Source organism: Dreissena polymorpha, chromosome 4 (genome assembly GCF_020536995.1).
Source record: "Dreissena polymorpha isolate Duluth1 chromosome 4, UMN_Dpol_1.0, whole genome shotgun sequence".
NCBI classification, from domain to species: Eukaryota; Metazoa; Mollusca; class Bivalvia; order Myida; family Dreissenidae; genus Dreissena; species Dreissena polymorpha.
The window spans coordinates 15,252,770-15,541,127 of record NC_068358.1 but is presented as its reverse complement, the minus strand read 5'-3'; the positions used below and the strand labels follow the sequence as shown (position 1 = coordinate 15,541,127).

Sequence of the window (288,358 nt, the reverse complement as noted above, 5' to 3'; positions counted from 1 at the left end):
ACCAAACCAACAGATAGGCACCTCTACATGCACAAGGACTCGTCTCATACCGAGTCTACGAAAAAGGCCATTCCGTACGGCTTAGGTGTGAGGCTGAAACGAATATGTTCGGAAGAGACGGACTACAAAAAACACAGAGATGAGATCAAAGAACAACTACTGCAGCGAGGATACAATGGCCGATTCGTCGAGACAGAACTGAAGAAAGTTGATAGCAAGAAGCGAGAAGATCTGCTGCGTACAAAGGTGTCTTCAAAAAGTACTTCCATGGTACCGCTCGTTATCACTTTCTCCAGAGCGCTACCAAATGTCGGCCATAACCTCCGGAAACACCTGCCCACACTCCACACTTCAGATCGTATGAAAAATGTATTTCCTGAACCCTCGTTAGCAGCATTCAGAAGAGACTGCAACCTGGAAGACATATTGGTTCATAAAAAACACAACCGAATGTTTTTCCGGGTTCCAAACAGGAGCGGACCTTGTGGGGCGCAGAGGTGCGCAATCTGTCCGTACATGATGGAGGCCGAAAAGTTCAGCGATACCACCGGCAAAAGCTACAATGTGCGGAACGAGGTCACCTGCAAATCCACCAATGTAGTCTACGCTGTACACTGCGAACGATGTAAGACCTTTGTATACGTAGGGGAAACGGGAGATACCCTGTACCAGCAACATCTCCTTAACCTGTCCCGGATACGGACTCGACACAATGACCCGGTTGCCGAGCACTTTTACACGAACGGCCACAGCGTCGCGGACTTCCGGGTCATGGGACTCAAAAAATTAAATGGATCAGACGAGTACCGGAAGACCATCGAACAACTTTGGAAGCGTAAATTGAGGACGTTCAAACCATATGGACAAAACACAAAAGACTAATAAAAATGGCGTGCAATGTAACGTTCAATAATATAACGTCACTTCCGCTAAACATGATATGCTTCACAAATAAATGCCGCTGAAGAAGACCGAGAGGTCGAAAGCTACGGCAAATTTAATAAAAGCGTTTTATTTATATATATATATATATATATATATATATATATATATATATATATATATATATATATATATATATATATATATATATATATATATATATATATTCCACAATTTTTGACGTAGGAACAAAATGAATTGACGTGCATAATCTCCATATTGCCATCTGTCCATGTTTCAAGTTTCATGACAAAATATGAAGAACTTTTAAAGTTATCGCAGGATCCAGAAAAGTGTGACGGACTGACAGACTGACAAACAGAGCGCAAACCATAAGTTCCCTCCGGTTTCACCGGTAGGGGACAATAAAATGTACACGTTATATTTAAATATGATGATTCTGTTTGACGAAATACGTTGATAACAAATTCACATATTGTAACAAAATGAAACTATTGTGTGAGATTATGCATGCAATTGAGCGTATATATTTTTACGCCACGCTGGGTACTCACTTATTGAGCAGCATCATTACACTGATCACTCCCGTCTTGCCATGAATCGGCAGGCATAGAACGCTTTGGGTGCGATATCCGGTCTTATTGTCGACTTCAGGATTGAACCGCTCGTCGCTGTTTGCGTCCCGGATGTTCACGCTCTGAAACGAAACACGGGCTCTAAAGAGATAGAATACACGGCTTCTAAAGGCAACTGCACATATTACAGTTCTGTTAAAGAAACCGACACGCTTATCTTAAGGCGGAAACGAGGTCAAGACGGTAAAAATTGGAGGTAACTGGTGAGCGTTTAAGGCTAGACGTTGTTACGCACCGTACGTCATAGAATCATGCCATAATCGTCGTTATGACGACGAATAAGATTACTATGATGATGATAATGATGATGATGATGATGATGATGATGATGATGATGATGATGATGATGATGATGATGATGATGATGATGACGATGATGATGATGAAGCTGCTGCTGCTGCTGCTGCTGCTGCTGCTGTTGATGATGATGATGATGATGATGATGATGATGATGATGATGATGATGATGATGATGATGATGATGATGATGATGATGATTATGATGATTATGATGATGATAATGATGATGATGATTATGCTGCTGCTGCTGATGATGATAATGATAATCTCACCAGCCCCGTCCTCGCGACGTATCCACTGATTCCCTTCTCAACTGAGAACCGGATCTGCGAGGTCTTCGTGTAGAGTGGTGTGCCGTCCTCAGACGACTTTCCCTCGTCAAAAAACTCCGCCACCAGCTCCTTCCTGTTTGGGCGACATGTAAATCAACACTTTTACATCGCTTACGTAATTTTATGTCGTAAGTACTTGTTCTAAACGTATTTATACTAAATAATTAAATGATGTTTATATTTATTCATAAACTAATTCAGAGGATGAGACCAACAACATTTAGATAGTTGTTAAATAAGGTGCACACAGTGCTTCAACCCTTCCATTTTGTAAACGGTTGTAAGCCACATTAAGCTTACCTACAGTTTGCGAGTTTGTTTCTGGGAGTAAACGGTTGAATCACCAATCAAAACATTACCTGCATTTTGATCCGTCAAAAAAACATCACTGTTTCATAGATTTCCAAAACGCTTATCATTACTATAAATTCAAAACCAAAATTAGCATGTACTATGCTATAATGGCCGCAAATGACATATAAATATATTAATATAAGTACAAACGCTCTGACGCTGATAATCTTCTAAATGTAAAGGGGTACACACAAACTGTTTTGATGTCGAGAGTTGAGTGTGAAACTGTTCTATCTGTTAAGCCTTTTCTATAGAGATAAAATTGTATCATGCTGAACATACAATTTACATCGTTGCCAAACGCACTGCACTATCCCTTTTTATACCGAATACTTCATAAAAATACAAAGTCAATTATAATATAGGGATAATACACGTTTTCGAGGGCATGATCATCTGCGGGCGCTCGAAAAATCAGTTCCTCGTGCTGCACACTCGAGCAGGAACGGATTTTGAGAGCGCCCGTAGATGATTATGTCCGAGAAAATGTGTATTTTCGCTATTATTGCATAAACAAATCACACATACCAAAATAAATTGAAATAACATTGAAAACAATATCTCTTGTTCATTCGACATCGACAAAATAATTCGATTAATTCAATACAGTTCAAGGTTGTGTTTTACATATGCCTCACTCGGTCATCATCCGAAATGACGAGGCTTTACCTTCGGATAGGCAGTTTTCGATTTAAAATGTGTTCAAACAGTGGATTAATGCTAAGTTGAAATGCAGCCGCGCAAAGTAAGAAATGAGGAATTATTTTGGAATTTACAACAGAAACGTTAAAGGTACATAAACAGTTTCATTTACAGCATAGTCTTTGAAAGTGTTGAGTAAATAACCGACGTTGCCAATAAAATTAAGCTGCTGTCAAGAGAGTGCAGATGGTATACACATGTAATTTGAAAAGTGGATTGAAACAGTCATTGCCATTATCCCTGCATGCATGAGGAAAGCTGGTGCCTATTCAGTTCCCCATTTATGCCACAGGTGGAAGTAACGTACCCAGGATAGTATTTTTATTTATTTATTTATATATTTTTAGGTTCAAATAAATATATAAAATCATGTTTAATGAGAAAAAAATTGACAAAGAGCCATGAAAAAACACCTCTGATATTGAAATCATAATTCTTTGTCAATTTTTTTTCTCATTAAACATGATTTTATGTATTGATTGGAATATATTGGGTTCCTTAAAAAATACTATCCAGGGTACGTTACTTCCATCTGTGATTTATGCATGGAAAGTCGTTGAAGGCTGGAGAAGGGAAGTAACTGCGCGTGGACCAGATTATGGATATGAAAAACACATAACAGGGATTGAACGGTGCGTGAATCGCCTTGTTAATACACGATTTCTCCCGTTCAAGCCCTGCTTTTGCCAATTTTCTGCACCCCGCCAGAGGTCATTATAGATGGAGTTTATGCAATAATACATATTAATGTAAATGTGGTAACTGTTTGTTGATTGCATCTTTTCTTTTTCTAAAAGTATTTGTCCTACCGGTGGGACATTTTATATTAAAATTCATTGGACGCATTTCAAAAGTCAGCTAAGGTCACCGGAAGTTCATTATGTACCTTACTTTGTGACAAATTCGCGATAACGGGACGTAAATTAAACAGGAGGTCATCTAGTTTTGGTAAAAGTCTTTTGGCTAGAAAACTGCTCCGAACGCCAACGGAGTTACCCACGTGAAACTGTACGCACCTGACCTGATCGACGAGAAACAGGCTACACCTGTCTGCACTGACAAGCTCCTTGGTGAAGGTCATGATCTTGGTGATGAGGAGGTCGATGTTCTGCATGTCGTCGAACAAGGAGCGCGCGCTCTGCAGAAGGTATTGGTTTAAGCGCGCCTGGATCTTCAGAAGCTGTGAGGGAGGCAGATGACATGTTATCTTCATGTATATCATACAACAACCATACAACAACCAAATAACGATACCAAATAAAGTATTGACATGCAAATGAGTGAAACATGTGGACAAACAAAGACAACGTTTGAATATTTATTTAAAAAAAGAAAAGCCAGTAAATTACAACCTTTTCGCTTGCGCCAGTGGCAGTCTTTACTAAAATATAAGTGGGTGCTTAAAGCTATATACGATATTGAAGTGTTCCTGTATCTCAAATTATAATTAATGATTTCATAGTTATTTGGTAATTTTGTACTTTTCGTTTTCATGAAGTTCCTTCTTAGCATAAATCCATTTTAAACGGAATGGTTTTTCCTTGATTAGCCTGTGCGGACTGCACGGGATAATCAGGGACGATTCTATACGCAAATGCATCAAACCCGGTTCTCACAGAAAGCAGGTTTTCTTTGAATGCTTTTCAGTTGCCATATCACGTACCTTGTTCATCTTGAGTTTCTGAACACAGGAAGCGACCCAGCAGAGCACGGCGTGTGCCATCTCGTACTCGCGCTTCGAGAACGGGTCTCGCTCCCAGGACCTCGTAAACTCGAGTACCGCCAGGCAGCGGCCGGTCTCCAATAGTACCGGAAGTGCGATCACATGATGAGCTTCGTCGTCCCCGAGGCCGACACCTGTGGTAGAAAGCCACGTACATGTATATGCACAAGGTATACTTTTGTAAACAGTTGTTCACACTGAAAAGAAACTCATTTGCTCATGTAAAACAAGTAAAGAGATTAACTAAGAACACATGTAGCCATCTCGTCATGCGATTACGTTTATGTTACCACAGTAGAATCTATTAATTTGTGTTGATAACGAAAACAAAAACTGGAAGCGTTTTAAAAATCGTATAAGACCGTACTTCTCTTCTAAAATCAGTTTTAGGGGGATGCACAGGCAAATCTAGAACGAGACGTTTTCCAAGCGAAAGGAAATGATGTCAAAGACAATAAAAGCGTTTTATGTACTAGTTATCGTTAATTATACATACTTGTGTTGTTTACCTTGATGAGAATTTAAAATTAAATATTGCCGAATTTATGAAATATACATCAATCATTGTTTATTTTCACAAATATGTCTTTGAATTAGTGTCCGAGGTAAGTAATTGATGACAGATTTGGAAATGACATTTTTTACAATATATAAACATGAGACCAATTCTCAAAAGATATACACTTAGTGTTTAAGTTACACTTGTTTGTTAAGCATCATGCGTTAACCATTTACACCGTTTTGTTTCACGGTGTTCCAATAACATGTTTGCAGCAGCTATGTTCAAAACAATACATATCTACATATATTTTACATATATTACCACAAAGGCGATCAAATATTTGAATATTAAATGACCGAATATTCGAATATCACATTTGCAATTCGTTGCCATCCCTTAAATGTTAAAAGAAAGGTATAACGAAAGGTATAATGTTTTTGTTGTGGATTTTTTTCTGCGCTTAAAAAGAGCATATACTTCAGTATATCGAAATAAGTTGGAATTCGTTGGAATTGCGATGAGCCAATGGAAACAGAAGTAGGATGACAATCATGTTTTGAAAATTAAATTACACATGCAGACCATCGCGATGTTGATTATATTAATAAGATGTCATTTTATTATATTGATAAACATTGTTAAAATTGAATCCTACTATCTTACTTTTTCGCGACAATCGTAATAATAGTAAACTATTTAGCGCAATACAATTCAGTCTAATGTTATCAATGACAATAGTTTTTAAAATGTGGCACACATATACTTATGTTTTCAACAAAGAAAATAGCATTTTAATCAATACATGGTCATACAAAGGTCTTCATAACCTGGAAGTTCGAAATTTGCGGTATGCATTTCCAGCTGCTATTTCACTATCCTACCTTTCGGGAACCTCGAATCTTGCGGAAGATCCGCAACGTTCACGCTCTGCTTAGTGAACGCCACGTGCGCCGACACCGTTAACTTGAGTCCCATGGGACCGACGTGCTTCCGGTGACTCTTTTGCTCCGGGACGTACCGGTACATGTCGATGTTATTGACGTCCGTCATGTACATGCTCCGTTTTTCGGCTTCCACAATTGCTCCAAGTATCCCGGCGGCCTCATAAATCTTTTCCAAAATTTCTTCGTCTGAAGAACACTCACAGATATTCCTCGCCAGCTTATCGATGCCAATCTCTGTGTACATCCTTTCTAGTTTCAGCTGCGATCGCTCTCTGTCGGAAGTTGCTCCTACATCGGTCGGCTTACGCGACTCTGCTCGCTTCCGGATCAAGATACCCTCTAGAAACTCTGTCGATACGTTTTCAATCAAGTATTCTTCAAGGATCCCTGGATATCGCGCTAAAAACTCTTTTACTTGGTACCCCGTGGTAATAGTGCACGGAACGCGCGATACCCAGCGTTCTGACGCCCGGAAGTGCTGCAGACCGGCGGAACGGGAACCGCTTACCAGGTTTCTTATCGGAGAGCTCATAATTGTTTTATTTAACTGTAGTAAAAGTAAGTGTATATTGTTTTTGTTAAAATAAATAGGATTTGATAAAGAGCGAAACACAACAAAAACCGTTGTTAAGACGTTGACGTCAATAATATATGAATGTCACGTTCCATTTGTGACGTCATTTTTATGACGCCATTGGCTGCGAAGCATTAACTGGATTTTGACTGATATATTTTTCCTCAAACGTGTCGTTATTTGTTAATCGTCTTAGCGAAATAAGATAAGTCCCCTCAAATAAGAAATATAAGCTTGAACAATTTCGTATGTTTCTTGAATTTATACATATAGTTTGATATTCACTAGATCGTAGTTAAGATTGCAGCTTAAAGAATACCGAACCTGATTTTATTGTTTGCTTCATTGTTGTAATTAACACATTTTAATTCATCGAAAATTGTTGCTAGTCACGAATATATATAGATCTTTATTATGTTGATGATGTTGATGACGAGGATGATGGATCGCGGGTTTGATTCTTTCTTGCTCAAATTATAATGATTAAGTGGTCGTTACAAATGCATATGAAAATATGCGTATTGTCGAATTATTCCATAGGAAAACGGATTAACATTCAATGTGTGATCAATGTGGGTGACCGGTCAGTCATTTAGCTAATTGTCGTAAAAGGATAAACAGGAAAATTTTTCATAGAAATGTAACCACATGCACAGAATTAGCATTGATAAATTAGCATTGTTATTTCCTAATCAAAGATATTTCATGTGTGTCTGTCTAAAAGGCAAAATGTGTGTTATGTATAATGTGTGTAAGACAATATTGTTTGAATGTTTTACTTGTTATATACCTATATGTGTATGCTGTTTTAAGAAGGCCACATTGTAAAAAAGTATTGATTCATCTGCATAATATGTATAATGTGTCATTGTCTTTATGTGTAACCCTCTGTAAATAAAGCTTTTATTCTTGTCCCCTACCGGTTTCATCGAAGGGGACTTAATGTTTGCGCTCTGTGTGTCTGTCTGTCTTGTCTGACTGTCAGTCCGTCACACTTTTCTGGATCCTGCGATAACTTTAAAAAGTTCTTCATATTTTTCATGAAACTTGAAACATGGATAGATGGCAATATGGACATTATGCACGTCATTTTAATTTTGATCCTACATCAAAACTTTTGGTTGCTATGGCAACAAATATATAAAAAAATCTGAAAATGGTGGAGCCGGTAAAGGACATATATTGCTTTGCAATATTCTTGTTATTATTATTTTATTATGCAGACTGCAAGTGCCCATGGTGGGCTACTGTGTTGTGTTCGCCCAATATCCGGCATCTGTCGTCGTGCATCTTGTTCCGTCTTTCGTTACTATAGAACCACATTTATCACGTAATCTTAACTTTTTTCAGACCGTGTTTGAATCAGGGTCATGTGGGGATAAAAACTAAAAAAGTCATCAATTCAAGACTTGGATAACTGGAGTGTCCATTCGAGACAGTTTAGCGACTGTATACTATCAAAAGAAACTTAAAGTGATATTATGGGCATCTAACAGTTCATAGGTGTCTATCGCAACCGTTGTTAATTTTTGGTGTTTTCACTTCATATACACTTATATCTATTAATGCAGCATCAACATAGTAAAACAATATACCGGAAAGAGAAAAAATAATGCATTTGAATATCAACCTTACTTTCGTTTGACAACTGATCATGCATGCACGATTTGAACCTAAATTTAGTTTTAGTGCAGATTCGTTCATACGACACAAAGACACAATTTTGTTTTACGGATCATTTCGGCTTACAGGACTGGGTGGGTCACGTAAGAATATCGAATATAAAATATATTTTTATAAACAACTGGTAGCAAGATGATTTGAAGATAATTGATCATTAACCACATATTAACTAACTCTTTTGACCTGTTAATTCTTTTCAGCTCAATTCAACAGTGCAAAATGCCCATAATATCACTTTAAATCTATGGAAAACAGCAATAAGTAGTTTGACTTGTTTTGTGCAAAATGACATACATACAAAGTTTCGTCATAAAAAGTTCATTTTCTAGTAAATTATTTCTGTATTAAAATTTCCGTTTGTGTTGTTTTCGTTATGTATTGCAAACTTTCTCTCAGAATATCAGCAAATTTTAGTTTTCTTGAAACACCATTCTGCTTATGACTATTTTTCTGACGCTGGAAAACATGTGACCTGTACGATTTTATTGACTGCGGAGTACGACATGATTGGGTGTCGTTTTTTAAGCTGTTAACGTTCAAATAAACTTCAAGGAAACATGTTTTATGGTATTTCAAATATTCTTACTTCATTTTCTCCAATATTCATTTCTATAAATGTGCCTTGTTTTTCTAGAAATCAACGGTCAACGAATGTCAGTTGGTCACGCAATATATTAATGAATTGTGACGGGATTGTATAACGACATATCGTGATTTTTTATGAGACATGAATGCAAAATTTCGATGTGTTGGAGAATAAAAGACTAGATAAGAATGGTTTATACATCAGCGATCTCCAAAGAAGATTCAGAGTTGCGTAGTTCAGACGGGCACGCTTTGCGGTGCTGGTGTACTTATACGAAAACTTTAATGCCTTCCATCAGGGGATTCATTTTAGCATAATATAGAGCTTAATTAATATATTGAGGATATTCCTATATTTTTACTCTTTTTTGTTTTAATTGGTGTTTTCCATATTCTGCTTGACAAGTCTTCTACATGAATTGACGTGAATTACAGTTATTCCGTAATTCGCGAGTGATTGACTGATAGTGTAACATGAGATAAATAATGAAAATTATCCACGTGTTTATGAACATAATTATCTTGTTTTCCCCTGATTCGAAAAAGGAATAAACATTAATTGGAAGTTCTCGGTTTCTTACAAAAGAACAGTGCACGTGCTTTGATATATCGTATTGTCTTAAAACAGGGATATATGACCATAGCGACAGATTAATTTACTTATTAGCTTAATATTCGTGGTTGTATACACATGAATATGATAGATATAATAGACGTATACGTACATATAATAATTAAAAAAAACTGAACAACCGGAAGCTTCTGCATAACGAAATGAAGTGAGTTAATGGTGGTTTGCATTCGTGGTATCAAAATGGATTATTATTTGTAAGAAAACAACAACAACAACATTATTTTTGTATTTAAGAAAATGGATTAATTTGTTCCTTTTGTGCGAAGTATTTACAATAGACGACTGTTGGTATTGACAATAAAATCTGGTATGTATTTTATTTGTGGAAACTTTGGCGTGTTAATAAGCGCGGGACTCGCTTCTTTGATTAGTGATCTCTTAGTTTTATTTATTCAACGATGACCCAAAATTGAAATTAACCATTTACAGCAGCCGACAACCAACACATTTAACTTTGCACCATTTTAGGCCGGAAAATTTATGACAAAATGCATTTTAGAACTTATTTCACTCAAGCTCAACTGCCATAAAACACCTTGTATTTGTTGATTAACTTTCTTTTAATAATTAAATATATATTGATAGAATCTTCACCATACAGCATCCATAATACATTTACAGAATATAATCAAGTTCGAAAATTTCATTTCCATTCTAAGCATGAAGTCCGTGGACAGGATGCCGCCATATGTGTCTGGTACGCATTGTTGGATGCTATTTATAGCATTGACACCCGTCATGTCAGAGAACCTAACTATCAAAGTTGGTGTAATACTCGTGGACAAAATGTCAGAACCCTTCGATCTTCCCCGGATCGGACCAGCGTTGTCTATCGCCTTTGAAAGAATCCAACGCGATTTCGGAATCCGGTTTGAGCCTTTTTACAGGAACCACACCGGTGTATGCCCTTGGGAGCCGCCCCTTGGGATCCTTGCGGAACTGTACTATATTAACAAAATTCAGGCGGTGATCGGACCGGCGTGTTCCCAGGGAGTTGAGTCCGCCGGACGCCTGGCGCACTACCTCGGGTTGCCCATGGTGACCGGCTTGGGTGATCTAACTCTCCGCTCGTATCCGAATGACATGTTTAAAACTCTGACGAAACTTTCCTACAACATCAGGAAAATGTCATGTACGTATTAGTAGTCTTGATCAACACAATTCGTTTATACATTTTATATGAACTGAAAAATGTATCGTTTTCGTATTAACAAGAAGTCTTTATGAATGTGGTTAAGTGCTTCCTTCGTGTATCAGTTTAATACTTAAATTTAATTTTTAGCTGATATTACATGGGCAGAGTGCCTAAACCCTCAATATTTGAAGGGTATATTTACTATATTTAAAAAAAGTATTTAACCGATCTTCTAACATCAAACTAACGATAACATAAGTGACATAATGTAAAATACGCGTTTCAAATTTTTAACGTATGGAAAAGTTATATTTAGGGCCTTATTAAAGTAAACAATGAGAGTGAAAGGCCCGACATCCGCTACCACGCTTCAAAAGTTCTAATTGCGGCTATATGCACCGCGCAAGTATTTTTTAATCATTTACTGCGTTGAAATGAACTCATGTTTGTACCTGTGTAGTTCATGATTCGTTGATTCGTTAACGCAGACTCCATGTCGGCCGTGATGTCCGAGTACAGTTGGCGCCATTCCGCCATCATCTACGACGAAGCGTACATCTTATGGCGCGTGATCGGCGAGAATCTCGTTCTGGACTTTCGCGAAGTTCCGATTCTTGAACGACCATACGACATCCCATTTACGCTCTCCCCGGGGTTCGACTTTAAGAAAATACTGATGGAGGCGCAGAGAAACGCACGTGGTTTGTTTTATTTACTCTATAGTACAATACTGGTATAATTCACCCATTCATAGAAACGGTTCACTACTCGGACTTTTAATCCATTCATGCCTAGTGGACTCTCCCATCCTTCTAAATTGGATCAAGTTATTTCCAAAATTAGGGATGTCTGGTATATTTATGTCTAATTTTAGAATATTTCTTACAGAATTTCGTTTCAGCAAACAGTGTAGACCCTGATGTGACGTCGCAATATGCGGCGTCTCATCTGGGTTTACGCTGTTTGCCAAGGCCTTTTTACTAGACGCTAGGCATAAATGGGTTAAAAACAAAATCTCCAACAGAAATGGCGAGTAGACTCTAAGTTTTAAGGGAGATTATATATTTCCTCTGTTCATGAAGTATTGACAGAAAGAGTGGGGGAGAAAACTTGGCCCAGTAATACTTTCTATCCGTGTAGGGTATTTTAGTCTACGTACCATCTTTTCTTGAGTGTAAAACAACATATTTACATAATCCTTCAACACTGTCAGGGCGCGTAAAGAATGTGAAATGCGCATCTTGAGACATGCATAAAAAGGAAACATTGAACCAATGGTCACGTTTTTAATAATATAATTGCTAGAAACATAGTATCTCGCAAGAATCTGTGAAACTGCAACTTAAAAGACGCTGCCTAGCGAGGTGTATGCTTATAACTACATAATTTTGCTTGACAAATAACGACGGCGAACAAAACATAAAAAAACACATTTATCAAATACAGTAAACTTGCAAAGCATTTTATTTCTCGCCAGTTTTTATTCTCATCTGCTATGCCGAGACTTTCCGCGAGATGATGTACGCGGCTTATGAGCTGGGAATGACGTCAGGTGATTACGTATTCATTACGCTCGAACTTTTCCCAAGCGAGTGGATGGGGTTCTATCAGCAATTTTTGAGAGGTAAGTTCGAATTTCAGCAATATTTTTTTCCTTATAAATTGGACAGACTCTGAAAAAAAAAGAATTTAAAGGAAAAGTAGAAGCAAGAACATGATTCACGTCATGAATTTGAATTTAATGAAACTAGTTTTTAAAACGTATTGTTCTGGTGCGTAGACAAAGTATGTAGTGTTAAAGAACCTATTTGAATTAAAACTTCATTTATCAGAGACCATTCTCAAAACAAAGTGTTTTTGCTCACATTGCTCAAAAACATTATATTAAAAAAGTTCACAAACTTAAAAAAGTCGGAATTGTTTATGGCATTTCGGAATAAAAAAATGAAACACGAGATTTACGATACAACTGCACAAACGTTTTTGTTCGCCATTTTCTCCGAAAGCTTGTATACTGAGGTAATTTATAATTATACTTTTTGGGATATTACAGTTTAAGTTTTCGATTACTAAGATATTGTAAGTTCACGAAAACATTTCCCATATCTTTTTCGCGTAACAAACGCATTCAGGTGACAGCAAAGATGACGCTGTCACGATGGCGTATCGGTCCGTTCTGATCGTGACCTTGACCCAGCCTGACCTTAATGACTCGGATCTCGTGACCTTCTCGGAAGAGGTCAAACGAAGGGCGAAAATACAGTACGGATATGTATTTGGGCCGGACGAGCACGTGAGTGCTATTCTAAATATTTGTTTGGAATCCATTATGAAAATATAGCAGACTCATCAAATTGTTCCCTTGATGTGATGCCTATGTTCTATGACAGTAATGCTAAAACATTATATTGTAATGCTAAATCCAGCTGTATCGATCTACGTTGAAACATGTATTTTTCATTTTAAGTATAATCTTTTTCTCATTATCTTTTAGTCCTTTTCAAATTTGACAATAGCGTGTTATATTATTGCACAAATTGACATATTGTGATGTAATTTAAGTTTTAAAACGGTAATATTTGTCAGGAAATTGACACACAAAGATACGTTAGCCGGTTATCCCTAAAGCGACTCGCTCACAGATATTCGAAATAACTATATTACAACATTTTGTCACAGATTCAAAACAAAAAGAACGCGTTACGCAGGGAGCGAAATATCACTGAAAATACGTTCACTCATACCGAAAAAACATCATCGTGTGTGGATAAGCATCTTTTGAAATCATAAAATGGGTTAAAACGCGAAACGATTGAAACCTTTATAAAAAACGTTTAATTTTGCTACGGAATGTTGATTTCTTATATCAAGTATAAAATAGCCGCATGTTTATGGCAGTCTGGATGTCCGGGTAACGTTTTGAAACTTTTTATCCAGAGAATACTGGTTCGAAAACCACTGGTTATACACTTTTATTTTACTTTCTTAAATTCTATTCTTCTCATTATAATGGAGCTCTACAAATCCTTTGTTAAAATCTATCAATTAAAGGCATTTGCCATGTTTCCAAAATATGTCCCAATCTGTGAATACGTCCCTTTAAGTAAAGTCGAGAAATCGGAGAAGCTTAGATTGACAAATGTCAATACATGCACTGCTATTATTTAAGAGAATTTTCTTTTTTTTAAATGGAGAAAAAAATCAACATAATATGTATGTTATATTTTATATATTCAGGTAAATTACTTTATCACGGCGTTCTACGACAGCGCCCTCTATCTAGCAAACGTCTACAACATTACGTTGAGCGAGGGTGGTGACGTCACTAACGGACATGTCGTCTCCCAGAGACTGTGGAACAGTTCGTTCCAGGGTAAGATTCGACTGGCTCCTTAGCTCTAATCCTATCCCTACAAGATTCGACTGGCTCCTTAGCTCTAATCCTATCCCTACAAGATTCGACTGGCTCCTTAGCTCTAATCCAATCCCTACCAGATTCGACTGGCTCCTTAGCTCTAATCATATCCCTACCAGATTCGACTGGCTCCTTAGCTCTAATCCTATCCCTACCAGATTCGACTGGCTCCTTAGCTCTTATCCTATCCCTACTGGCTCCTTAGATCTAATCCTATCCCTACTGGCTCCTTAGCTCTAATCCTATCCCTACTGGCTCCTTAGCTCTAATCCTATCCCTACTGTCAAAACAAACCACGTTAAGATGATCATTGCAAATATTTTTTCTATTATTTATAGTTTTGTTTTATGTTTTATTTATTCATGGCAGGTATTTTCTTTTAACTTGTTCCATAAATTCAAAGTTTAATTGCTTTCCTTAATAAGAAAAAATATATAACTGAAAACCGATTGTATGATGCAACATGCTAATCAATAAGCACAGAGATATTTACGTCCATGGCAAATTTTCAACAGAAAATACAACACAGAATAAAAACGTCAACTCGTATCATCACAATTCAAATCCATTTACAATCCAAGACCCATCGAGGGTTGACCATAACACGACCGTATCTGACTTTAATTTTAATCCTCGCTCTGGAATAACAACGGGGCTTAATGCACGCGCGTAAAGTGTCGTCCCAGATCAGCCTGTGCAGTCCGCTTTTATGTTTTATTTTCGTTTAGATGAAGTCTCTTAATAGCGAAAATCGAGTTGAGGCGGAAAGTGTCGTCCCTGATTAACCTGTGCGGACTGCCCAGGAAAATCTTTGTTGACACGTCACGCACATGCATTAAGCACCGTTTTAGCAGAGCGAGGCTCATTTCTCAACGACGTACCTTAGTTCCACGTTTTATTGCCGCCATTTTACCGTGCAGGTCTCACGGGATCAGTGGCTGTTGACGAGATCGGCGAGCGCGTGGCAGACTTCGATGTGCTACATATGGTGGCGGAAGAGTCACTGACATTTAAGGTATCGAACTTTGGTTATTAAATAAGCATTGTTCTGGGAAAATTGTGCATTTTCGTAAAGTGTCGTCCGAGATATGAATCTAGGCAGAAAATGTTGTCCATGATTAGGCTGTGCGGACTGCACAGGCTAATCTGGGATAGCACTGACTGTACCCACGTGCATTAAGTCCAGTTTTCTTAGAACGCGGCTCAAATTGAACTGATGCTATATTTTCTGGTGGATAACGATTATAAGATGAGCCAGATTATCCAATGCCCCACCCCCACCCCCACACCCATCCCCACCCGTTTTACACAATTTGGACTGTCTGTATTATATCTATCTATACTATTCAATTTTCTATGCTATATGCAATTCTAGTCACAACTCTTTTTAATGAAACGTTACATCCAATTAGCAATATTTATTACACCATTACTGTCTTTAATTTGCCCATGCTTTAGTTGATCTGACTAAAAAGTGGGATCAACAACATTTTTGTTTCTCCGTTAATGCTTCACTTTATATTCACTCTAATGATGCTGTACCTAGATCAATATATTCATAATAGTAATTCATACTTTAAAAAAAGCTAATATATATCATGCAATACATCCTTATTTGTATATTTGTTAGCTCGTTAAGTGTTATCAATATTCTGTTATGTTCTGTTCTGATATTGAGCAAAGCGTCAGATCAGTGAGGCTCGATTGGTCAGCCCTGGTACTACTTTAATGTACCCCGGGTACTCTTAAGTATACTTAAATGTAACCCGGATATGAAAAATTTAATAACACGTACCCGGCCAATTAAGACTGTACCCATGTTTTATTCCGCAAAAGAATCCGATGTCGTTAAACGCGCTACGGAATAGGAAACACAATTCTTTATAAACAAAACCTGCCTCAACATGCTTTTTGAGTAGGATTTTCGATAATATAGATGCTTTTTTACAAAATATTGATAAAACAATGAACATACATGTAATTAATTTGAAAAAAAAAGCCGACAACGACCAATTTGCCGTTAGAATTCCCGGGTACGTTTCAGTAAATTTTCCGTACCCGGGTACATTTAAGTAGTACCTAGGCTGACAATGACCAATCGAGTCTCAGTGATTCGAGCCAGTATCGATCTTTATGTTCAGCGTGTTTCCGAAGATCTTTGAAATTAAAGCGATACGTGTCTTATTATAAAAAATCGATCTATAACAGATGTTTTTAGTGGTTAATCATTCTAAAGATGGTGACGTCACTACGGCATTGTCACCTCTATACTAAGACGCATCACATTCCCTTGGTTTGGGGAATTATGCTTCCGCCAAAGTAGTTCTGCGTAGGAATGAAAATGCTAATGATGAAAGAAAAATCGTTTTTATTGTGTGTTTAAAACGGAATGTTGTTTAAAGAAATGCTATTTAATTATGTTTAAATGTGATTTTGAATCTCTTTAAAGACTGATAGCGATTATCATAAGCACGATTACCTGACCTACTTTCGCTTTTCACTCGTAAAAGAAGGGCTACCCACAATGCCTTTCGCGTTAGTACACAGGTCAGTAAGACCGGTGTGTACACAATGTCAGTAAGACCGGTGTGTACACAATGGTGGTTTATACTACCACAGAGCGGCCATTATTCATAGATCTTTGATTTAAGGTCACATTATACTAAATAATTTCGTTATATAATTCAATGTAAAAGCGTCAACCTTATATGAAAATAAATGCAACATTTTGCATACAGACCCCATAACCACACCTTTTCTAAAAGAGCATTTCTAACTTAATAGATTTAATTAATACAAAGTTACGTCATGTTCTTTCCAAGGACGAACTCGACGCAAAACAAAATCGACTGTTTTTTAACCTTCATGTTTGCCGTTTACTGGCATTGTGTACACACCGGTCTTACTGACACACCGATCTTACTGACGTAGTGACAATAACGTAGTGACGTCACCATCTATGTATAGAATGGTTTACTGGTAAAATGTAACCCGTTTAAGTGCAGCGTTTTACTATAGTCTCTTTCTTTATCCTATTTCCGTGATTAAGAAGTGAACACCAATTTATGTCCTATCAATATATCCCAAATAATAATAAAAAATGGACAACTTTCTGAATTGAAAAAACCCCACATGCATTCGAGTAAAATATGTTTATTTATTTAGGGAGTAAAATATACCATTCTACGTATTTTTGGAGTGTCTGGCTATTAACCGTTTACTCAATTAACACCTCTTACCGCACTTAGTCATTTTTTTTCGTTAACTGTCTGTAATTTTCATCCCCATCAATCGATTCTTTTGATGCGTATGTTTAAGTCCATTATTAAAAGTTAGAAAATGGTATTTACTTGAAAGCATGTCCAATTAGTAAATTTCAGTTTATCTAAAATAAAACCTTTCTTATAAATAGATGAACAATTTGATTGACTGACAAATTTATTTCACTGTACTCTTATATTTCTTTTGGTCCGCGTATAGTTATGCATGCCATAAATATAGTTTATTTCTTCCTCTTTTGTCGTATAAATCATTACTGTCGCTTAGAGCATTGATGAATAAAACTCTGCCTCTTTTGTCGTATAAATCATTACTGTCGCTTAGAGCATTGATGAATAAAACTCTGCCTCTTTTGTCGTATAAATCATTACTGTCGCTTAGAGCATTGATGAATAAAACTGAAACAGGTTATTTAAAGTGACATTATGCGCATGTTTCATTGTTGAATTGAGCTGAAAAGAATTAAAGGGGCCTTTTCACATATTTTGGCATTTTTCAACTTATTCATTAAATGCTTTATATCGATAAATGTAAACATTGGATCGTAAAAGCTCCATTAAAAAATCAAGAATAACATTTAAAAAAGGAAAAGAACATTGCCCGGACCAGGTTTCGAACCAGTGACCCCTGGAGTCCTGCCAGAGTCCTGACGTAAAATCGCTTTAGCCTACTGAGCTATTCCGCCGAGTACACATACTGGACGTATTTTATACCATATATAAGTAATCTTCGTAGTTTCACAAAATTTAACGACAAAAACAGAACTCTCCAAATTATTCAATCGTTTCGCGTTGCAACGCTTTATAATTTTTAGGTTTTAAAATCGTCAAAAGATGCATATAATGGCTATATTAGACCATGGTAAATGTTCAGTATTACTGTTTCCTCACAAATATCATAACTAAAACGAAAATTTGCGAATCTGAAACAACAGTTGTTTATAAAAATATACATGTATATTATATTCGATATTTTACATTACTGTACAGTCCTCTAAGCCGAGCGGAACTGTCTTTTTATTAGGATCGGAGTTAGTGTTCGTGTGTCGTATGGACGAATCTGCACTAAAACTAAATTTAGATTCACATCGTACATGCATGATCAGTTGTCAAACGAAAGTACGGTTGATATTCAAATGCATTATTTTTCTCTTTCCGGGATATTGTGTTAGTATGTTGATGCTACATTAACAAATATAAGTGTATGTGAACACCAAAATGTACACAAAATGCACACCAAAAATAAACAACGGTTGCGATAGACACCTATAAACATAGCATATACTGTTAGATGCGAAAAATATCACTTTACAGTAAACTCATAATATACCCATCTAAATAACGTTCATTTTAATTATTGAACACCAACAAGTTAGTAATACTTGTCTTGTTTTTTGTGTGAAAAGGATTATTCTGATTCGCAAGAGTGGCCGGAAATCAGAAGACAGGCTTTATGTCACTTTATGTCACGGTCATATTTTTATTCGGGTAATGTTGCCCAGTTGGAGAGTCGAGCTGAAGATTATTTTTACATATGAGAAAACTACTGAAACATTGCAAAATATTATGTTTTCTAAATATTGTTTGAAGTTATTAAATGTCTGAATCTATATTAGCCTGTGTGGAATGTTTTCATTTAAATAAATTAATCCAAGTATATATAAATGGGACTTTTATGACACTATCACATAGGGATAGGACAGGACAAATTTTAAATATTAAATAAAGGCTCAACATGAAATCTCGATTTAATTTATAAATCTTTTTAGCTCCGTTATTTGAATTTACCACACACATTAAGAAATCAAAAATAAATTCTTTTTTTAATTGTGATGCATTTGTTTTTGCTTTAAAATGGTAAATAAACAGTTGAATATATTTAAGCCTATATACATCAATAACTGAATAAGTGAATAAAAGCATGCCATAAAGAACAACAAAAATATTTTAAAGGTCGGTTCTTCAATCAATATAACCTAATATCTGCATAGAAATGTCAATATTATTTTTCCAAAATTTACATAAGTTTTCGTGAATGGGTGAAAATGACTGATAGAATACATATTAATTGATACTTAAGTTAAAAATCGACGGTCTCCATGCCAATTATCATGAACAAATTTATATTTAATCAAAAGAAATTTGATTTTCGTGACGAATTCGACAATGTTTAATGCATATATAAAAATGTTGTGTTAATAACAATTACTTTACCCGGTCTCCGTACATTTTACTTAATGCCCATTTACTTACATATAAGGAAACACAAAAAAATGACCTATATACATTTTAAATTTAAAAAAACGACGGTCCTATTGTTAATTTATCAAAACGAATAAAAAAAACAGTTAAAAAGAAATGTTACTGATATATTTTCCAATATTTCACTGGAGGAATTATGATATTTAAAGTATACAGACAAATATGAATGTTTGCTAAATCTTATCATCAATTTGATCGATTGCGGCTGAGTGGCTTCATCGTAAGTAAAGCATGATTTACACCCTTACTGGGCGTCCGCGAACGTTCATAGCCCTGCACAGTTCAAGTGTCCCTCTATTCATATCGCACACTATTTGAATTTCTCGCGCAGATGGTGGGGCGATTCCTGGGTGCCACACTCCGATACACGATAGTTCGCAAGATTAACTGGGTCAATGGCCAACCACGCGACGTCCCGGTCTGCGGCTTCGTGGGAGACCTCTGCGTTGTCAGTAAGAAATCTAGCCACGTCCATGTCAGAATGGCCGAAAACACGCTGGTCAAAAGCTATAACTATCTTAAAGGGGCCTTTTCACAGATTTTGGCATTTTTTTTAACTTATTCATTAAATGCTTTATATCGATAAATGTAAACATTGGTTCATAAAAGCTCCAGTAAAAAATCAAGAAAAAAAATAAAAAAAGGAAAAGAACATTGCCCGGAGCAGGTTTCGAACCAGTGACCCCTGGAGTCCTGAAGTAAAAACGCTTTAGCCTACTGAGCTATTCCGCCGAGTACACATTCTTGACGTATTTTATACCTTATAGAAGCAATCTTCGTAGTTTCACAAAATTTAACGACAAAAACAGAACTCTCCAAATTATTCAATCGTTTCGCGTTGCAACGCTTTATAATTTTTAGGTTTTAAAATCGTCAAAAGATGCATATAATGGCTATATTAGAGCATGGTTAATGTTCAGTATTACTGTTTCCTCACAAATATCATAACTAAAACGAAAACTTACGAATCTGAAACAACTTTTTTCAATTTTGTCAATTTACCAAAGCGTGAAAAGATCCCTTTAATGGAAATACAAATTTCGACGTTTTCTTCATTTTTGTTTAGCTTGAATTTCAGCTAGGAATGTCAGATAGTTCTACATTAATGTGTTCATATTAAAGTTGATAAAACATACAAATAAACAAAAGAATGTACAATGCCGCAGCAAAGTTATTTTTCAAATTGTTTTTCCTTGAGACTGCGTTATACTTTCATTATTGGAGTGTATAATAACTCACATATTCAGACATTACACCGTTCATACATGTTCATACAATTACCATGTCCTTTGGAGTCTGTCATATTGCACAATATTGATCAGTGCTGATTTAGTTAAGCGACCATTTCACAGTATACTGTAGATTCACTTACGAGTATTTGCGTTGACATTTAATTTCTTGGAATCATAAATCTGGCATTTTCGTTTGATTTTAAATTCATTGATTTTTTTGATTTCTTGTATAAGACTTTGGACTTGAACGTTCGTTGGACATTGATTTCGCAGTTAAGAGGACCTAATAAAATCTCCGAGCATAAGTGTCGTATAAGATTTGTTTCACAGTTCATGCTTTGGAAAAAATATAAACATGGTCATGCGTTGGTGAGAGTTTGAAGATAAATAAGTTTAAGCTTTTAAAAAACGTTCTCAGTATTGTTTCTCATGTACATTTATATTGTTGTTGTTTTTTTAGACGAATCATAAACTTTAAATATGGGCAGTAACAAAGAGTATGTTTGACATGTCAGTGACTTCCGGTGTCGGCTTACCATGTGAGAGCATTTCACCCCAAACAGTTCTTAATTAACCATTGTAATGAGACAGCGGCTAGCATTACATCTCTTGGTTGTCGTTGTTTCAAATAATATCCAGAGGATGACGAAGACCTTTTGGGAGTCATGGTGACGACACCAATAGCAGTGGTAACCATGGTGATAATGGCCGTCGTTCTACTATTGTACAGGTAATACACTGTGTCTCACTACGCAATTTATTTTCTTAATAAAACCTTATTTACTATAATTGACTAAGCATTATTAGTTGGCGTTCAATGGCCACTTGTGAATTATCAGCATCCGCAAAGTAATTTCATAAGTAAGAGTATATTAATGTAGATTTATATGAGCCTTGTTCTGAGAAAACTGGGCATAATGCATGTGCGTAAAGTGTCGTCCCAGATTAGCCTGTGCGGACTGCAAACACTTGGGGGACACTTTAAGCACATGCGTAAGCACCGTTTTCCTAGTGCGAGACTCATATGGTTGTAATTTCAAGTGCACAACAATATCTTATCATGTAGCACTTGAAATAATGTTATAATTTTCTTCGTCAATCGGGCATTTTTTTGGCTTTCTGATCGCTACACATTACTAATGTATTCCCAAAGAATCAGAACTCAACAAAGTTGCTTACTCGTCGATAAGCAACAAAAACCCAGCAAAAAGTCGATACCTATTTCTTCAAATAACTAAGAGAAGTTATACCAGTTTAAGTTATACCAGTAATACCAGTTTAAATTATACCAGTTATACCAGTTAAAGTTACACCAGTTTAAGTTTTACCAGTTATACCAGTTTAAGTTATACCAGTTACTAGTATGCAAGTTTAAGTTTTACCAGTTATACCAGTTTAAGATATACCAGTTATATCAGTTTAAGTTATACAAGTTCGCGGCTTGGCTGTTGTAGGCGTATGAAGCGGCGGCACGCAATTGAGCGCCGGATGTGGCAAGTATCGATCAGCGAGATCGTCGTGCAGCGTCACATGACCGGAAGTTACTTTGGCTCCAAGATGTCGGCCTTCACGATTCCGTCGGTAAGTTGAAACACACCAACGTGATCAACACCAACGTGAATTTATACAGCTTATCCATAATCCAAATGCTGATCACAATAAACGACTGATGGCGTGATTACAAAACGCGAACTAATATATTATAATTTTATTTATTTCTTCGGAATTAAGTCGGATTTTTTTCTTTAAATCTTATTATAGAAGCATAATAAACGCATCAAAATTATACATTAATTTACTGAATATTAGTCTGTCGAGTAAAAACTGTCCCAGTTTAATTATTCTGAACCGTCTAAACGATTTTGGCTTGCGCTACCATTTTAAATTTAAATTTACCCCCTTCCCTGACCGCAATCATATTTAAAGAGAAACAATACAAGTATCCCCTTCCTTGCCAGATGAACAAGAGCGATGAAGGGCATCGGATGTACATCGAGATTGGCTACTGCCGCGGTCAGAAGGTCGCTATCCGCACCCTGCACGCCAAGTCGCTCGTCGTCACGGAGAAACTGCAGCGGGAACTCTATGACGTAACACACATATGTCTCACAAAAATGAGCTTTATTCTGGGAAAAACTGGGCGTATTTTTAGCATTTGCGTAAACTGTTGTCCCATATTATCCCTCGCAGTCCGCACAGACTAATCTGGGAAGACACTTTCCGCTTTTATGGTATTTTTCGTTTAAAAAAAGTATATTCTTGGCGAAAATCTAGTTAAGGCGGAAAGTGTCGTCCCTGAATAGCCTGTGTGGGCTGCACAGGTTAATCTTGGACGACACTTTACGCACATGCATTAAGCCCAGTTTTGCTAAAACGAGGTTCAAAGAATTTCTACATCCCGTGACCAATACGATCTGGTTTTCACATTTTCAAATTTTAACAAGGGCGTGAACTATCGATGCAAACATAAGTTGCCAGCGTGTTTGTTAAACAGTCTTAAACTGTATCTAAATCACATTTCGGAAAAACTTTCCCCCTAACCCTTTCCCACTTATAAGCAAAGTGAAAATGTGCAAAAAACAGCATAAAACCAGAACAGCCCGCGAGTAACACGCAGTCTGTTCAGGTTTATGCTGTTTTCTGCTCTTCAGTATGTAAGGTTTAGAGATCACGCCTTAAAAAATTGAATTTAGTAAGAAAGGTCTTCAATTAAATATAACTTACTAAGGGACTACACTTGCGTATAAATACATATCTAAGTGGTAAAGGGTTAATACATTTTAAGCACGCTTGGTCATCTATGTCTATCGCGACGGAAGAATTTGGTAATTGTTCGGAAATCGGTTTGTTTCCTTTAATGTCTTTTTTGTTCTTTAAGGTCGACACACGGCACTTAAAGTGAAAGATTTTAAGATTTCAATGTCACATAATTAGTAGGTTTATGCAGGAATTATTTCATTAAACTTTGAAAATCGTAAGACAATGTCGAGCCCGGCTGTTCTGTGGATTATCGTGGATTATCGTAAATTCGTGTGTCGCGTTGAATGTTGTGTGTTGTCATCATGAAATTTGGTTCGACAGAAAGAATAAAAATCCAAATTATTAATCATTAGATAATCGAAATCGAATCGGGATAAATCGTCGGATGTCAATTTCAGATGTATAGAACGTCACACCAAAATGTCGCCAAATTCGTCGGCGCATGCATGATAGCCGATGGTTGTCGTGTGCTCATGGAATATTGTGCGCGTGGCAGTCTACAGGTAAACAGTTCTTATATAATTTATTACTGGATATCCACATTTTTTTTTTCGAAAACCCCATCTGATCCATGTGTCTAAACGACGCCCAGCCAATTGTATCTACAAATTGTAGTTTCAATGAAATAATATAAATGGATAAGTTATGGGATTTTGAAAGGATTAAAATGGTTTTCTTTGGTATATTATGCTTATTTTCGCCACACAAAATCTAGCACATTCCAGTGTAAATCTTGTGTGTGTATTTATTTTTTATTTTTTCAAAATGGAATATACTTTGTTGTGCTTTGTATTTCTTGTTAGTCTAGTGTACATATAAGAAACATTTAATATTTGTATCGTGTGCTGCAACGGTAATGATCTTAATAAAATAACATCTAATTAACAATACGTACTGTGTTAAAACTCTATTAATCTGTTACAGAAACGAACCCCTAAGAAGCTTAAATATATAGTTACTTGAAATCAAAACTACATATTGTTATTCTGGTTCCTTATTTAAATACGTAATATGAATTTTATTGCAAGGGCTTGTAGATTTTGCCTTTAAGTGCTTTGATTGAACATTAATGGCACCTGTTGACCCATTTATGCCTAGCGTCTAGAAAAAAGGAATTGGCAAACAGCGTAGTCCCAAATGAGACGCCGCATGACGCGGCGTCTCAGCAGGGTCTGCGCTGTTTGCTTAAAGGAATTCTTGTAAGAATATTCTAAATATAGAAATAAATATACTAGACATCCATAATTTTAAATAAAAATTAATGAAATAAATTGATTCAATTTAGAAGGATGGGAGAGTCCACTAGGCATAACTGGATTAATATCTCGTTTGCAGGACATCTTGCAGAACGACAGCATCGACCTTGACTGGCACTTCCGGTACTCCCTCATAAACGACATCATTAAGGTTCGTCTACTCGCAGATTATAGTCGCATGTAAAACACAGCAAAGAGCCATAGAAGTGATTTACGATATGTGAAATAAATACAATATCGTCATTAGGCGTCAGAAGTGTGTCATGCAACATGGTAATTATATCATGTTCTTAAAATATGTTGTGTCTTTATTGTTAAAGGAAATAATTTTGAAATTAACTTCTCTTCCTTTGTAGCATCAAAATGTTAAGTGTAGCTCGTGTCACATTTTAGTATTCTATTTCAGAAATGCATTTGATATGTTAAACCATTACAATTTGTAAACATGTCAGACGCGTCAGAGAGAAGCCGTGTTCTTGCAAAACAAGGCTAAATTCATGTGCGTAAAGTGTCGTCCAAGATTATCCTGTCTGGGTGGACACTTTCAGCCTTAAATGGATTTTCGTTTAGAAGAGGACCTCCATTAAATGAAACATACCATAAAAGCGTACTTCACAGGCTAATCTGAGACGACACTTAAAGCCCGTGCATTAAGCCCAAAATGAGGCTCATACCTTGGCCATGCGATTATCTAAATGGGAACTGGTTTCGTTAAATATGTATGAGAAATGCATTTCGGCCTGTTCGAGTATAGGTAAATAAAGATATCGGTTTGATATGTGTTTGAGACAAACACCAATATATTTAAGACATACCTGAGATGTTTTTGAAACACAGCTCTATTCGAGACATGTTCAAGATATGTTCGATATTATATCTGATATACACCTTAAAATGTTTGATAGATTTTCGAGATAAACTTGATTCATATTTAAGACATACATTCGATACATATTCGAAAGAAAATAATAACAAATATTCGATAACATACTAAAACATATGTTACATTCTTTGGAGACACACATTCGAGACATATTAGAAACACATTTAATACACATAATCTATACATATGTTAAACACGCTCGAGAAATTGAAACACATTCGAGACACTTAGTCGAAATATAATTAAAACACATACTCGAAATACATTCTAGACACATATTCGTGATATTTCAAACACATTCTGAACACATATGCGAGACATACGCGATACACATTTGATACATACACTCGAGAGACCTAAACCACATTCGAGACACTTATTTGAAACATATTTTACTAACAAATTCAATACGTATTTAATACATATTATATTCGAGACATATTAAAAACATGATTGCACTTGGTGGTGTCAGGTCTTAACCATCATCTTAAGGCATCGGTAATTTAATACAAAATACTGTTCAACAGATAAAACAGGGTGCCGAATCAATGGGGTTTTCAGGGTTTTATATGCCGATATCTTAAGGCATAAGAATACATCCTTAAATACGTCTGAAATGAGTGACAAAATTTCACGTTGCGTGAAGCATAACCGTGCAGTACACAGGGAAGTTTCGAACAAGAACTATTTTAAATTTTTAAGTTATTTGAAAAACAAGCTCCACTTACCGGTTTGTTTACATCCATTAACGTGTAATTGGGAACCCCACAAAGTCACGTGATGCTGCCCCCTGAAAAGATAACCATTGGTATTATAAACAAATGGCTATATAATTACTTGTATATGCACATATAAACATCTTTACTACTTTTTTATAATGAAAATATCCGAGCAAACATTAATAGAGCTTTATGTGCGACCCATTTATGCCTAGCGTCTAGAAAAAAGGCTTCAATGCGGCGTCTCATGTGGGTCTGCGCTGTTTGCTTAAAGGAATTTCTGTAAGAAATATTCTAAATATAGAAATAAATATACTAGACTTCCCCTATTTTGGAAATAAATTGATCCAATTTAGAAGGATGGGAGAGTCCACTAGGCATAAATGGGTTAATAGAGCTTTATGTGCGACCCATACGTGCTATCGCCCCCAGGGTATGGTGTACCTGCACGCCAGTCCTCTACACGTGCACGGGAGGCTCACGAGCACGAACTGCGTCATCGACAGCCGTTTCCTACTCAAGATAACCGATTACGGACTGCCGGCGGTGTTCGCCGGCGAACGGGAGAAGGAAGGCGAACTCAATGCCGACGTCGTGTTTAACAGTAGGGCATACTTGTTTTTCGTCGTTTGCAAGAATATTTGTCGCGTTCTGAGAACACTGGGAATAATGCATGTGTGTAAAGTGTCGTCCCAGATTAACCTGTGCAATCTGCACAGACTAATCAGGGACGACACTTAACGCTTTTATGACATTTTTCGTTTTAATTTTAAGTCTCTTAGCAATAATCCGATTTAGGCGGAAAGTGTCGTCCCTGATAAGCCTGTGCGGTTTGCAGTTGCTAATCTGTGACGACACTGTACGCACATGCATGAGGCCCAGTTTTCCCAGAACGCGTCTCATTTTTGAGTCTCGTCGTTCGAAAAATGGTCTTATGACATATATAGCCAGAGTGGCTCCAGACAAGGCTGCGCATTTGCAAAATTATATCCACACCTATGAACTCCCCTCAGAGCAAAGGGATGCACAGGCATATCTGGAGCTACACTGCTCGCCTTGTTATGAGAAAACTGGGCTAAATGCATGCGCGTAAAGTGTCATCCCAGATTAGCCTGTGCAGCACACACCGGCTAATCAGGGACGACATTTTCCGCCATATCCTGATTTTCGGTAAGGAGGGAATTTCTTGAAACTAAAAATACCATAAAAGCGGAAAGTGTCGTCGCTGATTAGCCTGTGCGGACTGCACAGGCTAATCTGGGACGACATTTTACGCGCATGCTTTATGCCCCGTTTTCTCAGAAACTCATTTTTGCACGATGCGGCTCATTTTTTCATGTGATAAACATTCCAAACACAGCATTGTCCTTATTTTTTGCGAATGTTGTTTTACAGCATTTTGGTTGTAGATAATGTATGCAATTACATTAATTGGGAGTCTTTAGCATTGAAAAAAAACCATATAACTTGGGGGTCTCTAGTATTGAAAAAGGCACGTCTTAAATATTTCGTTGGCTACCATATGGCGTTAAATAATTGGTTGTTTTCACTAACACTGGCGACCCTTTTTATGGAAAATACTCTTTATTTATTCTCTATTCGAAGGTGGGTGTAAAAATTCTGTATTCAATCGTTGTCGCTAAATTAATTATTTCATTTTTCTTATAGAAAAAAATATTGCATATAGGTTTTGACATTTTTTGTCATCAAAGTGCCTTATTATAGTGGAAAATAACTCGTGTCCGAAACCAACAGAGTATTTGGCGACCGACCTAGTTTCTACATAATATTATGTCATAAATGTCGAAACAATCACCAATTTATTTGGTTTGATGTTTTATTCAGTGTTGTTACAGAGCAGTCTATTTAATAATCAGTATCCAATATTTTGTGAATATATAGAAAGTTAAAAATATGATGTGACTTTTGAATTACATCCATTTTCAGAGTTAATGTGGACAGCCCCTGAACTATTACGTGACATGACGTCATCATTTGCCGTGCGACAGTCCCAGACTGGTGACTTGTATTCATTCGGCATTATTCTGCACGAGATTGTCACGCGTGAAGCGCCTTGGGACGACACCGGATATACCAAAATGGGTATTTCCCCTACTGACAAGTGGTTGTTACCTGTGACTCCGCACAGGCTAAACAGAGACGACACTATCCGCCTAAACTTGATCTTTGCTGAGAAGAGACCTCCTTTCAACGAAAATACCATAAAAGCGGAAAGTGTGGTACCTGATTAACCTGTTCGGACCTTATTTGCGTCGGTCATTTTGCTTGTCGACAGGGACAGTAATTCCGGTACTTGTAGTTCCATATTTAATTAAAGTTATACATAGTTCAATCGTCATACAAAACCAACTGTTTAAAACAAATATTTAAAATAAAATTGGTAATGATTCAGGAAAAGTCGCTATGATTGTAGCTTAAACCTATTTATTTTTAGCTCGATTGCATCGAAAGACTTAGGATTATATAAACGCTCTTGAGTCCGTATCCTGGGCCTAACCAGAACTTGGTGTCTTTGGGGGAGATCTAAATAACGCTCGCTCGGTGGGATCGAACCCATGACCTCCCGGTCGCTAGGCGGACACCATATCCATTACACCACGGCGAGCTTAAATCGTTGTACTACCCAGTCATACCAATTGCTTACGTACCCTTATCAGACATCTAAAACTTGAACATTCAATGGGATACAGTTTAGCACAGAAGCGCGTACACGAATATGAGCAGACACACATATGGTGAACAAACTATCAAGTCGTTCTATAGCTAAGTGTCTGTTCGTCCGTGTTCTCATTTTTTTTCTCCACATATCCGTTCACCTATTATTTGAGTCGTGCTCTGAGAAAACTGGGCATAATGCATGTGCGTAAAGTGTCGTTCCAGATTAGCCTGTGCAGTCCGCACAGGCTAATCAGGGACGACACCTTACGCCTAAACTTGATTTTCGGTAAGGAGGGACTTCATTGAAACTTAAAAAAAACATAAAAGCGGAAAGTGTCGTCCCTGATTAGCCTGTGCGGACTGCACAGGCTAATCTGTGAGATACTTTACGCACATGCATTATGTCCAGTTTTCTCAGAACACGACTCATTTTTTTCCAGAAATAGTTAAACAGCTGATAGAGAGGCGTGACGGAGTGTTCCGACCGACGTCATCACCGGAAACTGAGTGCCCGTTTGAACTGCGCATGCTCATGGAGCAGTGCTGGTGTGAGGATCCAGATTTGCGACCTAACTTCTCCATCATCGATCACAAGTTCCGCAAAATCAGAGCGTATGTTAAATAAATCCGACAACTTTTCATCATTTCTGTGCAGTGTTCACCAATTTTTTATTACTTTTAATACGCTTTCTTTTTTAGTATTATAAAAATCTGTCTTGCTTGTTATCAGTTATAATTTGACTACACACGCACTTAGTGTAATTATTTTAGAAACGAGTACATGCATGAATGTCATGCAATACGTGCATGTTCAAGAATTTATTGCTGGTAGCATGCACTGTGTTTCCTGATTGATGAGTTTCAATTTATTTCCGGGTTTTGTTCGATATTATACATGACACAAAGACATTTAAAAGTTGATAACACAATTATTAAGTATTAGATTTTTATTACCCGAAGTGGTATGTTGTATGACACAAATGCTCGGTACTTATTCAAACAGATATCTTTCACTGTGTTCAGTAATGTCCAATCGATATAGGAATCACTTAAAGATATTAAAACCCATATTACTGGATGACTTGTACTGCGCGTCACTAGCGTGTGTGACGTCATAACGCGGCATTCAAATTCGCGACGTCATGACGTTGATGACGCATACTCGTTCGGTGTTTATTCATGTGCAGAACACACCGGTAACTACAGAAAAGAACAGGCACACATTCGACCAATAGCATGTTATAATTGAGCAACATAAAGACACGCGTCTGTGTTTATACTCTACATTAAAAATAAATATGTTTTCACTGTCATTAAATGACGCTTAATGCTTAATTTCTATTTATGGAGGTTCCCTTTGATGTAATTAAGAACATACACATTCACTTACACTGACCACTACGCCTGTTTTCATAGAGGCAAGTCTGGCAACCTCCTGGACAACCTGCTTGAGCGGATGTCGCAGTACGCGGACAATCTCGAGGCGCTCGCAGCCGAACGCACCAAGCAGTACGTCGAGGAGAAGAATCGCGCAGAGGAACTGCTGCTTCGTCTGCTACCGAGGTAAAGCTGCTGCCTAGTCTGGTACTTATGTAAGGACTTTTGCAACCAATGAAATAACAGCTTCTACAGAGGTGACATATTTTTTCGGGCTTCTACCGAGAAAACAAACAGCTACCCCTTCATGAAAAGACCAACTTAAGAACTTCTTCTCTGAAAGAATTGCGGTTCCGTCAGCTACTGAGATAACTATTGTTCCGTCTGCTACCGAGCTAAAGACTGCTGATCCCTATGGTACCGAGGTAAAAACTGTTGCTACGTCTACTACCGCGATAAAAAAATGTTTCTACGTTTGCTACCATGGTACAAACTGTTGATCCGTCTGCTACCTAGGTGAAAACTGTGGCTCGGTCTTCTAAAAAGGTAAAATAAAAACTGTTGCTCGGTCTGCTACCAAGGTAAAAACTGTTGCTCCGTCTGCTACCAAGGTAAAAACTGTTGCTCCGTCTGCTATTTATGTAAGGACTGTTCATCCGTCTGCTACCAAGGAACAAACTGTTGCTCCGTCTGCTACCAGGGTAAATACTGTTGCTCCGTCTGCTACCTAGGTAATAGCTGTTACTTCGTCTGCTACCAAGGTAACACTTGTTGCTCTGTCTGCTACCAGGGTAATTTTTTTTGTCTCCTTCTGCTTTCATGGTAAAAACTTTTACTCTGTCTGTTACCAATCTAAAAATAATCATCACTCTGCTACTTATGTAAGAACTGTTGCTCCTTCTGCTACCAAGGTTAAAACTGTTGCTCCGTCTGCTACATGGGTAAAAACTGTTGACCGTTCTGCTTTCATGGTAAACACTTTTGCTCTGTCTGCTACCAAGGTTGTTGATCCGTCTGTTTCAAAAGTAAAAAACTGTTGCAACTATTACTTTGTCTGCTACCAGGGTTAAACCTGTTGCTTTGTTTGCTACCAAAGTAAAAACTGTTGCTCCGCCTGTTGCAAAGGTAGAAATAGTTACTCCGTCCGCTGCCAAGTTAAAAAACTGTTGCTTCCTCTGCTTCCTTGGTAAAACCTGTAGTTCCGTTTGCTTCCAAGGTAAAAAACTGTTGCTCCGTGTGCTACAAATATAACAACTGTTGCCCCGTCTGCTACCACTGTAAAAACTGTTGCCCCGTCTGCTTTCATGGTAAAAACTTTTACTCTGTCTGCTACCAAGGTAAAAACTGTAGCTCCGTCTGCTAACAATGAAAACAATAATCTTAACTCTGCTACTTATGTAAGAAATGCTGCTCTGTCTGCTACCAAGGTAAAAAAAACTGTTGCTTCGCCTATTACCAAAATAAAAAGTGTTCCTGCATTTGCTACTACAATAAGAACTTTTTCTCCGTCTTCTACCAAGGTAGCAACTGTTCCTTCGTCTGCTACCAAGGTCAAACTGTTGCTTCGTCTGCTACCAAGTTAAAAACTAGGAGATTTAAGAGGTTACAGCAAATATTAACCTGTTAATTTTTGTCGTAACCGGTTAATAACCGGTTTAGCGAAAAACCTTAATGCGCGAACTATCAACCTATGTGAGCAATTTATTTATAAATCCAATATCCCTAAAAAAGTGCAACATTTCTCTTGAGTCATTTAACCCATCATTTATTTTGCTCAAACGATAAAGGTGATTATTCTGAGCGGTGTCGGTTTGAAACAGTCTAACCACCCCAACAATTGTCAGACATATTCACAACACACATTTTAAACAATAGCATGATAACTAAAACTTAATATAATCAAAACAGAATACTAGTACACAATTCAATTGGCTTGAGTATTAAAAGCAGTAGTTTAATATTACTATTTATACATACTGTTGAAAGTTGGTATTCACTTTTGAAACGGTTTCTGTCAGCTCCTTTATAATGTCTGTATCAATTAAGTACATATCATGGAAGCTTATCTGTTACATAATTGTGGTTTCTGTTTTGTTTTTAAGGTAAATGTTGTCAACAAGGTTTAATGATCGAGGCATAAATATAGAAACATGTTTGAGATTATGCTATAAATCATGCCAGATCATTTATAAATATAGACATGGAAAAGCTGAATGCATTATTTTGTACGAACTTTTTTCGGCATGCTCAAAAACAGAAACCGAAAATAAATCGAACTTTCGGACATTACGGTTTTGGAAGAATAAGTATTCAGCCCGCCGTTTATTCATCGTTTCAAATGTGTTTGAGCGACACACATATAAAAAAGGTTTTAAACATCGATACTCTACCCGAACAATTTAATAATAAATATTGTGGGAGATGGTGAGAGCTCTTACAGTGTAACCGCTTCAACAAATTATTTTTTATTCAGTCAACGGTATCGGAATAATGAAGACGCTGTACGTTGTCATAACAACCGGTGTCCGATGTTGGCACATACTAATCAGTCAATTATAGCATTAAAATAGGCGTGAAAGGACTTAATTACGTTCGTATATAAAGTCATATTTCAAAGAAATTGGTTATTCACATGATGACACTTTTTATTATACCTCACTTTTGTTTCAACGGTATACATCAATTACCTCGGGAAGGAATATACGGCACCCCTCATCTGCCTATGATATGCATTTATTATAGGATTAGTTATCTTTATAAGTACTCTCGTTGTCGGAAATTAGCAGTATAACACCGGAGTACATAAACAGAATCATTAACCAGTTAATACATAGCTTACGGAAATTTACTCCAAAATAATGAATAGTTTCTCTTCAAAAATATCCTATTAATTACATCAACATCTGCATGAAAGGAAATATGTCGTTTTATCACCCAGCATCGAATCAGTATATCAAAATATCAACTTATTATTGATAAATGAACACCATGTTGAGAGTACGTTATTATTGGTGTACAAATTAATGGGGATAAGGAGCAAACGGATACTTTCTCTAAGAAATCTAACTACCTGTAGTGGTAACTAGATATATATATATATATTAATAACATGTATGTTATATGCCTATATAAATAACATCGTAGGAAAAATATAACTTAACGGTAAACCTTACATTTAAGACATGTTTTAGTTTTCCAACCCAACAAACCAGACATAATGAAACTTAAAAACATTGATGACAGTACCTTAAATGTAACTTGCTCCTTGTTTTGTGATAATAGGTATGCAATCAAATAAATGTAACTTCATCAAATGAAATCATTAAGTCGCCAAACTAGTTTTCGTGAAATAAATTGTTAAACAAAATACTTTTTTTTCAAATGTATCTAATTTAAAGTAACGTATTGACATTTTTTCGTTACTTAAAAAAAATACTGACACAAATATACTAACAAATATACTGTGTGAACTATTTGTGAATAATTTCACTTGAAAGGAAATACTTTTTATTTGTTTTGCCTTCACCGGTAAAAGAAGGTTTATTCAATATATACAATAGACAAAAATTCCATGGGTGTACATGATCAAGTCATAATAACTTATATAAAGGCATGTCATGTGATCAGTATTGGAATTCATAAGTTGATAAATAAAGTACCATTACATGAACAGGTCTAAGACATTTTTTTGGGAGTACAGCATTAAGAATCTATTTAAAAATTAATGCGATAACTATCACAACAAAACAACTAAGACTAATCTACTAGAGTAGAGAGCGAGAAGTCAAGTTTGGGTAATGCATTATATACAATTAATCATAATAATATTTATATAAGTTTCTTTGACTAAATACTTTATGTACATACACAGCTAAGTTTCTGTTGGTACTTGTATTATCCGATTGCATTAATTCAATAAATTTTATCATGTTTGGTATTGTCCAGAAATATTTGTTTAAATACAATTTCCTAATATCATCATATAATGAACATTCTAATAAATAATGATATTCATCCTCAAAAACATTGCAATTTTGACATGTTCTATCTTGAAAAGGTATAGCTTCAGGTTTATGCCATCTGCCTGATTCGATTTCTAATCTATGTGATGAAACCCTTAATCTACACAGATCAGATATAAACTTATCTATAATAACATTTTTTAAGTAAGGTTGCAATTCAAATTTACAAAACTGCCTGCAACTTATAAGAAGACGAACCAAAACTGATGTCACTGCGATAATAAGGCTTAAGAAATGAAACGGTTTTTAGCTCCACTGGCCAAAGGCCAGCGGGGCTTATGTCATGGTCCTGTGTCCGTCGTGCGTGCGTCCGTGCGTGCGTGCGTTAACTTTTCCTTTAAACATCTTCTTCTCCTAAACTACTGGTCCAATTCTGATGAAATTTCTCAGGAATGTTCCTGGGGTGAACCTCTTTCAAATGTGTTCAAATTATGCCCCTGGGGTCATATTTGACCATGCCCCGGGGGTCACAAAATTGAAAATTGCTTATATAAGGCCTATTTTGTGAAAACGTTCAAAATCTTCTTGTCCATAACCATTGGGCATAGGGCAACCAAATTTGGTATGTAGTGGCATCTTATAGTCCTCTTCTTAGTTTGTTCAAATTATGCCCCTGGGGTCAAGATTGACCCTGCCCCGAGGGTCACAAAATTGAACATATGCTTATGTAAGGCCTTTTTTGTGAAAACTTTAAAAATCTTCTTGTCCGTAACCGTATGGCATAGGGCTACCACATTTTATTATGTAGTGACATGTAATAGTTCTCTTCTTAGTTTGTTCAAATTATGCCCCTGTGGCAAAATTTGAATCTGCCACGGGGGTCACAAAATTGAATATATGCTTATAAAGGGCTTATTTTGTGAAAACTTTAAAAATCCTCTTGTCCATAACCATTGGGCCTAGCTAGGGCTACCAAATTTGGTATGTAGTGACATCTTATAGTCATCTACCAAGTTTGTTCAAATTATGCCCCTGGGGTCAAATTTGACTCTGCCCTGGGGGTTACAAAATTGAACATACGCTTATATAAGGCCTATTTTGTGAAAACGTTCAAAATCTTCTTGTCCATAACCATTGGGCCTAGGGCAACCAAATTTGGTATGTAGTGGCATCTTATAGTCCTCTACTTAGTTTGTTCAAATTATGCCCCTGGGGTCAAGATTGACCCTGCCCCGAGGGTCACAAAATTGAACATATGCTTATGTAAGGCCTTTTTTGTGAAAAATTTAAAAATCTTCTTGTCCGTAACCGTATGGCATAGGGCTACCACATTTTGGTATGTAGTGACATGTAATAGTTCTCTTCTTAGTTTGTTCAAATTATGCCCCTGTGGCTAAATTTGAATCTGCCACGGGGGTCACAAAATTGAATATATGCTTATAAAGGGCTTATTTTGTGAAAACTTTTAAAATCCTCTTGTCCATAACCATTGGGCCTAGCTAGGGCTACCAAATTTGGTATGTAGTGACATCTTATAGTCATCTACCAAGTTTGTTCAAATTATGCCCCTGGGGTCAAATTTGACTCTGCCCTGGGGGTCACAAAATTGAACATACGCTTATATGGAGCCTATTTTGTGAAAACGTTCAAAATCTTCTTGTCCATAACCATTGGGCCTAGGGCAACCAAATTTGGTATGTAGTGGCATCTTATAGTCCTCTACTTAGTTTGTTCAAATTATGCCCCTGGGGTCAAGATTGACCCTGCCCCGAGGGTCACAAAATTGAACATATGCTTATGTAAGGCCTTTTTTGTGAAAACTTTAAAAATCTTCTTGTCCGTAACCGTATGGCATAGGGCTACCACATTTTGGTATGTAGTGACATGTAATAGTTCTCTTCTTAGTTTGTTCAAATTATGCCCCTGTGGCTAAATTTGAATCTGCCACGGGGGTCACAAAATTGAATATATGCTTATAAAGGGCTTATTTTGTGAAAACTTTAAAAATCCTCTTGTCCATAACCATTGGGCCTAGCTAGGGCTACCAAATTTGGTATGTAGTGACATCTTATAGTCATCTACCAAGTTTGTTCAAATTATGCCCCTGGGGTCAAATTTGACTCTGCCCTGGGGGCACAAAATTGAACATACGCTTATATGGAGCCTATTTTGTGAAAACTTTAAAAATCTTCTTGTCCATAAACATTGTGCCTAGGGCTACCAAATTTTGGTATTTAGTGACATCTTATAGTCCTCTACCAAATTTGTTCAAATTTTATCCCTTGGGTTAAATTTGACCCTGCCCCGGGGGTCACAAAATTGAACATATGCTTATATAATGCATATTCTGTGAAAACTTCAAAAATCCTCTTGTCCATAACCATCCGGCCTAGGGCTATCAAATTCGGTATTTAGTGACATCTAATAGTCCTCTACCAAATTTGTTCAAATTTTATCCCTGGGGTCAAATTTGACCCTGCCCCGGGGATCTCAAAATAGAACATATGCTTATATAATGCCTATTTTGTGAAAACTTTTAAAAATTTCTTGTCCATAACCATTAGGCCTAGGGCTACACAATTTGGTATGTAGTGACAGTGTATAGTCCTCTACTTAGTTTGTTCAAATTATGCCCAAGGGGTCAAATTTGACCCTGCCATGGGGGCCACAAAATCGGACTGTGTTGGATATTGGTTAACAGTACATCAAAATAAGCCGTCCGTGGTCTCAACCGATTTGTATCGCGTCTTAGATAAATGTATAAATTACGTCTACGTTCATAGCCCCCAGCCCCCGCAGTTCGATACTTAAATGTGCGCAAGTACCGGTAAAATAAAACAATAGCGCCAATTATCAAAACGTGCCCCATGCTTATTATCACTAAGGTACTGATTTATTGCTTTATTAATTTGTTTGTCGCCAGGGCAAGTTGGCACTACAAACGTAAAATCGTACGAATTATTCCATTAACAAAGCATAAAACATGTTTTGAGGTAAACCTTTTCTCGAAAATGTAACCGGTTAACTGGTCGTATCTGTAGGTTTACCGGTTAACCTCTTGCATCCCTTGTAAAAACAATTTCTCCGTCTGCTACCAAGGTAAAAACTGTTGTTCCTTCTGCTTCCAAGGTAAGCACTGCTGTTCATTCTGCTACCAAGGTAAAAACTGTTGCTCTGTCTCCTACAAAAATAAGAAACTATTCATTCGTCTGCTTCCAAGATAAAAACTGGTGTTCCTTCTGCTACCAAAGTAATAACAGTTCCCTCGTCTCCTACAAAAGTAAAGACTGTTCCTCCGTCTCCTACAGAGGTAAAATGTGTAACTGTTGCTCCGTTTGCTACCATGGCAAAAACCGTTTGCTCCGTCTGCTACTGATGTTACCTAGGTAAAAATTGTTCATCCTTCTGCTGCAAAAAGTGTTCCTCCGTCTTATGCAAAGATAAAAACTGTTGTTCCGTCCGAAACCAATGTAACTAATGTTTCTCCGTCTGCTTCAAATGTAAAAACAGTTTTCTACTTATGTAAGAACAGCTGTCCCGTGCGCTACGAAGGAAAGAACTGTTGTTTTGTCTGCTACCAAGTTGAACACTTTTTCTCCGTCTGCTATCAAGGTAAAAAGTTCCTTCGTATTCTACCAAGGTAAGAACTACTCCTCCGTGTGCAACCATTGTAAAAACGATTGTTCCATCTGCTACCAAAGTAACAACTGTTGCTCTGGTACAGAAGTGAGAACTGTTCCTTCGTCTACTTCCGAGTAAATAACTGCCACTTATAAGGTTAGATCTGCTTCTTTTTTATGCAACCAAGGTTTGAACATTCAATTCATTTACTGACTGCGGTTACTCTATATTGCCTCGTGATCGATTGTGAACATTTTCAGATCCGTTGCTCGTCAGCTGCAGAGCGGAAACGTCGTTATACCGGAGATGTACCAGTGCGCAACCGTGTACTTCAGCGACATCGTCGGCTTCACTACCCTCGCCGCTATGAGTACGCCTATTCAGGTGCGCCGTCTATAAACATTACATGTGTATATTTGTTTACTTTCAGTGTTTACAATAATTTATCATGAAAGGACAAAGGGAATATATTATGTGTATATCCTAGATAATACACAGATGATAGTCACGTAAAAATAGTGTGTACAATTATATGGAGAACACTCGATAAGAGTTTTAGCTCGATATTTTTTTAGCGAAGCTCATAAAACCAAAATCACGACCGTTCGGGAATGGTTCAGGTTTTCGCGACAAGCAAATACACTTTTCCGGGTACGACTCTTACCTGTCATTCTAGTTATCCCATCATTTCAACCTATTTCTGTCATGAAACGACAGTAAACAAAAGAAAACGACAGGAAACAACTAGCACCATGAAAGTCACCAAAATAACTGCACTATACTTCGCGTGTTTGCTGTATTTAACAATTTTTAAATGCAACAACATTTATCAGATGGGGTGTTATTTCGTCCATGCGGGTATGATTATGAGATGTAACCTGTAAAAAGCATGATATGTACAGCATTCTTTACATACCGCTATAAATGTCGTGAATCGGGCGTTTGCAAAGGTGATGCTTTTAGTCCTTTGATTGTTTTTTTTTTTGCAGGTTGTGAACTTACTGAACGATTTGTTTACACTCTTCGACCAGACAATAGACTCGTATGATGTCTACAAGGTAGACTACCGAACTTTAGTTCTTTCCATTAAATGCATTTTTAAATTGGTTCAACAAGACCCGTGTTCATCGGAAAATCTTGTAATTAGATTGTATTTATTGTGCGTAACCAGTTCTGATAAATATCTTTTCAATAAGAAATATATGATTTAGTTTTGATGTCAAAAAGAAAATTCTTAAAACGTTTCTGGCTTTCAAGTGATTTTGTACGCTTTTTGAAATCGACAACAGACATATACCGGTACTCCAATTTGTGTTTGCTTCATTCGATATAGTTTTATACTATTTTTTATACTATTAAGTTTCATGCGATGGAGTTTTTTAAACGCGTTTTATGTGAGCACTTGCGGCGGTCGGGTGGGCAGCGACAAGAACTTTACTCTTTCTATAAAAAAAAGTTCAACCGGATCATCAGTAAGTGGATAATACTATTCGTGAACATTCTATCTCGATCAAGGTCGATAATAGAGCCAGATCGCCTGAAACACTTTTGAAATATGGCCCTTGAGAAATGAAAAAAATGTCCGCACGAGCCTTTTCTGCGCTAAAACTCATATAGTTTGAATCTTATCATCATCAAAATAAAAAAATAATTCTGATATATATTATATCAGATTATTTTTTTGGTCAAAATGACTTGGCCACGCGCCCAATACCTGTGAGCTGGATAAAATCCCTGCCTTCATAACCAACCACGTGATGATAGTCTAGCCACGCGGTACAATAATTTTACCGTTTTTTTTTTAAATTTTTATTTAATTTAGGTAATTTATTTTTATCATGAACCTAAACTTATCCACTATTTTCAAAATAAAAAAGAGACTTCTTTTCATAATATAATACTTAAACCAAAATATTAAAGCCTAACAAATCTGTTAGGAATTTCTTGTGGTGGCAGAGATTGTATGTGAGGGCAAGGAACGACAACTCTGCGTGGAAATTGCAAGCTAGGTGATAATGTTTGTTGAACTACTTGCCCAAGTTCGAATACCAGTCAGATCACCCGAATCATTTCGGAATTATGGCTCTTGAATTTAAAATTAACCAAATAAAAAATGTCCGCTTTTCAATGCAAATAGTCCTTGTCGTATCACAATTGACAATCTGTGTCACAATTTTTGCGGATATAATATCCCGGCCAAGCACGACAACCAGCGAGATTGCATCGCTTTATTAAAAAAAGACAAATAAATGCTCATTTAAAGTCGAACCTTAATGTCTATGTTAACTATCATCGCTTAACATGCCCTGTGGTGATACAGGTGTACATATGTTTTACACGTGCATGCTCTTTAGGTGGAAACCATAGGAGACGCATACATGGTGGTCTCGGGACTTCCGGAACGTAACGGGGATGCGCACGTGACTGAGATTTCCGGCATGGCGCTGGACATGATGAAGATAATCAAGAACTTCACCGTCCGACATCGCCCCGACCATCAGATGAAAATCCGAGCGGGCATTCATTCGGGTAGTTGGGAGTAAAAATATTAATATCCGTTAAAAGCTTTATTTTCAAACGTTACTATCCGCAACGTTACTATCTTTTTAGCAAAAATCCAGTTTAGTCGGAAAGTGTCGTCCCTGATTAGCCTGTGCGGACTGCACAGGCTAATCTAGGACAACCCTTTACGTACTTGCATTAAACCCCCTTTTTACAGAGCACGGCTCATGTATACATTTGACCTGTTTAAATGCACACTGTTTACAACGTTCACGTGCAATTTCTAAACCAACAAGATATGTTAAGTTGATACTAGTATGCCATTACCAGGTCCCGTGGTGGCAGGGGTGGTGGGTAACAAGATGCCGCGATACTGTCTATTCGGGGACACCGTCAACACAGCGTCACGTATGGAGTCCACGTCAGAACGTACGTTAACATCCTTTTTAGTTTGTAAACTTATCTATTACCACATGTTTTTTAATGCATATTATTATGTAAAGTTCAATAAATTATAATGTATGTCAATTAACTTTTTTTTTTAATTTAGATGTGTATGTACTTAACACAATTCGGTGGAACCGTATGAATTAAACCATGAATGTGTAAATCAGAAAAAAACATTTTTGTTTATTTACCGATATTTTTTTTTATAAATCTGCATGATAATTGATGTCAAATTTTAAATACACGCCTTTGAAAAGTTTTTAAGTAGAAAGTGAATTAAACATCCACAACGAGGTACTTTGCAGTCGCTTTAATTACGTGTCTCTCCGATTGACAGCGCTGCGCGTGCAACTGACAGAGGCGACGAAGATACTTCTGGACGGTCATCCGGACTTCATCACCAGCGTACGAGGCGTTCTCGAGATCAAGGTAGGTCCCAATGTGCAACATAACATTGTCTTAACACTATCCCACTCAGAAGCAAAGTGAGAATGACTATATGCAAACAGCATAAAACCAGAACAGTCCGCGAAAAACTCGCAGTCTGCTCAGGTTGTATGCTGTTTGCTGCTCATCAGTATCTAAGGTTTGGAAATGGAACCTCTAAAACTTCTATCTATTACGAAAGAACTTGAACTAATTGTAAATTTTTAAGGGACTAAAATGGCGAAAAAATACGAATCTAAGTAGTAAAGGCATACTAAAGAGTTATGTTTAACGTTGCATTTGAGATATTTTCGCCGTAACAAACATTATATGAAACGTTTCATAACTAAACCTGTATTATGGTGTTAACCCTTGTGAGAGCGCACCATTTACCAACATGGATGTTGCATTGTGGTATAACCGTCACTGATGTCACTATTTCTGTTTTTTTCTTCCCATTGACTGCAGGTCTCCATGGAGCAAACAACGCACTTTGACAATACAAGGAGTCTTGGGCCTGGGTAGAACCAGTACTTTGTGTCTGTAGGGGAGTTATAAGGAACACTCCATATCCACCACGCAACGGCAATCTAACTATTTGTTGCAGGAACGGCTCATATATAATTATCTCCGTTGTCATAGAAATATGATCTATTGTCATATTTGTGTGTGACATTACTTTTAAAAAAAGCAATATGTATTTATTTACATGAAACAACAATTCCCTCTGCGTGTAGACAAACATAAGCAGAATTTGCTGTACTATATATATATACGTGGTGGTCTGCATTTGATTCTAAATATTTCAGGGTAAAGGTCAAATGGTGACGTATTGGCTTGAAGGTATGACGGGATCACGGATGAAACCATTAGTCGCGCTTCCTTAAAGAATTGGGCGGGACACTGAGGCTTTTATCAATGTTTTATTATTTGTTATGCATAGTCACGGTGTTATTGTGCGTCAGTCTGTTGTCGACAATCAATTTGTGACAAATTGTCATTAATTCCGGGCACGTTGGACCTCGGTTACGTACCTTGTTGATTCATGAACACTGGACTCTCAATCTGCCTTCAAGTGTGCAAGCTTCAAAACAAGGCGATTAAAGTGGCTCTATTGAACATAATGATTAGCAAATATATTTCAATAACCTTTAAGTTAATAGGTCTCTGGTATAAAATAGAGCTTCGTGACTAAATATACCCCGAACGCAGCAGACACGCCCATGGCATACACCATAGTCCAAGGGCACATAACTAAGACTTACATGTATCACTGCATGTTAAGTATAAGTATGCGTCTTGCAAATCTGCCCTGCATGTTGATGAAATGATATATTTTAAGTTTCAATTTAATTGCTAGAGAAAATTGGGAATAGCTCGCTTACTAACTTAAAACATTTTATGCTTCTGTCATAAAAATGCTTAACCCTTTCCCACTCAGAAACAACGTGAAAATGGCTATGTGCATACAGAATAAAACAGAACAGCCTGCGTGTAACACGCAGTATGTTCAGGTTTTATGCTGTTTGCTGCTCATCAGTATCTAAGGGTTGGCAACGATGCCTTTAAAACTTGAATATAGTAAGAAAAGTCTTACATTTTATTTAAAATTCTAAAGGACTACAAATGCGTCTAAATACGTTTCTTTGTGGTAAAGGGTTAAATTCAAGGCATGTAACTCAGGAAAGTACTAAGTGCTGAGTATGAAAATAATGTCTTGCATATCTTCATGGTAATGACATACGTCAAAGTTCAATTAAATCATTTGTGAAATGTGAAAGAAGTTCACTCCACAAACTTTTATCAGTTTATACTTGCCATGAACATTGTCAGTTTAAGGGCACATTACCGGTACTCAGGAACATGGAGATTTAACTTTGTTTGCTTGGGCATAATAACCTTTTAAGATCTGTAATGTAAAATAGTTGGTGTTTAAATCGACGTGTGTGCATTATTATGGTCGCATATCATCATCTATGGCAACCAGCCCTCATTATCCAAACAAATGTAGGCATGTTTAGGTTGCATAGTATTCTTTCACACAAAACATATAATACCCATGTATCATGTTTTCTTCTAAGATTTGACCCGGTGAACTTTGTTTGGATGCCCTTGACATAGATTGGCAGAGATATTTGTTTAATAACCATTTTGACAAAGTTTCATCAAGATTGAGCTATAAATGTGGCTTCTGAAGTTACATGTACAACAATGTACTTCTAAGATTTGATCTAGTGACTTTGTTTCTGAACGTATTTGACCCAGATTTGATCTTAGTGTAATAATCATCATGATAATTATTCTGACCACTTTAAATCAAGATTGAGCCATATACGAGGCTCCCGGTGTGGTAACGTACTGTTAAGAAATATATAATCCAGATTAAAACCCGGCCTATCCATTGTAAAGAGAAACTTTCTGACCAAGTTTTATTGAGATTTAGTCATGAAAGTGACATGTAGATTGGTAACAAAGTTTTTTCTACGTTTGACATATTGACATAGTTTTTGAATACAAGTGATCCAGATAATAACTTGGTCTTGATATTGTAAAGATAAACAATCTGGACAAGTTGTATCATAACTGAGTCATTATTGAAACCTCTAGAGAGAAATCAAGTTTTCTTTTATAGATTTATCCAGGTCACCTAGTTTTTGGGAACACATGACCAAGGTTTAAACTTGACATAGATATGCGACGTGTTCTGAGAAATTGGGGCTTAATGAATGTGCTTAGAGTGTCATCCCAGATTAGCCTGTGCAGTCCACACAGGCTAATCAGGGACGACACTTTCCGCCTAAACTAGATTATTGCTAAGAAGAGACTTTCTTTAAACAGAAAATATCATAAAAGCGGAAAGTGTCGTCACTGATTAGCCTGTGCGGACTGAACAGGCTAATCTGGGATGACACTTTACGCACATGCATTAAATCCTCTTTTCACAGAGCAGGGCCTATATTATCATTATACAAATTCTTACGTATTTTCATCAAGATTGGGTCATACATGTGGTATCTAGAGTGGTAAAAAGGTTTGACCTGGTGGCCTAGGTTTTGGATGCAAACGTATCTTACTCAACATAGATATTGTCTAGATAAACTTACTGACAAAGTTTTATCAAGATTGGACGAACAAATTTTACCATGCACAACAAACAATCTGGACATAGGATGACTCGTGAGTATGTTAAACTTTCTTTAAAAGCGATAAAAGGGGAAGCATAACTTTATTTCCAAAATTTCTTAAACATTTTAAGAAGCAACAGGCTTCGGTCAAAGACTGATTGGTAGTGCTTAACAAAACATGTTGTATAAATATTTTAATAAGTTCTAATTTGATGATAAAGTTATAAATGAAGCTCATTTCAGTTCAATATAATGCATTACTGTCAGTAGTTTCATATTGTAACTGTTGCTTTGTTGTGGATATATTGCATTATTGTTCCTTAATGTTTCTTATCTTAACAGCATATATATAACTGTTGTTGATATTGTTATATTGAAGGTGTAATTGTTCGCATGTTTAAAATAAAAAAAATGGAAAAACATGAGGTTTCTTCTTATCTGTACATCATATTGGTTTCACATATCTGTACCTCAAATGAACAATCTGAAACAAATTGATGTAATATCTCTACACACAAGCACACAATTATGTATGATGCAGATACCAAGATTTATTTGTAAAGTTTAAAATTTCACAATACAATATGACAATTCATCAACACAAAATAATGTTTACAGTGCTCACTGAGAAATAAAACATCGAATGCAGCTGGTATAACTGTAATATAAATAAATGAAATGCAACAGAAATACAAGTTTTATAATATTGCACACAAAAGAAAAACACAAATAGATACATGTACCTCTTCCACATCATAACAAAGCTCATCTCGTCGTTTTCCTTTCTACTATAAAGTAGCTTATATTAAAAAAACTATTTCAAATTAGGGATGACAACAAATGGCAAAGTTCATATTCAAATACTAGCACTTGGTTATAAAAGTATTCAAATGTTTGATCATCCGATATTACAAATTCATTAATACATCAATAAGAATAAACTTATTAAGCTGTAACAATATTCACATATTTAACAACCATAAGCATCAATTCTCAAAGGATTTTCCCCTTAGATGAATTAACAAAGCTAAATAATGCATTAATTGAAAAGCATGCATATCTGAATATAATTGGAGCCAAACACATTTTATTTTTTATTCTAAGTTACTTGCAGTCTGTTAAGGTTTTATGCTGTTTGATGCTAAACATTATCTTAAGGTTTGAAATGAAGCCTTTTTTTAAATTTCTTTCTCTTAATTTTAAGGTCTTAAATTTAATTTGATTTTCTAAGGGACCACAAACGCATCAAAGTGCGTATGTGAGTGGAAAAGAGCTAACCAAGGTATTTTGGCAAGGATACGAACTTGTGAAAACAACGCTAGGTTACATACAACTATGAAAATAAATACCCGGAGCCGAAATTTCCAGGGGTGGATCCGTACCCGCGAATCTGAAGTTGGATCCGATATCATCGGATATTTCGGGTACCCGTTGCAGCCCTACCCATATTACTCAAACATTTCGTACAGTATTTCGTAAATTAAAGTTTAACAATTAAAAGCCAGTGTTCCTTATGGCAATTGCCGAAATTTCAACGGCATATATGGTCTGGTAAAATGGATGTTTGTAGATACAAAATGCTCGTTTTTATTATTGTTTTGCATAGTTAATTCCATTTTAATTTCCCGCAACGATATCTATTCATACGACACATGAACATTAAGATGGTACCATTTTAGTGTTCGTGTGTCGTATGAATAGATATATTTGCGGGAAATTAAAATGGAATTCATTGTGTCACAAATAAATAAAAACGAGCATTTTGTACCTACAAAAATATATGTAATCATACCACATCTAGCGTTGAATTTGTGGCTTTTGCTATAAGGAATACTGATTGTTTAGAAGTTAACTTATTTTACGAAATACTGTACGAAATTTTCGTTGATTTGGAGCTATATAGAGGCTTTCAAAAGGCAAACATACATGTACAAAAGAGCTTTTTAAATGCATCTATACCACTTTGTGATTGCATACTTATAAATATTGTCTATAGGTAACTAATCAATTTGTAATCTAAAAATATTTTCCTTTCATTGAGTTGCATAAACTACATATCCATTAAATGCATGGGGAAAAACAATTTAAATAAGTCATTTACATGCTATGTACATTTATAGACCATCTACATTTTAAGTGCATGGTTATTTTCAATGAACAATAACGTTAAAACTATTATTGTACACACCTTCATATTTACAAATTATTTTGGGAATCCGGTATACATACTTTCGTAAGAAACTATGTAAAATCGCAAAACAATGTCAACATATTGCCTGTACAACTATGCTTCAATAGCAACGTCTTAGTAAATCTTTACATTCTATTGGTCAAATGTCATGAATCGTAACTATATCAATCAAGATTAAAAAACAACGCTATAAAACGTAGCACCTCCCGTCATCAATGGCGGCACAATCATACACAAATGGCACACACACTATGTGCAATTTACGCAACATCCTGCGAAAGTATTGTAACTGAATCCATTTATCAAAAAGAGTAAACCATGTAGGCATGAATAACCAGTTATTGAAACGTTGCAAATCGTGGATAGTAGAGCTGCTTTTCTTCTTCATCGATGAGGAATACCGTGTAACCATAGATGCTTGGGCAATGGACAGTGCAGTTAAGTATGCGGTGGACGTTTTTCTTGTTGCAGAACTTCATCCACAATCGCGGTCACTGGAAACTTCTTATGAATTGCTCCCACGAGACCACGGGGGTACAACTCCCTGTTCAAATTAAACAAACCAAAAAGCAAACTCTTTATTTATTGTGTATCTGTTTGAATTAACCAATGAACAAATATGATTTTGATATTGATTAAATATTCTAAACAATCGTGAGATATAAAACAATCTAAAGTATAATACGTTTATGATTAACATTTGACTCATTTGTCTTAACGCCGTTTACATTTTACATTTACGATTACCGACGTATCTGAAAAACGGTAAACGTACATGAAGCAAATGTATGTTAATTTGATAATATGACACATTAGAAAATATTTTAGAACATTATCAAGGATGTCCCCACATTCAATTTTGTCTATTTAGAATACAGCCTTGTTTAGCCAAATTTGACTTTTGACCTTGACCTTTTAGGTAATGAGGCATCTGATACACCATACAATCAAGCTCCTGGTAGTCATTTGTAGTAAGTTGTTTCAAAATTGAATGACAAATGAAAACGTTACAGTCCACACGAGCTGGTTTGTAGCAAGATTTAGTTTAAACCTATTTATTTTCCCTCGATTGCATAGAAAGCCTTAGGCTTATTGAAACGCTCTCGAGCCCTTTTTCTGATGGGAGAGATAAAAAGCGCTAACACAGTCGGGGTCGAACCCGTTACTTCGAGGTTGCTAAGCGGACACAAAATCCACTACTCCATGGCGATCTTTGACCTATAGGTGTGACCCTGACCTCTAAGGAAGGGAAACAGTTTTCCACACGAACTGCCATGTCCTCATTGTTTTCAGTATTGGTAAGTTGTTTTAAGCATTATGAATTACAAAGATGTAGTCCGAATAAGCTGTTTTAGAAAAAGAAATAGATCTTTGAAGTAAGACTTTTACCTTTGAGGTAGTCGACTTATGGTGAAAAGAATTATATAATAAGGTAATATTTAAACATAACAATGACGACGCATCAATAGAGAGCAAAGTGATGACTGAGATAGAAATTGTCAAGATGTTTTATGGACGCACGTTAAACGGCTTAAAATTCGGCCTAGATATTGTCAACATAAATGTTGTGACCAAGTTTGATCATGATTGGATAAAAAGTGTGCCTAGAGTGGTAGAGAGATAAATATTGACTACGTACACCGCAAGACAACGAAGGACGCCGGTAATAAAGTGAGGAAAATAGCTCCCCTTGAGCTCCTCAATAATTTCATGCAGTACAAACAATATAAAAGTAAATATGTATACCTTCAAGTAGCGTTCGCTGCTTTATGCTGCTGACTTGGTTAATCGGCGATGAAGACCATAGTTTGCGCTGCTGAATTGGTAATTCGCAGATGAGGACTATGGTTTACTCCGCTGAATTGGTTTCGCGGCGACGGTGACCATGGTTTACCCCGCTGAATTGGTTTCGCGGCGACGATGACCATGGTTTAACCCGCTGAATTGCAACTTAAAAACGAATTTGAAAAAAAGTGAATCCACGGTTTCCAATCAACGTATTATCCTTCTCTTCGTAGTAAATATTTATCATACTCGTCATCAGCATCATCAGCGGTAGCAGAAAGTGTGCGAGAAGCCCAACCACCACCAACAGCATGTCGTTTGTCTACAGCTTCAAACAGTTGCACATCCAATAACTCTTGGTTACAATATTCTTCTTTGATTTTCGTATATTCGTATTCATTCCCTTCAACACGGAAAACAGTTTAAAATGTAATCATGTTTGGTAGTAAGCATGATCTGCACGAAATGTTGTAGCGAGGATGGAGACAATGTTTTAAAAATCATAAACGCATACTAAATAGATCCCGGCATCCTCATATTCATATGATAGTTATGCAAACAAATCCTCAGCTGCTCCAAGTAGGCAGTGTCTGTGACAGCATGTCAACGTGATCTATCTGAGTCATGTTCAGACTGATGATGTGCATTGTGGGTAAGGATTCATACAATCCAGAGCAGCCCTTCATAACCTCTAATTTATCACTCGACAGATCTGCACATCGCAGTACGGGCGGTTCTGAATCTATATCACTGTGCGATTAATTCTGTAACACTGCATATTTATTTAAGAACAAGCGCACGAAATGACAAAACTGTGAATGGTGTATTAACAAACTGTGTAGCCAGTCTGATGAACACGATCCTTCGTATACAAAATAACAAATTGAAGAGAAGCTGGTAATATGTATTTAAACTCTGTCTTATAAATCCATTTGAAACTAAGTTCCTTTCACAATTCCAACACTTGATCCGCTCAATATTTCCAACAGTCCCATACTGCAATTGTTCACTAATATCTGGATATTGGACAGGTCACGTGACAATATTTCAGATCGCCAGTCTGATACATGTATATGGTAATCATCTCCACGAGCTTCTTCACATGGCTGCAATACAACATCCGCCAGCTCACACTTTACAGGATGATCTAATGAAGATAGCGTGATCAACAAGCTGCACAGCCACTCAGATGAACATTCGACTTCCTCCAGACTTATACACTGCAATGAAGCAGGAAGCCTAAGATCACATCGACCCGTATATGTCCCCGACAAAAAGAGCGTTGCGAGCTTGTATAGCGTGTGAAGAATCTCTGACGCTAATGAGACACAATCAGCCGTTCTTAGATCTAGGATCCCTATACTTGAATCACGTAATATTTCCAACAGTTCCATACTGCAATTTTCCATTAATATCTCAATATTTGACAGGTCACGTGACAATATTTCAGAGTGCAAGTCTGATGCATGTATTTGAGAATCATCTCCACTTGCTTCTTCACATGGCTGCAATACAACATCCCACAGCTCACACTTTACAGGATGATCTAATGAAGATAGCGTGATCAACAAGCTGCACAGCCACTCAGATGAACATTCGACTTCTAGCAGGCCAATACACTGCAATGAAGCAGGAAGCCTAAGATCACATCGACCCGTATATGTCCCCGACAAAAAGAGCGTTGCGAGCTTGTATAGCGTGTGAAGAATCTCTGACGCTAATGAGACACAATCAGCCGTTCTTAGATCTAGGATCCCTATACTTGAATCACGTAATATTTCCAACAGTTCCATACTGCAATTTTCCATTAATATCTCAATATTTGACAGGTCACGTGACAATATTTCAGAGTGCAAGTCTGATGCATGTATTTGAGAATCATCTCCACTTGCTTCTTCACATGGCTGCAATACAACATCCCACAGCTCACACTTTACAGGATGATCTAATGAAGATAGCGTGATCAACACGCTGCACAGCCACTCAGATGAACATTCGACTTCCTCCAGACCAATACACTGCAATGAAGCAGGAAGCCTAAGATCACATCGACCCGTATATGTCCCCGACATAAAGAGCGTTGCGAGCTTGTATAGCGTGTGAAGAATCTCTGACGCTAATGAGACACAATCAGCCGTTCTTAGATCTAGGATCCCTATACTTGAATCACGTAATATTTCCAACAGTTCCATACTGCAATTTTCCATTAATATCTCAATATTTGACAGGTCACGTGACAATATTTCAGAGTGCAAGTCTGATGCATGTATTTGAGAATCATCTCCACTTGCTTCTTCACATGGCTGCAATACAACATCACACAGCTCACACTTTACAGGATGATCTAATGAAGATAGCGTGATCAACAAGCTGCACAGCCACTCAGATGAACATTCGACTTCTAGCAGGCCAATACACTGCAATGAAGCAGGAAGCCTAAGATCACATCGACCCGTATATGTCCCCGACAAAAAGAGCGTTGCGAGCTTGTATAGCGTGTGAAGAATCTCTGACGCTAATGAGACACAATCAGCCGTTCTTAGATCTAGGATCCCTATACTTGAATCACGTAATATTTCCAACAGTTCCATACTGCAATTTTCCATTAATATCTCAATATTTGACAGGTCACGTGACAATATTTCAGAGTGCAAGTCTGATGCATGTATTTGAGAATCATCTCCACTTGCTTCTTCACATGGCTGCAATACAACATCCCACAGCTCACACTTTACAGGATGATCTAATGAAGATAGCGTGATCAACAAGCTGCACAGCCACTCGGATGAACATTCGACTTCTAGCAGGCCAATACACTGCAATGAAGCAGGAAGCCTAAGATCACATCGACCCGTATATGTCCCCGACAAAAAGAGCGTTGCGAGCTTGTATAGCGTGTGAAGAATCTCTGACGCTAATGAGACACAGTCAGCCGTTCTCAGACCTAGGATCCCTATACTTGAATCACGTAATATTTCCAACAGTTCCATACTGCATTTTTTCACTAATATCTGGATATTGGACAGGTCACGTGACAATATTTCAGATCGCCAGTCTGATACAGCTATATCTGAATAATCTCCACGAGTTGCTTCACTTGGCTGCAATAAAACATCCCACAGCTCACACTCTACAGGATGATCTAATGAAGATAGCGTGATCAACAAGCTGCACAGCCACTCAGATGAACATTCGACTTCCTCCAGACTAATACACTGTAATGAAGCAGGAAGCCTGAGATCACATCGACCCGTATATGTCCCCCACAATAAGAGCTTTGCGAGCTTGTATAGCGTGTGAAGAATCTCTGACGCTAATGAGACACAATCAGCCGTTCTTAGATCTAGGATCCCTATACTTGAATCACGTAATATTTCCAACAGTTCCATACTGCATTTTACCACTAATATCTGGATATTGGACAAGTCACGTGACAATATTTCAGATCGCCAGTCTGATACAGGTATATCTGAATAATCTCCACGAGTTGCTTCACTTGGCTGCAATAAAACATCCAACAGCTCACACTCTACAGGATGATCTAATGAAGATAGCGTGATCAACAAGCTGCACAGCCACTCAGATGAACATTCGACTTCCTCCAGACTAATACACTGCAATGAAGCAGGAAGCCTGAGATCACATCGACCCGTATATGTCCCACGCAAATAGAGCTGTGCGAGCTTGTATAGCGTGTGAAGAATCTCTGACGCTAATGAGACACAATCAGCTGTTCTTAGATCTAGGATCCCTATACTTGAATCACGTAATATTTCAAACAGTTCCATACTGCATTTTTTCACTAATATCTGGATATTGGACAGGTCACGTGACAATATTTCAGATCGCCAGTCTGATACAGGTATATCTGAATAATCTCCACGAGTTGCTTCACTTGGCTGCAATAAAACATCCAACAGCTCACACTCTACAGGATGATCTAATGAAGATAGCGTGATCAACAAGCTGCACAGCCACTCAGATGAACATTCGACTTCTTGCAGACTTATACACTGTAATGAAGCAGGAAGCCTGAGATCACATCGACCCGTATATGTCCCCCACAAAAAGAGCGTTGCGAGCTTGTATAGCGTGTGAAGAATCTCTGACGCTAATGAGACACAATCAGCCGTTCTTAGATCTAGGATCCCTATACTTGAATCACGTAATATTTCCAACAGTTCCATACTGCAATTTTCCATTAATATCTCAATATTTGACAGGTCACGTGACAATATTTCAGAGTGCAAGTCTGATGCATGTATTTGAGAATCATCTCCACTTGCTTCTTCACATGGCTGCAATACAACATCCCACAGCTCACACTTTACAGGATGATCTAATGAAGATAGCGTGATCAACAAGCTGCACAGCCACTCAGATGAACATTCGACTTCTTGCAGACTAATACACTGCAATGAAGCAGGAAGCCTGAGATCACATCTGACAGTATAGATTCCCCACAAATAAAGCGTTTTGAGCTTGTTGAGCGTGTGAAGAATCTTTGATGCTAATATGAGTTCACAAGCGGTTCTCGGTGAAAGTTTCCCGATAGATGTGCCATGAAGTAATCCATATAAATCAGTATTGCCCAGTTTCAAATCAAGGCAAATATTTGTCATGTCACTTAACAATAATTCTGACTGATATAGGTTTGTTTTGCAATCAGTTACAATCTCAAACAAAGCACATTGAATATCGTGTTTTAATGACGCTAAGTGCACCAGTAACCTACGTAGAAACACGTCAGTACATGTACATTTAAACAAACTAATGGCTTGTATTGTGTCAGGAAGCCTGATGTCTTCCGAAAAACTTGAGTCTTCGATTTTCAAAAACGTTAATTGAGACAGGGACGGCAGTACGCAAGAAAATGATGGTACGTCAATTTTCCCAGTACAGTGAAGCTCTTGTATGATCATCTGATGTAATTCTTTATTAATTTCTGGAGTCACTTTCGTCGAAACGCGTTTCAGACTACGCTTGGAATGTTGAAGGGCTGTCAGTATTTCGCCTGTTTGTAGAACATTAGTTTCTAAAATAAGTGACCGCACATTTGACTTGTTGAACATTAACAGTCCTTTTAATGCATTTGAATCGGCATTACTCAAATATTTACTAAATACAAAGTCCCTACAATTCAAGCCGATTTCCTTCTGACCGCTGGTTTTAGCCTCAATGCAGCATGAAATAATTATGCGCTGGAACAAGACTGAAAGTGCAATATTAAAAGGTGCATCTTTAGCCATCTGAGTGTGTTTTGATTTAACATTCTTGATATTTGTATAATCGTCAGTCTGATATGCCAATATGTGTTCAATGTCAGAGTGTCGCTGTACGTACATGCTTAGTCCTTCGTTTATGTTTTCGAGGAACTCGACGTCAGTCAGACGGTTTAACAGTTCATTAGCTTTCTTACAGTCTAGCCCACACAGACAAATAACTGTCTGACTCATTTCTAAAACATTATATTTCGTTTCGGTTTGGAAAAACTCATCAAGTTCTTGCTTTGAATTTGCGATATGATATGCAGCCAGGAATTCCTGAACTGTCTCGTGTATAAAAGAAAACTGTGATTCCTGTGCTGCTATACCGACACTGTGTCTTTGTGTTAAAACACCAGCATGGAGGCAAAATTGCAACTGTTCTTCAGTTAAATAATTCATTAATTCCCGTTCGCTGAACGCTAAAGATTTTTTTGATGAAAACGTAAATTGAAACGCAGCATTCGCAAGCGCATCAAATATATCGACACTTTCCTTAATGAAGCTCGTATTTGATAAACACTGCATCGAATGCCCAATTTTAAAATAACCCTTTTTTGCATTTGCCTTCTTAAAAAGAAGGTCAAGTAGAATGCAGTTAATTTCGCACAAAGAACCTTTAAAAGCGTTATTGTTTATCCACACATTAATTAACAACATCTGCAACCAGGGCGACGTAAGAAAACGCATCAATTGATGTCCCTTAACGTACATCTTGAATTCAGTGTGTGTCCTGTCAGTACCCGTGTGAAGACTGAGTATGTTCTTCGTGAGCGCTTCTGAATCAGTTATCCCTTCAATTTCTATAAGTCTGTCAATTTCAGAATCCTTGATCCGCTCACCAATCATTTTCCATGGTCGCGTTGTTACTAAGGATACGCACTTTGTATGATTATTTGCAATTAAAGGTACAGTGTATTTGTTAAAATCATCTGCCCATTCGTTCAGTCCATCCATAGTAACGATGCAAGTTTCTTGTTTCAGGATTTGTTGTAAAAGCTTAAATGCCTTTATACGTTCATCACCCGTGTAAATCAAGTCTATTAATTGTGTTTTAATCATCTTTATCACCTCAAGCTGACCGATGGCATCTCTTAGTGAAATGTGAAACAGAAACGAGAAGTCCCTTAACGTATCAACATCTCTGAATGTGGATACGCAATTTGGATAGTGCAATGACACTGCCTCGCACCAGTCAAGCGCAAGTTTAATTAGGAATGTAGATTTCCCCATTCCGGCATCTCCTTGAATAAATACACGATTTAGTTTTTTATAATTGTAAAATATGTCCTTGTATTGTTCTATCGTGTGGTTTGTTTTCGTTCGAGAACCATCTTTTTCGATAATAATAGGAATCAATTTAGGTGTCACAAAGATATCCCACACGGGTTTGTCACAACCCTCCCTTAATGGAAAAACAGATACAGTATTCATCTTCGTCGTATAGAACTGCATAAGGTTGCTGCGAAAATCTGAAATAATACATGTAACTGGGCTTGACATCAATATCAATAATGAAAGCAACGCCTACACTAACATTAATACTACTTCTTCTACAACTTCTATTAAAACTACTTTCAATCGGCTGCTGAGGCTGCTACTTTTACTAATTATAATACTACTATTACCTCTCTACTACTACTTATTTAACGAATAGACTACTATAACTGATACCGCTGCTACTTCTAGTGATTTTACTTCAAATAATATAAAGACTACTACTACTTCTATTACTGCTACTATTAGTAATAAAACTACTGCTAATTCTACTAGTATTGCTACTACTTCTCCTACTTTTAATACTACTTTTACTACTACTACTACTACTACTACTACTACTACTACTACTACTACTACTACTACTACTACTACTACTACTACTACTATTACTACTTCTACTACTACTACTACTACTACTACTACTACTACTACTACTACTACTACTACTACTACTACTACTTCTACTTCTACTACTACTACTACTACTGCTACTACTACTACTACTACTACTACTACTACTACTACTACAACAACAACAACAACAACTACTACTACTACTACTACTACTACTACTACTACTTCTACTACTACCACTACTACTACTACTACTACTACTACTACTACTGCTACTACTACTACTACTACTACTACTTCTACTTCTACTACTACTACTACTACTACTACTACTACTACTACTACTACTACTACTACTTCTACTACTACTACTACTACTACTACTACTACTACTACTACTACTACTACTACTACTACTACTACTACTATAACTACTTCTACTGTTAACCTGCCTTTTCTTAATATGAAAATCAAGCACAATTCTGCTTAATTGGCAGGGACCTATCATAATGACTAAGTGGGCGAAGTCTTAATTTGATACATGTAGTATTTGCAGAGATTTAAAGTGAATAAACACAAACGTTAACCCTAACATTTCGCAAACGCCTAAGACCCAGTGAGCAGTACAGATTGAAGGTATCAAAACATAGTCCAGATAAATTTTCTGGACAAAGACGTGTAGACGTGATCTTTAATAACGCGCTCGATTATTTTTCTGCAGACTTACGTATAATACTATGTACATTTCTTTTACTCGAAAGTATATATTGACCCCAAAATCAAACAGGAGAAATTTAACTTAATTTTACATGTAATAGTTATATTTAAAATTTCATATAACTAATATTAATTATTATTCAATATACATTGCTAGTACCATGTACAATTTAAATTTTTTACAATTATGTTTGATTGCAGGTCAGAGTAATGAGCCTTTTTAGTGACCTAACATAAGACGTTTGTGAGGTTCCAAGTGAAAACAATTGGTAGTAACATGCATTTTAATTTCTTACAAACAACAAGCCTTAACCAGAACATAAGATTGATAAAAGTTGAGCAGGTGATAAGTGTAGCTAAAGAAAACTCATTGGGGATTAATTGTAACGAGACACGTCTGTGTATATATGAAATATATGGATCATTTTCCCATATATGAGTCCAACTAGGGTTCGCTTTCTTTTTGCGATGCTTATGAGTACATGTATAAAAGGAAAAAACCTGTTTAACTAACCTGCTTTTTCTCGTTCGTATTCTAATTGTGTACTTTTGTTCGCTGCCTGTTGCATGCGTGTAATGCTATCCTGCATAGTGTATTCAATTCGTTGTGTCCCATCCTTAATCTTGCTTTCAAGGCATTGTTCCGCAACTTGTCTCTTGCGTTCAATGTGTTTTAGCCCAGCTTTTGTCTTGCTTTTAATGCGTCGTTGACCAGCATGTGTCTGGTTTGTAAGGCGTTGTTCTCCATCCTGAGTCTTCTTTTTTAGGCTTTGCTTCAAACACATAAAATATGCATTAGCCTCTGCACAGGTCCTTTTTGCTTCCCCGGAAAAACGTTCACCCGCCTCTATCGCATGTTTGAGCGTTTGATGGGCCTCCTTTAACAGCTCTCCCAATTCTTTGATGGACATGCGATCATTCTGCATCTGCAACCAAATCCGATGATTATTTAGTTGATTTTTACAAAAAAAAATATATGTTAGTATGCCCAATAATATTGTACAAAATACTGCTATATAAATATTTCTTGCTTTTCTCGTTTAATTCCGTGTCATTTAAGCATTTCATGAGCGGTCATATATATTTTTCACGAGTTGCAGATCCAGGTGTAAAAATAAATCATTAAGATGACGCAAAATGAAATGAAAGTACGATCTTAAACAGAAATAAAACACCATTTATTTCAGTGTAACTGTTAATGTCTCGCTCAAGTATGATGGTTTTATTAAATGCCCAAGATTGTCTTGAGCGGAATACATTTTGTGAGTTGTGAAGTCATATATACGACACAATATCATATAACAGAAAGAATGCTCTGTGTTTTAATGTACACTAGCGAATCCTCTTATAATACACCTACGTTAATATTTCAGCATCAAAACGTTTATGAAACTAACGGAAACAATCATTTGACAATATTTCGGAATTGCGCATTTATGAAAATTACGGAATTCATCATTTTCTACGGGTTTAAACTGTTTAGACCCATATCAAAGATGAAGTCAATGTTTTTAAACGTTAAATGACGTTGAATGAGATGGCGTCATAAACGACGCTTTATAATATGGCGCTAAAATTGTAAAAAAAGTACGCAATGAATTCCGTTAGGTCTTAAATATTATATGTCATTAAGTTATGTTAAGATTAGTCCTCGTACATGAAAAACAATTGATATTGTACAATATAAATCATTAACTATTATTATTAACCTGAACTGCTTACCGTTCATTAAATAAACACATTCAATTATATAAAGCTATATCTGCATAAACAATTATAAGTCAATATTGATATATACCTGATATTCATATATACAGATCAGACACATTAGATTAAGTACTGTTACTTTTCTATTCATGTATATTTAAGATAAATATAAAATGTTTTTCACATAGAGTTTTATCTAAATCATTTCCCGCAGCAGGACATCTCATTGGTAATTGGTTTTAATGCCATTTGGAGGCCGAGTTTGAAACTGTTTAATCCATTCTAAGTCTATTATAGAAGGAACTGTGACGCATTTGCGCTAACATTCTATTATAAAAATGTATGAATCCATGTCCGCAATACAAGTTTAAATGTATATGTGTGTATCAATAGTACTAACTTATATTAATATAAATATGTGTTCATCTGAATAATTATCAGATTAATTGGCTCGTCACTTCTGTTTCCTTATCACAAAGTTTTCTCCACATTGTTTTGACATTATGCGCACATTTTGTTATTGAAAAAGTTGAGCGTGTGCGTCATAATATTTGCGTCCACATATATATCACTTTAATCAGTACAAAGCATCTTATGCCGTACTTTACGATTATTGACACATTAAGGTCATTCAGCTGTACAAGTTTGAGCAATACTGTTCAGTAATTAAAGAGAACCAGAGTAGACACATTTTAGGTTTATATAATTTTAAGTATAAAGATAGACAAAAAGCCATTATGATACCATACAATGCCGAAGCCGGAATTCCTTCGTTTACAATCATCTCTACATTAAGCTCATTCAGTTGTATTTTTTTGCGAAATCATAATTTTAAGGAAAATCTTCGGGATGGTCTTGCATGTAACAAAACGTACGTACGTACGGACGAGTGCAGACTTAATGCCTTACACTTTGTGGGGAAACAACCTTATTTCACAAAACATTTATACTGCCTTAATGATATTTTGCTCATTTGTTTTAAGTGATTTATTAATGTGCACTATTTGTTTGCATTTTGAAAGATGTCGAAAACTGTTTTGAATTTGTAAATGTAAACGTGTCCTAAAGACTTACATCTCTTAGTCTCGTACATGCAAGCGTTGCTGATGGATCATGTTGTAAGCAGTTTGGGTCAGCCAGTAGCGTGGACAGTGTCTGGAAATAGTCCTGCAGGTCAGCATCGGTAACCTTGCAGTTGGATGTGTGACGTACATCTCGGCCGATCTGACGGACCTAAGAACAACTCATCATATTAAATGAGCTGCAAGTTGAATGTTATCCAAGCGAGTATTGGGATTTTAATGACCGCATTTTATACTTGCAATCTTATAAAAACATATTGATATGACCGAGGAATATTAAATAAATGCTTATAATTAATTAACATTGTTATATGGTAACGTAAATGAAACATCATTTACTTCATAGAAATGTGTAACGAGCAAATTAACGCCGATACCGAAACGTGTATTATTATTATTATTATTTACCATATTTATATAGCTCTTTTTTCATGAATTCACACGTTCAAAATAACTGGACAATATGAATGCATGGTTCAACCAATAAAATAAACAAAGACATTTAAAACTATGATAAACAATAATATATTTACACATATAAAACTAAGATGGATGGAAACCTATATAATAAGAGGACATAAATGACAAGCATTTTTAAGAACAATTGTAAAAAACAGTATTTAAGAATTGAAGCAAAGTATAAAAAATATCTATAAACGCTTAAGAAATTATTACCAATCTAAACATAGAATAAACGTTTAATATAACACACTCAAGTGCTATAAGATAGATCAGTGCTTTATTTTAAAAACAAAAAATATCTTTAAAAAAGATATACGGCGTTGATTGTGGTTTGAGTTTGTGAAAGGTAAAGAGTTCAAAAAAATGAGACCAAGGATAGCGAATGTCTTTTTCTGTGCAGTTCTTAGCTGGATCACACGCAATAAGGGATGTTACGCGGAGTTTTCGCGGCTTATTTTACATAATTACATATTGCTGGTCATAAACCTATAGATACAAAACAGAAAACCAAATGAAGAATGGAAGTAATATTTAAACATATGAGTCAACCGAGCACACGCGAAGTATCCGTACATATTTGAAATATTTATACGCGCGTTCTTCGAACAAACCTGTTTTAGTGGTTTGTCGGGCATTGCTTTTTGATTCGATTATTAACAGTATCGAGAATCATCGCGCTCATGCTTAATACATTAGGCAATATGGTGGAATAATTCTTGTTAAATTAATTAAAAATAATAACAAGGGCTGTTTGTAAAACATGCATGCCCCCCATATGGGCTCTCCGTTGTAGTGACAGCCATTGTGTGAATATGTTTTTGTCACTGTATGTCAATGACCTGTGAAATGTATCCAACTAATAGTGCAAAAACCAATCAGGACCTATACTAATCAATTATATCCATTATATGATTGAGTCTTTGATTTTTTGGATTCCTTTCGCACATTTTGAATTATTTGACAATATGTGAAACGTGCACACAATTTGTAATGTTTTATTTATTAATGGTAATGAAACATGTTATTTATAGCAGTTAACTCCCCTAGTCAATGACCACCATAGATTGCAATGCAATCTGATTAAAAATAGCCAAGGCTAGTGTTGTGTATTGGGCAAATGTATACAAGTGCAACTTGACCACATGACCAGTATCATGTGTTTACCACACACAGAAGTCAGTTATGTAATAGACCATTAATTCCACTCCCAACTTTGGCCACTTGCCAAGATACTGACCAGTATCAGATGGGGTTGTGAAACTGTGTAAACAGTGAACACCAGTCCATGTAATACTGGCCTACCACTTGTACTAGGTGATTTGGAGTTAATACAGTAATGCATGTACAAATGAGACACTAAGCTCAAAAGTTAATTATATGTGCCTCTGAAAACTAACCAGAGGAGTGGGTTGAAATTTACAATCTTTGCTTGGCATTTGAGGAAATCTGAACTCTCAGGGTTTGGATAGAACATCCCCAAATTAACTTTTCTTTACACTGTTGTTATTTTTGTTCAATACACAAATATTAACCTAACTTTACAAATCCTGTACAGTAAAGGAAACTAAATCTAAGTTGATATTTTAATATGCTTGATCCTATTTATGTATTAACATTGTTTTATACATACAAACTGTGTTGCTGTTTTTCAATTAACAAGCAGATTAAAAATTAATTATATTTTTATGTATAATTTGAATTGACAAAATTAAATGCAAGTTGCGTAGCAAGAATTACATGTTTGATTTATTGTCAGTGAATCGTGACATTTTCTCAATGTTTCAGACCACCAGTTTGTCAAAGCTATCAACCGCTTGGATGGTCAAGCTAAATAGAATTGACCCAGCAAATCACAACTGTCCTGTTGCCATATAATATTACATATCATATTACATTGTTTTTTTAAATGTTGAATTCTCACGTCATTTCCATAAACATAGTATTTACTGGCACAGAAACAAAGGCTTATACATCATTATGAATGAACATGTGTCAAAAATTCAATTTGTAAGTCTCTTTACTGGACAGTGTGAAAACAGAATAAACTAGTGACCTGAAAATCAATAGGGGTCATCTGCGAGTCACGATCAATGTACCTATGAAGTGTCATGATCCTAGGCAAAAGCGTTCTTGAGTTATCATCCGAAAATCATTTTACTATTTCCGGTCACCGTAACCTTGACCTTTGACCTTGTGACCTCAAAATCAATAGGGGTCATCTGCGAGTCATGATCAATCTACCCATGAAGTTTCATGATCCTAGGCATATGCGTTCTTGAGTTATCATCCGAAAACCATTTTACTATTTCGGGTCACCGTGACCTTGACCTTTGACCTAGTGACCTCAAAATCAATAGGGGTCATCTGCGAGTCTTGATCAATCTACACATGAAGTTTCATGATCCTAAGCGTATGCATTCTTGAGTTATCATCCGGAAACCATTTTACTATTTCGGGTCACCGTGACCTTGACCTTTGACCTAGTGACCTCAAAATCAAAAGGGGTCATCTGCGAGTCATGATTAATCTACCCACGAAGTTTCATGATCCTAGGCGTATGCATTCTTGAGTTATCATCCGGAAACCTTTTTACTATTTCGGGTCACCGTGACCTTGACCTTTGACCTAGTGACCTCAAAATCAATAGGGGTCATCTGCAAGTCATGATCAATCTACCCATGAAGTTTCATGATCCTAGGCGTATGCATTCTTGAGTTATCATCCGGAAACCATTTTACTATTTCGGGTCACCGTGACCTTGACCTTTGACCTAGTGACCTCAAAATCAATAGGGGTCATCTGCAAGTCATGATCAATCTACCCATGAAGTTTCATGATCCTAGGCGTATGCGTTCTTGAGTTATCATCCGACAACCACCTGGTGGACGGACCGACATACCGACCGACCGACCGACCGACCGACATGAGCAAAGCAATATACCCCCTCTTCTTCGAAGGGGGGCATAATTATCATGGTATTGTTGAAAACACATAAAGACTCTATTATTGACATACCATTATTATATCGCTGAATATCTTCATTTAACATCTTTTGTGGTCTAAAGAAAATCTCAGTTCACCTAGTTCACGGATAGGGTCTATATTATATAACAAACTGGCCACGAACACAGGGCAGCACATAAGCGTCTTCGGACGCAGCGATGACCTGTAAATACACCCTGATAACTCGCGGGTTGAAATGCAATGTATTCAAGTGAAGCCACGCTTTCACTGCTTTTTATACTTTTACATGTTAACATGTTGATAGGAATATGAAAGTCAGTACTTAAATGAGAACATAGCCTTTAAGTAAAAAAGCTGTTGCCTCTGAAAATAAAAGGTGGACGCACAAACTGTATTGATGTCGAGATTGAGTGTAAAATTGTTCTATCTATTAAGCCTTTTCATTAGAGATAAAATTGTTTCATGCTGAACACGCAGTAAAACAGAATTACAAAGACGCGGACATGTTTCTGTTCTGATGGTATGCATATATCAGTCTATGGGATAACTGAAGTGTATTCATTCTGAACTAGCCGCGGGAAATTTTATTTGAATTTTATTAGACAGTTACAAAGGTCAGGTAAGGTGAAAAGCTGGCGTATACAGCTAACGCCGAATAAAACTAAATTAAAACATTAAGTTAAAAACAGTCTTGTCAAAGAACATAATTTTGAAATAATCATCATTGCAAGTAAACGTTTGCGAAATAATGTGTTTTCAGTGCTTTCTTGAAGGCGGGTAATGTTTTAATGTCTCTGAGCGATGCTGGTAGCGCGTTCCAAAGTAATGGAGCGGCAGACCTGAACGAACGGCCTTCGTACGAGTGATTCTCAAATCTGAGTTCTCTACGTGGAGTGTAAATCTCAAGCATACTCCTAATGTAGATCGGTGACTGTCCATGAATTTCGTTAATCACATGCATCAGTACTTTGCACTCCACTCTTGCATGTACAGGAAGCCAGTGGAGTTCCCTCAGCACCGGTGTAATGTGACTTGTCGTGGTGTCCTGGTGATAACACGAGCAGCGGTATTTTGAACATCCTGAAGTCTGCTCAGAACATAATTCGCTGATCCACACACAGGGAATTACAATAATTAAGTTTTGATGTTAACAAAGAGAGTAGTATAGAAAATGCGCGGCTGGCCCACTGTCGTTTCCCGGTCGTTTCCCTTTCGTTTCCATTCCGTAAAGAAATATACTAAAGCAGTTTTCCTTTCATGTCAACATGAAGTAACCACAATTTTATAAATTTATGACCTTTTTTTAACCATAAATATAAAACAAGTATTAAAACTTTCGAATAACACCTTAACCATGAAAATTCAATTTTCTTATTATCGTGACGGGGCGGCTGGAGGACATTCGACCGTTAAGGCCTCTGCAAAATATTCTCCTTTTATATGTTTAATTTCAAAGTCTTGGTAAACAATGTCGTTTGTTTGATCATTCCGAGTAAGAATGCCGTGGTTATCTTGAAAAGATATTATTTATTCCAGTTCCACAGAAAGGTCATGCCTTCCCTTAGATATTCGCCTTTCGACCTTGAAGAAACGTGTTTAAACCCTCCCACTCTCCATTAGCTTCAACCCACGGAGTAACATTCTGTTTAGCCATATCTCCGGTAACTCTGAAAACTCTGGGTCGTAGTTGGATTTTTTAACCATCTGCTGTTGAAAGGTATACATAGTTAAGATTCTCCCCCAGTTAAGATCTGGTAGCATCTCATTCGCAATTAGTACAAATACTGCTTTGCATACCGGAACGGTATTAACCACATCAAAGATAGCCTTGCTGTACTTGTTATTCTGTAACTCTAAAATACCTTTTTGTAAATAAGTATTCATGGTTTGTTTTGTATATCCTATTTTATAATATTCAACCTTTTCCAAATTACATTTTGTTTTTGACGCTTAGAACAGAACACACCCATAAGAATCAAGATGTTGGTGTAAAACTCCAACCCAGGATTATAAATAAATGTGAGCAAATCTTGTCGCAAAACTTTTTCTTCTCAATGGTTTTCAAAACCACGAAATCCTCCAATTTACACATATGGTTTCGGTTGCGGAGCAGTTGAAATAGGATACACTGAACATTTATAAAGTTCTTACGTTTAAGTTCCATTGGTTTATCCTTCCCATAAATGGAGTCGTATAAGGACGAAAGCTCCTTAAAATCTTCGATTATTTTGTCCTCTAAATACTCAATATCGACTATACGTTTTCCAACCAAAGCGTAATAAATATAGTTTGCATTTTCGTAGTGTTTGGCACAGTTAAGCTGTTTTAAAAACATTATAATGGTATTCTTGGTTATTCTTGAGTAAATAATGTGTGCGTTATCGGAGTCGTTAAGCAGACGAAACGTTTGAAACTTTTGATGTAGCTTATCAAACACCTCCTGTGGAATCTTGCAGTTTTCTTTCCCCTGGTACTGCTTTATGCACTCGTGAAAGTGTACTATACGCGAGTACGCAACCTTCGTAACAATTTTAACTCGATCGTAGTCTTTGTGCATCGCCTGGCTTGTTTCAAGAACGTCGTGTTGCGTTGAGCATATTATACAAAACTTTTTACTGCTCTCGCCCGTTTCAAATTGTCTCGGGTCGTTATTATGACAGACGTCGCACACCGTCTTTTTCAACGAGAGAGGTTTTAATATCTTAATGTTCCATTTCTTATCCTCCACCAACTCGGACGAAATGGCCACGTATACAGCGACTAACGACTTGTTTCCGCGTTTTCAAATAACTTTCAATTCAATATAGTTCTTGATTGTCTTTTGTAGTTCTTGTTCATAAAACGTACCTTGTATTTCTTCACCATTATAATCCATAATTTTATACGTTGGCGGATCCGTATATTTAACTTGTGACACTGTAAACACTTCCTCAGTACATCTAGGCGTATATCCTTTTTCAAATATTCCCTTTTTCTTAGTGATTCTCACCTTATCGCCGACTTCAAATATTGGCTTACCGTACTTTTGAGGGTGTTTGGAGTACAAATTGAGCCAAACTACACTTTCGTTCTTTTTATGACTAGCATCAACAAGTGTCAGTGTGATTGATGAGCGCTTTGTGTTGTTAAAATCATTTCATCTAAGACATCGATATATATTCTGGTAGAGTTGGCTGAAAAATATTTGAATATCTTTCCATTGTTCTGTTCCACCGCTCTACCACGGAACTTTTCTCTTCGTTTTCTGTGGAATACAACTCGACTCCCAACGCCATTACATCTTTATTGTAAAACTCTTTTCCTTTATCGACCCACAATTTTTGGGGGCTGCCTTTCCTTTAATATTTTTTTGAAATGCTTCTGCAACCTAAAATCCGGTTTTACTCTTTAATGGAACAATCCAACCATATTTTGAAAATACATCTATAACTGTTAGCAAGTATTTTACACCATTATTAAACTTAGCAAAAGCGTGCATGTCTATTTAATCAGCAGCCAATATTTTATCAATGCCATGGGCAACGACTATTCTTTTTCTTAAACGTTCTACAACGGGTCTATGCAGTTCGTCTACGACCTGATCAGTCCATTTTAGTTCTTTAGCCACATTTTTTTCCCTTTTAACCTAACCCAAACATTGCCTTGGTAGATATTATTGGTTTTATTTTACTACGCTCAATTCTTTCACGGATCGTTGGGTCTTTAATAGCATCTATTTTTTCAAGCATAATTTTATCAGCTGCGTTTCTACTTGCTGTATCTGGAAATTGTTTACTCCAGTCTTTATAAGCACCAGTTGAAGTTAATCGTTCGTTTAAATTAGTTCCAGGTCCTGCAAAGTTTATTCCCTGGAATATGCATTTCACCGGGAAATTTAGCCCACGGAAGCTTTACTTTACTAGTTACCATATTTAACGACGAAACCAAGTCTCCTCCAGTTTTAGCATGCATTTTTACAAACTGTGTTTTAACACAACCGCAAACGACGCACTTTCCGCGAAGTAATGGTGTATTGTTTTTACTTACAACATTTTGCACATCATCTGTTTCAGTTTTGCTTTTGCACTTTACACAATACATTTATACCTGAAAAAGTAATTTATATTAAAAATGGCAGTTACAGATCTTTCGTGGAATGATGATATTTCAAAAAGATGCAACAGTAGACTTTTACCGAGATCAATACGAGGTCTTATTATTGGTAAAAGCGGATTCGGAAAAACTATACTATTGTTAAACCTTTAACTACGACCAGGATGGTTAGATTACAACAGCTTTTAAGTTTTGGGCAAGTCGCTATTTCAGCCGGAGTACAGCATTATTAAGAAAGCGTTTGAAGAAAAGCTGTCTAAAGAAGAGATTCTGAAATTGTTTGCCGAACAAGACTATATAATAGAGAATGACGTTTCACCAGCTCTTTTAGTTGAAGAAATGGCTAAATGTTTAGATAGGCCAGCTGATACTGAATGTAATTTTTTTGAAACGTCTGATGATGTACCTGCTCCTAGAGACTTGAGTAGCTCTAAAAAGAATTTAATGCTTTTTGACGACCTTCAGTTTGAAAAACAAAACATATGTGAAACTTATTACATAAGAGGACGCCACAGCAATGTAGACTGCTTTTATCTCGCACAAAACTACTTCAAACTTCCAAGACAAACAGTACGTGAAAATGCAAACTTTATTTGTTTGTTCCCACAGGACATGAAAAATATTAATCACATCCACAACGATCACGTTTCAACTGATATGCTAAACGAAGAATTTAGACATTTTTGTAAAGTAGCCTGGGATCGTCCTCATGGATTTGCTGTTATAGATCGTACTAGTAAAACAAATAATGGTAAGTAAAGATCGGGATTTGACTATTTTTACATACCTCACTAATATTATTTTCTATAGAAAAATGGAAACAAGAGTGCTCGAGGACATGTTATCAGAATTAAAACAAATTAGGATTAATACAAGTCCGAAGAATTCTTTTCACATTATATTGAAAGGAAATAGCTCTCGAATTTGTACTTCATTAAGTGCAACAATTCAACTAGATGTAGACAAAAAATACGAATTGGCCTTAGTTAATTTGGAGACCTACTATTCATTCCAAAAAAAGACTCTTTAAACAATAATTTTCGCTATAGTTCTGTCAACGAAGATGGTTTGATATAAATATTCCCGAAGGTTCATACGAAGTTGATGATATTAACGATTACGTCCAACGAATAATGATGGAAAAATCATTACAACTCTGTCTCGGACGAGTATGCTGTACCGCTAGAATCAAACGACAGCACACTTAAACAGTACTAAAAATAGCACCAAATTATAAAATAGACCTGACACCTGCAAACTCTATCAGAACGGTTTTGGGGTTTAATGCAGAAGTATACGAATCAGGATATCACGAGTCAGAAAATATTGTAAATATATTAGTAGCTTGAGAGTAATTTGTGATATAATTAACTCATCATATGTTAACAACTCGACTGACAATTCCATTTTTCCATTAGTCGGACCCGGGTATAAAATTATGGAAACACCAGTTAATTTGGTTTTTTTACCTGTTAATTTATCGACAATTTCGTCAATTGAGACAAAACTCACTGATTAAAACGGGAAACTTGTACATTTGCGTGGTGAAGATCTTTCGATAAGATTTCATATAAGAGAAAAGTAAAAATAAATTAAATCCTATATAAAATGAGTCGTTACGAGCATGTAAAAGTAAAGCGAAGGTCAGAGGACAAAAAAATTAAAAAACTATTCCAGCAGGAGAGGCAGTGTCTATCCGTTTATCACATAAGGATATATCCGGAGAAGATGAGTTGGCCCTCACTCAAGCACAGGTCAACAAAATAACAAAAGCGTACCAAAGTGGAAAAGGAGTGACGATTAAAATATAAAAAACACAAATAGAACACAATGCAAAAGTTGAAGGGGGATTTATTGGAGCTATTTTGCCGATGTTGGCAACCGCGGGTAAATTTCTTATGTCAAGCGTTTTACCAGGACTTGCAACCGGCTGACTAACCGGCGTAGGAGCCGCATCCGGTAGTAAAGTTGTTAACAAAATTAGTGGATCAGGTGTTATGTATTTAAAGAAAAACGGAAGAGGTTGTAAAGTAACACAAGCAGGTAAAGGATTGTATTTAGCTCCGTGGAAGAAAAGGTAGTTCGTTAGGAGAGGGGCTGTATCTTAAATCTGGAAAAGAAATGTACATGAGAACAGGAACAGGATTGCTACTTGGGCCAAATTCTCCATTTAGCAGTTTTCCAATATTAGGGATGCTTCTATAAAAATACATACATATATAAAAATGCAAAGATATAGTATGCCAATTCACAAGTTTATCCACAAGTCTAAACGATCACCACAGCGTCAGTTAAATGGTTGCCTCACGAGAATTTTGCACATCCTGCAGAACCACTGTTTGGTTAGTGGAACATTTTTGCGCAACAATCGCTCACTATTCAACCGAAAGCAGTACGGACTTTTGCATTAGGAATAGGTGAACAATTAAGAGACGGCGTTTGTTCTGTATCGCTCAGAAAAGTTTGAAGAAAAACAGATGTAGTTTACAAGATGGAACTATTGCTGAATCTGTTGACGACATAATTGTTCCAATTCAAAACAACTCAGACGCTGCAGTAGATATTGATGAAGGTGAATCTTTATGTTTTGTTACACATCAGTCGTTTTAAAAAATATTTTTTTAATAAAAAATGGAGTACAAAGATTCTAAATGCAACGCATACGATACGTATGCTAATGACACTAAACTATATCCATCTCTACCACCAATTGTCGTTCCGTCGGCTCCCGAACTGATTGGAGTTAAAGGAAGTGCTCAGTCATACAGACTTCAAAAGATTAACGAAATTCAGAAAGAAATTGCCGCAGAGAGAGAAAAGCGTGCAAACTTGTCTAAAACGTATCACAGAGCAATGAGAATTGTAGCAGGAGAAGACAACGCTCTTGTTGTTTCTTCAATGGTGTTAGGTGCTACGGGGATAGGAGTATTGAGTACAATCATTGCAGCGCCAGTTACAATAGCAATAGAAGGTGCTGCCTTAGGTTCAGGACTAGACGAGGAAACAAAACAGTCTCTTATTGCAAAAGGACGTGAAGATGCAATTTTATCGTTTCAAAACATGTTTAGTAAATAAAAGACGAACACCTCTCAATCAACGTATAACGTCAAAAATCACGTCAAAAATCACGTTGAAATTACGTTTAAAATGACGTAAAAAATTACGTCTCAAATCTCGTCAAAAAACATTATTATTTCTATTTAAAAATGTCGATTTTAAAGATAACAGATCCGGGAAATAGGGACTCCATGGTGCAGGAGTATCCTATGTTAAGTAATAAAATTCGCCAAGACTCTTTTAAAAAAGAGTTAAAAGAAGCAACGTCAAGTGCGATACAAGCACTGCCAGCAGGATAAGCAGCTACAACACCTAATGCCATTACTTTCCCTCAATACCCAAGCATACAAGCAGAAGAGGATAAAAGACCGAAAGAAACATTTATAGAACTAGGTTCAATAGCAACTGAATACTTAAGATCGATGACAGGCAAACAATTAACCGATAAAACATTTTGACTGTATGATAAAGGTGGCGCTTTTATATTTTAGATTCAGAGGTTAAACTATCTGGAGATGATATTATTGTTGGAGAAACAAATGAAATTTTATGCACACATAAAAGGTTTTTTAATCGAACTTGGTTCTAAGTTATTTAAAGACGCGGGGCGGATTGGAATTGTGCCAATAGGTTGCCTAATGTTGAATAACGCTCAGCCAATCGGGCGCCGGGGTCCGAGTCACTTGACCTAGCGCTTAGCGTCCTTTCGCAGACAAAGCAAAGCGCCCTTCTCTCAGTCTTAGAGAACGCTGTTAGCAGAAAGTTGCTAGAAAAATTATCGTACCACCATCCCGCCTCCGCTAAATACATGTATATATATATATATATATATATATATATATATATATATATATATATATATATATATATATATATATATAAACTTTTTTAAATTAAAAACATTTTAAAAATGAAAAAAAAAATTGTGAGTGTGTGTGTGTGGCAATACTCGAGTGTTTCGTGCGAATTCCTTTGTTCGGAATCTCAAGATGGCGGCGCCCATCAAGGCGCAATTGTTTGGACATTTGTTTGTTTCACGTTTGAAAGATTTCATTCGGTCTAAAGAACTTAATTACCGTCTGGGCCTACAACTCGGGTCAATGGTGCAGTTCAACGGTTTTCCTGGAGCTCGAGCTAGGTCATTAATCGGGAAAATGGAATTCGTTGCGGATTATTCTCCAGAGATTTTGGTCCTGCTCGTGGGTACTAACGATTTGTACGAGGACGTTTCGGTGTAATCCATCAAAGAACAAATTTGTGACATTGTGTATGAAGCAATATCAAATATTAAAGTACCAAAGGTCATTGTTTGCCAAGTACTTCATCGTTGCGAACCTACAATCAGGACTAGGTTTCCAGTGGATTTGCATTGGTTCAATGCCAGAATGGACAAGTTAAATTCATCATTGAACACAACACTTAAGACCCGCTTTCCCAACAAGGCTTTTCTATGGAGGATGAAGGGATTCTGGTCTCCGGAAACGAAGAGCAAGAATTTTGCGTCAGATGGCTGCCACCTTTCTGATGACGGGCAATTCAAGCTACTGTCGACTATCCGGGCAGCTATTATAGCTGCTCACCGTCATTCTCTCAAATAGAAGCTAAGTATTTTTTGCCTGTCGTTTTAAGGTGACGGATTGACCCTTGTTTATCATCGTTGTTTGCCACTGCTTATTAAATTGGGCGTCCTTGTCAATTATATTGATTTAAGGGCATAGGGGCAGATATTCCATTTTGTTTGCAAGTGGCTTTTATTTCTGGGAACTATGGTTTAGTAATTCCAATTGGTTGCTTATGGCTATCATTGTCGGGTCCTGCGGTGCAGATATTCCCATTTGTTTGCCAATGGCTATTATTTATGGGACCTGCGGTGCAGTTACCCCAATTTGTTTGCTTATGGCTATCATTTACGGAACCTGCGGTGCAGATATTCCGATTTGTTTGGCAGTGGCTATTATTTATGGTAAACTGCGGTGCAGATACCCCAATTTGTTTGCCTATGGCTATCATTTAGGGGACCTGCGGTGCAGTTATCCCCATTTGTTTGCCGGTGGCTATTATTAATGGGACCTGCGATGCAGTTACCCCTATTGTTTGCTTGCGGCTATCAGTATGGGGACCTGCGGTGCAGTTATCCCCATTTGTTTGCCGGTGGCTATTATTTATGGGACCTGCGGTGCAGTAACCCAAATGTGTTTGCTTGCGGTTATCATTTAGGGGACCTGCGGTGCAGATATCCCCATTTGTTTGCCAGTGGCTATTATTTATGGATCCTGCGGTGCAGAATCCCAATTTGTTTGCCAATGGCTATTATTTTTGGGGCCTGCGGTGCAGATATCCCAATTTGTTTGCAATGGTATTTAGGGGAGCTATGGTGCAGATTTCCCCTTTGTGTATGTCAGTATCTTAGTTAGGGGAGCTGCCATGCAGTAACACCCTATCATAAATAGTAAGGCCTTCAGTGTCTAGCCGTGCACACCACAGGCATGCCTTACTTGGTATCACGTCAGTTTATTAATGCAATTTCAATTAACTTCCAGATGCCTCGGAACAAACGAAAGCCGGCAACAGCTTTAAGCTGCTCTTGCTGCGAGGTATCCCCTTCTCCAGCTAAACAAGCGAAACCATCACCAATGCCGCGTACGCTGGATTCTCCCGCCTTACAGTTGGCGCACCAAGACATCCAGTCTACAGAGACAGCTGTCCCGGCGTCGTCCGCAGTTAATCCTGTAGTGAGAGCTAGTTCCCATGGAATAAACAGACTGCATGGACACACAGTGTCAACAGGTAATGTTGTGTCCTTTGTTCACGAGAGTTCGGGTGACGAATCTGACGATGCCACAACCGTTTCAGAAAGACGCTCATTGTAAGTGCGTTCCAAGGTGACAGCGGTCAACATTCCCTCTACTCAGTCACAGAGGCCACTTTTGGTCGACGATTCCGATTTTGACACAGAGCCCGAGTCGATGGATCCAGACATTACCCGTACTAACTTGATTACAGGTATTGGCACACCATATGTCGAACCGATAAGCAGTTCCATTTTAGATCAAATTAAGGCCCCTTTAAAAATTCAATATGGGCAAATAAGTTTGTTGACATGTCCTTACTACTTCTATCCCCATTTGCTTCTGATTCGGACTCATTCTCTCTGCAAGTATCAAAGGACTCACACATCTCTATCCAACCTTCGGTTAAAACTAAGAAAATCCTTTCAATTGAAATGTGGTCATCGGCCTTCATTCAGTACACAGCGGTGTACACTCATAAATCCCCTCTGCAAGCCCCTCAGCTGATGAAATATATGGAAATTGTACGGGACATCGCTCATCGCAAGTCAGGCCTCTCTTTTGCTTTTTACGATAATCAATTTCGTTAGGCTCGTGAAACACCCCCTTGCCCTGGGATAGACTACATACTGAGTTCTGGTTGATGGCAGTTACATTTCCATCAAACCATGTATCTACCCAGCCCTTTCGTTCCTCACGCACAGGAAATGATAGAAAAGAAACCGGAACAAAGAGGTTCCTTGAGAACACATCTTGGCATTTCAACAAGCTTTCGGGATGTAGATCTCACAAATGCTCCCTGCCACATGTCTGTGGGTACTGTCGTGGACCACACACAGCCATTAACTGTGGCCCGTCAGTCAAAGACTCCTCCTTCAAGAACCCCCCTAACCACACCCCTAAACCTAACAGTCAAACAAAATCTGGTAACACCAGATAAAATTGATAAGTTAGCCCCGTATCTTCAAGGTTACCCACTGGCACAATACCTAATACAAGGGTTTACAACTGGTTTCAAATTGGGTTGCACAGGTCCTCAAATGAACTCAATATGTCCGAACCTAAAATCATGCAAAGACCACCCATAACTAGTTTCTTCAAAATTGCAAAAGGAAATAGATAGCAATAGAATTAAAGGTCCTTTCATAGATCGACCCTTACAAAATCTTCGTTTGAGTCCAATCGGTTTGGTCCCTAAAAAAGAACCTGGTCAGTACAGACTAATTCGGAACCTCAGTTATCTTGAAGGAAATTCAGTCAACACATTTATTGACAGAAATTCGGCACATGTTAAATATGCATCTTTCGATGATGCCGTACAAACGGTTTTACAATTAGGTCGTGGGTCATTAATGGCGAAGACTGACATTGACTCAGCCTTTCGAATAATACCAGTGAATCCTGACGATTTTAATTTGTAAGGATTTTAATTTCAAGGTAAATACTATTACGACACTTGTTTAACTATGGGTAGTTCATCTGCGCCAGCCATCTTTGAGCGTTTTAGTTCAGCCATTCACTTTGTGTGTAACACATATTTGGGCATTGACCAAATGGTACACATATTAGATGATTTCCTAATTCTAGGCCCCCCAGTTTCACATATTTGCCAATAAAACTTATCTAAATTCTTGTCTTTTTGTGCTGAAGTAGGCATTCCTATTAAATTAGAGAAAACCTAGTCTGCTCGAACTGTGACTACATTCATGGGTTTGGAATTGGATAGTAACTTAATGGAAGCTAGACTTCCCCAAGAAAAAATAGATAAACTTAGAATCCTCCTTCATTCGGCCAAACGTACTATAACTTTGAAAAAACTATATAGTCCTTTACTCTGCTATGATATAGTTTCATTTTTTGGTTTGTTTCGCGCAGGAGAAGTTTCGCTGTCTAACACTGGTTTGAACATCATCTTACATAAAGAGGGTTTACAGTTAAACCATGATGGGGGTAAAGTATCTTCTGTTACAATCAAAACAAGGGCCTTTAAACATTCCGCATGACGTGCGGCAACAATTCCCCTGTGCAGGCAACAACCTCAAGTTATTTGTCCTGTTAGAGCTTTAGTAAAGTATCTAAGCAAGTCAACAGGTCATCAAGGTCCTCTATTCCACCACCCTGACGGTACTGCAATCACAACAGTAGACTTCCGTTCCATTCTATGGAAATCAGTTAAGGCAGCACACTTGGATTGAAAACAAGTACACCTGTCACTCACTCAAGATAGGAGGCGCCACGCACGCTCATCTTTCAAATATGCCGCACTCTCAAATTCGTCAACTAGGTCGTTGGCGCTCCAACGCGTACAAAAAATAAATAAGAGTTACACCTTTGGCCGTCTAAGGCATTGCTCCTTGCTCCCATGCATTCTGTCCAAGACATATGGTGTGCCGATCCTTATACATGTAAATAGTTTTTTCATTTATGCCTTACTGTGATGAAGTAGATGGCAAATTCATATGTTTATGTTCATGTTCTTGTTGGACAAAAGCCCCACTGTGATTAAGCAGGGGTCTACTTTTGTCCCAACAGGAGTTTCCTATGCTGTTTATGTTCATGTCCCTGTTGGACAAAAGCCCCACTGTGATTAAGCAGGGTTCTACTTTTGTTCCAACAGAAGTTTCATATGCTGTTTATGTTCATGTCTTTGTTGGACAAAATCCCCACTGTGATTAAGCAGGGGTCTACTTTTGTTCCTGCAAGAATTTCATATATGCTGTTCATGTTCAAGCCCTTGTTTGACAAAAGTCCCACTGTGATTAAGCAGGGGTCTACTTTTGTTCCAACAGGAGTTTCATATGCTGTTTATGTTCATGTCCTTGTTGGTCAAAAGCCCCACTGTGATTAAGCAGGGGTCTTCTTTTGTTCCAACAAGGAATTAATTTTCTTTCCCTGAACACCGGGTTTTGCACATTGTTGTTAAAGTTGTATAACAGCATTTTAATTATGTTCTGTTCACTAAAATCGGCGGTTACTTGCAGCGATTTCAATTTTATATTGTTATCTGCCGGCTATGTCGACTCTGTAGCATCACTGTGTTTGAGCAGAAGTCTGCGACGATTTAGTTGTAATAGCCATGTAAATATCATTGAAATGTTAATTCCACTGTTGTTTTAGTTTTTCATTGTAAGTCATTTCTTATCCGGTAAAAAAGGAACATGAACAATTACGTTATTCTGATAGCCTGTTAGCCATGTATATTTTGTATATAATTATTCATTCTCTTTAATCACTGTAGTCAATTTAGTAAATTTGTTCTATCAGAGTTTCGATCTGTTCTATCATGCTCTTAAGCTGAATACTTAATGCCACCGGGGGTTCCAGCTGGGCGGGCGTGAAACGTCGTTTCACGTTTGGCGGGTTTCTTGCTTGCCCAGCAGGGTAGAAGGGAACTTGTCATAAATCTATTGGATTAATTTAGATGTTTTGTTTAAGTTTATGACATTTTGCAATAAATGTCCTTTTCACTCAGACTGGTTTTCTGTACTTTCTTCGTTACTCCGTCCTAATCCCTTGGTGGTGATAAGTCGCTAGTTAAGTGGAAAGGCGATTCATAAATGAAATTTTATGCACACATAAAAGGTTTTATGAATCGAACTTGGTTCTAAGTTATGTAAAGACGCGGGGCGGATTGGAATTGTGCCAATAGGTTGCCTAATGTTGCATAACGCTCAGCCAATCGGGCGCCGGGGTCCGAGTCACGTGACCACGCGCTTAGCGTCCTTTCGCAGACAAAGCAAAGCGCCCTTCTCTCAGTCTTAGAGAACGCTGTTAGCAGAAAGTTGCTAGAAAAATTATCGTACCTCCATTTCGCCTCCGCTAAATACATTTATATATAAATAATTTTTTTTTTGCTCATTCATAATACCTTCTATGTGTGTTTTTGACTAATGCCTTTTACATTGTCATGCATATTGATGCAGTTGTAAATATGCCTTTTATTATGTACATTCAGGTATGCTTTGCCTTTATATGTAATAAGGCGGGTTTCTTGCTTGCCCAGCAGGGTAGAAAGGAACTTGTCATCAATCTATTGGATTAATTTAGATGTTGTGTTTAAGTTTATGACATTTTGCAATAAATGTCCTTTTCACTCAAAAAAAAAATTAAAATAAAAAAATAAATCTAATGGAACCCTAGGACTTTGGGAGCTAATAACATCGAAATATCCTGATTCCGATAAATATACTTCACATGACATTGAATCCTACAATACCATTTTATTAAACACCAATGCTATTGTGAATCCTGACACGGGTAAGGTTAAATCAAGTTCTGGAGAGAAGTACAGAAAAAATATTAAACCAATCTATGAAGCATATTTAAAACATAAAAAGGCTTAAAAAACAACTTCATTATTCAAGAAGAAAGGAGAAGGACTAGCGTTAATGCCTTCTGATCCAAACATACTCGTTGAAATGCTTATATTACGAGTTAATAGTTATAATGCAGGTAATACTGGAGTAAATACTGAAATCATAGACATAGCAGATGAACTGGTGAGACAAGCGGTAATAGACCAAGAATATTATAAACATTAATGTTACGTATTTAAAAAATGATTGTTAAACGAAGGTATATAAAAAACACGTTATCGGCGGTTCTGGAATGTTTGATACCGTCTAAAATTACTTTAAGCGAATGGTAGGATCAACGGCTGCGAAAACTGCTGCAAATGTCGCAAAAACGGTGGCATCAAAAGTGAGTAGCGCATCGAAACAGAAATAGGCAAAACGGCTATCGAAGCCGGAAAATCGGTTGTAAAATAAGTTGGTTTAAAAGCTATTGATGTTGGAAAAGATGTAGCTATAGCCAAAGCTAAAGCTTTGATTGATGGATATAATACACCAAAAAATCGAAATAACGCAAGAATCGTGGGACGCGTTAGCGTCTCTAATAAATATGGGTTCTAATAAAGCAACAAACATTAACAACTTGATTGCGGGTTCCGGCGTTGGGGTGAAGAAAGTTACTGCAAGGGCAAACGCAATATCAATTCAAGATCTTGTAAAAAGGTTGAACACAGGATCCGGTCTTCGTCTGGCTTTAGAATTGTTTTTCTTTTATATTTAAAATAGCAACAATGTCGAGCGAAATATTAAATTTTACGGAAGCTGCACCTATTGACGAATCCATTGAAAAATATGAGTTTAAGGCGTATGAGCCTGTAAATGGTACGAATTTAAATTCATCGGGCACCATAACTATCGATATCGGGTTGTATGATGTATTTGTTCATCCTGCGGAATCGTACCTACTGATTGAAGGTAGACTAATCAAAGTTAATGGGGATGCATACGCAGACGATGATGTAGTAACGTTAACAAACAATGGGCTTATGCATTTGTTATCTAATATTACGTATAAGCTATCCGATCAACAAGTAGAATCGTTGAATCATCCTGGACAGGCTACGACCATTATTGCTCAAGTATCCGGATGGGTTTTCAAAGGCGCAAGGACTCAATCAGCTTTGAACTCATTTGGTAAATAATACAGGCTTTGCTATCAGGCAGGCATACCTTATTCAGAAGCCTTACCCCAAGGGAACATTCTCGTTCGTTGTTCCGCTGAAACACATTTTCGGCTTTTGCGATGACTTTGACAAGAGTGTGTATGGATTTAAACATACGCTCGCACTTGTTAGAAAAACTGACAACGATGCCATCTTTAGACACAATGACGAAGAAGAGGGTAAAGTAAACCTTGATAAAATGCCATGGTTAATGCCTCATATTTTACCTGCAGATATGGAAAAAATCAGCTGTACACATCCACTCAGGCAAAGGTAACAGTACCCGTCGTTTTTAGTTCTAGACATTGTGAAAGTATTACAGTTCCACAGTCTACGTCGTTCAACTGGAAACTAATTGTTAGAACACCAACCGAAAAACCGCGATACATTTTGGTAGGATTCCAAACGGATCGCAAACATAATCAATCAAGAAATACATTATATAATTTTTTTAATTTTTTTTTTTAATCTGACAAGATCATTGTGAATATGCAACAAAACACACAAGTCCAGTATGCTTTCTTCCGACTTTATACAACTCATCATTTTTTATAACTATTCCTATGTTGTTCTTTTCTTTTCTCTCTAAAAAAATAATATATATTAGCATATCTTGTATAACATGTCTGAACTGTATTGCTTTGTACAATCACTATGTTGTATGATCATATACATGTTTAGATTGTAGGTATGATATTGAATTAAAAAAAAAAGAAATACATTGATATTCGATCATTGCAATTTAAATAACATATATGTGACTGTTAACAATCAGCGATACCCTGAGGCTGATTACAACTTATCTTTTCCAAACCAAAAGTTCTCACGAGCTTACTATGAAGCGGCCAGATTTAGCGAAAAGTTTATGGAATGGATCCGCTGATAACACTAAGTAACATTACACCGGCGGATTTCAAAGACCTGTTTCCTATTATGGTGTTTGATGTCAGCAAACAAAGTGAGCGGTTAAAATATGCATCGGTACAGATGCAAATCCAAACGACATTCCACCAGAATGTGCCAGCGGGAACAGAAGCGTACGCAGTTGTTATTTCCGACCAAATGATAAAATTTACCTCTGACGGATCTTAAATGTATATAGTAATGAAATAAAAAAAGTGAATTGACTTTAGTAATTTATTTACCATTTTAAAATAATGAATCGAAATGTAATAAGTTTGCGTGGTGTAGCGTCAACGGTCTGGCGCACGGCAAGGTATATGTGGTCCTCCATATGGTTTGATGATGATTGGAAATGTAGGGAATGGGAAATGGAAGGACAAATAATACTAGAAAAGAAACAAAATGAATATTTGGAATGGCTAGACGCGGGCAGGCCAATGGTAGAGAAAGATGAATATTTGGATTGGCTAGAAAAGAAAAAATGACTATTTGGAATGGCTAGAAAAGGAAAAAGAACACGCATACATATAGAAATGGTAAAGATGAATATTTTGTTTGGCTAGACAAGAAAAAAGATTAATATTTGGATTGGCTAGGAAAGAAAAAAGATTTCTATTTTGATAAGCAAGATTGGGCATTGGGCGATCGAATAGACCAAAATAAAGAAAAAAGAAAGTGGAAGAATGAGTCAGAAAATATTGTAAACATCCCTTATGAATGCAATGTGGCTGAATCAGCTTAAAAAATGAAAACAACTTAAAGTATTTTATTGTTAATATAAAAATGAGATACAAGAAGAAAGTGCTAATTAACATGTTAAAGGATATCAACATTACTACTACGACTAATCAGAGTATAATGGAGTTAATGTTGATTGCAAAGGAGAACGGATTAGATTGAAATCGAAAGGATATTGTTATTCCAGAACCTAATGCCGATGAACAAAGACCGCGAGGTAGGCTTGACAGTTTTCGCCAAAAGTAATTGTTAAATTAACGAATGTTGAAGCTGGAGAGGATACAACCTATAATTCAAAATACCACGCAATAAAAGCGCTTGGTTGTAATATAAGAAGAAAAACAGCGGACAAGTGGCAAATGGAATGAGGAATAAGGTAACGTTTTCATAAGCAAAACTATATTCTTATAAAAAAATTAAAAGACTTAAGTAATTTTTAATATAAATAAAATGAATACCAAAACTGTGAAAGAGATGAAAAAGGCCGCAAAGGATCAAAGTCTGCGCGGATATTTGAAGCTCACAAAAGCTGAGCTGATAGCGAGGCTGAGCGCTCGTAATGATGAAGATGATGATGTATGAGATGATGCAAGAGCTGATGATGTATGGGAAGATGCGAGGGGTGATGCAAGAGCTGAACCAACTCAAAAACCTACTATGATAAATAGGTTATTTAATTGGGCTGTTAGACCTGTAAAGACAGCTGTAAAAAAATAGCTATGATTGGATTAATATGCATACACCAGAGCCTGTAAAGAGAGCAATAAGCAAGAAGGCTGAGGCGTTTAAAGCAGAAGTCAGATTTATAATAAATATTACCATAAGAAGCCGCGAAGTAGTGAACGTGATATTGAAATAAGTGAAAGTGCTATAGTAATTAGAGAAAGTAAAATTGCACTTAGACGTTTTGCAAGACAATATGTTATTGATGGGGTTGAAAGAACTGATGCTCCAACATTTTAAGATATTGTTTGGCCTGAAGTTGTAAAGTTTATGAGCAAACATCGTCAAATAAAAATGAATCTAGTGCTCGTGTGTGAAATGGAGCAAGTAGATATAAAAAGTGGAGAAGTAATTAAAGACGATGTGCCGTTTATATCAAAAACTGAATTAGTATTGAAGGTACTGATGTAGACGAATTGTACAATAAAGAATCAGACAAGATTTATTTTGGAATCCATGTCCATGTTTCAAATGAAAGGAAGCAGTTGGAGACTAATGTCCGTCATTAGACTGGAAATTAACACCGTAACGTATAAGCCTTAAAAAAGTAAATCATACATTCCATTGCCGGGTAAGTTGGCTGCTAAAAAGGCAATTATTAACATGAAGAATGAAGATGACGAATGTTTCAAGTGGTGCGTCACGAGAGCATTAAATACAGTTTTTAAACATTCCGAAAGAATAACCGAACAATTAAAAGAACATGCAAAGTTGCTTCATTGGGATGGTATTGAGAAGCCAGTTGCAGTGAATGAAAATGTTATAAGTAAATTTGAAAGAAACAACAACTTGAGCATCAATATATTCGGTTATGATTTTAAAGAAAATGATATTTACCCACTAATTATCAGTAAAAACTAAAGTGAAAAGGTGATTGATTTGTTGTTGATTTCAGATGGAAAAACAAAGCATTATTGTTGGATAAGAAACTTTAACAGATTGTTAGCAGATCGAACCTAAACAGGTCACCACACTAGGCATTATTGTAAAAGGTGCTTAACAGGACATCGAACAGTTGAGGGTCTTCAAAGACACAAAGGATATTGTTCATTACACAGCACACAAAAATAGTAATGCCAGCAGAGGAAACCGCAGAGTATTTTAAGCATTACTGTAGATCAATGAGGGTTCCTTTTGTGATATATGCACACTTCGAATCGTTTATCAAGCCTATTAATTATTGTAAACCAAATCCAGCGACGTCGTTTACACACAAGTTCCAGAAGCATACGCCGAGCGCGTTTTCTTATCAAGTAGTATGTATGATGGATCAGTGTATACTCAAAGGCCTGTAGTGTATTCAGCTAAGAATCAAACAGATGATGTCGCGCAATTATTTGTTAACTCTGTTGAACAAACCACTAAGGATATTTACAATAAGTTCAATTTTCCGAGGAAATGATGTTCATGAAAGATGATAAAACTGAATACGATGCTGCAACCACATGTCATATATGCGAAGGTGCTGAAGGCAAGTTCCGATTAGAAGGCAACAATGATAGCTATACAAAGGTTCGCGATCATTGTCACTTGACTTGAAGGTTTAGAGGAGCAGCACATTCAAAGTGTAATTTAGGGTATGAAATTAAATTTATTCCTGTATTACTACACAATCTTTCTGGATATGACAGTCATCTATTTATTAAAAAGTTAAGTAATGGAGGACAAATTAGCTGCATTCCAAATAACTAGGAGAAGTATATTTCGTTCTGTAAGAAGATTGTTGTTGACACGTATACAAACAAAAAAGGAAAGGAAACACCTAGTTATCATGAAATAAGGTTTATCGATAGTTTTAGGTTTATGCAATCGAGTTTGGATGCTTTATCAGGAAATCTTACCGATGATCAGTTTCGTGAATTGGCTAAGGTCTATAGCGGTGATGAGTTTACACTCTTGAAACAAAAGTGAATCTTTCCATATGATTATGTGAGTTCTGTTGAAAAACTCGAAGAAACATCACTACCCCCAAAGAAAGCTTTCTACTCAATGCTCACGGGAAAAGCTATTAGTAATGATGATTATGAATTTGCAAACAAAGCATGGACGGCTTTTGGCTATAAAACAATAAAAGACTTAAACTCTACATAAAGAGTGATGTCTTGCTGCCAGCCGACGTTTTCGAAAACTTCAGAGATGCTAGAAATAAATATTATAAACTAGATCCAACATGGTATTATACAGCGCCAGGACTATTTATGGATGCGTGTCTTAAGTTGACAAAGGTAAAACTTGAGCTTATAAACGATTATGACGTGTTGCTAATGTTAAGGCAAGGTATTCGAGGTGGGGTTAGTACAATTTCAATGCGTCTTGGTATTGGAAACAATAAGTATATGGGTGATGATTATGATGAAAGCAAAGACTCATCGTTTATAATTTATCTGGATGCTAACAATCTCTACGGGTGCGCGATGAGTAAGCCACTTCCAACAGGGGGTTTAAGTGGATGAATGAAAATGAGCTTAACAGAAGGACAGGAGTGTATTTTAGAAGTTGACTTGGAATATCCTGAAGAATTACATGATCTTCATAATGATTATCCACTAGCCCCTAAAAACATTATACCTGAGAGATAAAAAGTTAAAAAGCTTATTCCAAACTTGAACAACAAAACCAAGTAGGTAGTACATTATGAAAACTTGCAGCAGTACGAAAAGCTAGGGCTCAGAGTTACCAACATGCATAGAGGAATTAAGTTTGATTATAGTCCTTGGTTGAAAACATATATCGACTTGAACCCTGAATTGCGAACAGCTGCAACTAACAACTTTGAAAAAGACTTCTTAAAGTTGATGAACAACAGTGTGTTTGGAAAAACAATGGAGAACACCGAGAATCGTGTTGATATCCGATTGGTTAATAATCATACACAAGCGGAAAAGCTCGCTGCAAAAGTTAATTATAACGCTGTACTATATTTGATGAAAATTTAACAGCTATACATATGAGAAGAACCAAATTATGTTATAACAAACCCATTTATCTTGGAATGTCTATTCTAGACTTAAGCAAGACAATAGTTTACGAGTTCCACAATAACTACATCAAAGCTAAATATGGAAAAAGGGCGAAGCTATTGTCTACGGACACAGACAGTCTTGTCTACGAAATTAAAACTAAAGATTTTTATGCAGACATTTCAAACGATGTTGAAAGACTGTTTGATACGAATGGGTATCCAAAAGATCATCCCTCCGGAATTAAAACTGGTGTAAACAAGATGTGTTTGTGAAACACAATTTCCCCCTATATGACGTTTGACCTTGAAGGATGGCCTTGACCTTGACCCTTCACCACTCAAAGTGTGCAGCTCCTTGAGATACACACGCATTTCAAATATAAAATTGCTAGCTTCAATATTGCAGAAGTGACATTACATAAGCAATTTTGACCCATATATTTGACCTTGAAGGATTACCTTGACCTTGACCTTTCACCACTCAAAATGTGCAGCTCCATGAGAAACACATGCATGCCAAATATCAAGTTGCTATCTTCAATATTGCAAAAGTATTCATAAAATAAGCGATTTGGGACACATATATTTGACCTCTGACCTTGAAGGATGACCTTGACCTTTCACCACTCAAAATGTGCAGCGCCATGAGATACACATGCATGCCGAATATCACGTTGCTTTCTTCAATATTGCAAAAGTATTCATAAAATAAGCGATTTGGGCCACATATATTTGACCTCTGACCTTGAAGGATGACCTTGACCTTGACTTTTCACCACTCAAAATGTGCAGCTCCATGAGATACACATGCATGCCGAATATGAAGTTGCTATCTTCAATATTGCAAAAGTATTCATAAAATGAGCTATTTTGGCCACATATATTTGACCTCTGACCTTGAAGGATGACCTTGACCTTGACCTTTCACCACTCAAAATGTGCAGCTTCATGAGATACACATGCATGCCAAATATGAAGTTGCTATCTTCAATATAGCAAACGTTATTGCAAAATGTTAAAGTTGGCGCAAACCAACAGACCAAACAACCAACTAACCAACAGACCAACCAACCAACAGACAGGGCAAAAACAATATGTCCCCCACTACTATAGTGGGGGACATAACAAAAAGGTTCTAGGAATGTTCAAAATGAGGCAGCTGGAAAACAAATAGAGGAATTTGTAGGACTCCGAGCTAAACTGTATTCGTGTAAAATGTATGAAGGGAAGGAAAACAAAAAGTGTAAGGGGGTAAAAAAGAGCGTTGTTGAAAACACCATTACACACAACGATTATAAGAATGCGCTGTTTTCTCGCCAAGAATTGCTAAGGTCAATGAACGTTATCAGATCATACGCGCATGAAATGTATACTGTAACGGTTAAGAAAGTAGCTCTAAGCGCAAATGATGATAAACGTATTATACAAAAAGACGGTATTCACACATTGGCTTATGGAAATAAACTCCTAAGAAAAAAACACAAAACGATAGCACTATATAAAATGAGTTTTTATACCGAAAAGTATATAAATGTTGAAGGAGTTGTATTACCAAACGAACCTCTATCCAATTTTCAGTTGATAGATGCTACTAAAAAGTTAAAAATTAAAAACTTTAGGGGTGTCTATGTTCGCGATGAACTTCCGAAAAGCCCTAACAATGTAGAATGTGGAATTCTAAATGTATGCGACTCGCGATGAAATGGTACACACTTAACTGCTTGGATCAAAAACGGTCATGAAAAACTGTACTTTGACAGTTATGGGTTAGCACCGCCAGTTGAACTCGTTTGCTATACAAGGAATCATGTGTATTATAATAGCGAAAGAGTACAGACGGATGGTGAGGTTTTTGCGGACACCTTTGTCTTTACATTCTTAAACAATGTGCGAGCGAAAGCTTTCAACATGTAATAAACTCATTATATTTAAAAAATGTGTATATAAAAATGTCTGTAAACATATTTGGTAAAACAAACGTCGGATCGTCGCATAGAGTGATTTCAGGAGGTGTCACATTATCACAAGCCATTAATACGTTCTTAAGACGAGATGATAAAAATGCCGCTGCTGAAAATATTAACATGGATTCTCACAATCTAATCAATGTATTGAATCCTGCTAATGCTTAAGACGCTGCAACAAAAATTACGTTGATAATCGAACAGTTTCAAAGTCTGGAGATACTATGACTGGTGATTTAAACATGGGTGGTAGGATGGCTAAAGGATTACCAGTTAATTATCCTACATTGTACAGTTGAAATGAAGCTACCAGTTGGTCTCAAGTCACTAGTTTAGTGAATGAAGCAACTTCTAATAATAAACAGTATATAGATGACCAAGATGCTGTTACTAAATATCATGCTAATAATTTAACTAAAAATGTTATTCGGGTTATGTTCCAATTTTGGAGGAGAATATTAGTAGAACTGGATTTGTAACAACTGCAAGTTCAGTTACTGATGATAAATTTAGAGCTTACGGTGCATTTAAACGATGATGGGTCTAATGGAAGCTGGGCTACACCTTCAAAAACTGGTTGGCTTCAGATTAAATGTCCTGAACCCGTGACAATTTGGAGAGTGGCGTTAAAAGCTAGAGCTATAGATGGTAAAAATATAACTGGATGGACTATTACTGGAAGCCATCAGGAAAAAGAATTTGAACCACTGTTGACATCTACAACATAATTGTTTGGATCTGCTAATGCTCCTTCGTTTTTCGATATTTCAACTTCTAAAGCATACCAGTATTATAAACTCAATATAACAGCAAGTTCTTGAGCCGGAGATCTTGGAGTTCAAGTTACGCAGTTGTATGTTTTATCAACCTGAGTTAAGAGTATCAAACTCTAATATAAAAAATGAGATTGAATCCGTTTTTTCTAGAACGTAGAAAGCGCGAAAATGATAAGGAAAATAAGAGGTATTTGGAACTTCTTGGTTTTGGAAAATGTGGTATGATTATTGACAAAGACGATGGAACGTCTACCTTATTAAAATTTAATAAAACGTTTAAAATACCACAAGCGTACAGCGTCCAACTGAACTTAATCAAATGCTCTGGACTCAAAATGATGAGTTTGAAAAGATGGAAGCAACCATTAAAGAGTCAATAAAATAGTGGAACAACGTAAAACAAGGGACAAAATTTCACAAAACCAGGTTTTCGTTGTGAAAAAAAAATCTGAAAATTAACCCCCTTTGTAAGTTTGTTTTTAAAAAAAATCTATTTTTAGTCGTGGCGACCTTGACATTGGAGATATTGACGTGATTCTTTCGTGCGACACACCGTCCCATGATGGTGAACAAATGTGCCAAATGATTTTAAAATCTCACAATGAATGACATAGTTATGGCCAGGACAAGCTCATTTGTGGCCATTTTTGACCTTTGAACTCAAAGTGTGACCTTGACCTTGGAGATATCGACATAATTATTTCGCGCGACACACCGTCCAATGATGGTGAACAAATGTGCCAAATGATTTTAAAATCTGACAATGAACGACATAGTTATGGCCCGGACAAGCTTGTTCCGCCAGCCCGCCAGCCCGCCAGCCAGCCCGCCAGCCAGCCAGCCAGCCAGCCCGCCCGCATTCGCCAATCTAATAACCAGTTTTTTCCTTCGGAAAACCTGGTTAAAAACGGGATCAACTTAGGTTGATTGACAAATACGTATTAAAATTAAAGTGTGATATGGAGGAAAAAAATATCGCAATGGTGCTATTACCACGGCATTCTTACTCGGAATGATCAAACCAAACGACATTGTTTACCAAGACTTTGAAATTAAACATATAAAAGGAGAATATTTTGCAAAGGCCTAAACGTTCAAAAGTCCTCCAGCCGCCCCATCACGATAATAAGAAAATTGAATTTTCATGGTTAAGGTTTTATTCGAAAGTTTTAATACTTGTTTTAAATTTATGGTTAAGGAAATACCATAAATTTATAAAATTGTGGTTACTTTATGTTGACATGAAAGGAAAACTGCTTTAGTTTATTTCTTTACAAGAGGGAAACGAAAGGGAAACGACCGGGAAACGACAGTGGGCAAGCCGCGCATTTTTTATACTACTAAAGAGGTTCCTAACAGCTGTTGTTGGTTGGATAACAGCTGTACCGACTTTAACGGTGAAATGTTCAGTTCTTATGCGTTTTGGTACAAATTTAATATAATATAATATAATATAAATATAATATAAATATAACACTTCTGCTTTTTCGGCATTAAAGGGGCCTTTTCACAGATTTGGCATGTTTTGTTTGTCATTAAATGCTTTATATTGATAAATGTAAACATTAAATTTTAAAAGCTCCAGTAAAAAATCAAAAATAAAATTTAAAAAAGGGAAAAAAAGTAGCCCGCAGCAGGGCTCGAAACAGTGACCCACGGAATCCTGAAGCAAAAACGCTTTAGCCAACTGAGCTATCCTGCCAAGCACACATAAGCTGCGTGTTTTATACGTTATATAAGCAATCTTCGTAGTTTCACAAATTTAAACGACAACAACAGAACTCTCCAAATTATTCAATCGTTTCGCGTTGCAACGCTTTATAATGTTTAGGTTTTTAAATCGTCAAAAGATGCATATGATGGCTATATTAGACCATGGCAAATGTTCAGTAATACTGTTTCCTCAAAAATATCACAACTTAACCGAAAATTTGCGAATCTGAAACAACCTTTTTCAATTTTGTCAATTTACCAAACCGTGAAAAGATCCCTTTAATGTTTAGTAAGTTGTTATTCATTCACAGCACAATATCATTTAGACACTATTCAATTCGTTGCCGCGCGTCGTCGCTGGTAACGTTTACTCGTATTTTTTTTGTTGAATCAAAAGTGCGTCTACGTGTCGTAAGAACATATAAAAGTAAGCTAATATCGAACAAGGTGTGTGTACATGAAGAAGTTTTCTATTGCACAGCAGATAATGATGTGCGATTGAAAAAACAACAACTTTTATTTAATTTATTTCCTGGTTATTCTAATGTTTGCTCTCTGTAATTTACAAATAATTAAAATGCGCGTTTATGCACTGTTTATATAATCGTATAATATAAATTTATGGCATAAAATATTTCAAAGATTCTGTAATTGAATCTTTGATTTTCGTTAATTCATTTAGTTATGAGTGAACGAAAAACACACAATACTATATATGCATTGAAATCTTCCTTTAAAAATGTATTACCTTTTCTAGTGGACATTGTTTATCAGGCGGTGGAGGTGATAGGCACGAGGAGGATAGACATGTCTGGAAATGTAGGCAATTCAAAAAGATGCTTATCACACCATTAAAGTCTGATTCATGGACCGAGCAAACGCTGCTATATCCGTCTGGAGGGAGGAAGCATTTTCCTATTTCCCAATAGTCGTGTGCCCAGTTTTCCGCACGAGTGTTTCTCCAGGACGGCCCACTGTATCTGTGCTGTGATATAATATTCTGTTTTACGTTATCACATGTTGAGCACGGCTGTGGTTTCTGTGATTTGTGAAAAGAACAATAATTCCGTTTCGCCTTTTTACAATATGGCTTTGTGGGACATGATATGAGTTTTTCAATCGGACAGTTTCCACAACCCCTACCTACAACGGCGTGTACATTCTGTAATTGTTTGTCAAGAAAGTTAGTAAGTCCTTGCTTCGCCACATTGAGTGCAAGGGCCGCCTTGAACCAATTAGTTGTCTCCTTGTCAGTGAAGAGGTTGGTGTTGGAGGCCATCATGCTATAATAACATGCACCGTTCAGTTGTGCGGTCGTTGATGGACATCTATAAACACGACATCATTTCCCTTATACGTAAGATTCCAGTGTTCAAAATTGAGTATATGATATGCTCGTTTCAGTGGTTTTCATTCGTCATCTACAAGAAAATAAGTTCATGTACAAAACTCACGAAGTGGGTTTAGTTAAAACCCGTCTAACATTAAGTGTTTATACATATGTTATAGATTTATAAGCATACATTTTATCTATTTATTAAGATATAAGGCTGACTGTATAAATATAAGCTTATCTCCAACGAAATCCTGTATTAATGACATTAGGATTATGTCGCCGAGATGTGCATCTTTTGATATCACATATAATAAAATATCTTCATTTGCAATTCTTAGAAACCCATGCTGGTTTGAGACTAATCGATCAATTAGAAACCTTTTGTTGTGGTATTTCAAAACAAGAAAAACACAAAAATTATCTGAAGGATGCACCAAATGCAACGGAACTTGAATTTGAAAGTTAATTTACAGTTCGCGGCTATTTGTTTTCCGGCAGACTTTGTGTTAGAACGATGATTTTCACTATTTAAACATTCGCTAGTTCCATAAGTCTGAGTTTGCTTTTGTAAAATTATATAATCGCTCATATTAAATTTTAATAAAAAATATGTATTGGTCCAGTAATTTCGTTAAAAATTAGTCGGAAAATGTTAACGTTTTTTACGTCAACGTGTATATTTCAAAATGTTTGTGAGTGCTCGTATGAGTTGTTTTGTAAAACTTATTTTAATTGCTAGTATGTAAACACCAGTACTAAAATGTATTTTAACAGTTCAAAATTGCGAAAGGCTGACAATGATGTGAAATAGTAATTTGATGAAATATGGGAGTTCAAATGATGCATCACATTTTGAATATTGAGGAATGCTCTTGTTGTTTACCACGTGTTCGACATATACTGTGATCTGTCTTAAAAACATTTTTGAGACTTTGAATATGTCTGAATCTATATTGAATAATTATTTTATCTTAATTGGCGTATGCAACTATGGTTTGAGAAACAGAGCTTTAGATTGTTATCAAACGTATATCGCTTTTAAATAACTCGAACATTTTCAATAGAACATGAAAAGAAATGTCAGCGATCATAAGGCAATCATGAGTGAATAAGCACATAGGCTCGCATAGCTGTTTCACACAAAGGAACGTGAAATTTGATCATGCCAGTGGGAACCCAAGCAGATAAGTTGGGAGAGACATTACGCCTTCTATTCATTGTGACTCGTCTCTCCATTGAATTATTTTCAGCCAAATTGTGACACAGGCTTAAAAGAACATATATTACATCTATTGAAGTGTTCAAAATATCAATGAAGGAATTTTTCGTGTGTGTTTTATGTGAAAATAAGCCACTGAAGTATTTAACACGATATGAAATTATGAACGAGCATAAAACAACTATAAGTCTTCAGTCGTAATAATGATAATGTTAATAATAATAATAATGATAATACTTACAATAATAAAAATGATTATAATTATAAAAATAATAATGATAATAATAATAATAATATTATAATAATAATGATGATGATGATGATAATAATAATAATAATGATAATAATAATCATGATAATGATGATAATAATACTACTAATAATGATACTAATAATGATTATGATAATGATAATTATAATAACAATGATAATAATAACGATAATAAAAAAATAAAATAATAATAATAAAATAAAAATAAAATAATAATAATAATTAAAAATAATAATAAAAATAATAATATTATTATTATTATTGTCACTATTTTTAAAAATAATAATCATCATAAGAATCATCAGAATAAGAATCATATAGATTAAAATATGAATAAGAAAAAGAATAATAAACAAAGAAGAAGAAGAAGAAGATGATGATGATGATGAGGAGGAGAAGGACGACGACGACGATGATGATGATGATGATGTTTTGCGACTTTTGGACTTTGACTTACACATAGTTTCAGGGGCAAGAATCCCAGACTTGACAGTAACACTATCTTCAGGCTATCAACTTTAACAAGGTTGCAAAAATTTAATTGATTTATTCTTATTACCAATTAAAATTACCTTATAATGAATGAGTTATTATGAAGCGATTGACATTATCCAAAAAGAGTTTACGCAATATGAATATTTAAAAACATCCGGAAAATACTCGCTAACCGGTAGCCTTTTACACGATATATCCATTTATTCTACCTATTAGAAACATCAAATAATAACAATGTACTCACGCAGTTCGTTGCATTTGAGTATCCATTCACTACAACATTGTATTCATGTAACTATGATGAACTATACCTCTACAACCATGGCAATCGTGATACATCGGCTATCTCGGATTCCTCCGTAAGATAGGCCTCGTGGCTAACGGTCGCCATATTGCCTTGTATAACTACTTTACTACCCAAAAGGTTGTCAGTCTATTGTTATGAGGCTGTATACGATGCGCGTTGAACTAGCGCCAAACTTTTTACCGAAACTTTGATATTAAGAGCACTATTAACGTTCATTTGTGTTGCGTTTTGACCTATTATCCAAGTGATTTACTTTTCCATTATTATTTAATCACCCTATCATCCAATTTTTAAGATGAAATTACGGTGTTTACAAAATCAACCAAACCGAAAGTGAAACTGGATGCATCACGTTTCGCGATGTAAACATTAAATATTTGTTCAGTTTGAGGAAGTGAATCGATAATAGACGTTGGAATATGTATGCAATACAGACTATCATTGCCGATTGTAGTACTGGCTAAAAAATACCTTTTATGACAGGTCATGTATAGAACGTTAATCAAATAGTGACCATAAATCACTACAAATGTCTGCGTTGTTCATTAATATAATTAATGCACGTTTCTGATCTAATTGCCTGTATCTAGTTGTAATTACCATGATATTGATAAAAAATAAACGTTTTTTTCATAAATTAACATTACATGTTTTATTTTTATCATTTAGGGAATAAATAATTGTATCATTATCATCATTAAATATTCTGAAAATAATCTAAATTATCATGATTACTTCAAAGTAGAATTTTTAAATTTTAATCATTATTTTTAATGAATTTCCACATTTGCTTGATTCAAAATAAAATGTATTAATAAGGGTTTCAGTTGTTAGTTTTAACCCATTTTTAGTTCGATTAAATTTAAATTACTAACTACGTACATGTATGTGAAATGCTCTTGAGTTCGTTTCCTGGGCCTAGAACCAGTACTTGGGTGTCTCTTTGAGATTTCTTAAGAATGCTCCCACACTGGGGATCAAACCAGTGACCTCCAGATCATTAGGTGGTCACCACATCCATTACACATCAGCGACCTTTAATAACTTTAGTATTGCAGCATTATATAATATAATGTTGCTACATATTTTTGGAAAATGATTAATGTGCAGTACTAAATAAATCTAAATGCATACAATTTTAATTGTGTATAGTGTGTGATTATTAGTTACAAATTCCCTTTTTACAGGTATACTGGATTATGAAAGACTGATAAACATAAAATTGACAACTCATCTCCCCAACGATACTACATGTAAGTGTGGCTCATTCTCAGAACAAACCCATAGTCAGTGAGAAAACTACAGTGTAAAAAGACCACTTGATTGTGACAATTATGGCTGACCAAGCAAATGTTATCATTTAAAATAAAGAAAACTTCCAGTTCAATGTACATTTTATACCAATTATGACATTGACCAACACAGAAAATAATTATAAGGTTGATTTTCCCAAAATTGACTGTTACAATTGGATACTGTTTTAAGCTTCACTCTACTTTGTCTGAAAATAAAAGTCCTAAATGATGTAATAGAAACATACATATTTAATTTTTAGTTTTACAAGGATATATATATATATATATAAATAAATAGATAGATAGATAATATCACAGCAGTATTCCTAGTTTGTCTGCAAGTACTGCAGAAATCATGGATTATTATTTTACTGAGGCAGCCTTAATCTTTATATTATAATTGTTAAAACAGATTAAGATGTGCATAATACAATTGAGGATGCATCAAGATTAAAAAATGGTACATGTATTAATTAATAAAGAATCAATAACAATCAGAAACTGTGCATTTTTTTCAGTATTTAGTGAAAGGATTTGAAGTAATTATGTGTTTTTGAAATATGATTTATGTGAATTTGAATAAATATATAAAATTTAGTGATTTTCTCAGACAAAACTGTTAATTACATACTAAAGTATTCAGAATGTATTATTGTAATATTCATTCGAATTTTTTAGAACAAAAAGCACTTTTCCCTGGCATTTGTATTCATAGTAATTGCATATTTTATAATTCTGACAGCATTTATAAACTGTGTTCATGCAAGCATGAACACGGTTTCATTTTTTGAGTATTTAAACAAGAGGGCCATGATGGCCCTGTATCGCTCCACTGCTGAAAAATAAAGGCTGAAACAAATTTCTCTGCATGTGCAAATACTTAAATATAGGCCCTATTTAAGCACATGTACACTTTTGTGACCTTCTGGGCTGGGTCAAATTTAACCCCAGGGGCATAATTTGAGCAAACTTTGAAGAGGACTACTATATCTCACTATATACAAAATGTGGTAGCCCTAGGTCCTAGAGTTAAGGACAAGAATATTTTTAAAGTTTTCACAAAATAAGCAAGATATAAGCGTATATAATGTTCAATTTTGTGACCTGCGGGTCAGGATCAAATTTGACCCAAAGGGCATAATTTGAACAAACCTGGTAGAGGACTATAAGATGTTACTGCATACCAAATTTGGTAGCCATAGTCCAAATGGTTTTCGACAAGAAGATTTTTAAAGATTTCACAAAATATGCACTTTATAAGCGTTTATTCAATTTTGTGACCCCCCGGGGCAGGGTCAAAGTTGACCCCAGAGGCATTATTTGAACAAATTTGGTAGAGGTTTATTAGATGTCACTACATACCAAATTTGGTAGCCCTAGGCCCAATGGTTATGGACAACAAGATTTTTAAAGTTTTCACAAAATAGGCCCCATATAAGCGTATGTTCAGTTTTGTAACCCCAGGCAGGGTCAAATTTGACCCAAGGGGCATAATTTGAACAAACTTGGTAGAGAACTATAACATGCCACTACATACCAAATTTGGTAGCCCTAGGCCCAATGGTTATGGACGAGAAGATTTGTAAAGTTTTTCACAAAATATACCCTATATAAGCATATGTTCAATTTTGTGACCCCGGGGCAGGGTCAAATTTGACCCCAGGGGCATAATTTGAACAAATTTGGTAGAGGACTATTAGATGTCTCTACATACCAAATTTGATAGCCCTAGGCCCAATGGTTATGGAAGGGAGATTTTGAAAGTTTTCACAAAATACGCCTTATATAAGCAAATTTTCAATTTTGTGACCCCCAGAGCAGAGTCAAATTTGACCCCAGGGGCATATTTTGAACAAATTTGAAAGAGGTTCACCCCAGGAACATTCCTAAGAAATTTCATCAGAATTGGACCAGTAGTTTAGGAGAAGAAGATGTTTAAAGGAAAAGTTAATGCACGGACGCACGATGGACACAGGACCTATGGCCCGTGGAGCTAAAAATCAAATTAAACATTTAGTTTTGATGTAAAATCAGTTTTTATATGCAAGTGTCTATTTCACTTATAAATTAAAACAGCATATTATTCATTATTGAAAAGATTATTCCAAGCTTGATGTCATAGTTCAACTTTGCATAGTGTAGTTAATTGAACCTTGTATTGAACTGTATGGGCAGCTATATTTTTTAATTTATGTATGTTGTATTATACAAAATGCATTATTTCTACCACAAGTAGACCATATAAGGCCTACTGCTACTAAATAGGCACTAGTATGAATTTGACACTGTTTTTGATGCTCATACAAAACTTTAATTATTACTACACTTTAGTATATTAAATATTTTCAAGTTTTTGTTCAACATTTTTTGCAAAAAAAAAGAGTGTCTTAATGCATTTGAAAATATACTTAAAACAAACTAAAAATGTATTTTAACATACCTTTTTCCTGGTTAAGTGTATTTGGGATGATAAAAAATACACTTGAAGAGTATTAATGCTGGAAAAATGCAGAAAAAAATACATTTGTTTCTGTTAGAAGTGTGTCTTGTCTGCATTTTTAAGTGTATTAAATGCACATCAAATGCAGATAAATACAATGCCAATACTGTTACATGTATTGTAATGGACATAAAATGCATTTGTTCTTGTAATTAAATGCTTTAGTGAATTGAAATAACCTTTTATAACGTTTTAACAATTAATAATACCTTTTTATATAAATTTTCTTTTGAAATGTGACATTTAAATGATTTTTGCACAACTAGTAAGAGATATAATTTGTGCTCATAATGCTTTATCATTACACTATATAATATCATTTGTTGTATGAAAATTACCCGTAAAATTCATGTGAAAGCTCAAGAGATCAACAGCAGCGTGCTATACCCTGCTCCTTTTTACATGACTTGATGGTATTTAGTCCCCAATTCTACATGGCTAAGGGAAAATTAATGTGAAGATTTGACAAATAAGTCTTAACTGGGATCCAATAGGCAGACTTTCATATTACTTGTATTTAATTTAAATCATGATCTGAATTGCTCTTTGGCAAATCTTCGTTGGTCACAGTATTCAACTGAATTTTGTTCACTTTGTAGTGATTATATTTTCTATATTTATCAGACAACATCTTTCTTCAAAAGTTTAACATGATTGCTTGGTTAATTTAGAAACAAGATCAATGCATCATAACATAAAATGAAAAAATGTGTAATAGTAAAAATGGCAGCAAAAAAGCACCAGATGATCTGGCTTAAATCTGAGAGGATATGTTGATGTATTGGAATTTCTCATAAATAATGTGTCCCATAGTTGTATAATTGTATAGTCGCATGCATGAGTGGTGTCAATGTCACAATACCAATTAAAGCCTATAATTTACTAAAACAATTTGAAGTTTGATGTGTGTTTTTTTCAAGATCTGTTATATATATTTATATATATATATATATATATATATATTGTTGAAAAGTTAACATGCAATAAGTTTACTGTAATTAAGTGACAAATAGTTTTACTGATTTGGTTGGATGCATATTATGCAGATATATCATGGTTTGTGCAGAGGACAGTAGCAAAAACAAGAGCTGTCTCTGTAGGATGACATACGCCCCTGATAAACGCTTTAATAGAAGTTATTAGCATTTTTCAAAACCTAAACGCTGACCCTAAGTTCAAAGTCAAAGGGGTCAAAATTTGTGTGTGTATGGGAAGGCCTTGTCCATATACACATGCATATCAAATATGAATGTTACATCTGAAGCGACATAGAAGTTATGAGCATTTTTTCGAAACCTAAATGCAAAGTGTGACGGATAGACAGACGGACAGTGCGATCACTATATGCCCTCCTTTGGGGGCATAAAAATGTGTTTCACATTGTTTTGGTAAATTAGTAATGTACAAACATGTAGTTAAAAGAACAGAATCATCAGTTATAAAGTTATTGACTAAAAAGTGTTGCTGGCATATTTGATGCATTTATCTAGCTATAAGGTCCCTGTTTTATCCCCACTGGCACCGAGTGAGGGTTCTCAAAATCTTTAAATAATATGAATAACTACATATAGGGTCGAGAGCCTTGTTGATATGGAGGCTAAACACCTGAAATCAAAGCGACCCAGGTTAAAGGTCGAGGCAAAATAAATAAACCAGAGGCCGCATGAGCCTGCTATACTCTGAACAAGTATTGTTTCTTCTCAGAAAACTGGCTTAAGTGTCTTACTAAGCTTTAGACTTCGAGTTTCAGTGCAATCTATCTAAAATAAATTGGTCAAATTAAATAATAATTTGTAAAAAATAAACATTCTGCACAAATTTAATTATTTACTTTACCTGTGTGCATGAATCATTTCAGTCTTGATGGTAAGTGAACTATGTCAAAAGCACCATAGCTATGAAACACTTGTATTTTGAATATTGCAATGTTCCACAGAAATGATGCTGATGATAATTCTACACGATGATGAATTACTAGATACAGTATATTTCTAAATTCCATTTCCACCAACAATTCGGTTATTCCACTACCAGTTCAAATGCTTCGTACACAGTTGAAAATAACACTATTCCACTCAACAACCGTGACACATGTACTCATTTTTTCAACTTTTCGCAATTAAAACTGTCTCTTACTTTTATTGTTGTTGTTGTACTTTTGAAAGTAGTTCGAAAGATGGCGACCATTAACCCAGAGATTGATTTATGAAATAAATCGTCTGCTGATCCAGAGTGAAATAAATCGTCTGCTGATCCAGAGTGCAACCATGGATTTCGAAACGAATGCGCAGTTTATGTTTATTGGTTACACACAATCATGTGACAAAACCAATTAATATCTAAGCTCGTCATTGATTTGTAAAACACGCTCTACGCAAGTTATTTAATATCATTATGGTTAATAGGCCGTTGGCAGAAGTACACGCTTAAGACTGGAAATCAGAAACGTGTATCGGTGAGAACGTGTTTATCTTTCTCCTAGCACAGTTGTCGTTCGTGCCTCAACATACGTGAATGTAATGAACCGCAGCGAAGAGAGTGCGTGTTTATGTTCAGCTCCGGAAAAAAACCACTCTTCAAATATTCTCGTGTGTTTTATTGTTTTAAGGGGCACCTCATATTTAGATCATGGGGTGAATAATTTTAATGTCACAAGATAAAGAGGCCATGCTATATTATAAAATACAGTGTTCTTAATGTGTGTTTCACAGATTACGAGGTCCTTCTATGCCTCATGCTGCATTATATACAGACCTAGAGTGTGTTCACGCACTTATATCTACTTAACTAGACTCAAGCAAGTTAAGATGAATTTTAAATTAGTACTTCTACTTTATTTTCCCAGTACGTGTGTGTGGTTGTTCTGTATTTCTGAAGTATTTAGCAATTCAGATGTCAAAAGATAAAGGATCAATCTTTTATATGATGTAGTGATCTTAAAGCTTGACCTTAACCTTCAAGGTCAAGCCTCTTTGTTGTTACTCGCGAAACAACGTCTTAAATAGATTATCATCATTAATAGATTACCATGTGTGTCAAATTAATTCAAAGTCCTGATATCTATAAGTATATGATAAATTCTATCCTATGTATTCCCCTATCATCTTCCTTCATATGGATTTCAGGTTTCCACGTCAACCGAAGATTATAGATTAACCCATTTATGCCTAGTGGACTCTCCCATCCTTCTAAATTGGATCAATTTAATTCCAAAATTAGGGATGTCTAGTATATGCATTTCTATATTAAAAATATTTCTTTAAGAAATTCCTTTAAGCAAACAGCGCAGACCCTGATGAGACACCGCATCATGCGGCGTCTCATCTGGGTCTACGCTGTTTGCCAAGGCCTTTTTTCTAGACGCTAGGCATGAATGGGTTAAAGCTCCGTCAAGCCTGTCAAAGAGGGTAATTGCCTAGAATGGCTTAGTAATGTTTTAATTACGTTTTCAATATAGTCACGGGGAGAATAATAATAAAAAAGCCATCATAACGACCCCGCATCGTGTCTGCGTCTTAGTCATATACTTGCAGCTTGTGTTTATCAAGGCATGTTAATAACTCTAGAGTTAAATGTTTTTAACCCGCTTGATTTTTCTAAGATTTTAAAGACTTTTCTAATGTTTAATTAAAAGATCACGGACTTTTTCAGAAGTAAGAAAGTCATAAGCCTGTATAAAAACTATTGTTATCTGTTGTTGCTGCCTTCAGATTTCATATGAATGACCTTGAACACGTGATTCCCTTCGTTCTGATCGGGAGGCGGAAACCTACAACGGGCGAGGCATGGTCAGGGGTGATAACCCCCAAAAAGGGTTAGGGTAAGTGTTAGGGTTAGGGGTCGGGTTAGGGTCAGGGTTGGGTTTAAGCTTACCCAAACCCTAACCCGACCCCTAACACTAACCCAAACCCTAACCCTAACCCTCCAACCCCCTCTTACCATACCATGCCTCGCCCGTTGTAGTTTTCCGCCTCCCGTGATCGGGCTGCTCTTCGTACTTCCCGGATGTTGCAACTGCTGTCCTGCTGTTTCGTGTATTTGCTTTCGGCCTCTGCAAACGGACATCTTTTAACCACATTTTCCTAGAGCGAGGCTCATATCTTACATATGATTTTCGTATCTGTCATTTTCTCGCTGATGATATTTGCATTATGTATAAAGAAGATAATGTGTTAGTAGATTATTTTAATCAGTTATATTTAAGATGTATTTACAATTTGTGGGAAGGTGTCACGAATACATCGGCGTTACATCGTGGTCATAAACATGTTTAATAACATCGTTTAAAAGGCACAGCTGTAGTTTGTACAGTTGAGCGAGTATTCAAATATGGTGCATACATAACTTCCTAACAACCTATTTTCCGTTACAAATTGTTAAAAAGTGCAAAAACAGTAGTTCTGAACATATTCATAATATAGTATATTATATCTATTTTACTTTGCAAACACACAAATCATATAATCTAGAACCAACATTGTTTGTTCTGTATCGGTCATTCCTTAAATCGTCCACGTGTGTTAATTTTAAACAAATGTAACGTGCATACATGGCTTACAGTCTATGTTCATGTTTTAAGCGAATAAATGCAGTGTTCGACACTAACTATACTGAGTAAGGAGTTTTTTGGACTCTCGACACTTACTATACTGAGTAAGGAGTTCTTTGGACTCCCTTCTTCTGAAATTTAGGAGTCCGATCATACTTCATGTGGTCCAAACATTATATCACTTTTTAAATACCGTATATTTTGGGAGTAATAACACATGTTAACCATAAATTAATAAATCGTCTTTCATGTTTGGTTTCAGATCGAAGTTCTAAGTGGCTGCTGTTCAATATTTGTTATCATTTGTTATTTTAGATTGCTTATTTAACTTATTTAACAAATGCCATTAATATTTAAGCTTATTATTGTAAGTTTAAAAATATTACTTTTTTATAATGAAATTTATATATATGCTTGCTTGTTGATCCTCGGGATTGGTCGATACAGCCGATTACTTTATATATTTTCCCCATAATTTGTAACACAATAAAACAAAGCCAACAAACTGCAACAAAGCCCCTGACATTATCTATTGCTAGTGGCATGGGGTTATTTACGCACAACTGATTCACATTCGTTGCCATCCTCAGTGCATTGGGACCGTATAACGTGCAATGTGTAAACAATTACGGGTATTGTGATGAATGTTTATAGTGAATAGACACTGTTAAGCGAAAGTTATCGATATTAACTACACAGGTCTTCATCAATAATTTCAGTCCCGGGCTGTGGCAAGTTTTAACCTAAAGGGACATGATCTGAACAACTGTAGCAGAGAACTACCATAAAACTAAAGATGCGAAATAACAAGCCTCTGGGCACTGCTGTTTCAGAAAAGAAGACTTTCAAAGTTTTCACTAAATATATATAATTAAACAAGTAACGCAAGGTCAATTATAACCCAAGATGGATGATTTAAACATAGTTGTTAGAGGACCAGAATACGATGTTAAACAAAAACTAATTCCCTGCCCTAACCTTTTGAGAGAAAACTTTTTTTAAATATGTAATTCTTCATACATTTCTTCTACATTGAGCGTGGCCAGTTTTTACCCATGGGACGATATTTAAAAAAAATTGGTAGAGGACCAGAATAAAATGATACATGCCAAAAACCAAACCTCTTGGCCTTGCGGTTTTAGAGAAGACATTTTAAAGTGTTTGCTCCAAACATATAAAGCAAGAAACCCTCAGAGAGGGGCCACTTTTCAACCCATGGGATTATTTCAAAAAACTTTTTTTAAACTTCGGAAGATCAACAAGAATGACTTCTATATAATCCCTTCCAAAACTACTTTCAACTTAAGTCTGTTGGAAGGGACTGAAGCAATTTCAAATTCAGTTGAAATATCATGAGTACAATTGTTGTGATAGCTTCATTATGATTTGGCAAAACATTTGACTTCTAGATTGTTCACAAAGTTTCATAACACTCACATAAGAAAAATATCTTAGCCCACTGGCACTCATATTTTTCAGTAGACCTGAACCATTTTCAAACTCAGCAGATATACCATTAGAAAAAGCGTTCTGATCAAGTTTCGTGAGGATTAAGGTAAACATGTAACTTCTGAAAAGTTCCGAAACATTTTATTTAATTTGACAAAGCAACCTAGTTTTTGAACGCAGTTAAGTAATTTACCCAATGGTCATTTAGACCGATTTCTTGCAGTGTTTCGTGAATATTGGAAATAAATGTTTTCTCTATAGTGTTAACAACGGACAATGCAGGAACGATGATTAACAATCGGTAAATGTAATCATATAAGCTCACCGTAAGCAAGTTGTGCTCAATTGATCTAATATAGACTCTTGCTTAGTACATGTGTGTAAGCTATGACAGAGCACTGTGAACAGGGTTTTTATTGAACTATTTTGTTAATAGACTCGGGTCCTTTGCTTTCCAAGCTGTTTGATTAAAACTCCTAAATGCAATTTCTTTTTTAGTTGCTTACATACACTGCAAAATTGACAAAGTATTTTCATCATAATAAAACAATAATAAGTATAAAAAATGCATCTTCTGACAACAAACTTGTTGACCAGACAGGGGTTTTCATAGGAAAGCAGAAAAATACTTATTCAAGTGCATAGTACAAATGATATTGTTCTTGTTTTCTATATGCTTTCGACATGACTTAGTTTTGATTGAACACTTCTCACTACCAACAGACCAGCTGTCTATAATCTTCCTTGTTAAGAAGAACTCTTACAGCTCTCAAACAGTAGTTGAAGTGTGAGGTCATGACGTGGTATTAACAACTTCATTCTGCGGTATGTAGAGGGTGAGTATTACATTATTACAATTTAAATGTGCCAATAAACAAATGAAACTGAAAGTTTTTATAGACAGTGATCGCCAATGACTATTCTGAGTAAAATTTTCTTTGTGCAGACATTTTGATTTTGCGAAACAAATAAATAAACGAATGGATTTTTTGTATAATTCACAGATAATTTTGAAGGAGTCTGACGGACTTCCTTGACATAAAAACACGGAGTCTGAGTCTCATTTCCACGAAACTGACAGTTAGTGTCGAACACTGTAAATGTATAGGAGGTCTAAAGCATATTCAAACATAAAAGCAAACTAGTATATTTCGTGTTGATGTTTTAAATTAAAAAGTAATCAATCTTTACAGTCCTCTCAACATTTAAACGCAACGTAAGACTTTTAACTGTGCATTTTTGTAATAAGTAAGTTTGCCCTTTGTGTGTATATAATAGTATATATTATAACATGTAAAGAACAAAAATCTGAAATAAAAATAATGTTTTTAAGTTTTTTTTTATTGCACATGCATACAATTATTTCACACAGTGGATAAAAATCACCAGTGACCGATAATTATAAAGCACAGAGTCGTCATTTACAAATTACAAATGTTACTATCTATTGACCTATGATGGTATGAGACACGTTCTGGATAAACTGGGCTTAATGCATGTGCGCATATGTCTATTCGGGACAAGACAGATATTAGACCGATGGAAATACGGATGAACGGAAGGACGGACAGACAGTTTAAATTATAGGCGATTAGACGTCCATTATGATTCTAGTATAACCTCCTTTACTTTTTACCGGTGGTATTCAACATAATGAAATTGTTGTTGATCAAACTGTTGATCCAGCTATTTAAAATAAGTATTTGTATGTATAAAATAAAAATGCAATACAATATAAATACCTGATTGACAGCGCAGCGTGTGCAACTGACAGAGGCGACCAAGATACTTCTGGACTGCCATCCGGCCTTCATCACCAGCGTACGGGGCGTTCTAGAGATCAAGGTAGATCCCGATGTGCATTGTCTTATACCATGCTAAAGAGTTATGTTTAACGTTGCAATTGGTATTTTTGCGCCGTAACAAACATAATATGAAACATTTCATAACTAAACCTGTATTATGGTGTTAACTGCTGCGTGAGCGCACCATTTACGAACATGGATGTTGAATTGCGGTATAACAATCACTGACGTCACTATTTCTGGCTTCTTCGTATGTTGTTGTTAAATGGTATGTACGCGCACCATCAACCAAGCAATGACATAAATGTTGCATAGTGTTATCAATAACGTGACTTTTTCTGGTTTCTTCTTCCCATTAACTCCATGGAGCAAACATCGCACTTTGACTATACAAGGAGTGTTGGGCCTAGGTAAAACCAGTACTTTTTGTCTTTATGTGAGATCTAAAGAACACTTCATGAATATATCTAGTTCTGGCTACTATAACTTTAAATGTCGCTGTTTATGATTTTTGACTGGCGCGACTTTATAGTTATGGACCAACCCCATTAGGAAAGTCAACCAGAAATTCCCGAAAAGTTGACAGTTAACAAAGACCGGTCCAAAACAGCAATCGCACATTCTCGGCCCTTTCCGTCAAACAACGGATAAGTACCTCGAAGGAGATAGTATGAATACACATTTCGGAAGCGGTATTGCGGTCTACCTACGTGGGCCTACGCGAATCAAAATTACATAGTAAAAACAAACATGGCCGGTTTTGCGAGTTGTTCGCATTTTGCAAAGATGAAAATGGGGATTTTCTATGCTCTGAAGCCAGAGCAAGTACAAACTCTACAGGAATTATGGACGCCATCGTTGTTATTGTTTTTGTTGTTGTAACATTCTTAGAATGGTATCACGTGGGCGGACTACTTTCAACCCGTATTTCTCCCGAGTCCGATTATGATAATCTGCGAGGGGTACCGAATGCCAAAACAGCTTTTAGGTTACAGTATACTAAATAACCGTTTCGTGTAGGGCTGTACTCTCTAAAAAAATGTCATAGTTGATTCGAAGGCATGTTGTACACTTTAAACTATTGTTCTGGTTTAATCTTTTGGAGAATGTAGTAGGGCATAAAAAGATGATCACTACTAAATCCCTGAAATATGATAAACTTAGACACTTTAGTAAAACATTGCACTGAAAAAGGTTACATTCCACTAGAAAACGACCGGGATTTTTTTTGCAAAAACAGTCGATTTTGACTTTTGACAAGTTCTTTTTTGGTTCGTACATGACATATCTTTTTTATTGCACAAATCGACTCCGCTTAGAATGGCCTTTAATAAAAGGTATGGTTATGGGGGTCTCTATGTGCAAAATGTTGCATTTATTTTCGCTTAAAGATGTCGCTTTTACATTGAATTATACAGGGAAACTATTTAGTATATTATGACCTTTTTAAATGCAGTTATTGGCCCATTGTGTACACACCGGTCTTACTGACCTGTGTACTAACGCGCAAGGAATTGTGGGTAGCACTTCTTTTACAAGTGGAAAGTAAAAGCGAAAGTAAGTCAAGTAATCGTGCTTCTGAAAATCGCTATCAGTCTTAATAGAGATTCAAAATTTAAACAACATTCCATTTTAAACACATATTTTACACCGTTTTTCTCATTATAAAAAATATTCATTCCTACGCGCAACTATTTTGGCGGAAGCACAAATCCCCAAATCAGGGGAATGTGATGCGTCCTAGCATAGAGGTGAGAATAACGTAGTGACGTCACCATCTATGTATAGAATGGTTATTGGCCCAAATCAACCACTTGATCGGAAATACTAACATTTTTCACATTTAACTGATATATTCTTTCGCAAAATACTATCTTAAACATTTAAAATTTATCTATTCTGCTCTTACATATCGAGAGAAACAGCGATGTGACAGACGTCCTCATTCTATACATAGATGGTGACGTCACTACGTTATTGTCACCTCTATACTAAGACGCATCACATTCCCCAGGTTTCGGGAATTATAATTCCGCCAGAGTAGTTCTGCGTATGAATGAAAATGTTAATAATGAAAGAAAAATCGTTTTTTAGTGTGTGTGTAAAACGGAATGTTGTTTAAAGAAATGTTATTTAATTGTATTTAAATGTGATTTTGAATCTCTATTAAAAGTTTAAAACTGATAGCGATTATCAGAAGCACGATTACCTCACCTACTTTCGCTTTCACTTATAAAAGAAGTGCTACCCACAATTCCTTTCGCGTTAGTACACAGGTCAGTAACACCGGTGTGTACACAGTGCAGACTTCCTTGAAATGCGAATCTCCTGAGATTTCACGGTCATATGACGTTATTTCTATTTTTAGTAACATACCATGTGCTAAAGTGTTTTCAAATTCAGAATTACATTTCCCGGTATTTTAGATTATTCTGGCTTGTTTTGTAAACAAATTGTAGTGTAAATACAAACTCAAAGTAAATATTATTTAAAGCTACCTGATTCACAATGAAATCAGTCTAACTCTTATAATCCACCAGACGTAAGTTGTTAATCACAAATAATAGATTTAAGAAAACGAAAGTAATGTTTACAATTTCAGCAAAACATGTCAAGGTCGATCCGAAAGTATCCAAATGAAAACTCGTCACGTGACAAAGCGACAATGGCGTCAAAATTGTGAATTTCAGACTGATGAGAGTTATTTTCATCTATTGTAAGATGCGTTTGAACCATTTGAACCTTAAAATAATACCCGATGCAGTAATTTATATTAATTCACCAATATATGCAGAAATGTATCCAAGAAAATGAAGTGTACGCTGAAGTTCCTTTAGCTAGAATATATCCATCACGCAACGGCAATCTCACTATTTCTTCGTGGAATGGCTCATATATAATTATCTCCGTTGTCTCAGAAACGTATGACCTATTGCTTTATTTGTATATGACATTAATTTTAAAAAGCATTTTTCGTCGATTTACATGAAGCAACAATTCCTTCTGCGTGTAGACAAAACTTCGCAGAAATTTCTCCACTATATGTGGTAATCTGCAATTGTTTCTAAATATTTCAGGGTAAAGGTCAAATGGTGACGTATTGGCTTGAAGGTATGACGTCATCACGGATGGAACCATTAGCATCACGTCCTTGAAGCAGTGGGCAGGACAAGGAGGCTTTAATCAACGATTTATTATTTGTTATGCCTAGTCATAGTGTTATTGTGCGTCAGTAGTCGACATTCAATTTGTGACAAGTTGCCATTAATTCCGGGCACGTTGAACCTCGATTATGTACCTTGCTGATTTATGCACGTTGGACTCCTATTCTACATTCAAGTGTGCAAGCTTCAAAACAAGGCGATATAAAGTGGCTCTATTACTTAGTTATTATTGAACATAATGATGAGCACATATCTGTCAATAACCTTTAAGTTAATATTCTCATATATAAAATAGAGCTTCATGACTAAATATACCCGGACCGCATTGTCAGGACAACAGCTTTGTCACTTGCAGCAGACAGGTCCATGGCATAGACCATAGTCCAAGGGCACATAACTAAGACGAACATGGATCACTGCATGTTAAGTATGAGTCTTGCAAATCTGCCTTTCATATTGATGAAATGATATATTTTAAGTTTCACTTCAATTGCAAGAGAAATTTGGGAGTAATTCGCTTAACCTTCAACTTAAAACATTGTATGCTTCGGTCATAAAAATGCTTAAGTTCAAGGCATGTAGCTGTAGAAAGAACTTAAGTGCCTTCAGCACTTTGATTTTATATTACGAAATGTATGACTACATCGTGTGACGTCATTACTCTGACAAAACACACCAGTTTGAGTTAAATTCTCTGGATTGTTTCGGACGTGATGTTTTTAAACAGTAAGGCACTGAGTATGAAAAAAATCACCTGCACATCCACTTCATGCATAGGCGGATCCAATTAGGGGGGGGGGGGGGGGGGCGGGCGGACGCGGCGTACGCCCACGGTAAAATCGCCAAAGTAAAGTCAGTTCATTAGATGTTTCACACTTAACTAGATCTGAAACACCTATTTAAACTTACTATGCACTTTTTTGGCATTATAAGAAAGTACTTTGATGAAAGTACATAAGGCGTGACATGCTCGAGAAGTGGTTGTCAACGCCTTCAAAATCACTAAAATCGTGGAGCTTCCAAAGGGCTTCGCCCCCCTGGACCGCATAGCAGGGCTTTGCCCTGCACCCACCAGGGGCCGTAGCGGTCCCCTGGACCTCCAGCAAATCTTTCAATATCCCGCCCCCCCCCCCTAACCAGAAATCCTGGACCCGCCCCTGTCATGGAAATTACGTTAAAGTTCAATTAAATTGTTTGTGAAATGTGTTAGGAAATTCACTCCACAAACTTTTATCATTTTATACTTGCCATGAACATTGCGAGTTCAATGGCACAAAACTCAGCAACATATGAATTATTCGGCATGAAAATGTTGTCTTGAATATTAACAATCCATGGTGATTATATGTTTAAAGCTTCAGTTTAATTGCTTGAGAAATGTAGAAGAAGTTTGCTCCACAATCGTATGAGATTTTTTTTGGAGACAGACATACACGGGAGACGGGTGATGCTCCCCAAAGTTTTTTTTTGTCACAATATTGCACTATATATTCAGATAAAAGGAAACGTCTTGAGGGCACAGTAGTTGGGGGGACAATAATTTTGTTATAGAAAATTTCAAAGGGGCATAACTCTGTGAAAAATCATTCGACCTGAACCCGATGATAATATGCACATCTCCTCTTGGTAGTGAAGCTTTCCATAAAGTTTCATTGAATTCCTGTCATTAGTTGCTGAGAAATAGCCCGGAAAAAAATTGTGCACGGACGGACCGACGAAGCGGCGACTATATGCTCATCTCCTCTTGGTAGAGAAGCTACCCATAAAGTTTCATTGAATTCCGGTCATTAATTGCTGAGAAATAGCCCGGACAAAAATTGTGCACGGACGGAAGGACACACGCACGGACAGACGAAGCGGTGACTCAATGCTCCCTCCAACAAAATTTTGGGGGAGCATAAAAATCAATTAACCAACTAACAGACAGTGTGCCTGAAATATGCCCCTTTTTTAACTTTGTGTGCTGGGGCATAATAACCTTTTAACCCTATCCCCCATAAGATGCAAAGTGAAAATGGCTTTTGCAGACAGCATAAAACCAGAACAGCCTGCGAGTAACTCGCAGTCTGTTCAGGTTTAATGCTGTTTGCTGCTCATCAGTATCTAAGGGTTGGAAATGAAGCCTGAACAACCTAAATCTAGTAAGAAAGGTTTTTAATTACATGTTACTTTCTTAGGGACTACAAATGCGTGAAAAAACGCATCAAAGGGGTAAAGGATTAAGGTCTGTAATGTAAAACAAATCAAAGTGTGTGCATTATTATGGTCACACAACATCCTCTATGGCGCCCAGTCCACATTATCCTAACAAATGTTGGCATGTTAGGGTTGCATAGTATTCTTTTACACAATTCCAAAACCTGTGTATCATGTTTCCTTCTAAGGTTTGACCTGGTGAACTATTTTTTGGATGCTCTTGACCTAGATTCAAACTAGGCCAAGATATTTTGTAATATCCATTTTGACAAAGTTGCATCAAGATTGAGTTATAAATGTGGCTTCTGGAGTTACAACCATGTACTCCTAAGATTTGACCAAGTGACCTTGTTTCTGAACTTATGTGACCCAGATTTGATCTAAATATAATTATCATCATGATAATCATTCTGCCCACGTTTAATTGAGATTGAGCCATATATGAGGCCCCTGGTGTGGTAACCTACTGTTAAGAAATATATAAACCAGACTAAAACCTGGCCTATCTATTGTAAAGAGAAACTTTCTGAACAAGTTTTATTGAGATTTAGTCATGAAAGTGGCTTGTAGATTGGTAATAAAGTTCTAAGTTTGACATCTTTACCTAGTTTTTTAACACAAGTGATCCAGATTATAACTTGGTCTAGATCTTGTAAAGATAAACATTTTGGCCAAGTTGCATCATAACAGAGTCATTATTGAAAACTCTAGAGTGGTATTAATTTTTTTTTATAGATTTATCCAGGTTACCTAGTTTCTGGAACACATGACCCAGATTTAACTCGACATAGATATTATCATTATACAAATTCTGACTTATTTTCATCAAGATTGAGTCATACATGTGGCAACTAGACTGGTATAAAGGTTTGAACTGGTGGCTTAGGTTTTGAACGCAAAAGCCCCAGACTCTAACTCAGCTTAGATATTGTCTAAATAGACATTCTGACAAATTTTCATCAAAATAGGAAGAACAAATTTGACAATGCACAACAAACAAGGCCGGACATAGGATGGCCCGTGAGTATGTTAAACTTTCTTTAAAAGCAATATAAGCAGTAACCTTACTATATTCCCAAAATTCCTTAAAAGTTTTAAGAATGAACAGGTTTTGATCAAAGACTGATTGGTAGTGCTAACAAAACATGTTGTATAAATATTTATAAAGAAAGTTATAAACGGGGGCTCATTTAAAGTGTGGATAAAGCTAATAAAATGGTTCAATAAAATGTATTACTGAGTGTATTTTCATATTGTAACTGTTCTTTAGTTATGGATAAATTGCATTATTGCTCCTAAATACTCCTTATCTTAACAGCATGACGTATAACTTGGATCAATTTATTTCCAAAATTAGGGATGTCTAGTATATTTATTTCTATATTTAGAATATTTCTTACAGAAATTCCTTTAAGCAAACAGCGTACCCCCTGATGAGACTCCGCATCATGCGGCGTCTCATCTGGGTCTACGCTGTTTGCCAAGGCCTTTTTTCTAGACACTAGGCATAAATGGGTTAACAAACTCAAACAAATCGATGTACAATCTCTGCACAAAAGCACAAAATTATGTCAGATGCAGATACAAATATTTATTTTTAAAGTTTAAAATTATATGACAATACAATATGACAACACATACATGTACACACAAAATAATGTTTAGTTAGCCCACTAAGAAATTCTACCTGGAATAACCGTAATATAAATAAATGAAATGCAACAGAAATACAAGTTTCATATTATTGCACAAAACAGACAAGCACAAATCACAAATAGATAACTCTTCCACCATATAAAAAAGCTTATCTCGGAGTTTTTCTTTCTACTATAAAATAGCTTACATTAAAAGAAACTATATTTCAAATAAGGGATGGCGAAGTTCATATTCAAATACTAGTACTTGGATATGAAAGTGTTCAAATATTTGATCATCCGAAATTACAAAATCATTATTACATACAAAAGAATATACTTATTAAGCTGTAACAATATTCACTATAAGCATCAATTCTCAAAGGATTTTCCCCTAAAATGAAAAAACCAAGCATAATGCATTACACTTCAACACCGTTATTTCGAAGTAGTCGGGACTGTTAAAAAAACTTCGGATTAACGATTATTCGAAATAAACATTTGACAGAAGACTTCTTTGATTCTGTAAAAAATAAATCGTGGAATTCACATGGTTCGGTTACACGCTTACTGAAAAGCGTAAACTAGTCAGATAGCAATAGATTTCCAATTGTAACAAACGGAGGAATAAAACGCTTATTTTTCTTGTTTTTATTTTTGTCTTATTACAGAACATATAAAATATAATAATTAGCTCAAATTATCAGACGTACATACATATTAATACATTTTCGGAAATTAATTAACATTTTTTTAAACTAATATGCGATGTCTCTCTGAACACCGGCGTTCGCGCAGACGACAAAGGTGTAATTATCGGCTTTTGACGTGCCACGACAAAGGTGTGAAATTATGCTCAGTATTTTGCAGTTTTGACTTCGGATTAAAAATTATTAATAAGGTGCGAATTATAGTGTTGGGACCGACTGAATCACTTCGAATTAACGATTTCTTCGGTTTAACGAAGTACGGATTAACAATGAAATTTTACATTAAACAAAGAAGAACCAATATCGGGACCCGAAAAATACTTCGAAATAACAGTGACTTCGGATTATCGGTGTTCGAAATAACGGTGTTGAAGTGTAATTGAAAAGCATGCATATCAGTTGAATATATTGGAGTCAAACATATTTTATTTTCAGTTGTTCTAATTCTAATCCAGTGGTTTCTTTGTAAATTTGGCTTGTTCCAACCTGGTGAGAGTTTCATCCCATTGCACAAACTGCTTTGACAGAAGGTTGACCTGGTAATTTGTTAAGAATGACAATGAATAGATGTGGAAATGATAGTGTTTAATTACATAGCACATGGTCTGTACTTTGTGCATACATTAAGAAATGGCCATGGCCTGGTGGTAACGTTATGAAACACTGCACTACCAATCCAGAGGTCCAATGGAAATATCTGAAAAGCTTATAGGGTTTCAATTATTTCTGTTCCCGTTGCCACTACAATTTTGGTCTGACGTAAAAACTGAAATAACGAGCATATTGCATATAGGTCTCCAACCACATACATTTTTGTAATAATGATTTTGATAAATTTAGCTAAATAACATGCATATTGACAATATGGGCTTCACCCACATACCAGGTTTCATTAGTCTATCTTTTGTACTTTTTTATTTTATGATGGATGCAGATTTTAATTATTTAAGCAACTATAATATCTTAGAAACCACAATTTTTCTCAGACAAAAAAAACACAAAAAACATGCATATTTCCCATATGGCCCTCAATCCACATACCAAGTTTCATCAACCTTGCAAGAGTACTTTTGAGTTCTCTATAACAGGATCCAGATGTTATTTATTTATTTTTTCTGTTACCATAGTGATAACAATATTTGTCAAACAGAAAAACTGAAATAACCTGTGTATTCCCCATATGGCCCTTTATTTTCATACCAAGTTTCATCATTCTAGCTTAAGGTTACAGATTACTAATTAATTGAAACTCTACCCTCAAATCAATATAATATATATCATCTTGATTTTCAAGACAATATGTTTTCAGTCAAAGACACTCAATATGATTTGATTTTCTTGACCTGTGTGCAGGGAACGCACATGTTCACTAAGAAATCACTGTTTTATGTTTTCAAATTGGAGACTAAAGTGGGAATATTGCACAAAGTCGGTTTGCTTAACTAAAAAGAAGCTAGAAACAAGAGATGTGTTTGTCAAAAACACAATGCCCCCTATTGCGCCGCTTTGATATAAAATTTCGATATATCAATTGGCAGGTTTAGAAATTATCTCCCTTTTAAAGCTTATTACTCCCTTGGATTGTATTTTTTTTAACTTTTTACCTTAAAGGATGACCTTGACCTTTCACCACTCAAAATGTGCAGCTCCATGAGATACACATGCATGCCAAATATCAAGTTGCTATCTTCAATATTCAAAAAGTTATGACCAAACTTTAACAAAGGGTAAAGTTTTAGGAAAGAAAAATACAATGATATTTGACCTTTGACCTTGAAGGATTACCTTGACCTTGACTTTTCACCACTCAAAATGTTCAGCTCCATGAGATACACATGCATGCCAAATATGAAGTTGCTATCTTCAATATTGCAAAAGTTATAAAACTTCAACCAAGGTTAAAGTTTTGGGACAGAATGACAGAGAGACCAAAAACAATCTACCCCCTCTTCTTCAAGAAGAGGGCATACAAATTTCCAAAAGGCATGTCATTCCAAAAGCGCATTGTCTGTAAGTGAATTATTAAAATGAACACTGAAACTAAACATTTCAAACAAAAATACATTTAAAAGAACAATTAAATGGCTTTTTGAATAAAGTACCAAACAACAATAATGACCATTATTTCCAATCTGAAGATTTCACTGTGTGCTTTTCCCAATTTCAGGGTTTTTCACTATTTTTTTTCAAATTAACATGCTACGGGTACTTTCACCAAATTTGCTGAATGTGTGTTCAACTGCAGCTAATGTTTAAGAACTTTTAAATGAATAAAGATGTGAGTTACAACTCTCTCCTACTAGTAAAAAAAAGTATCGTTGAAAACAAAAAAAGAATCGTTGAAAACAAAAAACTTGTTTGACCTTGAGAAAATCTATTATTAGCCTCAGTGACCTTGACCATGACCCCAGTGACCTCAAACCTCATCAAAAGGTAGAGGTCCATGCAAGGTACCTACATGCCAAATAAGTAACAGACCGGTAAAATATTGAAGGCGTTATGAGAAACTGTATCAAAAGTGTGACGGAAAATCTATTATTAGCCTCGGTGACCTTTACCCCAGTGACCTCAAACCACATCAAATGGTAGAGGTCCATGCAAGGTTCCTACACGCCAAATATGTAAGAGATCGGTAAAATATTGAAGGCGCTATGAAAAACTGTAACAAAAGTGTGACGGAAGGAAGTAATTTTCGGGGAGCATAAAAACACTTTCAGTTTAAGACATTTGCTATCCGTTTTCCCAGTAAGTTACTCGCAGTCTGTTCAGGCTTCATGCTGTTTGCTGCTCAACAGTACCTTCAAGCTTGAAATGAAGATTTTTAAACTTGAATCTAGTGAGAAAGGTTTTTAATTATATGGATCTTCTTAGGGACTACAAACGCATCAAAGTGGTAAAGGGCTGACCAAGGGAATTTTTTTAAGGATACGATGCTGTTGTATCGAGTGAGGAGCTCGTACGCCTGTTCAGACATGTGACCTGCCTCGTCCTGCTGCCGTAGCTGTACCTGGCTCAGCTCCTGTAGGCGCCCACCCAGGCCAGGCACCGCTGAAATATACACACTTCCATGATGCTTCACAATAACAGGGGGACTGGGGATATAAACTTTCAATTTGAGGAGCCGTTTCTTATTCTTTAACAATTTTTTATAATTACTATTTTGCAGCCATTTTCTTATTTGGCGAATGGCAGAGAAAGCTCTGACGATTTATTTGTGTTTACAAAGCTAATAAGTTCATCAGTAAAGAAAATTCACTTTCGATGCATTGCCTTAGAAAATTTGTTAATGCACACTTTCCTTATTATGAAAATGGTTTTAATACAAAATGGTTTTAATACAATCTTTGGATATTTTGACACAATGTATATTCCACAAGTGGTTTCAAATCATCATACAAGTTTCACAATCTTAATGAACTCGCTTGCTTATATTCACAAATTGACCAGGCTAGGGGTCTTCTTGATGAACTTGCTTGCTAATATTCACAAATTGACCAGGCTAGGGGTCTTCTTGATGAACTCGCTTGCTAATATTCACAAATTGACCAGGCTAGGGGTCTTCTTGATGAACTTGCTTGCTAATATTCACAATTTGACCAGGCTAGGGGTCTTCTTGATGAACTCGCTTGCTAATATTCACAAATTGACCAGGCTAGGGCTCTTCTTGATGAACTCGCTTGCTTATATTCACAAATTGACCAGGATAGGGGTCTTCTTGGTGAACTCGCTTGCTAATATTCACAAATTGACCAGGCTAGGGGTCTTCTTGATGAACTCGCTTGCTAATATTCACAAATTGACCAGGCTAGGGGTCTTCTTGATTCTTGATGAACTCGCTGGCTAATATTCACAAATTGACCAGGCTAGGGGTCTTCTTGGTGAACTCGCTGGCTTATATTCACAAATTGACCAGGCTAGGGGTCTTCTTGATGAACTCGCTTGCTAATATTCACAAATTGACCAGGCTAGGGGTCTTCTTGATGAACTCGCTTGCTAATATTCACAAATTGACCAGGCTAGGGGTCTTCTTGATGAACTCGCTTGCTAATATTCACAAATTGACCAGGCTAGGGGTCTTCTTGGTGAACTCGCTGGCTTATATTCACAAATTGACCAGGCTAGGGGTCTTCTTGATGAACTCGCTTGCTAATATTCACAAATTGACCAGGCTAGGGGTCTTCTTGATGAACTCGCTTGCTAATATTCACAAATTGACCAGGCTAGGGGTCTTCTTGATGAACTCGCTTGCTAATTTTCACAAATTGACCAGGCTAGGGGTCTTCTTGATGAACTCGCTTGCTAATATTCACAAATTGACCAGGCTAGGGGTCTTCTTGATGAACACGCTTGCTAATATTCACAAATTGACCAGGCTAGGGGTCTTCTTGATGAACTCGCTTGCTAATATTCACAAATTGACCAGGCTAGGGGTCTTCTTGATGAACTCGCTTGCTATTATTCACAAATTGACCAGGCTAGGGGTCTTCTTGATGAACTCGCTTGCTAATATTCACAAATTGACCAGGCTAGGGGTCTTCTTGATGAACTCGCTTGCTAATATTCACAAATTGACCAGGCTAGGGGTCTTCTTGATGAACTCGCTTGCTAATATTCACAAATTGACCAGGCTAGGGCTCTTCTTGATGAACTCGCTTGCTAATATTCACAAATTGACCAGGCTAGGGGTCTTCTTGATGAACTCGCTTGCTAATATTCACAAATTGACCAGGCTAGGGGTTTTCTTGATGAACTCGCTGGCTAATATTCACAAATTGACCAGGCTAGGGGTCTTCTTGATGAACTCGCTTGCTAATATTCACAAATTGATCAGGCTAGGGGTCTTCTTGATGAACTCGCTTGCTAATATTCACAAATTGACCAGGCTAGGGGTCTTCTTGATGAACTCGCTTGCTAATATTCACAAAGTGACCAGGCTAGGGGTCTTCTTGATGAACTCCATTGCTTATATTCACAAATTGACCAGGCTAGGGGTCTTCACAAATTCTGTTAAAAACCTCTGATATTAAGCAATTTTTAGCATGTGCATGTTTAAAAATAAATTACGCAAATTTTAGCATGTTCATGTTTGAAAAAAAATCTCAGACATATATCAAGCGTTTTTACTTTACAAATTTATTTTATTTATTGGGGGAGAGGATTGGCTTTGATTGTTTATGGCCGAACGTCGTTAATCTACATTCATAAACAATATGATTCAGAACTTGTAATAAGTTTCTATCCAAGGTAAATTATAGTCAATAAGATTGTTTGCCGAGTGACTGAGCGTCATATCACCAACAATTTCCTCTGTGTTAATACTGCCCTACAACTGCTTTTAAAATAAAAACAGAAGTGACATAAGCGTCAAAAACAACACCATTTTCCTAGGTGTCATTGAAGTAATGGTATTAAAGGAGAAACAACAGTTGGCATGTCGGACCGAAAGTGGTCAATTTTATTTGATAAAAATTTTATTTCATAAATATACAATCCGCTACAATGCAACATAATTTAATGAAGAGGACAGAATAACTTGAACCCCCAACGAAAAATGCTTTGCAAAATTAATATTTTGGGCTATTGAAATCGCATTAATGAAAAAACTTCTAAAGGGGGTCCAAATAGCAGAAAAAAATATTCTAAAGGGGGTTCTTTTTTTGTAAAATTAACTTCTGAAGGGGGTTGGTTACTTTTGAAAGTGCCTTCCTGGTGGTGGGACATAATTATGTTTTACTGGAATAGCCCTTAAGAAACCCCATAGTGACAACGTTGCAAGAATTTGTGTTGAACAATTTGTTAAAGATATTAAAATACACTAGAGCACAGCATGGTATTGACTATTTTATTAGACCAAGAACAATTGGGCACTACACTATTATATCAGCCTACGAAATTGCTTTTTGAGAATTGACCTAAATAACAGACCTAGGATGCTAATATATGCAAAGATGCATATAGAGAATACTATGTTAGTGTGATTGTGTACTTAAGTTTATCCCACAAGTGAAGAAAGGTTTACATGGCGAGGCTTGACGAGCCTTGTAAGCCTTTCTGAGATGAGTGGGATAAATTTAAGTACACAATCGCACTAACATAGTATTCTATTTATCCTACAATATATTTTTTATTTAATTTACTCCTGATGCAATTAAAATAGTCATCTTTAATTGATAAAATAGAAGCAAAAAAACACATTAAATTTACTGAATCTAACATTGCGTAGTAATATTAATTGTGATCTTTCCCATTTACGGAACTCGAAATAGTCCTTAAGAATTCCACACAAAAGAAGAGAAACGAGACAAAATATCGCTATACTCCTCGATTCAATTTTAATCAGCGTTCCAAATGTAACACACTAAAGTAGAACACAGACGGTTGTGTTCAAACTACAATTCTTGTTTAACCACTGTAAAATACCAAAAACAAACATGGCTGCCATTTTGAAATTTACAAAATGTGTAGACACCTGCGTGAAGCATGATTCAGCATTTATCCCCGCCGATATTGTTAATTTTAGTCTATAAACAACTCTTCTTTTTACACTCTTTTAACGTACTGACATACAAAGTAAAACATCTACTGGTTATTGTTCTACTCACCGAAGTTGTGTAAAAACCATGATTATTTTCGTAAAGTTTAATTTGCTTCCATGACGAGTTAAAATTTTGAACACATTTCTTCATCGCAATCCATCTTTTCCATTTTAAAGCACTGGATGTCAGCAGGCAATTCTTTGTGGATAGACATTCTTTGATCGACTGACAAAGGAACGACTTATTCATCAAAGAAATTACCCTTTTAATTTAATATCGATTTCCTTCAAAAAGTTAAAGAACAATTCACTGACACTTTCTTAAATTTAATCCATCAATTGTTCAACAAAGCATCGTGTTATTCGAGTACATTCGACATTTTAACGAAATCGAAAATGGAGTCTCACCAGTTTTATTCCAGTTTTATATCCCAACACTGTTATTCACATTCATAATATGATAATAATCCATCGTAAACACACACAATAATCGTTTGATGCTTAAAAAATATTTAGTTGTTAAATAAAAACCCTCCAGGTCCGAATTTATGTTGTCCTTAAATCCAAAGCGTCTAGCTAATTTCGTCATTTAAATTACGTCACACGAGATATGTCATAAATTGCGTAATCAATTGAATGAAAATAAAAGTACGGAAAGCTGGTTCTTCATAAATTTTAGTGAAGAACCAAAGTAGTATTATAGTATGACTCAAAACCTGTGCCCATCTATAATTTAGTATAAAAGTAAGATATATATTATAGATGTTAATACACGGCTGAGCCGGGCCGGGCAGTGATAATCTGCCCCAGGTCGCAAACCATGGTTATGCCCCCTGGGGGCAGATTATCACTGCTCGGCCCATCTCAGCCGTGTATTATCCTCTAAATAATCCATCGTAAACACACACGCTCGTTAACTCGTTAAACGACTGCGTACCCAATGACCTGAATGACGCAATCAGGGATGAAAGGCAAAAAAAAAGTAGTCCCTATGTACATGTTCTAAAAATAACCGTGGAGAAAACCTTATCTTAAAATAACCGTGGAGAAAACCTTATCTTTTCTTTATGAGTCGTATTTGTTCTATAAAATCATTTAGCTGTAGGATAAAATGATTTTTGTTATACTATATAAGAATAAATACAACTTTGATAGTAAATAAAGCCTCGCCCTGGGAAGACAGAGATTTATAATGTACAGGTTAATCAGGGACGACACTTTCGCCTATACTTGATTTGCTCTAAGAAGCGAATTCCTTTGTGAAAAACCATAAGAGCCGAAAGTGTCGTCTCTGCCGACTGCACAGGCTGCGACAACACTTTACGCACATGCATTAAGTACAGTTTTCCCAGAACACAACTCATTTGCTATGTTAAGTAGTACCTTTGATGTGTTCACTGTCCAGGGACCCCTTCAGTTGCTCCAGGGTCTCCAACCTGGCAGACTGCTGCAGCAACAGATCCTCCTCTGTAACATTCATACATGTATAAGTCACATTTTGCGAATATGGGCCTTATTCACTATGCATCCAGCGTAGCTCCAGACCAGCCTGCAAAAACACACAGTCTGTTCTTAAGCTACCATGTCGGCTAATGAGAACACTAAACTTTGCAAGACTTTATAGCAGACAGCGTAGCTCCTTACCAGAATGCACAGAACACTGGCCAGATAAAGCATATCGCATAAAACCAGTTTTTGCATGACACTGTTGATATAAACTGAACAACTGGGGCACCTGAAAAAACTTACCCGCAAGAATGACCTCCACTTTGGCATCGTCTGACAAAGTCATTTCATCTGCCTTTGCAGGGTCCAAGCAATCCTGTAGCTCATTCACTGGAAACACAAATATTGCAAGTGTTGAAGAGACAAACAAACATTAATGAAGAACAAAACCTACTAACAGAAATTAAAAAAAATTATATATTGATTATTGTATTCAGTGACTAAGATATATTTTATTTTATGCTTTCCAGTGGTTTATAGAGAAATATCAGTGAAATAAAACTGATTTTTAACTGTTTCACGCAGTGAAAAATAACAGTGAAAATTATCGATAATTTTCACTGTTTTACTATGACGTCATTATTCCAGCGAAATTCTCCAGTTAAAATCTTTTACAGTATAAATAAGCAGTGAAAAAAAAGGATTAAATAAAAAGAAAATTTGTTGGATTCGATGGAATATTGATTTTAATTAACTCATTATCATAAAACATATTTTTTCATTGGTGGCTGCGCCACTCCGGAAAATATTATTTTTTATGATCACACGTAAATTAAAATCGATATTCCATCGAATCCAACAAATATCTTCTATATATAATATGCTTTCTGGTGGTTAATAGAGAAATGTCAGTGAATTGTAACTGATTATTCACTGTTTCAAATAGTGAAAATTAACAGTGAAAATTATCGATAATTTTCACTGTTTTACTGTGAAATGACGTCATTCAATGTATTTATGAACAACACTATAATATTTGGAATAGTCGAACATACTTATAATCACAAATAACTTTGATTAAAATATTTTGCATGTAGTAGGAATTCAATTCGGGATTCAATGTTTACCTCTACACTATAGCAGGGCTTAACACTAACTTTTTTTCAACTAGCCCATTCGGGCTAGTAAATGCAGAACCTACTAGCCCTGACCAATCTTTTATGTGCCCCGACCAAAGTATTATCAAAACCTTTATATTTATCATTTAACTTGTATTTTCTTGTGCGTGGAGATGCGCAATTATGATTCAATCATTCTTATTAGCTTGCCTTACTAATGCTAATGAGTAATGAATTCAATATTCATCTACTTAAGACATCTATTTGTAATCTTCACGCCATTTCGGGAGAAATTTCCATGTTGTTTTTTCCCTCATACTTTCTCTTACTTTCCTCCTTCCCTTTTTTTTTCTTATCCGAGGAACCCCCATCCCCACCCGTAAAGTCAAACTTAAACAACGACATGAACGTTAAAACCTTTTTACATAGATTGCTACGGTTGCCCTCTGACAACAAACGGTAAGTGAATCTTAGGTGTCGCAAAATAACAAAAATAACGTGTTACGGAAGTCGTAACAATTGTAGCAAGGTTAACTCTGTACTAAAAGCCTGGATCGACCATTAATATTAGTTTTGCTAATTGAATTGCATAAAAAAGATTGTCAAAACACTTCTAATCGATCAAACGAATTAAAATTATTTAAAATTGATTAATAAATAATAATTTTATATAAACTTTTTGTTAATGTCGAGTTTTATACCTTCATCGAACCCGGACAATCCTGGGCAATCCCGGCTTTTAGTTTAAAGCGTATTTTTATCGAGAAAACACGTCACTTCGAGGAAACCAATCAAAACCGTATCTAGCGGAATTCTGTTTAAAAATAGGTACTGACGTGTTTTACTAGGAAAACCGCCGGGGATTTTCTGAATTGTCAGCCTCTTTTTGATTGCAATCAGGGGGTTCCAAAATTATTTCGAGTTACGATCTGTTTGTAGTCTCCGACTTCACTCTGGGATTTAATTGTCATCTGTATTAAGATTTTTGCATCTTTCAAAAGCTTATTTAAAACGCAGTTTATTGATATAGAACACATAATCCCGCCCAAAATACACACGACCGGTCGGGCATGTTACTGGGACATTGGCTAGCCCGGACCTAGGTACAGGCAGTGAATGTCGTTCGGACGTGCCTTAGTGTTAAGCCCTGACTATAGTGTAATATACACTTCTGAGTTGCATATTACAACCACTGTCTTGTTTTGGTTGTAATCAAATTATCATCATTTTATGCACATATTTGGAAACAGTTGGAGCTGACGGAAATCTTCGAAATATTACACAAAGTTAATAACATTTAAAATTCTTGAGATGTCATAGGTTCATTTACAAACTAAACTTACGTCTTTCAAAGATCCTGTTGATTTTCTTCTTGCCTGCAACAGACTTGCCTAGTCTGGTCTGTACATTGGCTAGCGTGTCGGTACACTGTGACAGCAAACAGCAGTACAATTATTCACTGACATTGTTTAAAACTCCCTGTACAACGCAATTTTTGCTAGGGAGCACTACTGCAGCATTGATTGAAATTAAGAACGTTTGAAGGCTTGAGAAAATATGTCTGCGTCAAGATTTTGATCATGTAATTATTAAAGATATAATTTTGTTCATTCAATAGCTGTTTCTTTATCATTTTTTGTCTGTAGAAAGCTCTAGCCTAGGCCGAAGGGATCATGATAATAAAGATCTTAGACGAAAAAATAACAAAGCAAATATTCTAGTTATGCACACAACACATCAATTAAACAAATTACCTGCACTCTGGGGAAACCATGCATGCATGAGTGTAAAGTGGCGTCCCAGATTAGCCTGTGCAGTTCTAACAGGATAATCAGGGGCCACAATTTCTGTTTTAACACTTTTCTGCTCAGAATTGAAGTGAAAATGGCTATGTGCAAACAACATAAAACCAGATCAGCCTGTGAGTAACTCGTGGTCAGTTCAGGTTTTATGCTGTTTGCTGCTCATCAGTATCTAAGGGTTGGAAATGAAGCCTTTAAAACTTGAATTTAGTAAGAAAAGTCTTTATTTGTATTTAACTTTCTAAGGGACCACAAATGCGTCAAAATTGTATCTAAGTGATAAAGGGCTAATTGTAGTTTTATTAAGAGAAAGTCTCCTCTTAGCAGAAATCCAGTGCAGGGGAGAGTGTTGTCCCCGATAATCTGGAAGACACGTTATGCACATGCATTAAGCCCCATTTTCCCAGAGCGAGGCTCATTTTTATAGTATATTGAAATGCACGCTTACACTGGTTTATGATACAGGATTTAAACTTTGATATAAACAAACTTAATTATGTTTAAAAATTAATTTAATCAAATAAAACCGATAACTCTATATGACCCAAAAAGACACTTATGCTGTTAAACACCAAAAGTCACTGCGTAATAACAGATGTATACACATAAAAACAAGTGATTAACCATTGAGTTAGAGATTACATCAATACAAGTGGTTAACAAAAAAAATCTATTGATTTTCTATAATGTACCAGTTCATTGCAATATAAATATTCATTAGATAAACATATTCAACAAAAATACAACTTCAATAACATATATTAAAATGTATTTATATTTAAAGCGGGTATATACGATCTTGTCAATTATTTATTAATTAATATAAAATGTGTAAAAAAACTTATTATACATATATTTCAATTTATTTAATGCTTTCCGGTGGTTTATAGAGAAATATCAGTGAATTAAAACTGATAATTTCACTGTTTCAAACAGTGAAAATTATCAGTGAGAATTATCGATAATTTTCATTGTTTACTGTGAAATGACGTCATTTTTTTTACGAAATGACGTCATTATCCCAGCAAAATTCGTTAGTTAAACTCTTGAACAATGTATATAAACTGTGAAAAATGCATTAAATAAAAAGAAAATTTGTTGGATTCGGTGGATTATCGACTTTAATTCACTCGTGATCATAGAAAACATATATTTTCACTCGTGGCTGCGCCACTCGTGAAAATATTATTTTCTATGATCACTCGTGAATTAAAATCGATAATCCACCGGATCCAACAAATATCCTCTATATAAACTAAAATAAAAGTTAAGAAGAACATGTGTCGAAAAATTCTAAATAAGCCAGATATTTAATTCTGAAATCGAAAAAGGCTGTACAGCCGAATTCGCCAGCATGTATATCATGCATGTACGATGTGAATCTAAATTTAGTTTAACGGTTCATTTGAAATTCCTGCAGCGATATCGATTCATACGACACACGAACCCTTACTAAAAAGACGAATGCATCGGTTATTGTAGGAAAATATGTACGAATTATCTTCGTCACAATCGGCTCGGGGCGCTAATTTGTATTTGCTGCATTCTATGAAATTCGTCTTAAATGTATCATTTTTCTTGCATATTGCGTGTTATTATAACATATTTGTATCAATATATTACAATTCAACACATATAAAAATCGTATAATCTCGCTTTAAAGATGAATATTCTTTATAAATATGAAAAGTTTTATCCACATTCAAATTAAAGGTAAAGCCACTTTTTTGGTTTAAAATATCTACAATTATTACTAAAAATGTGGCTAAAACCCCCCAAATAACCTGTTTAATGTTGAATGAATACACGACTATGTAAGATGGCAGCTTACACAAATTGTAAAACACAAATGGTGTTAGAACATAAACAGCAAAAAAAACTGAAAAATAATCCCAGCCCAAACACCATTTGTCGTTTACTCAGGTTAAAAAACTCAAACACAGGATTAATATTCGTCACTGCTTAAATATTGAATTAATAACCTTTACTCAAAAATAAATACAAGACTGAATATTGAAGGATATATACTATTTTGATTTTTAAACAGTCTCCGCTTAAGTCTAAAATTAACTACAGGCCACAAGTTCTGGTTATCACATTAAAAATCTAGTGGCCTAAACTCTATTTAATGGCAAATCAACAATAAATAAGTAAGTACATGTCAAGAACCAGAATTTTTCACCAGCCAGCGCTTTTTAGCAAAGAGCCGATAGCCTATTGATTTTGGAAAGAATTATAGACTTAATAGCTAATTTGAGAAATGAAAAAGCTGTTGATTTCCCCAAGAAAACTGCACGATTTTTAAGACATTTTGAATTAGAAAGAGGCTTTTAATAGGCATCAGTTATATAAGGTGAAAAATCAGACAGACATTTGCGGAGACTGATCAAAGGGATTTTTTATCACAAATATATAGGAAGGGAATGTAGCCTGCATTAGCAATATAATGAACACTATTCATAGGCTTCTAAATTCTAATAATAAGGTTAGTTCGGGTTTAAAAAGTACTATACAACAAGAGATGTGTTTGTCAGAAACACTATGCTCCCTATTGCGCCGCTTTGAAATAAAATTTCAATATAGCATTTGGCAGGTTTAGAAATTATCTTCCTTTTAAAGCTTATTACTTCCCTTGGATTGTATTTTAGACTTTTGACCTTGAAGGATGACCTTGACCTTTCACCACTCTTAATGTGCAGCTCCATGAGATACACATGCATGCCAAATATCAAGTTGCTATCTTCAATATTGCAAAAGTTATGGCCAATGTTAAAATTTTCGGACGGACTGACGGACGGACAGACAGACAGACAGACAGTTCAAATGCTATATGCCACCCTAATGGGGGCATAATTTTTTTATGTTCTAACACTGTGCTACTAAAATTCATTATCAAAGATTGATGTTGGGATTTAAATGCATTGTCAGTACTAGTAAAACATATTCCTAAACTACATCTACATCAAACTGAACTACAACTAGAGGGCCAAAGCCCCTATGACGCTTGCATAAGACCCCAAGGAACTTCTGAACTCTGAGCAGTTGATGTTGTTAAAGACATAAACTGGTGAGGCAGTTTTAGACCCCACTTGACTCAGATTTAAAAATGGCCTTCATACGATAAATTTACTGACAAGTCTCAGAAGGACCCAATCATTAATGTGGCCTCTAGATAGGTAACAAGGTTTCATAAGATTTGACCTGTTGAATTAGCTTTTGACGCACCTGAGTCAGATTTAAACCCCATCTTATACATTGTCAATGAAATTATTCTGACCAAGTTTCACCAAGATTGACTTTTGGACTTTTGGAAGCACATGAAACAAAAATACGGCAAAGATATTGTCAAAATAAACATTCTGACCAAGTTTTATCAAGATTAAACCATACATGTGGCCTCTTGTGTGGTAACAAGTTTTTTTTATATAAGATTTGACCTCATGGTGACATAAGCCTGACACAAGTGACTCAGATTCACACTTTGCCTAGATATTGATCAGATAAACATTCTGAATTTAATCAAGATTTGATAATAAATGTGGCCTCTAGAGTGGGAACCTGTTAAAAATTGATGACGCACACCAGACATCACACACCAGACATCACACACCAACAGACATACGTTGATCACAATAGCTCACATTGTGCCCAAACACTTGGCAGCCAGTCTAGAGTGTTCAAATTATTTTACTATAGACATATAAAAAAACTGCCCCACCACGTCATGATGGCCGTATTTTTTAATGAATATCCCACTAGTCGAAGAAATCATTAGAACATTATGCTCTGAGCAAGTTTCATGAAGATTGTGAAAACAAATATCAATTCTAGAGCATTCAATAGCTTTAGTATAATTTGACCTCGTGACTTAGTTTTTAACCCAAGTAAACCAAGTTTGAGCCCATCCAGCATATGATTTTGACAATGTTCTCTCAACAAATATTGCATCTTCAGTGTTCACAAGCTGTTTTTTTTAACTTGATCTAGAAATCTAGGTTTTGGCCCCATGTGGCCCAGTTTTCAACATGGCTGAGATATATATTTGGAAATAATGTTCTGACACAATTTCATAAAGATAAGACAATAACTGTGGCCCTAGAGAGATCAAAAGCTTTTTTTAATTGACCATGATACCTAGTTTGTGATCCCATGTGAACTAGTTATAAAATCAGACAAGATATCATTAGGACAAATGTTCTGACCAAGTTTCTGAACAAGTTAGAGTTAAAACATGCCTTTTCTTTAAATTTCACTTATTTTTTTAACCCAAAATGACTAAGTTTTAACCTCAGTAGAAGTATCACTTGAACCAATGTTCTCACTTAGTTTCATAATATTAAGGCAATAAATGTGGTCTCTAGAGAGTTCACATCCTTTTTCTTTCATTTGACCTGATGACTTAGTTTTAACCCCATATGACTCAGTTTCAAACTCAGCCCTGATATGCATTGGACAAATGTTCTGACCAAGTTTCATGGAGATTATGCAATAAATGCAGTCTCTATAGGGTTCAAAAGGAAAAATGTTGACAAAGCACGCCAAAAGGTGAACACAAAAGCTCACCTTCAGCATGTTGCGCTCAGGTGAGCTAATAACGCAAGCAAGAACATAAACAGACTAAGATACATGTAGTATCTCAAAGATGATGTGAAGCATAATAATTACACCATAAGTACATACTGATATTGTACCATAAACTTTTATATTGCGAAAAAGTAAGTTATATGTTATGTGAGAAGGCTAGATACTAGTAGTTGTTAAACCAGACAAATAAATGTTAAACCATACAAACCCCTCACAGAGAAAGAATTTATTATTTAGACCCTTTAAATTGTTAATAAACGTATCAACAATGTATGTGCTTGTTAAAGCCCTCCACAAGATGTGCTATGAAAACAACAGTAATAGAATCACTAGTAAAATTTGATAGGATTTAAAGATTATTAAATGCTTTAAGCCTCTGATACATTTTCAGATCATGAATTATTATTTATAATGAAATTTAAATGTCTGTTTTGCCCTTGGTTATTAACACTGGGAAATATCTTTCAAGATGTTAAATTTTTTAATATACCGGGTAATGAAAAACTAACAAGAAAACTTTATCTAATACATTTGTATGGTACTTAAAAAATATATAATATTTTACTGAAAATTTATATTTGCCTCTTTGCATGTTTGCTCTTTTGCAAAATTTTTAAGATATCCTAAAGTTTTCTAAATCATCAAGCAAACAGTATTTATGTTTAAAAAGACAAACTACAGTACAGCAATGCCTGAAGTAAGGTTTAATTCTGAGTTTTGAACTATTCTGGCTTGAAATCAACGACAAAATTAAAACAACCCAACTGTTGTATGGGTAATTAGAATTGAAGAGACCAAACGCTTTTATCTTAAAGCTTTAAATAGTGCAGGTGTCACTCCAGTAAAAGGTTAAAGGTAGTAAAATTCTTGTATGGTTTGATTGGATTAAAGCCTTATATAGAAGACATATATGTAAAACATTAACTTATAAAGCATCAAATATGGTTTTCAGCAATTGGCATTGCAGTGCAATTAAATACAGTTTTAACATAAAGAGCAAAACAGAAACAAACAAAACCTGCAATTTCTCAAATGACTGTATTTCTTCGAACAGTGAAATAAAAGCATTTTGGCCCAAGCTGGTGATGCTAAAGCATGAAAAGCGGTTCATGGTTATACGTACCTTCGACTGCGTCACAGACTATCAACATGCAGAAAACAGACATTCAATGAATATGGTAAAGCAGTGGTGTTGAAAAGGATGGAAACATAGGCAGAACAATCAAGCCCAGATTCTCGTAAGCTTCATTGTACTTTTGTATTAAGTTTTTATGTGAATCAGACAAATAAAAAAATACCTGTATCAAATATTGTTAATGTCAAGAATTTTAATTCAATACATCTGGGCTGTATTGTTATATGAAACATTTAGTATGTACTTCAGAGGCTCCAAAGGAACAGAACTAACTAAAATAAAATAATATGAACATTTAGTTGCATAAAATCAATATCAGCTGTTTTTTACTTTGGCTTAAAATCGTATCTAGCCAAAATGTCCATGCTTTGATAAAACTGTTCTTAATGTGGCTAGATTATTAGCATTTATTGAAGAAAAGTTTCTAGTCAAATATAATTTTCTTTCACCAAATTGGACTACCTGTCGACATTGGCTGATGTGACAAATGACTGTAAGCTATGTGATAATCATTACTATATTGTTAATAACAAGGGACAAAATTGTCACAAAACCAGGTTTTCATTGTGAAAAAAAATCTGATAAAGGGAGAAAACTCAAACTGAACTTTTGAAATGACCAAAAAAAATTAACCCCCTTTGTAAGTTTTTTTTTTTTTTAAATCTATTTTTAGTCGTGGCGACCTTGACATTGGAGATATTGACGTGATTCTTTCGTGGGACACACCGTCCCATGATGGTGAACAAATGTGCCAAATGATTTTAAAATCTCACAATGAATGACATAGTTATGGCCAGGACAAGCTCATTTATGGCCATTTTTGACCTTTGAACTCAAAGTGTGACCTTGACCTTGGAGATATCGACGTAATTATTTCGCGCGACACACCGTCCAATGATGGTGAACAAATGTGCCAAATGATTTTAAAATCTGACGATGAACGACATAGTTATGGCTCGGACAAGCTCATTTATGGCCATTTTTGACCTTTGAACTCAAAGTGTGACCTTGACCTTGGAGATATCGACGTAATTATTTCGCGCGACACACCGTCCAATGATGGTGAACAAATGTGCCAAATGATTTTAAAATCTGACAATGAACGACATAGTTATGGCCCGGACAAGCTTATTCCGCCAGCCCGCCAGCCAGCCCGCCAGCCCGCCAGCCAGCCAGCCCGCCCACATTCGCCAAACTAATAACCAGTTTTTTCCTTCGGAAAACCTGGTTAATAATAATAATACACAGGTAACTGGTATGCAATAAGACAAAAAAGGATTAGTGCAAAAAATAAAACTTTACATATTTACTCATGAAAATATTAATAATACATACTTAATTGTTTATAAAAGTTTGGACATGCTTTTCATCATATATGCATCATGTACATAGGAACCACATCATGAGAAAATGGGTCATATGCCATGTGTGGCCAGTGTATCTCCAGCTCAGCAGGCGCAATATGGTTTCATAAGCAGACAGGGTAGATACTGACCAGACTGTGCAGGCTGGGCTGGGGCTACACTTGCCCCATATGGATTAAGACCAATTTTTACAAGATTCTTAGGGTGCATCTAGCCAAACCGCCACAATTAAACAACCAGCACCGATGCCTGCATACATGTCAACAAAGCATTTGCAAATGTTGCAATTCTTATAATTTTAATTTTTATCATGATTATCCCCATGCTTTTTGAAAAGCGTGGGGATATTGTGGTTATCTCCGCCGTCCGTCTGTCCGTCCGTCTGTCTGTCCGTCCTGGCCACTATCTCCTCCTACACTATAAGCACTAGAACCTTGAAACTTACACACATGGTAGCTATGAGCATATGTGCTACCCTGCACTATTTGGAATTTTGATCTGACCCCTGGGTCATAAGTTATGGGGGTTGGGGCGGGCCGGGTCAGAGATTTTCACTCATTTTTTTAGGTTATTTTACTGTAACTTCTTCATTTCTACACCGATTGTCTTCAAATTGATACTGAAACTCTCTTATGACAATACGGTCAATCTCAACTATGCATGGCTCCATTATCAACCCTGGGGCGCCCCGCTTACATAGGCCACGCCCTTCCTAAATTGCAGTTTTACTATAATTTCTTCATTTCTACACCGATTCACTTCTAATTGATACGAAACCTTTCTTATGACAATACGGTCAATCTCAGCTATGCATGGCCCCATTACCAACCCTGGGGCACCCCGCCCACATAGGCCACGCCCACTCAAAATTGCCTTTTACTATTATTTCTTCATTTCTACACCGATTCACTTCAAATTGATACTGAACCTCTCTTATGACCAGGGATCATATTTTTTTCGGTTTAATCGGTCCTAAACCGATTGGGGTCATGAAGGACCTATTGAAAATCCCAAAAAGTCGGTCCGATTCTGTTTGCTATTAAAATTCCCATGTCATGAAATCGATTACACAGTGTACATGCTAACACACCCTAATGACATTCTTATCTCGATTAGGTGTGATAACCATTCGCTGCAGTCTCTAAACGGTCAGAACCGGTTTATTGCGCGTCAGACCAAGAATCAACAAGGGACAAAATTGTCACAAAACCAGGTTTTCATTGTGAAAAAAAAATCTGATAAAGGGAGAAAACTCAAACTGAACTTTTGAAATAAACAAAAAAAATTAACCCCCTTTGTAAGTTTTTTTTTTTTTTTTAAATCTATTTTTAGTCGTGGCGACCTTGACATTGGAGATATTGACGTGATTCTTTCGTGGGACACACCGTCCCATGATGGTGAACAAATGTGCCAAATGATTTTAAAATCTCACAATGAATGACATAGTTATGGCCAGGACAAGCTCATTTATGGCCATTTTTGACCTTTGAACTCAAAGTGTGACCTTGACCTTGGAGATATCGACGTAATTATTTCGCGCGACACACCGTCCAATGATGGTGAACAAATGTGCCAAATGATTTTAAAATCTGACGATGAACGACATAGTTATGGCTCGGACAAGCTCATTTATGGCCATTTTTGACCTTTGAACTCAAAGTGTGACCTTGACCTTGGAGATATCGACGTAATTATTTCGCGCGACACACCGTCCAATGATGGTGAACAAATGTGCCAAATGATTTTAAAATCTGACAATGAACGACATAGTTATGGCCCGGACAAGCTTATTCCGCCAGCCCGCCAGCCAGCCCGCCCGCATTCGCCAATCTAATAACCAGTTTTTTCCTTCGGAAAACCTGGTTAAAAACTTGTGAACAGCGGATTAAAGACGCATCCGAAAAGATGCGTCTGAATGCACGCGCTGTAACTAAACAAAACATGCCGATACATTTTCCACCAGCGTAATAATCCGGTAATATAATTATGAATGATCAAAAGATCTGATCAAAAGAACAGCCGAAAGTTATTTTAATGGGCGAACTTCACATAAAATAGTACACAAGAAAAATAATATACATTGAATAAATCTTTAGTAAAACCGTGTTAGAATCGAAACAATACGTGTACCTTATACTTTGTTGTTGAATAACTCACGACCGGAAAATTAGATGTGTGGTTTCAAATGCTTCGCTCTCGTGATTAAATCCCTACGCATCTAAACTATCCGCCGTGGGTTATTTGACAACAAATTATTTATTAAATATTTGGTTGTTGTTGTCAGTAGCCAACCTACGCACAGACATTTGTTTGGTTCAGTGCATGTTTGTAAGCTATTATCGAGTCGACAACAATTAAAAACATCGGTATAGACTTACACAGATTAATCATATTGACAACGATGAAAAAAGTCAGATAAAACAGCACACGAAACAACAATGAAATACCAAATGATAAAACCAGTTGAGAAAACTCGTTCCGTTTTTAAAAAAATGCCTAAGGAAATTTTACTTGTAGATGTATTTTACCTTTTTCATGAATGGCAAAATCAATGGTATATATTTTAACGTAATTTGTCATGATTTCGGATATACATTTTCGGATACTTTTCCCCATTTATATCCGGACCGATTGATGTTGCGGGAAAATATGATCCCTGCTTATGACAATACAGTTAATCTCAACTATGCATGGCCCGATTACCAACCCTGGAGCGCCCCGCCCACATAGGCCACGCCCACCCAAAATTGCCTTTTACTATAATTTCTTCATCTCTACACCAATTCACTTCAAATTGATACTGAACCTCTCTTATGACAATACGGTCAATCTCAACTATGCATGGCCCCATTACCAACCCTGGGGCGTCCCTGGGTCAAACATGCGGCGTGGGGATACGCGTCGGCCTCTGCCATGCCATTTCTAGTATTAAAGATAATTTAGGGTTATTCTAGATCTTATAGTCATGTTAATACAGTAAAATAGTTAAGAAAGTACTGTGGAAACAAATAGAATAAAAGAGTGTACACACATAATTTTAGTAATATTTCTGAATACAAATATATTAAGACAGATTTTTTATTAAAGAGATTTAAAGATATGAAAAATCTATACTGCTACTTTTTATAAGTGTTCTGAGTTACTAAAATGTTCAACAGAATTCACTCTTATATATCACTGATATCTGAATAATTGATTTCTTTCGCCAAACAATTGATGTATATAATTGCTAAGCACGTTGTTTCAATCATCAATGCAAATGTGCACGCTTTAACTAATAGTTAAATTCAATTCACACCTTCCACTTGCGCTTTGATAATCTTTTCATAAAGTTTTTGTTTTGAGCTCTTTCCCGCAAAAGACATGCAAAGTCATGTTGATGGTGACAGGTATTGTGTTTGTTACGATGTACAAGGTTGATTATAGACATACTTGACTCTTAAGACTTAATCTATTATAGTCATTAACTATTTTTTTTTATAGCCACTGATCGTTTTTCGTCCATCTTTCCATACTAGGTAACTTCAAAATAACATGTTTCGCAACATCAATAATGCTTACTACACAGCTGCAACGGCTAAAAAACACTGATACTGCAAAAACTTAACCTGTCCGAAGCACAAACTCATGCAAATGGTACCATTAAACAAAGAAATTGCTTTGCATTTACTTTATATTCTTTTGTACAGTCTATTCACCATATTGGAAAACTGTGGCAATATTGCCGACTTAAAAAGTCGCTATAGGTTAGATTGCAGTACACCAATCTTTTGCACATCGTGATTGTCAATAATGAAGTAAAATCTTTACACTGTTCCAAATTTCAACATAAAAATGTCAAGAAGAATAGTGTGTTGAAACATTGTCATGTTGTTTTAGGGTGCATGTGAAGAATTACTAAGAATAACTAATGTAGGTTGCAGAGCTCCAGATAATTTTTTCAGCCGAGGGGTATTTCACTCATGAAATTTTTAATTGATGAGTGAAAATCAAAATCCGATAATTTTAAGGAGTATTTATGTTCAAAGGATCAGAATTAATGATAAATTACACATGTAATGTTAACTCGCTATAACAAGCAGTCTTGTACACAATAAAGCAATCACTTTTTTTGTATTTAATAGTGTTTTTTAGTATTTTGCCCTCGGCTTATAAGCAGCCATTAATCTCTTTTTCCGTCTTGATTTGGCAAGCCATTGTTTAGCACACACTGTACAGCCACGATCAAAATCGTCTTAGCTTGGCCCACAAGACTTGTTTATTATATGTGTATTTTGGCGCCATTTAAACAGTGCTTGAATGTAAAGGTTTTTCCATAGTGCCACACGAGAGATGAACTGAAAGCATAAATTATATGCTTGAAGTTGGGCGATTCGGGTTTTATCGACTGTGATGTCAAATGTTTTCACCATAATCGTTTATCGATTCTCAACAATGCAGCGGGGAGCCCGTTGTGTCAACATCGGCCTTATAGTGGGCAAACATTAAATGATACCGTTCTGACTGAGGAGTAAATTATGTCGGGAACCACATTTTATACATAGATGGTGATGTCACTACGTTTTTACCGGTGTGTCATCTTTACATGAATATATAGCATGTATAAACGGCTAATACGCATTGAAATTGCACACGATGCGTAATCCGAATTTAGTCAGGAGTTTTTTTACTCAACAAAATTTTAAGTCATGCGTATTTTCTTTTTTGTCATGCGTATTTTACGCAAATACGCATCCTATCTGGACCTCTGGTAGGTTGCCATTCAGGTAAATTTAATGTGTTATTGAAGTTTATGAATGGCTTTCCTCTTTTTGTTACGAACGATGTCAGTTAAGTGTTGAGCACTGATCAGCTGCGGAGAACTGCGGTTGTGTTTATGAATGGGAGCATATGGACTCCCACAGCTGTCATAACAAAAATTATCAAAGGACTAACTTGCATTGTGAACAGGCACCATTAACAAATCTTCAAAAATCACATGTTCAAACAAAGTACTTTAATTGAAATTTTTTAATGAGGAGTAACAATTACCCGCGGATAATGAGCGTCTTTGTTTGATGCCCCAAACACTTTTGTTTCAAGCATTTCAAGACGTTTCTCCAGAGCTTCCAGACTGTCAGCCATCTTGAGTTGTTGTTGTTTTTATTCTTGTTGTTGTAGCATAATTAGTAAAATGGAAAAACGGACCACGGATCATGCGGCCTGGTCGAAACGGTTTCCAGTCAACTCGTACCTAAGTCAACACGTACCTTAGTCAACTCGTACCCGATTTGGTTAACTCGTACTTAAGTCATTTTTCCGGTTGGTCAACTCGTACCTTTTTAATTTTGTGTTCTTTATAAAAAAAAATGCGATGGGTGTTTGCATACATTAGATGTTTTTATGTTTGTTGCAGGTACAAGTTGACCAAAATAAAGTTATATTTTGGCATAGACTAACATAACAGGTTGTCTTAAGGATTAAGATAACATTTACTAAAATGGAAAAAAAACGACAGTAACGATATTATTTTTTAATGAAATTCAAGTAAAGCATAAAACACAACATACATACAAAATACTTAAATATTAACAAATTTTGCATCGAATTATGGTTCTTCAGAAACTCGAGTAGTCCATGATTAAATCAATTAATCAACACCTAAAATACTTATTCACACCTATACGTAACACTGCTCGTTAATATCGTAATTTACCTAATCTGCACCTGTGCTAAATATTGAATAACACATTACTCGATACGGGTCGCTGATATCTAAATTGATTTAATCTGCACCTTTGTAAAAATTAAAGAACACTTTTGAGTAAAAATAAACGGGTTTATCGAGTATTTAGATGTTTCAATAAGATTTTAGTGGACACATATATTATACATTTTTATATAATAACATAAATTTGTTCACACAGTTCAACAAACAAATTGTTCCATTACTCGAGAATACTTAAGATTATTGAGTAAAAACAAACGGGTTTAATTAGTATTTAGATGTTTTAATAAGATTTTATTGGACACATATATTAAAAATACACAGACTGACTAATGGGATTGTTTACCCTCGGGACTACGGTTAAAAACCCTTGCCCAAGCACACTGCTTAACATAAAACTCTGCATAAAAAGGTCGAAAACGGCCATAAAATGGACAGCCCGATTTTACTGGGCTGTACCATTGATATAAATTGAAAACTTTGCAGTGTTGGTGCGGTGCCTTAATAAAAATCTATTGGTCCGACTGACTAATGGGGTTATTTACCCTCGGGACTTCGGTTAAAAACCATTGCCCGAGCACACTGCTTAACATAGAACTCTGTATAAAATAGCCGAAAAAGGCCATAAAATGGACAGCCCGATTTTACTGGGCTGTACCAATGGTATAAATATAAAACTTTGCAGTGTTGGTGCGGTGCCTTAATTAAAATCTATTGGTTTAAAAATATATAACCTTTATATGAAGCGTTAAAAAGACGCAGTGCTTTACAGTGGATAGGCCTAACGCTGTTAAAAAGCGGCGTTTTAATTGGTTGATGCGCTTATAAAACAATGGCGCTGATTGGCCGAAATTTCTTATTACGGATTGCCAGTAGGTCAATCCGTTTAAAAATAGATTTTCCCACGGCTGACTTTGTACTTTAAGAAAAAGTAAACAATAATAGTTTATATGCAAAAATATAAATGAAAGAAAAAGATGAGTTAATCCAAAAGAAATTGGAGTTGTTTTATAGTATTAGATTACTATGTTTTGGTTATGTTACTGTAATTATTATTAATTATTATCATTAATATGATGTTGTTATTGTATGTTATTGTTTGTATTGTTTTTTAAGGAGGAGAGAGAGAAAGAATAGCCCAAATTTAAAGTAAAGATGGTGAAAACACACATACTGTTGTATGTGGCAGCATCATTACCAGACCCACTGTTCAGTATATACTGCAATGGGTTTGTTGGAGTCTTTAGACTTTGTGATCTGTGTTTTAAATGTTTGAATCCAAATAGGACTATTTTAATATAATACTTATAGAAAAAGGGATACACAAATGTGTAATATGTTTGTGTAACAAAATAATAATATTTGAGGGTTTTCCAGATCACAAAGTGGTTGAACATTGCCACAATATGTTTACATGCATAGTCAAGTACCATTTTTATGTGTATGTTTAAAGTTTAAACTGAACGCCAAACAACAAGATCTAATCATAGGAGAGATATGTTTATATCTAAGTACATTTATTAATAGGGATTGCCAGAGCCTGATTAAACAGCTCTCAAATGTAGAGTGAAGTTGCATGTGTAAATGCAATTATATGAGAAGGAAGGAAAAAAGACAATATATGATAACACATAGGGAGTGTAACTCTCAATTATATATTAATATTGCAATTGAGTATTGAGTTGTTAAAAAAAAAAATTATGAGTACAAGTTTATGTATGTGGCTCAATGTTGAACACTTGCAGACAGGGAATATAGCCGTAATGCTCCAACATAAGACCCTGTCTGTATGGAACTTAAGGAGGATTGGGCTATGGAAAAGAGAGGTCCCCCCAGAGTGGCATTAAAACAATATTTAAAAGTGGGTTTAGTAATAAACCCTTATATGTTAAGGGCAATAACTTACGTGTCTCCAAACGGTCACCTTCATAGGGCCACATAAAAATTAAGGGTAAGACAATGTACTTTACAGTTAAAAATGAGACAAAGACAGCTAAATTTGTACAAGATGTACAATATTTACAATATGTACAGGACTATATGCATTTATATATTTAAAATACATGTTGCCACCCTGGAGGGTTGAAAGAAGGAGAGATTTTTGGAAGTGTAGGCCGAAGTGGGTGGGGGAAAAGAGGAGCCAGCAGAGGTGGTGTCACTCAGTTGTACTAAGGGAGGTAATTGTGATGATGGAGTCTACAATGGTTGTTTCCCCTGGACCAGAGGGAGTGCACGGTAAATGAAAAATAGTTTGTATACTATTGAAGGGAAATTGATAATGGTAAGATGTAAAATGGTAAAAAGACCAAATATTACCTAGATGCGTTAAGATAAACCCAAAAAGCTCTAATCTATCCAATATTATTAGTATACTGATGATAACATTGGAGGAAATAATACTAAAGTACCTTATATGGTATCCAAAATGACAGTAAAACCGAGGCAATTTGCTATATAAAATAGCAATTTAATATAAAAATTAGGATATTTGCTATAAAAGTAGCAATTTTAACATGAGTTAATGCAATAATAATAAAATTAAGGCAATTTGCTATATAAAATAGCAGTTTTCACAAAAATAAGGAAATTGCTACACAAGATAGCAGTTATAATAATCCTTAATGTACTCCAAGGTACAAAATTAGTAGTTTCAACAAGGTCGACAATAATTTGTCCTAGATAGGGCTAAATAGGTGTTTATAATGGTATAAGGCCCTGCACCGTGCACTCCAGTCCGACATGGTTCTTCGAGTTTGAAGGGGAAAGGGTGGGGTGTCAAAGAGGAAGGGAGGGGGTGCAATGCAGCCAACAATCCCAGGTTACTGGACAGCCTCGTCCTTTCTTGTAGTAAGAAATGCCATAAAATATGATTATATTAAAAAACTGAAAAATGTAAATGGTGGACTAACGTCATACTCTCATAAAAAATGTATTAAAATAAAGAAAACCAGGTCAATGCCATTGGCCTGATTTAGAAAGGGCGGGGTAGAACAATAAACCCATTAAAAACTAAAATAAAGGTTGTGTAAAAGCGACACAAATCCAGCACAATTATTTGATTACATCAGGTTTGTGCAGAGATTACACATTTTTAAAGAAAACAGTCACAAGACTGTATAATTAGGTGGGTGTTGGCTGCTCTCCCTCCCCCAATGACCTAGATTTTGTCAGTTATTTGACAATCTAGTAAGTATTTGGCGAGGGCAGAGAAGACCGGGCCCCTAGCTGCTCCCTTGGGGTCTAGCACGTTGGTAAGGTTAAAAACTAGTCCATGGGAGTGCAATGCAGCTTCGAGGTGGTCCCTCTGCGCCTTATGGTTAGGACAGTGTAGCAGCATGTGGGGCGCAGTGAGAGGTTCCTGGCACCTAGGACATGCAGGGTCTATACCGAGGACATACTTTCCTGCGCCACCGGGTAATAGGGTGGTTCCCATCCTCAGGCGCGTGATGGCTCTGTCAAGCACAATGCTTGCTGAGTATCTGTCAGGCGGCCTGAGGGTTTTCGCAGGTCTAGTAAAAGTATGTCGACGGGAAGACAAATTGTCGGTCCGGAGATCCCACTCGCCCAAAACAAATTTCTTTGTCAAGGAGTAGATCTCAGAAGGTGCCAGGGGTTCCCCAACATCTACGGCCCCCCTCAAGAGGCCCTCTTTGGCCCCCCTGTCGGCCTGTTCATTCCCACTGATGTTGACATGTGCTGGACACCATACTAATGTGACCTTTAAAGATTTATCTAGGCACTGTTGATGAAGTTCCAAAATGCTAGCTAAAATATCAGGCCTAGATCTGCTATTTCTGTTTTTTATGGACTCAAGAGATGACATTGAGTCTGATAAAATAGCAGTTTTAGTAGGTTTATTGACCAATATCCAGCACAGAGAGAATTTAATTTCCAAAAGTTCTGCTGTAAAAATAGCGAGATTGTTGCTGAGCCTGTGCGTTTTACTAATGTTTTTTGAAGGAATTACAAAAGAGTTGGCTACCAAACCAGAGTTAGGGCATTTGGAGCCATCAGTGTAGATTTTTAGATGCTCAGCATACATATTATCTATAAGATGCACGACAAGCAATTTGTTTAACAAATCGCCGACGGTCCTGTTGTCATAAAGGTGTTATTAGTCAACATTTTATCAAACAAAACGCCGACAATTACATCACGTATCAGTTGTAGGCAAGACAAACACGTCGTTTGTAATTATACACGTGTGAAAAATAATGAACTTGTCTACTTTTGAAAAAAAAATCACAAAAAATCTAGAAAATATAATAACCTATATTTATATCAAAACATAAAAAAACGTTGACTTAGGTACGAGTTGACTAGCTTCGGTCGAAACAGAACACATTTTAAGACGATTGGGACAGTATACATGAACTAAAGATATTTCCAAACATATTTTAAAAATAATGCTTATAGTTTTACCAAAGACCTATAGATAACTGTATTCTATAGGTCTTTGGTTTTACCGACTAACGAGTTTCAGACACTTTTTCGGTTTGTGTAATTTCCCTTATTCCGTCTCTATCAATATGATCACTTGACCGGATTTGTTTGTGGGCTGATTTATGTCACTATAAGGCAACCGATTTGCAAAAAAACTCTGGGTAATATAAACAATTTAAAGCTTGCGTAAGTAAACATGTCAGAAGAAGGAGAAATTTCTAACGAAGAGGTATGCTGTACAGTAAACACGACTGGCAGATAACAAACTGTTAATGAAGCCACCTAGAGATCCTTATTTTTTTTAAGTCACACGTTTCCGCGATCGCCATGAATTCATCAATGTGCGTCTTTCATACTTTCTTGTCCCGAACTCGTTCGTAATGGTATTCTGTAACTTTCAGAAAACGGCGTCCAATAACAAGTGATAACATTGTTTTGTGCATTTATTGATGTTTTGTGTACATATTTTTATTCATACTATATTAGTTGCAATAATCCAACTCCCAACTATTGACCCTCCGGGTCTGGGCGTTGCAACTGGTTTCGCAATTTACCATAGCAAAATCCCCGCCGGGATTTCAGGCGGGGATTTATTGGTAAAATTAGCAACATAAACTATTTTCTGGCATGAATTAACACAAATAGATCGTCAATATATCTATAATGAGCAAATTAAGATAACTTACATGATGTGGTGTGCTCGCAGAAGAAAGATTTTAATCAAAGTTTCAAACACGTCAAGCGTAAATGTAAATGTCAACTTGTTTGCATATCGAACAGTTTTTATTAACCAAAAGAAAAATTAAAGGAACGCATGCGGTGTGTTTACAACATGTACTTATAAACGGTTTACCTATGCTTTTCTCCGAACATACAATTTATGTTTTTAAGAAAGGTTATTTTCAAATATTAAATATTTGTTTTAAATGGACAGAAATTTTATATATAATTTGTTCACATTTTAATTAATACTTATGTTAATTGTATATGAATAGCGCTCAGACAACAGACATTAGGAAGAAACAAAAGGAACGATGACCCTTAGATCTGCCGTAAGGGAATTATAACACAACAGCATCTACAGCAGCAACATTTATTAGCTCTAAAGCATACAATTGCTTTTAGCCATACACAAAATAGAAAATAACAAAAGTGTAGTGCATGGATTATAAGAATTATGAAAACTAGGAATTGATAGAAGTTACAAAAAGTAATCACTGATAAGTAATACAAGTTGTATGACTTTCAATTGATAATGACTTATTCATTAGAATAAGGTAAGACATAAATTAAAAATTCACTTCTTAGTAACATAAGACTTATCACTTTAATATTGATATTGAGTGTAATTCATTGACTTCTGAGATAGACATTATTATACATTATAACAATAAGTAAAACACTGGAGCTTGATTTAAGAACAATGATTTATATAAAACAACCCATTCAAAGTGTAACTTGTATTCATACATATATTCGAACACCATATATTCATATGTATAGAAACATATAATCAGGGATTTCGCCAGGCGATTTTAGCCCAGCGGACTAAAATGCGTGCGCTTGACATTTTCACCAGAGCTTGCAAGCTTTAATCCGAATGCTGTTTACATTCGGCCAACGTTCAATCAAAACATGCACGCTCTTATCAGCGCTCTTATCAGCGGTGTGTGCATAAGGGGCATAGGTAACACGTATGAACGATTTACAGGTCGTTAATGGGGATCGATTATGGTCGTAATATCATAATAATGGTCGATAATGATCTATTATTACCGGTACATGTGGAGGTAGAGCAATTAAAGATATGCTCAAATTGTTTGTTTGTTTTATTTTAATAAGTTTAAACCTATTTATTTTAGCTCGATTGCATCGAAAGCCGTATGCTTTTATAAACGCTCTAGAATCTGTTTCCTGGGACTAGAACCAGTACTTGGTGTCTTTTGGGGGAGATCGAAGGAACGCTCACAGTGAGGTTTTAACCCGTGGCTTCCCGATCGCTAGGCGGACAACATATCCACTACGCCACGGCGATCTTTTTAAATATTTTAATTGTTAACGACTATTGCAGAAAACAAACAAGTATAAAGAACTTGCTTCAAAAAGAAACCGTAACTGATGTGTGTTGCGGTTGTGCGTAATTTAAGTTATGAATACCATTAATTGGAATCAAACGTCTTATTTGATTGCTCCCGACCATTTATAATTTGTTCACACTATTTTCTTAACGGCGACTATAACTTCACAGTACCAACATTTAATATATTCAGATACAATATATACATATATATAGTTTCTTTCATATTTACGGAATTCGCTATATACCTAAAACACATTTTTCTTTAGTCTCTGTGCATGACAGAATACAATCTAATAAACGACAGGAAATTGGAAGCAAGATTTTCCATTGGTCACAGAATGTTTTTCAATCATTTTTTTGCTTTCTGTTTGCTTTGGTTGTTATTTAATTTTATAATATATGACTTGACTGAAATGAACTGAGGACAAATACATAAATATTATGAAATTGTGTGTTTTAGTAGCTCCAAAGTAGTGTGGATTTTGATTTATAACATTTAGAAAGTATATAAAGAAATCGACACCAACCGCCTGCCGCTGTGCCTGACCAAATTTCTGGGGAAATGCCAGTACATATATATTCTTCGCTTGTTATTCTTGTCTGTGTATCATTACATTCTCATCAGTGACAATTATCAAATGAAAAATCTCTCCAAAACACCTATCACACCAACACATCCGCATTTTGCACAGCACCTCGAACAACAGTGACAAAGATCACACTCACATACAGAACAATTCTTTAAAACGCAACCTTCCCTAACGCATAACTCACTTTCACCCATCTCTTTAGTTAACAAAGTCTTTAATACTGACAGCCTCAAGCACTCAACACTCTTAAACGTCTCTCTCAGTCCACTGTCTCCCACTAACGAACGACCGTAGGGATAGACAACTGCAAGGGACGGTTTCCCATCCCGGCCTGCCCTCCCCACCTCCTGCCAGTATGACAAAGGATTTCTTGGTGCACCCCAGTGGACGACTAGACGAACATCTGCAATGTCAATCTGTAAATGACCAGATGTTAGATTTGTATTTTCAACACGGAACATAATGCCCACGTTATCGACACATAATAAGTTCACCAATGCATACATACGCATTGCCCTGTACGCCATGAATTAATTGCTCTGTACTCAATCAATTTATCAATAACTTTATAATTAATTCGATAAATGAAGAGACTTCGATTATCAACAAGGTTCATGTATTCAATGTACCACATCTCCATGCCGTAATATCTAGATTAAACAAACACGTTTCGTCAATCTATTTACAGAAAGCTCGAGTAGTTGGTCACATTATTAATTGTCCAGTAACTTACCCCCAATCCAAAGGCCACAGTCGCCACCACGATCTTCACACTTCCATCCCCGGAAAACTCGTTCAGGATTCGATTCTTTGATAAGTCGGTGGTCGAAGCATGGAACATCTATTTCAATGTGTATTTCAATACATGCATATACCAAAACACTCATATGGTAAACAAATTAACACATGCATTACCGCCTTTCAACTTTATGTACGTCTTCAATGCGGACTCGAAATATAAAATGATTTAATTAAACAATAGTAAATTATGCTCGATTGGTTATTGTCGGCTTAGATACTACTTCAAGTACCCGGTGTAATTAAAAAATATACTGCAAAGTATGTGGGGTACAGAAAATATATACCGGTTTTAAAAAGTATTCCGGAGTATGACCGGGTGCGTATTTTCCTATCCGGGGTACATTGTAGAATACTTCTGAGTACTCGGGGTACTTTTAAGTAGTACCTGAGCCGACAATGACCAATTGAGCGTAAATTATGTGTGGTGTCCCTCGATCGTGGTTAGGCTTTCGCTTTCAATAAGCACGATCACACACAGGGAAATATATGTAAATTTATCAGCTGTATGTGTGTATATGGTACCCCAGGTACTTTAAAGTTTACTACACTGTTCCCGGTGTACGGAAAATATACTTAAAGAACCCCGTCATATTGCCGGGTGCCTTTAAACGTATTATTCGTACCCGGGGAACATTTAGTTTACCTAAGGGTACACGGGGTACTTTAAAGTAGTTCCTGAGCCGACAGTGACCAATTGATTATGTGTGGTGTCCCTCGATTGTGCTTAGGTTTTCGCTTTCTGTAAATCTTTTAGCTGTATGTGTTTATATTTCATTATAACAATGAATATTTATTTCTTTGTTCTTTCTTGTTTTGTTTGTTTAGTTTCTTTTATGGTGTTTCTTTTTTCCATTTCTTTATACTTTGTGTGTGTGTGTGTGTGTGTGTGTGTGTGTGTGTATGTCTGCAATATTTTCTATGTATACATGTATATTAAATAATCTAGCCTAATAGCCGAAAACAAATGTGGAATATGTTCAATAAATATTTTAATTGGTGCAGAAAGTGTTTCATAGCATTTCAACCCTCATTCACTTAGTAAAATAGTAAAAGTTACACCAACACCACATAGTATCTTTATTTTAATAACAACTTGTTTACAATGCAAACATACGCCCGATATTATTCAACTTACTAACGGAACATGCCACTTATCCGATCGCAGCGAAATTACAGTCATAAGAATGTGTCCTAATTCAAACTACAATGTTATACACAATACAATTTCAACTGCTACCATAAGACCAGATCGTCAGATACCACTGTGAAAACAATTTGTGCAGTGTAACCCTTTCTTTCCCTTTGCTCTAATCGACAATAACAACTTCCGACATAAACGATTTGATATCAATTTTATGTTTTGAGCATTTCTCAACAAAGTAGACGCATATTGATATCGATTGTAACAGGTATTGTGTTTGTAACAATCTATTAGGTTGATTTAACTCGATTTTATGGACATATGTGAGAAAAAAAAATTTACATTGAATTTGGTTTTAACAAGAAGAACTATGAGCTGTACGTATGTACTCATAAAAGCTCAGAGCATTCAAGAAGAACTACATACTATATATAATCATAGCAATTATTTATTTTGACAGGCGCGAATTTATAGTTATGGACCAACCCCATTAGGAAAGTCAACCAGAAATTCCCGAAAAGTTGACAGATAACAAAGACCAGTCCAAAACAGCTTTCAAATGCAGTTATTGGCCCAAATCAACCACTTGATCGAAAAGATTGACATTTGTCACATTTAACTGATATATTCTTTCACAAAATTCTATCTAAAATAAGATAAGATAGTATCTTAAACATTTAAAATTTATCTATTCTGCTCTTACATATCGAGAAAAACAGTGATGTGACAGACTTTCTTGAAATGCAAATCTCCCGAGATTTCACGGTCATATGACGTTATTTCTATTTTTAGTAACATACCATGTGCTCAAGTGTTTTCAAATTCAGAATGACATTTCCCGGTAATTCAGTTTATTCTGGCTTGTTTTGTAAACAAATTATAGTGAAAATACAAACTCAAGGTAAATATTATTTAAAACTACCTGATTCACACTGAAATCAGTCTTATAATCCACCAGAAGAAAGTTGTTAATCACAAATAATAAATTTCAGAAAACGAAAGTAATGTTTACAATTTCAGCAAAAAATGTCAAGGTCGATCCGAAAGTATCCAAATGAAAACTCGTCACGTGACAAAGCGACAATGGCGTCAAAATTGTGAATTTCAGACTGATGAGAGTTATTTTCATCTATTGTAAGATGCATTTAAACATTTGAACCTTAAAATATTTCCCGATGCAGTAATTTATATTCATTTACCAATATACATAGAAATGTATCCAAGAAAATGAGCTTTCTTTGATTTATAGCGTGACATAAATATGTTACTACTCTGGTTGACTTTCCATACAGGGTTGGCTTCAGCGTACAGGTATGTCAATACTATATAAACTGTACACTGAAGTTTCTTTAGCTATCTTAAAACGAGTTACATGTTCCAAGCTTAAAGATCTAGCATTTTATAATATTTTTGTTTACTAGCCACAGGAATTTATAGCTGGTTCGGTGTCTGTGGTATAGTGGATGGGGTGTCTGCTAACTGGCTTAGTCACTGGGAGGTCTCTGTATTGATCCCTTAAGTGGGAGCATTCTTTAGATAACCCTAAAGACATACTATGGCGTACCATTTGGGTTGAAAGTCAAGAAGACCTACAAGGTAAAAAGAGAAATGTATGTCGAAGTACAATAATTCTACGTCAACATAAATATAAAATACACTTCGAAGTATAGATTTGTACGTCAAAGTACAATGTGTACTTAGACATACATGTTTGTACTTCGACATACACATTTTCTGAACAGCCAATCAAAACACTAGTCTCTTGAGCCGCTTTTCCTTCAGATTTATTCATAATAAGTGTGTAAAATCTCTTTTTTAATTGAGGACAAAATGAATAAAAATATCAGAATGGAAAAAAAAAACAACACATAGAAGTTTCAAGTATTTAATGCATTGAAATAGATTATATACAAATTTGAAGAAGATTCAATTGTTACCTTTTTAAAATTAAAATTATTCATCATATTGTGAGTATTTATTGATCATGCAGGGCGGAGTATCACGACCATCCATCGCATTACTGTGTAGGAAATTCCCAACGGTAACCAAACAGTTAACAAACATTAACGGGATAAATAATGTATAATAACCTCCCCGTTGGTCGTATTTTGTGATAACCATAACTTGCATAAGTCAGAGGTTAATTCCGCCATGCCAGATCAATAAATACGCACAATATCTATGAGTTAGCGGTCAATAGTAGCATAATTGGGTATGAATTATAATAATAATGTTTAATAAATACGCACAATATCTATGAGTAAGCGGTCCATAGTCGCATAATTTGGTATAAATAATAATAATACTTATGTTCAATGTCAAATATCTCTAAAAGCAACAGTTGTAAGGTGTCTTCTGATTGGCTAACACTCAGGGGTCGGTGAAAATTGTACGTCGAAGTACATTTCTCGTTCTACCTAGTTAGTGTTTTTCCCAGGCCATTTTAGCGTGGCGAAAAGCCACGCCGCCCTCACGGATAGCCACTCTGCCCTTTTCAAAGGCAAATTTAGCCACGCGCCCTTATCGATAACATCTTTATTGCCTTATGACTTAACTTGGTCCGCAAAATCAGCGTCCTTGATTGTCTGTGACGCTCCGACTGTGCTTAATTTACTCAAGAGACGTCAACGTCTAATCAACTATATTAATTGAGCAGATTTAATCTATTACTGTAACAGTGCTCGATTTATAGGTAGGTCTTACTGACTGCTCCAAAGCTGTGAATTAGTCATGCGTGAATAACCCCGTGTCAGTATCAATCGATAATTCCGGAGGCTATGTTATCAAGCGCACCTTTCGGTCTGCAATGTGTACTCCTCCATGATAAAATCATTACTTTTGATGAAAAACTCGATGTTATTCTCGTGGCAATTGTGCATTGCATGCATTATTCAGTTATATCAAAACATATATTTTTACGCATAATTACATTTAAATCACAAACAAATTATTCTTTCGTTTTCGTCTTTAAGATAATTAGATCTAATTATTGAAATAATTACTGAGACGTATACTAATTTAACAAAATGCTAATCGCGTATACGATTTAACATTGCTATGCGCACCTGTCGCTTACATCATTTGACATTTTATCAACATGGCGGACTATACAGAATTAAATTGTGACTCGTCAAAAATGGCAAATAACGTCGTAAACGATCGAATTAACGATGGAGATTATACATTAAGAAGGAATTAATGAAATGTCTGTGATAATCAGAGCTACAGATAAGCTTTTTGGGGTAATTGGGTAATACCCTTCAAAATAAGAATGAATTGGGTAATGGAAAGCGTGATTGGGTATCCAAAAGTATGATGCCCGCTCATATAAAAAATAATTGGGTATTTGTACCAAAACAAACAAGTGAATTGGGTATTTGCAATAAAACGTGAATTTAGCTTCTAAAAACCGTACCTACATAAAGTCACTGTTATGTATTCAATCGCAGTATAGGTTGTTCCATCTTTCTGCTATCAGATTCAACAATCTGAAGACAAGGGAATTTCTCAACCCACTCATCGAATGTGTTTCTACTTGTTTTTGTTCCAATAATATGGGCCAGTACTTTTGTTTTAGAAATCCAACACACCCCATCATAGGGGTTTGGAACGGTATTGTGGTAGTATAATATAGTGTATTTTGACCGAAAATGCCCCAAACAAAATTCATTATAGTCATCAACTATGCCCTTTGCAATTGTTTTATATTTAGATTGATTTACCACGACAAAGGAATCTAAATGTTTTTGTATTTTTTTGCGCAACTTTTCGTCTTCCTTGAGACGCCATTTTGTTTGACTCGCACTTGTTATCATCTAAACAATTGGTAAATACGTTACCAGATAAAAACAAGCGCTTGTTGATTAAGACTCGATTCAAAACGGCCAAAACAAAACGGGATTTTTCATTACGCGTAGAAGGCGGCTCGAATTGGGTATCGGCGATTTGTTTTGCGTACCGGTACGCACAGATTTTGAAAAAATTGCGTATCCACCTATTTTTTATTGTGTATTTACGCAAATACGCAGCTTATCTGTAGCTCTGGTGATAATCAACGATGCATAAAAATGTTTTAGATAGCAACAACATTATTTATTTATTTGTAATCTACTCGGTGGATGTATGTCACGGAAACGAGTGTTTACATATTGTTAGCGATCAATTAACTCGCAATGTTATTTTAAACATCTGTCAAGATTATTGTTAGAAAATGGGATAAGACAAACATGGTTTCATTTATATGTTAGTGGATCTGTGTATAATCAGATTCATATGCATATATTGCTTTATTATGTTTGGCGTGCTGTACAGTTTATTGAAACAGCATGGAACTTAAATGTACATTGCAAGGTAAATATATTAATATAAGTCATAGTAAATTAAATACATCTATTACCATTAAATGTGCTTGGTTTATATGTTATTTTTTCCACAACTGCTTCTGATGTGATTACATGTTTCCCCGTAATTCAGGTATTCAGGGAACGTTTTTGCCCTTTTTTGCCTAAACTGCGCGCTAAAATGCCCTTTTTGAAAGTAATGCGCCATGCCCCTTTGCCCTTTTGGGAAAAAACACTACTAGTAGGTCTTGTAGACTTTCGACGTCATGGTACGTCATATAGACACTAAGTACTGGTCCTACCCAGGAAACAGTTTGTTTCATTAAATGTCTCAATTCAACTTGACAGCTTGCTAAAGCAGTTGCATTTAGCATACAGTACACTGATTTAACATAAACAAAATCATGTGATGTGTCAAATCAATTTTGATTGACAAATTTGACAGGAATTTTTTTTAATCAAATAAGTTTTAGACTGCCAAATTACACACGCTACGTATTGAAAGCCGTACCTGGAGCTTTCGTCTGTATACCACTGACTTCATCAGAAGAATGATTTCTACTGTCGGGGAAACGTTACCAATGCTAATTGTCCTCTTATTTATTATCAATGTATAATTATGTGTAACAGCATAACAACATACTTGTTTCGCAATTAAAATATTTAATAAATACAGGTATCTTGCAGGTTTCTAATTTTCTTTCGCAAACTATTGTTGAATAGTTTAAATTTTGTCGCCACTAAAAAACTAGCCATTTAGTAGCAATTCTAAAATCACAGTCTAAACTGCATACACTTAGCTCTATAGTTACAATTTGAATGCAAATATTAGAATGCATCATGTTATATCATCCATATTTTTTTATTTAAACATTCAAATAACACATAACACAGTACATATATAAAAAGGTATGTGGTATTGTGTGGAGATACAAAACACTTCACATCATTTAAAATAATAGTTACAAAATAAGTAATACTAAAACACTGTCATCAACCTACAGTACAAGAATAGTTACGTTTATGAAATTACAAAGTGGTGTTACTGTATTACCTTTTACAAAATTAAAATGCTGGTTTTGTACTAGCCATAAAACATTTATCATGGATTAACAAGTAACAACCAATTTATTATTTACACAATAGAACGGAAATCATATTAATTGCATTATGCATTTACTAAACAAGCTATTTGCTACTGTTTAGAATTACACTATCTTACTAAAAATGATCACAACAGGCACTTAGTGCTTTTACATACTTGTGGTAAGTTTTGTTAACTAGTTTGACATTTATTGGCAGACACTTGTTGATATACAGACAAAATTTGCATGGGAACTTTCATATTTTTTCAGCATAATTGCCTTCAAATTGTTAATTTAACAACCCTTTGACATTGTTTGCACATCTGATCTTATTATACCATAGCTGATTTTTGTTTATTGATAGACATATATAGACTTTTCAAAGTTCTATAAAAGTTCACACATGTTCCATCCAAGTAAACCAACAGAATCAATAAAGATCACCACAGATAATAACTGTGTGTATAGCTTGGAAATTTTGATAGTTCAGGAATCCCTTCTTTGTTGATTTCTATAACAGTAAACCAAAACTGTCAGTTTTGCTGGATAGAATGGCTTGTATGATGCCCAGCTCTTGCCTTGGCAGAACAGCTTCTAAAAACGGAAAACCAACAAATATCTTAAAATTTTATCAATAATTAATGCAGACAATTTATAAATGTTTAGTTTTTTGTTGATTTCGAATCTGGAAGATTTTTTACATAAGATGTTGGTATGAAAATCCAACGGTATCGGATTTTGTGGTTTTATGCCTTAACTAATTATAGTGATATGTAACCTTTCGGGATATTGGTAAAGTGCGAGCAGATGAGGTGTAAATACGTTAAAAATTAAAGCTAAAAGACTAAAAAGTTAGATCGGAATATCTTTAAATTTTGTGAATAAATGTGTTTCTGATGGATAACAACGACAACTTACCAGAATATTGCTCATGATCACACCTAAAACTTCTTTCTGTGAGTGTATGGAAAATGCGTCACAAATTCTGAAAAATAAACAGTAGGGTGTCGTTAATGAAATACCGCGAGAATACTGGAAGAATAGAGATGCCAACTATAATGTTTTAAACAAATAATTTTTTAACAAGCGTTTGTGATTTGTCAGGATAATATTAACAATAAGATATCGAAAAGATCAAAGCAAATAAATTCGACAGAAATCTGAGATTCGGCAATATATTAAAGACGGGTTATGTTCACCTAAATTGTGTTTGGTAAAGACTGTCACTATATGTAGTGAACCAGTCTTTGTCTTATACCCACTGAAGATGAGTATTCAGGGGAGATAATTGAGTAATGACTTAAATCTGGAATGGTTGCCAAGAAAAACAAATAATGCGAGAATAATTAGTGCAATTCGCTACACAATTATGATGTCATTGATATAATTTTTTCTGAGGTATGTATTTACATGTGATTTAGCATATGTCAAAGTGTTTTTGATTTGTTCAAGGTCATAAATAGCATCGCGAAAATATATGTCGCATGGCAATTTTTTTGAGACGCATCCCTATATGGTATCTTTATGTAATTTTATGGTCTAAATTTCCATATGTATGAACGGTCAACTTCCGCTTCGCGGGCTTTTGCCCGTATAAAATCAGGGCAGTGGCCCTCAAGATTTAGGAAAGTTATGTCCTTTTGACTGAATGACTCATTTAGTTGGTGCTGTTGTTGTTTTTTTGCTTACAAATAATAAATATTGATATTTTTAGTACATTGAATCGCAAAGTCTACACTTGTAGAGTCGGATAGGGAGATGAACTGAATGCTTTCTTAATTTTACTATTATTAATTTTAAAGCGTTCAAATTGGTGTTTTAAGCAGTCTTTTGTTAACATAATATACTTTATTTCAGAATGAGGTCAAATTTTGTCTGATATGTGACCCAAACTAAATACTGGGTTTAAAGCTTGTAATTTGTTTGCTGTGCAGGATTCTGTCGGAGCATCAGCAGTTAGTTTTCAAGAGACCCGATACAGGCCACGCCCTCTGACTGCCAATAGCAGTGATGATGATAACAGTGATAATGATCAGGATGAAGGATCCCCATCGTGGAGACAGCTGCAGAAAACAAGGTTTGGCAGATAATAAATAGCGTTGCGTTCTGGGAAAACTGGGCATAATGCATGTGCGTAAAGTGTAGTCCCAGATAAGCCTGTGCTTATCAGGGACGACACTTAACGCCAAAACTGGAATTTCTGTAAGGAGGGACCACCTTGAAACTTAAAATACCATAAAAGTGGAAAGTGTTGTCCCTGATTAGCCTGTACAGACTCCGCACAGACTAATCTGGGATGACTCTTTATGCACATGCATTAAGCCCTGTTATCTCAGAATGCGGCTCATATATTGAGTTGCATTCTGGGAAATTATGGCTTCACGTAAATGCGTCTTCTCAGATTAGCCTGTGCAGTCCACACATGCTAATCTGTGACAACCCTTTCCCTTTTTATTGTAATTTTCTTTCTAAGGAATTTTGTTTGTAGCGAAAATCCAATTTATGGTAGTTGTTTTGCCCAATTTAAAATTGGTACATAAAAATGATACCACTAAGGGTCAAATTACATACTTGAGACTCTGCAAGATTTTTTAAAATTAATGTAGTACAAGTGTCTAAAAGAAAAAAAAGAAAATTAAATAAATCGTACAAACACGTCACTGTTTATTTAAATGTTTCTGGTACTAAACATGTTTCGGCCGTAGCCTTCATCAGTAGTACATTGATAAAAGAAAAAAAGAAATCCAGAAAGGTTGCTGATATTTCTGTTTTGAATTTATCACAGCTAAACACAAATAAATTAATCAGTAAAACAAAGTGTTTTACTACAACATATTGCTTATGCATTGTTTGTGCATGATTATTGGAAGTTGTTTATGCTATTCTTCCAGAAAACCAACCATTTCAGCCATGGAGATGAACACAGCGGACAGTGAGGGACTATCATCATCTGCAAGTGCTGGGCAGAGAAAAAGAAAGAACAACATCTGGGGGTCTGTGCTTCAAGAGCAGGACCTTACGCAGACATTGATGAAGAGTGGGGCTGTGCATAAATCTGAAGAAGTTGATTATTCCGCGAGGGATGTGGAGAGCTATGACTTTACAAAGAAGTATGAAGATAACAGGCCAGATTTAGATGATGACGATATAGAAGCAGCTAAAGCAAGCACGGATGCGTTGAAGAGCTTTCCTTATGTTCCTCATGTAACGTCAGGGAGAGCTATCATAGACTATGAGGATACTGTGCTTCAGACAGCCTCTGGTGATCGCAGGGGGAAGAAACGCAAGGCTGACAGTCAGTCGGACCGGTTTGAGAGAAAGACGGGTGGGGTGCATGACCGGTTGGGCGTTAAGAAGGTCACTACTATGAAACTTGGAGAAATCAACTTGTCTGAAGATATGGAAGGCAAAGAACTTGCTCAGAAAATTGCTGATTTTATTCATGAACCAAAGGTCGAGCTAATTGGTAAGATGATGTGGTTGGTTTACTTTGAAACACTTCTTGTCCAGTAGCAAACCATCTTATAAATATGCTTGCTATTTTAGCTAGCACCTGTTTACTTGAGATTTAGAATGCTGTAAATTTCAATTTCAAATTATACCAAATGACAATGAATGTAGTAGACACTGAACTTACTGCTAAAATAGGTAAACAAAATTAATGGTATATTGTCACATGTTAGCATGTATTATGATAAAAAAAGAATAGAGAAAATTGAATTGTAGGTGAGTGTTAACTGAACCCTTTACCACTAAGATACGTATTTTGACGCATTTGTAGTCGCATAGAAAGTTGTATTTAGTTAAAGACCTTTTTTACTAGATTCAAGTTTTAAAGGCTTCATTTCCAACCCTTAGTTGCTGATGAGCAGCTAACAGCATAAAACCTGGGCAGACTGGGAGTTACTTGCAGGCTTTTCTGGTTTTATGCTGGTTTCAAAAGCCATTTTCACTTTGTTTCTTATGAGGGAAAGGCTTAAATAAAGTTGGCCATGCTTCTTAGCATTTAACATTTGACTGTTTGCAGGCCATACTCTCATCTTTAATTTTGCCTCAGATGATAAATCACATCATTCTTTATCAAATGGTCTCCTACTAATTATTTTTATGCCCCCGGATCGAAAGATCGGGGGTATATTGTTTTTGGCCTGTCTGTCTGTCATTCATTCATTCATTGTCTGTATGTGTCCCAAAACTTTAACCTTGGTTAAAGTTTGATAACTTTTGCAATATTGAAGATAGCAACTTTATATTTGGCATGCACATGTATCTCACGGAGCTGCACATTTTGTTTGGTGAAAAGTCACGGTAAAGGTCATCCTTCAAGGTCAAAGGTCAAATATCATTGTATTTTTCTTTCCTAAAACTTTAACCTTCGTTAAAGTTTGGTCATAACTTTTTGAATATTGAAAACTTGATATTTTAAGCATGCATGTGTATCTCATGGAGCTGCACATTTTGAGTGGTGAAAGGTCAAGGTAATCCTTCAAGGTCAAAGGTCAAATTTATGGCTTTAAAGCGGCGCAATAGGGGGCATTGTGTTTCTGACAAACACATCTCGTGTTCTTGTTATGTTATGGCTATTTCTAACAAAGTACATTCAAATGACAGGGTTTACTCTGGCTGAAAAAACTTATTATATATATATATATATATATATATATATACATATATATACATATATGTGGTTAAGGGTTAAGACATATAAATGGATGAAGCCCTATAACAGCTATATTAGTATAGAAGGGATAAAAGCCCTGATGATGTCGCGCATTTCAGAGCGTGTTGTGGAGCATATGGGGAAGTCAGCTGCCCTGAGAATACTACAGCAGACCAAAGACACGGAGGAAAGTGGCGGCATGTACACTAATGTGAGTATACTTCTCAGTATTGGATGTTTTTCAAAATATATCGCATAATAAAACAATGCATTTCACTCTCTGCAAGCAGATATTACTATATACTAATGGCATAATGTCTGTTGTCTTCTGGTATCATCTCTTTGGTGTTCTTGCATAACCTTTATGGACTTCTGGTTTAATCTCTGTTGTCTTCTGGTTCTATCTATATTGTCTTCTGGTATATTCTCTGATGTCTTCTGGCTTAATCTTTGGTGTCTTCTGGCTTTACCTATTTGGAGCTCTTGCAGCATCTTAGTAGTCTTTTTGTTTAATATCATAATTTTGCACATGTCTCCACTTTAAATTCCTTTGGTGGTGAATTTTAAGGATGGCAGTCGTAGACGAACTCCAGGTGGGGTGTATCTTCAGTTAATCAAACAGCAGCCGGAGTTCACTGAGGTTCGCAAGCTTATCTTTGTAGAGGACTGGCAGGACAAAGTCAACAAAAAGAAACAGCAACGTAAAATGTGAGTTGAATTTTAGGCAGTCACTGCCTTCTAACTATTATATGATGTTAACTTGTTCTTGTGTAAAAAAATAAATCCTTTATAGTAAATACATTGTTGTGATTTATTAGAAAGTTTTCTTCAAATTGTGTTCTTATTATTCTGAATGTTGTATTAAATGTATTGAATTTGAAACTGTAGAAAAATTAAAACAGCTTAAAGTGAAGCATTTAACTTTCCTTTCAGGAAAAAGGCTAAAGAAAGAGAACAGAAAATGAAAATAGAAAATATTCAAGGTCAGAATATTGCTGAGCCAAGGTCAAGATCTGTATCAAATCACAGGTCAAGGTCAGGTTCAAATGAAAGGTCAATTTCAAATTCAAGATCACACTCTGGGTCAAAATCTAGGTCAAGGTCAAGAGAATTTAAGGGTATTAAAGACGAGGAAGGAATGATAGAAGCACAAAATGAAAATAAACAACGAGGAAGCAGACGAAATCGATCCAGAAACAGAAGGCATAGAAAAAAGCACTACAATGACTTTGATAAGTTGGATGAATCTAATAGTGACAGTGAAGGTGATGGTAATTCAAATGCTCAAGGTAACACATTTAACTTTGAAGATGAGCTAGAAGCAGCGCGGAAGAGAATTCTGGAACAGAAGAACAAGGCGAAGCAAGATGAGATAGATATGGAGAAAACTGTTGCAGATCAAGCGGATGGGGACAACAACATTGCTGGAATAGGGGACCTGGATGAAGAAGAGGCTAACATTGTAGACATTCCCTTAGAAATGGAATGAGTCCATATATATGAGCCTTGTTCATGAAACATGGGGCTTAATGTATGTAAGTGTCATCCCAGATTAGGCTGTGTACTCAGCACATGCTAATCTGGAACAATACTTTTTGCCAACATTTGATTTTCATTAAGAAGAAATTTCCTTTAAACAAGACATACAATAAAGGCAGAAAGTGTCAAAAAAAGTGTCGTTCCTGATAAGCATGTGCAGGCTGTACAAGTAAAACTGGAACTAAACTATGCATTATGCATTAAGCCCAGTTTAACCAGAACAAGTCTCATTTTACCGGGAACTGCCAACTGCAATAGAGTTTGCATGCATTTTTAAATTGCCAGAATTCTAATGATAATGAATTATCTACAAATATTTAGGGATTTTCTGTTGAAACATAGTATGACAAATTGATTTTTTTAGCTTATATGGCATGAAAAGCTTGTTCAAATGTATTAGAAAAAGTCAATCGTTGTTGTGCAATGTAAATTATTAAACAGGTTCATTTCTCTGTTTTCTTAACAAACCTGTAACCCCCAACACAAAATATACTCAATTGTTGTTAACAGTACATGTCATGTCACTTTAATAAGTGTTTATTGCCAACATTTAAACAGCAATAGTGTTTGAAATTGAATTGTCTTGTAACATTATTGTACACTTAATTGTTGTTCCTTCTTGTTTATGTTCAATTGGTTTTGTGAACCATTATTAAATATCTGTTTAATGACTGTTGTTATAAATAATTGGAGAAATTTGTATGCAGTTGTTTGTCCTTCATTTGCTTACAAACACTCTGAACCTTAGAAGCTAACAACATTTTTAGGTTATGAATATGTGGACAAAATCCTCCTCCTGGCGTTTTCCCAGAATTCACAATATTGATACTGATCAAGGATGTGTTTGCGAGATTAATTTAAAGAAGAATGCTTCGTCCAAAATTCGGTACAAAAGAATATTTTAATGCTACAAATACCAAGAGCACTGCATAACGGGTGCCACGCTCGGCTGTGAAAGCTTGTCAGAATTTTTATTTTATTTTAGAGGTCACAGTGACCTTGACATTTGACCTAGTGACCCAAAATGGGTGTGGCGTGTGGAACTCAACAAGGTGCATCTACATATGAAGTTTCAAAGTTGTAGGTGGAAGCACTTTGATTTTAGAGGCAATGTAAAGGTTTTAGCAAGACGGCGGATGACGAGCAGGCTTTGACAATACTCGGGTTTTCTCCTAAAACAGCCTTGCTTAAAATGTGTGAATCTGTTTGAATCAGTATGAGTGCAAAGCGGGACAAGGGTTATTGGAAAGCAATCTCTCTCTGTATGTACGTCATGTTTTTGTTTCTGCTCAACATCTTCATTCCTTGAAGTTTTTTTTCATGAAACATGGCTGTAATGATTAGGTCATTGAGATGATTTGCAGATGGCAGAAATCAGTCATGCCAACTCAATGCCAAAGTAACACTTGAAGGTTTAATGTTTGAGCCGCCATGTGTGTGGCTGCTCATTGCCTCTAGTACCCTTAAAAGGATTTCCATAAAACTTGGCTAAGATGTTAAGGTACTTTGGGGAAATTGTGCAGAAATGGTAGATTTTCCTGTAATGGCAATATAGAGAACCTTACAAATCTCAGTAATATTCCCTGTCTGGATCTGGATGTCATAATCACTGTTATGTTTCTTGCGTTTACTGTTTTCAAATTGTCCAAAATTCCTTATGGCCAGAGTGGCCTAGTTTTCCTAATTTTGCCATATAGAAATAGCTGTACCTTGTAAACCGAAGCACATGATTGTATTTACACATTATTGTTGTTTTTTCAATTCCTTAAAATATGTTTGATTTGTATAAAAACTTGGTCACATGGAGTTTAGCGCTGTTGTGTTTTTAGGAAAATGTCAATGTCTCATAATATGCATTTATATTATGTACAAGTTACTACGATAGTGTAATAGTATTATCTTTTCTGTAAGTCTGTCCTTTCTACATTTTGTATCAAGTCAAGTGAAAGTTGCATTTGGTGCTATTTTCCCCCTTATATTGGGAGTTCTTGTTTAACTCAGGAGAGCAACCCAGAGCCTTAATGGCTATTTTGATTTTAAATTCCACACGATTGATCAGTAGCATGTGCAGCTGTTACACCTTCAGCATGTTGTGGTTGGGGAAGCTTTGTCTTAAATTGGTAATTTTCATTCAGATAGATGTGCTCTGCAACAAAGAGTTGGAACGAACTATGAAAGGAAATTGGATTTATTATCATCTACAATGTAGTCTTATGGTGCTATTGTTCAAATGTCGCTGATTTGATAGAAATGCATGCAGTATGATGCCTGCTTACACGAACAAGTACATTTTATAAAAAATCCTAAAGTTAAACAAGATGCGTTTGTGAAACACAATGTCCCCCTATATGACGTTTGACCTTGGAGGATGACCTTGATCTTGTGAAGGATGACCTTGACCTTTTACCACTCAAAATGTGCAGCTCCATGAGATGCACATGCATGCCAAATATCAAGTTGCTATCTTCAAAATTGCAAAAGTATTCATAAAATAAGCGATTTGGGCCACATATATTTGACCTCTGACCTTGAAGGATGACCTTGACCTTTCACCACTCAAAATGTGCAGCTCCATGAGATACATATGCATGCCAAATATCAAGTTGCTATCTTCAATATTGCAAAAGTATTCATAAAATTAGCGATTTTGGCCACATATATTTGACCTCTGACCTTGAAGGATGACCTTGACCTTTCACCACTCAAAATGTGCAGCTCCATGAGATACACATGCATGCCAAATATGAAGTTGCTATCTTCAATATAGCAAAAGTTATTGCAAAATGTTAAAGTTGGGCCAAACAGACCAACAGACAGACAGGGCAAAAACAATTTGTCCCCCACTACTATAGTGGGGGACATAAAAATAAGTTATTGAATTCTTCTAAAATTACATTTCAAAGTAACAAGTATTGATTCTGCATATAATAATCCGTCTTTAATAGCGGAAATAATTATAAAATTAACAAGAGATGTGTTTGTCAGAAACGCAATGCCCCCTTCTGCGCCGCTTTGATTAAAAAATTTTTTTATCATTTGGCAGGTTCAGATAATTATCTCCCTTTGAAGCTTATTACTTCCCTTGGAAGGGAACATGCATGCCAAATATCAAGTTGCTATCTGAAGCAACATAGAAGTTATGAGCATTTTTCGAAACCTGAACGCAAAGTTTGATGGAAAAACAGACAGACAGACGGATGGTCCGATCACTATATGCTCTCCTTCGGGGGCATACAAATGTAAAATATCTGGTCAATGTGACAATAGATTGCTTATATTTGGTGTATGTTTACCCTTCACATTTGGTGATAACTTATGGATAATCTGATTTAAAAAATGCCGTCTTATTATTAAAGAGAACACTATCATAGAGAATGTTTGTCAACATTCATTACATTTATTGCAATTGCGCTAAGGGATTTTTCATACCTTAATATAAGTTCTAAATACCCGGTGTTTTTTTTATTATGTTGAGTAGGAACATGATCTTTAATATGCTGTTTTATTGCATGAACAAAATTTATAAAAAATGTCAAAACAAGAATTGAGCATTGCTATGACATGGCTGCCTTAATTGTGTACAATTAGTTTGCAATATTAAAGCGGGTATATATGATTTTGTCAAATATTTATGAATTTATATAAACTGTGTAAAAAACTTATTATATATATACCTACCTACCTAGTCCTTGTTGTGCCCGGAGGCACATAGGGCAAGGACTAGCGCTTTCCACTCTTCTCTATCTTTTGCTTTCTTTTCTAGTTTTCCCCAGGTCAAATTATGTTCTTTCATTTCTGATTCGATAGTTCTTCTCCATGTCATTTTTGGTCGTCCTCGTCTCCTTTTGCCTTCGGGTGTCCATCTGAGAGCAGTTCTTGTAATGTTCTCTTGGGGTTTACGTAGAACGTGTCCGATCCAGACCCATCGTTTTCTTTTCAGTATCGTCCTCATATCGGTTGAGTTTGTTTGTTTGTGCAGTTCTATATTGGATATTTTTGCCGGCCAGAAGATTCTTGAAATTTTTCGGAGACAGCCGTTGTGAAAACTGGAGAGCCTGTTGATGTCTTTCTCAGTCATCCTCCAGCATTCTGCTCCGTACAGTAGAACTGACATTACACAGCTGTTATATATTTTCAGTTTAGTGTTTTTGCTGATGTTTCTAGTCTTCCAAATATTGTTTAGTTTGAAGAATGCATTTCTTGCTATTCCTAGTCTGATTTTAATATCTTTCTCGGCACCCCCATCTGATGTTAAAGTGCTACCAAGGTAAGTGAAAGTTGATGTACAGTTAATGTTATATCCGTTTAGGTGGATTTTTGGTGGTTCGTTTGTGTTAAGATGCATGATTTCTGTTTTCTTGATGTTTATCTTGAGGCCTATCTTGCTTGCATTCTCTTGCAGTTTGGTAGTTTTGTCTTGCATGTGTGTTTCTAAATGTGAGAGTAAGGCTAGGTCGTCTGCATAATCAAGGTCTTCAAGATTGGTGAGGAGGGTCCATCTAATTCCAGTATTGTTTCCATTAAGGGTAGATCTCATAACCCAATCTATTGCGATGATAAATAAAAGGGACGACATCACACAGCCTTGTCTAACCCCAGATTTTACTATGAAGCTGGTGGCTGATGATCTGCCAACAGAGCATTTGAAGTTGGAATAGAAGGCTTTAATAAGGCTCACTAGTTTTGATGGTATTCCATAATGTTTCAAAATTTTCCATAAGCTTTCTCTTTGTATGCTGTTGAATGCCTTTTCAAAATCAATGAAGTTGATGATTAGTTTCCGTTGCCATTCAGTAGATTGTTCTATGATGTTTCTTAATACAAATATTTGATCGCTGCAGCTTTTTCCTTTCCTGAATCCTGCCTGCTGTTCCCTTAGTTTGTTGTCAACTGTTGTTTTAATCCTATCGATTATTATTTTGCAGAAAATCTTGCTGGGTATGGATAACAATGTAATACCCCTCCAATTGTCACATTTTGTGAGATCTCCTTTCTTAGGCAACTTTATGATGTTGCCTTCATTCCATGTGGCTGGTATAGTGTTGTTCTGCCATATCTTACAGAATATTGGATGGAGTATGTCTGTAGCCAGAGTAGGGTCTGTTTTAAATAATTCAGCTGGTAACTGGTCTTTTCCAGGGGATTTATTATTTTTGAGCGCATTGATAGCTTTATATATTTCCTCTTTTCGTGGTGTTTCTATGTTGATGTCTAAAACTTCTACATCTTCCGCAATATCTGCAGTGACAGCGGGGTCAGGGCGATTCAGAACCTCTTCAAAATGCTCATTCCATCTTTTATCTTGCTCATTTTCAGATGTTATTAGTGTTCCTTGCTTGTCTCTTATTGGCATGTTTTTGTTTTGCATTTTTCCACATAATTTCTTTGTGATTTGGTAAATTTCACCTACTCTTTGTTCTGAAGCAGCTTTCTCAGCTTCCTTTGCCATCTCTTCTACAAAGGTTTGTCTATCTATTTTAGTAGCTTTCTTTACTTCTTTATTGCTGTTAGAATATTGTTCTCTCAGTCTATCTTTCAGTCTCTCAGAATGTGTGGTACAAATTTTCTTCTTTATATCTTTTCTCTTATCTATCTTTTTCCATGTCTTAGGTGTAATCCATTCTTTGTGTATGTGTCTTTTGAATCCCAGTGTTTTTTCGCTTGTTTTCTTGAATGCTGATTCTATCTTTAGCCAATGTTGGTCTATGTTTTCCTCCTCGATGTTTATATCTTGTAATATTTGAAATTTGTTTCTTAGTTCTAATATAAATTCTTGTTTTGTTTTTGTTTCTCTCAGTTTACCAGTGTCGAATTTCATTGGTTTAAACTTTTGTGTTGTTTTCATCAGTTTAAGTCTGATACTAGCTGTGACAAGGTGATGGTCGCTTCCTACATCAGCACCACGTCTCACTCTCACATCTTGAAGAGATCTTTTCCATTTACCATTTATAGCGATGTGATCAATTTGATTTTTATCTCTTACTCCTGGTGATATCCATGTTATTTTATGTATTTCCTTGTGAGGGAATAGTGTCCCACCAATAACAAGATTGTTGTTACCGCAAAAATCTACTAACTTTTCACCATTTTCATTCATTGTACCGCATCCATGTTTTCCAATGACTCTCTCAATTCCGCTGTTATCCTGTCCTACTTTTGCATTGAAGTCACCCATGATGATTGTAAGATCGTGTTTCGGTATCTTTTCTATTTCTGCTTGCAGCATGTCATAAAATTCTTGTTTGGTTTCATCTTCGGCTTCATTTGTGGGAGCATATACCTGTATAATTGAAGTCTTAACTGGTTCTGTATTCAGTCTTGCTCTTATAATTCTTTCATTGATAGGATGGTATTCAGTTAGAGATTTTGAAGCTGTTTTACTTAGAATTAGTGCTACCCCTTCATGATGTTTTCCGTCTTTTCTACCAGAATATATAATTGTTTCACCTGTGCTGGTTAGGTTTTTTCCAAAATCTGTCCATCTACATTCACTTATCCCTAATACACTCAATTTGTTCTCATTCATTTCTCTCAAAACCTGGGCTTGCTTTTCTGTCTCATACATAGTACGGACATTCCAAAATCCTAGTTTTAGTTTGGTTCTCGTGTTGAGTATACTTTTCATGTGGCCAGCTTCCTGTTGGCTTTCACTGGTCCCATTCATAAATGCAAGGTTTTGCTTGTATACTGGTGTTACGAGAAAAGTTGAAATGTTTCTAGTCCCTGTTTCCGTAATCGATTGTTTTTTACAAGAAGAGGAGATTAACCTCTCGCTCAACCTCCAACCTGTTGGACCGGAGATTTTTGATCAAGGTTGCCTTCCTCTAGATATGTTGCCAGCCAAGGCTTTCGAGTCAGTATCTACCCGGTTTTGGAATTGAAGTTTTGCTCTTCTAGACAAATTGCCTGACAAGGCTATCGACCTTCATCTGGCCGGGTGTTATACTCGGAGTTTTCCTTCTCCTAGATGGGTTGCCAACCAAGGCTAGAGAGCCCCATCTACCCACACCCTTGTAGTTCAGCCTGGGGCCTCACGGTACCCAGTTTCCGTGTGTTGTCGCGCGGAGACACTACATAGGATTTGTTATGGAGAGGCTATATACTAGCAGGAGAGACTTACGCACTCGGCTCTCTTTTCGCTGCGCTAGCAGCTAGCTAGCGGTGATGGCTGAGAGCGAAAGGTAACAAGTACACAGACGCAACACCAACACACAAGACGCATCACACAACATTTAACACATTATATATATATTTCAATATAAATTAAAATAAAAGTTAAGAAGAACATGTGTCGAAAAATGCGAAATAAGCCAGATATTTAATTCTGAAATTGAAAACGGCTGTACAGCCGAATTCGCCAGCATGTATACAATACATGTACGATGTGCATCTAAACTTACGAGGGGTGTTCCAGAAGTTATAGTGGATTTTCGCTATAACTTTCATTTGGTAACATAAATGGACAAACAAATAGCATGTTAAGAATATTTTGTCCTTTCCAAATCTACTCTCCAAATATCATGGAAATACATAAAACAATAAATATATATCAGAGATTTAAACATGTGCACAATGCGCACACCGACGCACGTGTAACGTTTCTGTTCAACGTCAATGATGTTATGAAGTTAACAACTGTCAAATCTTTTCCACATAATCACCTCCAACGCGAATGCACTTTATGTGTCGGGAAATCCACTTGTCAAAAGTGTCTCTATACCAGTCAGCGTCAAAATACGACACGATTCGCTTTGCTGCAACTGTAAGTTCCTGTTTACTTGCAAAGCGAATACCGCGCAACTGTGATTTAACTTCTGGGAAAACACGGAAGTCCATAGGGGCCAAATCCGGGCTGTAAGGAGGACTTAGGCGCTGTAACGTGAAATTTGCCGTAAATTCTGTTTATCAACGACATTTAAACCAAATTTAAATTCGCGTAACGCTCATACTTATAATAAAATACACGCGTGCGCCGCATGTCGTTACTGAGGTCTCTATGGCAACGCGTTTCAAACGCGCTTTATGGAATTCTTGCATTTTTAGCTTATATATGAAGTCCGTGATAATTGGTTTGTATAATATGTAAATTTCATTGACTTTTACCAGCAAACTAATAAGTTATAGCGAAAATCCACGAACTTCTGGAACACCCCTCGTAGTTTAACGGTTTATAATACAAAGACGAATGCTTCGGTTATTGTAGGAAAATATGTACGTCACTATCGACTCGGGGCGCTTATTTGTCTTTGCTGCATTTTATGAAATTCGGCTTTAATGTATAATTTTTCTTGCCTATTTTGTGTTATTGTAACATATTTTATCAATATATTACAATTTAACACATATAGAAAATCGTATATACCCGCTTTAACAAGAAGCTGTTTTACTGTTTTGTAGATAAGTGGTAAAAATAAATAAATATGTTTTTCTATCAAAACAGCTTTATTGCACCATGTTTCATGAATATTTCAAACTACAAATATTTCAAAATACTGCTACACTCCATGATTGTGTAACTTCAACTAATTGTATTCCAATATGAAGAGGCAAATACATATATATTCAACATGTACACATTATCCTTTTAAGGCCTGAATTACTTTGAATTCCATAACCAACCCACAGCATTTCAGGAAGAAGCCATGGCTCAGTTCTTACCAAATTTATTATGATAAATTATGATTCAAAACCAGACATCTGACTAATGGATAATTGAATGCATGATGAAAAATTTGTGAAACTTACACAATAAACACAAATATTTACGGGTACTTTCTGTCGAATGCATCTCACAGAGAGAATTCAAAATAGTTATCTGACATGTAATAATTCTAAAACAGCATCACTGCATTAAAATTAAAAAGATGAAAACTTTACAGACAGTATATATTTAAATTTACATTCCTAACAGTTGTTAAGGTGAAACATTAAAAGGAATTGAAACAATAATAGTTTAGAAAACTAAACTATATTTGGTTTCAGCAACATACAAATATTTTAACAAGTATAGTTGAAGGGAACAGTAGCAAGAGAAATAGTACAAACAAATATTAACATTTTATACAATATTTTGCATTGAAATCTAAACATGGTAAAAAAAAACAATTTTTGTCTCCTACCGGTTTCACCGGAGAGGACTTATGGTTTGCGCTCTGTCTGTCTGTCACACTTTTCTGGATCTTGCGATGACTTAAAAAGTTCTTAATATTTGTTCATGAAACTTGCAACATGGATAGATGGCAATATGGACATTATGAACATAATTTCATTTTGTTCCTACATGTATGTCTAAAATTGTGGTTGCTATGGCAACCAAATTTATTTAAAAAAATCTGAAAATGGTCGAATTTCTGACAATGGGGGAGCCGGTAGGGGACCATATTGCTTGACAATAGCCTTGTTTTACATTGAAATTATTTTGCAGTTTAAAATAAAAGTTGAAACAAATGATCTGACTCAAAAAGATGAGATCGGTTTGTAAAATGTTTTCAATTTTTTCTGATTCAAATACAAAATCATTAACAACTGTTTAATATACTAATACCAGTATAGAATATACCAAAAAGGCATACACAGAAACTTATACTCCTACTGACAGGCAATTTATTTCATAACGCAACATTCAGAATTCTCTTGCATGAGGTCAATTTCACAGGATTTTTCGGCCACCATACAACCAGATTTACTATCTGAGTTTCTTGCTGGGTGTAGAAATGCCAAGTTTCTTCTTTCTTAGAATGTACATGTGTTTCATCATCTGAATTCCACCTGAAATTACACACACATTTCAGCCTCGGTCTGGGAAAACAGGGCTTAATGCATGTGCATCAAGTGTTGCCCAGTGCAGTCAACACGGGCTTTTCAAGGACGACACTTATTCTTTTTGTGTGTGTTTTTTTTGTTTAAATGAAATCTTTTCTTAGTGAAAATCTAGTATAGGCTCAAAGTGTCGTCCCCCATTAGACTGTGTGGCCTGGGCACCATTAAACCCAGTTTCCTCAAAGCGATGCTCATTTTGTTAGGTGCAAAGCTTCTTACTGACCTCACATAGAGGGCTAACAGATTTCTTTCTCCCATGGCTTGAATCACATTCTATCGTGATAAGTTTTAGTTTCAACCTATTTATTTAAGCTCAATGCATTGAAACCCTTGGCTTATTGAAACACCCTCTTGAGTTTGTTTCCTGGGACTAGAACCAGTACTTGGTGTCTTTGGGTGAGAACGAAGGAACACTCCCAAGTGGGGATCGAACCGGTGACCTCCCCATCGCTAGGCGGAGGACACCATATCCACTATGCCATGTCAATCTAGCGCTATTAAATTGCACTATTGTGGCTTTCAGCAATGAGATTGAGGTGATTATGATAATGGGTCAGCGCAAAATATGCCATGTTTTATATGCTATACAGCAAAGTTTCACGTCAAGAGATCAACTTTTTCATATTGCCTTTTTGCATAACATTTAGATGAATAATTTTTTCTTGTTTAATTAGCCAACATTAACATAGCATTCATACCTATGTATGTTTTTTGTTCTTCAATTTTTTTAAACAATTAAAATAATGTTCAGAAAGTTTTCAGACCACCTTATACATTTAGTTTTATACTCCCTCTAATATCACATATTGCTACATAAGATTCAAAATAGTCACTATTTTTTATTATTGCTGTGTTGTTTTAATCCAGAGGTCCTTATTTTGAAAGAAACTTAAACATCTTCCCAAAGAGCATCAATTGCTGGTTTTATTCAGAAAACAGACTCAAAAATATCTCCTAACCCTCGGGATGTACAAACTGCATAAGATAAGTGAATATGTTGTAAAAGTCTTAGCAATGTCTAAAATCATTAATAGCTTTAAGGTTTGGTATTATATTTAAATGGCTTTTTATCCTTCTTTGGCAAGGGTCTTAAAAAGGCCACTTCCCCAAGGCTCGCCTTAGGGGGCGATGTGAGCAAAAAAGTTGCTTTCTTACGCCAAACTTCGTCTAAAATTTAGGAAATTGTAGATAAAAAGCGACTTTCAGTCTCTCTCTTAACGGAATTTCTTAACATCCGTTTTTTTCGATGTCAAGGTCTGATTCAATTTTCCAATACACACTGTCACAGCCCGTAGCATGTCGCAATTGAGCGACGGGTAATTTGCGGTAAACCCCGCCCCAGATTCTCCCAACCTGTGAACTTATCCAATCAGCAATCGATATTCATCAAGTCAGTGTTCAACTCCAATGCAGTCACGTGCGAGCGGGGTGATAATTGAAGTTTGCTACTGTCTGTCATGTGTAATTGATTTGAAAGTGATTGGAGATAATCCACGGGGTTGATGTTGCCATATTAATTGATCAATTAAAGTGATTACGATGAATTATCGTATCATATACTTATGATCTTTTGTCGGCAAGAATGGATGCTTTATGCCAATGTTTGGGGAATGTTTTTGAAACGCAGAAAGGTGCCATTATTTTGCAGCGAGTAAATGGGATGCTTAAGGTAGGTTATGCAAACACAAGAAACTTAAGCTATTGTAATGTATTTTCGGTGTCCGCAAAATATTTATCATTATTTTTGGACATTAGTCATTTGGAAACTAAGCAGACTTCATGTACTGAAATGCCTCTAAAATCATGACTAAATGGTCAATCGCCTAAACCCGGGTCGAAGCAACAAATTGACGATGTCTATGACACATCTTCGTTAATTAGTACTAAATTAATTTATGTATCCGGGGACAATTATTATTATTATAAATGTCTATGACGCGTCTTTGTTCATTATAACAAAATTTCTGTTGAGTAATCTAGTTGATTACTTTCAATATTTTCTTCTCTACGGTCTTGCTAAATACGACAGGAAGTTTATGAAATTATGTGCATAAGGGCATGTCTATGTATAAAGCATTTTTTTACATGCCAAAATTAATAATATTTTTATCACCGTAGAGGATAGATTTACGAGCCTAAAATCCTATCAAATTTCATTGCAAAAAAAGAGAGAAAAAAATTGTCAGCTGTATACATGTATTATGAAACATAATTATTTTGTCAAACTTCTTCTTTGCATGGATTCTGATAAATAAAAAGAAGACACCGTCTGTTTTCTGTCAATTAGACTCTACATGTATTATTATATTTATGTAACTTCTCCCTAAAGTCTCCTCACTTCTCCCTAAATTAGTGTCTAGGGAGAAGCCTCTTCTCTCTAAAATTTTAGCCCAGTGTGAGCCCTGCTTCCCCCAAGAGAAAAGCCCCTTTCCCAAAGAGAATTCCTTTGAAATGATGCAATGTTTCCGAAATTTCAAGCATACTTTGGCAAGTTTTTTTCCCTTTCTCAGTTTTGTTGATATTTTTCCCAAAAATGGAAGGCAAGACCCTATCACCCATTCAAGAAAAAAGCCCTGATTTATGCTAACTGGCCCCCATTCAAATTATTTGCAAGTCAACTGCAGATTGGTTCTTGACCTCCATTTTTTACTGGCCATGATGCCCAGTAATTTGGAATGTTTAAAGCAAGGGGTAACAACTGCAGAGGTCCTGTTACCTAATGCCAGTATCAGTAGATATGTATGCAGGAACCATGGGAAGTAGAAGGCCATGTTTGACGCGTTGGGCAGCTGCACACTGAACATCCCTGACTCCTCAAATAGTGGTATTGACATGATAACAACTGTGGCTGGAAAAGAGAGGAGAAACAAGAAATATTTTACATATGCAAACTTCATATTAAATGTTGCCACATAGCCTTGTTAAAACATTGAAACATTGCTCCACATACTTACATTGAAGAGTTTTAATTTCCTTAACAACCTTTTGAATATCATTTGTGACAAGACTTCATACGCCTTTGTTCATTTGCACTACAAATATTATTTTCAAAGTATGTAATCAGGCACCTAAGTAATATATTTTAGCCCCCTGAATATGAACCCAAAGTACATTATATAGTTTTAAGTTCCTGATCATGTTGTACACAAATTGGACCCAATTTATTTATGACATCAGTGATTATTTTCTTTATATTTTACTGCCTATTCCTTTTGGATTGGGAAAAATTGTGTGATAAACCATGAAATTGTGAAAATAAAACATTATAAATGTTATTATAAATAACAGTATTCTAATTGTTTATAAGTGCATGCTTAATTAAAAAGTTATATCATAAAGTAAAAAAAATATGAGTTTATTGGAAAAGTTTTTTTTGAAATTTCTGTCAGATTTTTAGGGGAAAAAAATTCTATTGCGATTTGGAAACAGCCTGTAAGAGGCTGTTATTTTGGGGAAAAATATCATTGAATATAAATATTTCATATTATGATACAATTTATTGAATGTATCAAAGAGAGTAAAGAATGTGTTACCTTCAAACAAAATTCCCAGAGGATATAGTGGGATCCAGGCAGAGTATCGCAGCCAAGATATAACCTTGATATCTTTACCAATGCTTGACAACATGTAGAATGGATATCTGCAGATAAATTTGTTTATACAGGTAAGTTCAATCTCACACATTTGAAACACATCAAAGCATATTGTTTTATACATTGGTATTAAGTTAAAAATAAGTCTTAGCTTGAACCGTGACCTTGACCTAAGATTGAAGCTGTGAAGTTACAACAACATTCAATGTTTGAAATAACGGTGGTCCACTTTTGCAATATCACCTTTTTTCCCCTAACAATATCATGTAATAGTTGTACTGTTATTCCATGATAGTTGAATAGTACAGGAAAATGGTACCATTCAAAACTTCTAATTTTTCAGGCAATAAATCTATACCAGTTTGAATTCATTCAAATTCTATTTCTACCTTAATAAAATCACGTAGTTCCCAACTTTGAATTATACTAGTTGCTTTCCAAAAAACTGATGCAAACTAATGACAATACATTTATACTGTTTACCTGACTAGTTCAACAGCTGACCAGGTCATGAACAGATACCAGACTACAGGAGCTATCTGCAGACGTACATCTTGAAGTATGAGCAGGAAGAGAATGAACCCTCGACCTCCAACCTGCAGAAAGAAAGGTCAACAAAGGTCATAAACAGATACCAGACGACGGGAGCTATCTGCAGACGTACATCTTGAAGTATGAGCAGGAAGAGAATGAACCCTCCACCTCCAACCTGCAAAAAGAAAGGTCAACAATTTTAAAGGTCATAAACAGATACCAGACGACGGGAGCTATCTGCAGACATACATCTTGAAGTATGAGCAGAAAGAGAATGAACCCTCGACCTCCAACCTGCAGAAAGAAAGGTCTACAAAGGTCATAAACAGATACCAGACGACGGGAGCTATCTGCAGACATACATCTTGAAGTATGAGCAGAAAGAGAATGAACCCTCGACCTCCAACCTGCAGAAAGAAACATGACAACTTTTCACTGACAGACTAATAGAGGCTATGATAGGTTAACATTTGGAACTTTCCAAGGATTATCAAATTTACAAATGAGCCGTGCTCTGTGAAAAGGGGGTTTAATGCATGTGCGTAAAGTGTTGTCCCAGCTTAGCCTTTGTAGTCTGCACAGGCTAATCCTTGACAACACTCTCCGGCTAAACTGGATTTTTGCTAAGAAGAGACTTTCTTTAAAAAGAAAATATCATGAAAGAAGAAAGTGTTGTCCCTGATTAGCCTGTGTAGACTGCACAGACTTATCTGGGACGACACTTTACCCACATGCATTAAATCCCTTTTCACAGAGCTTAGCTCAAATGTATGTAACAGATTGTTGTTAGATTTAGGTAACTTAGAATATTCTTATATATATTGACAATATTTACCTTAAATATATTAGAATTAGAACAATTTAAGCTCCATGTTAAACACATTATTATCTATAACATAACAGATTTAAATGAAACCAAATGTTTTGAATGAAGTACTGAAATAACGCAGTTTTTAGCAAAATAAAAAATGTATATGTACAAAAGAATTGAAATAAGTGTTAATAGGACACAGATGCCCCATAGTCCATTTTTGCTTTCAAATTTGAACTTTGACCTCTAAATGAAACCTTGGCTAGTGTAGTAGGGAAGCAGGTGATACTAAAGACATGCCATTTCTTGATGGTGGTCATTTGTCAAAGTTGTGGCAAATTTATGGCTGAGAAAGGAATTTTCACATTGACCTTTGACATCTAAGTGTGACCTCAACCCTTACTTTTGGTGTAGAAAGATGGGTGTTACATGCTCTAAGTTTGGTTAACATATGTGGAAACGTATCTTACAGACCATAAATAAATGGCAGTAATGGCTGAAACTGGAATTTTCAAGATGTTTAATGGCCATATTTGACTTTGGCCTTTAAATGTGAGCCTCAAGGTAGAGAGACGGATGTTACACACGACACAATGTCTTGTTATGGTGTACATTAGTTACAACTGATTTCAAAATCCATCAATGTATGGCAAAGTTATAGATGAGACAGGAATTTTCTGACGGACTCATACACAGATGTACAGACATAAGGATGTACAACGAGACTGCTATATGTTGTTCTCTTCAAAGGGAGGCATACAAAATTGCTTTTTTATACACATATTACAAAACATAATATTTAAAGAAAACTCTGTCAAGGAGGTATTTACAGTCATACATTCTCCACATTCCATCTGTACCTTACCTGCATTACAGGAGCTACAACGCCAGTTTTCACCAGTCCTATGAGTGGATGTATTATCTCCAGTACAGCGGTGGCCTGACAGAACATCATCTGAGTACCCACCAGCTCAAATGCCTTCTCTTTAGCCCCTGAAATTTAATGCACCAGGGCTTTTGTTTAATTGATTTTAAAGCAGTTATTGGTCATATTCCAAAGCAAATTAGAAGTGTCACCAAAACAGCACACTTAACTATCTTTCAGTTTTATAGTAACTTGTACATTTCTTTTCTGCCATCTTCACTAGTGGACTAAAGACATATTTGAGCTTTCAATAGATTTTCTGAAGCAGTTATAGTGTACATAGCCTTTAATCTGCAATTTATTAGTTAACAAGACATGTGTCCATATGTTATGGTTGCCCCAATCAATTTTTCACTTTTTATTTCATAACTCCACTATTGTAAAAAAAACTATTGCTTAATGGCCATTTGAGGCAGAGAGACGGTTGATACAAGCTCTATACATCTCCTGATGGTGGTCTTTTGTAATAAGTTATTTTATACTTGCATGGTGAGTTATAAATAGTAAAGTTAAATGTGAATATTTTTGCCGAAATCCAGACCCTTATTCCTATATGATGTTAACATTTTCAAATGTTCAAATATAAAAAGAGTTCAGCATGGTTACTACTTTTTCAAACTATGTTGAGGGTTATTGTATTAACGATTCTCAATAGTCTGATAATAAAATAATTAGATAATAACTTTTGAAGGTTGAATTATACCAAAATTCTTATTAAACCATGATAGATCAGAACTCCAAAAACATGAAAAATAATCCTGTAAACATTTTGGCCCTTGATTGCCAGCAGAAATGTTCATTCCAAATATGGCTTGAACCAGAATTAAGATTTAGAAATTGTGATCCAAATATATCTTATATATTTATATATTCATATTAAAAAGTAGAGTAGAGACAAGAGTGCATGAGTCAGTGATTTGAAACACATCAAATGTTAAAATTACCTGCTCCATGCTTTAAGAAATTGTACGAGAGCACTGTTGTGATGTACAGGAACCCAACAAACTGCAGCATATTGTATGTGAACAGATAGGTGCCACTGACGTTCAAGTCCTCACCTGAAATACACAGCAATATGTTTCACTTTCAGGAAAAGATCTACAGCAAATGTGGGTGGGTGGGGATGCCATGGCCAGTTCATTTTTGTCTCTCTTGTCTACCTCTGCTGCCAGGCTGGTCAGGTCAACACAAAAAAGTGTGAAAATCTTTTAAAATTCAATATATATTCTTTGCTTATATTAAAATTTAAATGATGAGACTCTTTTACTTCGCTTCAAATGAAAAGACTATGTTTTAAAACTTAAATCAGTGTAAGGCTTAGAATTCCTAGGATAAAGCAAATTATAATATACATTTTTGTATTGTTACAAGACAGGTCCTCCCGTCCACTCTTACCCCTTTCAGCAGCACTCTATATTTTCTTTGAACCGACGTGCTGATCTATCCACAGCTTACTTAATCTTATATCACCGTTTAAATTAAATATTTGTAGAAGTTACAGTATATACAAATTTAAGACTTCATTTGGCAGGCATATATCAGAATTCTGATAAAATACAGGTGATCTTTGCAAACCCTGAAGATCATGTGATCAGGCTTGTGATTTCCTGAGATATTTCAGTCATGATCGATGAATGACATTGAATGTCCAACTTTCACAAAAGCAATAAAATAGTAAGTTGCAACCCTACAACCCCCAAACTTGGTCTAAACAAAACACCTTTTTTCTCATCTTCTAGCTGCTTTTCTAAGTTCCTCATAACTTCGTCGGCTGCCATCTTATCACGTTCATCCTCACTATCAATGTCATCTTCATACACGAACTTGTCAAAATCTATTTTAAGCCATGCCAGTTTTGTCTGTGACTTGGTTAGACGGGGCCAAGCTTCTGCTCCCTGCTTTTTAATACTAAACTCAACGCCACGTGCTGTGGTACGCTGCTTGCAACTCTGAAATATATGTATTGTTTTTAAAAATAAAACAGTATTTGTTAAAACATATTCGTAAATGAAAATGACAACGGAAATGTGAATAAACAAAATAATATTTTTAACATTAATAAGCACATTGTTAAATGTTAGTATTTAATTCTGTCATCCATATAAAAATATGACATGTCATGATTTATAAATTAAATAAGCATGAATTTTTTCATATTTTTTCCCAACTAATCAATTATAATTATTTTCCATTCAAAGAGCAAAAATGTTAACATTGTGAAAAAGGATGGTTGTTTTAAATTATATTCGTATTTGTTTGTGCACTTATATGAGTGATAATTAGTTTCAAAACATTCACCTAAAAAGGGAAGAAAATGCCTATAAAACTAGTTCATGCACTTCCCCTTTCCTACCCATTTATCGATTGGTAGATAGAACTCCAAATCAAACTCATATTGCTTGTTTCCATGAGCTCCAACACCAGTGAAAGATGCAGTCAGTTTGTCCTCTGTGATATCAGCCTTATCCACCTGCAAAAAGATGACCAGTTGCATATAATTTCATTCAGTTGGGTTTTTATGTTAAAAAAAAATTGTGGAAATTAAACCAGAGCGTTGATATTCGATGATATATGAAGCAGCGTTTTTTTCTTGTGTTTGTGTAGCAGCTTTTGGCTTCTGAATTTGTGAAAAGATGAGCCATGAAATTTTTTTAAGTTTGAGGCTGCACAGTTATTTTAGAGATAAGGGTCCAAGACCCATAACTTCGTCAAAAATCAAAGGACCGGAATGAAACTCACACTTTATCTGTAAGCCATGTAGATAGACTCACATACCAAAAATCAGCTATATAGCCTCAGGGTACCAATTCTCGAACGGAACCAATTCTCGAACGATTTTTATAAATTATAAAATTTACTCACTGTGGAATCGGTGAATTTGAAATCTGGTCCTATTTTAAGTAAGTCCAATATGAATACATTCTATTGGCAAACTTCCAACTTGACAACCTCTTCTTCGTAAACGCAACTGCAGACAAAGATTCATTGAACCAGTAAAATTTTAATATTTTACCAGGTAAATAAGTGGTTAATTCAGAAAGATCAAAAAAGGTAATCAAAATGTTTTGTTTTGTAAGATTCTAACAATATGAGCGATGTTTTCATTCACCTTTAAGGCTTTTTACTATACCTTTCACATAGTTTTCAACTGTCAAAATAAGCGATTACATTCTTGACCTTGCCCTATTTTCTATTTTTATTTTAATGGATTAGGTTGCAAACAGCTAAGTTGATTTATGGTCAATTCGTACTGTAGCCAACTCGTAAATCAGTAACATTCAACCACATTTATTGAATATCATTTTATTCATAAATATAATACATCTATTTAGATTTTCTTTTTCTTTCTTTTAGACAAATGAAACGAAAATAATCAAATAAATACACAGTCTGTTCTCTACAAGCAGTACTTAGAGAATTCAAACAAGGAAAATGTTTGTCCAAAGTATGAATAAGTATTAATCTTTTGATTTAATGAACAAAATATATTAGTAATGTAATAATTATCCACGTCAGTTGCAATGTAAATAAATTTATTTTACTATTTTATGTGTGTTTTGCAAATGTCTGATGGCTTCCTTGAGTGAACGTTCGATAATTGATTCCAAATTGGTTGCAAAATGTGAACAGAACCAACTTCATTTGACCAACGGTAAGGTCGAGTAATTAACACTTGTTTTCTTTACATTTTATAGTTTCAGAAAGAGTAGTCTTTTACCTGAAATATCAGCTTAAATTATTTTTTAAAACTTGAAACAGTTTGACAAATTAAATAAAATCGGCAAAAATTCGTTCGAGAATTGGTACCCTGAGGCTATATATATATATATATTAAGCGTTTCGTAAAAAAACTCCAGAAAACAATTATTATAGAGAAAATGGTCTGACACGAAACTCACACATCATCTGTAAGTCATCTAGGTATACACACCAGTGATTTTTTTGCTTTAATTTGTTACAGCCTGTGCCTTTTGAATTGGGAAAATTAGCGCGATAAACCTTGAAATTGGGAAAAATATTGCGATAAACCATGAAATTGGGAAAAATTAAGCATTATAAATAGGATTATAAGTAACAGAAGTGATATTGTTTTTAAGTGCATGTTCAGGGAGTTTTCTAGAAAAGGAGTCTGGTCAAATTGGGATTTTTTTTAATCAATAAAAGTGGCAAGTTTGGGAATGATTTATGGACAAAAATGACTAAATTCAATTTATATATTTTGTAAGATGTTTAAAAAAATAATTTTGGTCAGAATTTTGGGAAAAAACGTGTATTTTTGCGATTGGGAAGCAGCCGAAAATCGGCTGTAAATTTGAGCAAAAAAAATCACTGCACACATACCAAAAAATCAGCTCATTATATTAAAGCGCTCCTAAAAAAACTCTGGAAAATGGAATGCAGGACAGACAGACGTCCCACTGCTGTATCATAGTTAATGCCACCCTAATGGAGAATAAAAATTGTTAAAAAGTGAGTCACATACATTTTACAATTGTAAAAACGGAAAATCAGCCCTGTCAGAAGAAAATGCCTAAAATTTTAGTCATGCCGGAAACATTGTTTTTGGAGGACTATCCAGACCCGATTCTATCCACCATAGTGTGTTTGATTTGTGGTCACCATATCAGACAGGTGAGGTTTCCTCCAGTTTTTACGGCTTCCCCCAAATCACAAGACAACACCAAAAATAAGAGGCCTTAGGTGCGGAAGCACTTCATTACCTCAAAATAAACACACATGACTCCCAAAAAGTGTATGGTGGGAATGTCACCCTTTATGTACCATATATATAATATATAGAGATAAATAATATATGGTTTAATATGAAGGTGTGTTAATAATGAAATGTATTTTGTGACATATTATTAATGAATTTAGACTAATATATTGCCATAGATTATATTTTATGCCAGCTTGTGTGTCAGTGACTGTCTAAGTATAATTTATTAGCCCCAGTAGTAATAAATGATTCACATTCTTACCTGAAATTAAAGTATATTATAAAAATCCATAAAATCAAAGGGAGGATAAAGAGAAAGTTTTCACAGGTTATCACCAATAAATGAAAAAAACTCTAATGATTTGAATGATAAATGCTCTTTGCTTTTCATGTGCTACTTGTATGTATATTTTCATTTGTACTGTTTGCCAATAATCAAATAAAAGTATTCCATTATCAATTTTGTGAATGATAAATGTGTTTGGCTTTTCATGTGCTACTTTTATGTATTAAGTATTTATATATGTATTAAAATTACAATATTACAGAATAACAATAAAAATTTATGATTTTATTTAGAAAAATTAATGTATCAGTGCCCCAGATAAGCTGCGTATCTGCGTCTTTCACCCTATTAAAATGTTTAAAAACGCAAAGAAATACAATATCATGCGTATTGAAAACGCACCCGATTTGCCTTTTACGCACATTCGTCTTATTTGATGCGTACGATACAATAGCTTTGATCGAAAAAACTTTGCTCATTTTCGGTATTTTTTGTGATTATTTTCGTTACGCGGCGACGCTTTTATTCAGCAAGCGCCTGGATGACGGGGCAATAAAACAGTCAAAGCTATTCAAACGCTCTGCGGACTAGATTTCATAGTTAAATAAAGCGGCTGACACAATTATTTACGACGATATACATGCGTTTTCAATCTGACTTAATCCGTCGTTCATTGTGCAAATATTTGTATAGTGTCTGTACTTTCAGTTTCTAATACGATGCGTAATAAAAATGTCTAAGAGAAAGACGTCCGCAATTGTTGCGCCAAAATATGTGTCGATCGCTAACTTTATCGAACCAAGAAAGCAAGAGTCAATAAGTGCCGAATCATTCGTGTTATCGATTTTTTTTAAGTTTAAAGTTTATGTTATTGACAGTTTCAAGGATTAAAGATGTTATGAAACATCAGTTTATTAAAGTTAATTATATTAGTTTACAGTTTTATTGAATCAATACAATTGTGTGCAGCTTCAACAGAAGTAAAGCAGAAATGGTTTTACTGTATGCATCTTATAACTCATTTCACCCTATTCCAAGAATAAAATCACCCTATTTTTCAAAATCAGTGGGTGAAAACCCTATTACCGAAATAATTATCTGGGGCACTGTGTATTCTGAGATTATGTGCTGGACTATGTTATTGTTATGTAAAATTAAAGTATAAAAGTATAAATGTTGTTGTTAATTGGTCTAATTATTTGAGGAATGTGTCACTTGTGAAGAAGGACCCATTTGGTTTGGGATGTTTACTAAAAAAACATGACATTTCACACCTGGCATAGGTGAGGAATTTAGAGCTGTTGAGCACCAGACAGTGTCATCAGTCTTCATTAGAGATACTTTAACCATTGCATAAGGTTCATTTCATTTTAGCATTATCATTTTATTTTTGCTATTGGAAATAAAACAATTTATGAATGTGAACAAAATTTCAATTATAATTCTAATTGAGATTTTTTTTTAAATTTGTACATGTATTTTAGATTGCTACATTTTTATATTTAACATATAATTTAGCAATATTTTACTTAGTAAGAACTGAGTTACTAAGTTACTGAGTTTTATTTAACTGTTTTTTTTTGTTCTTAACATTACATTATGAGTTGCAATAACAAAATAGATATAATATAGTGGTACATAAGGGGACTGGTACATAAGGGGTCACACCCGTAGTATGGTGGAATGTAACCATTTGTCGCGGTTCTGGAAAATTCTGCACAATTTCTACACCGACATTCAAGACAAACACTCAAAATCAATCATAATTATCTAAAGTTTCTATATTTTCAATGCATAATATAAAAAACAATACATTAAAATCACTTATCTGATCATGCAGTCTACGACTGGTCTAATATCTACAAGTCAAGTCTAAAGTTTGAAACATCTAGAGTACGAATTCGTTGACAATAAAAAATGCAAAAAATATACCGCAATCAAAATACTTATTTTGACAATAATTCATACAGAATAAAGACCTACTTTAACATCCCTTAAATCAACTTTCAATGATATCGAATCTTCTTTTTGCCCCCAATAAACAAACGGTTTGAGTACATCTGCCATGGTTTTCATGTATAATATTTTTACGAAAATAATAAACAAAAAGCGTATAACTCTGTTATATTTTCAATATACTGATCAAATTTATATGCATTTAAATACAAATTACGACAAGCAGTTAAATTGAATAAGTAATTATTCATCATTAGAAATATTAAAAACATTCGTTTAATAATTTTTATTTGAAGTAGTTTTCGCGGGAAAATTGACAGTAACAATTCATTGTAAACAGACATCAAAATAATGTCGTAGAACACTTACAGGTGACCGTAAATTTAATGAAATCGATTAACTAATGTAAGTTGTATGTGCAGAAAGATCACTGATTCGTTTGTTTTACTATTCGAGTTATTTGGCTAACTATTAATCTTATAAAAGTTTAGTCTTCAGATCTAGGAAAAGCATTTTGCTAGATCTGAACTTGAAGTCTAAAAGTAAAATTGTATATGATGCCAAAACAAGTTTAGCTCTTTGCAAGTATGACCACAGGCACTCGGCATAATTTGCTACCCCCTCCCCCTAGCTCATTCTCCCCTCCCAAAACCCTCAAAATTGTCAATTTGTTTTTATAATATCTCAATACAAAAAGTTAGTTGAAGAATTTTTATTATATATATATGTAAATTCAGAAATTCTTTTACTTGTTTCCTTAACTGGTCGACTTACGGTCATTGGAGGATATATAGCAAGGTATGTGATTATGACCTTTGAAATGCTGAATTCGGCACACCAGCCAATTTACCAAGCTCACTACCCCATCAATTCGCAAAATCTTAAATATATTTTAAAGGGGCCTTTTCACAGATTTTGGCATGTTTTGAATTTTGTCATTTTATGCTTTATATTGATAAATGTAAACATTGGATATAAAAAGCTCCAGTAAAATATCAAGATTAAAATGAAATAAAGAAAAAAAGGTAACCCTCTGCAGGGCTCCAACCACTAACCCCTGGAGTCCTGGAGTAAAAAGTCTACCACGTAGACCAGTTGGCCATCCCTCCGTATACAATTTGAGATGTATTTTATACTTTATAAACCTCGTAGTTTCACAAAAACTACCGACAACAACAGAACTCTCCAAATTATTGATTCGTTTCGCGTTGCAACCAGTATCTTCCACAGGAAATTTTTCAGGCGCCCTGGGGCTGATAGGGGGTGGGTGCGGGAGGGGTATCCTCTCCGGACGTTGATTTTTTTTATTTAACGGGTCAATTGACGTATTGTGGTGCATTATAAATCTAAGAAAAACAGATATGAAGTGATTGGTTAGGATAAATGTTTACATTGTTTTAAAGTTGTATCCAAATTAAGAGCATCTTAGTTATTTAACACTCATTATTTTCCTGATATTAAAACTGTCATATCATCCTTTCCGAGCTCTTTTTCAGGTAGACAACGAAGATAGGCTAACAACAACTAAGTTAGAAAACTGTCGTTATAGCAGTTGCTTCCCTTTGATAACACAGATACAAAGTCAAGCTGCTGCAACGATAGGGAACGTTCTATTAATGACTGATTTAGCACCAAGCTCATGTTTCTGTCACACTGATACTTAGCTTTGCATGCTGTGCCCCCTATTATCGGACATATAAAGAGACATTGTGTTATCTGAGTAAATGTGTTTTTATTCTTTTTTTTTACATTATGCTAACTTCTTCGAAATCTTTTGTTTGACTTCTCGCGTTCACTATGTTCGGTGTGTCGGTAATGTGTGCAACAAAGATGAAAGAACAAAATATGTAACAAATATAAATGAAGCATTAGTTTTTCAATCATTCTTTTTTTTTTTTAATACAAAACTATTTCAGGCTGCTGGTGACAAAATAATGGTATGTAAACGGGTGCACAAAGGTGCGAATGCAAACGTGAGATTGTGGGTGTGAAACATCTAGATAGCGTCTTGGTTTCAAATGGGTTAATAAATAAACGATTACGTGACTGTCAAACTTTATTGAAGCGATGGACATAAATAATAATTATAAAAACAGAAACACATATTATTTAGAGTGGTTAACCGGACATCACTAATAATATTTCAATATACTAATATAGTATCAACACGGGAAATTCAATAATAAGCATCGGGTGTCTTCATACAGCATCCGTCTTGTTGGCTGCAGACCTGCATTACAATCTTATAACAGAAATGATAACATAGATGATGAACATTTGCAAAATATAAGCAGTATCAATTAAATATTAAGCAACATAAATTGAAAACATATTTAAGTGCATATGGACATTGATTGTGGCAGGGGTATCCCCACTGAACTTTCGTAGAACACCTGACGCGATGTGTGTGCATAGTTTTCTGTTCGTTCTATTACAGTGACCAATCGACAACTGAATGTAAATTTAGAGTTAACGCAACATGTACATGTACAAGCCATTTTCTGAACCGGGGAAAGTGAAAGTGTTTATTTTAACTATTTGTTTGTATTTTTAAGGTCAAAATAAATTATATTTTGTGTCGTCTGTGTATGTTTCTTGGTTTTCATTTCTATTTTAGCTCATCTTATGCAAATAAATATCGTTATTTTCATTGTTTTCAATCAAGTCTCGTTTCCGAGATCATCTCTGGGATTTAACTGTGTAAGCTTCTTCGTTGTGCTTAGTGACTAACAATATCATTGTTTCGACAGATGACACGCGCTTATCTAAATTTTGGATGTTATAATGCACAAGCTGTTGGATGTTTGGTTGCTTGATTGGGCAATAAAACAAAGACGCCTATTGAAGCGCATCTGTGTATTTAAACTGGAAGCTCCGTAACGACTGTCAGCTAGATTGAGCCGGTTAAAAGGCCCCCTGCGATACCTTAATTACGTAACCTAGCAATAAATCGATGATTTGAGACAACAAGCGTTCACAAACTTTGAATAATCGCCAGAATGGGTAATTGCAATTACTGATAAAACACACAGGTCGGAAAATTTCAAGCGCCCCGGAGACTCTGATTTCGAAATTCAAGCGCCCCGACAAGGGGCGCTTAAATGGCCTGGGGAAAAACCTGGTTGCAACCCTTTATAATTTTCAGGTTTTTAAATCGTCAAAAGATGCATATTATGGCTATTTTAGAGCTTGGTAAATATTCAGTATTACTGTTTCCTCACAAATATCATAACTAAAACGAAAATTTGCGAATCTGAAACAACTTTTTTCAATTTTGTCACTTTACCCAAACGTGAAAAGGCCCCTTTAACAAGAGTTTGGCGTCGTTTTCTTTGAATGAGAACGATACAGTTATACTGTACTTTCGGTTTAGGACAATCTTTATTTAAAAATACATCCCAATGATTGAATGAATATAAACAAACTGTTGGATTTACTGAATGAACGAGATGCATGAGCAAACAACAATTCTATTGTTGATAAAGTCATAGATTTAGTTAAAAAATAGTTATGAAATTCAATCAATTTACTAGACATTATTTTATATTATTTAATAGAAATTATTTATGTTATTATGCTTAGTTATCAGCAATGAGCCTTTGTTTTACACTGTGTGTGAATAAATGGGTGGGATAACGACGAATCAATACTACCAACGATCTAAAAAGTGGTGATCCGAAAATAGTGGTCACATGTTGACAATGGTCGCTTTTGCCATTTCCTTTGACTGACCGCTGTTCTCAGTTTTGACTGTATTTACTCTTTTATTTGACAATGGTATTATCAATGTGTTCTTACAGTCTACAGTGAGCATGATGAGCAAAAAATGTCTGACAATGCAAAACAGTCACCGTGCAAGAAGCTCAAACAGGTCTACCTGCTCTCACGTGCCCCTCAGAAATTGTGCAAGAGTTTCATTTCTGACAAACAGCATTTAAATTTTGGTATGGTAACACATGTGCTTTTTATGCCCCCGAAGGAGGGCATATAGTGATCGGACTGTCCGTCTGTCTGTCCGTCCGTCTGTCTGTCACACTTTGCGTTTAGGTTTCAAAAAATGCTCATAAATACTATGTCGCTTCAGATAGCAATTTCATATTTGGCATGCATGTGCATATGGACAAGGTCTTTCCATACGCACACAAATTTTGACCCCTGTGACCTTGACCTTGAACCAAGAGTCCGCGATTAGGTTTCGAAATCTGCGTTTAGAGTTTAAAAAAAAGCTCATAACTTCTATGTCCCTTGAGCTATAACCTTCATATTTGGTATGCATGTGTATATGGACATGGCCTTTCCATATGCACAAAAAGTTTTACCCCTGTGACCTTGACCTTGAACTTAGGGTCCGCGTTTAGGTTTCAAAATCTGTGTTTTGGTTTCGAAAAATGCTCATAACTTCTATGTCTCTTGAGATATAACCTTCATATTTAGTATGCATGTGTATATGGACAAGGCCTTTCAATACACACACAAATTTAGACCCCTTGACCTTGAACTTAGGGTCCGCGTTTAGGTTTGAAATCTGCGTTTAGGTTTCGAAAAATGCTCATAACTTCTATCAAAGCGTTTAAAGGGGGCATATGTCATCCTATGGTGACAGCTCTTGTTCTTTCTTTTTTTATGCCCCTGGTAGGGTGGCATATAGCAGTTGATTTGTCCGTCAGTCCGTCTGTCAGTCTGTGTGTCCGTCCGAAAACTTTAACATTGGCCAGAACTTTTGTAATATTGAAGATAGCAACTTGATATTTGGCATGCATGTGTATCTCATGGATCTGCACATTTTGAGTGATGAAAGGTCAAGTTCATCCTTCAAGGTCAAAGGTCCAAATTTTTTTATAAATAATTTCAAAGCATCGCATTAGGGGGCATTGTGTTTCTGACAAACACATCTCTTGTTTAATTTAGTTGTAAAATGATGTACATTATTAAACCAGTCTTGGCACTAATAATTTTTTAGGCAATGTTGTCTTATCTTACATACAGACCTCGTTCTGGAAAAACTTGGCTTAATGCATGTGCGCCAAGTATTGTCCAAGGTAAGCCTTTGTAGTCCGCAGAGGCTTATCAGGGACGAATCTTTCTTCTTCATCTCGATCTTTTGCTTAGAAGAGACTTTTAAATGAAAAAGACCATAAAAGCTAATCTGGGACTACATTTTACAGACCTGCATTAAGCCCTGTTTTCTCAGAGCAACACTCTATTTTGCGGTACATAAACAACTTGTAAAAAGTTTTCTCAGTAACTGGTAAGGAATTTTGTTTTATAAATTTACTACTGAGTGATTTAGCTAATGTGTTCTTGAAATTATGCACAATTAGCATGTACATTTTTAACATTGATAAATGGTTGCAGGGCTCGAATTTAACTTTTCTTTCTACTAGCAAAACATTGCGAGGAACTTAAATACCAGCTTGCAAAATCAAAAACATTCTCGCAAATTTTGCTGGAAACATAAATAAAAGCAAGTTTGGACATTAGTTTAGTACTATTAAAACTAAATAAAATATGACATCAACCACACGTTTTGGTGTTATATATGAAGTTCTTTTTCCCACTTTTTCACTGTTTTCCGTGGAAGAATTTAATTTCCGTTATTTTTTTCTCTCAACTCAACGGTTAACTTTGCTTTATATTTCGTATTGTTATTTCAATCTGTGGGCAAAAAGAAACTAGTTATTTTTCACTTCGACGACATGACTGTTCAGTTTATTTGTCTTTTATAGTGAACATGTGTGGATAATCGACTGTTTCATGTTCTTTGTACCAATACCATCCGCATTATGTACTATAAGTATACCAGTCTACATACAAGGTGCGAGCTTTCGCATATGGATATTCAGACGTTCTATTAATTGACCTGCGGTTTAGCGTTCACAACGTCGAGCGCATTTAGCAATATAACTCTTTTTTCACTATTTCTTCACTCGCAAAAAAATTCTAGTGGCTTAAAACTTAACTCGCAATCGGTATTTTTCACTCGCATTTTGCGAGTGTGCGAGTGTTAATTTCGAGCCCTGGGTTGATGTGCATTTTTTTGACTGAACTTGTGATTCAAGTGCAAAGACGAAAAAAATGTCAGAAGTTTGTTTTCAGTTCTGGGGGAAAGTAATGAGAAGTGGTTTGAAGAAGCCACTGCAAGGAAATTGAAGGAAAGAGAATTGTCAAGATTTTTAAACTCTCCAACGGTTGTGGACAGTCCATTACCATCTCCCAGTATAAGCCAGTTGTTTCAGACAGAACTTAGAGGTAAGGAAGTACTACGACCAACATATTGACAATGGTATATTTAATAGAAGGTCTATATAAGTTTTCACACATATATTACAATTTAGGAGATATGGCTGACAGGTATTATTAGGTAAAAGTCTCAATTAAAAGTCAAATGTAAAAGAAGAGAAATCAATTTGGACTCGGAGATCCAAATAATTTGTTTGTTAATGGGTATTTCGCTCATGAGACCCAATTCAAAAATAAAACTTCTTTGATGGGCATATCTTAATATGCATGAGTGTGATTTCTCCTCCTTCAGGATGATTTCCTCCCTTTCAATGTAAAACTAATTATGCCCCCCTTCGAAGAAAAAGGGGTATATTGTTTTGCTGGATGTCGGTTGGTCGGTTTGTCAGTAGACCAGTTTGTTTCCGATCAATAACTCGTCCACTATTTGACGGATTTGGATTGGCTTGATACTTAACATGTGCATTGGCCTTGGACAGTAGATGACCCTTATTGAAATTGGGGTCACTATGTCAAAGGTCAAGGTCACTGTCACAACACGCATGAAAATCATTTCCAATCAATTACTTGTCAACGAATTAACAGATTGAGTTGATGTTCATTGGCCTTGGACATTAGATGACCCCTATTGAAATTGGGGTCACTAGGTCAAAGGTCACTGTCACAAAAAGTGTGAAAATTGTTTCCGATCAGTTACTCGTAAACGAATTGCTCGATTGGCTTGATACTTCACATGTACATTGGCCTTGGACGGTAGATGACCCCCTATTCAAATGAGGGTCAGTTGGTCAAAGGTCATGGTAACTGTCACAGCAAGTGTGAAAATCGTTTCCGATCAATAACATGTCAGCCAATTGACTGATTGCCTTGATACTTCCCATGTGCATTGGCCTTGGACAGTAGATGACCCCTATTGAAATTGGGTTCACTAGTTCAAAGGTCAAGAATACTGTCGCAATAAGTGTGAAAATCTTTTCTGATCAATAACTCGTGACAGATTGGCTCGATACTTCACATGTGCATTAGCCTTGGACAGTAGAAGACCCCTATTGAAATTGGGGTCACTAGTTCAAAGCCCTGTTTTAGGGGCAAATGTCTCCAACCGGAACTATTGTTTTACACATAGTTATGATATTTGCTGGAATTGTATACAAATGAATTTTATTTAAGCTTGTAAGGTGGGGGGATATAAAATTTTCCTCCCCTGAGGTGGTTCTTAAATCACACCCCTGAATATGACTGTTGCATTATTTTATCACATAGTGTGCTGATCAATATTGTTTAAAGCTTCGCTTCTCTGGTCTTTCATGATCTTTGGTTAACAAGTCCAAATTTCTTTAAAAAAACAAAGTCTGGTTTGAGAATAAGTGGCTAGTTATACTTGAATGAAAATAAATGTTTTGCACTTTTTATTGCAATATTAAACAAGTGAGCTTAGCAAATGCTGTGAAATCAGGCTTAAGAATTTTTGAGAAAACAGAATAAGAAGTTTAAACTCTTCTTCTTCTGGTTTTGCAAGTTTTGCTCATAATATTTGAATGTTTCAAGCACTTAGTACCCAAGTCCTGAGAATTTCAAGAATGTAATTAAGTAGACTATTGAAGGACAATTGGATGCTGATATGCCAATTTACACAGGAAAGAGGTTCGATTAGACAAATCATTGTCCATGTTATTTTTTTATCAAAATAGGGTTATAAATAGGGCTGTCACGATACGCCGTGAGCGTAACGCGGTATATCGTGGTACGGCAACACTGTATCGCGGTACATACCGCGATATTTTACAGAATATGTATCTGTGAAGAAAACAGCAGAATAACAAGTTTTACAAAGTTTATTTAACTCAATAATCAGAAAACACTGGTATCATAGTATGACTAGAAACTGTAATAAACTTGATAGAAGTAGTCATTGTTATTGTTATTGTTATTCGCGTCTTTTTTTAAATGTCCGCCATGTTGTTTACAATAGCTGTGACAACGATCTGTGTAAATCGAACGCTTCAAGGGCATTTTTAAAATGCGGAGTCAGCGGGCCCAGTATTGAAAATCCGTAGCGTTCTGACTCTTCCTCGACTTATTCAGAATCTTAAGATAACATGATTCGGATGTGCCATGCTTTGAACGATCGATATACTAAGGAAAGAAAATAAGAAATAGAATAAACATCTTTTGGATAATTATGAACTTATTTGCAAAGGAAATCGGTATTCCAAAATAGGTACGGACCCATACATAGCCGTATTTTAAACGTGAAAGTTAAACATCTACAAGTGGAAGCGCTTGCTTGACCTGGATATTAACGGATTATTTATTTAGCCCTTTTGAATCGCTTCTACAGTTTTCAAAACGATATCTCTATCAAAATAATTATGTTATGTATTTATATCTGTGCTAATATAATGATATTAAAAAGACCGGTGCGGCAACGCCGTACCGCGGTGCAATTTTTTTCACGACATGCTCGCGATATACCTATATTCCGGTGAATCGTGACAGCCCTAGTTATAAACCAACATTGTGATGGAAGTTGCCCACCTTTGTTTTTCAATGTTTCTTGTATAACAATAAAAAACACAAAAGATTCTATAAAAAAAATCTAGTGGTGTCCTGGTAAGTTATACCCCTGCCATACATGATGTGTCTTCCAAGACAGCTGTTTAGAAATGATTCAACAAATAAGCCGCTCTCTCAGTTCAATTCATGATGATGTGGGTCACCCCAGAGTAGCCTTTGCAGTCTGCATAGGCTAATCAGGGACAACACTTTCCACTTATATGGAATTTTCTCTTTATAGGAAGTCTGATCTTAAGGTAGTCCAGTGTAAGCGAAAAATCTTGTCCCTGATTAGCCTATACAAAGTGCACAGGCTAATCTGCGACAACACTTAACGCACATGCACCAAGCCCCGTTTTTCCAGACCCGTCTTTCCCGATTGTCAAATACATTTCCTCTTCTAGTTGGCTCCTCCCCACTGCTGCACAGTAGCCCCTACAGTCAGGCCCAGACTCTGACCCCAGACTTGTGCTTGACCCCTGACCTCAAGGCCTGCTGGGAGAAACCTTCCCTAGGACTCAGGTTAGTGGAAATCCTTCATGTTGTGTAATTACAATTTCAGCTCCACATACTGGGACGTGGGAATTGACGTAGTTAAGATGCTTAAATACAATTTCTGGATTGATTTCAGTTGATATTGGCATATTTTGCATCTGTTAATTTTAATATAAAATTATTTGAAATTACCATCCTATGTTTATTCAATTTTTGAAACTTTATTAAAAGGTTGCCAAAATTTTTATAACCTCTGTATCTGCTGATGCTGGTAGATAGCAGCAGCGATTTTTATCCTTCTTTATAAAGTACCCATAAAAGGTACTTTTCCACTGCAGGAAAAACTACCAAATGCCCAGTTGCCTTTTGCAAAATTCCTGATAAGGAAGAATCATTTCATCAATTTTGTTCCAAATGTGCAAGTTAACAAATAAAATGAACATTGAAACTGAACATTTCCAGCCCATCTCCTATCTCAAGAAGAAAAACTGTACCTACAGGATTGGTCAACATAACACCGACAGCTGTGTCCAGTCTGAGACTTGATGACTCTGCCCTTGCCTGGTCCAACTCATTTGCCACACCACCCAGGGAGCAGGATGGTAATGAGACACCCCTTGCCTGGTCCAACTCATTTGCCACACCCCCTAGAGAACAGGACGGTAATGAGCCCTTTCTGGGATAACTGGACTTTTATGCATGTGCATGAAGTGTCATACCAGATTGGCCTGTGCAGTCGGCAGTGTGGAACAACACTTTACAATATGTGTCTTGTTCTGACAAAACTGGGCATAATGCATGTGCGTAAAGTGCCGTCCCAGATTAGCATGTGCAGTCCGCAGAGGCTAATCACTTTACGCACAAGCATTAAGCCCAGTTTTCTCAGAACAAGACACATATGCACATGCATTTAGCACAGGTTTTCCAGATTGAGGCTCATTTAAGACGCCGCAAAAAAAGCTTGAGAGAGGTTATATTGTAGTTACTCTGTCCATTGGTTTTGATAGTTATTTTGTCAGTGCAACAAAAACTGTTTTTGAAAACTACTCCCTTATTTCTCAAGCAATAAAACTGAAATTTCAAATATGGCATCACTGTTACATGTAGATGTGTTAGATACTTTTTATGCCCCCTTCAAAGAAGAGGGGGTTTATTGTTTTGCACATGTCGGTCAGTCGGTCCGTCGGTCTGTCCGTCCACCAAATGGTTTCCGGATGATAACTCAAGAACTCTTAGGCCTAGGATCATGAAACTTCATAGGTACATTTATCATGACTGGCATATGACCCTTATTGATTTTCAGGTCACTAGGTCAAAGGTCACAGTGACTCGAAACAGTAAAATGGTTTCCGGATGATAACTTAAGAACGCTTAGGCCTAGGATCATGAAACTTCATAGGTACATTGATCATGACTGGCAGATGACCCATATTGATTTTCAGGTCACTAGGTCAAAGGTCAAGGTCACAGTGACTGGAAACAGTAAAATGGTTTCTTGATGATAACTCGAGAATACTTAGGCCTAGGATCATGAAACTTGATAGGTACATTGATCATGACTGGCAGATGACCCCTATTGATTTTCAGGTCACTATGTCAAAGGTCAATGTCACAGTGACTCAAAACAGTAAAATGGTTTCCGGATTATAACTCAAGAATGCTTACGCCTAGGATCATGAAACTTCATAGGTACATTGATCATGACTGGCAGATGACCCCTATTGATTTTCAGGTCACTAGGTCAAAGGTCAAGGTCACAGTGACTCGAAACAGTAAAATGGTTTCCGGATGATAACTCAAGAATGCTTAGGCCTAGATGCATGTTTTACAATCAGCCCTTGTTTTTAAATTCTGAATCATCCACTCTTTCATGAGTTATTTATCCTTGATAAAACAAGGCATTGATACAAGTCATGTTTATTTAAGTTTAAACCTTATTTTTTTAGCATTGATTGTTTCAAAGGCCTTAATCCTGAATGTTAATCTGGGTTTTATAATAAATAAAATATACTGTCTTACATGTTTTAATTGAAAGTGGATGGACATTAATGATGTTTATGTATTCTCAACTGTAAATGTTCAAAATGGATTCATTGATATCTTTGAAATTTTCATAATGTCATGTTTTTGTTTTCAGGTGTTTTCTTGGAATCAGTAGAATCGACTAAAGGAAAGGTAAAGGCATGAAACTACTGTAAAATCTGTTTTCATGTTTAAATGTTAATTGATTATGAAAGTATATTTTAGCTTAATATTAATCGAGAGTGTGGAATGTCTATTCGTGACGTGTGACACAGATTTTACCGTCCACATAAACTGTTCTGGGCATCAGGTCTGCAGACAAGTGCAATATTGATGTAAGAAAATGATTGATACAAGTTTGAAAGAAAGGCTTTTATAGTGGATACCAAACAAACATTAATATTTGTGTAAATCAGATCAGATCGTGTAAAATCACAAGATTTCAAAAAGTTATTTGTGTAAGTGGTTTGATGACCATGATATAATTTGCTGTTCAATGTACTGTAAACTCTTTCATTTGAGAGAATACAAATTTATCAATTGCATCCAGTTTACTCATCTCTTATTATGAACGTGTAAAATGTTCAGCATCAGGTTTCCAGCTTTTGTCATCGAGATACCATTTTATCAATAGCATCTAATTGACTATGAAGATGTTGCGAGTCTTCACACTCTTCTTCAAATTTTCAGATTATACATATCTCTCCAATTGCTGACTTCATGGACATCTTAGGTGATGGGTTTGCTGCTGTGTTGTCTACTTCATCTAATAATTCGGCAGTAGTACCCTCCCCTCTTGTTTCAACTCAATTGTTGAGTTTCAACTCAATGGTTGAGTTTCAACTCAATGGTTGAGTTTCAACTCAATGGTTGAGTTTCAACTCAATGGTTGAGTTTCAACTCAATGGTTGAGTTTCAACTCAATGGTTGAGTTTCAACTCAATGGTTGAGTTGTTGACATATTTTACTTGATCAATAAGTAATTAAGTTGATTATAAGTTTGCAACAGTTGTGACATCAATTATAGCATGGCCCTAATCAAGCGCTCTAAATCGATAAGAACCTTTATGCGCCTGAAAGCAAATTTGAGCCAATCAAACAAAAGTTGTACAAATTGTTACCGGACTGAACAAGGTTTGAGCCATCTTATAACATGGCTACAAAAAATTGGTCATTCAAGAAGAATTCGAGCCAACCGGGAATTCGATCCAAGTGAATTCAAGCCATCATTTGTTACTGTAAACGGTTGTCTCTCAATAACTCATTAACAAATTGAGCTATAATTTAATACGTAAATAAATGCCCTATATCCAGATTGAGAATGGGATGGCATATAAGGTGTGTGGTGGCAAGGTGATGTTCCATGTTCATTGATTTTGAAGCATTGTTTTTTACTCAATAACTTGATAACAAATTGAGAAATAGCAAGGAAACTGTATACACAGATTACTTATCTGTATGGATTTGATAATGGGATTGGTGTGATTAAGGTCAAGGTCACTGTCACTAATCAAAGGGTTAGGCTTAACATCTAGAGAACAAGTTGAGATATTGTGATGCAGTTATATAGACATAATACGACGATTTCCTTTTTGTTTACATATGGAGCCCAATAGCTCAATGTCAATATTTGTAATTCTAGATACATGGTTTCCAAGGAAAATCTAGGTTGATGTTTGTGGTAGGAAATTTGCGAAAAAAAACTTAATAGTTTAATATTTCCACATCCATAAAATATTTAAGCACATTGCTAAATGCTTTTAACAGTAGCCACTCAGTTCATGTGTAGTCTATTTTACCAAATATCAAAGATGTAAAAATGAAAATTGTGAAAAAGAAACAAACTGTTTCTTCGATGTGCTATGTCTTTTTCAGTTTTTGGCCCCAGCAAATGTTCTGCTAGGCATCATTCTGTAGCTATGGTTTTTCATTTGCCAACTTTAAGAGCTCAGGAGAATTAACTGTACATGTGATACCAAATGTGTACTGTCCCAAAATGTTCTGAATTCAAATTAACACAAAGCACCACTAACAAAGCATTTAACAACCATTACCATGGCCAAAGCAAATGCCAGTGTGACATTAGAATTTCAACCACCAGGTCCCAGAAAATGACCATGTTTCTAAGGAATTTCAAGCAATCGCTTATTTGACTTCAGTTTTTCAAAACTACTGGAACACCTGATGTTATGTTTTCAGGATCCAGCTCGGGCCCTGTTTTCCCCTGGTGGAAGACTGAATTCCACCACAGACTCCCTTACTCTTTTGGACAGCACAGCAGAGGAAAACCAGTCTGGCATCTCCAGTTATAGTACATCTGAAAACCAGTCTGGTGTGTTTAGTTGTGGAACACCTGATAACCAGTCTGGCATTTTCAGTTGTGGAAGTCCTGATAACCAACCAACTGTTACTAGAACTGTGATAATAGATCGGTCTGAAACAGAGGTTGAAAATGAAGATGATATAAAAACTGCAAAATCTGATGATAATGGGACGCAACTGATGACAGGGTCTGTAACAGGTAAAAATAAGAGAGAAGTGTGTAGTGAAAAAACTGGAAGTATTCAGAACTTTTCAACAGGGGAAAGAAAGGTTGAGAAATGGAAAGAAAACTTTAAGCAAAGGCTTTTGGAACGGAAAAACAGTAGCTCTAGCAGCCTTACAAAAAAACTGTCTGGTGTTCAGAATAAACTGTCCCAAGCGAGTTCAGAAGTTACTCCAGATAAGCAGTTGTTGGAAGATGGTAACAAATCACCAACATTTTCTCAGAAATTTTCAAGGAAGGCATTACAGCTTAATACAAAGGCTAAGACCTTAGTTGACAGTGCAGTGGATGATATTCTTGCAGACTTTTTTGACAGCCCTATTTCCACTGCTTGTGTTAGAAAGCCTGCACCGAGTCAAAAGAGGAAGTCTTTAGATACTGAGACAACAGCTTGTTGCGCTGTGCAGGCAGAAAATGTTCACTCTTGGGAGAATAATGGAGACACAAAGAGTAAATTTCCATGCCTAGATGATGCTTTTAATAAAAGTTTAGGCTTTGATTCATTATCAAGTCCAAAGATTGGAAATACAGGAGTTAGAATGAAGTCTGTGTTAAAACCTATTTTAAGCTCTGATAGAAAATTATGTCAGTCAGAGAAGAAAGTTAAATTTTCGGAAGTCGTTGTGGAGCACTTTTCATTTTCAGAAAGAAAATCTGTCTTAAAAACCAGCAATGAAACATTTCCAACGAGAAAAAAACAACTGTTAAAAAAATCTGAAGCTGGTTTAATGCTCAAAAAGAAAGGCAAAATTGTACCTTATCCTGAAAACTCAATAGAAGTGCACATTCTAAGTGAGAAAACCAGTGGTCAAAATGTTGTCAAATCAGAATTCGAAAATGAAGTAAATCCAAAGTCAGCTTTGATTGAAAGCAGCATAACGCCAAACACAGAACCAAGTAAAGTAGAATGTGATAAAAATCTGATGAAAACAAAGGCAATCGATGACAAAAATCATGAAGGTTACAATAGTTTGTATGTTCCAATTGATATACTATCTTCAGAAAATGATATCCAAACAAATGTAGATATCACAGACAATATGTTTTCTCAACTTTCACAGTCTGCTGTAGCTGAGATGTGCTCTGCTGCAAGCTCAAGTTCCCATAAAAACCTTGATAAATATCAGTCACCAAGTACTGAACTCAAGAAACTGTCCAGTAATATAAGCACTGAAACTGAAAGCAAAACTGCAACAGCCAGAAGATTCCATTACCCCTCTGCTGCGAGTATAATGAAAGCAAATGTGAGCAAAATATTTCAGTTTGAAGCCAAGTCTGGTTTAAATACTGCAGATAGGTTACCATTATTGAAACCTGTGACCCACCAGAATGTTGTCAGGGATGGCAAAATACATGAACAATCGAAATCAGAGCAAGGTGCCCCTGAGGTTTTCGAGTTGCAGAAATCAAGCATTTCAAGGGAACACATCAATAAGGTTTTGGAATTTTTTCTTTCAAATATTTATGTTATTATATTTAATTAATAGTATGCAATTTAAAAGTTACTATGGGTCAACCATAAACATAACTTTTTTACGTAGCTGTAGTTTTATTTTCCTGATTTCATTAAAATCTAAATAATCCTGTACACATAACAACAACATTTTTTTCATGTATTGTTTTTCAGAGGAATCTTAAATTTTTGATGTAATATGGTCTGCGTTTTATATTTATCTGCATGTATTGATAAACCGATGTGATAGTTTTTTTGTTTTCACATAATTACAATATGATTAAATTTCAGGAACAAACCGAGGGAGATCTATTGGATGAAAAGTCTAGACCATCGTTTGTTGACAGTAGTATGGGAAAACCAGAGTTTTACTCTGCTTCAGGCAGAAAAATTAGTTTGTCAACAGATGCTTTACAAAAGGCATCAAAATTGCTCAAGGATGACATTGATGTTGAAAATGTGAATGTTGATAATGAAAAAGATAAATCCTCTGTTTTGGCAGATATAGATGATGAAAAAACTGTTACTGCAAACATTAAAAGTTCAACCATTGTCGTAGACACGTTTGGTGATAAAAGTTTACTTGCATTAGGTTTTAATGAGTTTGAAGATAGTAGTCAGTTTTCTCAATGGCCTGATGAGATTGTTGATGAGGTCATTAACAAAGAGGAGATTTTTGATGACAATCCTTGTTTTAATCATGATGAATTAAAATGTAAATTGGCTAAAAGTACGGATAATTTAGGTGAGAATCTGAATCTTGATGAATTTGAGAAAATGAAAAATATGAAATATTCTTCTAGAGTGGCGAATGAGGTTACAGACAAATTTAATAAAGATACATTAATTGGATTTTCCACAGCATCTGGTTTAAAGATTCCACTATCTTATTCTGCTATTGAAAAAGCTAAACAGCGTTTGAATGACAGCGAGTCAGATGTGTGTAACATTGAAGAGCTTAATGTTGTCTATTTAAAGAACAATGGACTGGAAAAAACGAATTCTTTCCTTCAACAAAATGATAAAGATTTTACCAAATGTGAAAAACGTTATGAAAAGGATTTTTTGAATAAAAACCCTGAATTTGGTAAAGTCATTCACAAAGATGATGGTGATAGTATTGAGGATGATTTTCTTAATGTCATCAAGCAGGCAAAGTCAATTCCAAATCCTGAACAATTAAAACCATTACTTGTGTCGTCAAATTCACACCAGCCATTAAAAATACCAAGATTTCCACCTGGGACTGTAGTGCCAAAAGGATTTCGCCCATTCAAGCCTCCACGATTGTCCACCAAATCTTTACCTTGTAAGGACAGACAGGTAACATATCCTGATAGTGTTTCAACCAGTAGAAAAGACCTTTCAAAAGAACAAACTTTAAGTTCAGTTAATGATGACACTTCTGGAGAGGTGAACAGTGCTGGTGATGCTCCCAACTGTATCCTTTTATTTGGCCATGGCAACGACTTGTATCTGTTAAAACCAGAGCCTCAAGACATGAAGAGAATAACGATAACCTCAGATGAAAGTGTAAATGTTGACAATAATCGTGAAGGACTTGTATGTTTGGAACAAGAAGACAATGATGCATGTAAAGTGCCAGAAATAAAAGGATTCGGTTCTGCATCAAGAAATAGTATGAACATGAAAGAAGTTGCAAAATGTCTTTCTAACCAGGGTGATTTTAGTTCTGTGGGAATTTCTGAAATGAATGGCTTTAGTACAGCATCAGGAAAGCTATTGCACATAAATGAAGATTCACTAGCAAATGCAAAAGGGCTGTTTGACAAAGAAAGTGATGAATTAGTAAAAGCACCTAAAATAAAAGGATCTAGTACAGCATCTGAGAAACCTGTTAACATAAATGAAGATTCACTAACACATGCCAGAGGCCTGTTTGACAAAGAAAGTGATGAATTAGTAAAGGCTCCTAAAATGAAAGGATTTAGTACAGCATCTGGTAAGCGTGTTAACATAAATGAAGATTCACTTACGCATGCCAGAGGTCTATTTGACAAAGAAAGTGATGAATCAGTAAAGGCCTCTGAAATGAAAGGATTTAGTACAGCATCTGGGAAGCGTGTAAACATAAATGAAGATTCACTAACACATGCCAGAGGTCTATTTGACAAAGACAGCGATGAATCAGGAGAGGTTCCTGAAATGAAAGGAATTAGTTCAGCATCTGGGAAGGGTGTTTACATTAATGAAGATTCACTTACACATACCAGAGGTCTTTTTGACAAAGAAAGTGATGAATCAGGAGAGGTTCCTGAAATGAAAGGATTTAGTACAGAATCTGGGAAGCGAGTTAACATAACTGAAGATTCACTTACACATGCCAGAGGTCTATTTGACAAAGAAAGTGATGAATCAGTAAAAGTTCCTGGAATGCAAGGATTTAGTACAGCATCTGGGAAGCGTGTAAACATAAATGAAGATTCACTTACGCATGCCAGAGGTCTATTTGACAAAGAAAGTGATGAATTAGTAAAAGTTCCTGGAATGCAAGGATTTAATACAGCATCTGGGAAGCGTGTAAACATAAATGAAGATTCACTTACGCATGCCAGAGGTCTATTTGACAAAGAAAGTGATGAATCAGTAAAGGCCTCTGAAATGAAAGGATTTAGTACAGCATCTGGGAAGCGTGTAAACATAAATGAAGGTTCACTAACACATGCCAGAGGTCTTTTTGACAAAGACAGCGATGAATCAGGAGAGGTTCCTGAAATGAAAGGATTTAGTACAGCATCTGGGAAGGGTGTTTACATAAATGAAGATTCACTTACACATGCCAGAGGTCTTTTTGATAAAGAAAGTGATGAATCAGGAGAGGTTCCTGAAATGAAAGGATTTAATACAGCATCTGGGAAGCGAGTTAACATAACTGAAATTTCACTTACACATGCCAGAGGTCTATTTGACAAAGAAAGTGATGAATCAGTAAAAGTTCCTGGAATGCAAGGATTTAGTACAGCATCTGGGAAGCGTGTAAACATAAATGAAGATTCACTTACACATGCCAGAGGTCTATTTGACAAAGAAAGTGATGATTCAATAAAGGCTCCTAAAAAGAAAGGATTTAGTACAGCATCTGGGAAGCATGTTATCATAAATGATGATTCACTTACACATGCCAAAGGTCTATTTGACAAAAAAAGTGATGAATCAGTAAAGACCTCTAAAATTAAAGGATTTAGTACAGCATCTGGAAAGCGTGTTAACATAAATGAAGATTCACTAACACATGCCAGAGGTCTTTTTGACAAAGACAGCAATGAATCAGGAGAGGTTCCTGAAATGAAAGGATTTAGTACAGCATCTGGGAAGCGTGTTAACATAAATGAAGATTCACTAACACATGCCAGAGGTCTATTTGACAAAGACAGTGATGAATCAGGAGAGGTTCCTGAAAAGAAAGGATTTAATACAGCATCTGGGGAGCGAGTTAAAATAAATGAAGATTCACTAATACATGCAAAAGGGCTGTTTCACAAAAAAAGTGATGAATCAGTAAAAGTTCCTGAAATGAAAGGATTTAGTAAAGCATCTGAGAAGTGTGTTTACATAGATGAAGAATCACTTACACATGCCAGAGGTCTATTTGACAAGGAGAGTGATGAATCAATTAAAGTTCATGAAATGAAAGGGTTTAATACAGCATATGGGAAGCATGTAAACATAAATGAAGATTCACTTACACATTCCAGAGGTCTGTTTGACAAAGAAAGTGATGAATCAGTAGAGGTTTCTGAAATGAAAGGATTAGTTAAAGCATATGGGGCACTTGTATATATAAATGAAGATTCATTAACCCATGAAAAAGGAGTGTTTGACAAAGAAAGTGATCAATCAGTAGATGTTCCTCAAATAAAAGGTTTTAGTACAGCATCTGGGAAGCGTGTTAACATAAATGAAGATTCACTAACACATGCCAGAGGTCTTTTTGACAAAGACAGTGATGAATCAGTTAAAGTTCCTGAAATAAAAGGATTTAGTGCAGCATCTGGGAATTGTGTCAACATAAATGAAGATTTAGTTACACATGCCAGAGGTCTTTTTGACAAAGATAGTGATGAATCAGTAAAAGTTCCTGAAATAAAAGGATTTCGTACAGCATCTGGGAAGCGTGTTAACATAAATGAAGATTCACTTACACATGCCAGAGGTCTTTTTGACAAAGAAAGTGTTGCATCAGTAAAAGTTCCTGAAATGCAAGGATTAAGTACAGCATCTGGAAAGCATGTTACCATAAATGAAGATTCACTTAGACATGCAAGAGGTCTTTTTGACAAAGAAAGTGATGCATCAGTAAAAGTTCCTGAAATGCAAGGATTAAGTACAGCATCTGGAAAGCATGTTAACATAAATGAAGATTCACTTAGACATGCAAGAGGTCTTTTTGACAAAGAAAGTGATGAATCAGGAGAGGTTCCTGAAATGATAGGATTTAGTACAGCATCTGGGAAGCGTGTTAACATAAATGTAGATTCACTAACACATGCCAGAGGCCTATTTAACAAAGAAAGTGATGAATCAGATAAGGTTCCTGAAATGCAAGGATTTAGTACAGCATTGGGGAAACCTGAGGGTATAAATGAAGATTCATTGAAACATGCCAGAAGTCTGTTTGACAATAAAAGTAATGAATCAATGATGGCTTCTGAAATGAAAGTATTTAGTACAGCATCTGGGAAAAGTGTAACATTGAATGATGATGCACTAAACCATGCAAAAAATCTTTTAAACAAGGATAGTGATGATTCAGTTAAATTTTCAGACATCAAAGGATTGAGTACAACGTCTGGGAAATGTGTGTTCACCAAAGACAATTCATCACCACCTGCAAGAGGTTTGTTTGTCCAAGAAAATGTGAATTCTTTAAAAATGAAAGGATTCAGTACATCATCAGGGAAAAATGTCAGTATAAATGAGCATTTACTTATTCAAGCAAGAGCTATTTTTGAAAAGGAAAGCAATGATGCAGTTAAATTTTGTGAAATGAACACAAACAGTACAAAATCAATGCAGTGTGAGAACTTAAATGAAAGTTACTTGAAACACTCAAGAGGACAAGTTGATACAGAGGCCTTAGATAAAAATATTCCCAACATAGCCTTTAAAGCAGAGAATTCTTGCAAAATTCCTGCTATCCGTGATATTGATGTGGATGGTATCATACCAAGATGTATTGACATAAAGTACAGGAATGAGCCAGCCTCAAATTCAGCATTTGAAGCTCAGCACAGAAAAAGGTCTTCACCCACTGAGTTTGATGACTCGTGGAATGGAAAAAGACAAAGATTGGAATCTTCTAGTTTGACAGCAGAACTACACATAGGTTTGTAATACCACTTAGCTTCATGGTTTGCTATTTGACATGGTTGCATTTGTCTGAGTAGCTAATAAGTGTTTTTGTGGCAGTTTCAAACATTACAATAGAAGTTTTAATAAATGAGCTGCGTTATAAAAAAATGAGTCTTTTGTCATATGCGGCCAGCTTAGCTCCAAACAAGCTCAGACTACTAATGAGACAACTAAGCCTTGTATGACTTTTAAGTGGACAGCGTAGTTTCTGAGCAGTCTCTTCCACTATGCAGGCTGGTCTTTAGCTATGCTGCCAACGTATGGCATATAACGCATTTTCACATGATATGGCTCATTTTATGTCAAGATCTTGTTTGTTCCTTAACCTACCCGAAACATGCCATCATATCATGTTAATCTGATACTCAGCATACAGATCTATATTTTTATGACACAACCAAAAACATCTCGTACCATTTTTCAGCTTCAGATGTGCAGGAATCAACTCGAAAACCTCTCCTTACTGGTCCAGAAGGTATTTGAACCGTTGGCCAAATATTATTCAACATAAATCTGTAATGGATGGACCTGTACACCTTTTAGCAAATTTATATTTTGAATAGTTATTATTTGATTATTTTCAATCACAATTTTGAAATAAGGATAAATTAATGCATTATTATTATTTTTAATGAATACTTGTTTTTCAAGCAATTCATAGTATGACTACTTAAGTTCATTTTGCTTATGCTCTTAAAACACAAGGTAAGTACGGCCAAGTGAATCAGATATTTTAAGATTGATTGGAAGATCCTTTTTTCCCTTGTTTTCTTATTATAATATAAAAAAAATGTTAACTATTCATAGTCTCAGATTTATATAAATAGTGTTTGTTAAGTACAAATAACATTTGTACTTTCTAGTTTAATGCAAGACAGTTCTGAATGTAATTGAGCTCACTTAGATTAAGCTGTAGCTTGATTCATGATCATTTGCCTTGTATATTAGGTTGTACCACTGACCGACGACATTCAGGGTTCCGGCCCTTCAAACCAGTTCGCACTAGATATCTCACTTATGAAAAAAAAAGGTAATCTAAACTTTTTGTTCCCTAGTTTCGTATTGGTATCAGTATGTTAGAGACTTACGTCATGTTTGACTCTCCATACATGTGTCTATCCATATTGAAAATAATTTTGTTGTTGTTTATGTTTCCTGTGAACAACTTTTGCAATAAATCAGTTTTACATGTAGTATTCTTAGCTAGGCTTAAAATTATTCACTATTACCAGGAAATTATGATTCCTAAATAATCCTTGTATGTCATTTAATTGTCAAATCAACATTGCATTTTATAAACTGATATAAACGTATACCCTTAAACCTTTCCCACACAGAAGCAAAGTGAAATGGCTATGTGCAAACAGCATAAAATCAGAACAGCCTGTGAGTAACTCGCAGTCTGTTCAGGTTTAATGCTGTTTGCTGCTCATCAGTATCTAAGGTTTGGAAATGAAGCCTTTAAAACTTGAATATTGTAATAAAGGTCTTTAATTATAGTAACTTTCTAAGGGACTACAAATGCGTCAAAATATGTATCTAAGTGGTAAAGGGTTAAATGATCTTTTCATTTTTAGTTTTGACTGTTAACAGATTAGTCCAAGGTATACTACTCATCCATTTTCAGCGTCCGAGTAATGCTTTGTTTATGTTCAAAGTGCAACATCTTCATATCACTATTTCTTCAACATGTATTCTTTTGAGACTTCACAAATGTGTTTTTGGTCATTGTGTGAGGTCAGGTACCAAGTTCCATAACTTTGACCTTCAATTGATTTTAATTATGCCACTTAGAAATTTCAGATTAATGTTTGTATGCAACGAATACCTTTTCATATACTAAATAAATACTACAGATATTAAATTTTAAATATATCATTTAGGTCATTATCTCATGTGACTGACAGAAAAGGTACATTATGCTATCAAAGTAAAAGAATATTTAAGCACATTGTCATTGACCTTTGATAATTTTCCTTTTATTATTGAGCCTTTGATTTGCAAAAACAGGGCTTACTGCATTCTATTTAAGTGTCCCAGATTAGCCTGTGCAATCTGCACTTCACGTACATGCATCAAGGCCAGATTTCCAAGACCAAGGCTCATTGTGTTCTTGTATTTCAGGTCTGAAGACTTGTCTACAATGCTGAGCAAAGTTTCAACAAAGCCATTGCCAACAGTGAAACCCACCATGACATTTCAAACACCATACAAATCTCATGTACCTGGACAATCTTCCAGCACAAAACCTGAGACTGAAGCTACAGTGCACAAAAAGAAAACTGCTGCCCCTGTGTTTTTACATAGGGGTACAAACTCTGATACCGACTGCAAAGTTAATGCTGAAACTGTTCCTGGTGTGAATAAGGACTGTTCAGGTCAAGGGCATATAAGGAACAAGTCAGAACGTCTGGCTGTTTCAAATGATGGCACGCCATTATCACATGGTGAAAATAGGGTTTTGAAACAAGATTCCTGTGCAGATAATGTGTTTTCAAATTTATGTAGTTCTTTATTAATGTTTGATGAACAACTTTCAGTACGTAATGAAACTGCACTTAAGAATGAAAATATTACTAGACCTGGCAAAAATTCAGTTTCTAAGTCCCCGAATGCTGCAACAGAAACTGGTAATGTTTCTAAGTCTGGGCTCGCTGTTACTGTTGCTATGGAAACAAATAGTGTTGCTTGGGGACAAGATGGACACCACATTTCTGGTACCATGGAAACAGATGCCCCAGATCCAGATGAGTTCAGCCAGGATGAAGGTGATGTGTTCTACTGTATGTTGGTAGAGGCTAGGAAACACCAAGAAGATATCATTAAGGTAATTTTTTTTCATAGAAAAAAAGACTTTATTATCCCCTGCCATATGCGGAGGGATATTGTTTTGGCTCTGTCCGTCCAGCACTTTTGTGTCCGGAGCCAAATCTTGGAAGCGCTTTGGCGGATTTCATTGAAACTTGGTATGAATATAATATATATGGATAAGAGGATGATGCGCGCCAAATGGCATTGTACACCATCTGTTAATAACGGAGTAATGGCCCTTTGTATCTTGAAAAAATGCTTTTTTGTGTCCAGAGCCATATCTTGGAAGTGCTTTGGCGGATTTCATTGAAACTTGGTATGAGTATATATATGGATAAGAGGATGATGCACGTTGGCATTGTCCATTCGTCCAGAAACATTTTGTGTCCAGAAGTATATTGGCGGGGGATATCAATTCAACGAATTTGCTTGTTTACCTCGTTTCTAGGTATGTTAAGGTCAAGGTCATCCTGCTCCATACCGTACACATGATTATGTGTTAGTAGCACAAATATGGGTTAATATTTTCAGGGAGACATATACACACTTAATGTTTACTACGAATATACCGACATAGTAAAAATCTTACCACAAGAATTCATTGTACATGTATTATAATAGAATTATAATGCATTAAGGTGAAATACAAGTGTAATGTTCAGCTTTGGAAACTGTATGGTGATAGAAAATAACTATCTTGCTACAGTCGCCCTCTCTTATCCTCTCAATAAGCTCTATTACAGAGGAGATTTTAAGAATTCCCATACTTGGGAGCATATTTGATGTTCATTTTATGGTCAATAATGAATTTGCAGTTTTGCTTTTTTGGTATGAATTTCTAGACTATTGATATTGCGTTTGTCTTACATTTAAAGCCTGTATTAGGCTGAGGATCATTCACTAACAGTATTTGCATAATGTTATTAAAAAAAGCAAACCTAGCCTTACATGAAATAAGAAGCAAAAATCATGTGTTTAAAATGACAAAACAGTTAAGAATTAGGTCTATCATGTGCTGTGTTGATGTGTAGAAGCGCCAAAGCAGCCACATTCGACCCATGCCTGGCAGACTCATAGAGATGAAGGAAAGGTCAGACAGGCTCCATCTAACAGAGGTCATTGACTGGAGTGGACAGGTTGTTGTTGTGTAATTGTCAGAACAAGCTTTTAACATTACTATTGTCTGTTTATTATTTATATGGGTCAATTTTTCCATAGGTAATTTTAGCGTTTGATATGGCTCAGTGAAAATTAAATGTCCATTATTGGCAAGTGCTTGTGGTAATTCGTTCTGCTGGTGATAATTATATTTTTAAATGTAATGTTTTATTATTATTATTATTATTATATATTATTGTAAAATGTCTTTTATTTCATGTTTGGTGTAATTTCACAAAAGTAATAGATCTGATTATGTTAATATCCCGAGCAACCAGTTTCATAGTCACGCTGGAATCTTGTTGACAGAAAGGAAAAATATGACAGCAATTTGAAGTGTATTCCATCCATATGGTTATGTCCGTCTGACCTATGTCATTTACATTATAATTAGCAACCTGTGTGCAGTGTGACCTCCCAGACATCAGAGAGCTATCGCTTCATCATGGCTGATCACTATGGCACCAGTACCAGCCACGCCCTGGTGGGTGATGGGGCCTACCTTGTACCTGATGATGCGGGAAAACTGGGCAGACATGAGTTCTACATGTAAGCAGAGTTCTGGGAAAGCTGTGCTTCTTGTATTTGTGTTGTCATCCAATATTAGCCTGTGCATTTTGCACAGGCTAATCAGGGATGTCACTTTCTGCCTAAACCAGATTTAGTGAGTGATGGGGGATTTTGTTTACCTTGTACCTGATGATGCTGAAAAACTAGACAAACACAAGTTTTACTTGTAAGCTTAGTTCAAGCAGTCTCGACTGCAAATTGTGGAATGTTTATAAAGTTTATTAAGTTATTAACCCTTTATCACTCAGATACACACTTTGATGTGTTTGTATTCCCTAAAAAACACAACTTAAATTTTAGACCTTTTTTTACTAGATTCAAGTTTCAAAGGCTTCATTTCCAACCTTAACTACTGGTAATCAGCAAACAGCATAAAACCTAAACAGACTGCGAGTTACTTGTTGCTTATAGCCATTTCACCTTTGCTTCTGAGCGGGTTAGGGCTAAGCGTTATTGAAATCTTGGAAAAACAATCTGACAATGAATATCATAAGTCTTGGAACTCTTACTGGTGCAGTTCCTAAATACACCACAGTTGGATGGTATTTTAGTGATATTTTGAGAATTAGTGAAAAACAGGCTTTCATATTGAACAAAATACCAGATCACTACAAACAAATGTCAGTGTTGAAGATATCTGTATTGATTAAAAATACCAAAACTTTAAACAGTGTTTCTGAAAATGCTAATTTTAATTAGGTGCTACATTTAGGCCAGTGGACAAATTGGGCACTGCACTAGCAGGCTTAGATGTATCAGAAAAACTGCTATGTAAAAAAATGCTGATCATAGTACAGAGAAATTAAACTTGATACAAGTCTATTATTTTTTTGTTTAATTGTTGCCCGGTCAGTCCTTTTGAAGCTGATTGATTACACTCTGTTTGCTTTACAGTTAACTTTTTACCATTGGGATTTTGTGTGTTGGCTGCCATGTGTGTTTTTATAACTCCTGTAATAGCCACATTTGAAGGCATTCATTTTTATAATCTTAAAGGAACCTTTTAACGTTTTGGTAAATTGACAATTTGAAAACCTGACCATTATAAAGCATTACAAAGCGATTGAATACTTCTATTGAATACTTGAGAGTTCTGTTGTTATCATAATATTATGTACCACTACTAGGATTGCTTATATAAAGTATAAAATACACCACTCGCTTTAGGAGCACAGATGGCCAAGCAGTTTAAGTGCTAGATTTTTACTCCAAGAGTCAGTGGTTTGAGCCCAGTTAAGGATTTTTTCCTTCCTTTAATTTTGTTCATGTTTTTTACTGGAGGTATTTAGTTCAAATATTTACGTTTATCAATTTAAAGCATTTAATGACAACATTCAATACATGCCAAAATCTGTGAAAAGTTTCCTTTAATAAAGTCATCAATGGTTTATGGATATGATGTGCCTCTCGAGTGCTTCAGGTTATGGGTTTACTCTGATAGCGTTTTCAAGATCTGAACACAGACACAAAGTTCTGGTTCTTCCAAAAAGTGGACTAAATGTCAATTAAAGTGCTTTTAATGCAATGTCACTGTAGGGCCCTGTTGACATTGGAAGGCGTGGATCAGAGGCTTATCAGTGAGAGCTGGGTGTACAACCACTACCGCTGGATAGTGTGGAAACTAGCCGCCTACAAGCAAGCCTCAAGTCTGCTCCGGGCCAGGTAGTTGTCTGTATACTATGTGAAAATGGGGCTCAATGCATGTGCAAAAAGTGTCATCCCCTGATTAGCCTGTGTAGTTGGCACAGGCTTATCAGGAATGACTCTTTCTGCTTTTATGGTATTTTTCATTTAAAGAAGTCTCTATAACACATATGAAGTCTTGGTGGAAAGTGTTGTCCCTGACCAGCTTGTTCAGAACGCGCAGGCTAATTTGGGACAACATGGGGCACATGCATTAAGCTCCTTTTTTTCCAGAGCATGGCCCAAATTTATCAATTTTCAAATGATATGGTAAAGTAATGTTTTCATGACTGTTTCTATTAAAATTCATTTTAAGGATTTTCAGTTTGTTCAGTCTGTCACTGTGAGTTTTGGACTGTAAAGAAGTCCACAAATAATGTACAGAGTCCATCTAAATTTATCATGTTCCTTGTACCATTGATCCAGGGATTTCAGGCATATTTCGATAATGCAAAGGAATTAACTGCGCAATATCTTCCATTTTATGGAAAAAAACTCAGCACTTAGATGCTACATCTTTTTGATTTTGGATATTTGTACTGAGACAGTTTATGTATACAAGTATGATAATATTTGTGTAATTGTTAAGATGCTTCAATCCAGAGGTGGTAATGCTGCAGTTGAAGTACCGCTATGACCGGGAGATAGACAGAGCAGAGAGGTGGGTTGCCTAGTAACAGATAAATATTACCATATATTCCCTTATGAACAGTTTTGTACACACACTTGCACATTAGCTTAAGATGAGCCTAGCTTTGGGTTCAAATTCCGATTAGGTTCCAAAGTAGCAGGTGAGCTTCACAGGGTATTCAGGGTTGTCTTGTTTATTTGTTACTGTTGTTTTAATGCGAACATAAAATATGGAAGCAAGTAAAGGTATACAAAAAGCCTTGTGTTCCCACTGTGAATAAAAACATTTCAATATTCTGCCAATGAGGACTCTCTTTCAGTTATGTATTTCAAAGTAATGGTCAGGTCATGTCTTAATAAGATAAATTCTACCATCAGGTCATGTCCTAAGAAGATTTATTCTACTGTCAGGTGATGTTTTAATAAGATTAATTCTACTGTCAGGTTCATGTCTTAAGAAGATTAATTCTACTGTCGGGTCACGTCTTAAGAAGATTAATTGTACTGTCAGGTCTTGTCTTAAGAAGATTAATTGTACTGTCAGGTCATGTCTTAAGAATATTAATTCTACTATCAGGTCATGTCTTAAGAATATTAATCCTACTATCAGGTCATGTCTTAAGAATATTAATTCTACTATCAGGTCATGTCTTAAGAATATTAATTCTACTGTCAGGTTCATGTCTTAAGAAGATTAATTCTACTGTCGGGTCATGTCTTAAGAAGATTAATTGTACTGTCAGGTCTTGTCTTAAGAAGATTAATTGTACTGTCAGGTCATGTCTTAAGAATATTTATTCTACTATCAGGTCATGTCTTAAGAACATTAGTTCTACTGTCAGGTCATGTCTTAAGAATATTAATTCTACAGTCAGGTCATGTCTTAAGAATATTAATTCTACTGTCAGTTCATGTCTTAAGAATATTAATTCTACTGTCAGTTCATGTCTTAAGAATATTAATTCTATGGTCAGGTCATGTCTTAAGAATATTAATTCTACTGTCAGTTCATGTCTTAGGAAAATTAACTCTACTGTCAGGTCATGTCTTAAGAAGATTAATTCAACTGTTAGGTCATGCCTTAAGAATATTAATTTTACTGACAGGTCATGTCTTAAGAAGATTAATTCAACTGTCAGGTCATGCCTTAAGAATATTAATTCTACTGTCAGGTCATGTCTTAAGAATATTAATTCTACTGTCAGGTCATGTCTTAAGAATATTAATTCTGCTGTCAGGTCATGTCTTAAGAAGATTAATTCTACTGTCAGGTCATGCCTTAAGAATATTAATTCTACTGTCAGGTCATGTCTTAAGAAGATTAATTCTACTGTCAGGTCATGCCTAAAGAATATTTATTCAACTGTCAGGTCATGTCTTAAGAATATTAATTCTACTGTCAGGTCATGTCTTAAGAATATTAATTCTACTGTCAGGTCATGTCTTAAGAAGATTAATTCTTCTGTCAGGTCATGTCTTAAGAAGATTAATTCTATGGTCAGGTCATGTCTAAAGAATATTAATTGTACTGTCAGGTCATGTCTTAACTTAAGAATATTAATTCTACTATCAGGTCATGTCTTAAGAATATTAATTCTACTGTCAGGTCATGTCTTAAGAAGATTTATTCTACTGTCAGGTCATGTCTTAAGAAGATTAATTCTACGGTCAGGTCATGTCTTAAAGGGACTAGTTCACAGGTTTTGGCTTGTTTTGAAATGTGTCATTTAATGCTGTACATTGAAACACGATAACATAGGAACTTAAAAGCTCCAGTATACAGCAAGAATTAAAAATAAATAGAAAAAGTTAACCAAACCTGGGCTTGAACCAGTGACCCTTTGAGTAAAAGTATTACATTTAAACCACCCAACCATACATGCTAGTATAAAGCACAATGTGTTTTATACTTTATATATACAATCCAGGTAGTGTCAAAATGATAAAAATCACATCAGAACTCTCCAAATTATTGATTCATTTTGCGTTTGTAAGGCTTTATGATTGTCAGGTTTTGAAATCGTCAAAAGATGCATATACTGGATATTTTAGAGCTTGGTAAATGTTCACTATATTGTTTCCGTGCAAATAACATCAATGCAATTTGCAAATCTGAAACAATTGTTTTCAATATTGTCAATTTACCAAACCTTGAACAGGTCCCTTTAAGAAGATTAATTCTACTGTCAGGTCATGTTTAAAGAAGATTTTCGAGAGAGATGATACCCCGGGGAAGAGAATGGTTCTGTTGGTAGCAGAAATCAACCAAGATAAGGGGGTCAACTCTTCTGCAGAAAAGACTGCAAGAAAGGTAACTTGATCAGGGTTCAATCTTTACTTTTTTTATAGAGCACTGGTCTTGTAACTTGTAAAAGACCCACCTCCTGCAAAAAAGGGTCTTTTGCAATATGTGAACAGCGTAGCTCCAGGCCAGCATCTGAATTCTCACAGTCTGGTCAGGAGTGACACTGTCCACTATGAAGTCACACATAAATGTACTCTGGTCAGATGCTTGGTTAAAGTGAATCCCTTAAGCTATCCAAGCTGTTTTTTTTTACACCTAATTTATCCAGTCAGGTTAGTAGTTTAATTTGGATAATTTTAAGCTGTGGTTAGTGATATCCATTGGGGTAAACTTACCCAGGCATTTTACGACTGGGTCCAGATCTTGTAGGCTTATGCTAATTTTGATCTCTGACTTTATGTTATGAGGATGCATTGAAAACATTTCAAGGTATCCTTGCGCCTGAGTGATGGTTGGTACGGCATCCCTGCAATGATAGATGAGCCGATGTTGCGTCTGGTGCAGGCTGGGAAGATATTCGTGGGTCTGAAGCTGATTGTGTCAGGGGCAGAACTGGTGGGAGGAGAGGAGGCATGCACTCCCTTGGAGGTGAGGTCGTGGTGCTTTACTTTTGGGCTTAACAGATGGGGTAATCATGTGACAAAAAGATGGCAATGTCCATGCCGAGACAGGTACTTTTTGCCGTTTTATACCCTTTATTACTTTTATTAAATGTTTAAATGCCACTAACTTTCCTGCCATATCAGCAAGAAAGTGATTAAGTGTCTGGGAATGGAGGTCGCCATCTTGTTTGTCAAGTGATTACCCCCTCTGTTAAGGCCTTGCTAAAAAACCTAGTTTAGTCATTCTTTATTTACCCCCCTCACCCCTATATCCCATGTATAATACTCCTGTTTACTGACAGATTGTGGTGGTCACATTGCAGCCAAACTTTTCAGTGGTGATTAACACACCCACAGAGCAAAAACTGCATTGGTTAACCATTGATGAGTCAGCTGAGAGAGATTATAGTGTGGAGCAAGTACTCTAGGATATTCAACAAGGGATTTTAGGGGGGAGGATGTCAAATAACGAATGTATTAACTTGGTAAAAAAAGAAGAACAAATCAATGGAATGGATTTTGTTTAGAAGAGATTTTCTTAAACGATAAAAGTTGAAAGTGTTGTCCTTGATTAGCCTGTGTGGACTTCACAGGCTAATCTGGGACAATCCTTTATTAATAAGCTTTAAGCCTAGTTTTCCAAGAGACCGGCTCAATGTATACACCACTGACCCCATTGATACTTATGGAGGCCTTTGATAGTCAGTACTTAATATTAACATTTGTGTTTTTTCCAGGCCCCAGCCAGCGTGATGTTGAAGCTCAATTGTAACTCAACTCGGCCGGCCCCCTGGCACTATAGATTTGGTTACCATATCGATCCCCGGCCCCTGTGTGTACCCTTGGCAGGCTTGTATGCTGAAGGAGGGGCCGTGGGGGTACTGGATGTTGTCATAGTGCGCAAGTACCCAACCATGGTAGGATATGCATAAATAGAGGATTTTAAGTGCATGTATTTGAAACATTTTTTTTTTCACATTTAACTGTGCGGTCTTGCATTTGATCCTCTTTTAGAGATTTTGTAGAGATTTTGGGAACATTTAAAAGTGCATTTAAGTTCTGTTTCCTCTGAGAAAACAGTCTCAAGAAAGCTTTTTTTTTCAATATAACTTAAATAATATCTTTGAAATTACATAAATATTCCACTTTTATTTAAAGGCTTTAGTAATTAGACACCCATTTCCTATAGTTTGTCAGTGTCTTTTTTTTTGGTCATCCGACGATGAACAGTTGTGATCTTCTATGGAAGTCATGAAGAAATTCAAATCATGTAATCATCATGTTGCTATCATTTTCTGAAAGATAAATGTGTTACTCAAAAAAGAAAGAGCCTTACTTAGGGACGATTGGGCTTGATGCATGTGTCTGCAGTGTTGTCCCAGATTAGCTTGTGCAATATGCATGGGCTATTCACTGACGACACTTTCAGCTTTTGTGGTATTTTTGTTTAAAAGAAGTATTTTGTAAACTAAAAATCTAGTCTAGGCAGACATTTTTGTCCCTGATTAGCCTGCACTGACTGACTGAACAGGCTAATCTGGGACGACAGTTTGCGCACATGCATAATGCCAAGTTTTCTCAGAGCTAGACTCAAATGTTGTGCCCACAATGACATAATCTCTACATTGTTGTACAGTACATGGAGAAATGTGTGGGTGGGGAGTTCATATTCCGGAGCAGCCAGGCAGAGGAGCGAGTGAGACAGGAGTATGAGACCCGTAAGCAGGCAGAGATGGAGAAGATATACGCCAGTGTTGAGAAACAGTGTGAGGAGGAACACAGGCAAGGTAGGCACAGTTATACCATGTCAGATAAATGCTTGATGATATTAAATAATATTATAGTAGGAAGAGTATTTCTATGCCATATAAAGAGTGCATGTAGTAGTTGCATGGTCTGTTTACTGTTAGTTGTTTAATGGTGGTTAATTTGCTCCCAAATGCGTATTTGGTTTGTAACTTTTAGATTACTATTAGGATTTTGATATAACCTATGATTATAATTGTCCATAACGTGGCAAACAACACCAGTGCTTAGTGTTCTTCCCAGGCCATTTTAGCGTGGCGCTGCGCCATGCCCTTTTTTGTAGCTGCCCCTTTCCAAGTCATTTAGCGCCACGCTGCCATTTCAAAGGCAGCCGCCCTGCCCTTTCATGACATGAGCACCCGCTGTTTTCCGCGCCTTTATTGATAAGATCTTAATAGCCCTTTGTCCAAACTGCTTTGCTGACTTGTATCAGAGTACGGCCCCAAGGCCGCGAAGATTCGCTCGGTTATGAATTAGTCATGCGTGATTAAACTCGTGTCAATATTTATCGATAATTTCAGTGGCTTATACCAAGCACACTAATTTGTCGGTAATGTGTACTCGTCCATGATAAAATCGTGAACAGTTACTTCGGAGACTTCTACTGAAAACCTTGATTTTCCGCATTGAAAATGTGCATTTCATGCATCATACAGTAATATCAAAACATTTATTTTAGATTTAGATAATTAATTATTGACAGAATTACTGTAACGTTTTCTAATTAAACGAAATGCGAATTGTGACTCTCTGCAAACATAGCAAATAACGATCGAATTAACAACGGATATCACACATTTAGAAGGGATTAATGAAATGCATGAGACAACGAACGATGCATTAAACGTTAAACACAACGACAGCATATTTATTAGTAATCTGTTCAGTTGATGTATGTCACGAAAACGAGTGTTTGCAAATTGTTAGCGTTCAGTTTACTCATTTTACTGGCAAAACTTCTGACAAGATTATCGTTAGAAAATGGAATAAGACAAACATGGTTTCATTTATATGTTAGTGGATCTGTGTACAATCAGATTCATATGCATATATTGCTTTATTATGTTTGTCATTCTGTACAGTTTACTGCAACATCATGCAACTTAAATGAAGACATAGCAAGGTAAATGTATTAATATTAATTAAAGTAAGTTAAATACACAATTACCATTAAATGTGCTTGTTTATATTTTTATGTGTAAATGTTTCTCTCAAAACCACTTATTCACGGAACGTTTTTGCCCTTTTTTTTACCTAAACTGCGCGTTAAAATGCCCTTTTTCAAAGTAATGCGCCATGCCCCTTTTCCCTCATGGGAAAAACACTAGTGCTGCAGTAAAAGGTCAAGGTCACAGTTCAAAGTCAAAGATCACACTGTTTAGTTCCACTTTGTAACTTGAACATATCAGGAAGGATTTGAAAACCTCTTTTGATTAGTATTCCCCTGACCAGACATTGTGTTTCACAGTGTGTTTTTTTTTTGTTTGAATTTGGGTCCGGTGGTGGGACCCATTCCCAATGGAAAAAAGTATGTGTTTATCCCAAATCTAAAAAAAACAACAAATGAATGTTTCCAAAGAATAATTTTTTTTTAATAAGTCTAAACATATCATTCATCTCCAAATACAGCTCTTAAGTTGAACGTTAGATAATAAAATATTGAAGTCACTTTTATTTTCAATTTTAAAGTATTTGTAAGCATAAAATCAACAACATTAATTTCCCAATTTTAGGTAATATAACGCAATATTTCCCAATCTCAAAATTTAAGAAAAATGTTGTGTACATTCCGGAGGCCTCATTTTATGCTCAATCTTCATTAAACTTGATCAGAACATTTGTTTCTACAATATCTGGGTTGAGTTTGAAACTGGCTTACATGGTATAAAAAACGAGGTCACGGGGTCAAATACAATCAAATACAAGAGCACTTGAACACTTAAGAGGCCACATTTTTTGCCCAGTTATCATGAAACAAACTCAGAATATTTTTATGCCCCCGGATCAATAGATCGGGGGTATATTGTTTTTGGCCTGTCTGTCCATCTGTCTGTCATTCTGTCCCAAATCTTTAACCTTACAGTAAAGTTTTGCAATAACTTTTGAAATATTGAACATAGCAACTTGATATTTGGCATGCATGTGTATCTCATGGAGCCGCACATTTTGAGTGGTCAAAGGTCAAGGTCATCCTTCAAGGTCAAATGTCAAAAAAAAGCGGTGTATTAGGGGGCATTGTGTTTCTGACAAACACATCTCTTGTTTCTTATGATATTTTGGCTGCATTAAAAAATGATCCTCAAATCATCTCAAAAGCTGATCAAAACAGTTCTTTGGGTCTAAGGTTAGCATATTTTAAAAAATAAATGGAATACATTTTCGTTTTTGTTTGTTTGGTACATTAAATTGTGTGTTTTAAGTAGAATATTAACTCCTGCTGCCGATATCTCTGTTCAGTTTCCTATTAATATCATTCAGAGAAACGTTTGGGCCGACGTCAGTACTCGAGATCAGCCATAGAGGAACTGAACTCTGGTCAGGAAATCCATGAGGCAATGGAGTCAGCAGCACAGCCAGACAATGTGCAGGTAGGGAAAGGTGCAGTCTACACTGATACATACTTTTACACTTTTGAAGTCCCTTTAAAACTCAAATTAATTTCAGACTATGTTAAAGTTTTAAAAGAATCATTTCCAACCCTAAGGTACTGAAGCAGCAAACAGCATTAAACCTGAACAGACTGCGAGTTACTTCGAGTAACTTATCCAAAATTGATGAATGGGAAGTTTACAACTATTACGTAAAATTGGATCTATCATATCAGCATGGACTTAGGAAAACTGGGGTAATTGAATAGTCGTCAATATTGCATTCCAAAAATGGCTAATCAAGAACACATTTTGCCTCAATTGGATTTTTGCTAAAAAGAGATTTCCTTTTAACAAGAAGTTCCATGACAGCAAAAAGTGACATCTCTGATTAGCCAGTGAAGACTCATATTTATGAGCTCATGGTCAATTTTTCACTGACAATGTTTACAGAGCTGCTTGAGTGAGCGCCAGTTGGCCCTGTGGTATGAGTACCGACTGGAAGTTGAGGGGCGTCGCCGGGCTGAGGTACACGCCCACTTCCAGGCCGCATGGGAGGAGCACAAAGAGGTAGTAGACACAGAGGGGGCGGGGACATTTACCAAATAGACATGAGCCTGGATCCTGGATCTGTGAACACTGGGTTTAATTCATGTGTTTTATGTGTCATACCAGATGAGCCTGTGCAGTCTGCACAGGCAAATCAAGGACGCCACTTTTTACTTTTTGTCTTTAAAAGAAGTCTCATCTTAGGGAAAATCATGTTTAGACGGAAAGTGTCATTTCTGCTTAATCTGGGGCGACACTTTACGCACTTGCATTGAGACCAATTTTCCCAGAATGAGGCGCAAATTCATTAATGAATGAGTGTATGACACCAAAGGAGGGCGTATTCAGATCAATCTGTCAGCCCTCTGTCCATATATCACTTAGGCCATGTTGTTTTCAATGTCTATAAAACTACGTTAGGAATCCAGGGGTGGCGAAATCTCAAAAAACTATACTTGTCCACGGACAACCATTTATCAAATTTAACTTGTCCGTTGCTGAACTACACTTGTCCGTTAATGTTTATATAAATTATAAACGTATTTATTGATAAATGTAAAATAATGTGGAATAAATATAAATTTGTATAATGTGCTTGTTTTAGTTATGTAATGTAGATGTGTATCCATGGTACATTCATTATAGCAGTATATAGTAAACAATACAGTTACTTTCTCAAACTTTTAATCTTGCAAAACTATATTGTGTTATTTAAACATGTGTTACACTTAAGTAAATTAAATTAAATTAGTCCAATATGTGGACATCAGACTGAGGCTCTGCATCGCTACTGGTAGGCTGAGCAGCCCTGGGCTTGTGAACTACGTGCCTTCCACCTTTGCTGTTGTTCAACCAATGCAGAACACTATCGGAAGCATCAAAGTCCTGCAGACTGGGCCCTAACAGCACTATCCGCATCTGATGATGTAGATTGTCTTGGCTTAGCTTTGATCTGGTGGGGGTTTTAATCAATTTCATGGAGGAAAACGACCTCTCACAGGCTGCAGTTGAAGGTGAAATTGTAAGAAGCAACTCCACAAGCTTGCTGATATGAACAAACAGTTTCTCATCTAGCTTCAAAATTTGAGACAGGGCAGCTTGTGAGGGCATGCCCTTCATTGCAGACATTCGCACTTTGAACTGCTGCCACTCCTCAGGAATTTTGGCTTGGTCTTCAGTGGTTAGCAAGTCCTTATAGTACTCACACAAGGAATTAATGGCTTCATTACCATAGACAGACAGATCCTGAAGTGACGTAGGCCAAATCCTGTGATCAAAAGCTTTGAAGTAGACAATAGGAGCATCAGACAGGTTACTGAACCTGTTTAGAACATCCTGCGAGATATTCTTGATAAAATATATTACTTCCTTGTCTTGATCAAAGCTCTTTGGCAGAGGGCCATTTAGCTTCACACCCTTATACAGTCGTGTGTCTGCATCAAACATGTCATAGAAAGTTTGAAGACACTCACCAGGACTTAAACTCATGGCATGAAGCTTCATGTACAAAGCATCGACTGATTCTTGCACTTCGTAGATAAGCTGGTCGGAGGCCTGAAAGAGACAACTGACAGCTGTTTCATGATTCAGAATGTCCACCATCAAATGAAGGTATTTGACAAACTTGACCTGAGTGATGTCACTTAGTATTTTTTTGGCCTGTGCCTTTTCATCAGTTTTCTTCGATGTCTCCAGCACTTGCTCCAGGTGAGTAACACTGGCTTCATAGTCCCTTATAACGGCCTTTACAGCCCGTTCCTTGCTTGAAACCCATCTAATAGACTTTATATCTGAATACATTATCAGATCTTGGTCTAGAATTTCACCTATAGACTGGAGATGTGAGCGCCGTTTCGGACTAAAAGAGTAAAACTTGTAGATCCGCTTGATAGTTTGTTCAAAATGATCAAGATATGGGAGCTTTTTAGTGGCATCTAAAACTCCAAGTTCCAAGTTGGGTGGGATACACAATCAGATAATTTTCGAGCCACACCATTTTTTGCCCCGAAGTTCACACTTGCACCGTCCATGTTGACACATATGAGTGCATGTAGACTGTTAGCTTCAGTGTTGTCCAAATCAATGTTTATTTTCTGAAGCCCTTGCTTAATAGATGAGAAGACCCCTACTGCATCTGGTGTTTCAAGTGGTTCAATACTGGCCATATGGGTAATGGGTTCCTTGGACTCGGGATCCACAAATCGAACCAGAATACACTCCTGGCCAACGATGGCTGAATCTGAAAACAAAAAAAAATCAAACAATGCCCACTATGGAAATTTTACATGATTGATTTGGACACAAGTAAGCAGGGGAAAGACTTTTGTAACCAATATGAAACACAATCAATTAACAATGTCATAAAAAATTGGACATAATTTACAATTATCAAGGTTAAGAATTATTGACGTGCACACAGAGAAATGCAATGAGCACCTATGGTACAACTGTGTTAAAATGTTATTTGTTGTATAAACATTTTGATTTTCATAATTAGAGCTTAAAATATTGAAATAATATTCAAACAAGTAATTACTCAAATAGAATTAAACTGAGCTAGAAATTTGCATATTAAATTAGAATATATATCTATATTTGCAATTCAACATTTGACATATTGTGATTATTTACCGTAAAAACAACAGTATTAAAAAAATTAGATGACTGTTATAAAACAGAGCAAACCTGTACTTGAGTCTGATAGCACAGCATAGAATCTGGATTCTTTCATTTTTGCTGTCAACTCAGCATGCAATGTTTGTGAAATTGAATGCACAAAGTCAGTACAGGCCTTTCTGTTGATGTGGTCATTTCCCAGATCAATGCCATTTTTCTTTTGTACTTCACATAACATTTCGTAGTCAGTAAATGGCTTACGATGCTTTGCAACTGCATAAGCTGTATTCAATAAAAGTTTAAACCTGTCAGTCTGACCTTCATTAAACTTGTGAATTGTTTTGTCAAGAGCACCCACGTACTTAATGTTACTTAATTTCAATTTTTCTCGATCACCTTTTAATTGACAAGAAGTGTGTTTGGCACTTCTTTCATGGGCAGACAATGTGTCCTTACGACTAACAGTCATTCCAGTGTAAAGTCCACACTTAGTATCGGCCAACAAGGGGAACTGTTTACATATTTTACACGTAGCAATTTCATTGTCATCAACACGCAACCACGGAAAATCTTTGAACCAAGTCTCTTGAAAAGTTCTTACGCGTTTATTTTTATCATATTTGTTGTCATAGTCTTGCTTTGTTTTTTGAGGGGGGGGGGTGGAATGCACAACGCTTCGGGTTTCTGCTCCGAACTTGTTGAAGATTTCTTTAAAAAAAACGTTCCATGTTTACCGTTAAAGTCGTCTGAAATATCAACATAGACCGTGTTTTCATTAACTTAGTTCAATACTTTTATATCCGTCTGATTGTTCATATAAAGAAACCAGTCTGTACACTGTCTAACAAACGGGCCGAACGATGAAAATGCGGCATGCTCCCGGTCTTTTACAGAATAAGGGAGATCACTGCGTAGGAGAGTGCCCGTATTTCGGCTTGATTGCTCCGCAAATAGCACTGACAATGTTATCGCGTGTCAACATCCGGTTTTGTAAAACTTTAATACAATGTTTTTTTTTTATTCCTCGACCCGATTTTTAAAAAACTGGTTGTCCACGGACAACTTAATTGAAAAAAATCACTTGCACAGAGAAGCAAATGTACGACTCGGGCAACTCGGACATATGATTTCGCCACCCCTGGAATCTAGGAACAACACTTTGTTTTTAATGTTTCCACAAAGGAAAACAATTTATATGAATCATTTTGTATTGTTTATATGTATGCCCCACGTTTAATAAACTACAGTTGGTTAAAATTGATAAGTTTTTTAGGTGAGCAGTACTTAACAGTTTTTTTGTACTAAAGTTTACATTTTTAAATTCATTTTTACTACATTGAAACACTTTGCATTAATGTGGCTTTTATGTATATTGGGTCAACTGTCACCTTATAGTGACAACAATTTACTTGTTCTAAAAAATTATTAAATCTTCAATAAAATGCAATTAATTATGATTATTTGAGATATTTGCAAATTGGAAAATTTTGCTTTTAAAGTTGCTTTTTTAAAATTGAAATTGTCAGTTTGGTGCGTTATACGATAAACCTAAATTTAAAAGGTAAGTTAGCTTATATCTGACTGTGTCAAATGGTAGATCCTGGAGTTGCAAAATTGTAAAAGATTGCAAATGATTACATTACTGCATATCATAAGATATGGACATGCATAGTATTGTTTTTAAGCCTGAAATCTTAAAGAAAAGACACTGTCAGTTACTTTTGGCTTATTGTTATCCCCACGCTTTTTGAAAAAAAGGTGGGGATATTGTGGTTGCCTTTGTGGTGAATTGCTTGTTACTTGTGGCTAATTGTGGCCTTTGTGGTGGATTGCTTGTTATTTGTGGCTAATTGTGGCCTTTAGGATGGATTGTTTGTTACTTGTGGCTAATATAGGCATTTGTGGTGGATTGCTTGTTACTTGTGGCAAATTGTGGCCTTTGTGGTGGATTGCTTGTTTCTTGTGGCTAATTGTGGCCTTTGTTGTGGATTGCTTGTTACTTGTGGCTAATTGTGGCCTTTGTTGTGGATTGCTTGTTACTTGTGGCTAATTGTGGCCTTTGCGGTGGATTGCTTGTTACTTGTCGCTAATTGTGGCCTTTAGGGTGGATTGCTTGTTACTTGTGGCTAATTGTGGCCTTTGTCATGGATTGCTTGTTACTTTTGGCCTTTGTGATGGATTGCTTGACAGTGGGAAGCTAGGAATAACCTGGTAGTTAGTTGTTTTTAGACAGAAGTTCAGTTTCTTAAGAATTTCGTTACCTTTAGACAGAAGCTCATATTCTTCTGTATTCTGTACCTGTAGACGTTCCCAGAGCGCCAGGTGACCCCAGTGATCAAGTTCCGGGTGGCTGGGTGTGCTCGTAGAGACCTTGACTCACATACAAGTAGGTGTACATTCTTAGGTTTTAATGGTGAGGTGGATCGCATGTCTGCATTGAGGCTCTCTTTTGTCTAGAGGAGGGCTAAAAAAGTTTTTCAAAGACATCAAGTACCGGTTCTTCCCAGAAAATGGATATGATAATATCTCTGTTAACCTTAATTTATAGACATAACCAAACAAAATTCAATAGTTACTTATTTTTGCATCAAAGTCTCTTGTGTGCCCAAACATCATTGCAACCTAAGAATTCTTCTTGCATATATTTGTTAAATATATGGCCACTTTGTTGAAAAACAACAACAATAACGAAAAACTAAAAGACAGCCGGATTAATAATAGTTGTAAATATGGTAAAGCTAATTATATTAGTAATCAAATGCAAAGGATTTCATTCATTTAACAATTTGTTTATAAATAATATTTAAAGAAACACACTATTTATTGCAATTAGAATTGCTATTTTGTTTGAACAGCTTAGCCACACGTATGTACACATTTCCAGTGATCGCAAAAGTCCTTTGTAGTAACCTGTTTTTCAGATGCACTTCTCGATAATGTTGGAATGAAAATGTTTATTCAATTTTTATTCTTGGCAGTTTCTTGCAAAACTTGAGCATAAATTGAATAGAAATCATGTTTTCTTTCTGAATTGTAATGAGTTCTTACTACCGCATGGAACATCTGATCATTTATATTATATACAAACATGTTAATGTATAAAAACAACTTCTCTGATGGGGACAGCATTAAAATCTATAAGTCCAAGGTAAAATGTAAAGTTTTGAAAATAAATTATTACATTGGTCATTGTGTAGAATTACACTTATTTAATAACCTTACCAGAAATAAACTCATGTTTGATGCAATGTATTAAGAGGAAGGCAATTTTTGTGAAGTGTGAGCACTAATAACATATAACCTATAGAACAGCCAACTTCTACAAGATTTTGTAACAATGAATTATGTATGCTTTAAAAACAACATGTATATGTTCACTCCAGACAGTCTAATCAGGGACAACAATTCTCCGCTCTAACAGTATTTTTCGTTTAAAGGAATTATTTTCTTAGTAAAAATCAAGTTTAGGTGATTAGTGTCGTCCCTAATTAGCCTGTGCAAAATGAACAGGCTAATATGAAGCAACTCTTCATGTGTATGCATGAAACCCCATATTCCCAAATCAGTGCTCATATGAACTTTCATCCTGGCTTCTACACTTCAGATACGCTGCTGACAGTGTGGCGACCTTCACCTGAGGTGAGTGACCTTGAGGAAGGTCACAGGTACAAGATCTACAGCGTGAACACCACAGCGTCCAGGTAGGGAATAGGTAGAAACTTGTTTGATAAATACAACTATTTAAAACTTGTGCAAACTAAGTTTAATATTTATACATTGTATTACTTTGGAGTTACTCTGTCAGTTTGCACGAATAAGTTGTTACAAGTTTGTGGAGTAAACTTTTTATGCCCCCTTTCGAAGAAAAGGGGGCATATAGTGATGGGACTGTCCATCTGTCTGTCGATCTTTCCGTCACACTTTGCGTGTAGGTTTTGAAAAAATGCTCATAACTTCTATGTCGTTTGAGATATAACCTTCATATTTGGTACGCATGTGTATATGGACAAGGCCTTTCCATACGCACACAATTTTTTACCCCTGTGACCTTGAAGTTAGGGTCCGTGTTTAGGTTTCGAAATATGCGTTTAGGTTTTGAAAAATGCTCATAATTTCTATGTCCCTTGAGATATGACCTTCATATTTGGTATGCATGTGTTTATGGACAAGGCCTTTCCATACCCACACAAATTTTGACCCCTGTGACCTTGACCTTGAACTTAGAGTCCGCGTTTAGGTTTCGAAATCTGCATTTAGGTTTCGAAAAAAGCTCATAACTTCTATCAAGCGTTTATAGGTGGCATAAGTCATCCTATGGTGACAGCTCTTGTTCATTATTTCTCAAGCAAATATAATCATTTAAATTGAAACTTAAAATACATCATGATTGTAGAGATTCAAGACATAATTTTCACCAGCGTTTACTCCTGAGTTATGTGCTCTTGAACCTTGCTTTGGGAATTGCTGCCTTATAAAACGTATGCTGCATTGCAATTTACTAAGTGGATATGGGGTATTAGTCAAGTTTGTAACAAAGCTCTGATTTCTTTTGTTTTCTGTTTGTCGTGGTATATTTACAGGAAATTAACTATTACATTCCTGGACAATGCTTCTAATTTTGTACTTTTAATTATAAAAATGAAAGGATATGATTCTGTAAAAGAATATAGCTAAGTTTGGCCCTTGACCTATGACATAATTACATCAGTTGTGTAAGTTTATGTTGAGACATGTCTCTTGGGGCATTTCTGTTACAATGAACCTTTGTGAAAAGATTTATTATCTAGAGGAGTTGCAAATATGTACTACCAAGATGATGCGTTTCAATGCTGTGTCCAAAGTTATTGGACTTATTTTACTCACGATTGAAATACTTTACAACTGTTTGTATATTGCACAATTCTACCATTTCATTGTCTTTGCTATTTCTCAGGAATTTGTGATTGGAAGTCAAAGAAACTGTGGAAATATTTATAACCAAGAGTAGTTGCATATGATCACCATGTTTCGCTTGCATGATTTGTTTGTGTTATAAAACTTGTCAAGACAAACATATTTGGCTATGATGAAATAACCATATTACAGTTACCTCCATTGCTTTTGTTTTATTACTGTGCATCTATTAGTGCTATTGATGTAATTTTGGTTGAGCCTTCATATAGCAGTCACAATGGTCGAGTGTGCGTCTGAGATGGTCCAGACTTTACGTTGGCATTCATAGTACAATTTTAAATTAACAGGTGTTTTCAAAGGTCAAGGTCACACAAAGAAATCAAATTAGGCCATATATCTTGTGAGGAATCTAACTTTGTCATTCTTCATGCAGTTTTAAAATGATGGACCTCAAATGACTGCCTTGAGGAGACGGGTGTCAGGTCTAATACGCAATTTTTTTCGAAGCTTATGGTTACACTGACAGATCAAAGATTAAATTTGGTTATGCAACAGATAGTCTGGACTGTTACTTTGTCATTTATCATGCAATTTTAATATAACCACTACCGACAACCATGAGGAGACTCCATGTGCTGTGAAACAACTGTCTCACTACTTTTAGACTTGACTGTTACTTCATTATTCATTATGATTATTTAAAATCATTTACCACAAATGTTAACCTTGTTGTGACTGCGTGTCATGTGTAACAATCATCATCCTACCTCACAGGTCAATGTTTTTGTGTGTGTAAAATCATTTGTCCAGATTGTAGCATCACCATTTGTCATACAATTGTAAAATAATTGACAAACCATGTGGAAAAGCGGTACCACTCCTTAGTCAAAGGTCAAGGTCAAATTAAAGTCAAAAGTTAAAAAATAAAAAATGTGCATGGGAAAGATATTTCCATTATTACAAGCATTATTGAGAATGACAGATGGAACATGGCTAGACATATTTCCGACAGGAATGTGGTTTTTAGTTTGCACTAGGGATTAATATTGCTTGACAAAGGGCATCAGGTAACGCCCATCAGTTTTACTGATATAATTTAATGAATATCACTTGAAAAAGTAAAACATTGCACATTTTTCTTCTTAAACATTATATTAGAAGCCTACAAATGAAAATATCTGTTAATATTATTCCGCAAAATTGTGTACAAACTTATTTAATTGATATCTCCATAATTCTTTTCGTTTCTGTTCAGATCCAAATCTAGCAGCCATGGTGTTCAGCTGACGGCTTTAAAACAGACAAAGTTTAGGAAAATGACAATTGACGAGAACTTTCTAGAAACAATATATGAACCTCGGGAGGTATGAACAGCAGCAAGATCTAATATTTAAAATCTTCTATAGTATTTTTCTTAAAAAATAAAGTGAAATTTTTCCTAAACCTTATTACGGCATATGGTCCTTTGTTCATGGCAAGGAACAAAGTGCCAACAAAAACACTACATAAATAGGCACACCATTATGCACAAACTCAAAATTGTCATTTGTTTTTATTCCTTTCCCAGTCAGAGGCAAAGTAATAATGGCTATGTGCAAACAGCATAAAACCAAAACAGCCTCGAATAACTCACAGTCTGTTCAGGTTTTATGCTGTTGGCTGCTCATCAGTATCTAAGGGTTGGGAATGAAGCCTTTAAAACATGAATCAAGTAAGAAAGGTGTTTAGTTAGATAAAACTTTCTAAGGGACTACACACACATCAAAATACGTATCTAAGTGGTAAAGGGTTAATTGATGAGAACATTGTTTCCATTACTTTTTTTTTAAAGTTGAGATTTTTTAAATAATTAAAACAAATGAGTTTTGTTTGCTTGTTAGTGGTCCAGTGGCAATAGCTAAAAAGGACCAATAACAGAAGAACCTGTATGATTTTATAAAAACCTTACAAACTTTCCAAATGAGAATACAATTAATTACAGAAACACATTTCTGTAAGTTCTGTAAATTACCAACTATGTATACAAAGAAATTGTTGACTGGCTTTTGTAAACATGTGTAGTGTCAAATGTAGCGGGTGGATTTCCCTTTAAATTGCGCATGCACAGATATTCAACGTGTGAGAGGCGTATGGGTTCAGCATTTTTTGTAATGAATTATACCTATTATACATAATTGCTGCTCATAACTTCATACATTTACATTTTAAATGTTGTTTTCAAATCTGCTGTTATAATATGTGATAATTATCCATTTAAGTTACATGCACAATTTATGTGTCACTTCCAATGTGTTTTTCTTTTGTTAATGTAACATTTGGCACACAATAAACCTATTATAAATTATTATCCCCCGTTAAAGGCGGAAGGATATGGAATTTGCAATGTCTGTCCATCAGTCTGTCTGTCCATCTGTCACAAAACTTTTTAGGGCAATATCTCAGAAACTTTATAAGATATCAACATGTAACTTTGTAGGTGTATAGATATCAATTAAGAGAATTGTCACAAAGAATAATCATACACTATCTTTAAAGAGTTATTATCCTTTGTTTTTTTTAGCTCATCTATTTTTTGAAAAAAAACTATGAGCTATTGTCATCACCTTGGCGTCTGCGTCGGCGTCCGGTTAAAGTTTGCGTTAAGGTCCACTTTTCTCATAAAGTATCAATACTATTGCATTTAAACTTGGTACACTTACTTACTATCATGAGGGGACTGGGCAGGCAAAGTTAGATAACTCTGGCGTGCATTTTGACAGAATTATGTGCCCTTTTTATACTTAGAAAATTGAAAATTTTGGTTAAGTTTTTTTACTTTAGGTCCATTTTATTCCTTAAGTATCAAAGCTATTGCTTTCATACTTGCAACACTTACTAACCATCATAAGGGGACTGTGCAGGCAAAGTTATGTAACTCTGACTGGCATTTTGATGGAATTATGGGCCCTTTATACTTAGAAAATTGAAAATTTGGTAAGTTTTGTGTTTTGGTCCACTTTACCCCTAAAGTATAATAGATATTGCTTTCATACTTGGAATACTCGCAAACTATCATAAGGGGACAGTATATGACAAGTTGCATAACTCTGGTTGTCATTTTACGGAATTATGGCTCTTTTTTGACTAAGTAACTTTGAATATATGGTTAAATTTTGTGTTTAGATCCACTTTACTTCTAAATAAATGTATTAAATAAAGAAAATGTCACGTAAAAAAAAATGATTAAAAATAAATAAATAATAATATAAAAAACTATGTTCCCTGTCTTATGGTAAGTGTAATCGTAATATTTGCTCTTCCTAGCTTTATAATCACCACTATCATAATCATCATGACCATCACCATTGTCGTCATCTCGATCATCATCATGATTACTAGTATCATCATTATCAGTATTACTATCATTATTAGCATCGTTGTTGTTGTTGTTACTATTACTAGAAGTATTATTATAACTAACGCTGTTGTTGTAAATCATTAATCCTACTCTTTAATATGGAGTGTATCCACATAAATATTCCACCACTAACTGTTAACTATTTAATGTTGTTGTTTGTGTTACTTTTGTAGAAGTACTATTATAACAAATGTTGTTGTTGGTGATCACTATACATTATTTTGTAATTAGAACGAATTCACATACGTACTTAACTATTAATTATCCAACACCTTCGGGTTCGAAACCCAAATTTTCTTTTGTTTGTAGACAATATATTGTTTAAATAACCATTATGTAAATGACCCTCTACTGGAGAATTTTCACATGACAACCACTTTCCCAATTGATCTACTATGATTTATCGTATATAATACTGTTTGTTTGATATCTGTGTAATTATCTTATACATATGCTCACATGTTATTACAAAATGTCATTGTTTTGTAACCTGTGAAAACAAATAAAGTTCTGTTCTGTTCTGTTCTAAAGTATCAAGTTTCAAACTTCAAATACTTTCATGCTATCATGAGGGTACTGTACCTGGCAAGTTGAATTTTACCTTGACCTTTGAATGACCTTGACTCTCAAGGTCAAATTATTAAATTTTGCTAAAATTGCCATAACTTCTTTATTTATGATTAGAATTGATTGATTCTTTGACACCCCCCCCCCCCCAAAAAAAAGTTTTTTTCTTTTTCTTAAAGATCATCTAATTGCCACAAACAAGCATTTTTGGAATATAATGTAATAAATGACCACACCCCCACACTATACACCCCCCTCCACTCCACCCCTCCCTCCTTTGTGATTGAAATTGAGATAGGTCCCTTCACCTTTAAAAAGATTAATAGATGAGCGGTCTGCACCCGCAAGGCGGTGCTCTTGTTTTATATTTGATGTAACTTTTAAGGGCTATTTCACAAATACCATGCAAGAATTCATCATGAAACTTCATGGGTGTATTGATACTAATGAGAAGAAGTGACATGCTTAAGAACTTTAACCATAAAAGATCTTAAAGAAGAGTTATTGCCCTTTGTTGTTTTTGTATGATGGATTTATATTCCCCCGGTAGGGTGGCATACAGCAATTGAACTGTTCGTCAGTATGTCAGTCAGTCTGTCCGTCCGTCCGATAAAAACTTTAATATTTGCCATAACTTTTTCACTATAGAAGATAGCAACTTGATATTTAGCATGTGTGTGTATCTCATGGAGCTGAACATTTTGAGTGGTGAAAGGTGAAGGTCAATGTTATCCTTCAAGGTCAAATGTCAAATATATGGCGTCTGTCTGTCCGAAAACTTTAACATTAGCCATAACTTTTTCAATATTGAAGATAGCAACTTTATATTTGGCATGCATGTGCATCTCATGGAGCTGCACATTTTGAGAGGTGAAAGGTCAAAGTCATCGTTCAAGGTCAAATGTCTAATATATGGCGTCTTTCCATCCGTCCAAAAACTTTAACATTGGACATAACTTTTTCACTATTGAAGATAGCAACTTGATATTTGGCATGCATGTGTATTTCAAGGGGCTGACTATTTTGAGTGGTGAAAGGTGAAGGTCAAGGTCATCCTTCAAGGTCAAATGTCAAATATATGGCGTCTGTCCGTCTGAAAACTTTAACATTGGCAATAACTTTTTTAATATTGAATATAGCAGCTTGATATTTTGCATGCATGTGTATCTCATTAAGCTGCACATTTTGAGTGGTGGAAGTTCAAGGTCAAGGTCATCCTTCAAGATAAAAGGTCAACAAAAAATTCAAAGCGGCATTCTCATTAAGCTGCACATTTTGAGTGATAGAAGTTCAAAGTCAAGGTCATCCTTCAAGGTCAAAGGTCGAAAAAAAATTAAATTCAAAGCCGTGTTCTCATGAAGCTGCACATTTTGAGTGGTGGAAGTTCAAGGTCAAGGTCATCCTTCAAGGTCTAAGGTCATTTTTTTAATTATTTTTTTTCAAAGAGTCGCAAAAGGGGGCATTGTGTTTCTGACGAACACATCTCTTGTTTCAGGGCTATATCTCAGATATGATAAACATTTAAACATTTTCATGGGTATATCCCAGATACACTAAGGTATTTCAACATGAAACTTCATGGACGTATAGATATCAATAAGGAAAATTGCAATGCATAAAAAAATTGCCCTATTTTTTTTATGATTTTACTGTATATCTAGGGATGTGCACCCATCCATAAACACATTTTTTTGCGGGGGAAATCAATTTTACTAATTGCTAACTAATTAACTGCTTGTTTAATTTGCAATTCATTACATCTTAAAAAGGATTGATGCATAATTTGTCTGGGTAATTTTGCCATAAATTTTCGTCTTCTGTTATTGGTCCTCCATTTCGCAAATTGTTGTACTAAAATGGCCTCATGTCTTGCCTTATTGAAAACTCACCTCTTTATCATAACATTGAAAGAAGAAACACTTACCTTGATTCAGTTGCAGTTTTCTTTGATCACATTGTATATTAACAATATCAGATAGGTTGATGTGGTAATTTTATTTGGATATTGGTCCTTGACCAGTTTGCATATGTAAATGATTTATTTAAACATAAAAAAAGACAAACTTAAAGTGTTAACGTTCGAGTAAATCAAGGTTTTGATTTGTATAATCATTGAAATCCTGCTCTATGTTTATTAAGACTCTGACAGTCAGTGAGATACACCAAAGACCACCACCATATGGAGAAGTGGACATAGCTGGCATTGTGGTTACTGTCACCTGCAGTATGTCCAGCAGGTTAGTAGCCTTAGTTTAAATAAAGTAATGTGTCATACAAAAATTCAACAACTGATGCATGTATGAATTTGTTCTAATCATTCTTTTAAAGGTCAGTCATATTGTGCCTAGAAATGCCAGTCATATTGTACTTTGACATATCTGTTGTTTGGTACCTTGAAATGTCAATCATGTTGTACCTTTACATATCTGTTGTTTGGTACCTTGAAATGTCAATCATGTTGTACCTTTACATATCTAACATCTGGTACCTTGAAATGTCAATCATATTGTACCTTTACATATCTAACATTTGGTACCCTGAAATGTCAATCATATTGTACCTTTACATATCTAACATTTGGTACCTTGAAATGTCAATCATATTGTCGCTTTACATATCTAACCTTTGGTACCTTGAAATGTCAATCATATTGTCCCTTTACATATCTAACATTTAGTCCATTGCAATGTCAATCATATTGTCCCTTTACATATCTAAAATTTGGTCCATTGAAATGTCAATCATATTGTCCCTTTACATATCTAACGTTTGGTCCATTGCAATGTCAATCATATTGTCCCTTTACATATCTAACATTTGGTCCACTGAAATGGCAGTCATATCATCATTTGATATATCTTTAATTTGATTCCTTGAAATCTCGGTTACAATTTGCCTGGAAATGTCAGTCACACTGTGCCTTGAAATATCAGTCACACTGTGCTTTGAAATGGCAGTCACACTGTGCCTTGAAATATAAGTCTTACTGTGCCTTGAAATGTCAGTCACACTGCCTTGAAATGCCAGTTTCACTGTGCCTTGAAATGTAAGTCACACTGTGCCTTGAAATGTCAGTAACACTGTGCCTTGAAATGTCAGTTTCACTGTGCCTTGAAATGTCAGTCACACTGTGCCTTGAAATGTCAGTTTCACTGTGCCTTGAAATGTCAGTCACACTGTGCCTTGAAATTTCAGCCACACAGTGCCTTGAAATGTCAGTCACACTGTTCCTTGAAATGTCAGTCGCACTGTGCTTTGAAATGTCAGTCGCACTGTGCCTTGAAATGTCAGTTTCACTGTGCTTTGAAATGTCAGTAACACTGTTCCTTGAAATGTCAGTCACACTGTTCCTTAAAATGTCAGTCACACTGTTCCTTGAAATGTCAGTCACACTGTGCTTTGAAATGTCAGTAACACTGTTCCTTTAAATGTCCCTCATTTTGTGCCTAGAAATGCCAGTCATATTGTCCCTTTACATATATGTTGTTTGGTCCCTTGAAATGTCAGTCATATTGTCCCTTTACATATCTGTTGTTTGGTCTATACAAATGTCAGTCTTATTGTTCCTTGACATATCTGTTGTTTGGTCCCTTTAAATGCCAGTCATATTGTCCCTTTACATATCTTTTGTTTGGCCCCTTGAAATGTCAGTCATATTGTACCTTAACATATCTGACAGAAATGTCAGTCATATTGTCCCTTGACATATCTGTTGTTTGGTCCATCGAAATGCCAGTCACACTGTGCCTTGAAATGTCAGTCACGCTGTGCCTTGAAATGTCAGTCACACTGTGCCTTGAAATGACAGTGACACTGTGCATTGAAATGTAAGTCATACAATCCTTTGAAAGCCTGAGAGAGCTAGCAGTTTTTATTGCAAAAACATGCACAAGTATGAAAATGACATTGGCAGCTTGTTAGAGTATACTTGTATCAAATACATAATACATTTGTTATGTTTGATGAGTGGAGATAAATCTGTTTCTGAGGAAGAATAGAGTTTAACTGTTTGTGGCAAAATCTGGAGAGGTGTATCTGTTAGCCAGAAATGTAGAATCCATTTCAGACAGACAGTCATCTCAATAACCATCACAATACAAACATCTGCTCATGACCATATTGACATGGCAACTTTTAAAAATATGTTCATATATTTTTTATGTGTAAATTGCATAAAATTGTACAGAAACCTAATATTAATAAAAGCTTTGATTGACTGGTAGAGTTAAAGGATTTCTGAGTTTTCTTTTGGTTCTTTCTTTGTAAAATCTTTAAACATAGCAATGTTGCTATTTTCACTTTAATTTGTTCTTTTGAGTAGCATATTTGATCATGTTACTTGTTGCAGTGGACAACCACTGGAGACCGTATATATTGCTGACAGTCAATGTGGGATATTGGCCATTTCTTGTTGGTCATCTCTAAAGGCAAGTCAAAGCAAATTTTGTTTTGGTCATAATATCTACTGTTGGTGTTTGCTTGCTGATACATTCTGTTGGAATGACAGGCTAATACATAGTTTTTATAAGACTTCTATGATGACATTTGTTCAATGCATACTCTATGTGTCATAGATTTTAAATAAAAAATAGAGGTTGCCTTGAATTATTCTTAGACAAGTTCTGCAAAGACCATATATTTTTTACAAATCACAATTTTAGATATGCATCAAACAAGGATGGTGTTAAAAAAAACTTATATACAGTATTTAAATAAACAATGCACTTAATAATAAACTGAAAAATCAAGAATGTTTTTCATTTTTTTATATTGAACAAATTGAAAAACAAAATGGAAACATAGTATCGATATTTACGGTAATTTAGAGTGGACAAGTCTTAGTTTTGTCATTTTGTTGTCATGTACAGTATTCTGACATGCAACACATATACCTTTTTTTTTGCTGATTATAATAGACAAAAGTGCTTGAAATTTTAATACAGTGAAGACAAATATACCACCATTAAATATACATAAAGACAATTAAAGGTCACTTGAGTTCTTTTTTGGTACAGCTATTTTTAGAAAGAGCTTACCGTAATTACTCTTAAGATTTTAGAAACTTTAATTTTTAAGACACCCCCATTTTTTGCTCAGCTGTTTTCGGAGAAAACCCGAGGTATTGTCAAGCCAGCTCATCGTCGTTCTAAAACCTTAACATAGGCTCTAAAATCAAAGTGCTTCCACATACAACTTTGAAACTTCATATTTAGATGCACCTTGATGAGTTCTACACGCCACACCAGGGTCACTAGGTCAAAGGTCAAGGTCACTTCTGACAAGCTTTCATTTATTCAAAATTGCACCCACAGCCGAGCATTGGCACCTGCTATGCGTTGCTCTTTATAGCCAAAATAATGTTTTTTATTGACTCTAGGTTTTCAGACATACAGGTTTTCGGCTATAATTAATTACTCTTAATTTTTGAACAGTTTATTTTACTTTGATATTTACAAGAATTCTGTCCTGTTGCGCTTTACTGGTGACACTTTGATCATGTGTTTTTACAATCGGATTAAGGTAATAAAACCTGGCAGATCAATGCCTGAGGGAGATGGACCTTTAAATTTGTGTTATCTGGTGAATAATCATGTATACCGGTAATAGACAATTGATTCACCCAACAGCTGAAAGCGAAACCTATATAAAAATAATTTATACTAAACAGCATTGTATTTTAAAAGCATGTGCTATTATTTGTTGAAACAATTGACGCTATACATATGGCAAACCAGTCAGATCGTCAATGAAATATTTTGAGGGTGTCTTTAGGAACAATGTATTTTTTTGTCTCTAAATTTTTGGACTACTGTATTTTTAAAATAATTTTTGTATCTAAATTTTCTAATATGAACAAAATTATTTATTTTTAAGTGTCCGAAAACATGAGTTATTACAGTAAGTATAAAAAAAAGAAAAAAAAGTATCATTTTACAGTACATTGAAACAAATATTGAAGAAAACATCAAATATACAATTTAATACATCATCTTAAAGTGAGAGATAATAAATGGCAAGTTTATATCAAGAAAATAATTTAAAAAATTTAAAATGGAAATGTTATTATTTGGTTATTGCTTAAAAATTCACTGCCCCTCCCACCAGTTTAACAGTGCGTATTTTTTATATATACCCACGTTAATTATTTCTCACTTTCCACTTAAAATGTTGGCAATATTTGGAGAAATTTAATATTGTTATCAGCAATCAACAAAAAAGTGTGTTTCTTGAACACCACTTGTGATAGTTTGGTACATCCTTAAAACTCTGCTTTTCATGTTTAAAATAATACACACATATAAGATGAGTGTCGGGAATTCATAACGTTGACGTTTATCCGCTCACATGCACGCGACGTCATGTATACTATCAACGTCACTTCTTATGTTGTACATATACAAGTTTGTATTAACGTTTATCAAAAAGGTTGAATCTAACGCACGATTTCGTAGTTTATTAACACTATACGATCATACACCACATTTTGGCGCCGTGAATTAAAGAAAAATGCAACTCAACAAACTCATTTCGTTACGTGCAGCTCAGCGTCGAATAATAGTAAAACAATTTGAGAAACTCGAAGAAATTTCTTCAACCTCCGAGTCGCAGAAACTACTGGACATCATTCAAGAGAAGACACATACGATCAGAGGATTGAATGAAAAGATCATCAACCATGCAGACCTCGGAGATATAGAAACTGAACTATGCGACAGTGAGGAATATTCCATTGAACTTGAAATGAAAATACACAGATATCAAGAAAAAATCAAGACATTAAATGAGACAACATTTTAACAAAGAGATGCAAATCTAAATAATTGCACGACGGGCGATGCACGGCATTCAAAGCAACCGGAAGAGGAACGTGTTCCAACCCAAACATCTAATAGAGCGAATTACGTTACTGCGTCTACGAAACTTCCGAAACTGACATTGCCTACTTTTAGTGGTAACATAAGCGAGTGGCAAACATTTTGGGACTCATTTGACTCAGCGGTGCACCAGAACCCAATACTCACGGATGTACAGAAGTTTTTGTATCTTCGATCTTTAATTGAAGGGAGCGCAGCTTTGGCCATCGGTGGATTTCCGTTGACAGGCAGAAACTACCAGAATGCGATCGAACTATTGCGGGAACGCTACGGGCAGACGCACAAAATCATTGATAAGTTCATGACATTATTATTAGAACTTCCGCCACCCCGCAATTCCGTACATGGTCTTCGTGAATTTCATGACAAAATGGAAACCTATATCCGGGGTCTAGAGTCACTGGGACAGTCACAAGATTCGTTCGGAGATCTACTTGTTCCAATAATTATGAAGAAGCTCCCACCAGATGTGCGACGCAACCTTATCAGGAGCCACGGAGATGACAAGTGGCAGCTTCAGGAGCTACGTGTGGCCATCGGGCAGGAAATCAGAATCATGGACGTCGGCTATAGCAACGATCAAGAATTTCATCTCCCGACTGCCTCATTTCTCACAGCTTCAAAAAGGGAGGTAAGCCGTCCCATGAAAAGTAATGTCAAACCGCTGATATGTCCATTTTGTAGTGAATATCATCAACCCCAGGTGTGCAACAAGATTATAGACATTCACCAGAGAATTGACATTGTGAAAAGCAAACGCTTGTGTTTCAATTGCCTGTACCACCATAAAGTGTCGGACTGCAAATCTAAATTTCGATGTCGTCATTGTAAAGGTAAACAACACAGCAGCATTTGCACAAAGAAGACGACACCCGCTTCGTCCATGAACCCAGAAGCCATTCCTTTCAAGTCGGCTATGACCAACAGTGCAATCTTACACACTGCCTCCCATGATAGAACAAACGTTTTATTGAAGACTGCTGTAGCCGAAGTTCTATCCCAAAGTCATTGTTCTTCCGCCAACATTTTACTTGACGAGGGTGCACAGCGATCTTTTATTACAGAGGACCTCGCGAGGGTTCTACATCTCCCTGTTACCGGACATAATACAATTTCTCTGGCTTCTTTTGGTGGAATGTCACAAGGGGTTCGGTCCATACCTACAAGCGCGATTTACCTGAAAAGCGAGAAGAGGGATTTGATTAAACTGGAAGTTCTTGTAGTGCCAACGATAGCAGTGCCATTACAGAACATACCCACAGAAATACGTCATTTGGATTATCTGAGAGGTCTGAAATTAGCCCATCCCCTCACAGAACACAGCAACAATCTGTTTGAAATTTCGCTTCTGGTTGGTGCGGATTATTATTGGGATATAGTTGAAGACTGAGTTATCAGAGGCAACGGACCAACAGCGGTGAAATCGAAGATTGGTTATTTGTTGTCGGGACCACTTCCTGTATCAGGACATCGAACCACTGACCTACACATGATGAATGTCATCAGCGCTCCACCAAGTACATTTAAAATGGAGAAGTTTTGGCAGCTTGAGACTATGGGAATATCTTCAGAAGAGTCAACAGACGGTACTTCCGGTACCCTTCAAGAGTACATGTGCAACAGCATTTCATTCGAAGATTGTCGGTATGTGGCAAAATTACCCTGGAGAGATTACCACCCAACTCTACCAATCAACTACGATATATGCAAGAGACGGACAGAGGCTACCATACGCCGATTATCTCAAGAAGACGTATGGAGAGATAATCGCCGATCAGCTTAAAGGAGGTGTCATTGAGAAAGTAGACCAACAAGAGGACGAACACACAGTGCATTACATTCCACACCATGGAGTGAAAAAGGACTCAGTAACTACACCAATACGTATCGTATATGACTGCAGTTGTCGCCATTCTCGTGACCAACCAAGCCTCAACGACTGTCTTATGTCCGCCCCACCTGAATTGAATGACCTTACGGGGATTCTTCTACGGTTCAGGATGCACAAATATGCGGTAGCCACTGATATCGAAAAGGCGTTTTTACAAATTGGTCTTCATGAATCTGACAGAGACGTCATGCGCTTCCTGTGGTTGAGTGACCCGAGTGACCCGTGCAGTCCATTGACCACATATAGATTCAGGACTATTCTATTTGGTGCAACATGCTCGCCATTCATTTTAGGTGCCACAATTCGCAAGCATCTTGAACTAAACAGTAGTGAATGGGTGACCGATCATTTGAAAAGAGATTTGTACGTTGACAACGTGTTATCAAGATTCTCTAATGAACAAGATCTACTTCAGTTCTATTAAACTTCGAGAAAACTGATGTCAGCGGCAGGTTTCAATCTACGTGCTTGGAACTCAAATAGTGAACAACTTCGTGCTAAAGCATCTGAAGAGAAATTGCTAGACATGGACACTTGCACAAAAATTCTTGGAATGCAATGGATTTGTAAAGAATATACATTGACGTTTGCGGAAAGACAGATAGAAACAAAAGGTGTGATTACCAAACGTGCAATTTTACAACAAATCTCACGAGTATTTGATCCGCTAGGATTACTGAGTCCTATTACAGTAAGGGCGAAGATTATTCTTCAAGAATTGTGGCAACAGAAATTCGAATGGGACAGCCCATTACCAATGGATGTACAAGAAAAATGGCGTAATGTTGTGTCGGACCTGAATTCTTCAGTAAAAATCAATTTGACGTAGCTACTTCCATGGCAACCATGACGTCATTGCTGAAACAAAACTTCATGTATTCTGTGATGCCAGCATGTCGTCATACGGCATGGTAGCATACATTTCCAGGGGTTTCGAGACCACGCTGATGATGTCAAAAAATCGCGTCGCTCCATTGAAAAAGTTAACCATACCGAGATTGGAGTTAATGGAGGCAGTGACAGGTCCCGTCTGTGCCAACATATCATACAACAGACAGGACTCTCCGATGTGTACCTGTGGTCTGATAGCCAGATTGTTTTGCACTGGCTAGTATCAAAGAAAACGCTACCACGATTTGTTCAGAACAGACTGACAGAAATACAAAGTTTGACTCAGAACTGGAAGTGGAGGTATTGCCCGACTCATGAAAATCCCGCCGATCTATTGACACGAGGGTTATCAGCATCACAACTCCAATTGAGTGAACTTTGGTTCAAAGGACCGACGTGGCTTTCTACAGCCGATGCTTGGTCGGAGAGGCAACCGACGAGTGACATGGTTATTGTGGCAACAGTAACGGCAACAAATAATTCGCAAGAATTTATTGACGTGAAAAGATTCAGTTCGTTTCAGAAACTGATCAGAGTGACTGCCTATGTTCTGCGATTTATTCATTATTGTTGCAATGGACGAAAACCAGCAGGCATAAAGCTAACCATTCAAGAAATGACAGAAGCTGAAACAGCATGCCAGATGACATCATATCCTGAAGAAATCCGGTGTTTAAAAGATAACAAGACGGTATCGTCGCTTGTTAAACAGCTTAAGCTTTTCATGAAGGACAATGAGATTTGTTCTGGTGCACGCATTCAGAATGCAGCCTTAGAAGAAGAGACGAAACTACCGATTTTGCTGTCGGCAAAGCATGCATTCACGCACCTGGTAGCCAAGGACGCCCATGAGAGGTTACACCACGCCGGACCCAGCTCAACTATAACACTTTTGAGAGGAAAATACTGGATACCAGCTATACGTCCATGCGTTTGTTCGATATTACGAAAGTGCGTGATCTGCAAAAAGGTTTCTGGTAGACCATAGACCATAGACCCTCCTCCGTTACCGAAGACAAGAGTGTCAGACGTAGCCCCGTTCACGTATACAGGTGTTGACTATTCCGGAGCTCTTAGTGTGCGTGACACTAACGGAAACAACATGAAAACATATATGTGTCTGCTTACCTGCCCCAGTACGAGAGCCGTTCACTTGGAACTGGTACCAGATCTGTCGGCGGAGTCATTCCTGTTTGCATTTAGGCGCTTCTGTAGTCGCAAATCAACACCAAAAATTATGATGTCTGATAACGGCACAACATTCACGGCTGCTGCTAGACATTTGAATAATTTGTGTGAATCTGCGGTTGTGCGTGACGAATTCAACAACCGATTAATCAATTGGAAATTCATCCCTACAAGAGCCCCTTGGTTTGGGGGTTGGTGGGAAAGAATGATCGGTCTCACCAAAAATGTATTTAAGAAGGTACTTGGTAAAGTGTACGTGACATATGAAACACTACAGACTATTGTCAATGAAGCAGAAGCCGTTATCAACGACAGACCCCTTACTTAAGTCACTTCCGGTGAGCTAGGACAGCCGGAAACATTGACGCCTGCCCATCTTCTATATGGAAGACGAATAACGTCACTTCCTGTCGAGCCTGCGACATTGCCAGCAGATTATTGCATCAATCGTTCGTCGCTTGTGAAGCAAGGTATTCGATGAGCGCAACTCATACAGAACTTCCGCAAAAGATGGCGACGTGAATACCTGACGGCACTCAGAGAAAGAAGTCAAGTACGGGGAAATAACAACCAGACGATATCAGTAGACGACGTCGTACAGATTCAAGATGACTGCCCCGAGGACGCAGTGGCGCTTGGCCATTGTGGAGGAACTCGTGCGGGGAAATGACGGACTCGTTCGTTCGGCGAAAGTTCAAACAAAAAATGGACTCGCTCATCGACCAATTGTGAAACTTTATCAAATTGAAGAATGTGAAAACAATATCTAGAGATTGTTTATATAATGTGATAATAGAGACTTTATTTGATTATTGTGATAAGCAGAGACTTACGTTAATTTAATAATACTTGTTAAAATAATTTCATGTTATATTTTACTGTTGTTAGAATTTATATCATTTCGAGGCCCAGAATATGTCGGGAATTCATAACGTTGACGTTTATCTGCTAACATGCACGTGACGTCATGTATACTATCGACATCACTTCGTATGTTGTACATATACAAGTTCGTATTAACGTTTATCAAAAAGGTCGAACCTAACGCACGATTTCGTAGTTTATTAACACTATACGATCATACACCACAATGAGTATCAAAATACAAATAGAATACTAAATGAGAAGACAAATGTTTGGTTTGATGATGCCTATACAGTAATAAGGACTATGGCAATGACAGCCTGGGTTTCTTGGTCATTGTTCATTAGTTTTACTTTCAATAAAATATTTATATTAAGTTTATCGGTAACAATACAACATGAAGAATTTTATTGAATCAAATAAGCTCAAAGTTAGAAAAATAAACTAAGTAAGTATTGAAATACTTCTGAAGAAATTATAGACTTGTCCCTTTCCCACTTACAGCAAATTGAAAATGGCAAACAGCATAAAACCAGAACAGCCTGCGAGTAACTCGCATTTCTGTTCAGGTGTATGCTGTTTACTGGGGATCAATATCCTTAGGTTTGGAGATATAGTCTTTAAAACTTGAATCTATAGTAAAAAAGGTCTCTAATCAAAATTAACTTTCTAAGTGACTACAAACACGTCAAAATATGTAACTAAGTTGTAAAGGGTTAAAATGACTATGGCAAGGACAGACTTGGTTCCTTCTTCATTGTTAATTATTTTTTCTTTTAATAAAAGATTAATTTAATCATATATAATGCAAAACGATAAAAAATAATTAAACAAATAGCAAAAAGTTGGAAGAAAAAAACTTCTAAGTAAGTACGGTTATACTTCTGAAGAAATGAAAAACTTGTTTTAACCAACTACACTATCTTGCTTGGTAAATAACCCAGTCCACCCTATGAATACAAAGGATGCTCACAATCATGATGTCAAAATCTCAATGAGAAGGGACAAACAAGCCAGTCACATATTATTAAATAATTTTTGTCTCACAATGCATAAACTATGTTTTTATAATTACTATACAGAGCAAATTTTAATATAATGAAGTTGCCATTTGTGGACCTTAAATTACATAGTAACTGTATACCATTCTTTTGACTCTAAAAATGCATGTACATGTATGAAATTGTTAATCTAAAAAGAAACACAAAACAAGAAAATTAACAATTAAATACATTTTGATAATTTTCCATGGTTATAAAAAAGTTTTGTTGTATGTTTTCAGAGTTATGGTGAGGACTTATTTCAGGAAGGGAGGGAACTCTGTTGCAGCAACCTGTTGATAAGGCCCAGTAACCAGACATCTCAGGTTGCCATGGCAACTGTATCCTCAGAGCTGTCCCACATCACTAACAGGCCACATAATGCAGATCAGAGGCGAGCCTTGCACAAACTGCAGACTGCAGCTAAGGTGAGGTCTCTATTTGTTTCTCTGGTTGTTGTTGTTTTGTGTAGATTAGTATTTCAGCCCACGTACAAAAATATTTTGGAGCCAACTTGTTTCACATTGATCAAGCATTAAACGCATTCTTTAAATATGTCATATGGTAGCCATGGCATAGTGGATAAGGTCATGTGTTCAATCACCACTATGGGAGCTTTCTTTAGATCTCTCACAAAGATGCCGAGTACTGGTTCTACCCAGGACAGACTCAACAGCGTTTCCATAAGGTTATGCTTTGGATGCAAGCGATCTAGAATTAATAGGCTTAAACTTAATATGTTATAACCATGACCTGTAGATGTGTAGAACACTTTTCATCCCTGTTGTGTTTGCTCTTGAACATGGCTGACAATGCTGTGCTGGGATATTGATCAAGTTTTTATGCCCCCAGATCGATAGATCGGGGGTATATTGTTTTTGGCCTGTCTGTCTGTCTATCATTCTGTCATTCTGTCCCAAAACTTTAACCTTAAAGTAAAGTTTTGCAATAACTTTTGAAATATTGAACATAGCAACTTGATATTTGGCATGCATGTGTATCTCATGGAGCTGCACATTTTGAGTGGTGAAAGGTCAAAGTCATCCTTCAAGGTCAAACGTCAAAAATTTAAATATTTAATATAGTAAAGTTTTGCAATAACCTTTGAAATATTGAACATAGCAACTTGATATTTGGCATGCATGTGTATCTCATAAAAACCAAATTTTGTTTTTTTCAAAGCAGCGCAAAAGGGGGCATTGTGTTTCTGACAAACACATCTCTTGTTATATTAGTTATACAACATGACTGTCCTGCATCAGAAAATATCACTTTTCATATGAGTTTTCAAATTGACTTATTTACTTTTTTTTCATGTGGTAATTTATTGTTTATTTTTAAGACAAAAATAATTTATGTAAGTTTGCTGGTGTTACAACCTGTTACATTCACATTTACAGTTTTTAGCATAATTTAAGGTCAACATTAATTTTCCCAGGTTGCTGATAATATTTTGTGACATAAAAAAGAAACTGAATATTATCCTAAAATATGAATATAAATTAAGAATATGTAAGGTATTTTGCATTGTTTGTTTCCTGAATCCATCCAATGTTCAGGTTGTACTTTGTCCTAAACATGTGTTGGTCCTTTGTCCTAAACATGTGTTGGCCCTTTGTCCTAAACATGTGTTGGTCCTTTGTCCTAAACATGTGTTGGTCCTTTGTCCTAAACATGTGTTGGTTCTTTGTCCTAAACATGTGTTGGTCCTTTGTTCTTAACATGTGTTGGTACTTTGTCCTAAAAATCTGTTGGTCCTTTGTCCTAAACATGTGTTGGTCCTTTGTCCTAAACAAGTGTTGGTTCTTTTTAGAATAAAAAGGAATTTATTGAAATGGCTAAAGGCAGAATACAAGAATATCAAACACATAACACAAGGACTGTGGCAAATTCTATGGTAAGTGGATTTTTGCCTTTCATATTTCTATTAAGATTACTATTTTAAGTGGGGTATGTTATTTAACTATTTCAATGTCCTATAAATTGACAATAACATATTTGTTAGAAACAATCCTTTTTTAGCTCATCTATTTTTTGAAAAAAAATCATGAGCTATTGTCATCACCTTGGCGTCGGCTTCTGCGTCGGCGTCTGGTTAAGTTTTGTGTTTAGGTCCACTTTTCTCAGAAAGTATCAATGCTATTGCATTCAAACTTGGTACACTTACTTAGTATCATGAGGGGACTGGGCAGGCAAAGTTAGATAACTCTGGCGTGCATTTTGACAGAATAATGTGCCCTTTTTATACTTAGAAAATTGAAAATTTTGGTTAAGTTTTGTGTTTAGGTCCATTTTATTCCTTAAGTATCAAAGCTATTGCTTTCTTACTTGCAACACTTTCTAACTATCATAAGGAGACTGTGCAGGCAAAGTAATGTAACTCTGACTGGCATTCGGACGGAATTATGTGCCCTTTTTATACTTAGAAAATTGAAAATTTGGTTAAGTTTTGTGTTTAGGTCCACTTTATTTCTACAGTATCAAAGCTATTGCTTTCATACTTGCAACACTTATTAACTATCATAAGGGGATTGTGCAGGCAAAGTTATGTAACTCTGACTGGCATTTGGACGGAATTATGGGCCCTTTATACTTAGAAAATTGAAAATTTGGTTAAGTTTTGTGTTTTGGTCCACTTTAACCCTAAAGTATCATAGCTATTGCTTTCATACTTGGAACACTCGCAAACTATCATAAGGGTACAGTAAAAGGACAAGTTGCATAACTCTGGTTGTCATTTTTATGGAATTATGGCCCTTTTTTGACTTAGTAACTTTGAATATATGGTTAAATTTTGTGTTTCGATCCACTTTACTTCTAAAGTATCAAGGCTATTGCTTTCAAACTTCAAATACTTTCATGCTATCATGAGGTTACTGTACCTGGCAAGTTGAATTTTACCTTGACCTTTGAATGACCTTGACTCTCAAGGTCAAATTATTAAACTTTGCTAAAATTGCCATAACTTCTTTATTTATGATTAGATTTGATTGATACTTTGACAAAACTACTCTTACCTGACATAGCACAATAGACTCCACCCAAACCATCCCCCCTGCCCTCCCCAACTCCCCCCCCCCCCCCCCCCATCCGAATCCCCCCCCCCCTATTTTTTATTTTTTTTAAGATCATCTCACAAATGACCACCACAACCCTCAAACTATACCCCCCCCCCCCCCCCCCCCCGACGACCCCACCCCCCCCCCCAAATTAAATTTTTTTGAAACGGTTAAAAACAAATATTTATTTTTATTAATTTATGTTTGAAATACCGTCCAACCATCGCACCCAAGAATCCCCCCCACCCATCCCTCCCCCCCCCCCCAATCCCCCCCCCTAAATTTTTTTATTTTTTTTTTAAGATGATCTCACAAATGTCCACCACACCCTCACACTATACCCCCCCCCCCCAATTTATTTTTTTTTGAAACGGTTAAAAAACAAATATTTATTTTCTGTTTTTTTCGCATTTTTTTTTACGCATTTTTGTAAGATAATGTAATAAATGTCCACACTATACACCCCTCTTCACTCCACCCCTCCCTTCTTTGTGATTGAAAATGAAAGTCCCTTCACCTTTAAAAAGAAAATATATGAGCGGTCTGCACCCGCAAGGCGGTGCTCTTGTTAAATTAAATTTAGTTTTAACAAGATTTTGGTTTTAATGCAAACTCAGAATGCTTTTGTGTCTCTCAAGGAAAGACATATTAATGAGTACCGTTTTGGGACTTTAAGGCATTACGTTGATAACAATAGAATATTGAGAAACATTAAGAGAAGCTATATTTGGAATAAAATCAAGTTTTCTATTGTTGTCAACATGATTTCCCTTAATGTTCTTGAGTTTTGCTCCCGTCAGATGACGCACTCATTTCGTGGTTTAGAAAATGCATTGTTTGTATATTATATATCAACAAATTCTTCATTATAATATATTTTTTCTAGGAGTGAAATATAATTGCAGTTAATGATACGTTAATTCCTGCAACAAATACATCTAAATGCATACCACTGAACTAAGAATACCACTTGCAACAGTAAAACATATTATTAAAGAGCTTCTTTAAAAAAAACTTAAAGAACTTTCAATAGTTTCTTAAATTTTATAATATTATTAAAGTTTAACTTCTATTTTTAAATTTGTAGAACATTTTGTTATGCTTTCTACTTGGAAGGAATATGTTCAAATGTGAGACATAATGTTTGCATTAATATAATTCAAGATGGCCCACAGGGTGCCATTTTGTTTTTGTTAAAGTTTCTGTAGTTTTTGTGAAACAAATGGACACAATACATAATTATTGTCTCTATTAATTTAGGATAAGCACACACCAAAGAAATCAATTATGGACCAGGTACTTGAAGATTTTGGCAACGACAGCTTTGTTGTAGAGTTTGAGGACAGTGATGACATTACTGCTAATGGAAACGTAAAACACATGGAGCAAGCTGATGATAACAAGGAGAACCGTATTGCTGATTCTGTTGGTGAAAACCTTAGTGACAAACATCGTGCAAACAGCAGAATGGTTGAGGAAACACTTGAAAAAGAAGGCACGTCTAAGTCTTTCCATTCAGAGAATCATTCACTTGTTGAAATTTATCATGAGTTGGGGCAAAGTGTTAACGATGATCATAATCAAATGCCTTTGAATAATGATGATAATGTTCAAGCGCAGGCTCCAGTGCATGTCATTGAAAACAAAATTGATCTTGCTGAAATCAATGTGAAAGGTGATGGCAACGACTGTAAGGGTAAAGATCAGAAGAGAAAATCAATGGATAATGATGATGATAGCTTTACACAAAGTATAGACAGCAAAAATACTACGAAACCTGAAATTATTGATGAAAATAATGATATTTCTCTAGAAAACAGTTTCATAGCAACACCAGTTGCAAAAAGATCTCAGGCAAAGTCCAAGATCTCCAAATTGATGACATACGGATCACCTGGACTGTTGTCTCCATTGAGTTCAACAGTTTCAAGATCAGTGTCTAGGAAGTTTAAACCACCCGCCTTCAAGAAAGAATAGCACTGGCTTGTTATAAGAGATAGATTTTCACTAGTCACAGTATTGTATATTTGAGTCATAATCTGGAAAAACCAGGTTCAATGCATCTGTGTAAAGTATTGTCTGATATTAGCCTGTGCAGTCTGTGCTGGCTCATCAGGGATGACACTTTCCGCCTTAACAGGATATTTGCTGAGAAATGACTTCCTTTATAAAAAAAATACAATGAAAAGTGTCGTCCTTGATTAGACTTTGTGGACTGTACAGGCTGATCAGGAATGACACTTTACACAGATGCATTATGCCCACTTTTCTCAGAACACGACTCGTTTATTTGGACTAAGATCTGTGTGCTGATATGAATTATCTTGAAATTCCAAGATAAAAGTTAAACACTCTGAACAATATAAATATTATCTGATGATTTTAATGGCATGATTTTATGTGGCATGTTTAAATATGTTATCTGCTCTAGAAAGTATAGAAATTTATTACTTTATTAAAAGCATTGACTTTCTCTAAATCACGTCACATTGAAATTTTCATCTTATCTATAAAAAAAGGACGTATTTATTATGTCCCCCACCACTATAGTGGGGGACATATTGTTTTTGCCCTGTCTGTTGGTTGTTCTGTTGGTTTGTTTGCTCCAACTTTAACATTTTGCCATAACTTTTGCAATATTGAAGATAGCAACTTCATATTTGGCATGCATGTGTATCTCATGGAGCTGCACATTTTGAGTGGTGAAAGGTCAAGGTCATCCTTCAAGGTCAAAGGTCCAAAAAAAAAATCAAAACGGCGCAGAAGGGGACATAGTGTTTCCGACAAACACATTTCTTGTTTTCATTTTAAAATAAGTGTTGGATTTATGAGAAAATATCAGTTTAATATTTAGACAAAATTATAAACTTTGAATGTTTTGTTTAAGGCTTCTGCTAGATCTTGATTAGAAGAGCAAACAGGAAAGAACACAGTTAAATAACTCTAGTTTTATTCTCCTTTATTTAGCATGATTGCAGCCTTACTCAGGATTCACATATCAAGATTCAGGAATACACATATCATGTATTTTTCACACTTTTAAGCTCGTGTGTAGGGTGTGTGTTGTGTTGCATTGACTTTTAGTGCACTCCACTATATAATATATAGAGTCCATATTTTTCATTCAATCTACATTATACTTGTTCTGGATGTTTATTTGATCAATTTTGAGTTATAATCCAGGGCATGCACGTCCAAAAAATGTCACCAGGTCAAAAAACACAAGTTGTTACCTCTCTTTAGGCAACATTTATGACTCAATATTGATGAAACTTGGTCTGAATGTTTTTCTTGGCAATACATTGTCTGAATTTTAATCTTGTTGACATGTTCTTAAAATCTAGATCACTAGGTCGAATCTGCTAAAAACCAACTTTCCACTATAGAGGCCATAAGTATGACTCGATCTTGATTATACTTTGTAAGCATGTTTATCTTCACTATGTCCAGAATGTGTTTAAATCTGGAACATGCGCGTCCAAAAACTAGGTCACCAGGTAAAAGCTAAGAAAAACTTTGTTACCAATGAAGAGGCTACAATTATGACTCGATCTTTATTAAATTTAGAATGTTTTTATGTCCCCCACTATAGTAGTGGGCGACATATTGTTTTTGCACTGTCTGTCTGTTGGTCCGTTGGTCTGTTTGCGCCAACTTTAACATTTTGCAATAACTTTTGCTACATTGAAGATAGCAACTTGATATTTGTCATGCATGTGTATCTCATGGAGCTGCACATTTTGAGTGGTGAAAGGTCAAGGTCAAGGTCATCCTTCAAGGTCAGAGGTCAAATATATGTGGCCCAAATCACTTATTTTATAAATACTTTTGCAATATTGAAGATAGCAACTTGATATTTGGCATGGATGTGCATCTCATGGAGCTGCACATTTTGAGTGGTGATAGGTCAAGGTCAAGGTCATCCTTCAAGGTCAGAGATCAAATATATGTGGCCAAAATCGCTTATTTTATGAACACTTTTGCAATATTGAAGATAGCAACTTGATATTTGGCATGCATGTGTATCTCATGGAGCTGCACATTTTGAGTGGTGAAAGGTCAAGGTCATCCTTCACAAGGTCAAGGTCATCCTACAAGGTCAAACGTAATATAGGGGGACATTGTGTTTCACAAACACATCTTGTTTTTTTACAATATGTTTGAATTTGCGTCAAGTGGGGTCAAAAACTTCATCACAAGGTAAAGCCTTTTAACAATTGGTGTCCCTGAACTTAGGCCAGCTCTCAAAGGCCATCATATCCCTCCTGTTTGATCTTAAATTACTTGTATTTTGTGCCATTCTAAGAATGATGAAGGATCATAAAATGCTACCTCTCCCTGTGAGAATGTTTTACCTGTGACAGGCATTTACAATTTAATGCTACTTAAAAGGTCTATCGAAATTCTTACTTTTATGGAATTGAGTTTATGAGGGTCTAAAACAAATTCCCAGATAATCGTTTTGTTCTACTCCATGTTTGTCCTTTATTCTTTCCATATTTCACTTTTATAGTTAGACATTAAGAGTTTGAAGTAGTTATATCCATTTTACTGATATCTTTATATTGAGTATTATTTGTTTAATGTAAGTTTTATCACTAATTATTCAAAAGTTATATATCAAGCAATAATACCTTTTTCCAAATATAAAGTAAAATTGACGATAAAAGTATTATTTCACGGGTAAAGCGCATATTAGCAAAATGGTTAGTACAAGCAATGGTTATGCAAAAAAATTATCGAAATGAGTAGCTTAATGCATTAAAGCTACTAATTTTTATGCCCCCGAAGGAGAGCGTATAGTGATCGGACCGTCCGTCCATCTGTCTGTCTTTCTGTCACACTTTGCATTTAGGTTTCACATGTAGGTTTTGAAAAATGCTCAAAACTTCTATGTCGCTTCAAATAGCAAATTGATGTTTGGCATGCATGTGTATCTCATGGAGCTGCACATTTTGAGTGATGAAAGGTCAAGGTCATCCTTCAAGGTCAAAGGTCAAATATATGGCTTCAAAGCGGCGCTGAAGGGGGCATTGTGTTTCTGTCAAACACATCTCTTATTATTAATTCTTTTGCACAACCAATGCTTTTACTAACCATTTTGCGAATTTAGCATAAAATGTAATTTAATGTATTTCCATGTTCAATCTTACGTGTGAAATTGATATTGATCAATAAGTTTTAAAAATTTAAGTTATTAATAATATATCTTGGAATAATACAGGATGACACTTATAAAAATTAGTTTGATATTACATATATATTATGTATAACGTTAACTTAAATTATAATTATATATATATGTGTTTTGTTCAACATATTATTTCCAGTAACGTCTTAATTGATTCCTTTTTCATAGATGCAATTATATTTATTGATTTATTTTATTATTCTGAAATCCTGTTAATTGATTTTGTTACAAAATAAATGCTTGAATTGTTTTAGAAATTTATATGAATGTATTATGGCCTCATTGCCAATAGAATTGTAGCTTTTATAACGTTGGTTTGTATTTCACAACTGAAATGTATGTGTTCAAGTATATTATTCTAATTTATTCTAAGCTCAGTGTGGTATATTTGATGTTACCTGTTTAAGTGGTCAGTCTTGATTCCTTCTGACAAAAAATCATTCCGCAGTCGATGGTTGACCTTTAATTAGCGGTCACCAGCTGTATATGGTAAGCATATTTTATAACCAAATGTACTTCTCATGGCCAATGGTGTATCTTTCAATAACCACATGAGAATGGTGATAATTGTTAATTATCATATGTGTAAAAAAATGACCATCGCTTTCAATTGTCACCTGTCTGAAGCAGCCACCTGCCTCTAGCAGACTTTTTTGCCACTTCCGGGGACAGCATGCTTAGCGCAGCTTTGATTGTATTGTCGTTCGCACTTTACTGAATGATCAATGTCGTCCTTATTCCTAATTGCCATACCCAGTCAAATTCTGCAGACACGTCCAGCATTCGACTCGGATTGTGTGACTATACTCAAGACGACCTCTTGGGGTCAATTAATTGCATAATTTTAAAATCAGTATGTAAGCAAAACAATATTTCTTAATCAAATGCATACAAGTCGACATCACACAAAGAATGTTTAGAGGAAACTCAATGGTGAATTATAATGGATTTTGAAATATTAAATGAATACTCGTATCAGCCACATTTAAACATCCGGTAAATGTCATAATGACTCACGCATTAAATAATTTAAACCTGGCATTATTTGAAAGAAATACAGATTAACACGCGTTAATGTTTTGAAGGTAAGGTGCTACACTTGTTTCAGAAGTAAAAAAGAATGGTTCCTCTATTTTTACAACAAGTTTATACGATACCTACTGCTAAACCATTAATTGAACAACATAAAAAGAAGTGTCCGAATGAGCACACATAGTTAAAATTCGTTCTTATCATTAAATGGCGCAAGATTTCTTTAAAAATATAAGAATCGAAATGTATCCTTTTATTCATATCCATATAACTTACTATCGTATAAGCATAAGGTCAACAACATTGATACGTGTGGCATATGTTTATTCCGTCGCTATTTTGAAAATTATGTTATTAAATTTCATTTCAAACATTTACGTACCAATATTAATATTCAAAGAGACCGGATCTCATGGCCTATATAAACGTTCTACCCTGTTTCGATCCGTACGGATTCAGTAATATGCGCATTGGCAAATTATAAGATTATATAAAACAAAAAATAACGTTATAGGGTTTACTTCCCTGACGTCATTGAACGTTACTGAATAAACAACGCACGATTAAGGGTCGTAGAAAAGAGTTAATTCTTTTGTCGCCATTATGGCCATTGTTGTTCAAAAGGAAATTAACATCAATCCGAAAAACTATAAATCTCTAGATGCCTAAGATTGCGCAAATTTTTGCGGTTTGTGAAATCGGACATACGGAAGGGTGATAATCCTGCTGATTTAACAGTGCTGATATTTCTTAATTCTTAACCAGAAGTTTTCATTGTCATGATTGACGCTGGTAAGTTATATAGAAAGTAAATATCATATATGTCAACATTGGGACGACGTTGTATTTATATAGGACTAAGTTACATTATACGATGAACAAAAATGCAGAATTATGGAATAAACTGACAAATTTATTATGCATTTCAAAACTGATTAGCATTTACAAGTTTGGAGTGAGGCCAGTGAAAAGTGGCAAGCCTAGTATTTGGGCTCTTCTCGAGCAGTCAGGTTAAGAATTTGTACTTGTTTGACGTTATGGAAATATACTTATTACACTTCTGTTAGAACTAAACCATTTATCGATGAAATCATGCATTCTTAGAAGTGAGACATTATATACATATAGATCTTAGACCTGCGTTTGTCAAGCATTTGCCAGGCAATACTCGGATCTTCCAAGAAGATAATGCACAATTACAAAGGCTCGATGAAACTTCAACTAAATGAAAACCAGCAACATTCAAGTACTATTTGTATAAGCACAGTGACCCCTCATCTCAGTTTAATAAAACGAGTTTCCTTATGCTCAAACGGAAAGAAACATCTAAGTTTTAAACATGTCACTGATGACCCAAATGAGTTTCCTATATTTACATAGAAATATAATAATCTCTTAAAGGGCGCGTGAGGTAAATTCTCATTTCAAAAGGCAGCATAACAAATTAATATTAATCACAAAAAGAAGTCATCTCTGGTAAGGGTACAAAGTTCCAAGTTCTGCTATTAAACAGTTATAGTCATTTAGGAACGATACAGTATATAAAACATAATATAATACACTTAAACAGAAGGTAGCTATTGTCAGAGGAAGTCAAAAAAGGAAGTATAGGTCTTATTATTTTGATTTGCTGACATTTCATTTGCCTCCACGCGTAGTTCCGTCTCTCCGAATATCATCTTCACTTCGACCTTTATCAGCTCATCACTGTCTGGAAGCTGGACTGTGACTTGTCCAAGAAGCTCCACTTCCGGTTCGTCAACAAATTGCGGCGTTTTCTTTGGAGACGCGTAAATATTTAGCAGCATTTCCGTCTGGTGCGTATTGAGGGTAATATGACGTCGCACTATCTCTTTACCCACATCTATTTTTTCGCCTTCGTGAATATAAGGATTGAACACATTTTGACACCGTTCTCTCCTTCCAACGGTTACTTTGTGCGACTCTGGGTGGGAACTAGGGTCGAAGGGTGGTGATATGTTAACGCCGTAAGTGTAACGTGATACGCGGGACGTGATCGCTATGGGGCGATGGCCGAATATTACGGCTCCTTTCATAACGCATAATTCGGCTTCGTCCGGAATAATGACTCTGCAATTTTTGAACGCGTTCGTTATAGCATCTTGCATCATTTCCGATTCTGAAAATCCACCGACCATTAACAGCATGCTTGTTCCATTAACCTCGGGCTTGCTTAGTAAATCGCGAATGTGGTGAACAATTTTGTCAATACATTCTTTAAAGAAACTTTTGAAAATCGTAGAATCGAGCCGCATTTTATCTGTACGCCAAGTGAGTTTTCCGTCAAACGGCGACCCTTTGATAGCATCTTCAGTTGATTCCCCTGTTTCTTCAGTATACAATTCTGCTAGCACTACAGGAACTGAAATATATGTAAAAGTATGTCCGTTATACATTTAACAGCTAAATATAAGATGTGTGCAAAAGAATGGTTTAAAGTAACATAATACTCAAAATCAAAGAATATTTCGCAAAATATTTCGTAAAATAAAGTTAATCCATAAAAATCAGTGCTTTTTTTATATCAATCACCAAAATTTAAACGCTAGATGTGGTATGGTAATATAGATTAAACGAGATTCAAAATGCTCCTTTTTTGTGGCACAATATATTCCATTTTAATTTCCCGCATCGATATCTATTCATACGACACTCGAACTCTTACATGGTACATGAACATGTGTTTAATACGTTGTCCCACAAAAATAAATTGACCACATCTAGTGTTGAAAGTTTGGCTATTGCTATATGGAACATTATTTTTTTATGTGTGTACTTTATTTTTCGAAACAGTGTACATAATATTCGTTGATTTTGAGCGTTTGTGGGCTTTTAAACATAAGGTTTTGTTAAAAAGATATAAATGATAAATCATATAAAATTACAGAAAACACTTTCGGTTAAACGCGTCAAATAACATATTTCTAAATTTTAGCATATAAAGACCATTGCGGCAGGACAATAGTGCAATTGCGACATTGCGTTTATTATCTCAAAACACGTCAATTAAAGTGAAACATGTCGATAAACCAAATCACAAGACAACGAAAGTCTAGAAAGTATTTACCCACACAACCCATGAACTTTTTATGAGTTATAAGGAACTTGTTGACTACCAATCTATGCCAGAAAAAAAACACAAATCTAGACTTGCACTATTAAAACAATCGAAAAAATGTTTTAAAAAAATCCATGTACATAATGTTCGATCACACAAAGCAATAAAGTTAATGTGAACAGATGTATTCTTTGATAACACCTTTACCATGTTATGTCAATGTAATTACCTTTCATTCTTATTTTACCGGATGTTTCTGGCTTAATCGTTCGCTTTTTCATTTCTAGCTGGCGCATTAGATGCAGGTAATCCCCTCGATGGCCATGACAAAACTTGTCAAAAACAGGACCACCAACAAGTCTGATAAGCATTTTCCTAAATTCCTCATCCACCTTGGTTCCACCCCAAGCTCCCCCGCTTGCTTTGTATAATTCTTTTAACTTTCCACCGCTCTGTCTCTCGTGTACTGTAATATCTGCGGTACCACCTAGAAAACGAAGTGTACGTTCATATTCAACGCAAATAACTCGAAAGTACTTATATTGTGACCATTCCGGAGTATCGCTAGATTAGTAACTTTACGTTTTAGTCGCTTTCATACGGTTCTGTTTACTATTGGCTATTCTCGTCAAAGTTACACATAAATCGACGGCCCACTGTGCTTTGTACTTTTTAGTTGATGTATATTTTAAATAGTTAATTAAGATCATACCTCCAAGATCAATCACCATATATTTGGAACCGGTACTTTCTGTGTTGAACAATTCGCCGTGGAGTGTTTCCGACGACAGATACTGACAGTAGAGTGAGGCGGCTTCCGGCTCCAGGGCTATCGTCAACTGAGAACCGGCTATGTCCGCCTTAATACGTGGAGTACAAATGTATTGAGACCATGAGATGACAATGTACCTTTTATTAGTAAGTACTGTTTATGAAACTCAAAATATAATTGATGTTAACATTTACCAAGTAAATATGTTTAACGATGCACTACGTGTTGCTTAATGTATTTTTATTTAACGACGTAACGTTTTAAAAAAAAAGCATCACCTAGAAGTATCAATAGGTAACAATACATATGGAACCAGCCAATTCACGCATGAACATAATTTCAATGTTACTGGGGCTATTCGAGTCCTTAAGTCAACATGTTAACTGTGTTCTTGCACGTGTTTACAAGTTTTTTACGATTTAAATAAAAATTCAATTTTACATCCAGCATTGAGGGAAAATTCATGCATATGTCGCAGGTAAGTATTATTGAGCCTACTGTTCTAACCATTTGTCAAAATTAATAAATACAGCAGGTAAAACTGCATTTAATCCATTTTTGAAAAGAATACAATTAATACCAAGATTATTGTCTTTTATTCGAACTTTAAATGATAGTGTGTTTTAAGTTTTTTAATTAAAACTCTTAACGTATTAGAAAATCTCACTAAAACCGGAAATTCAGTCGAGAAGGAAACAGATAATTTGCTTAAAAAAAAAATGCCCACTTTGTACGCAGCTTCTCTCATGAACTGTTTGGAAGAGTCTGTCCAGATAGCGGGCACTGTAATTATCCAGTGTATATCCTTATTTTCCACATTATTTTTCTTTTTCATCGCCTTCATCAGATGGTCTTTCAAATACCAGATTACTTTGCCAAACACGTCAATAGCTGGAAGCGCTTTCCCTTTGTCGTCTTGAATTTGCATTTCTCTGTGGACCTGTTGCACAAAGTTTGACGTTTTCCGCATACATACGAAAATCATATACGTTCTATGGCATATTAAATCGGAATCATAAGCTTGATGTAAACGCTCCGCATTCTCAGCTTTTAATACAATTTCTCTTTTATATTTATATTTAGACCAAATCAATTCATTAAAAATAAGTATTTTATGTCTTAAACACTTTGTTTTCGCAATAATCGTTCAGTCAAGGTCGTTACATTTAATTATCTGAAATACGCTTATATTCGAAGACTGGACAGTCTTTGGTAAGAGCAAATGATCACTATCAAAATTCCATGTTTTAAACAACACGATTTTAATACGGGTTTCGTAATAACGGTTTGTCGGATGAGAGATACCTTTTCATTGTGAAGCCTCATTTTGAACCTGGAGAAGTAGTACCAGTCCTGGTGCTCGTTATCTTCGGCGAGTTCCGAGTAGGCGTCCTCAGCCTCGTACCCGAAACTCTTAAACTTCTTATTCTTATCAAATAACGCAACAGTTGGGGCTATGGAAACACACTAATATAGTTGTAAACACGTACTTGAACCTACAACTGGTCCATTTTGAGCCGTATTTATTTACACAAATGAATATACACGAACCATCAATGTCTTGTGCTTGATGTAAATTTAGAAGATGAATCTTCTTGCAATACTTAATCGAAACGAAATTTCATTGACCGCATGCAAACATGTCCGTAAATTACTTACATATCCAGAGGGAGTAAGCAATTGACATGACGCCTGAACGATGATCGCTCCGCCCAATTTATCACGTGGCTTAGTGGTTAGCAAACCTAGACAAGCTATCACCAAAATGACTTCTTTGCCTATAGATTGCATATAGATTTACGCGATATTCCGGATGATTTTTATGGACCTTTTCACATTATATAACACTTGTAGAAGGGGTTTGTGTCATTTAGTTAATATGCAAATGCAAAAATATACGTTTATAGAGAACAGCAGCTATTTATAACGGTTTTTTCGGTACATTAAACACGCTCTTAAACGCTAGCGCGCTTTCCGAAATCGAACCTGTTACTACGTGTAATGGTGGTATTAGCAATAGATTAACACTTCTACATCGGTATTTACCCATGTTATTCCCGAAATATAAACGAAACATTTTCCCTCGTAAAATTTGACACGAAATATAGCTTTATAACTGGGATTTCGGTGAAGTTTCACGCGCTTTCTGACGACGAGTGGGTACCTAAATCCCACATTTTATAACGTATAAAAGTGATATCAATAATATTAAACATTACTTATTGGACATTAATCAATCACTACAATTAAAAGTGCAAAACAACACAATCAGTTTGGTCATTGCCTGATATAAATTAGCATTGTATGAAGGAAAATTCAGTTAGGCTACTTAATAAAGCTACCAGTATCAGCCCACTCGCAGGTACCGGCTTCCCCCAAGTTACCACATGTATTGGTTATACCGGTAATACTAATTTTTATACAATGGCATTTATTGATACGTTTTTATTAAAATAGTAACAAATAATGATTTTCAATTGTTTCTGACACACACACAAACTCGATTAATAACGGGAATTTCTTTAAGTTACGCAAATTGGGTACCAATATTCTCTATTATTTTACATGCACACTTGATATAATTCATACTTATAAATGCTTAGTTATTGCTTATATGACATTTCCAGTTTTTGAAATACATTAATGTACTATAAGGGGGAACTCGGTAAGTCTACACATTAAAGCTTCCATTCGCTCTTGTCCAGACCGCATTTCCGCGTTGGAAATCTTTCTGGAAACCAAATGTCAGAGTTACATAATCCATATTTACACAGTTTTGCCATATTTCATTTCCGTTTTTTTTCGAACAAAATAAACGAAACTCGTTAAAAAAAACAAGGAGGCATTCGATCTCCAAGTGTGGATTAAAAGCGTTCATTGGTGACACCACATGTCTGCACATGTGTAGATACCGTTATTAAGATAAGATATCAGGTGTCACCTTCTAATAACATGTATAATGCCAAAAAAGTGCATTATCAGAGTAATAAAACACAGCATGAATTAGGCTTCATGCTGGGTTTTACTTCTCTCAAAGTAATGCAGATGAACCCTGCTTCTATTAATTACATAGTAACTGACAAAACTATTAAAAACATGAAATATTATGTGATGATCAGATTGATAACATAAACTATTTCAATCTGATAGTATATTCGATAACAAGATATTGTAATTGTCTTTGACAGTGTTGAAGTTCAAGTGTACGCGGGGACGACCGCTTGCATTTATCCATCTCTTATACTTCTCAAGATCTCTTTTCGGCTTTGGAAACGATATAAATTCAATGCCACCAACTAATCTGTCAGGATATCGATTGTCCGAGTAACATAATTCCCATTGACACAGTTTAACCATTTTAAATCTACATTTTTTAAAGAGGGAAGCAAAAGAAACTCGTTAAATAATAGTGAACCTAAACATAGCTTGTCTAGGAAAATGGCGGACAGTTCGTTGCTAACTCGCGCGCCCGATTAATCGATCGTTGATTGGTAGATCAATTCTTAGATAAGGATTTGATTGACAGGCGGCGTCATGTCAATTGGTAGTCAAGCTGAAGACGTCCATGCCAAGGCAGGTATTTTTCGCCCTTTTGATACCCTTTATTACTTGTATTAACTTTATAAATGCCGCTCACTCTCCAGCAAGCGTTTATTTCGTATTAATTTAAGCTCCATATCTCGACTTCACTTCGTTGCGAAAGTTCACACTGATTACTGATTGCCTAATTACAGCTTAGAAAATTCGCGGGGATTAAAGTGAGGTATCAAGCGAGTTTTAAAACGAAATACACGCTGGTCATCTTTTTACTGATATGGCTTGAAAGTGAGCGGCATTTAAAAATTAAACAAAAATAATATAATAAAGGGTATACAACGGCGGAAAATAACTGTCTCGGCATGGACGTAGCCATCTTTAATATTACGTGATTATTCTCTCTGATAACACTTCGAAACATCATTAATAGTTCTCATTAAAAATGTAACTTCATACACCAAATACCGTCTTAATTATCCCGTTGTCAACGGTTAGAGTATACAATTATGAAAAAGCTGTACCGACCATCGATTTCGGCACTATCTCCTCTTGCTATTCGTATAATTGAAAGATAACCAACGTACACAATCCGAGAACAAACCCCAAAACTAATGCGTTTACCTCAGGTGTAACTCATATTTATTAAAAATGAAAAATTGTCGATTAGTAAGTCTAACATATAAGCAATTTAAATTTCTGACGACAAACATCACTTATGCATATGATTTCATACAACTCGTTTTTGTAATGGTATAAAACGACGCGCGAAACTTAAAAGCTAAACATGGGATGACATGAATAGCATTTAACAGCTATGCTCGTCTGTAAATGAAACGTTGCAAATGGGCTGATACGAATTGTTACGACATCCAAAACTACCTTTATATGAGATAATCGGCGTGCCGCCAGCAACCCAGCCTTGATTGATATACATCTTTGTAGGATCTTTATTGTAGTGATCTTTAAAAGAGTATGCATATCCACTGTATGTTGTGCCAAAATCAATGGCTGCTACCATTATCATATTCTTTTTGGCGCTTACTGTTGCCATCCTGTCCTTTGTGACGGTAAATAGTCTGAAAAAAAACGCAAGCATCTCCGTATTAACGTTTTTGCTTTTTGATAGTTTACAGGAATAATGAGTTTGTTCAATGATTTCTCCGTACCAATGACTCCAATTTATATACTAAGTAGTAGAATGCACATACTTTATATTTAAAGATTATATTATCTCTGTTATAAATATTTGAAATACATGTGTTCCTCAAACGTGAATTAATAATATACTAATTCCAAGCCTCCTAAAAGGTTACTTTTCGTTACATTAAATGTTAACACATACATTGCGTTACAAGATACACAAATACAAAACTTTTACTAACGCTACATCATCCGTAACAGAACATGTTAATGATTACACAGTGAGTTAATCAGTGATGCAGTTGCATACAGTATCGATAATATCAGACATATTTATCATTAAACCTACGTGTTCTTTATTTGTGAAAATAGGAACGTTCACTCGATACCGGTAATGATTTAATCCAAGCTATAAGATCTGATTTATGCATTTACAGTCTTTTTTGGTAGAATTCGAGAACAACTGTTTACTTTAATTTAGTGCCAAGTATGATCTCAATGCTTGTGAAAGTGGGGAAAACAGTGCTGCTTTTGAAAATAAGTATAATTTTCGTTAATGACTGATAAGCGACATATATTTAGTTGTCTAAGGCAACATGCCCTTGCTCGTATTCTGAAGTAGGAAAAAATTGACTCCAGTTGTAGTGCAGTTTATATGTAGGTGTTAAAGACAACGACTAAAACACAAACACAGTCACATATAAATAAGCTTACTGAAATCATATACGAGTTGACATTTAATTATTAAAAGGTCATGCTACAATTTGTTCATGTTTATATTTTACTATGTTGACAAAGTTCAAAATTGAAGTATTTGTCTTTAAACAGCATTAAACAGATTAAGGTAGATGACATAGGTACACTTTTATCGTGTCATTTTCGGACTTTTTTGAAAAAAAATTGTATGTCTACATTATTGGAAACGAGAAAAATATGGATAAGGTTCCTGAAATATGGAGTAATAGAGTAACTAAGGCATTTGAGTTCGAGAGCTGAAAAGATTTATTAGACAAAATTTATGATATACGGGAAATAACTCTAAACTGATAAATCCGATCTTGCTGTTTGTCGAACTTGGTCGAGGAATTATGCCCGATCAAAAAAAAAATCTCCAAAGTTCATGATGATCGAATTTAAACAGTTTCTAATTATGAGCCGATATCGTTTCCCTGTACGCCGACCGCTCACACGTCCGCTCCTCGACCGCCGCAGGCGATCTCATAATACGCTCTGTTTTTTAAACGAGTATATGAACATTTCGATTTAAAATCATAATATTCAAGCGTATACGGCTAAGGAACTTTTAAACAGATACAAAACAAGTATGTCCTGACATAAGTATTTAAAGCATCCAATTACATTAATTCAGTAAAAACGCTGCTTCAATATCAATTGTTCAACAATTATAACAAAACACAATATTAATCTAATCGCTATAAAATCTTCTTTAATGTGTTTCCCCTTTAATGCCCATTTGTTGTACAGTGCGAAACACATAGGTATGCATAAATTAGACGTATATAGATCTCACCCTAGTCGTAACAATCATATCAAGGAGTGTATTGTTAATTAAAACGTGTAGAACAATACATGTAAATATAATGGTTGTGGGATTGATTTGAATATATATATATATATATATATATATATATATATATATATATATATATATATATATATATATATATATATATATATATATATATATATTGAACTTCCCAAGACATTATGATCTTAAGAGCTGTATACAAAGTTAATATTGCAAAACATGATTAAAAAAGATATTAATAAAACGATAGTATAATTATTTACCTTAAACTACTCCACTCATATACGTGTTTTTCGTGAATGGGTTATCGATAAGTACACTTCAAGTGAGTTGACGGTTAAACGTATACACATTATGTAGATATAAAGGATTATATTTCATTAATTTAAAAATAGAACTATTGATAGACATGTGATATTAAACTATCAATGGTTATGAACATTGGCGAGATAGCTTATGTCGTTTACACCGTCTTAAACCAACCAAATTCAGTTACTTATTTAATGAAACAGAAAAAAGAATGTATTATGTTTTATATGTCAAAGTTGGTAAAAGTCTTGTTTCGATCCGAAGCACCCGATCTACACCTAAAAGCCATAAACAGCAATATTTTCCTAACCAGTCGATATTTTTTCATTACTATATTTATTATCCTACACCCGTTCATTATATCAAAATATTATTTTGTATATATTTATTCGCAGTAATATACATTTTTACCAAAGAGAGAATGTAGCCTTTATCTAGATCAATCTTATTGGTCACGTGCATTCTTCCTGACCCATTTATTTGAGATATTGGGACCGGTTCAATAAATCCTTTGTATGTGTCGCTTTGTAAGCGATTTTGTTAATGGTTTGGAACTCAAAATGACAAATACTAAGCTCAATTACAAGAGCTCATCCGTAAATTCAACATGTTTTGGGACATCAGGAATCCATGTAACAATTTAAAGTCATTCATAAAGAATAAATCATACGTGGCGATATTTGGCAGTTCGTTGTTTCGTAAATTTCCTTTGAACATGTAATTTAGTGTTTTTTACCTGTTTATTTAATAAATGAGACTGGTTCACGTTCACGTTTAATAAGACTCGCAAAGTAAACTATTCTGTATTAACAAATTCCCTATGATAAATTTCAACATTATATTTATAAGTTTATGTTTTGTTTTATATACATATAATAGACATTGAATAGATGCAAAACATTATCTTTGATTTGTTATTCATAACTACGTCAATTCTTCTTCTTAAAGTGTTGTATTGCGCGTTCTTATCATTTTTGACGATGCTGGAACAGCATCGTCCAAGGTATGATAACCATCAAAAAAAAATCACAATGGCGACCTATGTAAAAGACCGAGCCAGTCCGATTGAGATAACTCGATTTTTCAGTTACTTCCCTTTTGCATTCGCCACTGCGTAGGAGATTGCTCGTCATTGATAACATTCTCCTAGCAGAGTTGTCGTTCGTGTTTCAACATTCAACAATGGCCGCCCCCATGAGAGTCTCGATTCAAAACTTTCTTACTGCATAAATTGGCTTGTTTCGCTATTTAGAAGCTGTCATTTAGGATATATGAATTATTTATTCACTAAATCTCCGCTTATGACAACAATAGTTGGAATTCGAAGGATATATACTTGATGTGAATGAAGGACTTTCTGGATCGTAACAGCTTGACACTGCAAAACTGGCATACTGGTATTTTTAGTTATCAATATAAGTCACATTGTGCTTTATAAATTGTATTCGAGCATTTTGCGACTTATTGAATGACTATTATACCCGATATCAACATTTCATCGGGGATTTGCAGATCACCAAGCTGTCCTGAAATTCAACATTGATTTCAAACTCTTTACTGGTGTGTACTCCTTCTTAGTGTTAGTACCTTTTATCATTTTAAAGTTAAATGAACTGTGTCACAGTAAAAGAGACATTAAGGCGAATGTGGCGAGTTTGGATCTAGATCAGCCTGCAGTCGCTTGAAAGCTGTTTGCTTAAAAGCGTTTTTCTGACAATAACAAATAACTTAATTGGATACTGATTTGACTTCGCTTTTCCTGTGACCTGGCTCAAATAATAGATTTGTCATTAATCAAATTATTTATTTCGAACATTAATCAATTGTTTTTCTTGTCCCTCGGGATCAATGACTCCAGCACTTTCCTGTTGAGAATTGAATACTGCTAAAGGCGATGCTAGGGGGCGTGAGAGATGTTGCACCTTCCAGTATCGCTCGATTGTTCATTGTAGGCTCGGGTACTACGTACATGTACCCCGGGTACTCTTAAGTATACTTACATGTATCCCGGGTACGGTAAATATACTAAAATGTACCCGTTAACCCTAAATCAGTCGTTGTCGACTATTTTTTGTAATAATTATGTATACACATTTATCTAAATTTTCTGTAGAATGGCCTCCATATTATCGGAACACATACTCAAAAAGCATGTTGATGCAGTGTTTTTTGAAAAGAAGTGTGTTTAAGATAATCGGTTGCGCGTTTTACGACATCGGATTTTGGGCGCGAATACAACTCGGGTACAGTCTAATATGGACAGAGTACAATTACGTTTATTTACCGTACCTGGGGTACATGTAAGTTTACTTAGAGTACCCAGGGTACATGTTAGTATACTTAAGAGTACCCGGGGTACATGTAAGTAGTACCAGAAACGACAATGACCAATCAAGCTCCATTATCCCTCATGAACCGACTCAAAAAACCGAGTCGGCAATATTTGACTTAATTTTTGGTTTGGTTGCTCTCGAGGGATCGAAAATTTCAGAATCGTCCTAAAAGCCCTACGGGTTTGAACCCCAGAAGCGACATTGAAAACTAGCATACTTTGTTATCTAAAAGGCTGCTAAACCTGATATACAATGATAATGTGAATTTTCTCTCACATGATGTTCATCAGTCAGATTATATAAAAACTTACAGCAGTAGTAAACAACTGGACAATAATTAATGAACGCATCTTTCATTTGTCTTTTACGCTTTTATTTTGACATGGCCTAGATTTAAATATTTGACTGGACTTTACCAGCACTCTTGTAACAGAGCTAAAGTTTAAATGTACCATTGAAGATCACCTAAATCCAGATTTGCTATTATAGACGTGTGGAAAGTTTTAAGGGTGTGACAAGTAAGCAAAAATTGGTCATTACCCAGAGGCCACAACTGATCTATGACTGTATTAAAACAAGAAAAATCAGTGCCTGATTTAGATTTCCTTAGATAGTTCAATAAAAACTAATTTCATAAGGCTGGTAACAGTTTAACGGTAATGCTACCAATGTGTCACACCAGGGCCTTGAATTTGAAATCAAGGACATGCATGGTGATTTCTTCATGAAATCAGGACACACAATTGTATTTTAAGTCCTTATTTGACCTGGCTATGGTCTCAGATTATTATAAGCTCAATCAGTATATTTATATCATTATTTATGCTTTGTGTATTGTAAACATATACACAATCATGCAGTTACATGATAGCAATAAATAATATCAAAGCTACCCATACTATAAAGGTCATTGACAAAGCCTATGGTCAAAATGTGAACACAATGAGTGTAATCGCCCTCTCGTGCCAGCAAAAACAACACGTTGACAGGTTGTCATTTTTGACAGTTCTACTTTCACTTTCATTTTGTGATATCAAACTATTAACAATTATGTGGCTGAGAAAAATATCGCCATTGCATTTTATGCCCCCGGTAGGGTGGCCTATATCAGTTGAACTGTCAGTCAGTCAGTCAGTCAGTGTGTCAGTCCGTCCGTCCGTCCGAAAACTTTAATGACCATAATTTTTTTAAATATTGAACATAGCAACTTGATATTTGGCATACACGTGCATCTCATGGAGCTGCACATTTTCAGTTTTCAATTCAATTCAATTCAATGTTTTATTAGAGTCTCATTCGCAATACATATACAATTAAAATACATATAAAAGCACAGTTACATGTATGCGACCAATCATAATATGATTTATAAGAGACTATATAATTACATACATATATACATTAACAATTATTGACTAACAAATTAATTCCACATCGTTAAAACTTACTTCTATTAAAATAAGTTATTGTAGCTAAGACTATGTGGTTTTATTTACACTTGTCAATATTGTTCATACATTATTTTATGTTCCTTATACGCGGAGTACCATGCTAATTTAAAACGTATTGTTTATAAACATGAGTATTATGCATAAGCACATAGGCTAACCGCTTATGTTCTGTTCACATGTTTTGTTTTATAGTCGCACTGTATGTGTGTTTTTTTGTATGTTTGTATGATTTCAGAATGTATTGTCTATTTATGTTGTGTATGTGTAGATGTCTTTCCAGTAGAATCTGTGTGCGAACTTCAGCATTTTTGTATTGCCTATTTATTTGTTTTGACAGAGATAAAACGTATTGTGTATTTACTGCAATTGTGTATTGTGTATTGACTGTGGTAATTGATAATGGCTGTTGCTGTCTATGGTATGTTAACAAAAATGTCATCCTTTGTATTGAGAATGGATAATTTAAAGATTGTTTCATACAACTGTCGTGGTCTAAATGATGTTTCAAAAAGAGCTGATGTTTTTAAATATCTAAAAAGTCTAAATGCCCATATATATTGTTTACAGGATTGCCATTTCACTTCTTCAATGGAAAAACAAATTTACTCAAATTGGGATGGTGAATGCTATTTTAGTTTTGGCACTTCTAATTCAAGAGGAGTTTGCATTTTATTTAATAAATGTTTGACAAATCTGAATGTTAAAGTGCACAATCAAGAACAAGATATAAAGGGAAATTTATTAATTCTAGACTTAACAATAGATAACCATAGATTTACTCTGTGCACTCTTTATGGACCAAATACTGATACTCCTTTGTTTTATAGTCAACTTTTTAATATAATAGAGACCATAGGTAATGAGTCTTATATTTTATGTGGAGATTTTAATCTAGTACTTGACGTGAATATTGATTATGCCAACTATAAAACTTTGAATAATAATAAGAAGTCAAGGGAATTGTTATCTTCTGTAATCAATGATAAAAATCTAATAGACACTTTTAGAGTTATAAACGGGGATACAAAATGTTTCACTTGGCGAAAGCCTAACACTGTCCAACAAGCTAGATTGGACTTTTTTTTAACAACTAATGATTTTAGTCAGTATATTAGGAAATCTGATATACATGCTAGCTACAAATCAGATCACTCCCCTATCACTCTGGAATTTAATTTTAGCAAAATAGAACATGGAAAAGGCCTGTGGAAATTTAATAATTCATTACTTTATGACCTAGAATATATTCAATGTATAAAACAAAAAATTGAAGAAATTAAGCACAATATGTCTTACCTGTGTATAACATTCAATATCTTAACACTATAGAAAATGATTTAATACAGTTTACTATAAATGATCAACTGTTTTTAGAAACTTTATTAATGGAAATCAGAGGTAAAACCATATCATATTCGAGCTTCAAATCCAAAAAGAGAAAAGAAAGAGAATATTATATTTTAAAAGCAATTGAGGACATTGAAAAACAGTTAACAAATGAAAACATTGAAGAGCTCAATCTTTTGCAACAAGAACTCATAGGCATTCGAAACTTGAAAATGAAAGGCGCTTTCATTAGAGCTAAGGCGAAGTGGATTGATGAAGGCGAAAAACCCTCAAAATATTTTTGTAATTTGGAAGCACAATATGCATCTAATAAAAACATTCCTTTCATTGAAAACGATGAAGGTCAGCGGCTATTTGATAATCCTGGTATTTTAAAAGAAGCTGCCCAATTTTACAAAACATTGTATACAAAGTCTGTCTTTAATGACTCTTATAATGTACATGATGACCTTAAAGGAATAAACACAATTAAATTAAACACTGAACAATCTCAATCATTAGAAGGCCTTCTTACACTTAAGGAAATATTAATTACTTTAAAAAATATGAAGCATGACAAAAGCCCAGGATCAGATGGTTTTACAGCAGAATTTTTTAAAGTTTTTTGGAAAGATTTAGGCCACTTTATAGTGAGAAGCCTCAACTATGGTTTTACCTCTGGAACCATGTCAATTACTCAAAAACAAGGTATAATCACATGTATACCTAAAGATAATAAACCCAGACATTTTTTGAAAAACCTAAGGCCATTAACACTTTTAAATGTAATTTACAAGCTTGCATCTGGGACTATTGCTAACAGATTAAAAACTATCCTTGATACTCTTATTTCTAAAGATCAGACAGGATTTATTAAAGGCAGATATATTGGTGAGAATACCAGACTTTTATATGACATTATGCAATATACAGAAGATAACAATATCCCTGGACTCTTGATGACCATCGACTTTGAAAAGGCGTTCGATACCCTTGAATTTGATTTTATAGAAAAAACATTAGATTATTTTAATTTTGGTACAACATTGAAAAAATGGATTTCACTTTTCCTACATAATACCTTGACGGCAATTCAAATCAATGGGTTTTTGTCAGAATTTATAACAATTCAAAGAGGTTGCAGACAAGGAGATCCAATAAGTTCCTATATCTTCATTCTGTGTGCTGAAATTTTGGCAATTAAAATAAGAAATTGTAATGAAATTAAAGGAATAGTGATAGAAAATATTGAATATAAAATTTCTCAGTTTGCTGATGATACATCTCTCTTTCTGGATGGCACAGATGTTTCCCTTAATGCTACCCTCGATCTTTTAAATAACTTTGCCTTATGTTCTGGATTGAAAATCAATTATGACAAAACAAACCTTATATGGATTGGCTCCAAAAAGTTTAGCATACAATCAATAAAAACTAAATATAAACTAGTCTGGGGCACAACAAACTTTAAAGTTTTAGGAATATTATTTGATGTTGATTTAAAGAAAATAATAGAAATAAACTTCACGAGTAAACTGGAAAAGCTGCACAATATCATAAATTTTTGGAAAAGAAGAAATTTAACACCCCTAGGAAAGATAACAGTTGTTAAATCACTACTACTTCCCCTTTTTACACACCTGTTTGTAGCTCTTCCTAGCCCAGGAGAAAAAGTTTTAAAACAAATAAATAGCCTTTTTTCCAATTTTATATGGGATGGACCAGCAAAAATCAAACAAACTATTGCTATTAAATCATATGATGATGGAGGAGTTGCCATGACTGATATATATGCTTTTGAAAAAACTATGAAAATGACATGGTTAAGGAAAATTGTATCAAGTAATGGAAAATGTTTCCAACTTGTATATTCTATGTTTGATGTGAAGAAAATGTTTAATTTAGGAAAAAAATACATAGAAAAAATTATGATAAGTTTAAAAAATTGTTTTTGGAGAGATGTCCTTACATGTTACATTGAGTATATTAATAAACAAAATGTCAGTAAGTGTGAAGATATCCTAGATATGCCGTTATTTTATAACCACAATTTTAAGATAGGTGGAATATTATATATAACAAAAAAATGTATGATAGAGGAATTAGATATGTAAGAGATATAATGTGCACTTCTGGAGAATTTTTAAAACAATCTGTATTAGAAACTCTCATTGGCGTTAAAGTTAACTTTCTTTTTTATGAAGGTTTAATTAGAACTGTGAATGCATTTATCAGGCTATCAGGACTTCCATCTATTAAAAAGCCAAATATACAATGTGCATTTATATCATTTTACTTGAATAACATTGTATTTGGATATAATCAAAACAAACTTGTCTATAAATGTTTTAGCTATAATACAGATATACCCACTTGCCATTTAAAATGGAATACACTTTTTAATAACGTTGAATGGACAAAAGTGCATGCACTTGTTTTTATTATATCTAAAGACACTTACACTCAGTGGTTCCAGACAAGAATTGTTCACAGAATCCTAGGAACCAAATCTTTGTTATTTAAAATGAACATCGTTCATGACAATTTATGTTCTTTCTGTAAAGAAAATGAAGAAACCCTATTACATATATTCTGGGACTGCATTTTCACAAAGAGAATTGTTAATTATGTTGTAGATTTTTTAAGATCCCATAATGTGCAAAAATGTACTGATATTTCATGTCAAACAATGTTATTTGGTTGTACAAGTATTAACATGACTGATATTAATATTCTTATTCTTGAAATTAAAAAGTATATATTTGTATGCCAGAGAAAGGGTCTATTACCTTCAATAAGGGGGCTGAATAATTATCTTTGCGTAGCATGGGAGATTCAATCTAATACTAAATGTAAAGAAAAGAAACTACTTAACTGGTCAATTGTAAAACTTTTTGTAGATCAATAGAACAGTGTTATTGTAAATTGTGTTGTTTACTTAAAATATTTAATACCATGGTCGTTTGATTAATGTTTTTAATTGTCTGAAGTCAAAACGTTTGATTAAAGCTTATGTTTTTCTGAAGTCCAAACAATTGTCTTTTTTGTTTCATAACACCGCATGTATGTGTCTGTGTATGTGTGAACTGTAGGATTGTGTCTATATAATGGAATGCATGGATTTTATTTACCTCTATTATATTATTCATTTGAATTGTTAAACAACTATATTATATACTAACAGAATAACATGAAAACTAATGATACACTTTGTAATGTATGGAGGTGAATAAAGTTTATTATCCCCCGCCATAGGCGGAGGGATGTTAAAAAAAAAAAAAAAAAAAAAAAAAAAAAAAAAAATATATTGTTCATACATTAAAATACCATTTGTTTTTGTTTTTAAAAACAATTAACAATTATTGCCTAACAAATGAATTCCACATCGTTAAATCTTACTTCTATTAAAATAAGTTATTGTAGCTAAGACTATGTGGTTTTATTTACACTTGTCAATATTGTTCATACATTAAAATACCATTTGTTTTTGTTTTTTAAAACCTTGACTAGTCTATAAACTATTTTACAAATGTACAGCATAAAACTTAAGTTTATACAATTCATTTTGAATATAAAATATTCCTTCTTTCTTTGAGAATACTAAAGCAGGATTTGGCTGATATATAAAGCAACCTCTCATCTGTAAATATGTATTTAAGTTTCTCAGTATCTGACATGTTGTGACAATTTGGAGTTTCAATTAAAATATCCATTAGACTTTTCCTGATGTTCACATATAAAGGACAATGAAAAAGTACATGTATCTCATCCTCCACTATGTTTTTACAATGGAAACATGTTCGATTACCCAATTCAATATTGTCATATCGACCAGTTTCTAATCTCAGCGGTGCCACACCGCATCGAAACTTAGCTAGTGCACTTCTATACAAAAATGGTATGTTGTCTTTAACATAAGCTTCTGTTCCGAATTCTGTTTTAAATAATTTATACAGTCTCAATTTATTATGACCAACACCTTTAGTTCCAGTATTACTATTGACTGCACTTCTCCATTTGACAATTTCTTTTTCAAAAATCCTAGATTCTAAATCATTTACAATATATGTAATATTGTTAATATTGTCAACTAAATCAGACATGTTTACATCTATCAGACATGACTTTATTCTAAAATAGCTATTTTTAACATTTCTTGATTTAGACCACAGGTACATTTTCTTATTTATTCTGGAATCATTCATATTTACATTTCTAAAATGTTGTCTAATAACAGCTCCCCATTGCTTTACAATTGGTGGTTTCCAACCCATTTCTCCCAGAACAGCCGCATTAGGGGTGTATTTACCGAAACCTAAATGAAACCGCATTGCCCGATTCTGGACAGCATTAATACATGAGTAAGGTTTATCGCCCCATATTGGTGCACTATAGCTGATAATAGGCCAAACCATAGAATCAAAAAGCTTGGTGAACGTGGAATATTGGAAACCTCCAAATGCTTTACTTTTCGAAATAATTAAACCTAGTGCTCTAGAAGCAGACATAGCCACATTTTTTGCTATTTCATGGTAATCTAAAAATTCATTTAGAACGACGCCAAGATATCTATAACAATGTACAATTTCCAAAGGTTGACCATCAGTGTTAAAATTAAAATCAGTTTTCATAAAACTCTTGGGTCTGAAATGCACAATTTTTGATTTTTCACAATTGATATTCATCTTATTATGTAAACAATATGAAGATAAACAATCCAATAAAATTTGGAGGTCTTTAGCATTATCTGCAAGTAGAACAACATCATCTGCAAATAATAAAATGCATACTCTTTCATCCCCTAGGTCAATACCAACTTCTAATGTATTTAACACGGAAACCAAATCATTTATGTAGAGATTGAACAGCATGGGGGACAACGGGCATCCCTGCTTCAAGCCACACTTCACGTCAAACCACTCGGTATCAAAGCCATTTACCCTCACACAACACTTAACGTCCTTGTATATAGACAGTATAGCTTGAAGCAAGCGGCTTTAACTTTTCAAACAGTAGAGTTCTATTGATCATGTCGTACGCTTTATGGAAATCTATAAAAGCTGCAAATGTTGATAATTTTTTAAGTTTTCTAGTTTCAATAATGTTTGTCAATGCTTGGACATGATCAATAGTGCTCTTTCCTTCCACAAAACCATTTTGCTCATCCCTAATAATTAATTCACTAGAACACCATTTTGTAATACGATTATTCAAAATGCTACAATAAATTTTGTACATTGTCGGAGCTAGTGTAATTCGCCTGCATGACAAAGGATCTCTAGGATCTGCAGTTGATGATTTGGGTACAGGAGATATAACTCCTTTTGACCACACATTTGGTACTATACCACTAATAAAACATCTATTGAATAAACTATGTAGCATAACAAGAGCTCCATCATTCTTTAGTAACTCATTTGGAATTTCATCAAAACCGGGAGCCTTTCCGGACTTTGCTTCTAAAATACATTTATAAACCTCATCAATATGAATCATTTTATTAAAAACAGAGTTTTCATCTAAGTTATCATTTAAAACAGAGCAACTTAAGTTAGTGCAGGTGTCTTCAGGGTTAAGAAGATTCTGAAAATCAAGTCGCCATTCATTTAAGACAACATCCGGCTTATTACAAGTGGATCCATCGGTCATTTTAACTTCAACGGGAATTTTCTTCAACCGTTCGTTACCCAGACCAATTTTGCCTATATCTTTCCGGAATGAACCAGATGAAGCATTGACTGAAGCTTCTAGATCTACCTGGGCTTGATAAACAAAATATCTCTTAGCTCGTTGGACACCTTTATCAAATAATTTTCTTTTTTGAACATAAATGTGTTTAAAATTCGCCTTATCATTTGGCTTACATTTCAACCATTGTTTCTCTGCAGAACACATTTCTGACCATAACAATGTCAGATCTTCTGACCACCAGGGGTTTTTAGACCTGAGTTTTTTTTTGAATAGCCAGATGAATACAAAGTTACAACTTTATGGGGTAATTTACTATACATTCAGTTTTTCAGTTGTGAAAGGTGAAGGTGAAGGTCATCCTTCAAGGTCAAATGTCAATTATAAAGCGTCTGTCTGTCTGTCCTAAAACTTTCACATTGGCCATAAATTTTTCAATATTGGCGTGTATGCGTAACTTATAGAGCTGCACATATTGATTGGTGTAAGGTCAAGGTCATCCTTCAAGGTCATAGGTCAAATTTTGCAATATTGAAGATAGCAACTCCATATTCGGCATGCATGTGTATGTCATGGAGCTGCACATTTTGAGTGGTGAAAGGTCAAGGTCATCCTTCAAGGTCAAAGGTAAAATATATGGCTTCAAAGCTGCGCAGCAGGGAGCATTGTGTTTCACAAACACAGCTCGTGTTTAATTTATTTTCTGCACATTTCTTCAAAAAACTTACATCAATACACGATTTTCTTCGTTAATTCAATCATTCCTGCCAGACGTGTGCACATATTTCGCTTACATTTTGACGCGCGTAGGTAGGACCGCATTACCGCTTCCGAAAAGTGTATTCATACTATTGCCGTCGAGGAACTTATCTGATGTTTGACGGAAAGAGCCGAAAATGTGCGAGTGTGGGTCAAGTTCTCCACAGGTACTACTTTCCTGTTCCCCCAATTTTTTTTCCGTACCTAAATTTTTCGTACCCAATTTTTTTTCGTACCCTTTTTTATCATCCCAAATTTTTTGTTCATACCCAAATTTTTTTCGGTCCCAATTTTTTTGTTCCCAAATATTTTTTTCGTACCCAAATTTGTTTTCATACCAAAATTTTTTTTCGCAAAATTTGTGTACCAATTTTTTTTCGTACCAACATACACAATTGTGGTGATTGTGGTGATGTAGATAAACTTAACTTGATGCTTTTATATCCATCCTCTCAAAAGCATCGTCACACCAGTACTGTCAGTACTTTGATTAATCAAACAGTGCTTGGCATTTAACGTTTCATAAAGGAGCCTCCATTTTTAATTGAGCGATTGGTATATGCATGTCATCATGATGTGATATATTTATAATAAGTATCTTAACTTCAACAAGATGAATAAATATGTACGTATTACAGATAAATAGAGAATGAAGTCCTTTTTGAATACATATATGTTTTTAGCGAGGCTTAGACATTGTCACATCGTTTCCTCTACATGCTTGTCTTTATTTTGTTATCAACAACATTAAATGTCAGCAAAACGCGATAAACATCATTTACCAACTTGAAACCATTGAAATAATGTTACTTCAAAGTGCATAATAGCGTGTCTAAATAATGATAACATTTTCATAATGGTACTGTTACGTTTTCGAATATGCACGCCTTATCATAGATAAAACACAGATAAATGACGTATGAATATTCAGAATTGTACGTCCAGCTCAATCACCGGACGATTTACATGTTTAAACTTATGCTATTGAAACTTGATGTGAGCCGTGTGTGTTTCAGGTACATCCACGCCCATGAGAATCAAGGTGCCTCTGGAGCGAACAGGATGAGACGAAGTGAAGGTTAGATCTCTCACGATGGTCATTCTAGCTTTACGCGTTTGTAATGTTGCACATAACATTCAATTGTTGATGTATGTGTGTAGCAATCTTTTGAAAATTGGCTCTTACAATTCTTTTATTAATCGTCCCAGTTGTATTAATGTTTTTTACAATCTGTTTTAGTTTCATGTCTGTTGTTAACAAGGTTTTCATGATATCTTTCGTAATCGTCGATAGTTACACGTATATACCGTTTGTCACTTGCCTTAAATAAGAGCCTAGCTGATGTTAAAAGAATTGCACTCATGATAAGTTTCAGGAGTATCATTATTCCTATATATACAATGATAAAACCTCTCATAAAAGGATATAACCTCTAATTGTATTTAAGTGACGCTAAGGTGCAGACTCGTTACGTGGTCTGTTGTCGTTACGTGCATATTACAGTAATGATTGTTTTTGCTTTAAATTGTTGTCTGTTATGTATTTGCTTAATAAGCATTTAAATACTTTGAAAATATACCGATAAACGGTATGCAATTATTAAGCATTTGGTAGTTTAGCAAAGAGGAGTTGTTAATTTCAGTAAGCGGCGAAGAGCACATGTGCATCTGTGGACAAATCTTTGCCCCTGTGTGTGGTAGCGATGGTGTCTGGTACGACAACAAGTGCCTCATGGTGTGCAAGTGAGTTATTGAGGAATAAATGAATTTGGAAGCATCATGTCATTATGTGTTTGTTACAAAGTGATGATTCCAAGAAGGGCGACATTTGGTATGCACCATAAGAAATTTAAAAAAAATTATTTAATTTTTGCTCTTTATATAACAAACAAATGATCACTATATGTACATATAATAATATACAAAAAGAAACATACAAAATGAAAAAACTTACTTTGATAATCGCTTCTGAAACCGCAACCAATATTAAGTAAGCTAATTAGTTAAGAAACAACATTCGAAAATCTCTTATGTATTGAAGAGTTCGATCGAATCGAATTATCAAAAAAAATGTAAATAAAACATGGAGTTTAATCATGGGCTTATTCCGTTTCTTGATAATGATAAAAAATGTACTACAGTTAAAATATCGAGGGAAGCATGAAGTAAAAATACTCACTTTTATTTTATGCTTTCCGGTGGTTGATAGAGAAATATCAATGAAATAAAACTGGTATTTCACTGCGTTAAACAGTGACAAATAACAGTGAAAATTAGCGATATTTTTGACTTTTTTACTGTATAATGACGTCATTTTTTCAACGAAATGACGTCAGAAATCCAGCGACATTATCCAGTTAAACTCTTTTACAATGTAAATAAACGGTGAAAAAACATAAAATAAAAAGAAAAATTGTTAAATTCGATGGAATATCGATTTTAATTCACTCGTGATCATAAAAAAATACATATTTTCACTCGTGGTGCATTCACTCGTGGCTGCGTCACTCGTAAAAATATTATTTTATATGCTTACTCGTGGAATAAAATCGATATTCCACCGAATCCAATAAATATCCTCAATATCTTTATAATGAATATTCAGTTTACAATACATTTTCATCATTGAGTCGCACTCTGGTAAAAACAACGCTTAGTGCATGTGAGTGAAGTGTCGTCCCAGATTAACATGTACCGTCCGTAAAGGCTAATCTGGGACGAAACTTTCCGCCTATACTGGATTTTCGTTTAAAAGAGACATCCTTAAAGCGAACGGTTTTTTCACTAATAAGAATGTATTGTACGCACAGTCTAATCTGGGACGACACTTTCCGCATAGACTGGATTTTCGTTTAAAAGAAACTTCCGGAAAGCGGAAAATGTCTTCCCTAATAAGCCTGCAACTAGGGCAACTTTTTACGCGCATGCATTACGCCCTGTTACCCCAGAGCGAGGCGCATACGTTTGATGAACAAACTTTACAATCAAATGATAAGAATACATTTCCCCGCACGTATATGCAACTTAAGTAATTACTAAGAAAGAAATGCGTCTTTTTCAAGTTGAGTGCTTGCTTGTCCAAAAGATGTTATCTTGAAGAAATCACGAAGTAAGATAAATACAAATGTTCTATAATTTATGACGGTGTTTAATTTAAATACAATTTTACACACACGAGATAATTTATCCCGATCGGTTGATATTTATCAAATGGATAATATCGATAAAAATCACGCAGTAAGGTATCTCAAAATGTTTGATTACGATCCTATTTAAAATTATTATTGTGTAACTGTACAAAAATATATTCATCATAATTAAAATATTAATAGAAAATATCTTCATTCAAACACATCATATGTCTTCCATATTTACAATTTAACATTTAAAATCATTATAACAGTATGGTCGACACAATTAGGACCTTACTGTCATATACGTTATACAGTTTATCCTATTACCAGATGAAATTCGATAGTATAATAACGATCGTATAAACATGAGCTTTATACTATCGCTATTTAGATCAGATTTGTTTTTTTTTTCCAAAAATTGGAGATTCTGTTTTTGTCAACTACGGAAAAACTAAATCGTCAAAAAATGCCATATTTGACAGTTATGAATGGAATATTGTGATGAAATAATAGGATACATAGAATATTATGTGAGTTTTGGATAACAATCAAGTTTATCATGCTCGGCACGAACCATGTTAGCGCTCGGCAAGCCTCGCGCTACATCGGTTCTAAGCCTCGCATGATAAACTTGATCTTTATCCAAACCTCACATAATATTCTCTATATATCTATCAACCGTTCTTAAATACGTTAAGCATATATTTAAAGTATGAAGAAAACATGACGATATAATTACAAAAACTGTTACTCACTTCCTCAGTTCAGACAAGACAAAAACAGAGACAGATTACATTAAGAAAAAATCATTGCGCCCCAATATCGATGAAGCATAAGGAAATGCAATCGTTGTGTCTCAGTGATCAGAATTGCGTCAATGGCAAAGTGGTATTATTTGATGTTTGGTTCAGAGATAAATGTAATATGTGACCACGTTGATTCGAATTGATTTTGCATTATTAGAATATCCTTAAGAAGTGTGACCCGATGATGTTTATGTGCATGTTTATGATCACGTATGAAATTCAATGTGGATGATCATTGATTAAAAATCATGCGATAAGATAAGGGCCTTCTTAGAAATGAACAAAAACATGAACGTTTGTATTAGTGTAATAGCTATTCATTGACAAAATAAGCAATTATATGAATGATATTATTTATACACCAGCTCGATGCTTTTGTGTTTTCTTTGTGTGTTTGTTTTCCTTTTTTATGAAAATCATCGAGGGGGGGGGGGGGGAGGGTTGGAACTAAAAATCGTTGCTTCTTGTACCTATTTGTAACCGCAACAAATTAATGTGATTTACCTACGGGTTCTGTTGTTTAATACTGTAAGTATTGGCATGCTGTGTGTAAGTATTCCTTAACCTAATATAGTGGAGCGCATGTTGAAGATAGTTAAAGAAGTAATTGTTGCTTTCTCCTGAATGATTTTGTCCTCCCTATCGATGGCTTTAGCACTTATTGATTTTAGTCTTTGAAGCGATACATCTGATGCAACGGCTCTTGCACGGCTGGTGATGTACTGGCGTGCAACTCAAAAGAATTATGGATATTTGGCTTATTGTTTTTCTGTTGTTGTTTTTTCAATTTAAATATTCTATCCATAATCACATAAATCAGTTAATGTTATTATTGAATATTACTATAATTTTTGAAAATAAAATAATACAAAAATACCTCGCGTATTCTTTTAGAAAGCATGGACAATTTATAATACTTATTATCAAATATATGCCTGGTATTTGAATTCAAAATAAAACACATCAAAATCAGTTCAATGGAAGCAGACGTATCAAAGTATAAATAATACACGTACAGAATGAAATACTACTCCTCTGTGTATGTTTGTTCAATTTCTTAATTTTAACCTGAAACCACAATGACTTTTTAACAGGTTGTTTTGTGACAGGACATTCATTTTATGTTTCACGAGAAAAATATCAGACGTTGGCAAACCAAGTTGCGTAAGATTCCAATTTTACTGCACAGTCAGTTGCAATTACATCAACTTAACTGTCCAAGAAACTAGCGAATAATAAAAATATGTTGGACGATAATTGTTATGTATGATAGAATGATTATATATGTATATATCCTGTTTGACAATGAATATCAACAATACCAGCTATTTGTATTATTAGTTACTTGAGATGACATGGTCGTAAATGTACATCGGACAAACGAAATGGCTACACAGGCACTCGGTTTGAACCACATTGTCATATTATTTTGTACTCGTGTAAACTAATAACTAATAGATTGTGACGCAACTGGAAAGGATAGTAATGATCTGTTTCTATTAGAACAAAAGTAACAATACTTTACAAAATAACGCGCTTCCTAAACCTGTAAGAAAACAAGTGACCCTCTGTTAATTTTGAACAATCGCTTAATATCACGATATCGGATTAGGAAAGGACTCTTGTCGTCTGCGCGTATGAGCAAAGTTACGAAAGACTATTTAACCGCCTTTGTAATATTAAACTATGAGGGAAACATTCAATTAAAATCTCCAGGCGAAATATCAAAAGTAAATAGCATCAACAGGCATACCATCTCTCGCGGTATTTGCGCAATGTCGATCATTCACATAAGGATATAACATGAAGTCAATGAAATTTTGAATTATCTTACTGAAACGATATAAGCTATGTATAAGCAATAATCATCACGTTTATGATAATGTTTGGAAAATATTCCATACTTTAATAATGTCGGCAATCCCAATGTCATATTTTTCCTAAAAGTGATTTTTCATCACGTCTTGCATCTTACAAAGTATGCATTTAAGAACGTAATGCTATCTAGACACCGAGCATGTGATGAATAGCTAAAACTATACCATCGCCGAATCTATACCGAGTACATATCGGAATGCCTTAAACTATGCCATCGCCGTATATATACCGAGCATATATTGGAATGCCTAAAACTATGCCATCGCCGCATCTATAATGAGCACATATCAGAATGCCTAAAACTATGCCATCGTCTCATCTACACCGAACATTAATCGGAACGCCTAAAACTATGTCATCGTCGCATCTACACCGACCATAAATTTGAATGCCTAAAACTATGCCATCGTCGCATCTACAATGAGCATATATCGGAATGCCTAAAACTATGCCATCGTCGCATCTACCAGAAAAAAATCTATAAATGCTTAGCATGATGGCACCGTTGCATATCTATTGGTTTTAAAACAGCAGAGAAACGGCGAACACAAGTTAACTATTCCAATTGTCAGCCAATACAGAAAAACATGCTATTGTGATAATATTTAAAATTTTAGAAATTTGCAAACATTATTGTTTACAAAATAATTAAATCTAAATGCGGGAGCAGAACTCAACGAGCATTTCTATTTGAAATGAAAATATATGTACAGGATTATACAAATTAGGCCAGTGCTCTTATTTCCAGAAGTCAAACACATTAAGCGTTTATTTAAACCAAAATTTTAATTATTATTAGCTGATTACAAAAGTTTGTGTGTTCACGGATGAAGCGATTGTTTGCGTTTTCCTGACCTACTTTCCAGTGAAAAGAATGAAGTTGACTAGACCATGTTTATACTGGCTCCTTGTATTTAATATTACGTGTTGCTTCATGAAGAACATAACGAAACGGTGATAGTAGGTTTTATGGTTAAATTTGCTGAACCCACTGTCAGCGGATATGTTGACTCGACCTCTAAATATTTCGAAAAGGGGAACATAAAGTAAATAACACACTTGCACAAGAAGGTAAATATTGAACTGGCGAACAGAAAGTACATAACAGACATGCACACGAAAGTAAATATGGAACTAACGATTTGCCATTTCACTAGTTTACAACAAGAAGCGGATACGATCTCGATAAGAAAGATCAGTTATTACATTTCAGAAACTTGTAGAAGAGAACTTTGGAGGTTTGTTCGGCTCATATTTGACAGCTACAATACCAATGCAGCACATATTTGTGAGCAGGGTGACAATACAAAGCAAAGAAATGGCAACATGTAATTGGTCAGAGGGACTACATGTACTTTCATGTGCTTGCGAATTGCTTTTACAACCATATTTGTACAAATTTGACCTCAACAACCTTGAATAAACATCACTTTTTCTTCACTTGTCCAATTTATACTGAAAAAGACCTTTCCTTGTAGTCCGGTTTCCAACCAAAACAGTTTTAACTACTGTTCATCGGTATTACATACGGAACATACATAGAAACATTCCTTGATATTCAAACATGTCTTTCAGCACCACTTTCAACTGACAGTAGAGGGACATAGCATACGGCTCGAGCTTTATTCTCGATTCCGTCAAATTGTATTTTGCCGTCTTTATGTTAAGCAATATAGCAATGACCACCTGTTACGCATATTTTGTGAAAAGCAGTACAATTGTTTGTATTGCTTACATGTGTTTACGATTAACTATATAAATATTGTGTAAACCAATAAACATAATATAACAAATAAACTCTTATATTGATTTACAGTTAATATATATTTAAAACCTCAAAAAATATACAAAGTGAAATATTCATTTTGTTACAATAACAACACCAATTGCTTAATAAATGATTATGGATTTAGTGTGTAATCAAGGATCAACATACGCATCTATTTCAGTAAATTCAAATATTTGCGGACATTGAAGACTTTGATAGTGCTTCATTCCCATATTATTCCGTTTTGAACTATAATGACACACAATTACTCCTTTAGACATGTGTAAGTATTAAAATATCACATTCATATTGTGATTGATTTTATTACATTTCAACAAACATCGACACTATTTCATAGTTCATGTCGTCTCAGAGAGCAGATATGGAGCGCCAGTCTGAAAAAATGATTTCGTTGGACTAGTTAGCTTATTATTATATCACACTGTTGTGGCTGGATACAGAATGCTACGTGTTGATTTGCTGACCGGTGTTTTTAATCAAGTGTATGTTCCTTTAAAGCCTATGGCTTTAAATAACAGTTGTCTCAGATTATGCAAGACAACGTGTCTTTTATTGGAGGATTCACAAGTGATTAGAGCGTTGCTATGATATTAATTACTGAAAACATCATTTTGAATGACAAATAATCAAATTATAATGAAAAATCAACTTTTCTGAAAAATAAAATTCACTAATATATATATATATATATATATATATATATATATATATATATATATATATATATATATATATATATATATATATATATATATATATACGATCTTGGTCTTATTCAACGCAGAGATAAATTATATATATATATATAATATATATATCTGCGTTGAATAAGACCAAGATCTGTATATATATAGCTTTCGACCTCTCGGTCTTCTTCAGCGGCGTTTATTTGTGAATAAGCATATCATCTTTAGCGCGACATTGCGCGACAATTTTAGTCTTTTGTGTTTAGTCCATATGGCTTGAACGTTCTCAGTTTGCGCTTCCAAAGTTGTTCGATGGTCTTCCGGTACTCGTCGGTTCCATTTAATTTTTCGAGTCCCATGACCCGGAAGTCTGCGACGCTGTGGCCGTTTGTGTAGTAGTGCTCGGCTACCGGATCGTTGTGTCGAGTCCGTATCCGGGACCGGTTAAGAAGATGTCGCTGGAACAGGGTATCTCCCGTCTCTCCTACGTGTACGAAGGTCTTACACCGTTCGCAGTGTACAGCGTAGACTACATTGGTGGATTTGCAGGTGACCTCGTTCCGCACATTGTAGCTTTTGCCGGTGGTGTCGCTGAACTTTTCAGCCTCCATCATGTATGGACAGATTGCGCACCTCTGTGCCCCACAAGGTCCGCTCCTGTTGGGAACTCGGAAAAACATCCGGTTGTGTTTTTTATGAACCAATATGTCTTGAAGGTTGCAGTCTCTTCTGAATGCTGCTAACGGGGGTTCAGGAAATACGTTTTTCATATTATCTGAAGTGTGTAGTGTCGGCAGGTTTATTCCACAGCTTATGGCTCCCCTGCTAGACACTACGTACTGTCAGTCTGCACGATAATCCTTCCAATGACCTCGAGTACGCCAGGCTTTATTGCTTCCACTGACCACTTGTATTTTTTGCAAACATAGATTATTTCCGGAATACAGAATAATATGTGTCTATGTTTAGTACGTCACTTTTACATTAAGTTTATGATTCGAGTAAAACATGTAGCTCCTGACAGTTCGCACATAATGCCAAGTCCAAATATGTGTAATGTTTTTTGTGAACAATAAAAGAAATGGATTAATACCCGTTGAGAATCCTTCTTAAATGGTTCACACGACAACCAAGTAGTTTTTTTGTCTTCTTAATCTTGATATTTTTTTCAGTAACACAATGACAAAAGAATCGTAGTATACATCCCCTTCTACCTGTGAGGCGGTTTTGTTCCTTGGCTGCGTTTATCCCGCAGGAATAGTCGAGGACGATCTGAGGAAGGTAGTGTCTTTCCCAAGTCGACGAATCTAGAAGACATTTATAAAGTCAAAGAAGGCAATAAAATGATGGCCTCGTCTACTACGTACATAATCAAATAGAACAAAATTATACAAATATTATGTTATATATGTCTTCCTTAAGCTCTGGAATACTTGTTCCATTTAAATACACAAACAAATGAAGCGGCTTGGTTGAACCCAACCAAGAAAGTACTTGTTACATTTTCGACGAAATCTATACATCTGCGATGTGTACGCGATTGATGTAAGTCGATATTGTAATAACCTTCGCCGTTAAAGCGGGTATATACAATCTTGTCAAATATTTATTAATTAATATAAAATGTGTAAAAAACTAATTATACATCTATTTCAATATAAACTAAAATAAAAGTAAAGAAGAACATGTGTCGAAAAATGCTAAATAAGCCAGATATTTTATTCTGAAATCGAAAAGGGCTGTACAGCCATAATCGACAGCATGTATATCATGCATGTACGATGTGAATCTAAATTTAGTTAAACGGTTCATTTGAAATTCATGCAGTGATATCGATTCATACGACAAACGAACAAAAAGACGAATGCATAGGTTATTATAGGAAAATATGTACGAATGATCTTCGTCAAAATCGGCTCGGGGCGCTAATTTGTATTTGCTGCCTTTAATGAAATTTGTTTTAAATGTATCGTTTTTCTTGCATATTGTGTGTTATTATAACATATTTGTATCAATATATTACAAATCAACACATATAAAAATCGTTTAATCTCGCTTTAATATGCCGGAAACCTAGATTTATCATCTCCCTTGAAAATATCATAATAAACTCGTCGAGGAATCATTGATTAACAAATACATAATTACACGACATTCACTTTTTTTTCCTTTTTAAATTTATACAACTAACTATACTGAATGAAGTGGGCCAAGTAAATAATATTTATTGTTATAAAACAAACATGTTTATTGATGATGTTCAGTTATAAACTAACAAAGTAACACATTAGACATACGACTGACGATGTTCAGTTATAAACTAACAAAGTAACACATTAGCCATACGACTGATGATGTTCAGGTAAAAACTAACAAAGTAACACATTAGACATACGCAAAAACGTTATCCTCATAACTGCTAGTAAGAATACTTTAACAAAACAATAAGTTCTCATGCATTAATGCTTATGAATTAGTTTGCTTCTGTATGTAAGCACAATGGATATGATAATGCCCCTTAACACTTGCGTACACTTGCGATATATTACACGTTATCGTTTTTGTTTGGTTTCCTAGTTGTTCTGCCGGACCGCGTTTGAATGGTCTGGATCACTCAATTGTACTATTTTGTAAGCTGAAAATGTTTTTCTGTTAACTGCGTCTGTTTTCTGGTCACATGCGACTTCGCATCTTTGTTTGTTCTTTATGTTCACCACTTTCGAGATGTATGGTTTCACGTTGTGCACTTTCGCGATTAATGGTTTCGCTAAGCTAACTTGTGAATAATAGACCACATTATGGAACATCTGGCTGTTGCGAGACTATCACATGCGGGTTTTCATGTGTTTTCATCAGCAAGTCATGGTTACTTGAAGACAATATTTTGATGTTTAAGACCATCAATTATTCGTAAATGGCTTTCTCACCTACTTTTTTCAGTGGCAATTTACTAAAGCAATCCGCAAAACCTATATATTTACCACTTCGATGCACAAGTGGGAATTCATATGGTTGTAATTATTTAATTCATATAATTCTTAAAGATGATGCATGTATGGGTTATTTTATGATGCATTCTAACGGCTTGTGATCGGCTTGGCGACAGCGCACGTGATGAATACGCGACTTATCCATGTTACTAAATTATAACTGTACATAGGCATATCATAGACGCATCAACAATTTTTGATGTTGCTATATCATAGTACTTCAGCACTTCCATAGATGATAGAAATGATTTCATCTTTTTGAAAGCTTCTCCAGTTTCTTTCGTCCATTGCCATTCAGCTTGCGTTTTCAAATCACACAGAGAAGCATTGGGCTCACTCAAGCCCGGAATGAACTTTGATACCTATAAAAGCATACAAAGAATTGTCTGAAGTTTACTGTGGTCCTGATGGTCTGTCGTTTTCACTACTGCTTCTACTCACTGAGCACTTCGTCTGTGATCTTATGACCAACATAGTCAATTTCTTGCCGCGCAAAAACTCATTTGATTTGTACAGTTTAAGATGTATTTATCTAGCCTTTTGCACTTTCTTCAGATGCTCATTGCGTTTGTCTAGAGTTTTTCCATGGACGAGTAATTCATTTACTACTACTTCTACCAAAGGTGTAAAACCAAAGTGTGTTTGCATTTCTCGTGGAAAACTTTGCTCGCGCGTTTTGCTCTCATGTGGTTACTAAGGATATTTGTGAACAAATCAAACATGAGCTAGACAATTTATTTATTGTTCGCGCAGTATTTTTATTAAGATCGGTCGGATCAAATTAAATTCTAACTCTGCTATTTTTCGTTCAAAAGCACAACAATTTCTCTAAATGATCTAGCTCATGTTTGACTTGTTCACGAATAGCCTTAGGAAGCGCTCCTTTCTCATGGACTACAGATTGAACCGATTTGTCTACTTTCACAATGTATTGACCTGGTAAACACCCTAGTTCATCCCCCAATACTTCATAAAACTCATTGCAGGTACTTTCTGTTGTAACATGTATGTTGTAGACTATCATATGTAGTCTTATTTGCACTGAATCATCTCTGCCTAACAAGTATCTAGAACTTGAAAAGTCAGATGTATCCGAGTATCTTTATATGTGCACGGAAAAGTTATCTCCCAGAAGGCCCATATATGCTGTCCACTTACACTTTCACTGCACTGAATTTGCGATTGTTCATCATGCCAGTCGTTCTGCAGTTGATCTAGAAAGTACATAGCAAGCAGCTCCACTGTTGATTTCTAATTAAAGAACCAAATTTCCTACCTCAAATTTCACAGGCCACTCTGTATTTGTCTTTCCATCAATGTTGGCATTGAACACGTCATTTAACGAAGCGTGTTATTGAAACATGTTTGCTACGTTGTATTCGTTACTTGCTACATTATTTTCAGCATTATGTACGCTGTGATTATACTATGATTAATTTAACCTGTCTGCACGTTTCTATAACTCTTTCTATGTGAGTTTGTCGGCAGAAATCGCCATTAGTTTTTCTGAATTCCTTTTATCTCCTTTTCCATTTCTTATCATGTCGTAATAACCAAAAAGACGTGGTTAAGCTTTTCGTTACTTTTCTCATATATAATCCATGATTTACATATTTGCTCTCTAATTATGAAATACTCTTGACGTTTGATGTTTCCGTAACTATGTGACGATCAAATTTTTTTCGGCGTCCCGAGCCACGATGCCCAATTTTTCATTTCCCTCAATTCTTGGAGCCCAAGATATATTTGCACACAATCACGTCTCATATTTGACAGAAGAACATCGGTTTGCCGATTATCTTGTGCGTCATGAAGCTGCTAAGCGTCCAAGTGGTTGATGAAATCCCGTTTATACGTCTCCCCTTCAGTTGCACCGGCATCGCTGGAAATATCCTTTGTTATTGTTTTTGCATAAAAAAATAAATAATACAAAGTCTAAACGCTACTCATAATCGCTATGTTTATGTTGCACGGTTGTTTATTCGGAATAAAACCAGAAACTAAGACTCGTAGCCGATAGTTTAATAGTTTCCCATCCGACGTATATACTGACTAAAGCTCTTTGACAACGAGGGAAATAAGTAAAATTACACTAAGGAAAAACAATGACTTATTGAGTAGACATTTTATGCATAGGTCATCGGTTTTGTTTTCAACAGACTTCGATAGGAAAACTAGGTGATTGGTTTAATTTTGAAACAATTTGCTTGTTCAAGAATTCCTTAAAATTTTATTTGGCTTCTTTGTGACAAATTCAATGTCATAAGAACTATGTATCTTGGAACAGTTGGTCTTTACAGGGTTGCCATTTTGAACGTTTTTTTCCACAAACATTAGAAAATTGGATTCTATTTATTTCTTGCAAATTTTATATTGGTGTAAACGCTCCATAACATTTTTTTTCAAATCCAATTGCTTCAAACCGTATTCTTTATGATCTGTGATATTGTCTCGCATGCATATGCTTTACAGATCAAACTAGTTTCTGAACTTATAAGTTAAATATTGGTTTGATTTTAATGTGCATAACCGGTGATCATTGCAAAGCTTTTAATACGGTATTAACGGTACAGGCGGTAGACAGTTTAAATTCTATAATTAAGACCATGGTCTAAAATACAATTCACCGAACAATACATGTTTTTACATGTTCAGTTTTGAACCCCCCAATTTTTTTTCTCCATTTTTTCTGAACCATTAATTAACAAAATCCCCCCCCATTCATCCAAATATTGAACAAAAAACACTTGTTAGTATGTATTAATAGATAAATGCATAATATATACAAATATGATAGTTTATAACATGTGAAAAAAGGAATAAAGAAAAAATTAACAAACAAGTGATGTAATCATCATTCGAAAACGGGAAAAAATTGCAATCTCTAGTCACGAGTCTTTTTTAATAAATTGTCAAAAAATGGCAAAAGGAAATTACAATCTTCGAACATAGAAATCATCTACAATGTATGCTTGAATGAAAAAAAAAATGGGGTCACTGGTGAAAACGAAAAGTTCCTGATTTACAATCAAGGTTACTCCCCTTTTCCAGAAACGCCAAACTGAATTTGATAGTTTTATCTGTGAGCATAAAGATGAGCTAAATTATTATAAATATAAAAAAGACGAAAAGCCTATAATAAACTCATAAACATATAAACATACATACATCTAATATATCATGTGTGACATGGAACCTACACATTGCAGTAAGATTTGCTAACCTAGTTTGAAATTGCACGTGAAATGCGTTCTTCTATATATAAGACTTGAAAATGTTACAGGGCAATTAGAACATTAATAATTAAGTAACAAGAAGGCACATTTAATCATTCAATCAAACACGTTTAAAGGAAAATAGATTTATCAATATATCAATGACTAGTGATACTAGTGATAATATTAAATTTGTTATGACAAACAAAACAAGGGCTGTTTGTAAAACATGCATGCCCCCATATGGGCTGTCAGTTGTAGTGGCAGCCATTGTGTGAATACGTTTTTTGTCACTGTGACTTTGACCTTTGACCTAGTGACCTAAAAAATAAATCAATAGGGGTCATCTGCCAGTCATGATCAATGTACCAATGAAGTTTCATGATCCAAGGCCTAAGCGTTCTTGAGTTATCATCCGGAAACCATCTGGTGGACGGACCAACGGATCGACAAACCTAAGGACTGACCGACATGTGCAAAACAATATACCCCCTCTTCTTCGAAGGGGGGCATAACAAATACATGATTGTCATGGTAGTTCTTTGAAGAACTTCGACAGGTTGGAATAAGTGTCTCCAAAAGACGCTTGGCATTGGTGACCCTGGGCTGACCGTCAGAGTTTTTCATTATGAAAATGTTCTTGAGACCAATGCGTTCAAAGATCATTTAAAGATGCATATGGTTTAGTTCAGAGCCAGCTTTAATATTTATGTTGTTGCAGCATTGAACACATGACTGTAAACAAGAACACTCAGTGACAGCAAGTTCCTAGCTTTTTCTGGGTTGAATTTGAGTCCATAATCTGTCTGGTTTCATTTTCCTCCTGCACAGGTTATCAGCATATCACTGAAAAGATAACACCATTGTTCCTTTGAAGTTGATATTTGACTAGTAGTTATATTCAGGCAGGTTTATAAGAACTTCAATTAGTTTCATTCGAAGAAAATTTTGCATAATTGCAAATTGTGTATGAACAGTTTTAAGCATTTTTATTTATTAAAATAAAAATATTTGGTCTTTTTTTATTATTTGGCTTCAATAAGCCTTCTCAAAGTTGTTTCTATAAATTGACAACATTTTCTGCATTTTATTTACCAAAACAATCATATACAGATGTCAAATACACAAGCACTTGTATAGGAGTAAGAACTGACATTACTGTTTCATGAGAAGTGTGACATAATTCATTATGATATGCGCAATCGTTTTTATTTATTTAGACATTCACGACATAGCATGTCATTACTAGTATTTTATATGATACACCCTTTTAAACTGGATTAATAAGTAAGTGTAAAAACCACAAATATATACATTTTTCATCCAATGTTAATACCAAATACATGTATTATCTATACTGGATATGAAACTGACTATTTACGTTAATTTTATTTATAACTTAAAACATTGGTTCTACATTAACAATCACATAAATTAGTGAAATACCTACTTCGTTTCTATCTTATAAGCCTGTCTGCTCTAAAGGAAATAGTTGAAACTTGATGAATGGTCCTTCCCGCAGTTATTTCCGTTTCCTTTAAGTTCAATTGATAATTGGAACATGATACAGTGTTGATAAAAAGTAATTAACCGTTCCTGGACCAACAATGTTGTTGATTATTGCTGACAAGATAATAAATATGCAGCATTTTAATTTGGATAACCATAATACATAATTTAGGTGATCACACAAGTAGCAATCATTGGCATATCATTTTCAGAATAGTAATTTTAGTATTTGGGACAAAGTATACGTTGTTGTTGTTTGTTTGAGGAAAACATTATTACTTGGTCATAAAATTCAAATATGCTGTCCTTGAACTCCATGCATTTTCAACACAACTTTTTCCTTACATGGCATATTTTCTTTTTCAAAACGAAACCAAATATGAGCCTGATTATGTGGTACAAATCACTGACAGGGTGCACTTTTCCTACAAAATCTTCTTTACTCCTATTATAAATAATGAAACTGTTATACTTGAAAAAAAATGCATATTCCATGTACCTTCCTGTTCCGAGCTTTGTGTTGATAGCAAAACAAGGCATTCCTTTCTTGAAAAGTTGAAGCCTCTTCTTTACGTAGTTCTTCTTGTATGCTCTAAGCTTTTATAAGTACATACGTACAGCTCAGACCCGGAGGGTAAATAACTGGGAGTTGGATTATTGCAACTATCTTCTTTACGTGCGATAACCCGTTCACATGGCTACAGTCATCACACAAGCATAAATCCACTTTATCCCCTTTTACTGCTCACCGACAATATTTAATTTTGTAAGTGACACGGGTTCTAATCGTTATTCTTGACAGTGGTAAAATGTTTCAAGCGTTCGACATTCGTATTTCCAGGAATCGTTTTCTTCATAAATATCAACACTGCCATGCATTAGTTGACGTTTATCATTAACTCCAGTCCACAGGTATTGTGCGCATGGCCAAGTCACTTTAACACTATCAATATGTCATAAATATACATTTTTCATCGAAACAAATTTAAAAAAAAAATCTGATATAATGTATATAAACAAGGTAGGTATCTCTTGACACAGGAAAATCACCTACATCAACATTGTTAAGCTATTAAGTGCCTAAATGGCGGTCGATTTTCGTAAACTATGTACCATTTTGTTGGGAAAGGATGCCTGGTGACGAAAAATGACCACAAACGGCTACTTGTCAACATAAACTACAAGAAAAATTATCGAACTAGTAGATATGCTGAAATAAGGCGATATTGCACGAAGTTAATTAGAGTGCTAATACCTAAAAAAATGTATCAGAACAAAATTCTTCTTACTGTCTCCGTAGACTATCGTATCTTTTCGGCCTAGACCGTCAAGTGAGGAACTTATTCCCGCATGAATATGCAAACAATAATAATGTCGTAGCCAATGCTTAGCAATTTTGTTCAATAATATTTTTTACGCGTTTTATGACACTGTCATGTTATATAGTGATGTTCTGTATTTACAAGGCGGGTTATTGAGATCTGCGAAGAACTTCTTTCCAAGAACTTCTTTGATTGCGCCAAGTGGTAAATCGGACTTAAAGGAATTCATTCATTCGTGGGTTTTGGCAGCCAGCCAATTCTGACTGTCTCAGAAATTTGTATCATTACTATTGCCTTAGGGCTTCGCCCCAGGCCAAAAACACACAATTATTTTATGCTATCAATGGGGTCCCTCCTATGTAATTCTTAGCGTTCAAATAGATGTGAGGCATGGCATGCATTTTTACAAGTCTTAAGTCGATGATAGTGGGGTAGCCTAATAAACGAGATTATCGTGCAATAAATAAGGTGCACAGTATATTGAAACTTATTATTTATTAATGTGCACTGAACCATCACAGTAGTACTAGAAGAGGAAACAGTATTTGTCTTGAAGCAGACGTTAGTAGCCATTTAATTAATCTGCCATACATTTTTAAGGACGAAGAGACAGATAGACAGAACGCCCGTCGGCCCGTCTGTTTTAACTATATGTTGATTAACAATTCACAAGTATTTTTGCTAATAGTTTCGTCTTTGATATGTGTTAAATTTAATTTAATGAATGAATAAATGAATCACATTTTCGTCAAAGGGTCCTGCCAATAGTTTATTAGACAGTGCTATAGTTTATGGATTTAACATGATATTGTACTGGCTAACACTTCTTGAAGTTCGTTTCAATCCATTTCCGCAGATTATAAGACATTATTTTGGGGGCGTTTCGTTTTTATCTAGTTCCACGTTGAAAATTTACAATGTAAAAATAGCATATGGGATAAACGACACACAAATTTTAAATATATGTGTTATTATTAATGTATTCTTATAACTGCGATGATAAATGTGGGTAGTGCACTTTCAGTCTTATTTTTCATAGCACAAGGGTCAAACAAATAAAGCTTCTTTCACGTCTCGATGTAATTTTCTTGCATTTTTATATCTTAAAAAATAATTACATTTATTGCATTTTGCTGCAAATAATAACGATTGTAAATGGCGGGTCACATCTCTGACACGCCCATGTTTTGTGATCGCTATCGATAAATCACTGGGAAATGTTTTGTAGCATGTCGTCATTTTTTGCTCATAAAGCAATCAGTTCTGTTTGTAATAAACTAGCGCGGTGGTTGAAACAGAGTCGCAGACGGCCATAAATAGAAACAACACGGGAGCCTCCTTTGTACACAAATCTGATCTTGTATCCCATGTCCGAAATAATAGTCTGTAAAGAATTCAAGAAGATTAAAACAATTCACCGGATAACAAATTATGTTATGTCTGCAAATGTTTTACTGAAGCAATACTACGAATTACGATGTTCTATTCAGATCTTCGAAGTTATTCTTTTTATATCCGATCAAAGTGACTATTAGCAGTTAAGATGAATGTTCACGCAGTTTTGCCATTTAATGTCTAAACATTCAAAGAGCAGAAATTGTAGACGATCGGTATACTAATTGTATTTATTTATTTATTGATTAAAGTCTCATCAATGTACACAGTATATCACATACATAACACAATTTAAAATACAGTACATTGCCAATCTAAAAAGATTTACAAGATACTTATAATGTTAACATCACACACTTAGAAACACAATAAGATAATCAATATCCATAGACTATACTTTATATACACATAATACAAATAAGATCTAAAGGATCCTTGTTATTCGGGTAATTAAAATCTGCCTTAAGAGGGATGTCAAAACACATTCTCAAAATGGGTGTAAAATAATGGAAAGTGTTTGATCAGATCTAAACAAACTTTGATTAACAAGGGAACTTTAGGAAGGAGCTAAAACAGTTTCACTAGTAAAACAATTGTCATATATGCACTAAAAAACATGTGTCTAGGAATTTAAAACTAAGATATGTCT

At 35.5% G+C, this 288,358-nt stretch overlaps 9 protein-coding genes and 1 long non-coding RNA gene across 21 annotated transcripts in view; 4 read left to right on the top strand and 6 right to left on the bottom strand.

Moving 5' to 3' along the window:
* LOC127876336 (cAMP and cAMP-inhibited cGMP 3',5'-cyclic phosphodiesterase 10A-like) overlaps nt 1-7,055 on the bottom strand; it is a 17,804-nt gene extending 10,749 nt beyond the window's left edge. Inside the window, exons 1-5 of the mRNA XM_052421442.1 lie at nt 6,333-7,055; nt 4,890-5,083; nt 4,243-4,406; nt 2,111-2,243; nt 1,458-1,600 (exon numbers count right to left, since the gene is read on the bottom strand). Of these exons, the coding sequence (XP_052277402.1) occupies nt 1,458-1,600; nt 2,111-2,243; nt 4,243-4,406; nt 4,890-5,083; nt 6,333-6,927 (1,229 nt within the window). The 5' untranslated portion in view covers nt 6,928-7,055. The remainder of the gene's footprint in view (nt 1-1,457; nt 1,601-2,110; nt 2,244-4,242; nt 4,407-4,889; nt 5,084-6,332) is intronic.
* Nucleotides 7,056-10,609: 3,554 nt separating this feature from the next.
* On the top strand, nt 10,610-43,218 carry LOC127878245 (atrial natriuretic peptide receptor 1-like). The gene is made up of 22 exons (XM_052424764.1): nt 10,610-11,003; nt 11,495-11,707; nt 12,484-12,630; nt 13,139-13,299; nt 14,244-14,379; nt 15,342-15,436; nt 20,293-20,413; nt 21,833-21,923; nt 22,648-22,774; nt 23,152-23,283; nt 24,352-24,456; nt 25,289-25,360; nt 27,244-27,415; nt 28,759-28,914; nt 29,931-30,102; nt 30,907-31,053; nt 38,711-38,834; nt 39,440-39,508; nt 40,805-40,979; nt 41,283-41,381; nt 41,737-41,828; nt 42,635-43,218. Exons 1-22 carry the CDS (start codon nt 10,610-10,612, stop codon nt 42,710-42,712), a joined length of 3,078 nt encoding a protein of 1,025 aa, XP_052280724.1. The 3' UTR covers nt 42,713-43,218.
* A 1,817-nt stretch (nt 43,219-45,035) lies between these two features.
* Nucleotides 45,036-91,821, bottom strand: LOC127876335 (uncharacterized). Its single transcript, XM_052421441.1, has 6 exons — nt 91,774-91,821; nt 88,957-89,629; nt 59,543-59,701; nt 57,276-57,687; nt 48,888-55,662; nt 45,036-47,685 (listed from the first exon to the last, which is right to left on the bottom strand). Exons 2-5 carry the CDS (start codon nt 89,488-89,490, stop codon nt 49,865-49,867), a joined length of 6,903 nt encoding a protein of 2,300 aa, XP_052277401.1. The 5' UTR covers nt 89,491-89,629; nt 91,774-91,821; the 3' UTR covers nt 45,036-47,685; nt 48,888-49,864.
* A 14,223-nt stretch (nt 91,822-106,044) lies between these two features.
* On the top strand, nt 106,045-106,935 carry LOC127876339 (uncharacterized). The gene is made up of 2 exons (XR_008047810.1): nt 106,045-106,150; nt 106,512-106,935. It is a non-coding gene; the product is annotated as an uncharacterized LOC127876339 (long non-coding RNA).
* Nucleotides 106,936-110,370: 3,435 nt separating this feature from the next.
* LOC127876338 (dynactin subunit 3-like) lies at nt 110,371-134,301 on the bottom strand. Of its 2 annotated transcripts, XM_052421444.1 has the most exons (7): nt 134,154-134,301; nt 127,747-127,764; nt 121,581-121,665; nt 119,423-119,509; nt 119,057-119,140; nt 114,068-114,186; nt 110,371-111,674 (listed from the first exon to the last, which is right to left on the bottom strand). In XM_052421444.1, the coding sequence occupies exons 1-7, from the start codon at nt 134,244-134,246 to the stop codon at nt 111,585-111,587; spliced, it is 576 nt and encodes a 191-aa protein (XP_052277404.1). In that variant the 5' UTR covers nt 134,247-134,301; the 3' UTR covers nt 110,371-111,584. The 2 variants fall into 2 exon arrangements, with proteins under 2 accessions (XP_052277404.1, XP_052277405.1); XM_052421445.1 differs by lacking the exon at nt 127,747-127,764 and having other exon boundaries at nt 134,154-134,297.
* A 5,061-nt stretch (nt 134,302-139,362) lies between these two features.
* On the top strand, nt 139,363-156,210 carry LOC127876257 (phosphorylated adapter RNA export protein-like). 2 transcript variants are annotated; one of them, XM_052421342.1, is made up of 6 exons: nt 139,363-139,501; nt 151,244-151,386; nt 152,201-152,775; nt 154,089-154,180; nt 154,538-154,677; nt 154,903-156,210. In XM_052421342.1, the coding sequence occupies exons 1-6, from the start codon at nt 139,469-139,471 to the stop codon at nt 155,456-155,458; spliced, it is 1,539 nt and encodes a 512-aa protein (XP_052277302.1). In that variant the 5' UTR covers nt 139,363-139,468; the 3' UTR covers nt 155,459-156,210. The 2 variants fall into 2 exon arrangements, with proteins under 2 accessions (XP_052277302.1, XP_052277303.1); XM_052421343.1 differs by lacking the exon at nt 139,363-139,501 and adding an exon at nt 144,134-144,152.
* Nucleotides 156,211-163,931: 7,721 nt separating this feature from the next.
* LOC127876255 (very-long-chain (3R)-3-hydroxyacyl-CoA dehydratase-like) lies at nt 163,932-178,324 on the bottom strand. The gene is made up of 9 exons (XM_052421340.1): nt 178,180-178,324; nt 173,544-173,660; nt 172,911-173,139; nt 172,135-172,248; nt 171,131-171,258; nt 169,404-169,516; nt 168,861-168,967; nt 168,044-168,175; nt 163,932-165,276 (listed from the first exon to the last, which is right to left on the bottom strand). Exons 1-9 carry the CDS (start codon nt 178,270-178,272, stop codon nt 165,194-165,196), a joined length of 1,116 nt encoding a protein of 371 aa, XP_052277300.1. The 5' UTR covers nt 178,273-178,324; the 3' UTR covers nt 163,932-165,193.
* Nucleotides 178,325-178,459: 135 nt separating this feature from the next.
* LOC127876253 (breast cancer type 2 susceptibility protein homolog) lies at nt 178,460-246,376 on the top strand. 10 transcript variants are annotated; one of them, XR_008047755.1, is made up of 30 exons: nt 178,460-178,557; nt 181,953-182,096; nt 184,249-184,401; nt 187,353-187,470; nt 187,906-188,045; nt 189,581-189,618; nt 191,665-193,446; nt 193,755-198,810; nt 199,261-199,311; nt 199,785-199,866; nt 200,961-201,663; nt 202,679-202,783; nt 203,200-203,354; nt 204,912-205,037; nt 205,648-205,719; nt 207,879-207,999; nt 208,423-208,581; nt 209,333-209,512; nt 210,232-210,382; nt 212,880-212,989; nt 213,443-213,559; nt 218,459-218,540; nt 219,759-219,855; nt 222,303-222,411; nt 227,151-227,248; nt 229,360-229,438; nt 238,003-238,188; nt 239,574-239,657; nt 242,080-244,585; nt 244,884-246,376. XR_008047755.1 is itself a non-coding variant. In XM_052421333.1 (30 exons), the coding sequence occupies exons 2-30, from the start codon at nt 181,979-181,981 to the stop codon at nt 242,794-242,796; spliced, it is 10,761 nt and encodes a 3,586-aa protein (XP_052277293.1). In that variant the 5' UTR covers nt 178,460-178,557; nt 181,953-181,978; the 3' UTR covers nt 242,797-246,376. The 10 variants fall into 10 exon arrangements, 9 of the variants coding, with proteins under 9 accessions (XP_052277293.1, XP_052277298.1, XP_052277296.1 ...); XM_052421333.1 differs by having other exon boundaries at nt 193,755-195,585; nt 195,814-198,810; nt 242,080-246,376; XM_052421338.1 differs by having other exon boundaries at nt 193,755-195,620; nt 196,305-198,810; nt 242,080-246,376.
* LOC127876256 (uncharacterized) lies at nt 214,238-216,884 on the bottom strand. Its single transcript, XM_052421341.1, has 2 exons — nt 216,224-216,884; nt 214,238-215,777 (listed from the first exon to the last, which is right to left on the bottom strand). Exon 2 carries the CDS (start codon nt 215,336-215,338, stop codon nt 214,286-214,288), a length of 1,053 nt encoding a protein of 350 aa, XP_052277301.1. The 5' UTR covers nt 215,339-215,777; nt 216,224-216,884; the 3' UTR covers nt 214,238-214,285.
* Nucleotides 246,377-247,868: 1,492 nt separating the features above from the next.
* LOC127876254 (heat shock 70 kDa protein 12A-like) lies at nt 247,869-257,479 on the bottom strand. Its single transcript, XM_052421339.1, has 7 exons — nt 257,383-257,479; nt 255,310-255,506; nt 252,199-252,347; nt 251,621-251,833; nt 250,834-250,981; nt 250,351-250,608; nt 247,869-249,425 (listed from the first exon to the last, which is right to left on the bottom strand). Exons 2-7 carry the CDS (start codon nt 255,479-255,481, stop codon nt 248,626-248,628), a joined length of 1,740 nt encoding a protein of 579 aa, XP_052277299.1. The 5' UTR covers nt 255,482-255,506; nt 257,383-257,479; the 3' UTR covers nt 247,869-248,625.
* Nucleotides 257,480-288,358: the final 30,879 nt, after the last annotated feature.

Coding starts and splice junctions, on each gene's coding strand:
- LOC127876254 (XM_052421339.1), bottom strand. CDS start 255,481: ATGGCAACAGTAAGCGCCAAAAAGAATATGATAATGGTAGCAGCCATT. Junction 250,982..251,620: donor TGAGAGAAGCTGCGTACAAA/GTGGGCATTTTT, acceptor CCACGTATTAAG/GCGGACATAGCCGGTTCTCA. Junction 250,609..250,833: donor TATGGTGATTGATCTTGGAG/GTATGATCTTAA, acceptor TTCGTTTTCTAG/GTGGTACCGCAGATATTACA.
- LOC127876335 (XM_052421441.1), bottom strand. CDS start 89,490: ATGATGGCCTCCAACACCAACCTCTTCACTGACAAGGAGACAACTAAT. Junction 59,702..88,956: donor AACAATGTCCACTAGAAAAG/GTAATACATTTT, acceptor AGTTGTTCTTAG/GTCCGTCAGATCGGCCGAGA. Junction 55,663..57,275: donor ATACGAACGAGAAAAAGCAG/GTTAGTTAAACA, acceptor GTATTATTTCAG/ATTTTCGCAGCAACCTTATG.
- LOC127876253 (XM_052421329.1), top strand. CDS start 181,979: ATGTCTGACAATGCAAAACAGTCACCGTGCAAGAAGCTCAAACAGGTC. Junction 187,471..187,905: donor AAACCTTCCCTAGGACTCAG/GTTAGTGGAAAT, acceptor GAACATTTCCAG/CCCATCTCCTATCTCAAGAA. Junction 219,856..222,302: donor GTGAACACCACAGCGTCCAG/GTAGGGAATAGG, acceptor GTTTCTGTTCAG/ATCCAAATCTAGCAGCCATG.
- LOC127876338 (XM_052421444.1), bottom strand. CDS start 134,246: ATGGCTGACAGTCTGGAAGCTCTGGAGAAACGTCTTGAAATGCTTGAA. Junction 119,141..119,422: donor AGTGGAGGTCATTCTTGCGG/GTAAGTTTTTTC, acceptor TGAATGTTACAG/AGGAGGATCTGTTGCTGCAG. Junction 114,187..119,056: donor GGACAGTGAACACATCAAAG/GTACTACTTAAC, acceptor TGTATATTTCAG/CGGTGCCTGGCCTGGGTGGG.
- LOC127876256 (XM_052421341.1), bottom strand. CDS start 215,338: ATGTATTCAGATATAAAGTCTATTAGATGGGTTTCAAGCAAGGAACGG.
- LOC127876255 (XM_052421340.1), bottom strand. CDS start 178,272: ATGAAAACCATGGCAGATGTACTCAAACCGTTTGTTTATTGGGGGCAA. Junction 172,249..172,910: donor GCTAGAAGATGAGAAAAAAG/GTGTTTTGTTTA, acceptor TGTGTATTTCAG/GTGAGGACTTGAACGTCAGT. Junction 168,176..168,860: donor TCTGGGAATTTTGTTTGAAG/GTAACACATTCT, acceptor TCTCTTTTCCAG/CCACAGTTGTTATCATGTCA.
- LOC127878245 (XM_052424764.1), top strand. CDS start 10,610: ATGTCAGAGAACCTAACTATCAAAGTTGGTGTAATACTCGTGGACAAA. Junction 25,361..27,243: donor TCATAAACGACATCATTAAG/GTTCGTCTACTC, acceptor TATCGCCCCCAG/GGTATGGTGTACCTGCACGC. Junction 30,103..30,906: donor AAGTTCCGCAAAATCAGAGC/GTATGTTAAATA, acceptor CTGTTTTCATAG/AGGCAAGTCTGGCAACCTCC.
- LOC127876257 (XM_052421342.1), top strand. CDS start 139,469: ATGTCAGAAGAAGGAGAAATTTCTAACGAAGAG. Junction 139,502..151,243: donor GAGAAATTTCTAACGAAGAG/GTATGCTGTACA, acceptor TTTGCTGTGCAG/GATTCTGTCGGAGCATCAGC. Junction 154,678..154,902: donor AAGAAACAGCAACGTAAAAT/GTGAGTTGAATT, acceptor CTTTCCTTTCAG/GAAAAAGGCTAAAGAAAGAG.